The sequence below is a fragment of the Spea bombifrons genome, chromosome 1 (genome assembly GCF_027358695.1).
Source record: "Spea bombifrons isolate aSpeBom1 chromosome 1, aSpeBom1.2.pri, whole genome shotgun sequence".
Taxonomy (NCBI): domain Eukaryota; kingdom Metazoa; phylum Chordata; class Amphibia; order Anura; family Pelobatidae; genus Spea; species Spea bombifrons.
The window spans coordinates 141,416,243-141,704,600 of record NC_071087.1 but is presented as its reverse complement, the minus strand read 5'-3'; the positions used below and the strand labels follow the sequence as shown (position 1 = coordinate 141,704,600).

The 288,358-nt window shown below is 39.0% G+C and overlaps 2 protein-coding genes across 4 annotated transcripts; one reads left to right on the top strand and one right to left on the bottom strand.

The window, feature by feature from the left end:
* Positions 1–125,390: 125,390 nt before the first annotated feature.
* Positions 125,391–147,446, bottom strand: TMEM167A (transmembrane protein 167A). The gene is made up of 4 exons (XM_053475252.1): positions 147,362–147,446; positions 130,421–130,530; positions 128,666–128,700; positions 125,391–125,810 (listed from the first exon to the last, which is right to left on the bottom strand). Exons 1-4 carry the CDS (start codon positions 147,362–147,364, stop codon positions 125,740–125,742), a joined length of 219 nt encoding a protein of 72 aa, XP_053331227.1. The 5' UTR covers positions 147,365–147,446; the 3' UTR covers positions 125,391–125,739.
* Positions 147,447–147,455: 9 nt separating this feature from the next.
* On the top strand, positions 147,456–287,074 carry XRCC4 (X-ray repair cross complementing 4). 3 transcript variants are annotated; one of them, XM_053475200.1, is made up of 8 exons: positions 147,461–147,634; positions 179,285–179,426; positions 180,484–180,674; positions 213,815–213,981; positions 218,116–218,259; positions 220,047–220,147; positions 241,245–241,401; positions 286,638–287,074. In XM_053475200.1, the coding sequence occupies exons 2-8, from the start codon at positions 179,288–179,290 to the stop codon at positions 286,747–286,749; spliced, it is 1,011 nt and encodes a 336-aa protein (XP_053331175.1). In that variant the 5' UTR covers positions 147,461–147,634; positions 179,285–179,287; the 3' UTR covers positions 286,750–287,074. The 3 variants fall into 3 exon arrangements, with proteins under 3 accessions (XP_053331191.1, XP_053331175.1, XP_053331182.1); XM_053475207.1 differs by lacking the exon at positions 147,461–147,634 and adding an exon at positions 177,033–177,110; XM_053475216.1 differs by lacking the exons at positions 241,245–241,401; positions 286,638–287,074 and adding an exon at positions 229,091–229,335 and having other exon boundaries at positions 147,456–147,634.
* Positions 287,075–288,358: the final 1,284 nt, after the last annotated feature.

The window sequence follows — 288,358 nt, the reverse complement described above, 5'->3', positions numbered from 1 at the left end:
TAGTAAACCACTAACAAAACCTTCTAGACCCAGAAATCAGTGGGAGGAAAAGTAACTGTGGTATTGTGTTATTTATTTACTCTGTTTCAATATGCGGATCTTGTCACAAAGGATTAGTCTCAGAAACTTGGATGTTGGTTCTTTAGAGTCTTTTAAACCCAATTCCTAATTTAATTATACACGGGACTATTCTTCTTTGGTTTCACAGTCCTTCCCCGTTAAAGGAGAGCCTTTTATATACGCACAGGCCAAGTGGTATTCAACTTTGCACCACGGCCATATGCAACTGTATGCTTTTTTTTATACCTGGGATGAGGTGTTCATTGGGTGATGTAGTGGTAGGATGGTTGTGTGGTATTAATGACCAAAGTTTTGTCTTGTTTTGTTGCACTGAATAAAATTGAGCTTTTTCATCTAAAAGTTTTTGCAGTAGCACATTTTTTGATTCCATTATGTCTAATTTCTAATTTGGGCCTTTTAACACTTTTGATTTCTGGGATTGTAATAATAATAATGTGATATAAAAAAAGAATGATTTATAGTTATTTGGATGGCAAATAATGTGACACAAGTATCTATAAGGGGTGCATACAAGAGCTCGACCACGCGATGAATTATATGGGGGTGGTGTCCAAATGTTTCCAGGGCTGCTTTTCATTCCCATTTCAGCCCTGATATTGATACAGCTATGAATAATGCAGTTTCAACATACGGTATTTGCTCATTTATAAGATGACCCTGATTATAAGATGATCCCCCAAAATTTGAATATTTAGAAAAGAAAAAGCCTGAATATAAGACTACCATATAGGAATTTTTTTTTGGAGTAAATATTAATTCACATTCAAACTATTTTTTCATATTATATAAAAACTATTATTGAGAAATATGCATTTTTTATTTTTATTTCCATTTATTTGCCAACCGGCCTCCCAATTATGTACATCTGCCACATGGCTTGCTACTCTGCCCCCCCCAGATATGCCTTTTACCCCCTATATATGCTCTATCCCTACCTGTCATAAGAAACACAAAGTATTTATCCAAACTATAGATGGCTCTCCTGTATCATCGGGACCTGTAGAGACGAAGACTATTCCTCTATCTTGCTCGGTGGGGAATAGACATACTGAGACATTATCTTTTGACGTTATCAGCTCCCCACTGTTTCCATTAATCCTGAGATTACCATGGCTGAAGAAACATGACCGTATATTCAATGGACTACAGGATGTATCACATTTTCATCCTAATTTTGTACCCTGCACTGCCTGGGTACAGCACATTCTACTCTCGAGTCTTCTCATTCCACTATGAGCACTATGATTGCCATACTTCAAAAGCTGGGGCAGGGATCTTCTTTGTGGGTAAGACGGATGGAGGCTTACGTCCCTGCATTGACTATATGGAGCGTAACGCTATAACTGTGAATAACAGATACCCTCTCTCACTTATTCCTGACCTGTTTGAACACCTTAAACAGGCCACTGTATTCACAAAATTTGATCTTCGAGGGCCTTCTAATTTAATCCGAGTAAAAGAGGGACACGAATGAAAAAACGCATTTGTTTATAGACATTTCGAATATCTGGTTATGTCATATGGACTTTGTAACGTTCCAACAACCTTCCAGAACTTTATCAATGATATCTTCCGGGATTTATTAGATATGTTCATGGTGGTTTACTTAGACGACATCTTGATCTTCTCATCCACGCATCGCAGTCATGTACGTCAGGTCCTTACTTGTCTTAATTACCTTTCGTAGTAGAGGTAGGCGCCTCTACAGTGGCAGTTTGTGCGATTCTCTCCCAAAGACAAGGGACTAAAGACTTACACCACCTGAAAAGAACTATGACGTGGGAGATCGTAAATTGCTGGCAATAAAATGTGCACTAGAGGAGTGGAGACCACTTGGAAGGAGCACAACAGCCTTTCCTCATCTTCACTGATCACCGCATCCTCGAATATCTGCAAAGAGCCAATAGACTGCGTCCCCGTCAAGCTAGATGGTCCCTCTTCTTTACTCACTTCAACTTCCATATTACTTACAGACCAGGAAGTAAAAATGGTAAGGCTGATGCTCTATCCCGTCAATATTCTAACCTACCCGATGATCCCAACCTGATACAACCAGTAATACCTCACACACACACGTCTTAGTCACTAAAAAGACTTTAGCAGCTCCCTTCGGGACTATCAAGATCGTCTGATAATACCACATCCTTTTGTGCGTGACGCTCTCCAGATCTGCCATGAAACTCCTTTAGCGGGTCACCCTGGAATAGCAGGAACCCCGAGTTTACTTTGTCGCCGGTTTTGGTGACCTAAGATGGTGTCCACTGTGAAAGAGTATGTAAAGACATGTCAACTTTGTGCCCGGAATAACTCCTCACACCATTGTCCTCACGGTTTACTACAACTCATCCCTACCCCTCGGTCCCCATGGTCCTCAGTCCAAATGGATTGCCTTACCATCATCCCTCAAGATCCAGTGTTGCAGAGGAGCTCCCTGCCAGCAACCAATAGAGTCGCTCGTACGGACCCTTAACACCTTATGGCCTTGGGAGGTTCCAGGAGTTAAAGGTCCGCGTTCACCCTTCGTGTTCATTTTCATGTTTCCCCGAATTCGAATGCACAAGTCTAAATAATAATAATAATATTAATATAGTTAATAATAACGTAATTTGGTATGGTATGGTTTAAAAATTGTATGATCTCTGTAAGGAACGTTAGGAAATGTAGTCACACCAGTAGGTGGAGCAAGAGCATTAGGCAAGCAGCATACAGACATGGCAAAAAACACTGGTATCGTGTTGCAATGAAGTGTTTATTGGAAACAACAGGATAAATGTATCAATTACTCTATATATTGGCTCTGTATCACCTAGGTCATCACTGCCCACTATATTAATGCAGACTAAATGCTCTGCCTGCTTCTAGTGAAGCCAGAAACTCTCTAAAAAATGTTAGTTTATGGGATTCAAGCGCTGTGTTTTACAGACTCATGGTTGCTTACATTATGAAGCTGTTTCTATGTTATACATGAACTTTTTTAAAGTTTTATTTGTAATAAGGCATTCTCATATTAAATTTTTTTCTGTGGTACAGGGTTAAAACCATAAACACACACTTTTTTGCTGCGCTTTTTTGCATTTTCATGAGCAATCTGTGAATTAGATTTGATTACTGTTGTATTTTGGTGGAACCAAGACAAAACTGCTTAAAAGTTTGGATCCAATATTTTTGTTGGAATATATGCAGACACTGTTTTGTAATTGCTCTACTGTTTCATAAAAAATAATATTAATATTGTTGTTTTTTGGCAGTCACAATTCCTAATTTTAATCCATTCAAATATTTCTACATTTCATATTTTCAAATGCTGTGATTGAATATCCAATGAAGAGCCACAGAATATATTATGATAATGCAATAAAAGGAAAGCACTATACCTAATTGTGTCTATTCATATAAGTGGTCAGACAAGTAAAGGGTTAACTCCACCGACCAGACTTAACTTTAGTCGCATGCCCTCGTATTCTAACACTTGTAACTCACAGATTCACTAATCTAATCTGGTTTGAAAGGGAACGCAACTTTATATGCTACAAGTTTCAGCAAAGGGCATGCAAGTTCACTTGCATGTCCTCACCTGAAATTATCAACCCCCCCACACATATAATTAAAAATAAATATTTTTTAAATGGGGGTTCCCTCACCCCCTACTAACCAAGAGGCTATGTGAATCCCCCCCTCTTTACATACCTTATGTGTGGTGCTAGGGTAATTAAATAAACATGGGGGATAAAAATCCCAATATACCGCAATCCCCAAGCTGGGTCATCCTGTTCCCACTGGAATGAGGACAGTTTAAATTTAACAAATGTTCCTCCTGCCCACTGGGTTAGGGGGAGTTAAAGTACATCCTTGCCCTGTAGGATTAAAGGAGTTTATAGAAAAATCTACCACACTCACCCTAAAGTCCCCCTTGCATGTGGTAAGGCTCATCCAAGCACCCATCCACGCTAATAAAATGGGTGTGGGCATGTTTGTGTAGTCCTGTGCACCAGCAGCCTCCAGTGTTAGCATGCTTTATTGTTTCTGGTCTTAACTTGATTGTCTAGGAGGCCATTTTGAGTCAGTGGTGCACAGTTTAGTGAATGGACCTGCCTTAGGTTATCTAGCATACAACCTAGAAACATAGAACTTGACAGCAGATGAATACTGTGGCCTATCTTTTATGCCCATTTTTCCTGGTGTAAACTCTTAAACCTTGATTGGTCATTAGTCTTTCTTATATTCACGATAGCCATATGCTTATCCCATGCATACTTACATTTCCTCATTGCGTTAAAATTAACTTCTACCACTTCTGCTGGGAAGCTTTTCAATTTTGCTGCAGCCACCATAAATGGGACACTTACCAGCGACAATATAAGCCTCCTATCAGCTATGTATGATGGAACAACTTACATATTTTGCTTATGTGGCAATAACTTTGGTTAGTTTTGTTTTTACAGTTTAGTGCAAAAATACATAGCTCAAAACAAAGGGGCCAGTTTGAACATTTTATATAAACATTGTATGCATGAAAATAGTATATTGACAGAACATCCACAATCATAGTATTGTTTGCTTTTTTACCATATTGAAGCCAAACCTTGCTAATGAGGTGAGATCAGGAAAGGGAGTGCCTTCATTTTGGAATAATTTATGTTGTATATTAAATTTGTATCCAACAATGTTGTTGGCATTTCAGGAATTAATGCTGTTTAAATGTGATATATTCCCCTAGGGAAGTTTTAGAACGGAGAGCAACATAATTCTTACATTGTGTGTCATCCTCTGAATAATGTTTGTAAAATCCAAAAAGTAAAATTAAAAAAAAAATACGTATATGATTTCTTTGTTTTACTCTTCATGGGGCATGAAGAGTAAAACAAGGAACTATAGCAGAGGAGGCCCCTGCAGGCGACCAATAACTCAACGTCATCGCTGATCTATGAATAAAGAATCATAATTTGAAGTATCAACCACCAATTAAAATATTGAAGGCAATCAAAATCTCGAATACATGACTTTCTTTATAAGGTACATTTAGCACCCCTCCAAAATGATGTTTCTTTATAGTAAACACCAGAGGGGGCCCCTGCAGGCGACCAATACAATTGCTAGTACGGACATGTAAACTCCTGGCGCCAAAGCTGCTTTATAGTCAGTACCGCGTTAACCCCGTATTAACCCCTTCTAAAAAAACGAAGAAAAAAACGAACACGAAGAACGCACACGAACATTCGCCCGAACAGAAGACAGGAACGGGCGAATATTCGCGGAATAAGAAGATTTTCCCCCCTACGAAGACGAACATGAAGACGAACACCAAGAGTTGGCCAAGTCTAATTGTAACCTAAGTAGGATATACGGGAACTTCAAACTGACTTTTCTCTATCTTGCCATATAAGTGATTCTGTCTCAGACGTTGGAGGATGGTACAAACATGTCCCTGATGGGTTTCCAGATCGGGAGAGTGATCTAAATAGATGATCACAAACTGACAGGCAATATCCCTAAATTTATAAATTCTTGGAAGACTGCAGGCATGTTGCACAGTTCAAAGTGCGTCACTGTGTATAATGCCCCATTCACGTATTAAAAGCAGTCTTCCTCTCATCACCTTTATGGATACAAGCGGATCAAACAGTTCTGGTAGTGGGAGTAGATTCTTTCAAACCTTTTGGATGTCTGTCTTTCTCTCATTCTACTGTCGAGCTTGAGATACAAAGTCTTTACATTTTTTTGGGTGGTATCTGGTGGACAGTTCATTTTTGAGATGTCAAGTCAGACCATGTCAATGGTGTAATCTGCCACTGATCTGGAGCCTTGGGAAAAAGTGTAGCAGTGACAAGGAGGCTGTGGGGATTTACCAGGTACAGTACATCAAATGCTTTACGGAAGGTGCAAATGAAGGATACACAATTATTTACCAAGGGAGAATCCTTCTCCCACAGAGGAGATGTCCATACCAAGGCCTTGCCGCCCAAAAGGTGGATGAGGTATCGCACTTTAACCCTTTTGGATGGGAACATTTGAGGAACAAGTTTGAATTGGGTCAAACACTGGTTTAGGAATCCCCTGCACGATTAAGGTTCCCTGCCTTACCAATTAGGCATTTCAAAACAAGATTCCAAACTCAGCAAACAAAGGACCACACTAGGGTATCCGTGCAGAGCAGTTCCAGATTCGTAAATCTGACACCAAGCCTGCCCTGCCTCCTGCTGTGCGTCATGGGCTTGCCTCCTGCTGCACAATCCCGTCGGCAAATAAGGTAAGGGAGTGGCGATCTGGACCCTCGTGCCAGCTGGCAGCAGCTTACCTGCCAGAAACAGGTCCCAGCGATGTGACATTGTATTTCTCCAATAAGAAAACACGTTTATGAGTATGGACACCAGCAATGGTCTTGAAGGATTTTGGCAGCAAGATAACATAAAGGAGGCCTTGGTAGTAAAGTTTAATCCTTAGGAGCAAGAAAAGAAATTCAGGTATCATTGCTTTAAGAGGGAAGTTAAAAAACAGTAATGATTTGAATGTGGCTGTACTCTATGGGTACTGCAAGAAAAACAAGACAGATTCAACTTCACTTGAAATAAATATGCAAATCAAATGAACTTTATGTCTTTAACGAGACTCAAGTGAACATATGAGGAAAGAACGAATACATAGCGTGAACCTGTAAGTCAATTCATCCGCACACCTTATTGTAGCAACTTACAAAGTAGAGCACAAGACCAGCTCAAGTGCTAATCACACTGTATAAAATATAACCCCGGTTTTTAGCTGTGAACCGATAAAGATGTGATTTTCAGTTCTCACACTTTTCGAATCGGGGCAGGAGGCAAGATGGGGCCTAGGAGGTTATGACAGGTCACTAGCCAAGGGGGGTATAGTGCGTGGTCTCATTAATGAGTGAGATGTTTATGGTGGTTTTTGGCACCTCCATCCAAGTAGGATTGCAGCTAGTGGTTTTATCTTACATCGGAATACACCGTTACGCTTACCCCTAAGCCATTTCTCATGGGATCTCATTGAAGTTACCTAATGCTGTTTGGTGGAAAGTTAATTTTAAGTGGTTTGAATATTATTATTTCATTACCGTGGAAAGTTCATTTGAAGTGGTTTGAATATTATCATTTCATTGCGGAATGTCTTTGTTGTTGCAATGTGTTTAGAAATAAACACTGTGGGCTCAAACCTGGTGTCGTGCTATTATTGGGGTTGGGGCCTAGTTATCCTTAGCTCCACCAAGTAGATGTGCCCCTGTCATGTTCACATGAGCTTATCGTTTTCTTGCACAACTAGTTACTCAATTTGATGAAAAAGAAGCCTTGACATGAGGCTAGCAAAGAATTTACCGTATAGACTTAATCTTCAACTGACGTGAATCATAATTTTCTCAACAATGGTTTTGCTTTCTTCTGAAGAATCTTCATACAGGCAAAAGAAATTACACCAGAATTTAAAGATTAACCTATTGCAGAAAGAGCATTAAAATTGTTTACAAAGTTGAAAATGCTTCTTGCCAGACTACGAGCAATCAAGACTGTGGTAGGCAGAACCGTGTATAAAATTCCCTTCTGACTGCTTGCATAGAATCCGTAGACTGTGCTGATTACAAAACGTTTTCGTTTTAATTTGGATTCAATTCGCAATCCTGAATTCTAGTGGTTATATACAGTACATGTGTTGCTTTGTAAATAAGATGCATCACTAACTGTAAACTATAGAACCTTTCATTCCAATTTGGTTAGGGTTGTCTGAGTTTGTTTAAACTTGTTTCACAATACAGAAAACCATTGAGAGAGCTGACAGTCACACATTTCACATAGACTGGCCAGCCACTTTAACACTCAGAATGGTTTTATTGCACATTGACAAAACAAACAGTATTCAAAACAAAGCAAGAATCCAGGGCAAATACCATAAAAAAACATCTATATAAGGCATACATATTGGAAATTCATTCACAATAAAGCCCACCTCTACCTCAGTCTCCCAAGATTGGTGAGTCCTATCTAATATTTCATGACTATATTGCTTACCAAGGAGCTGAGTGGGACTGCATTACATATAGTGTACAGTGTGACAGAAGCCTCAAAAGCTGAACCAAAGATAGATGTTTTTGAATGGTATTCGCTGGGCGTGCGCTGAATTCTTCCTTTGTTTTGTGTAATCATTAATCATTATTATTCTAGGAGCATCACTGTAATCCAAATGTGTATGCCTTTTGTACTTTTTAGGTTGTGAACTTCCCTTTCTGTATATTTTTTGTTAATGTGACTGTATATAATTATAACAGTTATGCTGTACCCCCGTCAATGTCTCCCTCAGTATATAGTGATAGGCGTTATGCTGTACCACCGTCAATGTTTGCCTCAGTATTTAATGATAACAGTTATGCTGCACCACTGTCAATGTTTGCCTCAGTATATAATGATAGGGGTTATGCTGTACCCCCATCAATATCTGCCTCAGTATATAATGTTAGCAGTTATCCTGTACCACCATCAATGTCTGCGCCAGTGTGTGTGGGGGGGTGCCACATACAGGATCCGCCCCAGGTGCCAAATACTCTAGCTACGCCCCTGAGTGCAACCCTAAACATCAAAGGCTGATACGCTTCAGGCTTCTTGCATCCCCAGCCTTAAGGCCAAGTGTTGCATTGAATGAACGATTCTGTCTTCTTATGGTGAGCACAAAAGTGACAAAAGCCCTCAACTACTGTATAGCAAGTAAAAAAAAAATCCACTTTCATATGGACACGCACAGGGACATGATGAGACACAGCTTCAGAACACAGGCTTGGAAATCCATGAGCCTAAGTGTTCCACCTACATACAGGCGGTTCAATGTTTTGGAGCTGATCAGTGTAGGTTAGAAACTGCTCTAGCTCATGCAAGTATTCAGTTTAAACAACGAGAACGCACCATTCATGTTCATTTTCATGTTCTCTCGAATACGAATGCACAAGTCTAGTTCTCATCAACTGTTTCTATGTTTCTATATTTCTATATAAGGTAAACATATTTATGAAACACACACTGGCATGTGTGCCTCAGTCTTAACTGGAACAAAGGAACAAACCTCTCACTGAAACTTTAACAAAACATCTAAACGTTTACTTTATTATTTTTTTAAAAAAAGGTTTAGCAGACATTTGCTTTACTCTACAGAAAACTAAAACAAATCTTGTTTATTACCACTCCGTTTGGCTGGTAGTCTAAAAGCCTATATCACGTACAACAAGAATACATTTTGTCTTCTCAGTTGGCAGTGATTGAAATGATAAAATTATCTATGCAATAAATCTTACATTTTTTGAAGGGAGGCTGTATGCATCAAGTTCATGTCAACAGTCCATTTCACATTCACCCCCCCCAAAAAAAATAATAAAAAGAAAAATAAATACAATGTTCTTAAATTAACCCCTTATTGGATTATAACTTTAAAATTTCAAATAGCTCTAATTCATTGTGCTGTATTGTATTGCAAATTACACCGATCAGCCATAACATTATGACCACCTGCCTAATATTGTGTAGGTCCCACTTCTGACACCAAAACAGCCCTGACCCATCGAGGTATGGACTCCACTGGGCCTCTGAAGGTGTTCTGTGGTATCTGGAACCAAGACGTTAGCAGCAGATCTTTTGAGTTCTGTAAATTACGAGGTGGGGCCTGCATGGATCAGACTTGTTTGTCCAGCATATCCGACAGATACTTGATTGGATTGAGATCTGGGGAATTGGGAGGCCAACAAGTCTTGTTGTGTTCCTCAACACAGGAATGCAGGATGCATTATCGTGCTGAAAGGGGCCAATGCCATCAGGGAATATCATGTCCATGGAAGGGTGTACATGGTCTGCAACAATGGTTAGGTAGATGGAGGTATTCTCCAGGTAAGCAACACACATGCGCCCAGCCATCCACGTGATGTAAAAGAAAACAGGATTCATCAGACCAGTCCGCTTTCTTCCATTGCTCCAGTTCTTATGCTCACGTGCCCATTGTAGGCACTTTCGGCAGTGGACAGGGGTCAGTATGGGCACCCTGACTAGTATGAGGCTACGCAGCGCCATACACAACAAACTGCGATGCACTGTGTATTCTGACACCTTTCTATCAGAAACAGCATTAACTTTTTCATCAGTTTGAGCTACAGTAGCTCGTCTGTTAGATTTGACCACACAGGCCAGCCTTCACCCCCACAGGCATTAATGAGCTTTGGTCACCCATGACACTGTCACCGGTTCACCGATTTACCGATTTTCCTTCCTTGGACCACTTTTGATAGGTACTGATCACTACAGCCCGGAAACACCCCACAAGAGCTGCAGTTTTGCAGTCGTCTAGTCATGACAATTTGGCTCTTGTCAAAGTCGCTGAGATCCTTACGCTTTTTTCCTACATCTAACACATCAACTTTGAGGATGAAATGTTCACTTGCTGCCTAATGTATTCCACACATTGACAGGTGCCATGATAACAAGATTATCTTATCATTCACTTCATCTATCAGTGGTCATAATGTTATGGCTGATCAGTGTTTATAGTTTGTTCTTACTATTTATAGGCTGATTGTATCACATCTGGATGTTGTGAGTTTTCTGATCCATTTATTGACAGCATATTAACCTAACAAACCCAATCCACTAACTAAGCTCTAACTAAATGTAACACCATTGGTTTTTTTTTGGGAAACCCCTGCCTTTGTTGGATGAGTGTGCCCAGTTTCTTTTAACCTCAATTGAGTGCTGGGGACTAAGAGTTCAAGCAACCACAGCAAACAATTAAAATGCAAAATGACCCTTTATACTGCATAGTTGATGTGGTAAAATTAAGTTGTTTATCTGTCTATTGAAGTAATGTGCATGGTTAAAATTTTGCCATTTACTTGCCAAATTGCAAGGAGGAAAACAAAAAGAAACATTCACCAAATTGTTAATTCAGAAAAAAATTATCCCATTTTCCTTGATTGCAACAAAGTTTCTGTTTTTCTTACATAGGAAATTTGTAATTTCCATATACTTAGATAATTACGTTTACATACATTTTCCAGTGTCTTCTTTTGCAAGAAATGACTATTCCTTTGACTTTCCAATTATGTAAAAGAAAAAAAAATCCTTCTGTGTAATTAATGTAGCTTGGGAAAATAGTTTGAAAAGCCTTTGGGATATTTTTATTGTGAAAACTTAAAATCTTATCAATTTCAATGGTGACTTGAGCCACATTTCTTGTACTCTTGTGCAGATGTTTTTCTGATCCGTCTGAACTTCCTATCTGATAGGTATAAAAATAAGGAATTGGAGACCTGCCATTCATTATTGTGCTTCTTTCTCATTTTCATTCACTCATCCTTTCATGCAAATAGAGCCACGCAGGGTGGAACCTTATCTTAACAAATATGCAATATAGATTACATTGCATAACTGGATAAAGCTATTTTAAAGCATGATGAAAAAATATTGACTTTTTTTTTTACCAGTCTCAGAGTTTTTGCCACCTCGTGATTGCCATGGTGCAGAATTTTCTATTATATGAAGTAAAGTCCTGGAATATTAGAACTCTCTGTCAAGTTGCCAAAAAGGGCATTTTCTGTGGGATAAATAAGTAGCTATTTCATTTATTTTTTGTTTATCCTATTAAAGCAAGTGGGTGTTTACAATGCCATAAAGCAAATTAAACATTTGTATTCACATTTAATTGTAATATAGTGAAAAAAACTACATACGGTATATAGATGTTTTCCTATTTAGCCATAGTGGAGCAGTTCATTGGAAAATTGATAAAACTATAGTAATATCAATATAAACCGGTGAAATAGTTGGTTTCCACAGACATACTGCGTTATTTCAGTGCCTTCTCATTTTTTTAATCTAAATTCACATCTGTTCCTATAGATTTTCTCTGTCTTTTGTTATATGATGGTGTTTATCTGTATTGGTCTGTTTTGAATTGTTCACGGTCACTGAAACATTTTTATTTGACTTTTGTTAAGATATAAGTTAGTTTCATGTGGCCCATCTTGAGTTGAATGTGTTCAAAATAATCATCTGTTGTATTCCAAATTCGTAGACTGTGTTGGAACTAAATATGTTTTAGTGTTGTAATCCATAGTACTTAAAATACACATTTGGCATTGCTTTAGATTTTTTACTGTATTTTTGATTTTAGGAGATGAATATATAGTTTTTCACAAATAGTGTTTGTTGAAGATATTGCTTGGAGTTAATAGATACTAAACATATTTCTGTCAATTAGCCAGACCTTCCATTAAAACTGCACACATTGTTCTTGATATGAGGCCTCTAGCATCATTAAAAATTGTTTCATCAAACGTAGTCGGCGTTATGATATCCGTAACAAATCTTCCATGGCACTGTACCTGACCCTGTGTGTCCTATTACGGTGATGTCATATCCAAGCACTCAGCAGTAAGGACAGTGGCCAAGGAGAGAGAGGCTTGGGCAACTTTCCTGCGTCAGACCTAGGCCAAGGCCACAGATAAATACATTACTAGATATTATGCTGTTTCTGTATACCGGGAAGCACTTTCATTCCTATTCCTTGATCTGCTGATCTTCTGTTATTCACCACTTGCCTATTCAGCATTTGGTATACAATTTGTGATCGATTGATACCTTTTTGAATGTACACCAGTTCCGGTTTTGTATTGGGCAAGATTTGAGGTTTTCACACCAGGAAAAAAAAGCAAACAAGATGGGCTGAATGCTACACAAAATCACTCTGTTTATTGAGGCCAAGAGAAAGTCGAATCAAAACAACAAGAGGTAAGGTTAGTCACTGGGAGGCATAACTAATCATCGGAAATGGGCAGGACAGAGCAGATAGACCTTAATGTCAAAACCCCACCCAGCAGACCCAAATAACTTTCCTGGAGGCCTAGCAATCAAGTGCCATACTTTAGATCCTCTAGAACAGGGGCGTCCAACCTGCGGCCCTCCAGCTGCTGCAGGACTACATCTCCCATCCTCCTCAGTAAGCCCCTTAGCTGAAAGAGCATTATGGGAGATGTAGTCCTGCAGCAGCTGGAGGGCCACAGGTTGGATGCCCCTGATCTAGAACAAGTCAAGTTCTCAAGCCATTTTTGGCTTAAACAAAATGTATTGATAACTACCTGATTAACCACTTGTACCCTTCATGATGTACCTTTAGAGATGGCATGGTATGTGATGTAAAACGGATACTGCCTCAAATTCGAGTATGTGGAAACCATTAATCCCCAGCTGGATGCCTTGGGCAATTATGTGTAAATGCCATATATCCGGTGAGTATGAAAGCCTGGAGTTTACACAAAGTGTAGATGCCCCGATTGTGAAGTACAAAATGCTACTATTGGCTCAGGGCATAGACTGGTACGTCGAGCCTGATGTGGCTGCTTGCTTTAAATGGCTTGCCACGCCATAAATAATGAAAAAAGTGTATCTGCATATTGACAGTCGATCTATACTTAGAAATTAAATAACAAAATATCCTGATGTAGTCGTTTAAAAAAAAAAAACTAACCCTTGCAACATTGGTAACTAATAGACTTGTTCATTTGTTTTCATACTAACCATATCATATTGTGCGTTCGTACAAATCAACCAAAACAAGGGTAATCCTGATGAAAATTAATGAAAAAAAATTGCAAAAGTTCCATTTGGCGCTTCTTGGTGAAGTCAAGTGGGAGGGACTGTGCATTGGCGGGTACATCAAAATTACTGATAGGTAAAAGTAGCCAAAAACATAGGGGTGGTCTCATTGATTGTTATGGCTGTGATTGATGGGTCCAACAACCTGTGGTAGTTTTTCCTTATTTTTTTTCACCCTGACCAATCAGCATTTACGGGGAGAAGGAACAGGCGTTAGATATATATCGTATTGGCCCGAATATAGTCTTTAAAGTGGGGGTGCGGCCTATATTCGGGGTCTACCGCCCGACGCCCGGGACATGCAGTTCCGGCCGCCAGGCAGGCAGCAGGGTTAGGATACAGATCCCCCGCAGCGGTGCAGGGGACCTGTATCCTACTCTCTGATACGCTCAGACAGCCTCCCCTGCCAGCACTTTCCACGGGGGGAGTGCCGGCACGAGAGATTGTCTGAGCGTATCGCGCAGACGTTCACCGGCTGCAGCGATGCGCCGTAAACAACCTCCGCTGTCGGCACGTCTGCACGATGTGCTTTAACAATCTCCCTTGCCGGGAATTCCCACGAGGGGAGTCCCGGCAAGGGAGATTGTTAAAGCACATCATACAGACGTGCCGGCAGCGGAGGTTGTTTACGCGCATCGCTGCAGCCGGTGAACGTCCGCACGATGCGTTTTACCTCTGCCCCCAAGACTTGCCAGAGCAGACTCCCGGGTGTCTTGCAGGGCCAGCGGGGGACATCTACGCAATACGCGTATACAACTTCCGGTGCCGGCACTTCCATTGGCCATTTATGCTACAGCCAAACCTGTAATTTGTGGACAAGTAAATTTTTTTTAATTATATAATCTATTATTCTTCATTGAAAAATAAATATTGGGCATTATAATATATAATATTCAGGAAATTTAGTCCTGCTGCCTAGGCTGCATGTGCCTATGATATGCCAGTGTCTGTGCCGTACTACTGGTTGTAATATTAATAATTAGAAATAATAATAATGATAATAACTGATATTTATATTAAATTATATAGACCTGCAGTACTTTCTTTAGTGTTGCATTGTTGGCACCTATTAGTATTAAAGGTTTATATGGTTGGTGCCAAAGTGTGTTTAGATTTCTCTGTATGTGTGGTTTGTTAGTTTTACCATTTAATGGTTTATTAGATTAAGATACTAATCTATTTATTAGATTAAGATACTAATCTACTAATTTCTAGAAAAACCCAGAAAATTTACTTTTTCGATTTTAACATGCATTATTTTTCTGTGGAGGGTGGATTTAAGGGTGTTAAGTGCAGATGTTCCCACAATTGTTAGCAGTTGTTGTCTAGATTCTACTCCTGTGAATTTGATTTTGGACAAGTCCATTCAAACTAACTAAGGGTTAAGTGCCTATATATATATTTTAAAAAAGTTTTTATGTGCTGAATTTATTTTTTTCCCATTAAGCAAGAAGAAAAAAAAATAACACTTGTCCACAAATTGAATTGTATTTCTATATTTTGACTAAGCATGTCACAAAGCACTTCATTTACAGGCATATTATTTTCTACAATGGGCCAGTATAATGTCTGCTGCAGCTCATAAATAGAAAACAATAACCTATTATATTGTAGGAGGTCTATGAGAAGTCCCTAAACATACTGATGATAGTGATATTAAAAAAAAAACATGGTTTTCTCTCTCTATTTCAATCTGCTTCTTAGAGGTTAGCTCATATCCCATTGATCTTAATATGCATTTCTCCATCATGATTGCTATAAACTGAAATCATATACACAGACCCACAATGAACAGCCACACACAACATTTCACTAGTAGAGCATTAAACTTTATTATTGCAAGAAATTTACAGATGTACCATATATGAGTGAGTATCATTTTATGCATGATATAGATCCTGTACATGTTGATCTGTTACAAACAGCCTGAAAAATATAGCCCAACTAAGTACCCTTTTGTATGCTTCCAGTTCTAACAACTATTTGTTGGGGGGTAATTCATAACATTCTGTGACCACAAATGATTGTTCTTAAAATAATCACTTCACTCTGGATTGTCAGATTTGTGCTGTTTTGTTAAGCAAAAAGATGTTTCTTAGTTTTCTGTTGATTTACTAGCAGGGGTTAATACTGGGTTAACACTGTAACAGTTAGCAACAGCTTTAGTGTCGGTATTTAAAGGTCCGTAAGAGTGACTCTATTGGTCGCTGGCAGGGGCCTCCTCTTGCATCAACCAATGAATGTCAGCTACTCTTCATTGGTTGATGCCAGATGAGCCCCTGGTGGCAAACAATTTAGTCACTCTTACGGAGCTTTAAATCCAGGCGCCAAAGCCATTGGTCTCCCTAGGCCAAGTTGCCCCAAAGTGTACCTTGTCCTGCCTGTTGCCAGGGAGACTAAAATCCCCATTCATCCCAGGCCAAGTAGCTCAGAGCGGTTGTCTCAGACTCAAACAAACTGTTACATCTGGTACATGCAGACCCACTGGACTGCATTGAACTGTGCTTGATTCCAGAAAGTCAGTCTAAAGATAGCTGTAGGGTTCAGCTTCTCCGAAAATACTACACTGAGGTAAACTTTTGGAGTCTACTTTGGGAATGAGATCCCTTACGAAAAAATTACTGCAGTTTTTCTGAAGTAATACTGCAGTTTTTTGGACATGAAAAAACTACAATACTGCACTTTTACTGTTTTACAACATTCTTTGCAATTAAAGAATAATGCATTGTGGGTGATTGCAAGGCATTCTGGCAGGAGCCTCCATTTTACAGTCTTCAGTCACCAGGACTCATCATCAGAGCTGTCTCTGTATGTCTCCTCTCAAAACTCCACCATCTGCGTAATAGCATATCTGGTGAGACATTTACTTCTGTTTCAGGGACATTATAATATTCAGAGCTGTTCAGTTATTTGTATTATTACTCAGGAAAGTTAACTGTTAGACTGTTAGCTAGCCATGTCATTCTATGTGTAGGCCGCCATTTTGCCATGTACTTCACTGCCATGTAATGTTATTATACATGCAGTTCATGTGCCTTGTACTTATACATGTTATTTGTATTCTTATAGTTTTACCACATCACATCACATGTACGTGCTCACGCACTACAATCCTGTTTTGCCATGTATACTCATCAACCTGTTCACCAATAAACAAGTTAAACTACAAAGAACAGTCCTCTTATTTGGAAGACAGGAATGGTTTATACTGAATGTCAGACTGCACACTGTGTGAATGTGTAAGAAGACAATATATTAACAGTAAATGACACGAGGGCAAGGCAGAGGTTGCTATGTGTGGCTGCTCATTACATTTTAATGCACTTGCAGCATGTGGCTGTGCATATCCAGCAGGCGGCCGCATACCATAGGAGTTTATCTGCCAGTGGAGCAGCAGCCATATTGGGCACTGGCCCATCGGGCATTTGCAGATGTACCAGATGGCCAGTCGTTGCCTGTGCTACACTATGTTAAATCGTCATAGATAGGACATGCTAAGCCAAATGAAACATATGCATACCGATAGAGTTTACAAGTAGAACATCTAGCACGATTCAGCACAAATCACTGTCAGACTGAAAACATATTTTAATGTTCTCCCATCAGCACTGGATTAAACCGCTAAAATACACAGCTGGGCTCATTTACTTCTATGCATGGGGCTTTTGAGTATGAGAACCAGCTGAATGCTGTGTTGTTCTTACCTTGTGTAACAATGAGTGACATTTCCCATGCATTGAAACTCTTTAGGATGTAGTTCCCATTTATTTTGTAACGGATAACCTACTTATTAACCCATGTATGAAACCAGCAACCAAAGTGGATTAAAGCAGGGGGGTACACACTAAAATACAGGTATGATCATAGTTTGCCATTAATGAGGTAGCAACAGTGTGATTATCTGCCGTCATATGTTGTTAATTGTGTACATTGTTTTTGGCATTTTAAAGAATGCTTTTTGACATTAGAAAAACTAGATTGAGAAACATGAAAAGAGTATGTAAAGGGTTATGTTATTTTAAACTTTCCTTTATGTTGCTTATCTTCATCCTGTCTTTGTGGGAAAAATGGTTGTCTTTGGATCAGAGCCTCTAAACACCATCATTGGGGTAGAAGATACAAATTTCATTCTCATTCGTCTCTACCCTTTGAGCTTTAAACTAAATGCTTGTGTAATATCATTAAAAGAGATCTGCAGAAATAAACATTTTGTGCATGGGAAAGAGAATACAATATAGAAGAGCAAAGAGGGCCTTAGCTCCAGGATGTCAATGTAAAACCTGTATTTTGTCAAGTTCTGCGCTATTTCCTGTATTCCATACTTTCCTGTGAGTAGATATAGGTTATTCAGTTGTTAAGAATGCTATCTGGAATCGTAGCACGCAGACACCATCCTAAGCAGGGCCAGACTGAGGATGATTAAGCCGCCCTGGCACTTTAAGGCACTTGGTATGCTGATCCTCAATGGCCTGGTTACATGGGAGATCTCTGATCCCCCGTCTGGCCCATTTACACTATGGAAGATTGTGTTGAGCCACACAGTACCGCTCCCAAGATGTCCCATGACCCGATACCTGGCACTTGAAAGGTGAGTGTCTCTTCTTTTGCTGGTGGCAAGGTGAACGGCAACTTAAGTGCCTCCTCAGATGCCTTATAAAAAGCTGTAGGATGTGTGTAAATGTTTGTGTCTAAAAAATTATTTGTATAACATAATGTAGTAGTTTTCAAATGGAGATACAAGTGAAAGAGCAAAATTGTGTAGGACATGAAAAGCAAAATCAACTTTTAATTTACCTTCTACTGAATAATGCAAGACTTTTGTTAAAAGAAATAGATGGAATGCAGACAGTTACAAAGCCAATCTCCAAGCATTACTGTTTGAATGGTTAAACTTGGCCATTGATTCAGAACGCTCGTGAGATACAAACACACTCTCATTGCTTTCACACAATCTTAAATCGGAGAAAGTACTCTCTATACTGCACACCAAAAATGGCAACTCAAATATAAACTAATTTGTAGGTACAAACAGAAAAAAATAAAATATTGTAATCCCTCAACCCCCCCTCAAAAAAAAACAACATAAAAAGAATCCATTTTGATAGAGAAATGTAGTATTAACTTGATAGTGGTAAATTGGCCATATAACCATTAAGCACCCATAATATGCCTTCAGCAGCTCAGATAATGAGGGTTATGTATAAACAGTGATTATATTTTGACTTGTTTACACCAATATACCTTTTAAAAAGCCCTATTACTTCACTAGTAATAGGATTTGTAATTTATTACATAATTCTTTGCTCCAGTTAATGTTTTTTAAGAAGCCAAAAAAACAAACAAGATAGTTAAAAGCCAAACACGATCCAAATTTAATTTAATTTAGCACAACATTTTTGATTATACATTCAGTTTAAAACCCATTTGGCTCAAACTATTGCTATCAAAAATAAGCTTAGATGAACAAATTGAAAACCATAAAATGTTTTAGTTTAGTAATATGAATGCAATTCTGTTTACTGGAATTAAACATTGTGTAATGTATATTATCTAAACATAAGGTAATTAGGTGGTACACTCAAGCATGTCTGTTCTATATCCCTCAGCAAATATAGTCTGAATTGTATAAAATAACCAATTTCAGTGACACACCGGTAAAAACACATTACATTGCATGTCTTGTGGCTTAAAGTGTTCACGTGTGCCACGCATTGCATATTGTATCTTCTGTAATTGCCAGGACACAGACTCTACCAGCACATGCAACCCAACAAATAATACATTTTATGTATGTAACCCTCCTTGGAATTAGTCATTTCTGTTGTCACTGATTTACCTGCAGTTCTTATGGTGACCAGCAGATGGAGAGCTGCTAAGCACATGGTTGAAGATATAAAAGGCTGTATTGAGGGGGTAGTTGAGTGTTGGATGTGTTAGATGAAAGACCCCATGCTTAGGAGTAATTTAGGGCTGGGACTGAGGTCCGTTGAGTAAGTGGGCAGAAGAATGCTTGAGCATCTTGGAGGAAGCACCCCGGCACACAGCTGTAACAAGACCCAGATGCAGAACTGTTTTGAGGAAGGTGAGCAGTGAGGAAAACCCACCAGTACCTGAAGGAGCAGGCATCCTCTTCTGGAGGTGATTTAGTTGGAGACCATGGTAAGCCTAAATCCTCTTCCCCTGCCCCACAACATGGCATAGCAAACCCCAAGCGATATGGTAGATCACCATTATTATGGACTCCAACAATATGCACCAACTAACTGTGCCTGATTGCCATTAGGGTGCACACATTCTCTCTCATTCTCCTTGCCCAAATCACAGCAGTCCTTAGGGGATTGAGGGAGAGGATGTCAGTGAAAACAACACAATTTTGCCAGAGGTTAACCTTAGGGCAAAATTGCGGCAATGACGTTCTCTCCCCCCCATTGGAGGATCAGGGGGATGACGCCACTGGAAGCGCTGCCATCATCCTTTATGCTTCAATTCTGGAGATTTATGTGGATGTGACTGGATTCATATCTGTTTTTTATTGTTTGGTGGGAATGTCACTAGAAGAGATTCATCTTGAACGAAAAATCCCAAAAATGATCCACGTCATGGGCCAATATGCATTGCTACCTAGAGCTGGGTGAAATATTTTTAAAAAATACATTTGTGCAATTTATACCAAAAAACCAACCTTATTCGCCTACTTCTGATATATCTCCCCAAAAAATAATTGGCAAGCACATGCAATTCTACCCAATGACATCACGCCACACATGATAAATCCTTAGATTGTGAAGGACCCCCCCCCAAAAAAAAAAATAACCAGAAGGATCTTAGTCAATGTTTTAAATGTAATGTGTATCTAAAGTATTCCAAACATTTTGGGTGCATTGTATTAATTACATTGTGGATCATTTGTTTTATCAAATACAAATTAAGCCTGAATAGTGAATACCCATATTTTTTTCTAGACCATGCCAAATGATCTTCAGTATTTTTTCTCTATTTTCTTAATAATAATACTGCTGAAGTATATGTCTTAAACATGAAAAAGTATTAGGTCTTCCTTGTTTTGTCCATGTTACACACCTTTGCTATGCAGATACTAATTTAATGGCATAAAGCCACAAATTAATCCATAGTGGTTCTTTCCCTGTCCTGTGGTTCTGGTGGGTCTTGAGTTTTGTAACCCATCAAACTGATTCATACCAAATGAAAGCATATCTAAGTAAATAGAAGGGACCAGAGACCAGTTAAAAGCAATAGGGGAAAAGAAAGAACAGTTGTTGTGCCAAGATCCACTTTACAAGATTTTTAAATACACTCCATTTGTTTTCCCATAAAAATCATGGTAAAAGCAAATAATTATTCTAACCCAAAGCAAAATTTGAAAGTTGAAGTTGTTTATGCTAGTATTAAATTGCAGGATTGTGCTCCAATATACAGATTTGGAAGTGGTCTCCCAGCTTACGGCAACAGTCCTATTTTTCTTTTGTTGTTTAATACATGGGCAGAACAGATGTTAACTGTAATTTTCAATTCTGGAACTTGGGTAACCTTTTATTTTCTTTTGGATCATTTTTGCTAGGTCTGCTACTAATGATTACTAGCACGATTGGCTTCAAAACGTGTACCATGTATTTTAGAAGTGAATACATCTGATTGTAACCCACTTGAAGTGTTACGTCTATGGAACTATGAAACACGAAACCAAATTAGATCAATGTCTACAATACAGGTTTCTACCCAGAATTTTGAATAATTCATGCAGCATAATGATCTCAACAATGAATAGCAACATGTTTTACTAAACATTGCGGCTGATTACATGAAATGTGCTTGGTTGTAGTGAAACATTAAGTAGTTTTTTAGTGGAAAAGTAAAACCAAATTGACTGGGCCAAAATACATATTTTCTCACTATACATTATGAAGGCCCAACACCAGTGGGCTTCTGCTGCAGGAACCATGGTTCTTGAGTGCCCAATAATAAAGGCTTTAAAGTGTGTCAACATTGCAAATCTTTTATTATTTCAAAAGAATAGCGCTAATCCCACTAATTATATGCTTCAACAAGTGCAACATGTGTACAACCAACAATGGGACAGTACTTTGGGGTTGGATTGTGCAGGATTGCTAAAACACCATATTTAATATAACAAAGATTTAGAATGTGTGGTGGTGTCATGGAACAGGATCTTCCTATTAGCATTGGTTTAAACAGCTTATTTGTATTAATTAGTATCCTTAACTGTAATAAAATAAGCTATTAAGTTGAAGCTATTAAGTGATAGCCTGGGCGATATCAGCTTTAAAATGTTTACTTACAGATTTAATAATACCAGGACCCTAGTATGAAAAGCTTTACGCCATAAATTGTTTTAGAATAATTACTATATTTTCCCTGTAGTACCACACATACTTGTATTATTAGTACTGTGATTATATGGTTGTATGCATATTTCATTATTTCTATTTGGAAGTAAACGTTGTTCCGATTCATCTAATACCGGATCCCATCATTTGTCAGATCATATAACGTTGCTATCTGCTTTAAATATCATAACTTTGCTTTGAAATGTACCTGGAAATACAGCTTGATAGAAATTAACCAAAGTGTTAATTTGGCTGTCTTTATACCTCTTGGACCCTGAGCAATAAATCATCAATGTCAAACACGGAGTTTGGAAAGACTACAAAAATTGCCCTTGTGGATGACCAGACACTAAAATGTCTTGAAATCCAACTGCCCTAGATATATTAGTTCCAATTACTTTTTGTCACTTTTTCTGTTCGTCTGCTGATCCATTATTGTGAGTCTTTAGGGAGCTTTTTCAATCCATTTCTGGCTAGTTTGGAGGTAATTGAGTTTATAATGAATAACAGCCACATTATTCTAGACAACGATTCTTTTTTATACAATGGAAAATGTCTAATGTTACAGAGGGTAAGTATATCAGTTCTAATACTTGTATTTGGAGACTTAAAGGATTGAGTAGTAAAAAAGTATTAATACTTTTATTGAAGAATAATTTGGAAGTTACACATAAATTAATGCTGCAATGGTTAATAAAGCTTCTAAAGCTTTTTTTCTGCAAGAATTTGCGACGTCTTACAATTTTTGCTAGGTACCAAGGTGTGTTTATTGATTCAAACCATATTACCATATTTGCTCGATTATGAGACAAGGTTTTTTCAGAGCAAATGCTTTGAAAAATACGCCTCGTCTTATAATCAAGGTCGTCTTATAACCAGAACTCAAATAGAGGAATATATGCGTGTACATGTAAGGCAAAGCAGAAGAGGGCTAGCTGCTTTAAGTCCAATGGGCAAGCACAGGCCCAAGTGGTACTTAGTGGAGGGTGGCATTGGCAGAGGAGCACCAAGGCAGGTGTATCCCATGGTAATAGGGCAGCAGAAGCTCTGAGGCTCACACACTGCTGACCAAATGAGAGCCACACGGAAACAGAGGTCAACTGAGTAACACTTGTAAACCTTGCATTATGGGTATAGACCAAATGAGACGACACATTTAGTTTCTTACCCTTTTTGTTTTGGATAAAATTCTGAGGGCTTTTCTCACACAATCTGCTTCACTCTCTCTATGCCTCCTTAACATATCCATGTTTCCACAACTCCTCTTGTTTTCTGCTTCTTATTTCTATTTTATTAGTAAATATTAATTCACATGTAAACTATTTGTTCTTATTTAATAAAAACTATGATTGAGAAAAATGCATTTTTGTGAGTATTCAACAATGTTTATTGTAACAGTTATGCAATTTAATGATACTTGATGAACAAGCAGGTTCAGTAACAGGTAGTGAGCCCAGAGTAAAGTTATAGTACCCGAGGATAATGAGAGGGGGAGTCCTGGTAGCTGTCTCTCAGAAGAGCTGTAGTGCAGAATTGCAAATGGGCTGGAAAGTAGCTAGGAGGCGGAACAAACAGAGCAGTCGGCTGGAGATATAACGGAGCAGGTAAGTAGCAAAAGTTAAACAGTCTCCTTAAGGTGAAGGGGTGAACAGGGTTACACAGGACCAGATCAGCAGGCAATCAGATAAACTTGAGTAGAAGCTAAGCGGTCTGATAAAGTGCGGTGCACAATCAGCAGAACAGGAGAGTAAACAGGGATGAAGTCCAGAGGTCTGTAAACGGGCAATCAGTCAGCGCTGTACAATGAGCTGTAGGCAAAAGGGAAATCCTTACAGCAGTCCAGGTCCAAGTTACAGAGAAGATGATGCAGGGAGCTTTGTTCAGGACAAGGAGATGGTTAAGCAGACAAGTCTTAAGGAAATACAGCTCCGGTCTGAACAGTGGGCCCCTTCCTTGGATCAGCAGCACTTATGTTAAGACAATTGAAGCCCCGGCGGAAGTGTCGGGCAGCAGCGGAGGTTGCCTGCGCGCATCGCGTCGATGTTCACCGGCTGCCAAAGAGGAGGATCCAGGCCCCCTGCAGCGCTGCTGGGGATCCTCCTCTCTGGCAGCCGCTGAACATTGACGTGCTGCGTGTAGACAACATCCGCTGCTGCTGGCCAGTACTTCCGTAGGGGCTTCTATAATGGAGCACCGGAAGGTCATGTCACACCAGCACCCTTCATAGAAGCCCCAGTGGAAGTGCCGGCAGCAGCGGAGGTTGTCTGCATGCATCTCACAGACGTCCACCGTTTGCCAGAGAGGAGGATCCAGGTCCCCTTCAGCGCTGCGGGGGGATCCTCTTCTCTGGCAGCCAGTGAACGTCTGTACAATGCGTGTAGACAACATTTGCTGCTGCTGGCCGGTACTTACGCTGGGGCTTCTATGATGGAGCACCGGAAGGTCATGTCACACCAGCACTCCGTCATAAAAGCCCCAGTGGAAGTGCCGGCAACAGTGGAGGTTGTCTGCGTGCATCACACAGATGTCCACCGGTTGCCAGGGAGGAGGATCCATGTCCCCTGCAGCGCTGAGGGGGATCTGGATCTTATTCTTGTAGTCAGATCTCTATTTTGTTCTCTATGGATATAAGACAAGGGGTATCTTTCAGAGCATTTGCTCTGAGAAAAACCTTGTCTTATAATCGAGCAAATACGGTATATATATATATATATATATATATATATATATATATATACTATTGTTCAATATGTTACAGGACCCTCATTTTCTTTTCAATTTCTTCTGTAGTTTCAGTGCTCCTGTATCCAGCACCCCAGTTCTCCTCACCTCTTTCACTAGGAGCCGATGGAATACCACACCTTATCTCTTTCGCAAGTGGACGAGTAAATTAGCACACCTACTAAGCTCTTTTGGTAGAGGCCAAAGGAATACCACACCTCCTTACCTCTCTTGCAAGGGGCTGAAATATTAGCACACACCCCCTAAACTCTTTCGAAAGGGGATGAAGGATTAGCACACCTATTTACCTCTTCCTGGAGCCCAAAGGCAAAACCACACCTCCTAACCTCTTTTGCGAGGGACCAAAGGGCTCGTTCTCAACCCTCCAGTCATGCCCTGATAGTAATTTTGTTTTCTAATCTTAGGTTACCATACCAGCTCCTCTTCATATTAGTGACCTAATCCTCTCTAAATTCTTAGTAGACTCATTTTGGCTAAAGAGCCATTGAACATTTTCTACCCTCCTCTCTCTTAGCAATTTGGTCAGCCTTTATAAAAGAAATAAATAAAATGTATGTATTTTTCTCCAAAAAACACAAGTTACTTCTACTTACACAATCCTTCTTGTCTGTTTGCGTAAATTGTAACACAAACTGTCAGATACTATGTTATACATTTATACTTTTGTCAATATCATTGTAGTAAGAGAAGAGCAGCAGGACAATTCTACCATAATTATTCTATAACATAATGTTAATATACTGTGCACATATAAAACTGCATACTCAATGGCTCTACGGTAACTAAAAGGGGCATTGATTATTTATTATTGCAATGTCCAAGGTAAAATATTTATGATCTCTTTTCTCACGCTCTATTTTCTTTTTTTTCACTTCTCTATTTGTTTTAATTAAGAGCAGTTTAAAGAATGCCATGGTTTCGCTTAAATAGCTTTATTCATGAGAAAATGCCATTGATACAACAGGAGTTTTTTCAGTCTCCCCGAAAATACTATTTTTAGACTATAGCAAATATATAGATAATATAGTGAGATTTTCTTCTACACTGAATTGTCATCCGGTTTTATCTGGTTTTTCATGTTTTACTGTCTAGCTATTTTTGCGCTCAGACTTTATAAATCTAATCTACATATATAAATGTACCATATCACAGTAATTTTCTTGGTGAGAGAACCCTTTTCAAGCATAATTGAGTATGGTTTTCAAAGTCTGGCCAAGAACAGCATTTCCAATAAAATACAAAATTCATAATGGTGATTAAAGACAGGGTTTGCTCAGCCCACAATTAGAAGCATTTGCTTAGAAAATTCACTGAAGTTGGGCTTCATTGTTCCCCGCAACATCTTATTAGTGACCCATGTCTCAGAAAGGTATACTATACATGGAATACTTTGACCACTAGACTGACATGTAGGCAGGCCGGTCGTTTGCATAGGGCAAACAGGGCTACTCCTACTCCTAGGCATCCCGGCATCTGAGGCACCTAGCAGGACCATGTAGCAAACATGGTACAAGTGCTGCCATTTTGATATGAGGAGAGAAGCCACAAGCACTCAAGTAAGTTGAAAAGCAGCTGGGTAAATGTATATGAGGCTTTGGGACTATCTCTTATAATTTTACTTTTACTATTTTAGCTAATGTAGTTTTTATATGCAGCACATTTTACAGCTATCATAGAGCTAGATTAAAGCCCAAGCAACCCACCTGGTTTTTGCTGCCTATTATCAAATGCTCAGCACCATGCTATAGACTATAGACTATATTGACTAGTCTTTCTACCCCGTAAAGGATTTTCAGTATCCAGAGTTGCAGTTGGATTTAAACCAGGTTTTATTTGTGGATAACGGCAAAAAAAGATGACTGCTGGTTTTTCAACCTTGAAATGTAATCTAACATTTTTACTTAAAAGTAAATGACATCAAGCATAGCCTGTAATCATCATTGTACCAGGAAATGGGCATTAGACTATGAAAATGTAATTGCAAAACCCAACAATAAAGACTATTGTATTTTATGCATCTGTTATGTTGTAACCCTATGCGCTCTTCTGTGTTGTGCTTTTTTGGTATTTATGAAAAGGTCAATAATACAGAACTAAAATGTAATTTTATTTCTAAGAAATCCCACTTATGCCGCTTATTTTTTTTTATTTTTGACAGAATGTGATTTTCATTTCTGTACTTATGTAAACGAAATTCATAATCCGAGTTAGACTCTTTGTACTTGATAGTTTGCGTCTAAATGTGTTTGAGAGATCGTCATCGTGCTTGCTCATTTAAACCTGTTTTTATGAAACAATACGTTTACTAGATTCTGATTCTGATTCAATACATTTACTACATTCTGATTCTGCCTGGGGCATACTTAGACCTTGCTATATATTGGTAATTGCAGGCTGTCAGATCCAACTTGCTGTCTATCAGAACTGTGTTATGAAATAAATTAATGCCATTGGGGTTGATTTGATCTGAATTATTTAAAAAGAATCATAGACTTGTCTGTTGATAAAAGCCTCTTGATCCTTCTACTACTTTTTGTACTTTCTGTAAGACTGCAAATATAGCTAGACCCTTGATATTTTCTTATATTCAATATAGCCTTATGTCTATCCCATGTATACCACCTTTGCTTGAAGGCTATTAAATTATTCATTACTGTCTCTGTAAAAAAATGTTCTCTTACAAGTATATGACCTTCTAATATAGGCTAAAGCATTGTTTTTTTCCTTGGCGTGTGATATATCGCTAGAGCAAAGCCATAATTCAGCTCTGCCTTTGAAAAGCCTACTGAGAAATATCCAACACCTTGACATAGATGGCTGTCTATTGACTAGAGACATGAATAGCCTACTCCATTCTTACTTTATTTATAGTATTACCGTAGTATAGTAATTTTAAGTATAGTATTACTACTACTTCTACTTTCTATGAATTCTATATATACAGTTTCTCCTAAATGAGTCATCATTCCAAAAGTTTAACTTTTTTAAGTATAAAATGTTGAGACATCTAAGTCTCTTTATGGTATAATTGTAATTACCTATGCCCCTAGGTAATGGATATACTAGCATATACTATGTAAATAGTGACTTTTTTAGATAACTTTCTGTTCAAGTAAATTATAATGTTGGGAAAACAATGGGCCAAAGGCTCATTTGTCATCTTTCTTAATTAACATAAAATGCGTATCAATATGAGCTTTTGAAATACATATACCCTGGGAAAATCACTATCAATACTGATTTATTGGGCTGTTGAGCTCTAACCATAGACCATTATATATGGACCAATAAATGCCGAATATATATTGATTGTCAGTTTTTCCAATGCCATTAGTTATAATAAATGAATGTATATATTGATCAAGTGAGACAAGGCCACAAATGTAAAATGTATTGATGTGTGCCCATATATAGTAGACCTTAATTTGCGTTAATAAACAATACGTTATAGTAATAACAAAACTCTGAGATTTTTTTTGTGTGGACAGGCAGGCATTAACAGGTTAAATGATACAGAGATGATACTTTCACTCAATTAAATCATGCATATAGTTTATTAACCAATTCAAAATACTTGTTTAATAACTGTCTATGTGACCAATCTTATTAACTATTGTTTCTCATGTACTCCCTATCTTTCAGTTTGGGCTCTCAAGCTCCCAACATCCCAGGTGCAAGGACATGTTTGCCTGTCTTCATTCTCACTAGAGCATTCTTATTGTGACATCATTTTGTTATAAAGTTCCTCTTGTGTTTTTGTATTCAGAGAACAACTAAAATATAGCATATTAACCCCTTCCTCAACAATTAACCCTTACCCCAAAAGTGCCTTCATCACACTATTCACCCTTTCCCATCAGTAATCATGACGGTAGCGGGAAACACCCCCATTTAAAAGAAAATGGGCAGGGAGTGGGGCGTGTCATGGCCCTGCTCCCGCGACTCAAAGGATTTGGGACCCGGAGAACCGGAGAAGCAGTGCTCACCTGGTAATCTCAGTTCCCAGGTATGCCTATGACTGGTCCAACAGGATTCCTAAAATTCCCATATTGCCCATATATATATTAAGAACTTACACCCCAACTGTTAATGTAAATGGGTATAAAAACTCATGTTTAGAAAGGCAAGGTCTCTTTCTCCTTCATCTTGTCAAGAATATGGAGCCTACCTTACCTATGACCACCATCTGTCTACAATCAGTACTGGATGTATACTACTTTGTTCTACCAAATAAACCTACTTAAGAAGACTTAGAGGCTGTGGTCTTGATTGCTCTTTGGTCCCTGGAAAAGTTTAGATACTTAAAACAAATGAATATGTTCTTAAAACAAATGAATATGTTATGTTTGTCTCCCCATTCCCTCAAGATTGTAAGCTTGCGAGCCGGGTTCTCTCCACCTGATGTATCGGTTTGTCTTCGTCTGTCAATTCTCGTCTTGTCATACCCCTTGAATATATTTATTGTATTAAGCGCTGCGTAAATTGTTGGCGCTATATAAATAAAAGGTAATAATAATAATAATAATGAATATCTAACACCATCACAATTCTCTTATGAGCACTACAGAGCTCTCTATGCATTTCAGTTATAACAAGATTCAAACGCTATGTCGATCTCTACACAATGCTTATTAATATATCATTGATCTTTGGAGAGGCAGTGGATTGTTTTACTCTGATTACACACAATCATTTTAATGTGAAACCAGTTTCTGCTCTGGGAGTTAAATAGCTTACTGGGGAGTATGATTTTAGTGTGCAGTCTACATTTTTATGAAATTCCTAGTTTTTAGATGTCTCAAGAATCTGGAAATGGGAAGGTCTCAAAATCTAGCACATGCACTATTTCTGTATTCCAGCAAGACTATTGGAGTAAATAATGTCATGTATGCTGCTGTCTAGTGCAGCACACATGAGCTCTAAGGGATCAATGTATAAAATTAATTTAGAGGCAAAAAGATGTGTCCTTTGTTAAACTGAGTTCAATATACCTACCTAGAATCCTTTGCGCTATAGGATTCCTGCGGGGAAAAACAAGTCTTTAGGCTTGCCTGGTAGATGTAAGTTAGTGTTTAGAAATGCTCACTTATGTCCGCTGATGACACTTATCCACAATGTAGCTATTAACTAAAAAAAAACCCTTATTTCCTGCCATATTTTGGTATTAGTTCCTTCATCTGTCCTGCGCAGAAAAATGAACTTAGTTCAGACTCTCTGAAAGCTAATCATCATGTGTACTTGAGCACAAATCTAACATGACGACTGATATGGAATTATTGGATACAGAATAATCTAAACAAACTAGTCTTTAATTTTGCTGGAAAACAAAAACAGAAAATATGTTTTAAATGTAACATGCAATTTCGTAAGGAGAGCTACAGTCATCAAGCAATCGTCTTTGGTGGCCAATACTCTGATTAGCTAATCAGACATGGTGCATTGCTTTCTTAGTACATGTGAATTATATCATAACCCTTCTGTAAACAGTACTACAAATATAAATATTTCTCTAGGTGTACATCACATTTTGCACAACAGTTAAAGAGTTTTCTTGCTTGTGAAAGTATACATTTTTTTAAAAGAAATATCAAGATTGAATAACATCATAACATGCAATATGGTGACTAAACATCTAAAGTACATACATTTTTATTTCTTCAGGTAATGCCGATGTTATTTGTCATTTTCTAAACCATTCATATTATTATTCTTGTTACACTATGTAAAATATGTACCATAAGTGAACAAAAACGTAAAAATGTGATCATTGACATAGCAAATGATTATCTCTGTTTTCAAAATTTTGTAATGGCTTTGAGATTGGATAAAAGTGCGCCTTCAAAATTAGATTCATATGCCCGCGGTTTGGCCAAAATAATTTAGCTAAAAAACACTGAATTTCTAAAGTACGCCCCCACTTAGCTATGATCACTTACCTTTTCCATTAAAATCCTTGTGAACTGTCACATCACAAAAGTACAACATGATCATCTATCCGCTGTCTTATATTAAACATAGAATTTGATGGCAGATAAAAACCATTTGGCCCATCTAGCCTTGTCCATTTTTGCTTATGTAAACTACCCAGTAAGAACTTCTTCATTCCAGTGGAAAAAGTTAGACCATTTTTGATTCCTGTTGCAGAATTGTTTTTTTTTAAATGTACAGAACACCTCACTGAACAAATCTAGATATCTGTATCACATACCACAGGTTTGATGTACAATCTATCCTTGCTCTGCTGGATCACTCACCCTGATTCCCTGATTTTCATTCCATCTCACTGATCTATTCCCTTTGATCCTGTATCCACACCTGTTTTGTTCCCTAGCCTAGGGACATGTATGAGGATCACTTGTATATGTGTCTATATGGATGTTTTGTTTCATGCATTCCCCTTTCTTCGCCCAAGGCATGAATACAGATGTACTGTAGAACACAGAACCAGGTGGTCATTAGTTGGAAATTAGACTTTTGACTTTTGTAATGAGTTAATGACAGCTTTCATCAGCTTGCATGCAGATGTGAAAAATAATTACATTTTCCTGCACGTACTGCAACTGTTCATCCAGTTGAAAGGAATGGTCATCCCTTCGCCAGGGAGACATGTACACCTGGATTATGTCCCACATGCATAGTGTTTAGCCATGATAGTGGAATAATTTACAAAATAGTATCTGTTTAATTCATATATTTATTTTTTGCTCAAATAAAAAACATACAGAAAGGATGTATCTAATTATCCAAACAGAAAAAGAACAGTCTTAAACAACATTACACACTCATAATTTGCTTTTGTTCATAGACATGTATAACTGTGAAAATAGCCAGTATAATAAAAGCTTGTATTGTGTTTTCCAAACTAAAAGTGTTTTTGCCCCAAATTCAACTTGATTGTAGTATTTTGACATGACCACCAGGTGATGCTGTCAGAAAATATAACATGCCTTTTCTAGCATATTGTCTCTTTTTTTTCTAAGATAGTGCCTGTGCCTTTGGAAGAAAGAAGTAAAGTTAATGAAACTCTGCAGTAGAATTTCAACTTTTTTGACTTTTGGTGACCAAGACTTGCTAAATACTGCTGTTTTACTCCATTTGAGGTCAGCCGAGTTGTGATGGCAATTCCCATCCTGAAATTACTGATCATTACTGTTACAATTAAACCTGACTAAATGAAAACACTAACTCAGCTGCCAGAGAAACTCACGTGTTAGTGAATAAATCCATCTAACTTTTATTATTATAATTGTAACTGAGCCTATTTATTATAGCCAGCAATCATAAGAACACACACCTCTTTGATAACTGACCTTGGCAGCCCAGTTTCTATGTATTCAATAAAAGTCACTAACACACACACACTGGAGTAGATGTCGGGGTCCAACCATACTTGGCAGCGCATATTGAGGAAAAGAAATTTAGAGCCTCCTTGTCCTAACTGGAAAGCCCACCTTCAGTAGAAATAAATGAATGCTGCTGCTGCAATTCACTCTTCATTTCCATCACTTTATGGCCACCTAATACTTCTGCTTGGAGGTTACGAAACATAGACACCCTATACACATGGTAGACATTAATTGTAAACCTGCTTTCATTTCTCATGTTTTCTTCCATGCTTCTGATTTTCTTAGTACTTCCTCTGATGCACACTCCCCATAATAATATATCCATTTCATGTACTTCTTGTTGTGTTTTAAAGGGATTACTCAACATACATGCTTAATATAGCACAAAATCACATCAGTAAGACAACATTGAACATGAAGTTCAAAATAAGGTTCCAATTTCCAAATAATATTTATTCTACAGTTTAAATCATGTAGGTAGTGACCTGGATTTGATGCTTATTCAGCTGCCTCACTGTCCAGGATGGGAACACCACCACTGAAAGGTGAGCGTTGCCAATGGGATGAGGGTGGCATTTGTCATTTGGACTGCTCTTATCGTATCTTAAGTATTCAATGACACCTACTGACAGTCATAGTAGCCCGTAATTAATGTATACACACAAAAAACTATATGGATTGTATAAGCTTATGAGAATTTGCTACCATTTGACAAACCAAGACATTTTGGACAATGCTAGGCTTCCAACTTTGTGGGAACAGTTTGGGGAAGGACTTTTTTTATTCCAGCGTGATTGTGCCCCAGTGTACAAAGCAAGGTCCATGCAGACATGGTTGGTGTGGAAGAACTTGACTGGCCGCACAGAGCCATGAGCTCAACCACATAGAACACTTTTGGGATGAACTGGAATGGAGATTGCGAGCCTGACCTCACAAACACTGTACTAGATGAATGGGCAAAAATTCCCCAAGAAACACTCTCAGAAGAGTGACCAACTACATATTAATTTTTAATTTACTAAATCTAAAGTGCATTGTTGTACATTTATCAACATTAATCTCCAGCTGCCAAACTCTGGACAATTTGTCTAATTTACTTAAATCACACTCCATTTAACTTTTTCTTACCAGGAATGTGTACCCTATTGCAGATATTCCTATTATCGGCAACAATACATATTTGTTTATGAGTCTGCTATGCGGGGCATTGTTAAAGGCTTTACTGAAATATAGATAGGCTATATCTATTGCTCCTCCCTGGCCTGGTATTTTAATTACCCAGTCAAAAATTAAATTCAGTTAACTTGACAAGATCCCCCTGCAGTAAACCAATGTGGTTTTTCATCTTGCAACGCATTTACATCGGGATATTTAACAATCCTTTACTTTAGCATGGTTTCCAATAAACATAGAATTAGTACGGACCATTCGACCCATCCTGTCTGCCCAATTTGTGAATACTTTTCTTAATCCCTATCCTTATCTTTATGCCTATCCCATGCATGCTTAAACTACTTCACCGTACTAACCTCTATCACCCCTGTTGAAAGGCTATTCTATGGATCCAGTAAACATTTCTTGATATTACTTTTAAACCTCTAATTTAACACTATCTCCTCTTGTTGTGGTAGTTTTTCTGTTTTTAAATGTACTCTCCTCCTTTAATGTGCTGATTCCCTGTATTTAAATGCTACAATCATATCCCCCGGTCACGTCTTTCAAGCCATACATGGGTGCCATGGGCTTGTCTGTTTTGACTTTGGAGAGTTCAAGTAGGACTCTGTAAAAACACATGATTTTCATTTTGCCAGATGTGCAATGCAGAGTTCCTACATAGGGATGAGGAATTATTTTGTAGCGAGGTTCAGTATTGATTGTAAGCAGAAAATATAGTAGCACTACTTATCCCTAATTTTAAATCCCAACCAATGTAGAAGAAGCTGTTATATGGTAATCAATAGGACTGGCATTTGTAGAGTGAAAAATGTTTTTCTTGTCATGTTTGTTGATATGAAAAGTATAACATTCTTTTGTGATCACGTCATCCAGATGTCACGCGCGCCGCTGTACCTACCTCTGACGCCAGGGCTGCCTCGCCTGGTCCCGACTCCTCCGTCGCTGCGGTTCCCGCCGTGCGCACACGGCGGTGTCGCGGTCCCGCATCTTCTACCTCTGCAGGGACCGCGTCTGCTCGCCGTGGGCGCGTCAGTGCGTCTCCCTCGCGTACCGAAGGGGACGCGGGTATGACGCGGCGCAGGTCCGCATCGGGCGTACCGCTGCGTACACTGCGTACGCGGCGTACGCAATCTACGCAGCGTACGCAATCTACGCAGCGTACGCAATCTATGCAGCGTACTCAGCCTGTGCAGCGTACGCGACGTACGCAACGTACGTAGCGTGCGCTACACAGCTGTTTGCAATTACTCTCCTATTTAAACGCCACTTTTCTCCCCTGTCTTCACCCGTTCAAAGTGTAATACTTTTTGGGTGTGCTGATTGCGTTATATTATCTTGAATTCCTTGTGTACCGACCTTTGCCTGTTTTTTGACTACGATTCTCGCTACCTGCCTACGACCTCGGATCTGTTTACCCGTTTTGCTCCTATTCTGCCTGCCTCGACCTCGGAAACGTTTGACCTCGCTGCCTGCCTTTGCCCTTTTGATTACGGACTGTATACTGGACTTCTCTACAGTGCTTATCTGCATAGTAGGATCCTTCCTCTCTCCCTGACCCCGTGACACCAGAATGATGTTTGGGTTTCCCAACAGCGTACTGAGCACCTAGATTCTGAGGTCATTTTCCAAAGTGTAGACAGAGAGACTGTGTTGGCGACATTTCATCATAAATAACTTTACATAAAACACACCATTTTGCACTTATTGAGACAAAGAGCAAAAAACTGTATGTAACTGTTAAGTAACTCCTATAATTTTAGTTTGTTAACATTGATGATGTTCCTTATTCACAGATCTAGGTTGTTTGACTTCATATTCTGTCAACAATAGCCAAACTAAATTTGTGAATGTACATTTGTGGACTTAATTAATAATACCGTTGACTGCACAAATTACTATGTACATATTCTGAATGGTTCTACTAAACACAGTGCTCTTTGCACAATTGATATACTGTATATGTTAACATGGCTTTGCCTTGCTTCCAGTCTACTGATTGTCCTCCCTGATTAGATGATTGTGGTATGATTAGATAAGTTTAAAAAAGAGCTAATTTATTCAATAATTGTGTGTTACAAGTGTCATTCTATCTGCTGAGCAGGATATATATTTTCTGGGCAGACACCATTGGCTCCTTCCAGGATATAAAAATTATTAATGTATAGATGTCAGGAGATGGAATGGGTGTCCCTTTTGGTGAGTACTATACTGAACTTTCCATGTTGGTTCATGAGACAAGTCTGTTTCTGGGCTGCAATATCATGAAGCATTTGCTAGATTCATCTGATCGTGCAGAAGCAGCCCCTGGCTGCAGTTCATGGTTAACTTAACAGTTAGAATGCACACCATATGGACACAAGTATTGGTGTCAGTATGGACACCTGATCATTACACCAACAGGTACTTTTATGACATTGCATACTAAATACATAGACATTAATATGAAGTTGGCCCCCCTTTGCAGCTTTCACTCTTTTGGTAAGGCTTTCCGCAACATTTTGGAGGGTTTCATCACAAATGTGTCCGAAGGGGGTTGAAGTCAGGGTTCTGTGCGGGGTGGTTAAGTTCTTCTTCACCAAACTCATTCAACCATGTCTGCATGGACCTTGCTTTGTGCACTGGGGCATGGGCATGCTGGTGTTACACAAACTTGGTAGGCTGAAGTATTAAGATTCTAGCCCAAAACCCTGATTTCAATATTTAATGTATTCCAATACTTTTGTCTATATAGTGGTGCTATATCAACTGCAGTCTTAAGGAGAATAGTTATTTAGTAGACTTGTGCATTCAGATTTGTACAAACTTATTTTTAATGAATTTAAATCAGCCAATTTTGTTAATTTGTAGGTATGTCTGAAAACTAGGGGACCCACAAGGAAACAAACTATACTGAGGGCTCTGAATTTTTGTTTGCATTTTGTTTTTTTTTTGCTCTCTCATGCTCACTCTCACATGCCTCTCAATGTCTCCCTACATTTCCCCGCCAACCGCTTCCGTGTCCCCATCTCCTGTTCTGCAGTTCTGCTTCTTGTTTTTCCTCTTCTTGCTCTTTCTTCAGTCTTCTTTCATGATCTGCTCCTCCCCACTGCCTTCTCCGTTAACCTGGCCTGTGCACACACATTCTCTCCCCCTATAGGATGTGCCATGGTTCTGACCTTTTGCAAAAGTACCCTTCCTTTGCCAAGGAACCTTGCTGCACACCCTCTCTCCAGTTTGGGAAATGGGTGTGCACGGAGGCTCTGTCGTTTTGTGGAAACACTCCAGGAGGCCTGGATAACACAGCGAGGAGAAACTGACCAACAAAGAACAAAACATATAAGAGACAGAAGAAGGGAAAAACAAGAAGAACCAAGACAGGAAGCAGAGTCGCGGTAAAGGAGACAGGGCACTGAAGCGCTTTGTGGAGAAGGTAGGGAAACACTGATTGAGAGTGTGACAGAGTGAATGAGGGTGACAACGAATTTAGTTTCCGAATGAAAAAAGCCCACACAATTTCATCCAAACTACAAGGGCAGGAAACTACATTTGTTGGTCAAAAAAGTAATGGACTTAAAACGGAGACTACTGTCAACACCATCGTATTTTACCTTTGTAGTTACAGTTTAGGCAGTGAACATTCATTAGAAAGCAAGAAGATCATTATATCTATCACAAATAGTTGACACCACTCAGTGAAAGACATACACGTCAAGTATTTTTATTTATAACCATAGGCTATCTATACTGCTAATTATTGTCCTGCATATTATGTTTGACCTGCAACATTTTATTTAAAATGCTGATCTCTGAGTGCTGATCAGGATTTGCGCCTGTTTCCAAGCAAGCATTTGTTTCTACTAAAAATAAGTTGCCATGTATGTGAAAATAGTTGAATAACTGTGTGGATAATACATTAATGTAATTTTCTTTGTGTGGAAATATCCAAGGTTTTGTAGCCATGTGCTCACAGCATCCATGCCATTGTCTCACACCTGTGTACCGGTGTACCATGCTGAGAAAGATGTGACTTTTCATTATTAAAGACACCGCAAGACAGCAAGTCAAGATGCTTCTCGCATTAATATTATATTTAAAAACACATTTAACAAAATATGTACTATGTAAGTTACAGTATATCACTATTAAGACTTTGGAATCTCCATCACCCAACGTCTCAAAATTACATTTTGTCGTCATTATGGATAATCAAAATTCTTATAAAATTCTACAGTTTTCATGAAGTTTACCTTGTTTATCACTGATAGTTAATCAAGGTTTACCTGTGAATTTCCTCTTTTTAGGACTTTATTTTGCTTTGATTCATTTTTCAGAACCATTGAATCCAAAAAGAGGTTTGGAGATATAAATGTATTGATCTATACAGTACTGGAGTATTCCAATTTACTCGCTTACAAACTGGAACCAAGTAAAAACATAACCACAGAATGTAGAGTCTGTGTCATATCTAACATATTTAAGTGAAAAACTACATGTATGCCATTTGAAAAAAAAACATATTCTTGAGAAATACACTGGATTCAATGTTGGACATAAATCTATTAAAAGAAGTTAAATAACAATCTGCAGTAGGAAAATGAGGTATAATACAGAGCTATATTGACCTAGATTCATGATCTGTAACTTGTATCACTGCTTTTATCTAATTTTCCTGTTGCAGTTTTTGGGATGATTGCTATTGAATTACTTGAGTGAGATTTAATTCTGACAATGAAGCTAGGACCACACTTTAGATGGGGAGAGCAGAAGAGAGGAACAAATTCTTAGATTTCCAGCTGGTGTTGTATAGAATATGTGTCACACGTCTATCTTTCCTTCTCGGTATACATTTTAGGGAGGTCCTTGTGTGCTCCTTAGCATTCATTATAATTAGGCGAACTTTGACAACAGTGATCAGGGAGAGATCCTCAGTGCACTTAATACTAAGTGACTGCCCCAAATGAAACGACCTTGTACCATAACATGTTCAGCAGCTGGTTTACTTTCCACATGCATATGTATGTCACCGAAATTCTTGTAAAACTAAATGATTTTGCCATATAGATACTCTTAAAATGATTACAATAAAGCCTTATAATATGACATTTAAAATTTAAAGTATAATGATGAAGATTCTATTGCTTATTCTACGGAAAAAATAAATAAGAGAGTAACGCCAGCTGCTCAAAAGTTTAAAGATCCTACGGATATGACTTCATTGCTCATCTGTGACTATTTCAACAGGATCACACAGATTTCTAAGATTAAAAACCTTAACAGCTGGATACAGTTGTGGTGCTGCTCTTTACGGTATAATTGTCTTGTTAATACGACTGGTGATTTAAAACTCACTGCTCAACTTTATTTAACTGTTTCAAAACAAGTCCAAGATCACAAAGAATAAAACAAATGGCAAAACAATGTCTGGCAATTAAAGAAATATCTAGCATAGTACAAAAATGACACATCTGCAGAATATTAGGGCCACTTAAGGTGTCTTGTGCTACAGATATATACAGTATCTTACAAAAGAGAGTACACCCTCACATTTTTGTAAATATTTTATTATATCTTTTCATGTGACAACACTGAAGTAATGACACTCTGCTATAATGTAAAGTAGTGAGTGTATAGCCTGTATAACCTTGTAAATTTGCCGTCCCCTCAAAATAACTCAACACATAACTCAAGCCTATAATGTCTAAACTTTGACAACAAAAGTGAGTACACCCCTTATTGGGCCCAAATTGTCAATGTTTTGTGCGGCCACCATTATTTTGCAGCACTGCCTTAACCCTCTTGGGCATGGAGTTCATCAGAGCTTCACAAGTTGCCACTGGAGTCCTCTTCCACTCCTCCATGACGACATCACGCCCCACAGATGCTCAATAGGGTTTAGGTCTGGAGACATGCTTGGCCAGTCCATCGCCTTTACCCTCAGCTTCTTTAGCACGGCAGTGGTCATCTTGGAGGTGTGTTTGGGGTCATTATCATGTTGGAATACTGCCCTGCGTCCCAGTCTCCGAAGGGAGGGGGGATCATGCTCTGCTTCAGTATGTCACAGTACATGTTGGCATTCATGGTTCCCTCAATGAACTGTTGCTCCCCAGTGTCGGCAGCACTCATGCAGGCCCAGACCATGGCACTCCCACCACCATGGTTGACTGTAGACAAGACACACTTGTATATATATGTTAAACTGTACGATATCTCATTTACTAGAGCCCGTAATCATACTATGGGCTCTAGTATATAAAAGAGTTGTAGATCCCAGTCCCAGACGATTGAACATGTAAAACGGTGCTCGTACAAAAATATACCATTTTGTAAGCCATGCCCATTCACACAATTGGGCTTTCCCACTGGAAGTCTGCTGAAGGACAAGAGAGACTCAGCAGGACAGGAAAGACTCTACACAGATCCCCAATTGCTCTTGCTGGCTGATTGCATGTAATGCCGGCCAATGTGATCAGCACAGACACATCAGGGAAGGAGCGGCAGAAACAGAGGTTTCCTCTCTTTCCAAAAATAAAAAATAAATAAATAAACTAATAACTAATAATTATTATGGTTTATGTATTTCTATCATTTTAAAGAAGGCTCTACTTGTCCTTAACAAAGCAATGTTATAAATGCATAATTTGTGTGGGTATATCAAAAGGAATCTTCGTTTAACAAATAAGAAAAACCTCCTGGATTCAGTGCAAATAAAAAAAAACCTTGGTCCTAAATGGTTTAAAAGCCTCCAAGACATTGTGTTGCATTGTGGGTCCGAGGATGAAATGCTGCCCCTCCACTACAACCATATTCATCATGTGGTATCATGATTAATACATTTACTCTTTCACGCTATCACTAACGCTCTCTTGTCTTAGAGCATTGATCTTTAGTTAGCAACAAGGCTTTTTGTACAATCAACAACTAAATCTTAAGAAATAAGAGACAAGAATAAAAGTATGAATAGGACATCCTATAAACAAGCTGAGGGTCAAGACCAGGTCCAAAGGATTTGTAAATCCTGAACTGTAGAAGAAATGAGCAAGATAGATGCAAGACCAAACAGTAGTCTTCCCTGACTAACAAAGAATGGGCCAGCTAAGCTGATTTCCAATATAAAATAAGAGAGAATATATACGTCTCTCCTACCAGCCCTCGTTGTAGCACAGTAGAACTCAGGTACACTTCCTGGTCCTTCCAAGATGTAGACAAATTTGCAGTGGGCTGTTCTCAGTCAGAGAGAGGCTGTTCCCTCCACCCTGCATTTCTCTCACAGTGCAGAGTTAAACCTGGGGCACCTGAGTAAATAGGACCAGCAGTTAACCCATTAGCCACTGGGATAAACTGCTCTTTTCATTGACGCCATCTTTCACCCTGTCACACTATGTATGTGTGCATCTGCACATGTTATTGTGTGTGTGAATATGAGTATACAGGGAAAAGAAAAAATCTCGGTGCGCTAAGCTAGTCACAGGCTCAAATAATACAAATGTATAATACGAGGCCTACCAAACAGGTGTAAGCATGCTGCAAAAACAGTGTATTGGCTGTACAATGTATACAAAAAAACAAAAACTGTCTGCACTTCTTACCCTAATAAAGTTGGCAACAAATATATAAACATAATATAAATGAGAGGTTTTGAATATATGAATTGGCCAAAGCATAATTAAGCTCACCCGCCACGTCAAGGCACACTCTCAATAGGGTGAGAACCTACTCTCACCTCCTACATAGTTCCCACCTCCACACAAAGCAGTTTATACTGCTACCAAAACCTCATTAATGTGTTGGGGGAGGTGCAATTAAACCTCCTCCCTATTAACCCCTGGACAGCAAGCTGCAACCAGACTAATGAGGAGCCAACAACCTCAAATATGGGCAAACAGGGAACCTCTTTATATTATGTTTATAGATTTGTTGCCAACTTTATTAGGGTAAGAAGCGCAGACAGTTTTTGTTTTTTGTATACATTGTACAGGCAATACACTGTTTTTGCAGCATGCTTACACCTGTTTGGTAGGCCTTGTATTATACATTTGTATTATTTGAGCCTGAGACTAGCTTAGCGCACCGACATTTTTTCTTTTCCCTGTTTGCACATATTTGAGGTTGTTGGCTCCTCATTAGTCTGGTTGCAGCTAACACATTAATTAGGTTTTGGTAGCAGTATAAACTGCTTTGTGTGCCCACTATGTAGGAGGTGAGAGTAGGTTCTCACCCTATTGAGAGTGTGCCTTGACGTGGCAGGGGGAGCTTAATTATGATTTGGCCAATTCATATAACCAAAACCTCTCATTTATATTATGTTTATATATTTGTTGCCAACTTTATTAGGGTAAGAAGCGCAGACAGTTTTTATTTTTTGTGAATATGAGTATGTTTATTTTCTTTGAGTATGTTAGTGTAGGTGTAAGTGTATGTTAATCTGAGCGGTTGTGTTTGAGTGCCTGGTTATGTTAATGTTAATGTCAGTGTCTGATCTGGATGCTAACTTTTGTTTTCTGGTTAGTATTGGTTTTGACTTTATAAAGGGGCTCCTAGTAAGGAAGAGAGAGCATGATGCTGGTCTTTTGCTTAGTTACATTATATTTATGTAACACCAGCAGGTTTTGTAGCACTGTTACAATCAGAGGAATTAAAATCACACACAAAACCAAACTGGTACGAAAGGAGAACCGGGCCCTGCTCTTGTGAGCTTACAATCTAGTCGGTAGTTGAGGGGGGAGTGAAACAATAGGAGAGGGCTCCCTGTATAAGGATGAGTTGATAGGGTCCGGATGATCTGTAGAGGTTGTTGGTCGTTCAGATGGCTTGATTAGAATGATGGCTGTTGATTACACAGGGAGATGGTGTAGCATTTCCCTGCATTTAACTCCTGTGTAATTCTTAACTGTCCACTTATGACAAGTCCACTTGAGATGAGGCCACTGCATCTACATTCCATACTTCTTTCCAAGTGAGGCTTAGGAATTTATAGGACTATTAGTTAAATAAGGTAATTGCATGTATATATTTCACATCTTGCCATAACAATTGCAATTAAGCTAGACAAGAGGACACCAAAATTATCAACAGGATATGGAGACAGGTAGGATAGAAACATTCCAGGTGAAAACAAGGGGTTACAGCAGAAGTTGAGGGGTTCAGCAGTGGATCAAATACAATGAGATACCATACCAGGTGAAAATAAGTGGTTACTGCTAGAAAATTGCCCAGGGGCTCCAACTTCACTAAGCAACAAGTCCCACAGTGCCACCGTTTCCTGCAGCACTAATATTTCACTAGCATAAACACAACCCAAGAAACCTAGCAAAACAAATAGTGATTTCCTATATAATTGGTTTACTTAGAAACTGGAATTGATCATGTTATCTAAATAATCAAACAACATTAATATGTGTAAAGACAGAAAAAAGTTAAACTGCTCCTTTTAGAATGTGGCTAACATTTGGATCTGATTTATGTATAAGGAAATAATTCACTAACAACCCTTTCATTAAGTTTAACCAATACTGTACTAAGTTGTTTTAGATCATCAATCAAAAACAATCAAGAAGAAAACAGTCATATGTTGATCATTTTCTACCATTTCCTCTTCCATCTGCTTCCATTCTCACAGCTCATCATGTTCGATGTTCACATGAATCCATTGATATGTGGGACATTTCTATATACCCTTTTTGTACATACCCTGAATATATATTAGCACATAACATGTTTTTGTCTTTCAATCTGTGTTAATTATTTTGTTGAAGCTAAGGGGCTATTAATGTCAGTGAAGCCGAGTTCAGCGGTAAAAGCTGGCAAACATCACATGACTAATTAACACCTTGTTCAGGCATGGAAATACTAAGTTAAAATGGATACTTCTATGATATATATTCTTAAATAATATATTTAAATAAATATAAATAAAGGTATATTGCTTTTTTTTAACATATATACATTATAAAATATACATTTATTATAAAATATAATGTAAATATACATTACATGAATTTATTAAGTTAATTATAAATTCCCTTTTAAATCCAAGCATGTCTAGCAAAATGAGAATGATAAATCTTTACTGTAATCTAGTGTATATCATACGTTTTGGGTTTAAAAATATACAAATATCAGTACAAGAAAACAAAACCTGACCAACATAACCAAACAGTTATTTATTTCTAACATGCTTAATTCCATAGTTTTGTCTGTTATGAAAAATATATGGTAGTTATGAGGGAAGCAGCGTATTATAACTAATTGTATAACAAATGCAGATGTTTAAGTTGAGCATATTGAATCCATAAACGATATTTCCCTAAGGGTTTTTTATATGTGTTTAAATATTGTCATTTTAGTAGCATAAACAGAAATTTTGTTTAGTCTCCATTTTGAGCATACGATCAACTTCTCTTAGAATACTTATGATGGTAACAGGAAATTGATCTATTCTTTGGGGACGTATACACATCTTATCATAGAGGAGACCTGAGAAGTGGAATTTTATATATTCACATATAGCAAAATGTCTTAATGCTACTCTATAAGGAATAGTATTTTTCATGTTGTATTTCATATAATTTAATATATCATATTTATGTATGTATATGCTCACTAGTATACATGCCTCCTACAATCCACTGCTTCTGTCAACATGGAAGTGGCAGGAGAACAGGGTTCCACTCAGTGGTTCATCAGCATGGGGAAAGCTTGTAGCTTTTAGCCAAAGGGAGAAGCCATTGGTCAAGTGATCTGAAAATCTTCAGGTCAAAGCCACGTTTGTCAGATAACGCTTGCAAAGCACAATATTTAGCCGTATTTAACATTAAACAGAACTGCACTGGAAGCCCTTAACAGCAGCAGAGAAAGGATCAAGTCAATGTGTAAATGTTGTCTAGATTAACGCCCTGGTGACTACATTTGAAATTGAAAAAATGTTTCTAGTAATGGCCCAAAAAATGTAAAATAAGGTCAGCCTTCCATAATGCCTCAACTCATTCTCAATCACTCTGACAAGATCTACTTAACATTGTAAGGCTATTCCGTTTTGGGAAAGCTGATGTGATCTCCTTTGGTCCTCACATGTATGTACTGTCTCCAAACCACATGCCCCACCATGTGATATCATTATCCTGGCCTTTTGTTTCTCATTAAGTATTTTTGACTTGCTAGACTTGCTACTCCATGCTTTGCCTAAAATGATCTTTCTTGCAACATTTTGAGCAGATATTTTGTCTTTGTTACAAAAACAAAACCTACTAATTTCTTGACTACATGTTTGCAAACCTGAATTTACTGTGCCTACTTTGTGAACATTGTTATAGCATAACAAAGCATCATATAACCACTACAACGTGTCTTTATTATATATTTGGATCAATCTCATATATAAATTGCTTTAGGGATGAAGCATACATCATTTATATGAAATTGTTTATATTATTAAAATGCATTAAAGTAAGCCATACTTCTTTTTTTATCTTACCTTTCAAATATATTTTATTAAAGTTTGCAATATACAACAATAATAAAATATGGGGATAGACAAGACTAAACAGGGGAGGGGAAGGGAAAGGGTCCTGTAGTCTCCATCCATCAAACATAAGCATTAATACATATTAATGATAATACAATACAATCATTAAATGTAATAACACAATACGCCTTAGGAATATATGCAAACATACGTATTAAAATAAGATGGTTGTATACCATGAGTACAGGAGAACAAAATAAAAAGTATCTATAATTTAGGAAAAGCGTATATTTTCACTGTCTGATAATAATGCAAATGTTTTATTCATGTTTTGTAGGAAATACTGATTACTGTACCACAGTGCACTTGATGTTATGAACCTCAACAGGGGTACTTCTAATATTCTGGCCTAGGTTTACTAGGCCTAGGGCAGCAGCTCCATGGGGTTCTGCTGCAAAATTGAGGCAGATCAGGCTCCCTAAAGTTCCACCACTGAATGGACCTCTGATTTCCCCAACTAGACCATTTACACTATGGAGGTTGTACCTAATTTAAATACTGTAAATTGCTGAATACATAGTACATACACTATATGAAAGGTATTGGATTGGTCACAGCTGTTTCAAAACAGACGTACATTCCTTCACGAAATATTTTCCTGTCACTAAATTACTTGTTTTATTTATGTTCATTACCATTAGGTCTTAAAACATCAGACAGTCATGACGATGTCACATGCAACAACAACATACACAAAATTCTAGATTACTACAATATGAAACAGAACATAAAATACTTGAAATCATGCGGTCTCTGAGAAATTGTTTCCTCTCTTCCAGAATATGGAACTGATTTATCATGTATAGGCTATAACAAATTCTACATACAGACAACCATATTGTATACTTTTCAATAGAAAATCACTTACCGTATTGGCCCGTTGGTGGAATGGAAAAACAGTATTATATTTAATGAACAGGAATACATGCATTTTAACATTTTTGGTATCTATTATACCCGCAGCAGGGCTAAATGAAAAAGAAACACCTGCCCAGAACGAAATGTCCCGAGCGTCGAGCTTCTACTATGGTTGGTATGTTTGTTCTACATGGGAGACTTTTGCACATAATTTGACTGTACATTTTTGCAGATGATACCAGATGATACTTTGTTGGTTAATAAAATGCCATGATAGTAGCAGGTCTTGCGCCTGCTGCATTTGTCACTTGAAATATGGTATGTGGGCCAGTTCCTGGGTGATCAGTAGGTAAAGTCAACACAACTCTCCAGAGATGAAACTCTGACAATATTTGAGAAAAAAAGTAAATATGTCCCACAATATACTTTATTTTAAATCATGAGTATAACATTTCTGAAGATACACTTAAGTTTTTGTTTCTAAATGAATTGTTATAATGTCAAGGTGGTCTCTAAAGGCTGATATCTGAAATGCATGATGCTATCATGCATTATGTATATACTTAATATATATAATAAATGAGACAATGAAATGGTAAAATATAATATTCCATTATGTAGTATTTAAAGGTAGATGAACAGTTAATGCTAGACATAAGGTGGAATAGTACTAAATGATAAAATAAATAATGTAACAGTTATTTCTTTGCTAATGTTAAAAATGTATGGATGGTGTAAAGTGTAAGCAATTACTATACTTATTCAAATATGCATCAATATATCCTTTTGGAACTTGCTAAAGGCGATCGCATTTTTCTCAAACAGACTGCTTATGCATATATTTGCAAAACCAAAATATTTGTATAGATTTAAATTTCTATATAAAAAGTTGCCGATTTTAATTTTAGAAATGTTTTAAATTCCCTGCAGTGCTTTGGGAGATAACAACCATATTTCAAATTACTTAAGGGCCATTGTTATATTAAATCAACTCAGCTATCCAATACATTTATCAACATAACCTAAGGCAAATCATTGTTTGTGACTCAATTAAATCTTTAACTATTTTATACATTCTAACAAGCTCTAAGACAATAATAACGTAAATGAATTGACCATTAGGACACAACATATAGAGTGACAAACCCTGTTAGTCGAGGGTCACAGATTTCACTCTTAGGGATCTTAAGCATGGTGCTGTAAGATAATACAGCTCAGGAACACAGATTCACAGCAAACTGTGTTATTTATTTGCAAGTGCACTAATCAAACACCCCAAAACAAAATCATAAAAGAAAATCCTAGCTTCCAATTGAAGCCCTCTCTGACTATACTTTGCTGGTCCAGACTGACCAGCATAAACCTCCACTAACCATAGCCCCCTGCCAGACCCAGCTAAGCCAGGCTCTGGAAAACCCCAGACTGAGCACACAAGTCCAGACAGGTAATGCCACACTTGGTTAAGGGGTTGTCTTCAGGGTTTCTCCTTGCACTGGGAGCAAGAACATGGGAAGTTCTCAAACTCTCCTCTCCACAGTCGATCTGGTTGTCAGGCACCAGGTGGTTTTAATACCCAGCCCCTGCAGTTGATGTAGGCTTCAAAGTCCTGAATAAAATACCAACCAATAGACGCTGATTCTCTTATGTCTGTTGTGAATATGTAATTGCAAGTTTTTGATGGGGGGTTGCTTTTATGCTTATCTACTCACAATTTTTTGGGGGTGTTTTTCTTCAAAGTCCTGGACTGCATCTTGCAAACTCACCTTAAGTATCCAGCCTGCTAAAATACTGGAACTGGAGTATTGGCCCCACCCTATTTTTAAAATGCTCCACCCCAGGGACTCATGCATATAATTTGCATAAATAATCTTTGCTTAAAAACACAACAAAACACCTCCCTAGGGTTGTGCAGCATCACTATGGAGAAGTACCAGTGCCAGAAGAACTAGAGTAGGTGTGGAGAGTGAAGGCCAGTGGTTGTAGGAGCGTTCAGGGCTGTGACTCCTAAGCTGGGAGAGTGGCTCCAACAGATTCCATGAACAACATCAGAATACTCTGTCCAGAAGAGTGCAGCTCTAGGAACAGCTAAGATACTACGCAGAACCCTCAAACTCCTAAGCTTCTGGTAATGAACCCCAGATTTTAGGAAGTCACATACCACCCATAGGGGTGAGAAGGGAATTTTTATGCTAATTAATTTTAGTCGAGTATAACCAATTTCTAATATAACTATTTTAAATGAAACTGACAGTTTTTCTAATGATCTTCTGCTTCTGAAGAATTGGAAAAAATCTCCTCACCTAGAGGCATTATTTGATCCAACATATATTACCATCATAGCTGAGATCGATAAGCTTCAGTAAGTAATAAGCCTCATCATATTGTGCCTTTCAAATAAATACAGTATATATATTAGCTACTTTTTATGGCTCAATATTTGTAGATCAATTTTCTTCAATTTAATGATCTGTTTGTTACTAATTTTGTAAGTGGGCTCTGGATTTTATTGAACCACAGTTTAAATGGAAAAATTATCTATATATATAAAAATGAGAGAGAGAGAGAAACATTGACAGTAGCAGTGTTAATTTATTGTGTTTCAATATAAAATACATTTAGGAGCCAATTCTTAAAAGTAAACTATTTTCTTTTTGGACTACACAAAACAATAATAATTAATACTGGCAAATTAGGCAGGGCACAGGACCGTGCAAGAATTAATGAATTGAAGGAACTGTTTATCACAGACCTCACAGTATAATGTTACATTCCGAAATAACACCGACATCGTCCAGGATAAAATTAAAACTTTATTCTCCAATTATAAACGGCATGAGGTGAACACACTCTCACGCGTTTCACCCAAACTGGCTTAACTATAGACCGAAGTAAAAAAACATTTTATAATGGATAGTCCCCCTGGAATGAGGGACAAAATACAACCCCCTCCCAGGTGAACTGCTAAAACCCATAAATCCATAATTAAACCTGGAGTCTGAAATACCACCAGCTGCATGCAGCAGCAATACTAGCAAACATCCAGGCTGTAGTAGTGGTAAAATATTCACCCTGCCACCTACCAACATGAGGCACTATTTTAGTCACTACCAAGGACCAAGGAAGGGTCATGTTCTGGTTGCTTCCTTTCTCTGAGGGATTAATTCTTTTAATTTTTTTTAATATCGGAGAATTTCAGTGGTGTACGATATGGCTCTGCCAGTACCTGCCGTGTACCCTGCCCATGCGCCTTGGTCTCCTTTCGTAGTCAGTGTAATCATTTTTTTTTCCAATATCGGGAAAATATTAGTCCTGTACAATCTGGACGTGTGTCTGTCAGGCAGTTCCTGCTCTGTGCCCTGCCTTGGCCGCTGCAGCTCAATGGCCCCCCTTACTCTGGGGGAACAATTTTAAAATATTTTTCTGGTGAAATTTAGTATCCAGTACAGTGGGCCTGGATGTGTCTACTCAGTGCCCAACTACTAATGCTGCTGAGGGATCAATTCATCAAAATGGTCCAACTGTGTTGCCATGCCTCTGCTGCTGTGGCTCAGTCTCCTTCCTTACTCTGGGGAATCAACTTTTCTTTTTTAATATTAGGTGGTTCAGTCATGTAGCTGAATGTGTCTGTCTGCCAGTGCCTGCCCTGTGCCACCTCTGTGTCCTTCCATACTCTGGGGATCAATTATTGTTCTAATATGGTGGAGGGGATTCTAATATTGGAGGAAATTTAACCTTGTACAATCTGGATGTGAGTGTCTGGCAGTGCCTCCCCTGTGCCCAACCTCAGCTGCCGCAGTTCAATGTCCCTCCTTACTCCGGGGGAAACATTTAAAAATACTTTTCTGGCGAAATTTAGTATCCAGTACAGTGGGCCTGGATGTGCGTACCTGACAGTGCCTACCCAGTGCCCTGCTACTAATGCTGCTGAGGGATAAATTCATCAAAATGGTCCAATTGTGGGAGAAATTCAGTCCCATAGCATGCTGCTGGTGCTAGTGTAGTAATGGTGGTGTTGGTCCTGCAATGCAAAATTGAGCCTAGATCTCTTCCAATAAATTATAACAAAAATAATAATTTCCGGGGACAAATCTTGTGGAAATCATTTGTTGCAAAGAACAACTGGGAACAGCCTACCACTGGTCAAGGGAGATCCTCTTATTTCCCCAATAGGCTCATTGATGCCGATGCATGTAAAAGTTGAATAATAGGGCTGCTCGGGGGACAAGAGAACAATGCCTTAAAATAGAGACTGTCCTGTTTAAAACTGAATGGCTGATAGGTGTGGTATTCCAAGATCAACCAGGACTCTTAATAAACACTAAATTAATCTGATATAATTATATATTTTAGCCTGGTAATTTAGCATTTCACTTTACCATAATATAGTTTATTCTGTGTGTTGTAGAGTTCATATTTGCTTCAACAAAAATATTAGCACAAATCAACACAGATATATTATGTGAATATTTTGTCAGAAGTGAAGAAAATAATTTTAAATGCAGAAAATTTGGTCTGTCTGGAATTTGACTTTGTACAATACCTATAGCTTTTGTAACCCAGTATGCAATGTCCTCCACATCCCTCTAGCACCAAAATGGTTAATTATGTTTTTCCTTGAGCACAGATGTTTGTTTATTTTGATTGATTTCCTTGGGTTTCAGCCTTCAGGACATCCATAAAGCTTGGCTTGTTATAGAGACTCAAGGTCAAGAGCTGTCATCCTCCACCACTGAGACACACATGCAGGATTGAAATCCCATGGGCCGTGCACTTTCCAAGAACTCACTTTTTGCATCAGATAACCAATTCCAAACAAAAATTGCTAAAACTTAGTTGTGCTCCAAAATTTCTTTATGAAAAGGTGCATAAAGGACCCCTTCATACATTCAGGTAACAGGACTTTACATCTGCACATGCTGCCATACTATCTTTTGTTTCTGAATGTCTAATTTTAAAACAATCAAATCCAGTTGTTGAAATGTGTATCAGATATAATGAGTTTTAAATTACTTTATCCATGCACCTGTAAAATACAGTCCCACAAAGAGAAGTCCTTGGAGACAAAAGTAATCCAATGCTATTGAGCATACAGTCGGAACTTGTTAAAAAAGATACCTGTAATGCAAAAAACAGCTGGTATTCTAATATTCGGTATATATATATATATATATATATATATATATATATATATATATATAATGTATGAGGTTAATTATACGAAAAGTATAATACCTATAGTGTGCCTATTTTAAAAAAAAAAACAACACAAAAAACAACAGTGCAATCAACAGACCAACGGGGTTTTGGCTTTTTTTCACATTTATTCACCAAAAGTCACATCTGGTTTCATTTAACAAAAGATATCAGAGAACAGCTGAAAGTCCGATCTCTATTAAGAAAACAAATCTCCAAGCTGAATGTATTCAGATGGGTTTAAAATATATTATACTATGAAGGCCATATTCTTCAAATACCTATAGAGCCAACAGCAGCACAGTAGATCAAGGAGGGCTTTTATGTCATGTTACCCAGGGCAGATGAGCCTAGGGGCTGATAAGCTTTCTGGTGTGTCATGTAGTTAGGGCCATGCCTAGGGTCACTGATGCACAGGTGAGTGCTGCTATATTTCTAACTCAACCCTTAACAAGTATAATCCCTCTTACCATCCCCATTTTCTATGGTGACCACTCCCCCTCTTTGGGCCCCCCCGGCTTCACCATGTAACATGTGACTCACTTTCAACAGTACCATATTTGCCCCAAACAGCTTTTCAGTGCCATCTGTGTCCCTAAACAACTTATCAGTGCCATCTTTGCACCAGCAAAGTTACCAGTGCTATATTTGTTCTAAATTACCAGTGCCTTATTTGTCCCAAAACAGCTTTTCAGTGCCATATTTTTGCTCAAACAGGTCATCAGCGCCAACTTTGCCCCCAAACAACTTGTTTTTTCTTCCATTTTTCCAACTATTTCAGATTTCTGACTGTGACCGTCTGCCTGTACCTTTGTTCATGCTGCTGTTCTTGGGGTCCACAATCCCCCCACTTCTATGTGTTCTTGTATCCAGTGGTCAGCTGCTCCTCCAGTGTTCTTCCTTCCAGATGGTAAGGTTCTTGTTGTCATTGGCTCACTAATTCCCGTGGTCAGGAAGTATCTGTCCTCCCCTTGGGTTTTCTGTCTGCTGCTTCCTTTGGCTCCTGAATCTCCCGTGGTTCTGCCAGCATCTATGTACCTCTGTACCAGAATTCCTGTGGTCTGCTCATCATCTGTGGGAATGCTGCATTTCCAGTTTACCCACTCCTTGCTCAGCTCACTACTAGTTGGAAATACCCAAACCTAGCTAGTGGGGAGTGCAAGGTCCGACCTATCCTCTCCCCTTTTTTCCCCCACCTCTCTTCTTTCTCATTATCCCCCTTCTCACTAAATCTCCTCTTTCTTCCCTTTTTTATCAATATCTCACCTTCTCTCAATAGCTTCCCTTTATTCTTCCTCCTCATTATGTCTCCCCTATATGTTACTCTTTATTCTGTGTTGGGAGTGCAAGGGCTCTCTCACTGCTCCGTTGTGGTGTGTGCGGCTTCACCGCTGAGCGAAGGGATATGACGTCATAGATATATATCTAGTAATGCCCTAAGTGTTTAACTCCTGCTATTTTCTCAGCGGCAAAATAATTTTTAAGCTAGGCATTTTGTCCCATAATCTATACACCTTTAAAATATAATTCTCACTGTACTTTGTAGGCATTGTAGGCATCAAGATGTTTCATAATCAACAGCACCTACTTGACATCAAGTTTATTTTACTAGCTTGCTCTCCTCCTTTATAGCATACTCAATAGTATACTAGAACTTGAAATTTTCACTGGAGGCTATTAAGAAACAGATTAATAGCCTCCAATGTTAATATTAATGTCAGCATAAAAGAAATATCAGCTGTCTTGGTTACCATAAGCTATATAAGTAGATTTTACTATGTATTAGATACAGTGAAAGATAAAAATAAAATAGAGAAGAATTTGTGAAATGTTTCGTCTTAATATAAATTACAAATTATGACACAAGAAATATATGGTGTTCCTGCAATGGCATGTTGATAAATGACTAATTAGGGATTTAAGTAGAATGTAAATAGTCCTTAATAACCTTTACCTTAATAGCCTTAAGGCGGTGCACATTTATGTGTTATTTGATGTGGGAAATACTATATTTTACACTTTTTCATTTCCAATTATCCAACATTACGAATAAATGTTTTTAGATCATACATAAGTAAATAGTTCATATATCAATGTACAGACAAAATATAAATACAAATAATTAAACATATTTTTTTATGAATCATCACAATGGCAAAATATTTCCTCAGTGACAAACAAATGATGGCCTGATGATCTGATTTTCAAATGGCCTTAACATTTACCTTAATGATGTTTAATTAGAAATATTATGTCATTAAATATTATTACTGATGTTAGGCATTTCTTAAAAAATATAGACAAAGATACATAGAAGGGTCGACTTCCAACTGCATGTAGGGAGCATATGCCAAATCAAACCTATCCTAGAATATTGTGTACGTCCTTGAGACTCCATCTCCAGAGGGATATTGACATTTTGGAGAGAGTTCAGTGGAGCAAAATTCCATCTCACCAAAACCCATTTGCAAATGTATGAATAAACTTTGAAAATGATTATAATTGGACTACAGCCCAACAGCATGAAGATATGTTAAGTAGCTATGCATATTTTCAGAACATACATTCTACAATTATCACAAATTATTATTGCTTTTATTGAGATACTTCACTAGGTCTTTCAAAGGCTTTGAATTGTGATACTTTGTTTATAATAAGCTGTACATGGAAGAAATTCCCAAGTTGTTACTTGTGTGTTATTATGCTGTGGTTACTATGGAATATAACTGCTAATTCTTCTAATTGGGTCACACAAACTAAACAAAAGATGAGTTCCCATAACAGTTTATAATAACATATAATTTATTAGCATATTTAAAATATTTATCATGATAAAGGTAAACTTTGAGACAACACATACATTTTATAATATATACTTGTAATAGTTTTGTAAGTTTTGTGAAAAGCCTTTGCAAAAATACTGGGAACCAGAGCTAGAGCAACACCTTGTTCACATTGTTTGATGCATGCACATATATTCTTGCATTGTTTTTCTGTTCCACATATTCTGCTAAATTGAATACTTTTGTAACTTGTAAATTGTAAATGCAGCATTAGAAACATCCTTCCTACTACTGTTGAATGTCCAATATATTCCAATATATAATCATATACAATTTTGCCATATTCATATCATATGTGGTTTATAAAGAAGCCTTCTGCCATTTGTAGATGATGGGTGAATGATTTCTTGCTCCTTCTTCTCTACCTGTAAATACTAATCATCCTGATACTCGTGCTCAGACTGGTCATCTGGTAGAGTGGGCAAATCGCTTGTGGATCGATGGCCAACATCGCTACATACGTACTTACCGGGTATATAACTAAAACATAACATGCTGCTTGTGAAATCCAGACGTTGGTCGCGCTTACGCCATTGGGTAGCTGCCGGCCTTAGAGTGCCAGGGCCCTGCCAGTACCTGTGCTTAGACAAAAAACTCAGGACACAAAAAGCAAAGAACCTAAAGCCCCCGCCCAACAAAAAAATCATTCACAATATGAACCATAAGCTGAATTGGGTATTTCAATCACAGCTTACTAATAAAACAATCTCATTGGTGTACTTTTCTAGGTAATCCTTTACATCAAACCTTAACCGTATGGACACTAATTACAATTGTTTACCTTTCACTACCCTGATGAAGACTAAGGTCCTTGACATTGAATTAGGCAAACCAAAAAGCATAGGGAAACAGGTGACGCAGCTTGTTTACATATCTGTTTCTCTGGCTTTGACCCCTGAAGTTGACTTTGATGATGATCATGATTGCCCCTTTGTACTGTGTTGATTCTGCTTACATGGTTATCGACTCTGGATTGCCTTCAGACCAAACCTGCTTCCGCCAGTCCATTGATTTTGGTTTGTTCTTCTGCCTGGTCCACAGACCCTGTTGCCATCTGCCAGTTTCACAGACACCAGTGCTGTCTGCCCGGAACACAGATGCTATTGCCGTCTGCCCAGTCCTTCCTGCTCTACAGACCACTTTGCTGTTCCAAGACTACTTGCTTCTCCCAGTTGCGCCTTCAGACAGCGCCAAAAGGAAAGACCAAGGCCATAACAGACTGCATCTTGTCTGCCTCTAGTCGAGTGCTAAGCCTGATCCTGCCTCTGCACAGGGACTCCAACCTGACCCAGCACCCATGACCCTGATGCCAGTGCTGTCCAAACACACTTAAAGAATAGGCATGTGTAAGAGGTGAATACAAAGAGCCCAGAAAGGATATCATGAGGATGTAAATGCTTTCTTAAGTCTTTGTTACTCTAGACACCTAGCATTTACATTTGCCATTGCAGGTAGAAAACCTTCAGTGACCCAAAATGTTTAAATCAGAGCAGTCCATGGAGTCATTGCACAACGACTTCCCTTGCCAGCCCTCCCCTGGATATATAACTTTCTAAAGGTTACATTTGATTCCATGGTAATATTAACATTGTATATAGTACTATAAACATATTGTGCTTACAAAATTACTTGGATCAAGTATCATGTAGGTTGCATCTGGACCAGATTTCTGTGTTTTTAATAATTCATGCATATACATATGTGATCATGTTGCCTCTTTGTGCATCTATGTTAGGAGATAATTAGTGCCAAACTGAAATAATTATAGATGAACGTAAACCACCAAAGGAAATTAGTAACATGGCATGCTGCCTTTTCTTTTTTTTCCACCTTAAAAAAACCATCTAGACATCCTTCCTTGTGAAAAAGTGCTTGTATTAGAAAGCTGTACATGTTATACAACTCTGTTTTCACTACATCTAATTCCATAAATATATATATATGGGTCTTCATAAATAATGATATTATGATATTAATTTATTGTGGTGTTTCTATGGAGCTGAAATAATCAGCTTCAAAACAAAGTATATTTACTTAGGGAATCTAAAAAGTGGAGCATGATTTCTTCTCTGTGTCTTAGAAGTCATGGCATCTGATATTTATTTGTGACCATTTAAAGAGTGATGATATAAGTGCCCTCTATTAATAATATGCTTATTAGTGGTCATAAAAACACAAATTGCAAGATGAGGTTCATCTGGCATTGTGATACAGAACAGTGTAGTTAATGTTACGCTTATGTATATAATTTATTTTAAAAATTACTAATAACAACAACAAAATCATATTGATTATGGTTTTCAATTTTTTATATTATGAAACATAACTAATTAAACTTTTGTTAAAATCTCCCCTTTTGTTACTGATTAAGAGGTGACTTTTTGTAATTCTTAGTATATATAATTAATACCCATATATTAAGGTAATACCCCCATGTAGACAAAACAGTTGGAATGTTCACATAACAGTTTTGTGTTTTAAATGTATATGTTGTATTTGTCTTGTATTAGTTTCAGTTCATATGAAGGGGTTCATTATTATTATTATTATTATTATTATTATTGCTCAACCTGCTCAAACAAGCTTACAATTTAGAATGAGTTAGGGTGTATTACACGATAGCTAAAAAAAAAAGTAAAAGTGTCACTGGACCAGCCACACTAGTTAGTAGTAAAATTATTTGATCCCCTGCTGATTTTGTACATTTGCCCACTGACAAAGACATGATCCGTCTATAATTTTAATGGTAGGTGTATTTGAACAGTGAGAGACAGAATAACAACAAATAAATCCAGAACAACCCATTTCAAATAAGTTATAAATTGATTTACATTTTACTCACTGAAATAGTGAGAGACAGAATAACAACAAATAAATCCAGAATAACACATTTCAAATAAGTTATTAATTGATTTACATTTTACTCTCTGAAATAAGTATTTGACCCCTATCAAATCAGCAAGATGTCTGTCTCCCAGGTGTCTTGTTACCTGCATAAAAGACACCTGTCCACAGAAACAATCAGATTCCAAACTCTCTACCATGGCCAAGACCAAAGTGCTGTCCAAGGATGTCAGAGACAAGATTGTAGACCTACACAAGTCACCAAGAAAACAATTGGTAATACTATGAGAAGAAGTCAAGCCGGCTGAGGCAGTGTGATGCTTTGGGCAATGTTCTGCTGGGAAACCTTGGGTCCTGCCATTCATGTGGATGTTACTTTGACACGTAACACCTACTTAAACATTGTTGCAGACCATTTACACCCTTTCATGGACATGGTATTTCCTGATGGCATTGGGTTTTTCAACAGGATAATGCGCCCTGCCACAAAGCAAAAATGATTCAGGAATAGTTTGAGGAACACAACAATGAGTTTAAGGTGTTGACGTGGCCTCCAAATTCCCCAGATGTCAATTCAATCGAGCATCTGTGGGATGTGCTGGACAAACAAGTCTTATCCATCGTGGTCTCACCTCGCAACTTAGAGAACATAAAGAACCTGGTGCTAACGTCTTGGTGCCAGGTACCACAGCACACCTTCAAATGTCTAGTGGAGTCCATGCCTCGACAGGTCAGGGCTGTTTTGGTGGCAAAAGGGGGATCTACACAATATTAGGCAGGATCGCACCGGTCCAAGTTGGATGGGCCCCTTTTATTCTATTTTGAACTGGCACGGGGAGACAGGAACGTCTGAGTCACGTTACGTCATGTGACCCCGTGGTGAAACCCGGACAGCAAGGTGCAGGAGTGGTGTGTGGTAAGTGGGGCGGGCGGGGTGTGTGTTTGTTTGTATTTATATGAACATGGATGTGTGTGTATAAATGTGTGTGAGCATGCATATGTAATTGTGTGAGCATGAAAGTGTAATTGTGTGTGTGAGCATGGATGTGTAGGTGTTTGTAAGTGGGGTGAGATGGACTGGCCCCTGCGTATAGACCTATGTTTTGCCGTTTCTTGCAATGCGTGCCGGCTGTTGATGCTGAGTGCCACGATATAATGTCATATCCCTGCTCTTCATCTAAACATCCGTGCTTAAAACATGTTAAATATTTTGGAAGCTTTTCACATCCCCTCCTTATAGTCCTTTGGATTGTAATCTCGTGGAGAAAGTAGAAATGAGGTGGTCATGTTAAAAACAAAGGTACAATTATAATATAAATAATTATAATTATTAATGTATTAGATGTTAGTTGTAATGAATTGTTCATTATGCTAGGCCACAAAGGAAACATTAAAGCCATTGGCAAAACTGTTTTAGAATGGTATTAACCCTCACAATGTTTGTGTGCTTACAAAAAACAGCACTCGGGCTCAGTTTTCTAATCCTTGAACGAGTGAAAATGTAACGTTGCTCCAGTGTCAAGTAGAACAAGTAAATAAATGTAAATTAATTAAGCATAGTGTTAATTTGTTGTTTTTTGTACTACATGTGAAATAATATATGCTTCTTCTCAGAAGTTGATATTCATTTATGAATAATTTTTGCAAATGTAAGTTGCTTATTTTAAGGTGTCAAATATGTGAAACACTCATAGTATTATATACGTATAACTATACTATACCTGAAAGCATTAGTCTTTCATTAGAGTATATGATATACCAAAAAATGTGCAAACGCACTTCTTACTTATCTTGAAAAATAACAAACAATCATATCAAAAAACATTAACTAAGCATTAAAGAATTTTTATGTAGAAAATTTTTGGTTTGTGTGGTCATTTTAAAAAAATGATGTCTTCAAATGTCTGCAGCATTGAAAGAATTTGCTGTAACAAGCATAATTGATTCTAGTGTTAAACCTCAGAAATGTTCTTAATTTTATATAAACGATGGCCATTTGGAAGGAACAGGAACACACTTATATATTTTTTGATATTTATTTGATTTTCTACTTATCTACAAAAGCTAAAAAGCTAAATATACCCAATAGTTGGATGCTTTTGTTGCTTTTTTGGCAAATTATAGTGCAGTTAGTACAAGTAGCAATTTGCTATTTCAAAAACATTTTTTTTGTCAAATCTTGTAATCCTGCCCACATGTTCTAGTTGGAACACTTTTGAAGCCGGTCAATTCAACCCATATTTGAAAACACTCCATATATTTTTGAAAACACTCCAGGGTATTTCAAATGCTGGTATTTTCAATGCACTAATTCTACCACCAGCCTTTGTCAAAGTATGTGGTAATCATTTGTTTTTATTTATTTGTGTGCTCACATTGTACTTCAGGTAGGAATGTACAGTTCCTGGTATGTGTCACTGTGAAGCAACACCCCAATATGTGTTCACCAACATCTCCTGAGTAGAGTGTTACCACCCATGCATAGGTTTGTCATGTTGTTTAGGTTCTAAAAGGCCACATTTGGAAGGTGTGTATTTTTCAACTTGGGATTTTGACATCTGGTCATCCTTTCTCCATTTCCTATTCTCTCTCTCTCTCTCTCTCTCTCTCTTTGAAGTCACCTAATCCTGTTTACCCCAGAAAACCATATATTTTTGGTAAACTAGACATACCAGCGTATCAACTCTTTCCATGCACTCATGGTTTTTTTCACACACATTGTACTTTAAGTATGAATGTACATCTCTTGGCATGTGTCACTGACAAACAAAATCTAAATATGTGTTCAGCAACATCTCCTGAGGATAGTGATACAGAACTAATTTTAAGACTTGCTCATAAAAATATAGCTCTTAAAAAATAACTTTTATTTTTTTAAATATGTTTAGACTTTTATTTTTTACATTTTGTGGTTACAACTGGGTGGTTCCTCTGATCGAGATATCACTGGAGATTTATTTTTACATGTGACCACATTTTTTTCTAACTTATGTTTTGTTCTGTTTTTTTAATATATATTTTACTAATCACCTTGCGAGAGGTAACATGTTTTTCTATGGCGGCTCTGAACACTTTCCAGAGCGGTCACAGTGCATCCTGGGGTAGATTTTTGTTTGAGCTAAGCTCTGTTAAAGCAGGCATGATTAGAGTGATTGTTTATAAAGTCAGGTATGATGGTAGACCAGTTAACTAGTTTATGCATTGCTAATTAATAAATATTGTATGCATTTTACACCTAGCAACTCTAGATACAACTTTTAACAAGCATCAAGTTTATGTCAAATGTTAGCAATTTTGTTCTTGCAAAATACACTTCTGTATGTGGTACTACTATGATGTTAGTTTTGTTTTTTCAGTTTTATGGGGAAATTGTCAGATTTAGGTTTCATAAATGATTATTTAATTTTAAGAGAATTTTTAGTTATTATTGATATGCATATTTTGATGCCTCAGCTTCTTGGATTCTAACCTCTGTCATATGGAAATTATTTTTTCACAAATGCCTTAGCTATTTCTAACCACAATCACCATTTATGCCAAAACAAGAACTGTGACAAGAAAATGTAAAATTCATTCTGCCATTAAAAGAAAATAAATATAGACATTAATGGGAAACATCTCTGCAAAGATGTTTTTTCTTCCTACTGTTTGGTTCTTAATATTAGGCTCACTTATAGGATACAAAATAAAACATTTCTTGTTTGTGGGTAAAGCCCCTACATTCTCAATATGCTGTGAAAACAATATTTAATTTCACTTTAACCCCTTTGAGACAGGGGCTTTTTCATCACCAAAGACCAGAGGGTTTTTTTTTCATTTTTACCATAATTTGTAAACCATAATTCCCCTTTTACATATTTATTTGATAATCCTGCTCAAAGTATACATTGTTTTGTTCAGGAAAAGTAGGGCTTTCTTTTAAAATCATAGAAATACATACAGTTTTGTGAAAAAGAAAGTACACACTCTTTGAATTATATGGTTTTACATAAAAACAATCATCTGTTCCTTAGCAGGTCTAAAAATTAGGTAAATGCAGCCTCAGATGAACAACAATGACATATTACACCATGTCATAATTTATTCAAGAAAAATAAAGCAAAATGGAGAAGCCATGTGTGAAAAACTAAGTACACATATATCAAATATATATGGTATATAATACTGGTGAACACAATCATCCTGGTGTTTGCGCACATAAAGAGGTTATACTGTCCTTAAACAATGTCAGACACTCTGATTCCAGACTCAATATGCTAAGACCTTCACTGTAGTAAACTATTCAAGAGTTTTAAAATAAAATATGTGCTCCTAGGAATGATAACAACAAAAATCCCATTTTGTATACCAATATGTACATAAAATACTATGCATCAATGTATACATGTATTTTATCTAATCAATAAAAAATGAAATAAGGTTACACAGAAACCCCTATTAACCAAGGGAGGCTCAAGATTGCCCGGCCTCTTTCCCAGTCCCAATATGTGGTGGGGGCATAATTAAATGCTATTTTGTTATGGGGACAGGGGGTTAAATCATATAAAAAAGCCCCAACCATCCTGTGCCTCCCCTTCATCAGCCATTTTAAAAGACAGTGGCATCTGCGAAGATGGATTCTTTTTTCAGCTGACTTTTTGATCTTTTCTATGTTGAAGAGCCAGGCTTTATGCATCATTTCTAGCTGGGCCCTTAAAAACATAAGTGATCCGGGATTTCTTTACACATGGCACCTCTTGAATACTACAAAAGGAGTAGGTAGGTCCCACAGTACTCAAATTGCTGATATTCTCTCTGTGTGATATTTACACTTACCAAATGTGTTTATGAATTCAGACCCAGCTTTATATTTTATGTACATATTGGTATACACAATGGGATTTTGGTTGTTGTCATTCCTAGGAGCCCACATTTTATTTTAAAATGCTTGTCATTTTTGTCTGATAGGAAAATCTTTCCAAGTTAATACTGACAATAAATAAGATGCTATTCATCTGTCATTATTAATATGCTGCAATATCACACAATACTGTTATTTCAATCGAAAGAGACCTTAGAGAAATAGGCAGCCTGTATAGTCTTGTCGGCATGTTACATAGTTACATAGTTATATAGGCTGAAAAAAGACATGCGTCCATCAAGTTCAGCCTTTCCTATATCTGTTGTTCCTTATTATCCAGGTTGATTAATGGGCTCACACAAACCATTGCATATTTACTTTTTATTTAAGATCCTAACTGAATATATACCAGCGGGTATTAAAATTATGAAAATATATTTCATGCTATTTAATTATAGACAGTCGTTGCTATATATGTCTCTTATTTCATGAAAGTGTGGCAGATATGGCACAGGGGTCTGAAATCTTTAACCCATTGAGAACCACCAGCCATGTTGCTTTCAAAAGTGCTAGTTTATCCCTTGGGACTCACTGTGTTAAATTGGACACTGGTTACCTTGTGGATAATAGCAATTTAATTCAATGTTTAGCTAGGTTTACCCATTTGATTTTGTGAGTGCCACTCAATCAAACATTAACAATGGTATACCTATGGGGGTTGTCATCACACTAGATATTATGTTTAATGTATTTCCTGGTCTCCCAATAAAATGTGAGATGAAAATAATGCACCAGCTGCCCAAGAAAAACATGACAACTCCATCTGTGCTGCCTATTCTACTCAGGGATTTGGAGTTTCTGTGATGTTTCTTGTAGGATTTGATCAGTAGTGGAGCCTTGGGCAGATCATTATTGCACCCCCTTTAGAAGGGGGCTGCTGGTTCTGACAATTGCTGAGATATTGAGAAAGGAACAGGAGTAGTCCAGTATGTCTGTCGAAGCTCCTTTTCCATAAGAGCTCTAATGTTCCATCTGCAGCATCTGCTTGTTATTCCTTCTCTTGAGGGCTCCTAACATAATGTCCCCTGTGACATAGATCTACATTTTCTTGTTTCATGGACCTTTAGAAAGAAAAAAGGGACACATGAATCTAATTTTCATGCTGACACCAGTCTTGGCTTTGTTCGTAGCAACCTGTGCCATGCCCAAACCATATGGTCCATGTCAGATAGGACTGAATACTTAAATGGATTTAATTAACCAATTGCAGTTAATGATACAAGTTGTTTATCTGAACAGCATTTATCTGTTTTCGGCAGAGAATATATTGCAATGGTCCAAATGGCAGCACCGATATTAAAATACATGTGTATGTTAAACTTTTAGGTTAAGACTGATGATTTTGCTCATGCACACATGAAGTATTAAAGAAGCCTCAATACATTTTTTTGTTTTTAATTATTACTAACATAGCTTTAACCTCTTGAGTGCCGATATTGGTAGTTACCAATACCTACCCATAGTTGCATATAGCTGGAAAAAAAGCCTTAATACAAACAAACTCTACATAATTTCTTTCAGTAAAAGTTAAGCTATTCATAAATGTCTAATAAGTCAAACAGTGCTTGGCATGTTATAATGGCACCATACTACACATTTTCTCCATTATTTCCCCATACATATGCCACAGCAAATAATAAAAGTAATGAAAATTAACGGACCATTCTTACAGAAACATAGATAGAAACATGTTTATAGTTCCTAAAAGCTACCTTCTTCTCTTTCAAAATATTAGCCACATCTAGGGTGAACCACAGCGGTTTCCTTTTTTCCTTTAGTCTTACTAACATGTTTAATGCTCTTTTCTGCTGCCTTCCGCTGGATATCTCTTAAGTAGTTCCATTTCTCATAGACTCCATCTAAAGATGTCCAGGCCATCAAAGACTCACCTTTCCATTTTAGAAAAATTAGCTTTTATAAAATCTAAAATCTTGGTTTTAGTCTAGTGCAATGTAACATCTTCCTTATATTAAAACACACTGATTTAACCAAATTTGCTGATTTCTTCAGTTTGTACGACCCCCCTTCACGAAACAATATTCACATGCTCTTTCACTCCCTCTCTCTGAATGTCACCCTGCTATCTCGACCACTTTTGCTTTTGTGTCTCGCAGCTCAGCTTCTCACATCTTCTTGTTCTTCTCTCACATGTCACTTCTTCTCTTTTCTCACTTGCTTCTTCATCCACATCTCCATTGGCATGACCTTCGGGCGAACTTTTACCAAGATGGCAGAGCTTCTGGGGAGGGGGAGAGGGCGTCACTGGAAGCTCTATCATTTTGCCCTAAGATATCCGCTAATTTGGCTGAGCTTCTGGTGACATCCTCTCTCTTTTCAAGAAAATCACAGAGAGGCTATGTCCACATAAAAGCAGACAAAGAAAGAAGACGAGAGGCCATGTCCACATAAAAGCAGACACAGAAAGAAGAACAAGAGAAGAAGTGAAGCTGAGAAGCAAGGACAGGGACACAGAAAGCACACGGTGAAGAAGGTTGGGAGACATTCACAGAAAGCGTGAGAGGGAGTGTGAGAGAGAGTCTCAGAGAGTGGGTTAGAGAGTGAGAGAGGGTGTGTGTGACTGCTAACACAAAATTCTAATGAAATTCAGAGGTTTTTGGTTCATTTTCACTTATTTAGTAGGGGATTCCTCCCCGTTTTAGGAGATTAGTACAAATTGACGAAATTGGTAAATTTTGTTTGAATTGAAATATGTATGAATCCCAATGCATAAGTCAAGTATTAACTATGTGGTCAGTTGGTGAGAGTTTTAGAAATTGCTGCTTCTGCAAAGTCCATCTCTTCCTTTGCTGTGAAATTATGCAATATACAGGAAAATATAGGAATTGCATTACTATGATCTTTTTTTGAATTTCCTTGATGGCACAAACAGATACAAACATTGATATAGCTCCCAGATACATGACATCATTGTATATAAATGGCAACTAAGCTATACTATCTTTTAGCATCTGTCTATTAGATTTTTACACCAGGCATGGCACTTAAAAAATATATATTAAGCTTAAAAAGGTATAACCCATAAATACATACTTCTCCTGTATTTTATTTTCATTGAGCCTTGTTTAACAAGCCCATTGCTTTCCAGTGTCAAAAAACTAGGTATGGGTCTGAGATCATGGATCCTCCAGCAGGACAATGATCCAAAGCATTTATTGAAAAGCACAAAAGGGGAAAAAGGACAGTTGTGGACTGGCCACCAATGAGTCTTGATCTCAGTCCAATCAAAAACCATTGGAATGAACTGAAATTTGGAATCCTACAAACATTCAAGTGCTTGAACAAATTACAATTAAAGAGTAGGAGACACTGCCAGCAGACAAGTACATGAAGCTTACACACAGCCACAAGAAACATTAGGAGGCTGTCATTGTTGCCAAGGGTTGTATAACAATATATTAGGGAGGAGTGCCGTTATTGTTCTTCACTTGTTTTTATCATATGTTTCATATTTGTTTCTTCTATGAAATCACTGCAGTTAAAAAGGCATCTTTTTGTTGAATACATTTGGACACCCCATTAAAATATCATGATAATACAAAGTAAGTACATTTCTGTATATTCTGAATATTCCAAATATAACTGTAGAAATAAAACCAAACCCTTTGAAATTACCTGGTGTTCATAAAATATGATCTGAGCTAAATCTAAATCATAAGTATGTGCTCAAACTAATAACACACAAACTCTGTAGTAGATTTATTTTTATATTTAACGTAATTACCAAACTTCTACTGAGCTTCAGCTAGAGGACAACCATCCTCACATTATCCTGTATGATACCTTGATATAACAGCTATATAAATTTTAATGCCAGTACTAGTATCATTAATCTTTAATTCCTAGGAACAGTAATGAATAGATTAACATAAAACAGACAAAAATGGAAATTAGTATATTTAGCAATTGCTTAATTTACATTTTTTGTTATTTTGAATATTTTTTATTTATTACATTAATTTCAACATTGTTATTTTTTCTCCCGTAAATGGGCGGGGAGCAGAGTGTGTCAAGACCCAGCTCCCGCAACCCGGAGAATTTGGTTGTTGACCTGGAGAACAGGAGAAGCGGCAATTCTCCTGGAGTTCCCCAGGCAAAACCCGGAGAGTTCCCAGGTATGCTCATCTTCCATACTGCAAGATGTGCAGGGACTGCAGAAGACTTTTTTCATTTTTATGTAATAATTAAGTTATTTATTTGAGGGCTTGTTTTTTTCAATGTAACAATTAATTTAGGCAAACCTCTAGTTTCTGGACAACATAGTACAATAAACAATTACACATATTGGTGACAAAATTAGGCATTAGACTGTGCATGTACGCAAAGAGTTTTATTTCTTAAAATAGAGTTTAAGACAACTGTGCGTTTATGCTTCCAGCAAAACATCTAGTTTGTGGACAACATAAATTAATAAATCATTTATAAATATTGGTGCAGGACCATTCCAAATGTTGCACCAAAATAACTTTTTATACTTAATCTCACATGTCAGTTTTTTAGAAAACCCTATTAAAGAGAAATTAGTGTTAGAATAAAATCTAAACTTTTGAGCAGTTTATATGTTAGAAATAAAATCATAAAGAAAACCTAAAGTAATTTGACAGCAAATCAGAATATGCTTAATACAGATCGAAGAATTGAGATGTATTTTCTGGTATGATCAATATTGTAATATGTGTCACTTTGATAGAGATTGACTTTATATACGTTTCATTGTATTAAATATGCTAATATGTCTTCTAAATAGTATTTTATCTTTAACTTATCTCTAAACTGTTAAAAACTGTCAAAAAAGAAGCAACAGTATATGTTATCCATCTCTGCTTTTGTAATCATAACTAAATTGCAAATTATGCCTATACATCATTAAAATCACAAAATTGTAAAACAAAAATGAACGCAAGCATTTTATTAACGACAATACCAGCAGTGGGCAACCTGATCTTTTTCTGTCTCCAAAATATCATTGTAATGACATAAATATTTCTAGAATAGTATTTTTAGTATGTTTTTTTGCATAAAACCATTTACCATTTCTGTATGGTACTTTAATGAATGAGAGAAAAAAGTTACAAATTAGTTTTGTAATAAGCTGTAAAATACAGTACAGAGGGGTTGTACATTGCTAAAGCACAAGATTGATGTTTAAACACACCATATTGTTTTATATATATATATATATATATATATATATATATATATATATATATAAACAAAATCAGTGCCGCAAAGAAGTTTTATATTAAACTAAATTTTATTTATAGAGCACTAGCAAACTCTGTAGCGCCATTGCAATAGAGAAAGATACAAAATTACTTACAATATGAAACCAGAAACACACACAATTGACAACATCAGAAATTTAAGATGGAGATGGGATGTTGCTCTTGCAAGGTGGTCAACGGGTAAATTACCTATAATTGTACTAATTCTATATTCTAATTCTATATGTTGGTAATTAAAGCCATTAAAGTTCTAAGAAACCTACAAAAACAAATTAACACTGTTTTAACACCTTCTATCCCACTGTCATTCCAGAATATAAATCCCTGAAATGACAGAAAAGGTAACTTTGTTACTCTTCATATAATACAAATGTACAGTATGTTATGAACTGAAAATGTGCACTTTTATGGTTAGACATTGTAGAGAAGTTGATTAAGTTAAACACTTACACTAAAACATACTCTATCATACCTCACTTGGTCAATCACACCTCACATATCGCTACACCTCACACCCTTACCTTGTCTGGTGCCGCTCATCAGGGGGGTGCCACCACTTCAGAGATGGACAGTAATGTTCACCGCTAGAGTAGCAGGCTCGGTTGGGGAGATCAGGGATCGCTAAATACCAGGGAGTCTAGGGGTGCATTGGTAAGTCTGGGGGGCATATCTAGGGAGCAGAGTGGCATATCAGGGGGCAGAGTGGTATTTCTAGGGGGCATAAAGCATATCTGGGGGAGTAAAGTGGCATATCGGGGGGGCAGATTGGCATTTCTGGAGGTGCAGAGTGGCATATCATGCGGTCAGGGGGGCATATCAGCGGGATAGAGTGGCATATCTGGGTGGCAGAGGGGAATATCTATAAGTAAGGTTCATTATGAATTAAGGGGGGACCTTAAAATGGCTATTGGTTTTCCAAATTTCTGATTTTATATAACATATGCTGACTAACCACATGATAGATACCAAAAATGTTAAAATACATGTATTCCTGTGTAATAGGTAAAATAATGTTTTACCATTTCACTAATGTGTATTTTTTCTTTAAAAATAAATTTTTCTTTAAAATAGCACCAACCTTTTATGGTGCGGCCTATAATCGGGTGCAGCCTATATTTGAGCCAATACTCAAATATTAGACTTCGTATATTAGACTTAGTATATTAGACTTCGGATTTGTACGAATTGCAAATGTATACATTTAACAAGATTTGCCGATTTTCCTACAAGTTTCCTACAAAGTTGGACTCTTTCACTCCCACCCTCCTGATACTACAGGACCACCAATTAGAGGGGGGGGGGGTGGCAACAAGGTGGTTGAAAAAAGCAGCAAATAAGGTAAGATAAGGTGCAATTTATACAATTTGAGACCCTAGTGCCATTTTAGACCCCAAACAACTTGCCAGTGACACATTTGTCCACAAACAACTTGTCTGTGCCATCATTGTCCCCAAACAGTTTGTAAGTATCTTCTTTGTCCTCAGAAAGCTTGGCTGTGCCATTTTTGTCCCCAAACAGATTGCCAGTGCCCCAAACAGCTTGTCAGTGCCCCCCAAAAGATTGTCTGTGCCATATTTGTCCCCAAACAGCCTGTCGATGTAATTTTTGTTCCCAAACAGTTGTCTGTTCCATCTTTGTCCCCAGCTTGTTAGTATCCCCAAACAGCCTGCCGATGGCATATTTGTCCCCAAACAGCCTGCCTACGGCATATTTGCCACCAAAAAGAGTAGGAGAGGAAATCCTGGTGGTGAGGGGTCATCTGGGGAGGAGGGTTATCACCCCCAGAAATTCTGATGGCAGCCTTGCTCTCACACTCTATGCTTTCTCCCATTCTCATTCACCCTCTCTCAATGTCTTCCTACCTTCACGATTGGCTGCTTTCGTGTCCCTGTCTTATTTCTGTGAACCTGGCCTCCCGGTGCACCTCTGCAAGAGGGCAGAGCTTCTGGACACACCCTCTCCACCTGATTGGGAAAATAGTGAGAGGCTGTCCTTGTGGCCCCTCTCTTTTGCGGTAGTGCGCTGGCAGGCCAAGTTCACAGAGAAGCAGAGGACAGAAGAAAGAAGACAGAGACAGGAGGCGAGATAGATCTCTCCCAAAGAAACTTGCCCTGCCAAAGTGCTGACTGGGTCCCATGGACCTACCAGGACCCAGGAGTGTGACACTGAAGAAATGACAGTCTGTTATAATGTAAAGTAGTGAGTGTACAGCCTGTATAACAGTGTAAATTTGCTGTCCCCTCAAAATAACTCAACACATAGCCATTAATGTCTAAACCAAGGTCTAATGTCTATACCCCTAAGTGGAAATGTCCAATTAGCCATTTTCCCTCCCCAGTGTCATATTACATGTTAGTGTTACAAGGTCTTAGGTGTGAATAGGGAGCAGGTGTGTTAAATTTGGTGTTATCGCTCTCATACTCTCTCATACTAGTCACTGGAAGTTCAACATGGCATCTCATGGCAAATAACTCTCTGGGGATCTGAAAAAAAGAATTGTTGCTCTACATAAAGATGGCCTAGACTAGGGGTAGGCAATCTTCGGCTCTCTAGATGTTGTGAACTACATTTCCCTTGATGCTTTGCCAGCATTATGACTGTAAGAGCATTATAGGAGATGTAATCCACAACATCAGGAGAGCTGGTTATTGCCTACCCCTGGCCTAGGCTATAAGAAGATTGCCAAGGCTCTGAAACTGAGCTGCAGCACGGTGGGCAAGACCATAGAGTGGTTTCACAGGACAGGTTCCACTCAGAACAGGCCTCGCCATGGTCGACCAAAGAAGTTGAGTGCACGTGCTCCGGGTCATATCCAGAGGTTGTCTTTGGGAAAGACAATAGACGGAAATAGACGTATGCTAGTATTGCTGCAGAAGTTGAAGAGGTGGGGGGGTCAACCTGTCAGTGCTCAGACCATACGCCGCACACTGCATCAAATTGGTCTGCGTGGCAGTCGTCCCATAAGGAAGCCTCTTCTAAAGATGATGCACAAGAAAGCAGTTTGCTGAAGACAAGCAGACTAAGGACATGGATTACTGTGTGTGGCGCCAACCAGTGTGTCTTGGCATCAACCAGGTGAGGAGTGCAAAGACAAGTGTGTCTTGCCTACAGTCAAGCATGGTGGTGGGAGTGTCACGGTCTGTGCCTGCATGAGTGCTGCCGGCACTGGGGAGCTACAGTTCATTGAGGGAACCATGAATGACAACATGTACTGTGACATACTGAAGCAGAGCATGATCCCCTCCCTTCGGAGACTGGGCCGCAGGGCAGTATTCCAACATAACAACCCCAAACACACCTCCAAGACGACCACTGCCTTGCTAAAGAATCTGAGGGTAAAGGTGATGGACTGGCCAAGCATTTTTCCAGGCCTAAACCCTATTGAGCATCTGTGGGGCATCCTCAAACGGAAGGTGGGGGAGCGCAAGGTCTCTAACATCCACCAGCTCCGTGATGTCGTCATGGAGGAGTGGAAGAGGACTCCAGCGGCAACCTGTGAAGCTCTGGTGAAATCCATCCCCAAGAGGGTTAAGGCAGTGCTGGAAAATAATGGTGGCCACACAAAATATTGACACTTTGGGCCCACTTTGGCCATTTCCACTTAGGGGTGTACTCACTTTTGTTGCCAAGGCTTAGACATTAATTGCTGTGTGTTGAGTTATTTTTAAGGGAACAGCAAATTTACACTGTTATACAGGCTGTACACTCACTACTTTACATTGTAGCAGAGTGTCATTTCTCCAGTGTTGTTACATGAAAACATATAATAGGATATTTACAAAAATGTGAGGGGTGAGTACTTTTATGACATACTGTATATATATTGGTATATATGGCTCGTCTGCCATCAAACAATAAAGTGCAGGTGCACCTCATTGGTTGATGGCAGGGGAGGCCCCTTCTGACGACCAATAGAGTTGATCGTACGGATCTTTAAAATCCAGGCGCCAAAGCTGCTGCGTAGTGCGTACCGCGTTAACCCCGTATTAACCCCTTCTACAAAAAACTAAGAAAAAACGGAATAATGTACACGAATATTTTACCAAACCGAACACAGGAACGGCAAATATTCGTGGAATACGATGATTTTTTCCCCACGAAGACAAACACGAAGAGTTGGCCGGTGCCCAAGTCTAATATATATTATATATATTATATATATTACATAAATAAAAAATACTAATAGTAATGTGATAAAGGTTTATAACATGATATCATGCATCATTTGACTCTCCAACGGTAAAGGAAATACAAACCAGGAGAAATGATATGGCCACAGATGTCTTAGTTTATCGAAAACCTGGTATGAAAAAGCTAATAAATAGCATACTCTTGGCCTTAATCCAAAACAGGTTTTGGATCTCTGAGGGCAGGAAGAGTTAATTGTTCAATTTCATTTAATTTACTCACTGGAAAAATATTTAATTCCCCTCAAGCCAAATACACAACTCGGGAACAATTTTGCTTTGAATTATGCTTTCTAGGATCCAAGTTTTACACTGTACCATTTAAATACTAAGTCATAAAGGGAAATTGTACTCCAAACAATTAATGACATTTAATTAGCTTTGGAAAAAATGTTAATTCTTGACAAGTGTTTTGATGTGTAGATGGATGGTGTCTTTTGATTCATACAACCAAACCACCAAAAACAATGTGCAGAGAGTGGCTTCTAAAGTATGAATGGTACAAACCCAGAAAGATCGAAAGCTTACAGACTATTACTTTAGAACTATTTATGGTTGTGTATATTCAATAGCTTATTGTGTATAATGATTATTGATCAAGGCCCCTTACAAGATAGCTTTTGTGTTAATGTAAATAACAGGAAGCTTGTATTCTCAGGTAAGTGTTGAGAAGAACCTTACTGTAGGTCTCTGGAACACTCCACCATATGCGACTACTTCTCGGCCACAATTGGTCACGATACAGTAGGATATTTAAACTAATTTATGGCTCTACGATCAGTGTCAAGCAGATATTCTATATGTTCATACCTAGGACTCAGCAGCATAACATTTCTAAGGAAAGATAACTCTGAACATCTACTTTTCATTTTTATTATATATGCTGTAAACCCACCTGGGTTTATGATCATCAAAAACCAAAATCTGATAGAGGAGTTTTATAGAAGATATGTGATTCTACTGCTATGTGAGAGAATTAAGAATGCTGGACAACCGCTGGAAATAAAAAACACTTGTACTCTCATCGTTCATAGCCCATACCTAATGTAAATCAAATTTCTAATAACTAAAGTTATCAATATATAGTACTGGTTAGTTACCCAGACAAAGAAACGAAATATTTCACTCCTTGTGGTTCCAACTCATTGCTATATTATTACATACACAAAATATTATATAGCTTTTATCTTATGCTCAATGAAAGCCCAATTACACAAAGGTTATAACAATAAAATCTTGAATTCTGGATTATTTTACAAATAAAAAATAAAAATAAAAGCCGCCACTTTGACATTAATCAATTCTTGTTTGGAGTACACATTAGAAATGGAGCATACATTTCACATTGTTAAAAAATACATTACTTAAATAGAATTAAAAAACAAACTACATTTTATTCAACACAATGAAAGGCTTTCTTGTCATGATCTAGAGGGAGCATCGATATATATTTTACCACAGGGATGAAGTGATGGAAATATAAGGGATATTTTAATTGTAGAGAAGAATAGAAAATATGAAAGACCGCATGGGTTTATTCTTAAGAACTGTCTCTGAGGACCTGATTAGGTTCAAAAGCACCATCAGTGTATATGAGACCATGCTATGAGCATTGAGCAAGCCCACAGTTAATATTCCCGGGAAGAATCTGTTCCTCCAGTCTACTTACACACTAGGGAGGGTTTGCCAGCAGGTCGGCACCTGCCTTGCAGCTACTTTCAGTAAGTGCTGAAAGATCCCTTTGGTTTAATTGGATCATTTAAATCCATAATTTAAAAAGAAAATAACATTGGCGCTTTCATGTTGCTGCTGAACATTTGAATTCCTTTAATGGCAACTGAAATTGTAATATCCAACACATAAATGTTAATAGAATTTCAGCCTTGATTTTGGCATTTCATGTTTACTGTCTTCTAGGCAAGTCTCTTCTGCCTGAATCTGTGCACGTTTTTTAAAAAAGAGAGCTCTAGGCAGTTTTCCAGATTTTGGGTCTTGAAGCTGAAGGGCAGTCATGTTTTAAACATAGACACATTTCAGTTTGAAGAATTACTAATCAGGGAGTGTCAGAACAGATGAGGTCTCCCAATGAGCTGGAAGTAGGAAGTAAATTATTATACATTTTTGAAAGCAGTAAGTAAAGAAAGTACGTTTTCCATTGAACGATTCAAATAAAAATTAAAAATGTTACAAGTAGACAAAAGAAAACTATTTTTAAAATGTTACTTGTACTATGGCATCAAAAATAAATTATAAACAATAATGTATATTATTAATATTTTTGCTTAAAGCAATATGGAATATTTTTCGTGAAATTTTGCCATCATCATGGGAGAAAAGTTGTTAGTCTGGAATAAGAGTAGAGGTGAACTGAGATAAAATCAGAACTAGATAAAATTGAGAAATTAAGGAAGGAATAAAAGCTGGGTATGGGGAAAAGCCATTACTATAGTGCTATAGTATTTTACATGAGACTGTGAACAACATGTATTATTATTTTCTGTATATAAAAAAGTTAGCGGTGACATATTATGGCAACTTTTCTGGTCGTTTACATCATCCAATATTAATACATCACAGTATGGGAGTGTTTGGCTGTGGAAGCAAAATGGAAGGAAGGTGTTTAATAGGAACAATAGTTTGCTTGCTGCAGTAGACACTGTGGTCTTATGATGAATAGAGCAGAGTGAAAGTTTTTGTCTGCTCATGTCATAATGCAATGTTTTCTAACTTAAACATCATAACTTGGTGGTGTAAGTAACCAAAGAAACTTAGCTGCTGAAAAACGATTGTTTCTGTGCAAGTTTCTCTTGGGAAGAAAGTGTTACTTTCTGCCAAATTTGGGATGTAGACTTATGTTTTCGCACATCTAGTTTACAACAGAGCCATATATATTTTTTTATAAATGATAACACTGCCTTCATTTCAAAAATTACATTAGAGTTAGCCTCCCTTGGCAGTGTGCAAATCATTATTAGATTGTAAGCTTGCCTCTAGATTGTAAGCTTGCGAGCAGGGCTCTCTCCACCAAATGTATCGGTTTGTCTTAGTCTGTCAATTCTTGTCTTGTCATATCCCTTGAATTTATGTATTGTATTAAGCGCTGCGTAAACTGTTGGCGCTATATAAATAAAAGATAATAATAATAATTATACACACATCTACCTTCAGGATGTGTGAATATTTTTTTATTTTGGAAACATGTGATCAAATAATAATACAATTATGGTAAAGTGTCTGAATATTTCATGGTTTTCTGACATTTAAATAAGGCTACATAATAACTTTCTATTCAACTGTTTCAAGTTAATTGAGGGTGAAAACATCTGTCCTAAGCCTTAGCTTTAAAGGGTTAATCCATAGTAAGCTTTTGTTTTGTCTAGTGACTCTGGTTGTCTGCAAACTAAAATAATCATTGTAAGCCTTTGTAACCTTTTTCTAAAATACAATTTAAACAATGAATACATTAAATATTCTATATTGTTATTGTTTAAATATAATTGTTACATGGAATCAAAACTGGAATACTCTATTACAAAATTGACAACATTAGCTGTCATTATGTTCAGTAATTAGACCCAATAGATACACCTTTGATATCCCATCTATTAATATTAATGTATTACAATGAGACTACTGTTTTTGTTTGTTTTGTCAACTTATACCAAGACTTCTGCTGGGAATGGATTCTGAGTCCTCTGTGTCTAACTTCTGTTCCCCCATTGGGGAAACATTACTGACAGTCCTAACATTACACATAGTGGCTATGATGCCATACTTGGAAACAGTTGTGACTTGTGACATCAAGGAAATTATATATATATATATATATATATATATATATATAATGTATGGACAACTGTTTCTGTGACCATCAGACATCTAAAATTACAATATTATATACAGTATTTTGTATAACAAAACAAAGAATCTGCTTAAATGGATTTTGGAACTACAACCAAGCATTATGATGTTGGCTCATCTTTAAATTTATTTTCATCTTCCATTGTTATGGTTCCACCAAATCAGACGGTATCTTCTGATTATGCTTCACATCTTTCCTAAGTAAATCTCTCCAATAGAACTCTTTAAATTCGGCGGCTCTAAACTTTTAGTCCTTAATGATATCTGGGTGGTCCCATCAAGCTGCAGAAAGACAAAAAACATCCCATTGAAACACAATGTTTTAACATGGTATCACGAAATATAAACAAATCTCAGGAGGTCTCAGTCATGAATACACATGTATTCCCACATGTTTAAATCCATATATGTAAAATTCCTGGAAGAAAGCCATTAACCTTTACTGAAAGGCGGGGCTTGTTTTTTTTCAACCACCTCTTCACATTTGTAAGTACATACCCCTTGAATGTATATAAACATGTGCATATATATATATATATATATATATATATATATATATATATATATATACATTACACATATATACATTACACATATATTATATATACATACTCACAAGCGGCCGTTCACAAGTTTAGGGTCACTTAGCTGTTTTCATGGAATACAAGGGGATTTCTAGCTCTAACATAATTGCAAAAGGGTTTTCTAATGATCAGCAAGTCTTTTAACCTTAAACTTGGATTAAAGAACACAACATGCCATTGGAACAGACGAGTTATGGTTGCTGATAAAGAGCTTCTGTACACCTATTATTATTACTATCTTTTATTTTTATAGAGCCAACAATTTACGCAATGCTTCATACAATATATATATTTAAGGGGTATGATGAGACTAGAATTGACAGACTAAGATAAACCGATTAGGTGGAGAAAGCCCTGCTTGCAAGATTACATATGAAGATATTCCATTAAATGTCATTTAAAACATCTCCTGTATTTCTGAACCATTTATTAATTAATTAACAAGTGTTACAGAGCTGGACAGTCCGACCGGCTACCTTCGCTGACTTGTGCTCCCTTTCCCGGCTTCCCAGTCACTAGCTGAGACTCAGTGTAGGGGGCAACATGGGCAGTAAAGGGATTAACAATACAATGGGGTCCCAACCTCCACTATCTATTACTGACTGAAACTAGTTCCAGGGATGGCCGGGGGAATATGTCTGTAGTGGTGGAATTGGGGGGGGGGGGGCAGAGACTGACTTATACAACACATTAATGCACTATGGGGTGGCCTGATTGGACCTTACACTGGATTAAGAAAAATATGTAATGTATTGACAAATTAAACAAATTAAATATAAGGAGATAATAAAAAACAAATAACATATATGTTAGGTATATTCCAGTAGAAAAACACATAAGTATACATGGCAAAATGTTTTTTAACTTCAGGAAATGTTTCCAGATTTAAAAAAAAAAAATATACTAGTATATAGATTAGAAAAAAATATATACTAATATATAGATTATAAAATAAAAATATATGTACCTTTATACAAATACACTATCTGTATAATAGTGTAAACGGCCGGTAAAACACAAAAGAACTGAGGTACTGCTTATATTACATTTATTTATAAAGTGCCGGCCGATTCCACAGCGCTGTTACATTCATAGAACATTTTATAAACACATAACACATACAATAACAAACTGGTGCAAAGGAGAAGAGGGCCCTGCTCTTGCGAGCTTACAATCTAGTCGGTGGTTGAGGGAAGTGAGACAATAGGAGACGACTGCTTGGTTGAGTTGATCTGCTTCTGATGTGTTGAAGCCGTTTGTTCCGATGGCTGTGATTAGGATGATGGTTGGGAGCACTGGGAAGGAATGTTGTACGCTTCACTGAACAAGTGGGTTTTCAGAGAGGTTTTGAAAGTCGCGTACGAGGCAGAAAGTCTGACTGAACGGGGAAGGGAATTCCACAGGAGGGGAGCGGCATGGGTGAAATCCTGAATACGGGAGTGGAAAGAGGTAACAACAGTAGAAGAAAGCCGCAGGTTGTGAGAGGAGCGGAGAGGGCGGGTACGGATGTATTTGGATAGGAGGGTAGAGATGTAAGGGGGTGCCGAGTTGTTGAGGGCTCTATAGGTCAGGGTTAGAAGTTTACATTTGATTCTGAAGGGTATGGGGAGCCAGTGAAGTGATTGGCATAGTGGAGCAGCGGATGAGGAGAGGCGGCAGAGAAAGATTAATCTAGCTGCAGTGTTGAGGATAGATTGAAGTGGTGAAAGGCGGGAGAGGGGGAGACCGGTTAGTAGGGAGTTGCAATAATCCAGGCGGGATAACACAAGGGAGTGGATTAGTAATTTGGTGGTATCTTGTGTGAGGAAAGGGCGGATCCGGGAGATGTTTTTCAGGTGGAGGCGGCAGGATTTGCCGAGGGACTGGATGTGAGGGATGAAGGAGAGAGCAGAGTCGAGGGTGACACCAAGGCAGCGAACCTGGTCTGTTGGATGGATAGTGGAGTTATCAACAGTAATAGAGATGTCAGGAAAAGTGGACATAGCAGATGGCGGGATTACCATGAGTTCGTCTTAGAGATGCTGAGCTTTAGGTAACGGGATGCTTAAAAAGCAACATGTTTCGGATAGACCTTCTTCAAGCCTCAGAGCTACCTCAGTGTGTCTGAACTTACCATTGGTGGTTTATACATTCTAAAATAATTAATAACATTGTTACTAGAAGCTGTGAAAGTAAAAATGAAAGCTCATAGCTATATGTAAAAAGAAATGGTATTTTTAACAATAAGCATATGTCCTCCAATCATGATTTCCCCCAGTTTGTGTAAAAAAGTCTGAATACATAAATATTTTTTTTTAATCTCAATTTTACAGTTTTTTTGTGTTCAATAGCAGTGGAGCCTTGGATATGGCATCCTGGAATTATCAACAATAAAGAAATAAAAAAAAAATATGAATGCACAGAATAACAGACATTTGTAAAATAATCTGTTTTGGTACTTTTAAATGCCTGTAATCATATTTTAAATATGATGAGAAAGAAATGGGGATTTATACATTTTGTACTAACCTTACAATTCCTTTAAAAGAATGCAAACAGCATGGCAGAACTAGACCAAATAATTGACTGTTTGCATATAGTTATCAAAGTAAATAAAGAAGATATTTTAGAAAGGAGAGTACAGGAGAAACAAGAAGGTCAAGCTTCATTTTTATCAATCACTGGGAATAATGGAGAATTCCCCATAACAAGACCCTTATAATAAGCTAATACATTTTCTGTTCCTGCAATGATTGGGCAACAGTGGTGATCCATAGGTTCCATGTAGAGAAACGTGCCATGACATTCAGTTCTCTGTCACTTTGGAACTGCTTTTAGTTGCTTTCAGGGATCTGAATATATTTCCTTTAATTGGCACCATTAAAAGTCGTATTTGGTTGTGCACTTTGTATGTCTTGCTCAGGAGGTGGTAAGAGGAGGTAAGTGGTGGTGGTTAGACAGGGATAGCAACAAGTGGCAGTGGGTCAAATGTCTTGTTAGTGCCAGTGAGATTGCACGCTTTAGATTCATTATACTATAATTGTGAGGATCCAAGGAGTGAAGTAGATTTCTGTTCTGCAGAACATATGCTTTCTGTCTATAGTCCGTTGGAATTAAGTCTTTGGTTACGTTGAGGAGATAAGTTTTGTGTTATGTAGCTGGGTTCAGAGAGGCATATTGACCATGGTTTACTCAATTCTGCAGATATTTGCATTCAGTACCTTTGAAAAAGTACCAGCTGAGTTCTGACACCTCCAGTAGAGGCAGGGAAAGCCCACAAAAACACAATGTGGGCAATTAGATGTCAGGTACCAACTGACTCTTACTGACAGTCAGTAAGATTTTTATATCATTGCTTTTTTTGCTTTACAAAGGCTTGGGAATTCCATATTGCATTAATAGGATGGCATTTTGTTTTATTTGTTCCTTGTCTGAGTGCATATTTGTTAAAATAATAAGACATCAATTTGGGGTTGCAGGTATATAGTATTTATGACACGTATAGACATGAAAGCAATGCTGTCCTAGAAATAAGATAAAGCAACTGCATAAATAGCCAGGAGACGACACGACAAGCAGTAGTTACACAATTGTTGTGTCACATGAAAATGACGCACATACTTCTGTTGTACCAGCAGTGAGGACATTCACAAAAGAACACTAAGGGGATCTTTATTATGTTTTAGTAAGGAGCACTTGCCCCCAAAAGTGAAATTGTCTATCCTTCCATGGTAGTCCTAATCCTCCCTGTGTTGGGTCAGAAGTGAACATCTCAGTCTGCTCTGAACCTTGTTTAGGCGGTAAAATATCTGTGTGGGGTTATTCATTTCAACTATTGTATGATGTATGATGCCAGTATTAGTCATGTTAATACCTATGTTAATTCTATTCAACTAGGTAAAGTAAGGAATTGACCACCTAGGCATATTAGAAGTTATTTTTATTTTTTTACTTTTTAAAAAAAAAATTTAATATGGCAAGCCAGATCGGCTATTAAATGAAAAAAAAAAGTATTAAAGTAGCTCCGGCCGGCGGCATCAGCACCCAGCGGCCGTTTAGATCAGTTTTCCAGCAATCTGATGGCCGCATAGTAATGGGAGCAGCGTGAGGGGTGAAAGCTCCGCCCCCTCGCACTCAGACTGCTGGAGCACCGGATGTCGTGTCACGGACATCCTGTATACATAGAAAACAGTCTGTTGCTACCAGGGGATGGAGGTCTAGACGAAACCCCCCAAAAGTGGAAGTAGAAGGTTAGTAAACCAATTTATTTTTGTACAAGCTATATAATATTTTTTTTGTATTCGTTAAAAACAAAAAAATATGTGTGTGTGTGTAAGTGTGTCCCCAGTGTCACTTCTGTCCCCAATCAGCCCCCCATGTCATTGCTGTCCCCATTCAGCTCCCCAGTGTCGCCTCTGTCCCCAATCAGCCCCCCCAGTGTCACCTCTGTCCCCTTTCAACCCCCATGTCATTGCTTTCCCCCTTCAGCTCCCCAGTGTCACCTCTGTTCCCAAACAGACCCTCCCAGTGTCACCTCTGTCCCCTTCAGCCCCCGTGTCATTGTTGTCCCCATTCAGATCTACATTGCCACCTCTGTCCCCAATCAGCTTCTCCCAGTGTCACCTCTGTCCCCTTCAGCCCCCGTGTCATTGCTGTCCCCATTCAGCTCTTCAGTGTCAGCTCTGTCCCCAATCAGCCCACTTTAAGGTATGATCCTGGTAGGGTACTCATATTAGCCTTTACAATTTTCCTGCTGCTGTGTACTATACTTCCCATAATCCTCAGCCAGTATCATGGGGGGGGCATTTAACTGGCTGAGCATCAGGGGGACATTAGGTTTTGCTTTTTTTTTACCATCCTTTGTTGCTATTAAATTTACTTATGTTGAGCCACATTTGAATCATATTTGTATTTTTATAATGAATATGCATTCAGGAAAAGATGGGCATGTATGGTGGGCTGATTTGTGGCACAATGGGCCACTTCACTTGACTTGATCCCCAGGCCTTAGGCTGCCAGCCCTCCCCTGTCTGGGGGGCAATTGCCCCCCTGCCCCCCAGCCCAGCCCGCCCCTGCATGCAAACATATATATACACATTTTTCTCATTTATTATTCAGAACCACATACAAAAATATATACAAAAAATAAAGAATGTAACAAAAAATGAGACAGGAACAAGTGGTGGCAGGGCTTGCATTTGCGTAAAGGCCCGTGGCTCTAAGGGGGCGAGGCGACCCCTGCCACCACTTGTTTTATATGTGCAGTGGCCACCAACCCCTGTAGTTATACCACTGCACATACTTACACACACACACAAACCCAATATACTTACATGTACACACACAGCCACTGTAACACCATACACTTACACATGCATACATGTTCACCCCACACTCTAACACCATCATTTGTACTATGAAAGTTATTTCTGTGTAAATAAATTTGTTTTCAGTCATTAATTTACATAAACTTGGAAAATGTTCTTTAACTATACATGAACAGTCCAAGATCTTTCTATGGATACACATAATGAGTTGCATTAGTGATTGGGTACATATAGAATCAGCTTACATACAAGGCATATTATGTGTAAGGAAACAATGAACTTTTCATTATGATCTGAAGACCTAGTGAAAACTTCATTGCTTCTATAGTGTAAAGTGAGTTGTTTCTTTACACAGGGAAAAGAAGATGTGTTTCTTTACACATAATATACACATTGTGCACTAAGCAATTAAGCATGTCGCAATCAATTAAAGAACTGCCCTGGAATTACAAAAGTGATGTAAAGGCTACACAATGTTGCAAAGAATGGCCATTAAATATATCGCCATTTATTAGTTAGTAATTCATTTTATTGTAGAGGACCTTTCAGGATAGCTTGCTTGATAGGCTTTAATAAAAGTCTGGATTAGTGCACAGCAGGAAAGGCAGTGTAGGGAGCACGTTAGGTAGGCAGGTGAGCCTAGAACAGGCCAGTTAGCAACATTCATAGAGGAGCTTAATGAGTATTGTGTTTATCAGCCCAGGAGTTAGCATTAACAAGGCTGCTGGAGTGCATGGGAATTCACTAAGATACAGAGTCATAGGTTCTGGATAGGGGTGTTAATGACTGGGTATGGAATATCAGTGACATGCACAGCACCCAGGGTTCAGGTCAGTGTGGAATAGGCAGAAGAAATTAGATATAGGAAGGGGATGAGCTTTTGAGCAGAAATCGGTCAAGGTTATCGAAGGGTGTGCTTCCTTGGCTTTTCAGACCTCTTTGGCTTAATCTGCCACAAGTATTTGTTTCCTTCACCCTTTTTTTCTTTGAGTTCTGGCATGGGGGTTGCTAAGGGCTGGAATCAGTGCGCACTAGATACTGCACAGGGCCGGCCCTACAATGGAGCGCTTTTTTTTTAAGCGGAGGAGAGAGAGGGGCGCTGAGTGGTTTTCGCTTACCCGCTCGGCGCCCCTCTCTCCTCTGCGGCGAGTCTCCGTGCTCTGCCACGGTGCCGGCTTGTAATGCTGAGCGCCGGAAGTGACGTCAATTTACGGCGCTCAGCATTACAAGCCGGCACCGTGGCAGAGCAGGGAGACTCGCGGCAGGACTGTTTAAAGGTAGGTACCGGGGGGGGGTAGGGTAGATAATGGCGTCGGCGAAGTTTAAAATGTATTAAGTCTTGGGCCGGCCCTGACCACGCAGGAGATGTTACACCAGTGCTACTTCTATGACTGTAGTCTCAGGGACCCCAGCCAGTCATAAAGATCGCATTGGTTAGCAAGTTAAAGCTTCATATACATTATTACACTTTGACTTAAAATAATTTTCACAAAAGCACTTGCCTCTGTGTCTTTATTTTAATATAATTCAGTGACCATGTTGACATTGCAAGTGTTGTCAAATTGTGACTGTTTAACTGTGTCACTTGTTTAAGTTGCATTTGAATCTCTAGTGGACAAACTATGTTTACCAACCTTTTAACTGAATCTACCATTTATTTATTTTTTTAAAAGTCCTACTAAACGGCATCTTTCTAGGATTTCGGATTTCCTAGAAAGTACTAACGTTCAAAGATTACCCCTTTGCCAAAGGCTGCTTATTAGTCATTACAGCCCACATATATCATTAAAATTGGGTTTCACTGCAGTTTATGGAAGCAATATAATACTTCAAAGGCAGGGTCCCCTCCAGTGATAAGAAGGAAGTCGAAAACATAAAAGATGTGGAAGCTGTGGAGGGGCAGAGAAGGAAACGCTGTGAAATGGGTCACAGCAAGATCCAATGTATATCATTTAAAACATTTTCACTATCCTCTGAAACAGCTGTGTGCTGCTTTATATCAGATTCTGTTTAGGTACCTAATCGGCATGTTGGTTTAATTTGATCATGTGGGCCTTGTGAAATGTTAAATAAATGTTACTGTTCACGGAGGTGAAGTGAGTTACAATTAATGCATGTTTTTTTCATTCTTTATTGAAACCAGAAGTACTAGACATTATCTGTGAGTGGGAGCTCTGACAAATGCTATTTCCCCAGTGTACTTCTTAGTACGTTATCTTCGGATCTTTAAGTTTTTGCAGCTGAAAGGGTTTAAGATTCTACAGAGATTGATCTGTTCAGGGGGGAATACAATTGTTCCTGACCACCTTGTTATCTATATATATATCACATACCGCAAAATAATGTGGGACAGACCCCAAATGATCTGTCCATGTACGAAGCAGTTTCCTATTTTATTAATCCTCAAGGTTTTTTCTTTACTAGTATAATGTTTAAGATAATTGAAATGTGTTACTCAGTCTAACACTCAAAATGACCTCATTATACCTTTGGTTTATTCCTATAAGGGGTCTTGTATTAAAATTTCTGGTGTAAATGGTTCTTGTAACAATAGTACAGTGGGTCACACTGAGAACTTGTTTCGTGAATATCCTCCCAAACGGGCCTATGGCAAGTTCCCATCACTCCTGCAAACCCCAATGATTTCAGTTATCTTCAATTTTTGACACATAAACATGACTTTGTGAGAAGAAAAACAATTATCCTTAACATATTATCACACACTACATTGGCTATAATGAACTTCTGCTGTGGCAACTACTCCTACTAAGATCAGTTTGACCTTATTAGACTCATCTTCTGTACATCTCTGTACTAACAACCAACTGAGGGTTCCCATCATAAACTAAGATAATGGCACACTGCCCCTTCTGCCGGATACCACTGTTTGTCTGAACGATCAGGGGTCAGATAGGGCAGCTACACCTTGAGCGTCCCCTTAACTTTACTCAGGGAGGGCATTAACTCTCACCTCTAACCAAACAATTCAACTTGCCACTCCCAGTAGACTTCAAGCTTCTCCAGGGAACTCCTCTGCCATCACCAAAGAAAACACACCCTGCAAAGAAAACAGAAAAAGAAGGAAATGGGAGCCAAGACCAACGTGGAAACACAAAATGAAAAAGGAGGGGGTGGCAGGGAACTCCTCCTGTGGTGTTGAATTAATTGCCCCGTACACACCTGTACGGGGGCTTTATAACCCAACTCCCTTCCACCTTAGTCACGCACGCTCATTCTTTCTTCCTCTGTTGACCTCCTTGTATTAACCCCTTCCTGCACCTTAAGGACAATGTAGTCCAGGCAGTGTGTGTACTGCAGGAAGGGTCATGTTCCCCTTTCACCAAGGACTTCAGGGTTGAACTGTTATGAATTGTTCGTTGTTGACATGTTGAGAATCGAGTATTTCAATATAAATTGTCTTCCTTGACACAACAAGGGTTAAGTAAAAACAGAAAAATGGCATAGATTATAAACGTATGCGTTTTCAAATCATCCTAACTAAAACTTGAACAGCTTCAGCTACACTTTAAAATAAACATTTAGGTGAAGGAGCGCAAAAGAAAAAAGGAGGCTTTTGTAAACAGTTCAATCTACATATATTTATGCCATTAAACTTCATCGGAACATAAGACGCACTTTTCTTTTCTAAAGAACGCAGATGGTTGAAAAGCAAAAGATAAATCATGCTTATTTGCTTACTTAGCGACAGTATATGTTTAAACAATGCAGTTTTGTTTTACTTTTTTGAGATTTATTATGGCAGACATCTGTTACTGACTTAGAGGATTCAGACTGAGAGACAGATTAACACAATCTAACTTTTATGAAACAAAACCTATTGAATCTTAACACTTTGCTTAAGGACCAACCTATAGTTGAGAGTTGTCAGGTATATGAAGTGTTCCATAATGATTATGAAACCAAGTAGGCCAGACAATGGAGTGTGATTCCCACAAAAGTTTTAATTTTAACATAATTTTAATTTAGACAAGAACAGCATGCAGAGGAAGCTAGAGATTGCACGCAATGCTAGCACTGCTGCCAAAAACACTTAAAGGGAATACCTAAATCTCCCATGACCAGACTAAACTGAAAGCGATGATGTATCTTGTCTGACCTACTAACATTTAATAATGTCAGCAGCTGGATAGGAAAAATAATTGGGAGGACCTTGCAAACCAACACCCTTAGATTGGCAAGAAGTCAGACACAACTATTAAATATTGTTCTTTGTACTGCTATATAAATATATTGTGTTTTAGTACGGTATATTCTCTCAAAAACTAATCTTAATTTGCTAAAGTTTGTAAGAAGACCCTTTAAAAATCCTTTAAACATATTACTTTGACCAGCAATGGCTTTACTATAAGGTTTGCATGGGGTTTATCTGCCCTGAGTTAGAAGAGTCTCTGCAGACTTTCTAGAGCCTTGTGACCTAGTGTGGAGTAGGGAGATTTGTGCCTCATTTAATGCGGGGGTTGCCACCTCTTTCCAAGCTGTTTTTGCGGTGCTCTTTGAAAGTTGGAACCTTTGGGATTGGCCATTTGCTTGGTTTTACAGGTAATAGCTTAACATATTTGCTTTAGTAGTTGTTCTGCCTTAAAGGTAGGTGTGGAGTGATGATGCCAATTACTACTTCATTTCAAATAAAATTCAAATTGTAATAAGCACTACAGATACTTGATTTAACTTAAAGCCCCTTCACTAAACAGGACCTGGTCTTAACAGTAACAATAAAAGAGGATATGTTAGAGCTAGACAAATGCAAAATGTCACACTATTTCAAAGAGAGACACTTTTTAGGGGTGTGGTTGGAAGCATGGTCAGGGGTCAGGGATCAATCAGGACTTTTTATGCCCATTAATAGGTCACTATTACATTTGTATTGTGTGCACTGTTAAAATAAGACTATCAATCTGGATAGAAGCATATACAGTATAATATACATAAAGTATATGACCATCTACAAACCAGCGCCGGGATATGACATTATTTCTGTTGCTCAGACTATAGTTTAAGAGTAAGTTTGTTTCTTTTCAGTTTTAAGCATCAATGTATGATATGCACCCCACTTCAATATTTCAGGACTCCTTAAATTGTAAATTGTGCTTATTATACATGAGATTTTATGGTAATCATGGTCTTCTTTAGCTTGTAGAACCACTTTTAGCAGCAATAACTTGAAGTAATTGTTTTCTGCATGACTTTCTCAGTCTCACATCGTTCTGGAGAAATTTTGGCCTGCTCTTCTTTACAATGTTGCTTTGGTTCATTGAGGTTTGCAGGCATTTGTTTATGTGCAGCTCTCTTAAGGTCCCACCATAGCATTTCAATTGAGTTGAGGTCTGAAGTTTTTACTGATCCTTTGCAACACCTTGATTCTTTTCTTTTTCAGCCATTATGTTGTATATTTGCTGGTGTGCTTGGAATCATTGTCCTGTTGCATGATCTAATTTCGTCAAACTTTAGCTTTAGAAAGATGGCCTTACATTTGATGCTAGAATACTTTGGCAAAACAAGCCCAAGTTATCACCCCTCCACCACTGTGCTTGACAGTTGGCATGAGGTGTTTGTGTTTAATTTTCGCCAAATGTGTGCTGTGCATTATGGCTTAACATCTCCACTGTGGTCGTATCTGTCCAAAGGACATTTTTCCAGGCATCTTGTGGTTTATTCAGATGTAACTTTGTAAACCTAAGCCATGCTGCCATGTTCTTTTTAGAGAGAAGAACCTTTCTCCTGGCAACCCTTCAAACAAATACTTCAGTCTTTTTCTAATTGTACTGTCATGAACTTTAACATTTAACATGCTAACTAAGGCCTGTAGAGTCTGTAATGTAACACTTGGGTTTTTTGCAATTTCTCTGAGCATTGCATGGTCTAACCTTGGGGTGAATTTACTGAGATGTGCGCTCCTGGGAAGATTGGCAACTGTTTTGAATGTTTCCCACTTTCTAATAATCTTTCTCATTGTAGAATGATAGACTTTAAATTGTTTGGAAATGGACTTATAACCCTTCCTAGATTGATGGGCAGCAACAATTGCTTGTCTCAGATCATTGCTGATGTTGATGTCTTTCCTCCTTGGCATTGTGCTAACACACACCTGAAAGCTCCAGACCAGCAAACTGCTAAAACTTTGGCTTTTATACAGGTGGTCACACTCGCTGATGATCAATTAATCAAGTGTGTACATATTGATTCCAATGGAAGCAGTAAGTGTTTAGTTACTTTTTCCACACATGGCTTCTCCATTTTGGCTTTATTTTTATTGAATAAATCATGATACGGTGTAATATGTCATATGTTGTTGTTCATTTGAGGTTGTATGTCCCTAATTTTTAGACCTGCTAAGGAACAGATGATTGTTATTATGTCCTGATATGTAAAACTATAGAATTCAAAGATGGTGTACTTTCTTGTTCATACAACTATGTATTTTCGATATACAAAATCTTTTGAATAATCAAGGTATTTTTCATATCTTTCTTCCTCTTACCTTTATTTTTTATCTTTTGTTAAGATAAGTTGACATAATATTGCATTTTCTCTTTATTGTATGGTATACCTACACACAAAATTGGTCATTTTATTATAATCACAAGTTGTAGGCTTAGCCTTTGAGAATTTTGGGGGAAAAAATGTTAGGACAACAATATAACCCCTTTTAGTGGATATATCATATGTAATATACAACATACATTCTTCACATTAGTGTCACACATTGCCTGTGTATTGGAACCCATGTAAAATGTCCATGTTAGCCTCTTCATAAAGAAGGACCACATACCTTATAGTCTTTAACACGAATAGACACATTTTTAACACCTGTACACTACAGTTCTCATAATTCTCATTCAGCCTTTGTTTATGGTGGCTTGAGTGCTTATGATTTTGAAGCAGTGCAAAGGTCTATGACATGTTGAGCATGAAAACAGCCTGTCTTGATTGTTTTAGGGGAGTTTCCCATTTATCACAGTATTTTCATTTTTTAGATAACGTTACACCGACGATCCTTTCCCTCATTCCCACATTTCGCTCATTAAAAATTCCAGTGATTAATAGACAAAATATATTTCTTGGCTGCAGAGCTTCTACTATGCAATTCATAACAAAATATATTAAAACAATATTTATTTTTTGGCAGAGGGGTTTGTAGATTTCTTTGCCCCTGGCACCAAAGGCGGATCAAAGTTATTACAATCAGCAATACAATGAGACATTTATCCCCATGGCACCCGAAGGGTTAAAAACTAAATAATCATGACTGCGATATGCCATTCATTGTCATATGAAAATGTGCAAGGTATCACACCCGTGGTAATTGGGATGGTAGATACTGAATTTGGGTCATTTCAGTTCCAAGATCCATCTTCTTTCCTTTGGTTAATCTGGATCACCCACATGATTGCTTTTTGTAATAATATTTTCACACATCTGTCATGGGTGTTTGAAATCAATAGCAGATAAGGGCCAATATTCATTTATTTTCATTGTTGAAAACTGCTTGCATAGTGGTTTAGTGTTGGGCAAAAAAATCCATCTATTTAAAACAATAATATAAGTGATTTACATAAGAACAAATGTCCATTGCTTAACCCTTTGTGTCAGCTCTCAGGCCTATTGACTGTTTTCAATCTCCATTAATTTACTCCCTTTATGATACAGGGTATTTCACGACCTAAAGCCCAGGTCTTTTTAATCTTAACCATATATTTGTTTAACCATAATTTCCCTTTCTTGTGGTTAGTGTACCCACACAAATCATGTATTCTTTTGTTTAAAGGACATTTGTTTTATAATTTTTGATTAGGATTACTTGCACAGGTTAGGTTTTGTTCTTGAAAAATGCTCAGTTTCTGTTGATTACCTAAGTACAATAACAAACCTCATAAAAAGTTTATTCGTTATTCCAGAAAATAAGTCCAATTTTTAAGATATTAAAATGTATACTTCTTTTCTGGATAGTTTTCAAACTGTCAATAACAAATCTCATACAAAGTTTTTTCGTTATTCCAGAAAATAAGTCCAATTTTTAAGATGTTATAATGTAGACTTCGTTTCGCGACAGTTTTCATCAGCCACAATGGCTACAGATAGTAGCTAAAACTTTGAGAAATGATAATTGCCCATGTCTGTTGATCTTGAGGTAATTAAATAGGCAGACAATTCTTTTTATTTTATTGTTTCACTTAAAGAAATTAAATTTCAAAATAAATAGAAATCCCTGTGCCAGACCAAATGATTGCCCAGAAGTAAAAGCGTTCTTTGGAATAGTGAGAAGTACAGATTTTTGTGGAAAATGGACATTTGTGCTAAATATGGGAAGAATAAGATATATTAAAGTTTAGAAGGTTACCACAAATTGTTGTTATTATTTTAACTGAGTATACACTATAAAATATAGTAATGTTGTCAGCGTATTTTTGAATGTGCCTTTGTCCAGGGTACTTAGTATGCCAAGGACCTTATCCAATTTCATGCACAAACTGTGCCCCTGATCCCATGGCATCTACCCAGCACTGATGGAATCTCAACGGGTGTTTATTACCTTGTGAAATTTTTTTGCTGTTGACTCCTGGCAATTCCTTCTACATCCTTAGTGGAATTGTTTGCTAAATGTGCAGGAGTTACTTTCTGTATATATATAAAAAAGATTTACTTTATTTATTTGCACCGAAAAGAAGAAATCTTTGCATGGACATAAAACTAAATAAAATGAAGCAGGAGATAAGAGGAGAGTTCCACTTTCAACTCTCCCAAGTCATTATTCATTAAGAAGGTCTAACGCCAGTGAGGCCCTGGTGCAGAAAAAGCTTGGCTTGCCTTATATGTATAATTAAATCTGTGAAATTTGTTGAAAGTCCCCTCACTGATTGTATTAATGCATTTTCAGAACAATGTCAACACTTATTGTATAGAAAATTGTCAGGGATAGCCATTCAGAACGCATAATAAACTCAGGGTGTTGAAACCTCAGTTCTCCTGCCAACACCTGCTTTAGTGAATAAATGTGTGTTTTCAATGAATGATGTGCTCTAATGTAGTGGGGAAAAGGAGAAAGAAATTGATTGCGCCCATATAGCAGAATTAGCTGTTTCTTCTTCTTCCCAGTCAAGAAAAGCAGTATATACATTTCTCAAACATTCAGTGACGTTCAGTGAAACTTGTTATTTCTTTTACTACTTCCCAAAGAATAACTAAACTTATCATTTTGTTACTTCCTAAAAGAGAAAAAAGTAATTTTTTAAAAAATTCTATGGATTTTTTGAAATGTGTATAAACTCAAATGCAGTATGCAGTAACATTTATATAACACTGGTACAGAATCTTTTTTTAAGTTTCTTTTTGTATTAGAATACTTCTTGTTTCACTGCACCACAAATAAGAAAGTAGACGATGCCATTCCTTCTACGGCCACAGACATATTTGTGTTTTAGAGTTTGTGGCTGTTGGTATTTTACATTACCAAGTTTTGTTGGGTAACTTTGTTGGGTTACATACTTGTATAAGTATGGATAGTTACATCAACTCATTTATACGTTCATTCAGAGCCTTATGGATCATTTTGTTAAATTCACATTCACTTCTCCTAGGACAAGGGAAATAATATGGACAGTCCTTGGACAAGATGGACTCTGGTGAAAAAATAGACAGTCCTTCTACGAGAGGGACTCTATGACATGTCTCTCACCTCAGTCTGTCCAGTACAAGAAAAAAATGTTGTCCAGTGTCTCAAGGGAGCCCATGGAATAGTGAGTAAGGAGTCAAAAAGTGACATACAGTTCAAGGACTTCTACAACATTTATTGGTAGAGTCTGGAGTCTGTTTTGAGAGGTAAGTTAGGAAAGGCAAACTTTTTCCAGGAGCTGCCCAAGTAATGAGCTTGAAATCATTTATGTTTTTTTTTGGTCAAAGAGCAATCTCAAGAGAAAACAAATAAACATGTTTATACCATTGAAATCATAAACGGCTGGCATACAACAAACAAGGCTAATTATAATGCTTACCGCCTGGATTTGATCACACAGCTAGAAAGGAAAGAATCAGTGCGATAAAGGGTACGTTCTATACCAGTGGTGCAAAACCCAGGCCAGTTTTTTGGTATCCAAAGTATAACTATTCATTAAACTACTTTGTAGGCAGGGCCGGCCCTACAATGGAGCCGAGTGGGGCAATTGCCCCAGGCGGCACTTTTGAAGGGGCAGCACTTTGCCGCCCCAAGCACTTTTTTTTTCGAAGCAGAGGAGAGAGAGGGGCCCCGAGTGGTTTTCGCTTACCCACTCTGCGCCCCCCTCTCTCCTCTGCGAGCCCTCTAGCTCGGTCTCGGTGCCGGCTTGTAATGGTGAGCGCCGGAAGTGACGCCAATTTCCGGTGCTCAGCATTACAAGCCGGCACCGTGGCAGAGCAGGGAGACTTGCCGCAGGACTGTCTAAAGGTAAGTACAAAGGGGGGGATAGGTAATGGCGTCGGCGAAGTTTAAAATGCCGCCCCCCCCCCGGCGTCGGCAGGGGGGGGCAACATTTTAAACTTCGCCCCAGGCAGCATTAAGTCTTGGGCCGGCCCTGTTTGTAGGTAAGGTTAAATAGAATGTCATGCCAAGCCCTTTTTACATTAGGTTATGTAATGCGTATTAAACACCAGCTCCACTACTTACATGCCTGTGCAATGCCCATTCAAAGTGTGTATGTGCAGTTGTGAGATTGAGACACTGGAAATTGACATACTGGTTGTAAATAAAGTCAGGACTGTCCTAATCAGGTATAAGCTTACTACTTATAAGCCGTACAGGAATAGTCTTTTTTGACATAATAGATCTACTTTGCTCCATGCTCCCTTGAAAATTGCAACTGTCTAGTGTATCATATGAGAAATCTAACACATTATGTGATGCGCAAATGATGTTCACACTGCTGACACAATGAAAGAGAAAAAGATGAAGAATGTAACTGCAGATATAAAGAATGGAAACGTAAGCATTGTAACACAGTTTCATTTTGTGAACGTCATTACAAACAATTAAATGTAAGCATGATAGCAGGGTTTGGAATTTGTATGCATATTACACCCTATGTAGACAAACTATTTTTCCCACAACAGAATAGTTAAGGTGTAGTTGAGAGGTAAACTTGTCTATCTAAAGTCTACCATTTCACAAATCCAGAACAGCTTCAGGATTTGTAAGACAAATTGTGTTTGTATGTTCGCTGTTTGAATAGTTTGCACTCTATAACAAAAATAAATGGATTCATGTGAAGTCAAGAGCACATCAACTCATTTCTTTCATATACATTTCATTTCTTTGCTAGGTTCAGCAGAACAAATATTCATATGTTACTAATTTTTATGATCTGAAAAGTAAATTGAATTGATATTGTATAGGAAAAATATAACTTTCACTAGGATGTAAATCAGTACCATATTTGACTGATTCTGATGTTAAGAATAATAATAATAACAAGAGTTGAGAATTGAATGCAATTTCTGCCAACAATTGCAAAATGCTGCATTTAGGAAATACAAATCCAGAAAAAATATAGGATTAACTGTACTATTCTGAAAACTACAGAACATAAAATGGACACAGGAGGTATGATTTCAGAAAAAGCACGCAGATAAATAATTCTAAAACAAAATTCAAAAACACAGGGGACCTTGATTAGAGTACTGTCCCCAGGTTTACATGTATGTATCTCTAAAATGAGCTGCCATGAACTATGATCCCCTTGGCAGAATTAACATCTAGACTAGTGGTTCCCAACCCTCTTTGAGGGACAATAAAAGGGTAGGATTTAGTAATTATCACATTTTATTCTAATAGGACGATAAAAAAAGGACACCTGTATGGGTTAGGGACTGGGTTGGGTACCACTGGCCTAGACACTAGCCCACCCGCAGGACTATGCAGTCGTCAGTAGAAATCAAGTCACTGATTGTTAAGGAAGTCAAGACTGTCCCAACAAAACAAGATTGTTTGGTTCTCTAGTTTTATTTTTTTATCCAACATGTGAAACAAACTTCCCTCCTGTATGCTGAGCCCTTTAAGTATTTATATGTTTCACAAAGAGATTTTTAGTCACATCAAACATTTTGTTCACTCACTTTGAATTTTGGTAAATAATAAAAATTAGCTATTAACATGTCTATTTTTGAAGGCATTCTTACTTTACGGCAATTTTTCATACCTGCCTAAAACCTTTACACAGTACTGTAAGTATATATTAGACTTGTATAAGTGGATCAAAACAATTTGGACTCATTTTTCATTTCATTTTTAGTCCATTTGTCTTCGAACAAATTTAATTTCCTGCACTTTTGGTTTGGGTGAAACTCAGAGGGCTTTTTCCATTCAGAAATGAAATTTGTTGTCACTCACCTCACTAACACTCTCTCACACTCACTCTCTTGTGCTCTCTCAAATTCTCTCATGCTTTCATTCACTCTCTCTGACCCTCTCTCTAAATTTCTCCAGACCTTCTCCACCAACCAGTTCTGTGTCCCTTTTCTGCAGCTATTCTTCTTCACTCGTCTGTTCTTGTTCTTCTTTCATTCTCCGCTTCTCCCCGGTATCAGCTCCATGGCAAGTACCAAGAATCAGAACAGAAGCAGACTAGTTAACACACCATTATTAAAATAAATAAAAGTGGGTGGTGCCTAGCAAGCAGAAAACCGTGAGGAAAACCATGGAGGTAGGCCGAAGCCCTAACACAGGTAAGCAGCTAATAGGAGGTGGAAACCCTGACAGTAAGGGGGTTCCTCCTCATTTTTGGACATTCCTTACAATGTATGAATCCGAATGCACAAAAGGCTGCTGATGCTCTGCATATCCACTTTTTTGAGAAAATGTGTGTTATTCTTTTACTGTTGTTAATATCATTCCTATCATGTCCCAACGTTAGGAAACATGTGTACCTAATTCAACAGGGCCATGGAATATTATAGCACTATAAAAACCATAATCAGTAATAACAAATAATAATAATATGTTCAGTTTGTTATTGCTACTTGTCTGTCAGTTTGTGATATTACATATTATGCAATACCCTGGCATGGTCACTTAGGTCAACAAGTAAGACAGCATCAAAGATAAGAGTATTCTGAAGGGGAGATGTGTGCTTCCATTTCCACCAGACTCCAGCAATAAACGGAAAAGTGGTCCAAGTATAAAAAAAAGAAACACAGTGATATACAGTAAAAGACATGCAAATTAGGCATACAAGCAGTGGGAAGCAGATACCAGAATGCAAATTTCCTTGCACCGGCCATGGCTCCTTGAATCAACTCTTGTGTTTCTAAACATTGTGATATATCACGCTATAAAATTATTGATATGTAGGTTAGTTAGTATTCACTAAGGCGCATCCATAACCTATTCATTACATTTTTTTTTCAAAAATAGTTTTGCTTCCAAGAATGCAATACTCTACATAATGTATTATTTGGAGTAATCGTCTCCAGGAAGCTTGAACTGCTAGATCCATAAAGAAAGTCTCCGGTTTAGGTAATGCATAAGCAGATAATTATTCACAACTATACATATGCAAATGTAAGTATTGTAAATAGTGAAAGTAGCTTCCTGCTAATTAAATCAAAGAATGTAAATTACACATTGCATCAGTTAAAAAAAGATCAGTTTAGATGACGGAGCCCCCGCACTTTAACTTCCTCAAGTCCATGAGCTGGTGAGCTTGGATAATAAAGTAGAGGAGGATAAAAATGAGTATATAGCTAATGATATGTGGGAAATATATTACAAAAATACTGTATATTAAAAAAAAACATACAAATGCTTATATCTATCATGGGACAAAACTTCTGTGATAAATTGCTACTTTCAAAGATGACACTGAAATATAATGCTATTAAAAATATTAAGAATGGAATTTAACATGAAATCATCAACTGAAGCGTAGCTTGAAACCGTATGGAAATCCACCTTTAAGAACAACATTATTTTCTTCTTGTGTGTCCAATACTGCGGTGAGACTAAATCTGTTTCCCATTTTGTTTTGGCTCTGTATGTGCGTAAAATACAATTTCCTATGGGGGTATCGAGTCTGGGATTCTTGTGAGAAAGATCTTCACTTGTTCTAACTTATTTCTCTGATTCTGGATTCTGTTGCTGCCAAGCAGTTTTCATGAAAAAATTTACAGCTCTAGTTAAAGAACTATATCAAGGTCCAATATCATCATACGAAGACGCAGGTAACATTCAACTGCCTCGGCAATTATGATAGAAATAAATGAATGAAATGAATAATTAGAGGTGTTCAGTGGCAGCAACATGGCCACTAAGATTTATAGATTCCCCTCTTTGACAAGTAAAATAGCATTATCAAATAAGTTGCTACTGGAGGAAGTATGTAAGAATTTTGTAAATGACTCACATATCAACCAAAATTAACTTACTTTTTACATTTATATATTTAAGAGCAAATCTGCCACAATTAGTTCTATTCATCTAGAGCTGAATGGGCCACAGAACATCCTTGGAATGAAACTTCTCAACTCATATAAAGGTTGAAGGTCTGACTATTAGTGATCTTCCTTATGAATGCCCATTTATCTTGTTTGAAGTTCTTGGTTGTAGTGTGGTCAATGACATATGTATCTCACCCAACCTATCGCAGCACCCTCAGCCACCCCCAACATGGTTGGCATCCCAAATACATTAAACGGTGCTGCATTCCTATATGAAATTGAGTGCCCGATATGACATCATATACTGGCACATCATACCTTAAAGGCACACAGAGCATGCACAGCCTCCATAGTGTAAATAGGCCGTTTGGGGAGAGCAAAGATCTCAATCCAACCAGCCCATTGTGTAGTGGGACAACAGGGGGGCTTGATGTTTCAAGAGAGTGATCTGCCTCCTAGTTTTGTACTAGGGGACTGCTACCCCTGGAACTTCTGCCCTAGGATAGAATATGTCCCTGAGTACAGTACAGAATTGGCTAGCTTTCTTTCAATAAGAATTGTCATGTTTTTTACGGTCAATCATATTGAACGATCTGTTTAAAAGGCAGACACTAGAGAGAGCTGCTGTGATTTAAACAAGGAGGGCCACCAATTTGCACATTACTGCCCAAAGTGTTATATATCCTAGGCTAAATGTTTCCCCCCTTAGCATCCCCTCCCTTTTTTCCAAATTTAGGTAGTATTATTTTGTTACACAATTAGTGAAAGGAGGATCAACAGTGGAGGAAAGAGGGGCATAGGGGCGTTTTAGTCTCATTTGACTTCAGACTTGTCTCCAGTGGCGGAACTACCGGGGTCGCAGGGGTCGCGACTGCGACCGGGCCCTGGAGTTCTGCCAGTCAGGGAGGCCCAAGGGGTGCCGAGCGGTTGCTGAAAACGACCACTCGGCAACTCTTGGTCCCCCTGACTGACAGAAATCCAGGATGCCTCCGCTCCCCACCGCTGCTGCTGCCGCCGCTGCTGTCGCCAGCGCCGGCGCCGCCGCCTGCCTCAGCGCTGCCCAGAGTGCAGTGTTGGAAGCGTGAGGCGTTTGTCTCGGGTGCCGGCACTTCACGTCATATGCCAGCGCTCAGCAGTGAAGCGCCGGCACCCGAGACAAACGCCTCACGCTCCCAACACAGGAGTTGACGGTAAGTGACCTACAAAGGGGCGGTAGGGAGGGAGTGGGTAGATCGTGAGAAGGGGGGGTTGCTAGGGAGGGAGTGGGTAGATCGTGAGAAGGGGGGTAGGGAGGGAGTGGGTAGATCGTGAGAAGGGGGGTAGGGAGGGAGTGGGTAGATCGTGAGAAGGGGGGGTAGGGAGGGAGTGGGTAGATTGTGAGAAGGGGGAGTAGGGAGGGAGTGGGTAGATCGTGAGAAGGGGGGTAGGGAGGGAGTGGGTAGATCGTGAGAAGGGGGGGTAGGGAGGGAGTGGGTAGATCGTGAGAAGGGGGGGTAGGGAGGGAGTGGGTAGATCGTGAGAAGGGGGTAGGGAGGGAGTGGGTAGATCGTGAGAAGGGGGGTAGGGAGGGAGAGGGTAGATCGTGAGAAGGGGGTAGGGAGGGAGAGGGTAGATCGTGAGAAGGGGGGTAGGGAGGGAGAGGGTAGATCGTGAGAAAGGGATAGATGGGGTGGGAGGCCCTTAACAGATTCTCGCACCGGGGCCCTGAGGTTTCTAGTTACGCCCCTGCTTGTCTCCCTTGGAAGAACAGGCTACTTTCCAGTGCCTTCATAGTACAGACAGCTGGTGCTGGGAGCGGTGTTGCCCTAATATACTCTTGACGCCTTCCTTTACTGAAACTTAACAGCCTATCTCTGTTGGATGTACTTCTTTAACCAGATATCACCTGCATTAAAATCATAATCAGTTAAAAATAAATGCACTAAATCAGTAAAAAATGACTGTTTAAACTTAGAACATACTGCCTGTCTGATTCACACTCATTGAATTCCTTCTTCATTACTGATTTGCCTTTCAGCTTCAGCATTCTGCCCAATGGGTATATACTGTATATATATATATATCACTCTAATATGAAAAAGAAAATTGTTAACCAAATAAAAAACATAAACATGAAATATTCTGATCAAACATAATAGAACAACAAAAAAATGCAAATTAAGTACAATGTTAAACAAGGGCAAAAGAAATAACTCTGCAGAGCATGGATGTGTAATTTAATGTAACGTCTCTTGAATTGAATTGCTTGATGATACCGTCACTAGCACAGTGAATACTTCTCTTTGTGTCAGTTTTAACATCTCATCAACTGTTCATAGAAGAGCTATTGAGTAGAAATATCTGTTGAATGAAGTGATCTGATCTGTTTACACTTTTAATAAAAATCGATACAAAATTGAATTAGAAAAACATTACTTAGTCTCCCTTAAGGCCTTATCTGTTGCTTCGAGTGGAGTCATCAATCAACCACCGGGTCTCACATCACTATAGGCATATGGAACATATTGTGTCTGATACAAGAAGTATGTATATTTCTGTCCTTTTTCTTAAAATGTAAAGCAATAAAAGTAGACACATTGGGTAAAACACTTTTGCATTTATATATATATCTATATATATATCTATATATCTATATATATATATATATATATATACGTCTGTGAATCTCTTGCACACTTTGTCTCCTCCTAATGTCTTTTCTCCTGCACTGGGTGGTAACCCTAGTCCCTGTATATCTGCGTTCGTGTACTGACACCCACTGCAAAGATATTGAACAGATATTAAAAGGAAGACAAACAGAAACTCTCATAAAACAAGTAAAAGTATCAGACTAGGGGGGGGCTTTAGGTTAAGACAGGCCTACAAACATTGAAAATAATTTTACAACTCACAAGTGCAATACTATAAATTAGACTTGGGCACCAGGGGGCTCTTCGTGTTCGTCTTCGTGCTCGTCTTCGGGGAAAAAAAAATCTTCGTATTCCGCGAATATTCGCCCGTTCCTGTCTTCTCTTCGGGCGAATATTCGCGGACATTCTTCGTGCTCGTTTAATCTTCGTTTTCCTCCTGGTTGCCTAGCAGGGGTTAATACGGGGTTAATAACACATCACAGCAGCAGCAGCTGCCGTGAAGGTACGTGTGTGCAGCTCTATTGGTCGTTTCGGCAGGGGGCTGGTCTGGCATCAACGAGTGAATTGCAGAACTGCAGAATGCACTTCATTCGTTGATGGCAGGCGAGCCCCCTGCCGAAACGACCAATAGAGTTGCACACACATACCGAGGTGTACTGTCCATAGATGTTTAATAAAAGAATAGGGAATATTTTACATTTTTAAATTGATTTTGGACCACTTTACATGCCTAACATTTGCTACCTATTTACAATGGCATACTTTGCAACAACCCAACTTACTTATTGGACAGGACTGGAAAATAGCAGGACTGTCCACCAAAATCTTGGGTGTGTTGGCAGGTATGCTGATGGAAAAATGTTGGACAAGAACTAAAAAATAGCTTAGGGTTAATGTACGGTTATGTTTAAGATTAGTAGCAGTGCACTGGTTTGGTTAAAGATGGATTATGTCTAAATAATAATAATTTAATTTTAATGTTTTTTTTTAAAAAAAAATAGGGGTTTATTTAAATGTGTTTTAAAGTTAGATTTATTATTTAGTACTTGATTATATTTATTAAATGTTTATAGTAGCGTTACCTACCGAGCTATACCTACCTATGTGTATTTGCATTTTGCATACCTAGTTTAGCTAAATTAGATGGGACAGGACTGGAAAAAAGCAGGACTGTCCCTGAAAAAGTTGGGTCTGTTGGCAGGTATGTGGATGGAAAAATGTTATAGGGTGAAGTGTGAGTTATAGTGTTAATGTAATGCTATTAGTGAGTGAAGGCCAGGGCAAATAACAAGGAAAAGGTCCTTGTGTTTTGTGCATTGTAAGTGTGTGTGTATGTGTGTTATGTGTGATGTCACTGTGTGTTATATGTGTTATATGTGTTATTGTGTGTGTTATGTTTGGTTGGTTGTGTATCAGAAGGAAAATAATGAAATGGAAAAGGAAATGGGAAAGGCAAATGAGTGGGCAATTGGCGACCCGCTCACCTGTTTCACCCCAGGGCAAAGCACCCAAACACTGTCAGTCTTAGACGTTTGGCAGCAGACTTCCAGAGCTCAGACACAAGGCCCTAGCGTAAGCTGGCCACTCCGGCGGAGGTAGCAGGCGTTGCCACACCGCAAACAGAGGCAGCCAGGGGGGAGAAACTGCCCTTACCATTAGGGACATTTTGGGCATGACTCTAGCCAGGAAGCGAACTGGCAGAGAAGAGATGCTGGCACCACCACCAGCAGCAGCATTGAAAAATGGGAAAGGCGAATGAGTGGGCAATTGGCGACCCACTCACCTGTTTCACCCCAGGGCAAAGCACCCAAACACTGTCAGTCTTAGACGTTTGGCAGCAGACTTCCAGAGCTCAGACACAAGGCCCTAGCGTAAGCTGGCCACTCCGGCGGAGGTAGCAGGCGTTGCCACACCGCAAACAGAGGCAGCCAGGGGGGAGAAACTGCCCTTACCATTAGGGACATTTTGGGCATGACTCTAGCCAGGAAGCGAACTGGCAGAGAAGAGATGCTGGCACCACCACCAGCAGCAGCATTGAAAAATGGGAAAGGCGAATGAGTGGGCAATTGGCGACCCACTCACCTGTTTCACCCCAGGGCAAAGCACCCAAACACTGTCAGTCTTAGACGTTTGGCAGCAGACTTCCAGAGCTCAGACACAAGGCCCTAGCGTAAGCTGGCCACTCCGGCGGAGGTAGCAGGCGTTGCCACACCGCAAACAGAGGCAGCCAGGGGGGAGAAACTGCCCTTACCATTAGGGACATTTTGGGCATGACTCTAGCCAGGAAGCGAACTGGCAGAGAAGAGATGCTGGCACCACCACCAGCAGCAGCATTGAAAAATGGGAAAGGCGAATGAGTGGGCAATTGGCGACCCACTCACCTGTTTCACCCCAGGGCAAAGCACCCAAACACTGTCAGTCTTAGACGTTTGGCAGCAGACTTCCAGAGCTCAGACACAAGGCCCTAGCGTAAGCTGGCCACTCCGGCGGAGGTAGCAGGCGTTGCCACACCGCAAACAGAGGCAGCCAGGGGGGAGAAACTGCCCTTACCATTAGGGACATTTTGGGCATGACTCTAGCCAGGAAGCGAACTGGCAGAGAAGAGATGCTGGCACCACCACCAGCAGCAGCATTGAAAAATGGGAAAGGCGAATGAGTGGGCAATTGGCGACCCACTCACCTGTTTCACCCCAGGGCAAAGCACCCAAACACTGTCAGTCTTAGACGTTTGGCAGCAGACTTCCAGAACTCAGACACAAGGCCCTAGCGTAAGCTGGCCACTCCGGCGGAGGTAGCAGGCGTTGCCACACCGCAGACAGACGCAGCCAGGGGGGAGAAACTGCCCTTACAATTAGGGACATTTTGGGCATGACTCTAGCCAGGAAGCGAACTGGCAGAGAAGAGATGCTGGCACCACCACCAGCAGCAGCATTGAAAAGGCGAATGAGTGGGCAATTGGCGACCCACTCACCTGTTTCACCCCAGGGCAAAGCACCCAAACACTGTCAGTCTTAGACGTTTGGCAGCAGACTTCCAGAGCTCAGACACAAGGCCCTAGCGTAAGCTGGCCACTCCGGCGGAGGTAGCAGGCGTTGCCACACCGCAGACAGAGGCAGCCAGGGGGGAGAAACTGCCCTTACAATTAGGGACATTTTGGGCATGACTCTAGCCAGGAAGCGAACTGGCAGAGAAGAGATGCTGGCACCACCACCAGCAGCAGCATTGAAAAGGCGAATGAGTGGGCAATTGGCGACCCACTCACCTGTTTCACCCCAGGGCAAAGCACCCAAACACTGTCAGTCTTAGACGTTTGGCAGCAGACTTCCAGAGCTCAGACACAAGGCCCTAGCGTAAGCTGGCCACTCCGGCGGAGGTAGCAGGCGTTGCCACACCGCAGACAGAGGCAGCCAGGGGGGAGAAACTGCCCTTACAATTAGGGACATTTTGGGCATGACTCTAGCCAGGAAGCGAACTGGCAGAGAAGAGATGCTGGCACCACCACCAGCAGCAGCATTGAAAAGGCGAATGAGTGGGCAATTGGCGACCCACTCACCTGTTTCACCCCAGGGCAAAGCACCCAAACACTGTCAGTCTTAGACGTTTGGCAGCAGACTTCCAGAACTCAGACACAAGGCCCTAGCGTAAGCTGGCCACTCCGGCGGAGGTAGCAGGCGTTGCCACACCGCAGACAGACGCAGCCAGGGGGGAGAAACTGCCCTTACAATTAGGGACATTTTGGGCATGACTCTAGCCAGGAAGCGAACTGGCAGAGAAGAGATGCTGGCACCACCACCAGCAGCAGCATTGAAAAGGCGAATGAGTGGGCAATTGGCGACCCACTCACCTGTTTCACCCCAGGGCAAAGCACCCAAACACTGTCAGTCTTAGACGTTTGGCAGCAGACTTCCAGAGCTCAGACACAAGGCCCTAGCGTAAGCTGGCCACTCCGGCGGAGGTAGCAGGCGTTGCCACACCGCAGACAGAGGCAGCCAGGGGGGAGAAACTGCCCTTACAATTAGGGACATTTTGGGCATGACTCTAGCCAGGAAGCGAACTGGCAGAGAAGAGATGCTGGCACCACCACCAGCAGCAGCATTGAAAAGGCGAATGAGTGGGCAATTGGCGACCCGCTCACCTGTTTCACCCCAGGGCAAAGCACCCAAACACTGTCAGTCTTAGACGTTTGGCAGCAGACTTCCAGAGCTCAGACACAAGGCCCTAGCGTAAGCTGGCCACTCCGGCGGAGGTAGCAGGCGTTGCCACACCGCAAACAGAGGCAGCCAGGGGGGAGAAACTGCCCTTACCATTAGGGACATTTTGGGCATGACTCTAGCCAGGAAGCGAACTGGCAGAGAAGAGATGCTGGCACCACCACCAGCAGCAGCATTGAAAAATGGGAAAGGCGAATGAGTGGGCAATTGGCGACCCACTCACCTGTTTCACCCCAGGGCAAAGCACCCAAACACTGTCAGTCTTAGACGTTTGGCAGCAGACTTCCAGAGCTCAGACACTAGGCCCTAGCGTAAGCTGGCCACTCCGGCGGAGGTAGCAGGCGTTGCCACACCGCAGACAGAGGCAGCCAGGGGGGAGAAACTGCCCTTACCATTAGGGACATTTGATTCATGACACTAGCCAGGAAGCGAACTGGCATCGAAGAGACACTGGCACCACCAGCAGCAGCAGAATTGGGAAAGGCGAATGAGTGGGCAATTGGCGACCCACTCACCTGTTTCACCCCAGAGCAAAGCATCCAAACACTGTCAGTCCTTGGCGTTTGGGAGCGGACTTCCAGAGCTCAGACACAAGGCCCTAGCGTAAGCTGGCTACATTGGCGGAGGTAGCAGGCGTTGCCACACCGCAGCAAGTGCAACCAGGGGGGAGAAACTGCCCTTACCATAAGGGACAATTAAGGCATGACACTAGCCAGGAAGCGAACTGGCAGAGAAGAGATGCTGGCACCACCAGCAGCAGCAGCAGCAGCATTGGAAAAGGCAAATGAGTGGGCAATTGACGACCCGCTCACCTGTTTCACCCCAGGGCAAAGCATCCAAAGACTGTCAGTCCTTGGCGTTTGGGAGCGGACTTCCAGAACTCAGACACAAGGCCCTAGCGTAAGCTGGCTACATTGGCGGAGGTAGCAGGCATTGCCACACCGCAGCAAGTGCAACCAGGGGGGAGAAACTGCCCTTACCATAAGGGACATTTGAGGCATGACACTAGCCAGGAAGCGAACTGGCAGAGAAGAGACACTGGCACCACCACCAGCAGCAGCAGCAGCAGCATTGGAAAAGGCGAATGAGTGGGCAATTGACGACCCGCTCACCTGTTTCACCCCAGGGCAAAGCATCCAAAGACTGTCAGTCCTTGGCGTTTGGGAGCGGACTTACAGAGCTCAGACACTAGGCCCTAGCGTAAATTGGCTACACCAGCGGAGGTAGCAGGCATTGCCACACCGCAGCAAGTGCAACCAGGGGGGAGAAACTGCCCTTACCATAAGGGACATTTGAGGCATGACACTAGCCAGGAAGCGAACTGGCAGAGAAGAGACACTGGCACCACCACCAGCAGCAGCAGCAGCAGCATTGGAAAAGGCGAATGAGTGGGCAATTGACGACCCGCTCACCTGTTTCACCCCAGGGCAAAGCATCCAAAGACTGTCAGTCCTTGGCGTTTGGGAGCGGACTTCCAGAACTCAGACACAAGGCCCTAGCGTAAGCTGGCTACATTGGCGGAGGTAGCAGGCGTTGCCACACCGCAGCAAGTGCAACCAGGGGGGAGAAACTACCCTCTCCATTAGGGACATTTAAGGCATGACACTAGCCAGGAAGCGAACTGGCAAAGAGAGACACTGGCACCACCACCAGCAGCAGCAGCATTGGGAAAGGCGAATGAGTGGGCAATTGACGACCCGCTCACCTGTTTCACCCCAGGGCAAAGCATCCAAAGACTGTCAGTCCTTGGCGTTTGGGAGCGGACTTCCAGAACTCAGACACAAGGCCCTAGCGTAAGCTGGCTACATTGGCGGAGGTAGCAGGCGTTGCCACACCGCAGCAAGTGCAACCAGGGGGGAGAAACTACCCTCTCCATTAGGGACATTTAAGGCATGACACTAGCCAGGAAGCGAACTGGCAGAGAAGAGAGACACTGGCACCACCACCAGCAGCAGCAGCATTGGGAAAGGCGAATGAGTGGGCAATTGACGACCCGCTCACCTGTTTCACCCCAGGGCAAAGCATCCAAGCACTGTCAGTCCTTGGCGTTTGGGAGCAGACCTACAGAACTCAGACACAAGGCCCTAGCGTAAGCTGGCTACACCGGCGGAGGTAGCAGGCGTTGCCACACCGCAGCAAGTGCAACCAGGGGGGAGAAACTACCCTTACCATCAGGGACATTCGAGGCATGACACTAGCCAGGAAGCGAACTGGCATTGAAGAGAGACACTGGCACCACCACCAGCAGCAGCAGAATTGGGAAAGGCGAATGAGTGGGCAATTGACGACCCGCTCACCTGTTTCACCCCAGGGCAAAGCATCCAAGCACTGTCAGTCCTTGGCGTTTGGGAGCAGACCTACAGAACTCAGACACAAGGCCCTAGCGTAAGCTGGCTACACCGGCGGAGGTAGCAGGCGTTGCCACACCGCAGCAAGTGCAACCAGGGGGGAGAAACTACCCTTACCATCAGGGACATTCGAGGCATGACACTAGCCAGGAAGCGAACTGGCATTGAAGAGAGACACTGGCACCACCACCAGCAGCAGCAGAATTGGGAAAGGCGAATGAGTGGGCAATTGACGACCCGCTCACCTGTTTCACCCCAGGGCAAAGCATCCAAGCACTGTCAGTCCTTGGCGTTTGGGAGCAGACCTACAGAACTCAGACACAAGGCCCTAGCGTAAGCTGGCTACACCGGCGGAGGTAGCAGGCGTTGCCACACCGCAGCAAGTGCAACCAGGGGGGAGAAACTACCCTTTCCATTAGGGACATCTGAGGCATGATTTCAGCCAGGAAGCGAACTGGCAAAAGATACTGGCACCACCACCAGCAGCAGCGTTGGAAACGGAAAAAGGTGAATGAGTGGGCAATTGACGACCCACTCACCTGTTTCACCCCAGGGCAAAGCATCCAAAGACTGTCAGTCCTAGGCGTTTGGGAGCGGACTTACAGAGCTCAGACACTAGGCCCTAGCGTAAATTGGCTACACCAGCGGAGGTAGCAGGCATTGCCACACCGCAGCAAGTGCAACCAGGGGGAGAAACTACCTTAAACATTAGAGAGAAAAAATTTAACTTTCCAAGCTAAGAGCTGGGTAACCCAATTTGGGCAGATTGAATTTAAGAAAGGCAATCTGCTCCATGAGATGAGGTGCCATGCGTGAGCGCTGTGGACTCAGTATGTTTCCAGTCATAGAAAACACGCGCTCACTTTGAACAGTGGTTGGCGGACATGATAGAAGCTGCTGCGCAACCCATGAGAGTGCAGGCCACACACTCTTCTTTTCATCCCAGTAGCTAAGAGGATCAACATTAGGAGCAGAAGGAACTTCACAGAGGTAAAGTTTGACCATTTCAGCAGCACTACTCTCCTTTCTGCTGCTAGCTCTGTCAGATGGTCCAACTATACTGCCAAGTGCCTCTTCCCAAAACGCAGCTGCTCCACTCAGCTGTGTTGTGCTGCTTGTGGCACTGCTGCTGATGCTGCTGCTAGGGGTAGCAGACCACATCATCTCTTCCTCCTCCTGCACCTCACCCTCCTCGGACAGCATTCCCATTTTACGCTGCCAGTCACGCACCTTGTTGACCAATTGCTCCCGGTAGCTACTGAGAACATTGAATTTCAAAGCTAGCTTTCCCTTAATTCTTGGATCACAAAGGCACGCTAGCATCATTTCGGGACTCTCTTCCATTCGCTTGCGAAGGTGTACTTTTAGCAGATCCTTCAGCTTCCTGACTATGGCTGCTACGTCAGGATGTAGAGTGCCACCTTGAACAGCCTCACGGTTTCCAAGGAACACATCCATCTTGCTGCCTAGATGGGAGAACACTGGGATTACCTGGGCCAGACTGGCAGTGTTTGAGCTTAAATTTTCTGTGGCATCCCTGAATGGTTTAAGGACTGCCACTAGCTGGGCGATCACTGTCCAATCCTCCCTATTCAATGGAGAGGTAATCCCAATATTGTGCTCTGAGGCAAGATTATGGATTGCCCTCTGCTGCTCCAAAATCCTCTCTAGCATGTCTAACGTGGAGTTCCACCGTGTACTGACATCCTGACGTAGGCAGTGTACGGGAAGACCTGACCTCTCTTGCTCTTCCCTCAAAAGTTGGCTAGCCTTAACACTATGGTGAAAGTGCCCAGCGATCTTTCTGCAGCGGGACAGAACTACTGCTGCCACATTAGTTCCTTCTGACATTGCTGCCTTCACTACAAGATGGATGATGTGGGCTGCACAGCGCACACCAACAATATGACCATCTCGCAGCGCTTTCACCATATTGGCACCTCCGTCAGTTACCACAAAACCAACTTCAACATTGGTGCCCGCCTCTGCTCCCACCCAAAGGCTAAACATTTTCCTAATCGCATGCAGAATATTTTGGGAAGTGTGCTTTTCATCCATCACTTCTGCATGGAGAAGGAATGATCGGTAGCCTGCTGCAGCAACTTCCTTAGACACACCGGGCTGCCACCAGTGTGCTGTCAAAGAAAGAAAGGCATGCTGGGCGCTAGGTGCACTCCACAAATCTGTAGTGAAATGAACACACTGACCAGCAGCCTTGGAAAGCTCCTCTTTCACTGCTGCAACACAGGACCGATACAGCGAGGGGACAATGTTCCTGCTGAAAGTGGAACGTGACGGAACTGTGTATTGTGGAGCCACAGCCGCCATCAATTGTTTGAAAGGCTCCCCTTCAATCATGGAGAAGGATGCCCCTCCAACAGCAATGAACTGACCAATAAGTCGCGTTACTTTATTGGCCTGCTGTTTGGGCATCGTTCTCTTGGAGTGGAATGCCCCAAATTCTTCCAGGGTGGGCTGGGCATGCAGTGCTCCAACCTGCCTTGGTCTCTGGCTGCCAGCACTAGTTGCTGCTGCTGCTGCTGCTATTGGCTCAGAAGAAGAAGCTGTTGGGGTTTTTCCACGGCCACCAGCTATGCTGCCTGCACTAAGTTTTACCTCTGCATCTTTCCCCAATAGCACAGCGTTGTGTTGAGTGCTGAGGTGATGCTTCATGCTAGCACTGGTAAAATGGCCAGACACTTTCCCTCTGCTTATTAGCTTCCCACAATGTTTGCACTTTCCATAGCGCCCTTCTTCAACATTTTCAAAGTGCTCCCAAATTGGGGCGCGCATAGCCTTGGAGTGTGCCTTGGGTGCTGCTCTTACTGCTCGGGGTGGATGAACAGAGGCAGAACTAGTGGTGGTGGGACTGGTGGTAACAGTACTGGCCATAGTGGGACTGCTAATTGCTTTAGATTTGCTAGGTTTTGCTGCTGCTGCTGGTGGTGGTGATGGTGATGATCGTAGCGGAGAAGGTGGAGGCTCAGGGGAAAATTGTGCACTAGTCATTTGGACACTGCTCCCTGAGGAATCTGATTCCTGACCACTCATCTCCTCTACTTCCTCTGGCTCATAGTCTAGCTCTTCATTAGCCAGATCGAATGGAATTCCTGCTAGGCTGGAGCTAAGACTGATATCGTCGTGAGACTCGTGACTAGTAGTAGTGCGAGCAGGAAGAATAGACTCTGCACTTGGCCTCTCAGTCTCAGGCTCCTCTGCTACCTCGCTAGGTGGAGTTCCACTATGTGTAGCCCTCTCTCTAACTGTCTTTACAAAAATTTTGTAAGGACTTGGTGGCTTGCTAGAGGTACTAGGAGGACATAGCGTGGCGGTACCAGTGGGAACAGTAGGCGCAGCACTAGTGGTGGTAGAGGCGGTAGAGGTGGGGGTGGTGGTGGTGGTGGTTTTCCCTACAAAGGAATGAGATCGCTTTGGTTTGGGACCCCTCTGAGTCTTGCTGCTAATTTGGCTCTGCTTGGTACCTTGCATATTGCTGGTGGATGGGGAAGATGCTGCTTGGGGCAAAAGGCACTTCTTTTTAGTCACTGGGCTGGTACTACTTGTGCTACCCTTTAACTTTGAACGTGCTTCTGGTGCTTTAGGCTTTCCGTAAAAAACCATAGAGCTTGTGGGCCTAGCCGCACTACTACTGCCTGCTTTTGGTGCCTTTCCTTTACTTGATGATCCTTCAAGCAATGCTTCCCCAAATGATAAGCGAGAGCTTGGCCTACTTGGCCGACTAGACTGACGCAAAGGCTGCATCTTAGAACTGGTGGTGGTGCTGGTGGTGGTGCTGGTGGTGGTGGTGGTGGTGGTAGATGGAGCTTGTCCCTCCTTAGTCCCAAAAGGAGGATCCATTTCAAATTTTGTGTTGTGTGTGTAGTGTAGTGTAGTGTAGTGTAGTGTAGTGTAGTGTAGTGTTTAAAAAACTATAAAAAAAAAATAAAAAAATAAAAATAAAAAAAAGGAAAAACGAATTAAAGACAAAAAAATTAGAGGAAGTTCTCTTCAGTGCTACTGCTTAAAAAGTAAAACTATGCACTACTGCACTGTGCTGTGTGCAATCTGCCAAAATCCTAAAGTTATTTAAATTATTAACTCAAGATTAACTATTTAATAACTAGCAGTATTTTATTTTTAATTTGAATTTACACGGGCCTAAGAGCTTAGCCTACTACTATGCTAGCCTAAAGCTATATTTCCTTACTATAAGTCTACCTCTAGGCAGACGCTCTCAAACCCACTAAGCTAAAGTGAGGTTAAATCAGATTCAGTATATGATTTATTAATTAATATTAAGTTATATAATATTAATAGATTAGAACTAATTTACTTATATATTATGTATTATAGATAGAAGAATATAGATTATGAATTAGAATTTAGAATTAGAATTACTTATATTATAGATTATGAATTAGAATATTATTATTTATAATATATTATAGATTAAGATTAAAGAAGATTAGAATTATTTTAGTACTACAGCTAGTAGCTTGAAGCTTTGCTTAGTACAGCTCGTCAGCTCGTCAGCAGTCAATTTTTCTTGAAAAGAATTAGAAATAAAATAAAATGTCACAGCAAAACAGTTATCTTCACTGCTTGCTGCACTCACTAGCCCAACAAGTTCACTTCACTGATGGACTGAGGTGAGCAAAACACTAAGGGTACTTTTAATAAAATTGAAATAAAATGTAAAATAAATGAGAAAATCTTTGCAAAACAGTTAACGTCACTGCTTGCTGATCAAAAAAAAACACAGCACTTATGCGGCTGCACTCACTAGCCCAACAAGTTCACTTCACTGATGGACTGAGGTGAGCAAAACAAATGAAATAAAATGAAAGATTAATTAAGAAAAATTGACTTGGTCTCTTACTGTTGCTAAAACAAAGCACAAACTATAGAGCTGCAGCACCAGTACTAATAAGATTAGCTGAACTATACGCTAGTAGTAATTAATTAATATTATTACTTTTATTTATAGCTAATTTAATTAACTATTAAGATAAGAAAGAATTAGAGAATTATTGATATTACTGATTTTAGATTAGACACTAGTAGATGTTCTGAATGTCTACAGTACACTCTACACTAGTATACTATTACTAACTATAACTGACAAATATATATATTTTATAATGAATTCAATTATTAATTATATTAATTAATATTACTGATTTTAAATTAGACACTAGTAGATGAATGTCTACAGTACACTCTACACTAGTATACTATAGTATATATATATATATGACTGACAAATATATATATATATATAATATTATAATGAACTATTAAATTATAGATTCTATTAAATTGTAATTTATAAATTCTATTTAATTTATTTAAGCAGGACAGGCAATAGGCACTAGTGCCAGCCCAGGGCAAGGGCACCCCAGTGCCACTGAGGCACTGGGTGCACTGTCAACTCAACAGCACTTACACTAAAGTTGATGACAAATTAATTTTAAAAAAATTAAATTAATCAAATTATTATTATTAAATATATTAATTAAGTAGCACTGAAGTGAGGATGAAGTACACTGAGAAATGGCAGGCTAAGGCTTACCAGTCTCACACAGAACAGAACAATCTCTCTGTAACGCTCGGATGCAGCACAGCAGTGTTGCCAAAGCAGTCACAGCGAAAAATGAATGGATCTCTCAGGCAAGCTCTGGTCTTATAAAGGCGCCTTCAGAATTCAAAAAACAGCAGCACAGGCATTGGACGAGACCCTTAGCGTTACGTCACAAGAGTGAGCTGATTGGACAGACGAGGATCAGCTCACTCCTGTTTGAAATTTTGGCGGTTGCGCGGCAAAAACGAAGACGATCACGAAGAATCTTCGATTCTTCGTGATTGTGAGTCTTCGTCTTCGCCTACGGTTTGCCGGCACTGTATTCTGTTCTACGTTCCTTCGGAACGAACAAAAAAACGGCCTCTTCGTGCTCGTTTTCATGTTCGCCCGAAGACGAATGCACAAGTCTACTATAAATCACAAGTTTAGTTTTCAAAAAGTTACATTATGGTGAATTAGGAATTTGCATGTCCCCACCCCACATTCTGAGAGAGCCTTTAGACCATATGGTTTTTTGAGCTTTGCACATGACACACAGACAAAGTATTAATATTATTAATTTTTATTTATTAAGCGCCAACTAATTACGCAGCACTGTACAATTTAATTAGGGCAGTTTAACACATACATAGCAAATATACATTAATACACACTGTACAGACACATCAGGAGTTGAGAACCCTGCCCATGAGCTGCCATCTAGTCTTATAGTACTTAAATTCCTGGCAGGAATGGTGGGTTTAGGAGGGTCTGGCTTGTGAGCTTACAATCACAGTGGTATGGGTGATTAAAACAAAAGGAGGGGTGGAAAGAGGATAGCAGTGTGGGATGCTTTTAGAGAAAAACTACAAGAGAGGAAAGAAAGAGATAAATAAGAAAATATCGTTTTTAGGTTAGACAAAGGGGTGGGGTTATCGCTGTAGGGGGCCAGATGGGGAGGAGATCAAGACAAAGGAATGTACTTTCCCAAGGTAAACATTCGGCCAAACACTATGTGACCAAAGGTAAGTGAAGGCCCGACCATAACACCTATAATCACTTGTACATCTAATTCCAAAACCATGAGCACTAATATGAGTTGGCCCTCCCCCTCGTGGCTCTAACTCCCCTCTTCTGGGAAGGCTTTCCACAAGATTTTGGAGTTTGCGTCCATTCAGCTAAAACAGCCTTTGCTAGCTCAGGCAGCGATGTTGGATGAGAAGGCCTGGCTCACAATTACCATTCCAATTTGTCCCAAATGTGTTCAGTGGAGTAAGGGTCAGGGCTTTGTTCAGACCACTCGAATGCCTCCGTACCAAAATCATCGAACCATGTTCTTGATTTTATACACCTGTTGTTTTAGGATGAATGGGCAGATTTTCAAGGTCCCATTGTCTGCACCTTACTCCTTCATATTCCACACGTATTTAATGATGCATGAGAACCACAGCATAGCGATATAGCCATATTCAAACACACTCATTCTAGCATTATATACTAACACACACTCTTACCACCATACAGTAACAAATGCTACTACTGTACACTAACACGTGCAAAAACACTCACTTACCTTGCACACAGTCTTAATCTTGAAAACATAGGGGTACTATTTAGGAGAGACTAGGTATCTGCTCATGTAGAAATAAGTGTTGTTTTCCAGTATTTCCAGCATAATATGACATTTAATGTACTGCCTGGTTTGCAAGGGTACAACCACAATACCACCTCTGAAATCATAGGATTAGCCATGGATAGAACAAATGTGTGAATTCCCTTAACCATGTAATTTGCAGACAACCCTGACTAAAGAAGGATGTTTCTGGAATGATATGTTAAAAAATATTTTCTTTTTGCAAAAACAGGTTAATTCCACTGGGGCAATTCATACATTTAATCTAAAATTAGGTGCCAAACTCTAATTATATGTACACTCATCAGCCATAACATCATGAACACCTGCCTAATATTATGTAGGTCCCGCTTTTGCTGCCAGAACAGCCCTGACCCGTCGAGGCATGGACTCCACTAGACCTCTGAAGGTGTGCTGTGGGATGCGGCACCAAGACGTTAGCAGCAGGTCCTTTAAATCCTGTAGGGATTGGAGGTTGGGCCTCCATGGATGCATCCTAATGCTGTGTGTTCTCAAAGTAAGCAATGCACATGCACCTGGCCATCCATATAAAAGAAAAAGTGACTTGTCACCTTCATCCATGGGATGAAATGTTCACTTGCTGCCTAATATATACCACCTACTGACAGGTGCCATGATATCAAGATTATCAGTATTATTCACTTCACCTGTTATGGCTGATCATTATATATTTTCTAGTAACATTAAATTACATTGATTGCTAGAGTGCAAGCCGATTTCATAGTGCTGTTACAATCTGGGGCAGTGCAAATTGACAATAACATTAAAACTGTCAATATGCAGTTTTCCAATAAGATTGCTCCACGCTATGACACTGTTAACAAAGAAGAAGACGGTTCTACTTTTGTGAGCTTACAGTCTATAAAGCAGGTTGAGGAGGAACGAGAGAGGTGCAGAGCCACTTATTGGATCATTTAATCGTAGTAAGGGTGATGTGGAGTAGTCAATGACTTGGTGATCACAATGGTTGTGAGGATGGATGGTTTCTTCTGAATGTTAGTTGAGGCTATTGGGAGGGGAGGTTATATGTATATACTTTATACAAACACCTGCATACACACTGACTGCAATAAACAAAGCAAAGGTTGCTTGTAGGCTATTCTAAAGTGAAGCACGGAATAAAACCACTACCAGTACCACCACAACCACCACTCATGCTACCACTACCACAAGTACTGAGAGCACACCTCGGAGCAGAGATGTGTAGACACTCCCAGATGATTACAGCAGATCTATTTTTGGACCAGAGGAAAGTGAAGAAGTGGAAAGGTCTACTCTTGCAGCAAGAGTGGGTCTTACTCTGCCTTGTGGAAAAGGATATGGTGAGTGCTAGAGTGCTAGCCAAAAAAGGCTGATATGTTGCATACAAGCCATTATGGACACCCAGAGCACATGCTGGCCACCTCCTGTAACCCAAGGATTAAGGTGAGTTAGCGGCTAAAAATCATTATAAAACTTGGAGGGACATGCTTCTCAGTAGGGTGTGTGAGATGCAGTACAACATGGGCACACAAGTAGGAGTAGCATCATCCACATATCCAATTCTCAATCCCTTGCACCTATGCACAGCAGCAATACTAGATCAACTGGAGCAGCAGCCATTACAGCAGAGGCCCTTGATCCAAGCTCCCCAAAGTCAGATTAGCTCCTCTATGATGAGCGAAGCCTACATTGAGGAACTGCCACTACCTCCTACTGTTGACCCTCTAAGTTATTGGGACCAGGAAGCTGTTAGCTGGCCATGCCTCTCCTTAGTGACCCAGCAGCGGCTTTCATGCCCACCCACCAGTGTCCAAAATGAGAGGGTTTCAATTTTCCCAAATTAGGTTACCCTACACTCAATAAAGAAAGTGAGGATCTGCTGTTGCTCTGTCTACTTCTTTACTCTGGGGGATCTCTTTTTTTTTTCTTCCTTTTTCAGGTATTATGGAAAGTTAGTCATGCCCCAAGTGGCTGGATGTGTCTGTCTGCCAGGGCCTGCCCAGGTCCAGATGCTGCTGCATCTCAGTCTCCTTTCTTTCTCCGAGGAATCAATTCTTTGAATATTTTTCTAATTTGGGGGGAAATTCAGTGTCTTGCACCTTGGGGCTGGATGTATGTATCTGCCTGTGTCTACCCAATGCCCTATTACTTCTGCCGCTTCCAAGTCACCTTCCTTATTAATTCATCAAAATGGTCTAATTGTTGGAGAAATTCTTATAGCATGCATTCTGGTGTGTGTATCTATTGGTGCGTTTCTGATGGCCATGCAGTGCAAAATTGAGTCTAGATCTCTTTCTAAACTTTAAGATGGTGCTGCTGTAAGTGAAAAGTGAGTCTAGAAGGTGTCAGTGATCAAAAATATCATTGTTGGAAAACATTTGTTGTCTGAAAAGGAACTCGGCAAAAACAGAAATTTCATTTGAATTGTTGTGCACAAGTATACAAAAAAGGAGCATTTAGGATCCTTTTGCTACCAGGGGCCGGAGGCCAATGTCCTATTCGCCCCATTGTTAACTATGACCCTTTCATGAAGGCATTAGTGATTCTGGGTAGTGGCGACAGTTGAATAACTAGAAGCTCACTTTTGGAGATGTTGAGCTTCCAGTAGTGGAAAGCCATCCATGCTGCAATTTCAGAAGGATAGAAGCATGTTAGAAGATTGAGTGAGAGGTCAGCAAAGGAAAGTGTAAATAAGAGTGACAATAGCATAGAGGTAGTACTGGAATTCAGTAGAAGAGATTGGTTGTGCAAGACGAGGTATAGCTAGAGAAGAGTACAGGAACCAGAACTGAGCATGATGGTCGTGGGAAGGTGTCTTTCAACTAGGATGATGGCATGTTTGAAGGAGGAGTTAAACGGGAGTTAAAAGTGGAAAAGGGAAGTAAAACAATAAATAACTAAAATGTTTAGGGTAAGAGATGTGAGAGAACAGGGTCAGGTGGGCAGGTTCCAAAGTGAGGGGACAAGAGGACATTTGCAATAACCACTCAACACCCCTATTTTATATGCAGCTTTAAATGCAATAGTAAAAAAAAACACATAATGACAGTGTGAATTTAATGCAACGGCAAAAATTAGTAGTTAAGAAACCCCCCGTCCCATTCCCAGCCTTTGCACATACTAAAAATAAATGCCATTTCCATCTTTGTGACACTCTTTGTACCTGCAGGCCACAGTTTCGGAATGAAAGGTATAGTGTAATTTCTTCTCACCAGTTTCTGAAAAGGTATGTGTAATTTTAAACATATTCTATCGAAGCTTGTAAACAGTAAAAAGTTTAACACTGTGTGCTGGGGAAAAAACCCCCACATAATTCAAAGCTCTAGTTTTTCTCTAATGGCAAGTATTCAGGTACTTCATATTCCTGTCGACGAAACTGTGTTTTGCTTGTTGTCAGCGATGATGTGGATTCAAGTGCTATGCTGTTGTATTTATTTTGGCTCCTGTCATTACCACAGCTGCGGTGTATGTACTAAGTATGTATGCAGTATGTGTTAAGTCATTTTGTTTCTATTTGTTTTGCATTGGAAGGGTAAGGAGTTGATCCTTGCTTTTGACATTCTGTTCTTGGACAATATCAATACTAAATTTCCATGCTGCTCAGTCTTTGGTGTTAAAATGTTTTGGTTTTTTTTAATTGACACTGTTTGTAGGCACTGTGTGAATGCCTTTCTGGCTGAAGAAATAAAATTCACACTTAACAATCCCAAAGCCAAGCTTTCTATTTATGCATACCTTTCAAAACACTAATTTTGTGCTGACTGTGTTTTTTTCTTACTGTTTAGTTTTTAAATATTTTTTCTGGTGACTAGTAGTACAGACCATATTACAAAAATTAAGATGCGTTGTTGATAGTAAGCAGAACCCCCAACTTCATATGTCTCATGCATTATATACACCAATCAGCCATAACATTATGACCACCTGCCCAATATTGTGTAGGCCCCACTTTTGGATTGAGATCTGGGGTATTTGGAGGCCAAGTCAATACCTTGAACTCATTGTTGTGTTCCTCAAACCATTCCTAAACCATTTTTGCTTTGTGGCAGGACACATTATTTCAGGGGATAGTGTGCCCATAAAACTATATGCATGGTCTGCAACAATGCTTAGGTAGGTGCTATGTGTCAAAGTAACATCCACATGAGTGGCAGGACACAATGTTTTCCAGCAGAACATTGCCCAAAGCATCACACTTCCTCCGCTGGCTTGCCTTCTTTCCATAGTGCATCCTGGTGCCATGTGTTCTCCAGGAAAACTATGCACACGCACCCAGCCATTCATGTGATGTAACAGAAAATGTGATTCATCAGACCAGCCCACCCTCCATTGCTCCGTGGTCCAGTTCTTACGCTCACGTGCCCGTTGTAGGTGCCCATTTTTTCCAACATCTTTTTTGGATGCATCTAAAAATGCATTCTTCCTCCCTAAGCTTAGCTTTATATTTGCTTGCTCATTTTGAGTCTTTTTCTAGGTCCAAAAAAATACCCTCTTTTCCTTCAACACATCTGCAGAATTGAATGTAATGTTCTCCTGAGTCTATCCTTTCTGTATAACATGTATCCTGGTATGGCAACATCCCAATCATTTTGCTTATTGCACCAGGTCTCAGTTACCTCCACTAAATCCACATTATCACATGTTAGCAATGCAGTAAGTGTGGCAATATTATTCCATAAACTGCAGGTTTGTGGTTTAGCCATTTCCATATCTATGCTGATCCCACCATTCCTCTCACAGCTTCACAAAGCTAAGTCTTGAACCTACACTAGCTACAATTTAACTTACCGTATTGGCTCGGATATAGGCCGCCCCCGTATATAGGCCGCACCCTAAAAGTTTGGTGCTTTTTTAAAGAAAAAGTTTTTTTCTTTAAAAAAGCACCAAAAAACATGCTGCCACTCTGTCCTCTCCCCCCTCCGAGATATGCTGCCACTCTGTCCTCCCCCTCCTCAAGATACGCTGCCACTCTGTCCTCCCCCCCCTCGAGATACGCTGCCACTCTGTCCTCCCCGCGATATGCTGCCACTCTGTCCTCTCCCCCCCCCCCGACTTACCAGAGCAGACTCCCGGGTGTCTTACGGGGCCGGAGGGGGACATCTATGCACATCGTGTATACAACTCCCGGTGCCAGCACTCAGCGGAAGTGCCGGCACCGGAAGTTGTATACGCGTATTGCGTAGATGTCTTCCACCAGCCCTGCAAGACACCCGGGAGTCTGCCCTGGTAAGTCGGGGGGGTTAGAATGCATCGTGCGCACGTTCACCGGCAACGGCGCATCGCTGCTGCCGGTGAACGTCCGTGCGATGCGCTTAGACAACCTCCCGTGTCGGTACTCCCCCCCGTGGAAAGTGCCGGCAGGGGAGGCTGTCTGAGCGTATCAGACAGTAGGATGCAGGTCCCCTGCACCGCTGCGGGGGATCTGTATCCTAACCCTGCTGCCTGCCCGGCGCCCGGGACTGCATGTCCCGGGCGTCGGGCGCTAGACCCCGAATATAGGCCGCACCCCCACTTTAAAGACTTAAAGTGGGGGAAAAAAGTGCGGCCTATATTCAGGCCAATACGGTATATATGCATCCCTTATTCTAGCCTAACACCTAAAACCATATTGCAACTCCCCAGTACAGCAGTCCCCTCATTATTAAGGTGCAACCCATACCTGCTATAGAGTCTGTAGCCAACCTCAAAATCAGCCTTTTATAAATTAATCTTTCACCTTTTCTTTGTTTCCTTGAACATTCCCTTTCTTTTGCTCATTGTACAACATGCATGCAACATTTACTTTTCCTTTTAACATATTATGATGAAATCTGAAATGCTGGAGAGCTAACCCTGGACATTTTATGGTACTTCAAAGAATTAATGAAATGAAAATCCAAAGCATTTCAAGTGATTTCAAATTAGAATTGTATTCATGTTATGCTCCTTTACTACAAAATGTCATGTTCTGTTCTTAAATGCCAACCAAAAAAAGCCATTAACCACATTAAAAAGAAAGGTTAGAGAACTAAATATAGGATTTGAGCCAAGTCTTACATCTTTTGTTACTCCTTTGTAAAGCATATTATACCATGATCACAGGAAATGTGTGAACGGCTTCCAAGATTTATTGTTTTTTTTTGTTTTTTTTTTACACTAGTCTCAAATTAGTAAACCACAAATTCTCCAGCTTGAAAACTAACATAGACATTCATGTTAAAAAATGCATACACTAACACACACATTTACATATATGCACTCATGCTAATACACAAACATGTACATACTCAAACAATCATGTTCACGCTCCATCAAACACATACATACATACATACAGAGTCATGCTATGAAATGCATATCCACTCCCTGTCTTTCACTCTCTCCCTGCCTTTCACTCTCTCACCTGACCCTCTTAGCGCACAGTGTGTGCAAGCAGCCACTCTTTCACTGCCGGGTCACTTAACATCACATTTAATGACCCTGTCACATTCCCCATTACTCGAGTGGGCCAGTCCAATTCAGACATCCCTTTTGCAAGAATTTTGGATTGTTCTTGTGGGCAATTGCCACTAGACTTGGGCACCAGGAGGCTCTTCGCGTTAGTCTTCGGCAAAAAAAATCTTCGGATTCCGCAAATATTCACCCGTTCCTGTCTTCTCTTTGGGCGAATATTCGTGGACATTCTTCGTGTTCGTTTTTTCTTAGTTTTTTCCATTTTTTATAAGGGGTTAATACGGGGGTAACACATACCACAGAAGCTCTGGCTCCAGGAGTTTAAATGTCCTTATGGGCAACTCTATTGGTTGCCAGCAGGGGGCTGGCGACCAATAGAGTCGCTCGTACAGACTTTTAAACTCCTGGTGCCACTGGTCTCCCTGCTCTATCAGTTAAATGTCCGCACGAACGACCAATAAAGTCGCTTGTATGGACATTTAACTGATATACCAGTGGTATCTGCCCGACAATCTGCCCGACAAGCTGCTGCATTATGATGATTATGACTTTTAAAATCCTGGTGCCGTAACTTGTTGCACCTTAAGGGGTTAAGGGGCCGTGCGAGTGAGCCTATTGGTCACTTGCACGGCCCTTTAACCTACGGATTTCCGTTCCCGTTATCTAAAGCAACATCGCAGGGGTAAGCGGGAGCGGAAATCCGTAGGTTCGCTGTCAGGGGTTACAAAGGCCGTGCGAGTGAGCCTATTGGTCACCTGCAGGGTCTTCCTCTGGCTTCAACTAATTGGTTGATGCCAGAGGAGGTCCCTGTAGGCGACCAATAGGCTCGCTCGCACTGCCCTGTAACCCCTGACAGCGAACCTACGGATTAAGAGCAGATTGTGACGGAACACCCTTTTACCCCGGCTTGGTTTGTCTGTCAAAACCTTGATTTCTTGATTACCAGCTCTCAAAAGAGCTGAGGAACATAATATACGCCACCACCAGTCACCCAAACCACTAGCTGAAGCTTAATGTAGAGTGAAGAACAGCACGCAGAGTGTTGGCATCAGGCAACACCAATGTAGAGTGAAACAGGAACTCTTATTATTTATGAAATATGGTAAAACCTGTACCAGGGGGAAAATCAATAGAAACTGATCCCCTGTACCTACACACAGAATTCTTTAAAAAGCCAGACCCAGAGTCGGTAGGGAGGGGGCTAGCCATCATCCCCCTCCAGAAGTCCCAGTGACAGAAGGGTCCATCACACAGATAGATTAGCGAAAAGTGGTGCAAAAATGTTCCTCTTTCTCTGTGAATCTGTCTTCATTATTCAGGCCTCTCAGTGAACTTCCACAAAATGGAGAAGCTTCCAGAGTGTGAGCGAACATGAGTGAGAACGAAGACCCAACAAAATTCAAATAAAAATTTGCAGCTTTTTGCTTTGTGTTTGTTTATTTCGTTGAGGATCCCTCTTTGTTTTTGGAGATTCAAACGAATTGATGAAATTGCCAAATACAAATACGAGTGCACAAGTCTACCCTTTAAACATTATTATTTCTTGGTTTATAAAGCACCATCATATGCCACAGCTCTGTAAAATGGCTAAACAGGACATAAAAAAATAGTACATAACAATTTCACCTACAGAAACAAAAGGTAAGGAGGGCTCTGCTTTAACAAGCTTGTAATCTAGAATACATAACCCTGTAGACTTTATTGGTCACTCCAGCAGGAGAAGGAACAACGCTATCTGGAGAACATGTAAAATAATAATGTCAAGTAAAGAGTACAATGCATTGTACAGACCTTGTAGACAGGTAATAAGAAAGTGATGATTTCCAAAATAAAAAGACTTAAGCAATGAGTTTTGATTACACAGGCTTTTTGGGATGGTGCCGGTCTATCCCTGCGGGCATATTTTCTCAGACAAAGAAGCATGTTTTAAAATCCTCCACATTTGAAGCCTTACCAATATCCCTTGCCAAGGTCCCAGGAGACATATGAAGCAAACAAGATAATGTTACAGTTGGATTCAGAGGGAATTTGCCAAGTTACTTTTCCAAAACCTTTTATTTTTAATGGGAGCAAGTTTTACCACAAATCACACCCCCCCCTCTTTTTGTTGAAACTCTTCCCATGTCACCACAAAGCTCACACACAGGCACGCATTTATGCACAGTGATCTAGTTAGCAGTGACCCAGCAGCGTACGATTAGAAATCGCTCATGATTTAATTCAAAACACATTATAGAAGAAGAAATCCAGCAGCCTGGTTGATAGCCAAGCGATGGCCAAAACACTCCAGGGGAACTCAATCACTAAGCAACTGTTGATGTTGAATATCTGTATCTATGCTGGAGGTTTTTTTATGTTTTCTTTTTTAATGAAAGCCTACTTGTTTACTCTGATTTGTTTTAATTAAAGCCATACTCTTTTTTTCTAAATTATACAAGATAATTATTTTCAGCACAAATGCAGAAAGTAAATAAAAATGCGGTGGGGAGAAGGAGTTAAATGACATAACATTTTCTCCTTAAAAGATTGGGTGTGATACCACAATCAGTACGCATTCAGTTTTTCTTATATTAAAGTCTATTGATTTTCCCCTTTTTGGGTTTATTATTATTGATCCCAAATACGTGTGCAAACAGAATATAGCCGGTTCTGTAGGTTTTCAAATCAGGTATTCACAAAATGACTACGCTATGATTCCCGAAACTCTTGATGTATTATACTATTCACATTGCAGGTAAATTAATACAAATAAAAATAACATTTTAAATAGAAGCATTTTTGAAAAAGTAGGGAGAGAAACACATTTTCATGTAATATTTTAGTGCCATGAATTCCAAATTCCCTTCTGCAACCTCCCAGACTACTGAACAGAAGAGTCTGAGTCACAAACTGGGCAGATTAACAATAGGGCAAATTGCCCCAATGGTTAGCAAGGGACCCCCTACTCGCTGTAGTGTAATTTATGTATTTGCCTGCACTACACAACAGAAACGCAGGGCCTGTAGTGCTAAATGTTGTGGGGGGCCCAGTTGATGCAAGTCATCCCATTTCTGCATCAGTGTTATTTGCGCATACCAGGGATGGCAGCAGTAGCGTACCTAGCGTGGGGTGGGGTGGGGGGTGCTACGGGCTAGGGTGACCACATGTCCCTGATTGCCCGGCAGTGTCGTCATTTTTTTTTTTTTTTTTTTTTTTACGTGGAGGACAGCGGTGCCTAGCAACCGCGAGGCTTCTAACTCCGTCGCAGTGCCGGCATCTCATGCCGAGCGCCGAAATATGACGTCATATTTCGGCACTCAGCAGTGAAGCAGCGCAGCAGCACAGCAGGAAGCAGCGGCAGAGCAGGAAGACTGAGGCGTTGTGCTCCCACCGCAGGACTTCTGAATGGTAAGTCCAAAACTTTTAACTACAAAGGGGGAGAGGGTAGATAGTAGGGAGGGAGAGGAGCGTGGATAGTGAGGAGAGGAGGGTAGATAGTGGGGAGAGGAGGGTAGATAGTGGGGAGGGAGGGAGAGGAGGGTAGATAGTGGGGAGGGAGGGAGAGGGGGTAGATAGTGGAGAGGGAGGCAGAGGGGGGTAGATAGTGGGGAGGGAGGGAGAGGAGGGTAGATAGTGGGGAGGGAGGCAGAGGGGGGTAGATAGTGGGGAGGGAGGGGTTAGATAGTGTGAAGGGAAGGGGGGTAGATAGTGAGAAGGGGGTAGAAAAGGGGGAAAGGTAGATAGTGAGAATGAGTGAATGTGTGGATGAATTGTCTGAATGAGGGAGATAATTAATGAGTTTGTGAGAATGCATTAATGTGTAAATTTGTGTGAATGGGTGAGAGAATAAATGATTGTGTGAATTAATTATGCGAATGAAAGTGTGAATTAGTGAGTGACTGTTAAAGTGTTTGTGTATATGATAGATGTATATAGATGCTACCAGCAATCATACTCCTATCATGCCAAGTCAGCTAGTACATGCTGGAATCTGGGTATGCCTGGGCATGATAGGAGTGTGATTGCTGTTAACAATATATATATATATATATATATATATTAATATTGTTAATGAATTTTTTTGTCCTATTTTGCTGTGTTATTTACTTTAAATAAAAGTGTGAGATTTTTTTTTATGGTGGGGGGTCATATTCGGTTTCGGACAGGTAAATGCTGCATTTTCGGTTTCAGTCCAGAAGTTTCGGTGCATCCCTAAGCCAGACAATGAAGTGGTAGGCCTACACCACATCAATGTTTGGCTTAGTATATATCCAAAATAAAGAAGCAGAGGCTCAGCACTCAAATGATAAGGTGAGTTTATTTCATACAGGCAACGTTTCGACGCACAGGTCTTTCTCAAGCCTTAGAAACATTAGTGCACACTTTCAAGTATTTATGCAACAGCAAGTGATTAAGGGGTCGGACACACCCGATCCTACATAACAATTTAAAGTGACAGTGCAAACTGACCAGTCTATATATAAAGTGACAGTGCCAAGATAGCCAGTCAATGTGTATATATAAATAAATAACATTATATAAAAAATATGAATAAATATGAAGGTGAAGAGATAAATATACTACAAATATATATATATATATATATATATATATATATTATATAAAAAAGTGTACATTGCATAAATACTTGAATGTGTGCACTAATGTTTCTAAGGCTTGAGAAAGACCTGTGCGTCGAAACATTGCCTGTGTGAAATAAACTCACCTTATCATTTGAGTGCTGAGCCTCTGCTTCTTTATTTTGGATTTATTGAGGGACTTGGTGGTACCCTGCCTCGTGCACCATTTCACTGCTTAGTGCTGCATTCCAACCTTTTTTTTTGTGTGGCTTAGTATATAGTGATATGAGTTATGCTACACTATTATCAATGTCTGGCTCAATGTATAGTGATAGGGATTACGCTGTACCACCATCAATGTCTGCCTCAGTATATTGTGATAGGTGTAATGCTGTACCAGTGTCAATGTCTGCCTCAGTATATAGTGGTAGGTGTTATGCTGTACCACCGTCAATGTCTGCCTCAATATATAATGATAACAGTAATGCTGTACCACCTTCAATGTCTACGCCAGTATATAACGATAGAAGCTATGCAGTTTTAAAGTGTTTGTGGAGGGAGGGGGGGGCACATACAGGATCCGCCCCAGGTGCCAAATACTCTAGGTACGCCCCTGGATGGCAGAAAGTGCTTCCTACAGGTATTTGCTGGGAATGCACTGAATTCTTGTTTTGTGTTCTTATTGGTCATTATTATAGCATTATTATTCTAGTTGGCGTCCAGAAAAAAAGCTTTAAATTGCTTTAAGAGTCTTATTTGGGTTCAAATGCAGTGTGGTCCCACTGATTAAGCTCCCTGGTAAGCCTTATAGCCATGACAAATTAGATAGGACTCGCCAAACGTGGGGTACTTAAAAGTAGCGACAGGCTATGCAATATACGGCCACATATTGTGACAGAATACCCAATACTTATACCTTACCCATTTATTCAGTACGTGCAGTCATATGGTGCACTCAGTAAGAGCGGAAGGCTCAGAGTCACAGTGCCAGGATCCCCATGCCAGGAAGCTTCAGCTACAGGAAAAGAGATACTCTGCAGCTACTGTAGAAGCTGGAATCTAAGTTTATGGAATGAAGGTGTTAAATTTGTGTGGTGATATCTCTAACTATGTGGTTGTATAACCCATATCTGTGTACACATGTATGTCTATGTATACCTTTTTAGCAATACAATGAAAGAAGTGGGTTTTTAGCCTCTATGACACATGTAAAGATTTATTTTCAATACAGTCATGTCTGATTGATACTTGCTTACATTTTGATATTTGGTTGGCTGTTATAACTTGAATGCAGTCGTATTGAAACAAAAACTTGATCCCCCTATCTATTTATTGTTCACCATCTGTCTTCTTAAAAATGATTTCTGGAGATGCAACGTACTAGGCCTTTCTAATGCTACACTGAATTGTGGTGTGACTGTCTATTGGTGAATCAAAAAATAATAATTTAGAATTGCAAATTATGTAATCATACAGAGCATCCTACTAATTCACTCACATTATTGAGTCAAGGCGTTTAAGCCACACCCATTGCAACAGGTATATAAAATCAATCACATAGGCAGCCATATCCATAGGCAAACAATAGACAGACAAGGCAGTAGAATGGATCACACCAAATGGCTTAGTGAATGGAAACGTGGCACTGTCATAGGCTGCAGCCCTTCCTACAAGTCAGTTTGTGAAATGTCTGCCCTGTTTTATTTGCCCCATCTGCTGTAAGTGCTATTATTGTGAAGTAAAAGCATTTAGGAGTTACAACTACTCAACCTTGAATCAGTAGACCAAGCACACTCACAGAGAGTGGCTACAGAGTGCTGAAGAGAGTAGCACATAAAATTACACTTAGCATAATTTGCTACAGAGTTCCAAATTGCCTCTGATAATAACATTAGCCCAAGCACTGTGCATCAGGAGCCCCAGCAAATAGATTTCCATAGCCAAGCAGCTTTACACAAAACAAAGTTCACCATTGGTAATGCCAAGCATAGGCTGGAGTTGTCTGCTGCAGACCACCAGACTCTGCAGCAGAGGAAACATAATTATTATGAAACAAAATAGACACATCATTATAAATCACGAAATGTGATCACGGTAGTTTTGATTCTGTGATCTGATTCTGAGATTATTAACAGAGTTGGGTTAAGACAACCCTCTACATATCATCTACACCCAGTTTTTCATTTCTCTTTCTTAAAGCCTTGGGTTGCGAATCCTTTTTCCAATTGGATTCCTCCTCCACCTGCCCCAGTTGTTATAGACGAGGTAGAAGAATATGTGGTACAGAAGATCATGGATTTCAGAATTTGTCTGAGTGGTCTGAAATATCCATTGGAAGGATTACAGCCCAATGGGAATCTGCTATGGGTACATACATGCTTTTCACTCATGCTCAAAAATGGGTCACACTCTTTTGCCCGCAGTATACGGTGAAGCAAGGTATGCTCCCTGTAATGCGAGGCTGCTACATGCTAGCCTCAAATATTTATCAGGCGGCCCTCGACTCATGGCAACAAAGGACCCGGCCGCACCATTGACATTCCAGGACCGACCCTCCTGGCTATTTAAAGCCAGAATACCCTTATGCTGGTACTCGTACTGTGGCTCCCTAATCGGGAAACGTGAGTAGACTCTTACATCTTTCCTGTTTAATACAGAAGCCATGTGCAAACATGGGTAAGGAATGAAAGTGACATATGTTGTCGTTGTGTGCATGTCTTAGTCTTAGATGTGTCCATATTGGCATGTATTTTCTCTTGTTTAAGAACACAGGCAAGAATTGGAATACATGCAGTAAGATATACACGGAATGTGGCCAGCAGAGGGCAATAAATAAATCAAACCCATTTATTACCTCATGTGGGGCCTGTAATTGGGATAAGAAACATTTTAAAACCATGCTTTGCATATTTAAACAGCAAGTACACAAAACTGTATGAAAAAGGCTCATTTTTATTTAGCAAACTGAAGTACTGTTCAAAAGGAAAGTAGATTTGGTCATCAAAGGATAAATTAAGATAATTTACTACTTTTCTTGATGACAATACCAGGTGAAGATTTTGACTACAAGAATATTTAGTACTCTCACACATGGTTATAAATTTTTGTATTGGGAAAACCATCTACATATTTTGCTTCATGAGACTCATGCCCTTCTCCTAGGACACTGACTCTGTGGTACCCACTGTATATCAGGCAAGAAAGTATTTTCTGAATATTCATGAGTTAACATTAAATCCAAAATCTAGACAATATAGCAGAAGGTTGATTTAATCCTGGAACTACTGGATGAAGAGGATACTGAAGGCCATCACCACACAACACACCGCGACATACGGACTTTTTCGTTCACCTAGGGAAAGAAAAAAAATTGTGGTGAATGTGGCGCCAAATAATTAAAATATTAATAAAATGTTTACTTTTAGATAGCAAAATGTAGCCAACAAGAAAACGGGAACCAATCCAAGGAGAAAAATGCTTTTGGTAACTGGAAAGCAATTCCGGACATGCATTACATACATACATGTAATAATGTTTATAACACTGACTGACATGCTTCCTAGAATATAAGACCACAGTATCAAAAGGTAAACAATTCCTTGTAAGCAGTACTGTGGTAGGCAGATACAATTTTGACCATATAGTTAGAGGGTACAGTTACACATTGTTAGTATGCATGTACAGATTAAAAGATTCGATTTTACTTCCCCCACATCATCTATTTTTCCAGTCCTAAAGTCAGTATTGTGTCAAGGACTGGAAGAATGTGAAGTGATCTGCTGCGGTGACCCATGCTATCCATGTGCTTTGTTCTTTAAAAGACAATCCAACATATAAATCAACAATACAAGCTATTCAACCCAAAAAGCACAGAACATTTTAATACACAGAGAAAGTACTAGTTTAAATTATTTTATCTGATAGAGTAATAGTTTCATTTAAACCAAAGTTTTGATTAGAGAATTTTAGTGTATATGGCACTTTCATGTTGCAGTGCTAATGAAAAGGATTGACGTGCATTAGATCCATCCTCTGCTTCAATTAAGTTTGGGAAAAATGCAAAGCTATAGATTAGACCTGAAACAACGAATCGATAAAATCGATAATAATCGATAACGGGAATCGTTGTCGACGATTTCCGTTATTGATTAATCGAGTGATGGATTCGTCGTTGGAGCGCTCGGCTCCTTTCACTTACCTCCGCCAGCGTTCCCCCGTTTCTGCTGCAGAGCTCTGTAGTGTCAGTCTGCTTGAAGTTACGTAATGACGGATGTGACGCGCGTGAACGATGAAGATTTGAATAAAGTTTTGCGGTTGAACGTTGTAAGTGGAACGATTCGGTAGCGGAGGTACGTATGGAGAGAGAGAGAGAGGGGGAGAGAGAGAGAGAGAGGGGGAGAGAGAGAGAGAGAGGGGGAGAGAGAGAGAGAGAGGGAGAGAGAGAGAGAGAGAGAGGGGGAGAGAGAGAGAGAGAGAGAGGGGGAGAGAGAGAGAGAGAGAGAGAGAGAGAGAGAGAGAGAGAGAGAGAGAGGGGGAGAGAGAGAGAGAGAGAGAGAGAGAGGGGGAGAGAGAGAGAGAGAGAGAGAGAGAGAGAGAGAGAGAGAGAGAGAGAGAGAGAAAGAAAATATATATGATTGCCGGGTGGGAAACTGATGGGGCAGAGTGTGGGTGGGTGCAGGGCATTTCATTAAATTATTAAATATTTTTTTTTTTATCCGATTAATCGAAAAAATAATCGGCCAACTAATCGATTATTAAAATAATCGTTAGTTGCAGCCCTACTATAGATATTATAAGACAAATTTTTTTCTGAGCAAAGCCTCCGCTGAAGTGCCGGCAGCAACGGATGTTCTCTGCAACCACTGAGTAGATGTTCAAAGGGGACAAAGGGGACCTGTATCCTCCTCCCTGGCAGGTGAACATCTACGTGATGCGTGCAGACCTCTGCTGCTGCCGGCACGTTCACCGGGGCTTCTACGACAGAGCACTGGCGTGACATGACCTTCCAGTGCTCGGTATAGAAGCCCCAAAACTAACAGGCAGCAGAGGTTGTCTACGCGCATCGTGCAGACGTCCACTAGACACCAGGAAGTCTGAAGCATGGGGGACAAGTCTAGGAATGCAAGTCGGGGAGGGGGGGCAGAGTGGCATATTAGGGACGCAGAGCAGCGCATAGGGGGGTATAAGGCATTTCTGGGGGCTGATTGGCAAATAAAAGGAAATCATTTTTTCTCATTCGTAGTTTTTATTAAACATGTAAGAATAGCTTACACTAATAAATATTTACTAGTAAAACTTTTTTCCTATAGGGTAGTCTTATATTGAGGCTTTTTCTTTTTTCCGTAAATTAATATTCACATTTTGGGGGGTTGTCTTACAATCAGGGTCTTCTTATAATCGAGCAAATACGGTAGATAAAAGGTTTGACTTACAGTCTACAATCTAAAGAGAAAAATGTAAATAGTGGTACAGGAGAATAATATATTGTAGAAACTCATATTTAAGAGTCAAAGAGGTAAAGGCAATAAAAGCAGTCACACTCTTATTTCATTGGTACAAATGCATTAAGTTTAAGGATCAAAGATAAGCTAAGCTAGAAATGAAAGAAAAAATATGTATAAGAACAGGGGACGAGAACTGAAGAATTAGGAGTTACTAACGAATGAGATGGAGTGGTAATTATGAACAGAAAATATGCCATTTCGAATTACTGATGTGAATCCTGTGTAACAGTAAGTTACTGATGCAAATAATGTGCCAATTATGATAATACCCCAAATATTTTTTGTATCATTTAATTTTCTACTTGTCTGCTTACTAATTGTTACGATCTGTGTCTATCTCTGCCAACTACAAGAGAACTCATGGATTTCTTATACCAGAGAAAAGTGCAAGATCTAAAAATAAAGAATGTATAGGTCTTTATATGTTTACAATTCTATCAAAACTGAAATATACAGGGATGTATTTTGATTTTTTTTACTATCATTTAAGCAGTAGTAGAAATAAATAGTATCAGATTAAAAAGCAGAAAATCTGCACTTGGGCAATATGTACTAAAACCCCTCATCACAAAAATAAGGTAGACAAAAAGGAAATAGTAGTAGCAAATATTTTTTTATACATTAGATTCTGCAAACTCAAATGAACTTGAAACGCAAAAGGAATAACTTATTTTGCATCGATGAATGTCCAAGTGACACCTACCTATTCTTGCACATTTCCAAAAAATGCCGAGTAGTCTGCAATAAATTAAAAAGGTTTTATGTTGAACTTGTCAGATTAAATATGGAAACACTGAAAAGTCACTTGAAATATAATACTCTAGGTTTCATTATTTATTTAAAAAACCTAAGTAAGTTGCATACCAAGCAAAATAGGCTGGATTCAATGACATTTAAATGCAAGGTCAAAATGGACATTTTATCCAATGAAAAAATATTCTATAGATACAGCAGTCTTGATTTTATTGATACAAAGATGTAAGAATTTAAGGTTTCCCTTGTGATTCCTCGCAAAACTCATCTGCCAAACATAGATGTCTAAAGAACGCAGTGTAATTTCTTTTCTACTTTTGGGTGCTGGACAGAAGGTTGGTAACACAATGTTCTGAGTAGGGTGGAAAACAAATACTGTTGGGGACCAATTCTGGAGGTAAGTGCGGTACTACTCTGTCATCCAAAATGACAAGAATGGAGGGCTTGTAGTTCACAACATCATACGGCAGAACTATTGATCGCCACATTCAACACGAAGAGATGAAGCGAAGAACCTCCGAGTAGCTCGAATGGAGGCAAAGTAAGACGTCTCAAAATCATAGTTAAATCCCAAGGAGGTACAGGGTTCTGAACTTGAGGCCTATATCTGGCCAATGCAGACATGAAATGCCAGACCAGAGAGTGAGAGGTCAAATTGACGTCCAGAAAGCTTCTTGTTACCACTTGACGGTTCATATACGCTACAACAGTCCTGTTGGATCAATATTTCTTTGTAGATTATCAGTCTCTACCAAGCTAGAAAGGTCGTCCAGACTGCCAGGAGCTCTAGATAATTGATATGCATGCGAGATTCCTGAGACGGCCATGTGCCTTGAATGCAGGGATTTCCCATACATGCTGATTTATGATGAAGATTAAGCCACTACAGAAGAGAAGATCTTACATGTGCAGGAAATAAAACTTCGGGATAGAGGAGCCGCAAAGCCCTTCCATCCTACGAGAAGAAATGTTTGCAGCCATAGCATCTTCTATGGAATAATGGATCTCCTTGAGTTCACCCTGCTCATCTGACAAGAAGACTACATAAGATGGACCTTCATGCTCTGAGGCGAGACCCCAGCCTATGGACAAAATAGCTTGAAGCAGATGCTATGGTCATGGCTGGATAAGCAGGAATCTGATTCCTAAATTACTGAAAATTATTCTGAAGCATTAAAAAAAATCCCTGCCAGTATTCTCTTGGACCTGGCATGTTCCTTGTGCAAGAATCTTTTTATTCCAAGTACTTTGAGGAAGCTTTCCTAGAAAGACCCTGAAGAATCTAGAACTTGGCGTATGAGAAAACAAGCCGTTTAACCCCTTAACGACAAAGCCTGTACATGAACGGGCTAGAAATGCATTGTTTTCAATGGGTTTAGGGACCGCCCATTGTCCTTAAGGGGTTAAATGGTGCGCATGAAGTCACAATCCCGAGAAATGAAGCTCCTATCTGCACTAGGGCAGCAAAACACTGAAGGGGCAGTTGGGAGGTGATGGTTTTACCGATTTCCTACACTACCTGGAGGAGGAGGAACTACATCATACTTATTAGTGCTGTTGAGGATCACAAGGGAAAACTAGAATTGATAACTAAAAAAACCAAAACATTTTTCAATCTTATTCTATCAATACAAAAAAAAAGTAAAATAATTTGCTATAAATTATACTGAACATGTGAAAATCAAATACATATCTCTTGACTTACCCAGTTTTATTTTTGTCAAGTAGCTGTGGAAATATAGATCGGATGTATGCACAGGTACATATTAGCAGAAGAATGACTGTCAACAGACTCTGGAAGTTAAAAATGGCAGACTGAAAAGAGAAATAGAGGTGAAATGAATAGCAAGAATTGGATGTAACGTAGTGCAAGACATGTACTGGAAGACATTACCTTATTTAACATACCATTGGTCAAGAGGACACAAAAACATCAAACAGATCAATAAACACACAAAATGTATTCCATGTAGATAAAACATTCACTGCACTCTCTCTGATAGGTTTACCAAACATTTGTATATTCTGTCATTTTAGTTCTGACATTTAACATTTCTTGTAACGATGCATCTTATGCTGCATTTAGTATTAAATGTGCAACAACATATGCTGGTAACACCAACACTGTAAAGGACACACAAAGAGACAGGATGAGGCATTTATTTGTAAAAAAAAACCCAAAAAACAACAAAGGTTCTATCATATTCTGCTTTTCAATACAGCATCATTTAGGGTGAGCAATACCAGAAAGTGAAGCCCTGCTTATCATCCACCATGTCAATTTGGTTACTAAGATTACGTGATGCACATAATATGTTGGAACGTGGTACTGACAGTATATATACTTTGCAAAAACAGTCACTGGCAATCAAACTTTACTGAGATTGAAAATCATTGGTTTTCTTTTCTTTTTACAGTCAAAAGGAATCCTATAATTACAAGATACCACTTAGGATAACTCAGACCATATAGATAAAAATATTCAAACAAACTCACAGACACACAGAGAGCTAATACAACTGCTTGAAAATATATTCAACCCAGAAAAATGTTACAATTTCTCTAACCTCGTTTCCGAGAGAAAGAAGCAGAGCTTACTGCCAATTATCAATTTATAAAATTATTTTGTGGAATATAAAGAAACGACAGCAAGCAAAAACATCAGACTCTCTTATTCAAGAACACCAAAGTCTTTGCTACAGCAATCATTGGCGGCCATTAGATCAGAAGCTCAATGTTAACCACTATAAGTGGAAGAACATGCATGGTTTGCTTATGACTTGGATGGCAAGACCTTCCTTCACCTAAATGACCTACTAGTCTGAAAAACAGATACATCCATCCCATTTATATCATTTCAACTCGTATCATATTTTTTCTGTAATGCAACCCTTTTGCACGCGAGGACTGCCAACATGAATGTTTTGTGGTGTGGTGGTGGTGAGAGAGTAATAAGCAAAAGGGTAGATAAAAACTATTGTTACCTTCAAAAGAATACTGACATTCTAGACTATGTTGGATCATTTCTAGTAGGATTTTGCATCACTCTTGCATTGTAGAACGAGCTACTTCTGCATGTTAACATAATCAGCTAATCCCCTGTTTCACAACGGAGGTGGATATTCAGTACCATACCGACATGAGATTTAAGGGTTAACATGAGACAATTTAGAAAGCATGTAGGAGTCTAATCATGTTAATTTTGTCGTAATAAATAAAACAGGCACTTCAGCCATCATATGCACATAAACACGTTCTGCAGAATCAATAGCCCCCCCATGCATTTGTCCCTTTCCCCATCCTTCAGCACTGGCCCTGGTGAATGCCGCGTGCAGGGGTCCTGAGTGAGCATGTGCGGAAAGTCATCCCATTGATTTCAAAAGGTGTACTTTCATGCCAATGATTGAGAAGCTGCCAATCAGTAGCAAAAAGTATCAGAGAAAGAGGGCAGCCTTTGCGGCAGGAAAGTGCTTTATTTTGGCAGAATACATATTAAAGTACTCGGTCAATTAATATGCATTCTTTTATAGCAGAGGTGTCTAATATGTGGAACTAGTTAAAATGCCTGTTCAGAATTAGCTTTCTGTGAGGAAACAGCTAACGGTCTCAAATTAAATACATTCTGTAACCGTCCTGTGATTCACAGGCAGACTGTGCCATTAGAACACCTTTTTTTATCTGAATGGATTGGGGGAGGGGTGGTGGTGGATCACTTTCATTTTGACTTTGTTTGACCTCTTCAATGCTGCATGGGCAACTTAAAATTGAACTTAACCATTTGATATGCTCTGAAGACAAAACATCAGGTTTCCCTCAGGCACTGGTTGGAAGGACGTCAAAGCAACCGATACCACCGCGCTGCTGCCACAAGCATCCTTGCAGGTCATAACCTTGTGTCTTATCTGATTAAAATGAAATAAATATTTGGCTTGGATCTTTATGCCTGACCAGGATTGGCAGATGTACCTATCAACACCAAGTTAGACAAATTGCAAAGGAATGTATATACGTTGCTTAACAAAAGGGCTTTTCAGAATTTCTTTTTTTATTAAAGCATAACACAAAGCGTTACACGGCAAAGGGTTCATTGAGGCTGCTCAATTTGACAGATTACTATTCCAGGGGATTAAAGAGAAGAATTATACCTCCATTGCCATAGTACAGGGGCGTCCAACATGCGGCCTGCGAGACCTCGAGGTGCGGCCCGCGTAAGATCGGCAGCCAGGGCAACCGATCTTACGCGGGCCGCACCTCGAGCCCTGCTACTTACCTGTGGGTCTTTTGTACTGAACAGAGGAAGCGGAACCCAGCAGAGTTCACGTGACATCACATGACTCTGCTCCAGTCCTGCTTCCTCTGTTCAGTACCAGAGAACGCAGAGGGAGGCCGCGCCCCCTGCTGAAGTCTGTGAGCGGCATCGAGGAGCTGCAGTGCAGGTAAGGGGGTGGGGCGGGTGTTTGAATGAGTATATGAATGAATGAGTGTGTGTGTGATAGCATGGATGTGTAAGTGCTGGAACCTAGGCATGATGGGACTGTGATTGCTGTTAGCAATCACACTCCTATCATGCCAAGTCAGCCAGTACATGCTGAAACCGAGCTAGCTGCCCCCTTGTGTATTGATGCTGCCAGCAGTATGGGGTCTGCACATCACTTACAGCCACCCTGTACCAGCATGTACTGACTGACTTGGCATGATAGGAGTGTGATTGCTCACAGCAAGCACAGTCCCATCATCCCTAGGTACCAGCATTTACTGGTTGCCTGGGTATGATAGGAGTGTGATTGCTGTTAGCAATCACACTCCTATCATGTCAAGTCATATTGCTATTTTTTTTTGTCCAATTGTGGTGTGTTACCTACTTTTATTAAAAATGTGAGTTTTTATTATTATTTTTAAAGGTGGGGGGTCATTTTCGGTTTTGGCTAAGTGAACCGTGAATGTTTTGGTCCAGAATTTTCATTTTGGTGCATCCCTAGAATAAATAGAACTATTTCATTTTTAATTATCCTGAATTTGTAGTCACAACACTTTCTAGGCCCAGAAATCAGTAAAAAGTAAAGGTTTTGTGTCATTTACTTTATTTTAATCTGGATATTTTATTAAAGGCCATATTTTCTCACAGTGAAAAATAAGTGCGGCCCGCGCACATATACAATTCTGATGAAGTGGGCCACTGCAGAAAAAACTTGGACACCCCTGCCATAGTACAAGGGTGTTCAGGTTTTTTTTCTGCAGCGGGCCACTTCATCTGAAATGTACCGCATTGGCTCGGATATAGGCCGCACCCGCATATAGGCCGCACCCTAAAAGTTAGGTGCTTTTTTAATGAAAAAAGTTTCTGCCCCCCCGAGATATGCTGCCACTCTATCCCCCCCCGAGATATGCTGCCACTCTACCCCCCCCCCCCCCGAAATATGCTGCCACTCTGTCCCCCCCCACCAGACTTACCGGTGCAGACTCCACGGGGTCTTGCGGGGCCGGCGGGGGAAATCTACATATAACACGTATTCAACTTCCGGTGCTGGCACTTCCGCCGTGGGAAGTACTGGCAAGGAAGATTGTTAACGCAGACGTTCACCAGCAGCGGCGATGCGAGCAGAAACAACCTCCGCTGCCGGCACGTCTGCAAGATGTGCTTTAAAAATCTCCAGCAAGGGAGACTGTTAAAGCACATCGTGCTGCCGCTGAACGTCTGCGCTTGGACAATCTCCCGTGCCGGCACTCCCCCCCCCGTGGGAAGTGCTGGCAGGGGAGGCTGTCTGAGCACACCCGAGAGTAGGATACAGATCTGTATCCTAACCCTACTGTCTGCCCGGGCGTCGGGCGCTAGACCCCGAATATAGGCCGCACCCCCACTTTAAAGACTTAAAGTGGGGGGAAAAAAGTGAGGCCTATATTCGACCCAATACGGTATATGATGAGGGTGAGCAATACCAGAAAGTGAAGCCCTGCTTATCATCCACCATCCCAACAGGATATGACAGTGTTCTGTCTCCTAATTTCCACTATGTAGGGGGGGGATATGGGTTCTCCAAGTGCCCCTAATATTTAAGATATCTCATACTTTCTTCCCCCTTCGTCCCTCGCAACACCTTCCACTAGCACCAGCTAAATAAGAAGTACTAGATGTCTAAAAGGCCAACTTCCATCTTAGGGAGAGATACCGAGTTAATACAATATACGTTTCCCTGGCTAACAAGCTAATCTTCCGAAGCTGCTCACTTCCTGAGGCTTCAAATATTTTCTAGCATAACATATGTTATCTCTCATTTTTCCTATCACTCTTCTTCTAGCTTCTTTGCTCAACTCAGTCCACTTGAGATTGTAATGTTTGTGTTCAGGAAGTACCTACATTCTTATCATGAGAAAAGTCAGTGCAAAGCAACAGTCCAAGGTGTCAGTAGACGCAGTGTCTTCTGCCATAAAACCGTAACACGAAAACATTCCGATAATCTTTTCCCGTAGGATCCCACAATCTCAGCATCATTACATTGTTGGGTATAGCACAAAACCAATAACTACGTACCAACTTTTATATATAAAGTACACCTGCCAGTAATATAAGACAATAGTCAACCCCCCTCAAAAATTTTTTTTTTTACAAGCAGCTGAGATTAACCTGTAGGTCATTTTCTGACAACAAGAGATTCTTAAGGCAATACATGTACTTCCATTACTTCTGGGCACAGTTATATAACAAGACCAGTGTATCTGCTGACAATGAAATAGTTAATGTTTACTATATGTCCATGTTGCACAAGAATAAAGGAAGCTCAATGGAACCAGGATAGAATTTATTTGCCAGACAGGTAGTTCTGAAAGATTTTCACTGCTTGCAATCAAGCAGGAATTCAGTGTCTATACATATAGGCTCTGGCGATGAGGGCAGCGTAGTGACTTTTTATAGACATTCAATATACCGATCAAGAAGACAGCATGAAACGCCTGCTTAACACATCTAATAACTAAAAGTTACGTACAGCTGTAAGATTAGATTTCCTTTAATAAAGCCTATCAGGACAAAAGAGATATCTGCTGTATGTCAGTTCTACAGATCTGATATCAGCAGTTGACAAACTTGCGGATAAGACCCGCACAAACAGGTCTGTAAGCCTGCTTGATGTTTATTAGGAACAAGAAATATACACCCATAGCGGGAAATACAAAATAGCACAATATGTTAGGAGCCCACCAAGATTGTTGTATGACTGTGTATATGTAGAATGAATTCCGCCCTTTAGAACGATATGCAAAATAGACTCCACCGTGGATTAAAAACTGGACACACTAGCAAAAATTATTATTTTTTTAATTTTCAGACCTCATGCTGGAGCGGGAAAGGAAAGAAGATATTCTGTTGTTTTACATTCCCTGAATGGGTCAACAACAGATGTACAAGCTAGCATTGTGCATCTTGTCATCACGACCAATTAAACAACTGAAAGATGACATGGACCAAGTATTTATGGTACCTCTGGGCAACAACTTCCACGGTGAACAGAAAAAGAAAAAAAATGAAAAGGAGTGCCAAGGGAAACCTGACCATGTTAATGGATTTAGAGGTCTTCAGGTTAGAGAGTATGCATTTTCCAACAACAATATTTTGCCTACAAAGAGTAATTGGAAAAGTCACTGGTGGTAGAATACATTCCAAAGTCTGTGACTTACACTGAACGGGATTTAAATTGAGTCCTAAAATAAAAGTCAAACAAATAACAGAAGGTTTTGATCAGAAAATAGATATGGGAGGAAACGTGTCAGTTCAGGTACATAAAACTATTTGTATTAACGTATTTACCATATAGATTGTATCAGAATAACAACACATTAATTCAAGCTATTATAGAGTTAAAGAATTAACCAAAACGCATTCTTCTTTTCCATCGGAAAAAGGACGCAATTAGTGCCCAGTGAACTGAACGTTACTCTTCTGCGGAATTACTTTCACCAATATCCAGCTACAACACAAATATATAGTCCATGTTATAATTGGAAAGAGAGAATTCTTACCTGGGAATTCCTTTTCCTTGTCCATTTCCAGGTGGCACATGAGAAGTAGGCTCCGCCTACCAGGTAGGGCAGGAAACACTATAAAAAAAGGACACCTCCCCCTTCCTCCCCAGTGTGGTTAAAAAGAAAGACTCAGACAAATAATAGCAAAAACCAATAGATTTTAATGGGCGGGGAAAAAGTGTGCCACCTGGAAATGGACAAGGAAAAGGAATTCCCAGGTAAGAATTCTCTCTTTCCCTTGCCATTCCAGGTGGCACATGAGAAGAATTAGCAAGATAGGGAGGGAAGGATTCCAGTCTGAAGGACACGACGACCAAATTGAGACTCGTCTGAGAGATGAAGGTTCAGCCTGTAGTGCCTTACGAACGTATGAATCGACCTCCAGGTCGCTGCCTTGCAAATGAGAGACGGAGACACCCCGGAGAGTTCGGCCCAGGAAGTTGAGACGGATCTGGTCGAGTGAGCCTTCAGGCCGGAGGGAGGTACTCTTTCCGCGGAGACGTAACATAAAGCGATAGCGTCCTTAAGCCAGCGGCTCACGGAAGCCCTGGATACTGACCTGCCCTTGCGGGGCCCCGCAAAGGACAGAAAGAGAGAATCGGATTTCTTCCAGGCCGACGTACGTGAGAGATATGACAGGATACATCTCCGCAGGTCTAGCGAATGGAGTTCCAGTTCTTTGGGATTCTTGGGATCCGGACAGAGTGTAGGTAGGACGATCTCCTGATCCGCATGGAAAGGGGAGACCACTTTAGGGAGAAACTCTGGAGGCAAACGAAGGATAATGCAGTCCGGCAGAATCCTGAGAAAAGGTTCAACTCTGGAGAGAGCCTGGATTTCGCTCACCCTCCTAGCGGAAGTGAGGGCTACGAGGAGGACAACCTTGTAGGTGAGCAGCTTAAGAGAGGTATCTACTAGAGGCTCAAATGGAGACAAGGTGAGTTGATGCAATACGAGATTAAGGTCCCAAGGAGGGACCGACGGCCGGATCCTAGGGCGAAGTCTACACATTCCCTTAGAAAATCTGGAGATCCACGGATGAGAAGCCAGATTGAAATCCAAGAAGTTACTCAGTGCTGAGATCTGGACCTTGATAGTAGCAGGTTGAAATCCTTTATCAAAGCCATCTTGAAAAAAGTGCAGCACCTCGCGGATAGATGGAGTGGATACTTCATGCACATTGCACCAGGCGATGAATGTCTCCCAAACCTTTTGGTACTTGGTGGCCGTAGAAATTTTGCGGCTGGAGAGAATGGTGTTCACCACAGATGCAGCTAATCCTTTGGAGGACAAGATCTCCCTTTCAGAAGCCATGCAGAGAGGTTGAATCGGAATGGATCTGGGTGGAGAACAGGACCTTGAATGAGAAGATCCTTCACCTGAGGAAGAAGCAAAGGTTCGTCTATGGACAAGGTGGTAAGGTCCGAGAACCAGATCCTGCGAGGCCAGAAAGGAACAACCAGGATGACTTTTTGAGGGTTTCCCCGAATTTTCCGGAGTACTCTGGAGATAAGGGGAAGCGGAGGAAAAACGTATGCGAGGTCGAAATCCCAGGTCTGCGAGAGTGCTTCCAGTGCTCGGGGATGACCGACTGGTGAAAGGGAAAAAAACTCCTTTACCTGAGCGTTCAGGTGCGTGGCCATCAGGTCTATCTGAGGAGTGCCCCATTTCCTTGTTATGAGGGCGAAGACTTTTTTGTTTAAGGACCATTCTCCTGGAGGTACTGATTTCCTGCTGAGGTAATCCGCCTCCTGATTCAGAGACCCCTTGATATGAACCGCAGAGAGTGTGCAGAGATTGAACTCCGCCCATCTGCAGATCTGAGCAGTCAGGGTCTGCAGGCGTCTGCTTCTGGTGCCACCTTGTTTGGAAAGGTAGGCCACCACGGTGATGTTGTCTGAAAGGATCCTGATGGACTTGTGCCGCAGGATTGAAGACCAGAACCTGAGAGCCCTCCAGACCGCCAGTAGTTCTAGAAAATTGATGTGTAGGCTTGATTCTTGGGGAGACCAGGATCCCTGGGCAAAATGGCTTCCCATGACGGCACCCCAGCCTGTCAAACTGGCGTCGGTGGAGATTACCACCCAATCTCTCGTCTGCCAAGGGAGACCCTGCGAAAGATTCTTGGTTGACAGCCACCAACGGAGTGACTCCCGAACGAGGGGAGAAAGCCGGACCTTCTTGTGTAGGGATGTCTGGGAGCGATCCCAGTGATCCAGTAAAAATTGTTGAAGGGGTCTTGCGTGAGCCAGTGCCCAGGGAACCGCCGGGATGGAGGAAGTCATGAGACCGAGCAAGGACATGACGGATCTGAGGGACACTGACTTGTACTGCAGGACTATATGTGAGAATTCCCGTAACCTTAGGATCTTGTCCTGCGGGAGAAACGTCTTCTGTACTTCTGAATCGAGGATCATTCCCAGAAAAGACCGACGTCTGTTTGGCAGAAACTTTGACTTTAGGGGGTTCACTAACCATCCCAGTTTGTGGAGCGTCCTGAGGGAAAATTCTAGATGAGATTGGAGCATTGATGCCGAAGCTGCTATCAGGAGCCAATCGTCCAGGTATGGGACCACCTTTATGCCTCTTTGCCTCAGGAAGGCCACGACGACTGACATGAGTTTTGTGAAGATTCGTGGTGCTGAAGCAATCCCAAAGGGAAGCGCCCGAAACTGAAGATGCCGAATCCCTTGAGGTAGTGGAACGGCCAGACGGAGGAATCTTTGGTGGTCTTCTCTGATGAGGACATGTAGATAGGCGTCTCGCAGGTCTATAGTGACCATGAAGTCCCCCGATGAAACAACCTCCGTGGCGGACTTCAGGGATTCCATCCGGAACCTGTTGTATCTGATGCAGGCATATACCAACTGTAGATTGATTATTAGTCTGAATTTCCCGGATGGTTTTGGTACGACAAAGACGTGGGAATAAGTTCCCTCTCCTATTTCTTGAAGAGGCACCGGGACCAGAGCCCTTTCGTGAATAAGGTTGTTGAGTGTGGAGAAGAATCCCGCTCTTTTCCAAGGATCTGTGGGAGGCATGGACAGCAGGAATCGCTGGGCAGGTAGGTGAGTAAACTCCGGAGCATAGCCTTGATTGATGATGCGAAGAACCCAGGGGTCTGAGGTGATCTCTTCCCAGGCATGCAGGAAACCGGATAGCCTGCCCCCTACCTGAAACCTGCTGGCGTCAAAACTTCCCTGATTTGCCGTCCCTGCCTCTGCCTCTTCCTCTCTGGAATCTGCCTCTCGCGTAGGGTTTACCCCGAAAGGACTGGTACTCTTGATAGGATGTTGAGGGCCTGTAGGACTCCCTGTCTCTTGGAGCTCTGAAATAATTGGACCTGAAACGCGGTGGTCCCTTCCTCTGAGGTAACCAGTGCTTATCACCCGTGGTGGATTCTAGAATCGTGTCAAGGTCGCTGCCGAAGAGGTGGTTCCCCTGGAACGGAATGCTGCACAGCTTGTGTTTGGAGGCGTTATCTGCAGACCACGACTTGAGCCAGAGCGCTCGTCTAGAAACCGCAGAAAGTGCCGTAGCTTTAGCAGATGTACGGACAGATTCAATGGAAGCATCGGAGATGAAGTCAATAGCTAGGCAGGTGTCGGACAAGTTTCTTGCGACCTGCTCAGACCCTGGGATAGCTGCAAGATCTTCTACCGCTTGTTGGAGCCAGATCTTAATGGCTCTAGAAGTTGACGCTATTGCAATGGCTGGACGAAAGTTCGCCGCTGCTGCCTCAAAAGCCCTCTTGGCGGCATTCTCAGCCCGCCGGTCCATGGGGTCTTTGAAGTGGGACGCGTCCTCCATCGGAATGGCTGTTTTCTTCGTAGCCTTGGCTACTGCGGTGTCTACTTTCGGGACTTCCCAGGCCTCAGAATTCTTGCCATCAAAGGGAAACAGCTTTTTGGTTCTGGAAGACGTGAAGAATCTCCGGTCCGGATATTTCCACTGCTCCGTGATTATGGCCGAAAGCGAGTCGTGAACTGGAAAGGTCTGCGGCTTCCTAGAGTGACCCTGAAAAGGATCCGGTTTTGAAACTGGTATATCATCCTGTAGATTTAGAGTAGATCTGACTGCAGAGATTAGCTTCCCTGTTTCTTCGACTGGGAAGAAAAAGGTTTCTTCTTTAACTTCCCCCTCCTCATCCGAAGACTGGGGGTCATTAGACTTGTAGTCGTATTCAGAAAAGGGTGCCGAATAATCTTCCAGGGTATCTGGTAGAACATTTGGAGGACCCTGCTGGAAAAGATGATGCTGAGACACCGGCCCCTGAGCGGAGCTTGCCATGGCACGAAAACAGTCAAAGGTGGACTGCAGCTCCCCCTTCAACCAGGAGGTAAATTCTGAATTGGAAACATCTTTAGGCCGAGAGCAGGAGCTGCACATTTTGGCCGTAGGATCGTGTAGGGTCTTTTTACAGGATGAGCAGGCTTTATGTTTCGTCTTCCCCACAGACTTCCTATGTGGGGAGGCCTCAGAAGGAATGTCTGGATTTTTGTCTGACATAACTGAGGAGAAAACACAAAATTTATAACATCAGAAAGCAATGGAATAGGCCATAGAAATCTCTCTCTAAACTAGGAGAGAAAACACCTACTTGAAAAGGCAATATACAGTCCTCAGGCACAGGCAGGCAAAAAAAAAAAAAAAAAGAGGAGTAAAAAATCCAATAATACAGTACAGGTCGAAGAGCATGGAAAGATCTTACCCATTCTGGCGTTTTTATAGAGGCATTTAGGCGCCAAGGTCCGGAAACCGTCACATCCGGAAATTCCTCGTCAATTGACCTCTCGTGACCCCGGACGGAAGCCGGAGTAATTGCAGAGAGGAGATAATAAAACCGGGTGCCGAGAGATCGGCACTGCCGGCTTAAAGAAAACTGCTCGCGCCGGAGCGCTCTCCTGCCGCCGCACGCTGAGGATTCCCCCTCCCCGGGACGGAGAGAACCGGAGCCCGGGGATGTACGTCCCAGTGAGCCCCCTGGGCTGTGGGCAGCGTATAACGAGGACTGAGCCTCGTGTTACCGCGATTACCGCGGAGTTTACAGCCTCCGAGGCTGCCGCATCACCCTGGATCCACCGGGACCACTACCGGGTGTCGGGAGAGAGGACGCCCCCCCGGGGCTCCAAGAAAACAAAAAAAGAGGTAAGCTTCAGCCTAACCGCTACCTGAGTAGGGCAGGAAACAACACTGGGGAGGAAGGGGGAGGTGTCCTTTTTTTATAGTGTTTCCTGCCCTACCTGGTAGGCGGAGCCTACTTCTCATGTGCCACCTGGAATGGCAAGGGAAAACAAAATATAGTAAATAAGTCATTTACAGGATGCTATGTGTGTAACAGCAAGGCCAACTACATCCAGGCCCTGGCTGGGAGAGTCATTTGCTGTAAGCATGTAATTTTGTGACAAGTTTAATGGGCTCAATAAATCCCAGGGGCCAGGTCTCCTAGAAACCACTCCCTGGCACCCAAGGTTTTGCAGCAAAAGGGGGTAAAAACTGGCTAGGGCTGCCATTGTGAATCCAGCACCCTATGCTTTCCTGCACAGATAGGCAGCGGCGGGGCAGGTCTCTATGAGGTGTGTGTGGGGGAGAGTAGTGTATGCTTGTGTATATTTATAGTGCTGGAGTCAGTGTGTGCGCATGTGTGTGTATACAATATGTATAGTACCAGAGTCAGTGGATAGTGTTAGTATGTCTACTGTATTGCAGTGCCAGATTGAGTGTGCGCATGTGCATAACATTAGCGTGTATGGTGTTGTGTATGTGACAGTATGAGATTAACATGTCAGCAAACAGTGTGTGTATTAGTGTTAACATGTGTACATGAGCATAGAATGTTGTTAGTGTGTGTGTGTGTTAATGTACAGTGTTAGTGTTTGTGAGCATAAGATGTTAGCATGTGTGTGTTACTGTATGGTGTTAGTGTAAGAATAATGGTTAAACTTGAGTTTTGTTATGAAGGCGTTAACTGTACCTTACAAAGCGCTGCAGCACCGAAGAAAGGTGTGATGTTGTATTGATCAATAGACATCCTTTTACTGCCTATCATGGTTAATATATGAAAATAAGAACATGACTGAGGAAGAAAAAACTTGGCTCCAAAATTTTTTGGCTCCTAGATCCAAAACAAATTTGTCGATCCCTGCTTTAATCTGCGTTCTTTGTCGGCGAGGCTGCATAGGATACTAGAGTATCCCTTCCATGCTTTCAATTTGTACTCATACAGACTGGGGAAATATGTAAAAGAGTATAACCACATATAAACATTGCCATATTTAATCTTAAACAGATATGCTCAAATACATGTATACATCTACTGAAATGAATAAAAGCATACATTATAGCTCAATTCAACAATCCCAGCACACATTATACGATAGGTAACCATATACAGATGTCAGGTTGCACAACGCAGACACTGTTTTAATTAAAAACATCCCCGATATATTAAGAATTGCATAAACTTCTGTTAAATGACGCAATATTGTTTGTTTGTTTTTTTTTAAGTTTCGTTTAGTCACCGCTTTCCCATCCTAGAACGCAAGCCGACAGTGCTGTGCAGAATATTTATTAATCATCAGAATGGTTGGAAATGTATGAACATATTCCGACGCTCCAGGTTTACACAAAGCTGCTTACTATACCTCACGTTACCCCCATGCTACCCTTATTATCCAATCGATTAGAAGTCTGTTCTCCATTTTTTTTTTTTTTCTGATGAACCTTTAACCTCCTGTTCTGTTCTCAATTCATGCCATGGCATATATAATGTTCCGGTTTCTGTGCTAAATTAACCCTTTGTCCCTTGGTATCCAGTATGGGAATTTCTGAGCTATTTGGCATCATCCCACCCGCCATGTTCAACTGAACTAGTCCAAATCTTTCCATTCTGTCTTTTCACCACCCGTTTCTTTTAATTCTAGGGAGATTTCTCTTGGTCCCCAAAATCCATGTACAGCACTCCCTCTACCTTTCTCCATACCGAATTGCCTCTAGATTCGAAGCTTGTTAGGAGGGCCCTCTTTACCTATAGTTTGTCTAATTTCATCAATTCTAATTTTGGCATAAAAAGCACCGTGTAACTTGTTGGCTTTATATAAATAAAATATAATCATTTTGCTTTTCAGTCAGTATAATTGTTTTGGGGACATTTAGCTGAGGGCTCGAAGAAGCCTAGGCTCCAGGTCACTGTGGCAACTTTCTGGGGGTTAGGGTGTCACCTGCTGTTCATGTGTACAACAGACTACTCTATACAGAGAGAGCGTTATCAGCAGGGTCGTGTAGCATCACACGATGCACAGAGGTAGTGCAGCAGCTTCTGGCTCCCAAATATGCAGGTAACACGACTAGCCTTGATTTAGTTTCAGTTCAAAAAAAGGTCAAAAATGCGGCAGAAGGCGACAAAACTTATTTATTATGAATTAAAGATGAATTAAAGATGGCTGGTCTCCTGGCATATACATATGCTTCTAATATATACAGTAAATTTGTATACCCGCCATTTACTAAAGCAGGGGTTGGCGGTAGTAGCTATTTCTCCATGAACTCGCAGTATTAAGGGAAATCCTTTGTAAAAGTTATTTGAATACTTTAATGCCATCTGCTTCAGATAAATGTAAGTGCATAACAAGAATCAGCAAACTACCATGGTCAGGGGAAAAAGAGCCAACACAATGGAAGGCACGGGGTTAGCTTGCAGATCTTAGGACATCTGGCAGATATTTCACTTTTTTGCAGTTTTTACCACCACATCCTCCCCATGCTTCCTGCTTTCATGGGACTTCAAATAGCAATAAAAAAGGTAAACACATTTGAAATTGCAGAAGGGGGCTATTTACACACACTGTAAGATTACTGCTCCTTGCTGTAAGTGGCATGCAATGCCTTGTTCAAAATAAATGGGATAACAGGCCCCCAGGCAAGTGCTTTGATGATAATAACTTCATTTTACATGATCTAATACAGCACCAGATGCTAGCATTACCAAATGGTAGCTCTCCAGCTGTTGGGTGAACTACAACTCCCACAATCCTCTATTTGCTTTGGAATAACCAAAGCCAAACTCTAGTGGTTTAAAGGGGCACTTGCGTGCATAGGACTGCTTTATGTGGTACATTTTGCACAATCCTATGTGCATTTGCCCCTTTCCAGGAGATGAGTTCACCCCTCAACATGATATACTTGCAGGAGTGTGTTCAGGCTCCAGGGCACGTGTGTAGAAAGTGCTGCCACTAACCTCAAAGTGAGCACTTTCCCACCACGAACAAGCAACCAATCAGTGGCAAGCAACCAATCAGTGGCAAGCAACCAATCAGTGGCAAGCAACCAATCAGTGGCAAGCAACCAATCAGTGGCAAGCAACTAATCAGTGGGATAATGAACAAAGAGGGCAGCTGATGTTGAAGGACTGCAACTTGTGTGCCAGGTGAATGACTTTTTTATGTTCCTTTTAGAAAAATGGATATTAAAGTGCTGAGGGAGTACTTTAATAATGTGCCTTTAACAATAACTGAATAGTGGCTACGAATGATATAGAAGAGAGCATAAGATGCAAATGCCAATATAAGACACCACAAGTCACCAGAGAAGATGTATATCCACTGTCTGAGTAAGATATGGCAAATATAAATGATATATTAGGAGCTATACACAGACAGATGTATAAACTTCCAAGATGTGTGCAGGTCCAGTATATTGAGCCATGTCATAGCTGAAGGATAAAATATACATGCAAATCGTGTATACTCATTTGGGATTTTACTATTTTAGCAGCAGGGTACTATAAAGCTTTTAAATCCAATGGGAGGGCAACAGGGAGATCACCTGCCATGATGCTCAGTCAGCATCATAAAAAATGAAATAAACCATTAACAGGATATAAATATTTCCTTCTTTTTTTTAATGCAGCCAGCAGTTTTCAGTTCCACTGTCCAGGATTCCCATCTGTGCAGATTTTCAGGATATCCTCAATAAAGACACAATCAACACTAATCAATGAGTATTTCTGTATTTTGATGGATTCACCTGTACATAATTCAGGATATCCTGAAAACATGCTCCGTTGTGTGTCTATGTGGAACTTCAGCATACATTTAGTTGTTCACGCCAAGCAAAACCTTGGTGCAAGACTCTATTCGGCGATGCTTTATCATTATTAGCTGTACAAGGACAAAATGAGAACATTCCTTTTATATTTGAATGTTTACTTTCAACATATAAGTATCACACATTCAGCCTGCGTTCTATACACAGTACCTTCATTGCACGAAAGCTCTTTTCCACAACTAGTTTCTTAATAGATAGATAATCATTAAATAAACAGCAAAAAAACCAATACCACATAATATAAAAGAAAAACTACTTGAGGCCAATAAACATGAATACATTAACAGGACACCCCAGCCATCATATGCACTTTAATGCACGATAGCCGAGCAATCTCTTTAATTTCTCGTGGCTCTTGGTGAAGAGACCGCTGGGGCCCCCAAAACTTTTTTTCACATTACATCTTTTTCAGTGGTGGCTCTTCATAATCTAAAGTGAAGTCAGTGAAATAAAACTGCAACTTTAATTAAAACTACCAACCCTTTGGGGCCTATTAACCTTATGTCACTATACATCATGAAGGGTCAACCCCAGCTGTAGGTGGAGCTTGACTGACCCTATATAAAGTATTGTTAAATCAGTGAGACTTCTTCAAAGTCCACTCTCCCAGTGAATTATACATTATGCAGGACCAACACAGCTCTTCTTGCTTGAGAAACCTGTCAACGAGGGAGATGAAACCACATCTCTCCATTTAGTAAACACCTCATTTGTAACTACACCCCAGACTGAGTACATGAGGCATGTAGCAAACAGACCTAACACTTAATCCATAAGTGATCTGTTTTACAGTTGGAATGCTAGCTTGCTTGGCATGTAAACAAGATTGATCATAGGCAGTGGGGAGGGAATACAATGACATGCAAGTCAATTCACGTACACTACAGTTCAAAAGTTTGGGATCACTAAGAGATGTTTTTATTTTATTTTTTTTTTTAAAGAAAGTGACCCCAAACTTTTGAAACAACTGCATAGACTGGGCCCAATTCTTTATAAATTAATGATTACGTTAACAACAAGAAGGCTTAATTATTTGCTGTTTTGGATCATAACACTCGTAACTACCTAAATGTCAGCGAGGGCTTTCCTGGCACTTATTGGCTACTGCAAGCAGCCAATCAATGGCACAAATCATCTAGCAGAGCAGCTGCAGAGCTGCAATTTTTACCTCATACTTCAGGTTTTTTCACGTTGATAGAAACTAATCAGAGTATGTTAACATGTACTCTTCTTTAAGTATCGGTTGTAGACCGCCTGACAGTAATAAGATCACAAGCTGGCATTGCCATGTATATCGTAATCATGACACGTATACACGATTTACAAACCGCACGAGGAAAATAAACGTGACTCTCTGCTGTTATAAACATAATCCCATATGAACTTTCTTCCAATACCGAAAACTTTAACAGCTATGCACTCGTATTACGCATCATCAACCAAGGCAACGAACCCACCGAATACCCAACCCGATTTTAAACACAGCACTCTGCAGGTTTCTTCCCACATAATACAATCAACTCACCATAGTGCTCTCCTCTCAGCCACATCACACTTCCCGGGACGTCGCTGCCAAAAACGTCACATCCGCCACGTCTGATTGGTAGATTAGCTGCTCTTGGGAGACTGGGAGACCGAGTCCAGTCCTGAACCTGCCGCCAGTTGCTAGGTGGTGTGATGTCACGCAGCCAGTTAGGATTTCTGATTGGCTGCACGGGATAGCCCCCGCTGCAGCTTGGCCGTGCTGGGGGTGCCGGGAACAAGGAACAAGTTGCAACAAGTTACGTTTTCCAGTGAGGTAAGCAGAGCGACGGTCAGTGTATCCCACATGTAAAGGCGCACGAATTAACCAATAAAACACGCATTAATCACCGATTAAGGGTTACCAAAATAACAGCCAGGCGGGGCAGCACGCTTGTTACTGGGAACAACCACGACCAGTCAGTATGAATAACATGACGTTTTTATAGCGCCAGCTTATTCCGTAGCGTTGTTATAATAGAGGAGAGTAAAAATATTTAACAAATTGATACATAAAGAGAAGTGGGCCGTTTGAGCTTACAATCTATTGAATAAAGCTGAGGATGGTATAAAGGGAGCTGCCACCTGCCTGACTTCTGGTGTAATAAAAATAATATCACTGCCTGCAGCTTGTGTTTTACAGTCAGATCAGTAAATGTATGAATGATTTCTGTAATGAAAACCTTGCTTTACTTTGCGTATGTCCCTGATGTTCCCGCAGCTTTCCTCTAAGATACATCATTTGGTTACCAGGCAGCAGGGCCAAGCGAAGTGATTAAACAACTGTAAATAAATGGCCTGTAGAGAGTAAACCCAAAGGGAAACACGCGCAAGGGGGAAGCCGCCGAGTGCTCATCAAGTATCTGTGTTCAGGGAGATTCCAGTCGCATAGCTGCCAACACCTCCAAATATCTGGGACAGTCCTAACAAAACGGGTTTATATCCCGCCTATTAGCTGTACCTGCAAATTCCCCATTTATTGGGGCGTGTGGCAGCTTAACATGCACAGGCCTGTAACTGGGTGCTGTGTGTGCTGGAAAAGCAAAGGAGGAGAGGCATTCATTGGGCAATATGCATTGTGGGCACCGGTGTGTCTGTGTGGCACATGGCAACGTCAATCATTTTTTCCCGTATGCTCTATGTGTTTTGGGGTGAAGACATAGGTCATTTTTTCCATATAATTTTGCATGTTGATGACAGGTGCTGCCCTGCAGTATACAGAAGCATGTGCCGCATGATCTCCTTCTGTTTATACATCCCACATTCTGCAGGGCTACACTTTACGTATGCCTGTTAGCAACATGTGAAATTGTGTGTCTGGGAATAAAAGCCTGAAACTCATGCTGTTAAAGGGACACTCCAGCCACCAAATGATAACCGAGAGGTCTCCATTGTGTCCGTTCTGCATGATCTCCCCAGGGGCATTTGCCTTTGCCTCTCTAGCTATTTTCCGTGAAGGAGATGTGTTTTCCAGCGATGCGTCACAACATGGCGCTTGATATACTGTACTTATTGCCTGTGAGCTTATATGTATTTGTTTAATCACTTGACATAACTACATATATAATTTGTTCATTGTTTTAGCTGATCTTTTGAATGTTCTAATTAAAGGGACAGTGTGACATCCGGTAAGCACCGGGACTGGCTCATTGGAAGCTGCAGGCAGGGGTCTGTTCAGACTCCCATGCGCATGCTGCCAAAGCGCTTCCATTTATTTAAATGGGAGAACTTTCCTGCCCCTGAAAAGCTGCTTCAAGCAGCCAATCAGTGGCTAGAATCGTTGGACCTCAGAGGAGGAGAGGAGCTGCAGAGCAGGTAAATGTAGCAGCACAGACCTCAAATGCATCTTGCACAAAACCTCCTTGCGAAGCTAGCATCGCAAGGTGGCCATTTAGAACAAGGCGGACAGGTGGCCACATCTCCTGTTCACCTCTTGGTGGCCGTGCTCACTTCCTGGGCTGACCATGCCCTCCCTGACTCACACCATGATTTGGACATCTGAAATGTTGGAGGATATGATGTCTACCTACTCCCTGCTACTTCACTTTTAATCAATCATAGTGTATGTATGACTACCACACATGTGATGCAGATAAGAATATATACACACACATACATTACATCAATGGATTTTTCTTCAAGTGAGAGATCTGCAGTTACGGTAATACACAGCAAATAGAGGACACATTATGCCTTTAAAGCGCTTTTTGGTTATCTGGATTCTTGTTTTTGAGGGTACAGGTATAACAAACGCGATCCAAATCTGTCATATTTCCTGCTAGAATCCAGTTCCAGCACAGAACATGTAGATTCATTTTCACTACTGATGACATGAGGGAAATGAGTCAGTAGTATACTATGGGGAAAATCTGACGGTTTACATGTCTGCTGATAGTGGGGTCAGGTATAGTTTACTTTGATGATTCATAAGCATTAGAAGATGGCTGGATTTCTAAAAACGGCTGATCAGAATGTGAACAATCTATGACTTTTTAAGTCTTGTTTTTGACGCACTAGTTCTAGAGCAGAGTTTGTCCGTTGCCTGATCCTTTGTATATTTTCTGATGTTTCCAAAGGAATTACTAGTAGTTGGAAAATGAAAGTTTGTTAAATGATTGAATCAATAAAAGTTACTGCTTATCTTTCACTTTGTGGTTTATCACATCAATGATGAATCTACATCTTTCTTCAGTCGTCTTTTAGGCCACTAAGTTTCCTTATTAGAGGAACAGCGGCGTTTTGTGAAACCTAGAACAAAGTTATTTACAGTGAGGGCCATAAAGCTCCGGAATGCATTGCCTGGGGGTGACTGAAGCAGACACTGTGCATGCTATTATCCAAAGGATCATCCAGGGATTCATCTTCGTGCCCTTGGAGTCATGAGAGAGGATTTTGTGACTCTCTTGAGCTGCTTTGCGATAGTCTAACAGAGCCTTTTGTTTTCCTCTATTTGAACCGACAGAAGGCTGGACTTTATGGACATTTATGGCAATTTATAAGCACTTTAAAACTGGGGAAAAGTATAGCGCAAATGGAAATACTGTCCTTAAAACACAGTCGTGTTTCAAATAACTGCCATTTATTTATTGTTCACTGGCCAGCAATGGTTTTGTCTGGTTGTATTCACATTGACATTATTACTTATCTTCTTACCTTTCAGAATTACATTGCATACCACATATATGAGATCTTTTTTAATATCCACGATAACCGCTTCCTTCCCAGTTAATTACAATACCAGAGTTTTTGCTTTAGAATGTAAAGCATTCACTGATTGCTAAATCATATCTTCCTCTATTGGTATTAAGAGTTTGCTGTCAACACAACTGTAAAAGTCACAATAATGTGTATATAAACAGAAAATATGCTTATTTAAATATTGTAAATCTATTCAAAACTACTTACTCAAGTTAATAGCTCTGTCACGTAAAAAGTTTCATAAATCCCCTTGTCTCAATGACCCCAATAAACAAAAGTAGCCTTCCGTTATATCTGATAAAACTAGACAGGGAATTAAGAAGAAAAAAACGCTTTCACTTAACTTAAGATGCTAGTTTGGGGCTATTTCTTGACTTCCACATAATATACTGTAATTAACCTCATTGCCAGTGTACTTCAGTTGTGCAAAGGGCCTGTTTAAGAAATAATAGACTAGGCAAAGCTCCAATGGGTAATTACAATAATGAAAGTTGTGCGTGCCGTGACTGCGGCTGTAAAATATCTGCCTGTTGTAAGGATGGGGAAGAGTGGTTTTAAAGATGTTTAGCATGCCCTCGAGAACACTACTGTGAGGTTGTCTTAAAATACTCCTACACAAACTATTATATTTGCAGGTTTGCAATATCTTGGAAATTGGCTGTTGCTGCTATTAAAGAGGATGTACCATGGAAAATGTTCCTCCTGTGAAAAACCTGGTTTTATATAATTTTGTCTGAAATGAACTTCCTTTAGCCAAGGAGTCATCAAATTTGGGTTAGATCTAGGAGCCAGCCAAAAAATTTGGGAGCCAACTATTTTTTCTCTTCCCCAGTAATGTTTTTCTTTTCATTTATTACTCCCTGGTCTGCAGTTAAAGAGTGTTTATTGGAACAATACAACATAAAACACACCTTTTTTCAGTGCTGCACTACTCTGTACAGTACTACAGTTAATCCCTTCATGACAAGGGGTATTTTACACCATAAAGGTATCCGTTATTCTTACACACTACACACCCATACAGTAACACACACACTAACATTCTACACTTGCGTACATACATGCTAACACCACACACTAATATACACACTGTGCTGACATATACACTCATGCTAATGCCATACTGTAACCTACACCACACTCTTATACACATGCGCACACAATCCAACAACATACACACTATGCACACATGCGCACTGAATCTGGTAATACGATACAGTAGACATACCGAGTCTGGCACTATACATTCACACACACAGACTCTAACACTATACATGTAAACACATACACACTGACTGACACTACAGTGTACACACACTCACAGACTGACTCCAGCACTATACACAGTATACAAAAGGATTAGGTAGAGGCATCATAAATGAAGTACTAGGTGTCAGGAAGTGGTTTCTAGTTGCCATGACAACCTACCCCCCCCCCCCAGGTTTATTAAGCCTTGTTTAGCCTCCTTCCTGGAGGCTGCCATTGTTGTCAGTCTTGTGATATAAATTATTTTCCCTGCTCAAACACCACACAAATGATTATTTATGGCAATGCTAATGAAGTTTGTTCCTCCATAGTCTTTAATTAGTCCAGGTGGGTGATTAAGACATGTTATTGTTTAACACAGGTAGTAAGATAGGGTGTTTGTCTAGTAGGTGGTAGTACAGGTTACTAAGTTGAGGAACTATGTAGCAAGCAATCTATTAGCTTGCCAATGATTTTAAACAAAACTTATTAACTGCAATTCACGGTAAGCTGTTTTATATGGTCCCTTATCCCCTGAACATTAATTCACTTAAGCTGTGCCCTGAAAGTATTTGGCCCCTTCCCGATTTAGTCTATTTGATGCATAATGGTCACACTTATATTTCAGCTCATCAAACTAATTTAATATTAGACAAAGATAACCCAAAAACACACAAAATCCAGTTTTTAAATAACTTCATGTATAAAAGTAAAAAACCCTACCTGGCCACATGTGAAAAAGTTATTGCCCCTTATATTTACTAAATAAATAACCAAATTTAATTGATAATTTCACAAGACACACCCAGGCCTGATCATTGCCAGCCCCACTGGCATCAATTAAATAGAACATGTTTTGCAAATTGAAGATGGCTAAGAGGTCTCAAAAAGCAGGACAAGAAATGTAAAAACAAGTGAGAAACAGAGTCATTGACATCTGTCTGGAAAAGTTTACAAAGCCCTTTCTACGGCTCTTGGATTTTGGTGAGCCACGGAGAGAGACATTATCTACAAATAGAGACAGTATGGAACAGTGGTGAACCTTCCAAGGAGTAGCCAGCCTACCAAAATTCCTCTAAGAGTGCATCGATGACTCAGTCTTTGGTATTTTGTGTCCTCCTGGATATATATATATATATATATATATATATATATATATATAACTTCAGACTTCAATCACCTCGGCTAAGCTCATATCCCCGATAAGAGACTGCAAAAATGGCATCCATGAAAGCATCCCCTTGAGAATGCTACTGTGTTGTTGTCTTCGTATACTCTCACACAAACCATTAAACTATTTATGACAAATATGCAAAAGATAGAAGAAACTGGAAAGGGGCAAACACCTTTTTTTCACGGCACTGTATCATCGGAATTTAAAATCTGTCATTACAGGGTGGATCGCCATACTATAATTCAATAAGTGACCTTAAGTAAAACTTTTATGCTTTTACTTTTTACCGTATCTAGTTCTTTAACAAAGTATTGGTTTAAGTAAAAAAAAATATGTCCAAAACATTAAAGCAGATCTTTCTGTCCAGGACACTAAATAAACATGTGGAAATGTTCTTGTAGGTTACAATTATCAATATATGTATTAGCAACCCCTCTCTCGTGTATACCATGAAATAGCCTGCTATATGAATCATTATCCCGCCCATTAAGTTTTGTCACCTAGTTTTAATTTGTTGGGACAATGTGTACTCATAACCACTGCTTGTAACCAAATGAAGGGAGAATGTGTTTGCTATGGAAATACAAGAAACAAATAGAGCCATGGTGGTACCTTTTATTAGCTCGTCAGTTGGCTGAAATCACTTTTACTCTCCCTGTTTCTCATAACTAACTTAAAAAAAAAAAACCAAAACTGATTCAATCAGTTTCAAGGCCTTGTTTTTCGGTTCACAAAAATAATTGTTTCTATGTACCTTCTTGTCACCTTCTTGTGGGTAAGGCGGCTGTCTTTGTGCAGGGGCAATTCCTTAATCAGGTCCCTGTATAGGGAAGGCAAATTCAAGAGTCTCTGATGAAGGCAGCTGTCTGTTGTAGCCTTTACCCTCTTGAGGGCCAGCTACAGATACAGACACAAGAGTCAGGAGCTGGCAGAGGGCAGGCGACTGAGCCACACATTAGAGGTCTGTGTCAGACAAATCGGGGTCAGGATCGTCAACCTAATACATAATCGGTCACACAGTACTCAAGGATTAGGCAGAGGCATAAAGAAAATACTATCCAGGGTCAATGGCCACAGCAGATCCAAAGGAGGTACTGAAGGAGTAGGAAGAAATGAAAGACAGGAGTCCAAAATACAATAACAGAATGTACAAACACCAGGAACAACTGAGACAGAAGCCAGTAAAATAATGCGTCAGCAAGGGTTGTTGGGAACAGCCTGGGTATATAAAGACCCCTGATTACAGGATGAGCCAAAGGTGTCTCAAAAACATGAATAAGGATGACGGGACATGAGGAGACTGGAATCCCAGCGGCCACAAAACCTCTGTGTGGCAACATAGGCAGAAGAAAGATCTCCCATGCTCAGGGTTCCTGGTTTTAATCACACTTCTCTTACAATTATGTATTTTGAAGCATTGAACGAAATGAAATGTATTCTAGTGTTTAGAAATAGTATATGACACGAAAAATATCCTATACTGAAATCTGGGATTCTACTTTTTAATGGTCATGAAAAACAGGAGTTCAAAAACAGGTCTACTGGTAAACTGCACCAGTACCAGTAAGAAGCTCAGTATAACCGTATAACCCGGCTATAAAAATATCATCTGCACAGAAGAGAATGCAATTTGTACGTGAATACAATCCTCTGGATGCACGACAAAACGCAGAGCCTTGTCATTGTTGTGGCAATGAAATGCAAGAAAGCGAGACGGTGGAGAAAACAGACATGTACTTCGATGTGGCCGTAAAGGGTCTTTTTTGTGATGGAAATACCCATGAACGCAACAGTGACTGTTACAGGAAAGTCTAGTAGTACTATAACTGACAAGTTCAGGTAAACCGGACGTTAAAGTAGGAAAGTTTAGGAAGATTGTACGCTAAAGTAGCACCGATAATGTTTACTCGTCGGGACTGTATATTTTGCACAGTATTTACTAAAACATTAAGAATGGATGGAGCCATGTTCCACAAAGGCCACTTGGTCATTTTTATAGAAATGAAATAATACCTTCCAGATTTGTGCTCTCTGGGCACATGTGGCAATTTTAAAGGCAAAGTCTGTAATCAATGAACATGCATGTGGCATGACAAATGCAGGTCTCAGGGGAATTAATGAATAGGGCCGGGTACAATCAAGAGCAGATGACTATTCACAAGCAGGAGCCTTAAGGAGAGCAAAGCAGATAAACGTTCCCTGTTTTGCAATAGTTGTGATATTAACAGCTGGGGATACTCGTCCTTCCATTCTATTTGATGATTTAAGGATTACTGCGGTGAGGACCTTTAATGCCTGCTTTTGTGTCACATGACAAGTGTTCCTGACAAGAATATGAATGAGACGACATTTTACTTGATTAAAGAATTATTTTCAGGATGGTTTTGGCCATTGAACAGTAATAGGCATGATTTTCCTAACGTTACAGTTACATTCAGCAGAGTAGATGGAACAATTGCCTAAAACAACCAGTATGCATTTATTAAAATTGTAACTCATGTGGATTATTAATAATTTGACCAAATGTTCGATTCAACTAAAATTGAATGTGTTTTACAATTCCTGAATTTGCAGGACGTGTATCACATAGGTTACATCTGATGGGTTCAGGGGCTGCTTCAGAGCATTGAAATGTCCGTTCTGTTTGGGGTATAATATTAGAGTAGCAAAATCTGATTTTATTTGTCCTCAGTTGGAAAAAGTCTGTGCCAACTTGTATGATATATGTTTTAGATGTTAAATATCTACAGTAGCTGACACAATAGTAATTCAGTAATAATGGTTTTTTTTCGAGATTGTGTAAAACGCATAACGTTTGATTGGGTCTGAATATTTACCAAAAATCTGTAAAATCCATTGACTTTACAGAGGTCCCTCAGCAAGTATCTGATTACAAAAAAACGTATCATGAAGATTTGCAGGGGTAATACAATTCCCAAAACAGAGGCGATGACCCACATCACTTCTGCTCTGCCAGACCTGATAACTACTTCCCTTTAACTTCACAGGTCTCCTGTTGCTTCTGTGTGGCCGAAAGAAATATAACACCGTTCTGTCATCAAATGTCCTGCCAGACTTGCTGTCTATTGAATACCGTGCTCACTTTTCTTTACCCCGGGGATCACTATTGTATTGTTACTTCTAAGTTGGTATAATAAACCACCGTATTACATCTGCTTGTGTTTTGGCCATAATGATAGTGATATATTATCAGGCTTCCCTTCAGTCCCTATTAACTCTAAATATGTCATAGTTGCAAAAAGAAGAATCATGCATTATCCTGTGATTTTTATAGTTATCATAAAAGCATTTTCTAGATAATAATGACTTTAATGTCACTGATGCAAGACATTTAATGTGTCTTTCAATGCCATCTTTCCATTTCAACCACCTAACTAGAATAATATATACAAAATGCAAATATACATATATCTTATAAGCTCACGAAATTCTGAGAATAGAAAGACTGTCTCTCAATATCACAATACAATAAGCACACAATGCTATATATCTGTACTGTAGGTTGTCTCTTATTTGGTCCCTCTCTTTGAAGACATGGGGGTCTTGGAATTAATCAGCGTGTATTGAGAAAAGCTCTAATCTACATTAAATGGAATGAGAAAAAATGTTTCAAGTTTAGCGTCTATTGACTTTAAGAAGGTATTGAAGAATCAAGTTTGTTAGAAGTAATCTGGTTGATATGCGAAACGGGGCATGATCAGATTCTAGCCTTTTCGTTTGAGCATCTAATACCAATAATACCATTAGCATGAGGGAAGTACTGAAATTATTTTAACCTAATCAAAATCATTTATTCTCTATGTACACGGATTGACAATCTCTCTTTGGACCTTGGAGTCTAATATATCCTTACATAAATTTAGGGTTTTTTTTAGTTTTTTTTAATTACTTTGCGTATCATAAAGGTGCGAACCAAGTTGTTCTTTGGGTCCAGAAAATGGCCATGAGTACATAATTGTTCTTTGCTCTAAGGTGCTTTTAGTTTTTTTCTTTTTGCTTCCTAAACATGTAGATCTTGTAAACTTACTTAAAATCTCATACAGTGCGTTGTGTAATGTCATGTGTACTTGCATGTCATGTCGCGTGACTGAGCACCTTTACTTAGCCATATAGCATTAAACCTTTTCAGAATGTACTTTTGAGATGTGTTTTTGATGTGTAAAATACTTATGGGGGAAAAAAAGTTTGCTGCTGTGGTCTTCCAACAAAATATTTGTAAAAGACGTGAATAAACCTAAAATCACGTGTGGTGTATATAATAAACGAGTGATATGATACTTCCCTGATAAGACTGCAGCAACCCAAAAAACGAACACTCCTCCTCAGGGTGTGAAAATTCCAATAGACCAAACAATAATGGGGTGCTGATTCATATAAGGAAGAAAGAAACAAATAAAACCAATAGTGTAGAGTGTAAAACTAATGGTATGTGTAAATTAAATGTTGCACTCACAAAAGAAATGGATGATTCAGACCCATCTATGTTGAACGCAAAGTGTCTTTAATATTCTTGTAGATTCTAAAAAATAAACTTAAAATAGTGTAGTATCCGAGAGGATATTGAAATAGCCAGCAGAAAATGCACTCACATTTAGTTCGTGCACATAAAGTGCTTGAAGAGTGTCAGTAAAAAGTCCACCGGTTTATGGATGTAGAGTAGTCCAAGAAATGTACTTCTATACGTGTTTCGCCGACTTGGCTTCTTCAGTAGAAGTATAATCCATGAACATTTTTTGTTAAAGATGTTTACTACATGAAAGTTAGAGCATGTATTGTTTAGTTTTATTGACGTTTGAACTTCATTGTCCCTTAAAATTTTTGTATACAGTAAAATCTCACAGTTTACCACTTTTTCAAGAGTCCTGAAATGAAGGGTGTGTATTATGCCAAAGTGCAAATTTTGCTTATGTTGCATAATGGCTCCATGAGAGCAAGTGTGCAGCGTTCACCCCTGTGACACATTGAAAGGGTTAACGCTTGTGTCTACCAAGTGTCAATCAATGTTGTGCGCCTTTAGAACACCAACATTGAAATAGTTAAAATATTAATAATAAAGAAAAAAATCTTTAACAGCACTGACCTGGAAGTCAAAAGTGCTTCCGGGTCAGCTGCTGTGTGTTACACTCTGTAGCAGATTACCCATCTCGCTCCCATAGGTGAGAGTCAGAGATGGGTCATCTAGACCATATGGTAAAAAAAAAAAAAAAAAAAAAAAAGAAAACACACGTTATTAATTGTATTTATATATATATATATATATATATATATATATATATATATATATATATATATATATATATATATATATATATATATATATATATATATATATATATATAATATAGGGTAGTAGAAGTATTATTAAACACTCATCCACAGACACCAGACAAGCCAGAAGGCTTGTTTTTCCCTCAGAAATCTCATGGTGCTGCCACAACCACAAGGGATTCTGGGTAGGCGCATGCAGATAAGGTTAACAATTATCACCTTTGCCTCTATATCCACTTTATACATGGATTCCTTGAAAGTACCGTATTGGCTCGAATATAGGCCGCACTTTTTTCCCCCACTTTAAGTTTTTAAAGTGGGGGTGCGGCCTTTATTCGGGCTCTAGCGCCCGACGCCCGGGACATGCAGTCCCGGGCGCCGGGCAGGCAGCGGGGTTAAGATACAGATCCCCCGCAGCGGTGCAGGGGACCTGCATCCTTCTCCCCGATACGCTCAGACAGCCTCCCCTGCCAGCACTTCCCACGGGGGGGGTGGGGTGCCGGCACGGGAGGTTATCTAAGCGTTTTACCTCTGCCCACCCCCGACTTACCGGAGCAGACTCCCGGGTGTCTTGCGGGGCCGGCGGGAGACATTTACGCAATACGCGCATGCAACTTCCGGTACCGGTACCGGAAGTTGCATACGCGTATTGCGTAGATGTCCCTCGCCGGCCCCGCAAGACACCCGGGAGTCTGCTCCGGTAAGTCGAGGAGGGGGGGGCAGAGGAGGACAGCGGCAGCGGATCTCGGGGAGGGAGGACAGCGGCAGCGGATCTCGGGGAGGGAGGACAGCGGCAGCGGATCTCGGGGAGGGAGGACAGCGGCAGCGTATCGCGGGGAGGGAGGACAGCGGCAGCGTATCGCGGGGAGGGAGGACAGCGGCAGCGTATCTCGGGGAGGGAGGACAGTGGCAGCATATCTCGGGGAGGGAGGACAGTGGCAGCGTATCTCGGGGGGGGGCAGAGTGGCAGCATGTTTTTTTTGGTGCTTTTTTTAAAGAAAAAAAACTTTTTCTTTAAAAAAGCACCAAACTTTTAGGGTGCGGCCTATATACGGGGGCGGCCTATATCCGAGCCAATACGGTAATTGCCCGCTGTACAAGACAGCCTTTAGACAAAACTCGGGAAGAGGCACAATAGCCAGATCACCACTCATGGACAGCTGTTATATATATATATATATATATATATATATATATTTTATTAATCATTTTACATTTTTATTACATACCCGGTTGCTGTCTGATCACTGATTAATGACATTTTAGACATTTTAAATGTCACTGGCTTTAACTTGTCATTATTATTATCTTTTATTTATATAGCGCCAACAATTTACGCACTTCTTACAATAAATATATTCAAGGGGTATGACAAGACTAGGATTGACAGACTAAGACAAACTGATACATTATGTGGAGAGACCCCTGCTCACACTCGTAAAAAGCTTGAGATTTACAAGTTACAGATTTTTTTTATTGTACAGAAGTCATTTTATGTTTGACAGCTTTTCACCTAGTAAAGTTATCTGATCAGTGATTAATGACTCTTTAGGTCACTGCTCATTGATCAGTGTCGCCTATCATCAGCCAGTGGATTAATCTGGTCGGTATGTATTATACTTCAGGTTACTCCATTTTTTACTATAAAATTTGGTGTACAAGTATACCTGCTTGTTATCCACGAGTGTGTATTATACCTGAGAGTATTTGCAGTTGCATAGGGGTATTCTGCAGAATCCCCCCCATATGCATTTCCCCCTCCCTCTATCCCTCGTCTAAATGCCGCTCGGGAGATGCACTTGGCCTAAGGCATCTCCATGCATGTGTTATACTCATCTCTAGTCCGCTCCATTGCTGGCTCGGGGGAACGCTGTGACCAGTGGTTTCTTCAGACACATGTGCGTATGTATGAAAAGTGCTGACGTTGATTTCAGTGACAGCACTTTCCTGCCACTGATTGACTCATCGAGGCAGCCAATCAGTGGCAAGAACAGTCAGGCCATGAAGGAGGAGGGCAGCCTCTTCTGGGACAAGTAAACACTTTATTTTTTGGAAGAATGCATATTAAAGTACTCGCAGAATACTTCAATGTGTACTCTCAAATTGTGAGTATGTAGGGGACATCATACTGTTCCTTTTAAGCTTTATGTTTGTATACAATTAGAACTAGTTCTGGTTTCATATGATTGACATGATTTTTAATATTTACGGTAAGTAATAAAATATATACATATGTATTTCACACATTAAAAAGCAGATTCCTTCATCCTCTTGTTAATGGTTTTGCAGATCATTTGTGTAAATAGTAAAATATGTTACTAGCGCACAGTAATAATCTAACCATATGGCAAGGCAGTAGTGCTCCACTTTTTATTGTTTGAACCCTTGATTGTAAACATAGTTGTGATGGGTACCTAAAACCCACAAACCCCAAAGGTCTTCCAAACATTGAGCTTCAAATGTTGGGCAGCTGGGAGTTATCAGAAATGCCTCACCAATGTTTCCAATAATTGTTTACTGCTTGGATTTTTTTTTTTCTTGTGGTGTTTTGTGAATACTGGGTTTTTCATGCTTCCAGGAACAAATCCATGACCATCCCACCATTAGACTACTGATCAATAGCGCTGTTGTAACACAACTAAGTTATACAGTGTCTGTATATGTACAAACTTACCCTCTGAGCTTGAAGAAAAAATAAAAGTAAAATTTAAATATGTATTTCTAGTGCTAGAATCGTAATACCAAAGGGTCTCTGTATTAACTGTTCTTTCAAAACGGTCACAACCTAAGGATTTTAATGTTTTGGTAAAATTTCTTATCTACATCATTTTTGTTTGCATATGACCTAAGAGACTTTATTCTAGTGTGATGTCTGCTAGTTTGTAGATTGTGTGCATGCATATTGGATTCACTTTCACATAGGTCTTTGTACTTAAATTAGAGGAGGATTCTACTACCAAAGTAATAAGGTCAGTTACTTAAGGCATTTTGGAAAAGAGTGTGCTCCTTGACCTCTTGAAATGCCATGTCAAGTTAACCCTGAAGCTTATTTTTGAGCTTTGAAGACAGTTCTAAATGTACTACGTGACCTTTTCCGCCTTATAACGTGGCTGGGACACTTCTGCTCTCTAGTAAAATGCTAATCACGTCACCTTTTTATAGACGTGCATTCATTTGGAATGGATTTGGATACATTGGAATCACAGTTCTCTACCGTTCCAGATTTTATGACACCTACTAGAGGTTTGTACAAAATAATTCACAAAATCAATTATGGACGATGGAGATCTATGTAACTTAATGATTATGAGTTTGACTATATTTAAAGATCTGTCATGAAAATTTTATGTGACGAGTCAAAAAGTAATGTAGAGCATAACTACTCCTAATAGGAAGGAATTGGAGCAACCATGGTTTGATTAATTTTAAGAGTCCGCTTAGATAACGGCATTGAAACAAATTGCTTCGGTCTTCAGCAGGATTTTATCTTCTTGTACGCAGCAGGGGGTTCAGCATAACGTGATAAAAACCTTATTGGAAATAATGTCTTGTTAATTATGTTACATTTCGTGGTGTTGCTGTATTTTCTTTCATTTTTTATAACATTACACATGCTATACAACTTGAGTACAATAATCTGTGCCATTATTAAATGGAAAGTATATGAAACATATGCTTATTTGTTTTTAATGCAACATGGGGGTCACATTTGAACAAGAAAAGCATTAAAAGCTCTGTAACCCCCACAGGGATGATGCTTTTCCAGATTTGAGAAACCAGACACTGAAGGTACAATCCAGCTGTCATTTGCTTTTTAATGTATGATAGCTGCGCTCCTCAAAATTAACTTTTTACGTCTTGGAAAGGTATGGAGGGATTCGGCAGAATTTGGAATTGCCCCTTTCCCCATTGATTTCAAATCAACCTTCGTGCTGTGTGGAAGTATTAATGGGCATATGAAAACACTACAAGTGTTTATGCTGTTTTGCTTGTTTTGTATTAAAAATGAAATTAGGTTAATAGGAATAATTAAGGGTAGGAGAACTAGCGCTTTTTAACTTCTGGAGTTTAGGCTAACCATCAAACAAACAGAAAAAAAGCTTACCCATGCAATTTGTAGTTACTCCAAGGAATACTCAAGTGTCCCAAGCAGCTTCTTGGACTGTGGATTAGAGTTCTTTGTAAGTATGTTAATATGTTTTATTTAAATTTGCCAAAAGAAAACTTTGGGAGAAGCTGCAGTTTGGTAGTCTGGGTGCTTGATTTAAGATATTAGACCGCCCCGAACCCTTGCTGAGCCAGTGCTGGAGCTGGAGGTAAGAATATCACATCTCCTGCACAGCAAACAGCCGGGGGTGCTGCAGAATCCCCCATGCATTTCCGAGGGGGAGCACTACAAAACGTTTTGATTTGATGGCTGCATTAAAGTGAATATGATGGCTGTATTGTCCTTTTAAAGACAATGCTGGGTAGCAGGACAGCAAAAACGGGCGCCCCTAATTTACTGTTCTACGAAGACGGGGCCCTTAGCTTCCATGTACCTCAAACAGGAAAGCAATTTTACCAGAGACTAATTTAAAAAAGCGCAGCTTCAAAAGATATTTCCTGAAACCATAAAACCAGAAGATTCACGTAAATTATTAAAGCCAACGCCAGTAAAATATTTTACATTTACACAGTGTCCTATTATAATGTACCAGATGTTCCTCTATCCTGTCACCACAAGTCAAACACTTTGTTTCTGTTAATGTTAGTTTGTGAAAACGGTCATATACCTTTATAACGCTTGTGCCTGCATTTCACAATATTTGTAATCCTGGATCTAAAGAAACATACGTGTGATTTACGGGCCTTGAACTCGCAGCATGTAATGCATTGCAGATATCTGACAGCATGCTCCCCAGGAATGTTTAAACGGCAACGTTATTGGTCACGCTTATAGATGTTATAGATGACCACTTGTTTCATAAGTGAGAATGTGACTTTGGATCAATAGAAACAGTCTATTGACTGACTTTGCTGTCTACTCACTGCAGCCTAGTAATTCTTTATGATTAGGTGTTAGAGAGACAACCCACTTGTGTGTCTTTAATGTTCCATAAGGCAGACCTTGTACCTTATTTGTCTATTCACCAAGTTACATGATCGTCTCTCAAAAAGGATTAAAGGGGAGGTTTTTGTTTAATAATTATGTTTACATTTTATGCTTCTAAAATGCAGCAAATAAATCTAATTTTATTATGTATGCCCTTTTTGTGTTAGCCTTAAGATTTTAATAGTAGAGAGGAACAAAGAACACTTTGATTTTCTCTACTGAATTTTGTAGAAGTAGTTTTGAATGGACCAAACATATGCATTCAAGTTAATACAATTAAATTTATGTTATGCATATATGATGGAAGGCAGAATATGATACCATGGCAGCATGACTACTGGTGGATGTGTTATTACAGGGCTTCTCATGATGTAGCACTGGTCAAACAGAAACACAAGGGCTTACAAGGTGTTAATGCGCACCTTCTTCTAGAGTTCAGGCTTTAGACAAGCAAAATGATCTCTATGTTAAATGGTAGATGTTGTGATTTACATTATATATTATTATTATTATCTTTATCTAGCACCAGCAATTAACGCAGTGCTTTTTACAATGCATACATTCAAAGCATATGACAAAACTAGAATTAAGACAAACTGATACTTTAGGTAAAGTGAGCACTGCTCATATGTCTACAATCCATAGACAAAGGCAAATTGAAAGTAAAATTGATATGATGGAATTGTGTTCCAACGCCTCTAAAATGGTTCAGAGAAAATACCAGGGGGATAATTGAACTCTGAGATTTGTTTTAGGTATGATCGAGACTATACCAATATGTGTTCTGTTGCTGGCTGTACATAGTATTGTGTTAGTAAAGTGAGAACTGGAGTAGAATTGTGTTCTGGTCTGTTAGGTATGAGTGTTCATAGATTGGCTAAAGAGGAATGTTTATTTGGTGATATGATATGGAAACCATCTATGGCTGTACCTAGAATGAACCTTTTTGATATTGTAAAAACCAATTATGGGCACTGAGCTGTAAATAGAAAAATGTCTTAAATCATGAAGTTCATGCATTACTGATGCAATAAAATACTAGGGGTTCGGTATAAATGGTGATTCTGGTGCGAAATATGAAAAGTGGTCAAGTCACCGGAAAGCCACTTAACGTGTCCAATCAGCAAATGCATTTACAATAGTTGTAGTGATAAAATATATTTTTCAAGCTTTGTGCCCTGATCACTTTCCTTTTATGCGTAACCCTTATTGTGTCCTGGCTCTATAAGTTCAAAAAACTATTGTTGTTCGAAATCAGCCTAAGTAGATGATGCCTCAATATGAAACTCACGTGATATGATTTATACACCTTTTTTTTTTAAAGAGCATAAAGTAGCTTTTTCCAGGCCTACTTAGCATTTGTCTTTCAATTTCCTGCAGTTTTTATCAAGTCACTTAACACACGCTGGTAAGTGCGCTTAGCGTTGTCTTATCACTGGCCTCCCTGCCTGCAAAGGATTCATCAGCTGTCTCGGACACAGCTCTGTCTATGGAGTACGACGTGTGAGGACAATGGTGTTAATTGAGTTTGGCAAGTTGATCCATTCTTTTAGTGGGCTTCTTCATATTTTCATTGGTTGTGGGGATATACTTTTTACTTTACTTTTTCCTAAAGAATTAACAGTCTATAGCTGGCATATTTACGACAAACAATAAAAGCTTCTTCTAAAAAATTGAATACCTGCACTTAAAGAAAAAAAAATATATATATAATATATACTTGTAGTGCATAGACATTGCTAGGTATAGAGCTATGCAGACTAACACATCTTACAAATACTAATGTGTGCATAACTTGTTTATCTATGTGTTTAGTCCGAGATTGTATTGGTATCACAATAGAAGTTGAGTTACTTGCCAGACCACTAACCTGCCATGATACTGAAAGCTGCATGCTGTACATGTTCATCACCAACGACCATTTGTGTGAAAACTTGTAATTTGTCATCCATTTGTGTAACCCAATTAAAGCTACCCACCTTAAATTAGAAAAATACGTAGCTGTTCCTATAGATTTGGATGTGGAAAGTGCCGCCAAGCTGTTGCCATCACTCACAGTAGACCTCATCCACAGAGACCAAGTATGGTGTGGAAAGTGAAATGCTTTGTAGATTGTGTAGTTGAACTGTGAGTAGTATAGTTGAATTGGGAATGGTAAACAAGAACCCTGTTTACATTTTAACAGTTTAAGTAAGTCCATCTCAAGAAAAACATGATTAAGAGAGATCTGCTCAATCATAGTTCATTCCAGTGGCGTCGCTACAGGGGGGCAAGGGGGGGCAATTGCCCCCCTAGGTTATTCCTTGCCCCCCCGCCGAATTTGTAACCACCCAGGACAGTCCTTGACTGCTAACGATGGCATGGTGCCGTCACTAGCACTATCTTACCTTGATGTTCTGTGGACCTCCATCACCACCTACCCCGGCGATCTGACCCTCACACTGAAGGGCATCACCGGGGCCACCCGATCTGCCCGGTGACGTCTCGCGCGATGACGTCACCGCGCAACTTTATTAACAACTGACAATTGTCAGTTAAAGAGGTATGGGGGCATGCTGCTTAGATGCCTGTATCTCAGGCATCTAAGCAGCTACATACCCCCAACATATACCATTGGAAAGGTAATCGCCTCACCTTTCCAACGGTATATAGATTGTAAACATAAAGTCGTTTAACTTTAAAAAAATTAAAAAAAAAGTTTAAGTATTCTAGCTAAATGATCACTGTGGTAGCCAATGTTACCACAGCGATCATATAGCTATAAAAAGTCACATTCCCTTTTTAAAAATCGCCGATACTAATTCTTAATCCTATGATCCCTTTGATCATGGGGTTAAATTTAGCCAACGGTAGAGGGAGGCAATTTTTGAAATCCTGATGAACTGCAAATATTATTAAAATCAGCCATTTAGCCTGTGCGGTACGTGAGTAACCATCTCATCGCTGGAGCGCCTTGCATTTTTACTGCAAAACCTATTTTTGCTGTAAAAGTGATTTTTATTTTCTCCCTTTACCATCATTTCTTTGGGATTGTAAGGGGAAAGAATGGTGTGTGCTACTGTGAGTAAATGTATGGAAAGAATGGCGTGTGCTTCTGTGAGTGAATGGAGATATGAAAGGCGTGTGAATGATCAGTAATCAGGGTTGAAGCCTTGACGTGGCATTACTGCTCATGTAGGAAGTTAAATTATGGCACAAAAAGTACACATTTGCAAAAACGACATCCCTTGGCGCATCAAATGAGGGGCTGCATGTGTTTCTAGTACAAACCTGGAGTGCGCAAGACACAAATGAACATGTTGTTATGGTTAGAAAAAACATATTTTCAAGCCAAAGCGACATATTCCATCATTATTTGTGCACTCAACTTTTGTCCTAGAAATACATGTAGCCCCTCATTTGAAGCTCCAAGGGGTGTAGTTTCTTAAAATGGATGAATTGTCTGAATGAGGGAGAGCATTAGTTAATGTGTGGATGAATTGTCTGAATGAGGGAGAACATGCGTTAATGTGATTGTGTGTATCATAGATGTATAATTGTGGAAGGGCAAAGATGGCACTAGCAGGATGTTTGAGCCTTGGGGAACAAGATGGCACAGGCAGGGTGTATATGGGACAAAGATGGCAAATCTTATGTGTGTTATCTGGGTGCTGGCCAGGTTCTATGTGAGCAGTGTGGTTGGGGTGTGCAACCTGTGAGCTATCCCTGTAATTTAGGGGGTTTTAAATATACCTTTAATGCCGTGTTTTTATGTGAATTCCAATTGATCTGTACCTGCAAAGCTTGGTTTGTGTGTTCTTCTGTAGATCCATATCTGCTATGCTATGTTTCCATACATTATTTATGTATACCTGCAAATACAGGGTTTGTATGTCTTGTTCAGTTGATTAATACCTGCAATGCTGTTTCCATGTATTGATTTGATCTATACCTGCAATGCTACATTTCATATCTTATTATTGTATACCTGCAAATACAGGATTTGTATGTCTGATTCTGTTTATTTGATATATACCTTCAGTGCTGAGATCACAAGTGAATTTCAATTGATCTATACATGCAAAGCTGGGTTTGTGTGTTAATGTGTTGATCTATACCTGTCTAATATTTATATATATATATATATACATTTATATATCGGCAGCAGAGACTAATATTAGGCCCTGAAATCATTTAGTGGAAAAGTTAAGGTATTGTGTTGTTTAAAGGATTTCAAGGATTAGTCGTACTAAATTGTGGCTTCAGGCTTCCCATGTTGAATGATCAAGTATTGTATTGTCCAATAACAAAAGTATCATTCCATAGCACATTACTTTTGGCTATATATATATATATATATATATATATATATATATATATATATATATATATATATATATATATATATATATATATATATATATATATATTAGGGCTGAAACAACTAATCGATAAAATCGATAATAATCGATTATGAAAATCGTTGTCAACGAATTTCATCATCGATTAATCGGATCGATTTTTATCGATTATAAAAAGAGGTTTTTTTCAGAGCAAATGCTCTGAAAAACCCCTCTCCTTATATAATCCGACCTCAAACAGAGATCGGATTATAACACCGGAATCCAGATCCCCCGCAACGCTGCAGGGGACCTGGATTCCCCTCACTGTCGGCCGGTCTCTCACTTCCGTCTCTCTCCCCCCTCCCATAGACCCCTCTGACTCCTCCCCCCTCCCATACGTCACTCTGCCTCTCTACCCGGCACCGTTACTGAAGGCACTTTCCCTGCAGCTTCATAGAAGCCTCAGTGTAAGTGAAGGTGAGTGACGGAGTCTGTCTGTGCGATGCAGACCCCCACCGGCTAACAGAGAATCATCCTCTCTGATGGCCGGTGAGGGTCTGCATCGCACAGACAGACTCCGTTACTGCCCTTCACTTACACTGAGGCTTCTATGAAGCTGCAATGAAAGTGCCTTCAGTAACGGAGCCGGGTAGAGAGGCAGAGCGGTGTATGGGAGGGGGGAGGAGTCAGAGGGGTGTATGGGAGCCACCCTCCAATACACCACTCTGGCTCCTCCCCCTCTCATACGCCACTCTGCCTCTCTACCCGGCACCCTTACTGACAAGCACTTTCCCTGCAGCTTCATAGAAGCCTCAGTGTAAGTGAAGGTGAGTAACGGAGTCTGTCTGTGCGATGCAGACCCCCACCGGCTGACAGAGAATCATCCTCTCTGATGGCCGGTGAGGGTCTGCATCGCACAGACAGACTCCGTTACTGCCCTTCACTTACACTGAGGCTTCTATGAAGCTGCAATGAAAGTGCCTTCAGTAACGGAGCCGGGTAGAGAGGCAGAGCGGTGTATGGGAGGGGGGAGGAGTCAGAGGGGTGTATGGGAGCCACCCTCCAATACACCACTCTGGCTCCTCCCCCTCTCATACGCCACTCTGCCTCTCTACCCGGCTCCCTGGTGTCTTGTCAGAAACGGAGGTTCACAGGAGGCAGAGTGGAGTATGGGAGGGGGGAGGAGGCAAAGTGATGTATGGGAGGGGGAGGAGCCAACGTGATGTATGGGAGGAGGCAGAGTGGAGTATGGGAGGAGCCAGAGTGATGTATGGGGGGAGCCAGAGTGATGTATGGGGGGGAGGAGGCAGAGTGGTATATGGGAGGGGGAGGAGGCAAAGTGATGTATGGGAGGGGAGGAGCCAGAGTGGTGTATGGGCGGGGGAGGAGCCAGAGTGGCGTATGGGAGGGGGAGGAGCCAGAGTGGTGTATGGGAGGGGAGGAGTCAGAGTGGTGTATGGGAGGGGGAGGAGCCAGAGTGGTGTATGGGTGAGTTATAGTGGTGTATGGGGGGTATTATGAATTTTTAGGGCATATAGGGGGTATAAGGCATATGGATATTAGGCATATCAGGGGGCATAAACATATCTGGGGGTAAAAGGTATATCAGGGGGCTCAGTGGCATATAGGGGGTATAAGACATCGATATTAGGCATATCAGGGGGGCATAAAACAAATCTGGGGGTAAAAGGTATATCAGGGGGCTCAGTTGCATATCACTGGCATATAAGGAGTATAAGGCATATCAGGGGCACAGTGGCATATCAGGGGGCACAGTGGAATCTGGCATATAAGAGGTATAAGGCATATATGGGGGCAGAGTGGCAAGCTGGGGGTCAGATGTGCATAACTGGGGGCAGTTTGGTAAATAAAAAAATTTAAACAAGGCTTTTTTCTCAGTTTTTATTAAATATGAAAAATAGTTAACATATGAATTAATATTTACTAATAACTTTGTATTAAAACCTAGTTTGAGAAGCACTGTGTTTGGGTTCTTGTAGCTTTTATTATTATGTCAGTAAAATAAGAAGGTGAATAGAGAGAGAGAGGCCATTGCAATAAAGAGATGAAAGTGTAAATTGTACGTTTTTTATTGCAATTTTTCTTCAATTTAAAATAATGTATTTTTTTATCCGATTAATCGATTAATCGAAAAAATAATCGGCCAACTAATCGATTATTAAAATAATCGTTAGTTGCAGCCCTAATATATATATATATATAATATATATGTGTGTGTATGTGTGTTTTTTCAGTGGTATGATTTAATGGTGGAAATTATTAATGCCCCCCCAGTTTGACTGTGGCATCTTGTGTGCCCCCCCCTATATATTGTTTCTAGAGTCGCCACTGGTTCATTCATACAAAAAAAGTTCATGCAACAACAAAAAAATAATTGGTCATAATCCCATTTTCAGATCCTTTAATATAAAATATATATATACACACTAGTTTGTAGCAATTATTGAGCAGGACATCCCTTCACACTTTGATCTTTGTTCCGCTTACTGCATATTTTGTTGTCCTTGTTGAGTTTTTGTAACCAACTTGCAGAATCGTTACTTTTAGATGTGTTGTTGGTAGCAGCTGTCTTCCTGCTTTCTTTTACAGATACCTTTAGCACTTGCAAGCATTTTAGGGCAGGTTGCATATTCTTCTCAACGTTAAATGTCGAGGAACGATTCCCATTTAATAAATGAGGAGCCTGGTTCATACATTGTATGTCTTTTTTTGGTGAGCCCTGGATAAGTTAGAGGTTTTATAGATGAGATGGAGAGCTTGTAAATTGCTCCATTGTTATTTTGCAATATTATTTTAATTGAGTTAAATTATTTAAACTATTTCAAGGCGTGCATTAAATTAAATGAGAATGAATACATTTTAAAGATAAGGCTTTATCCATTAAATTATTCCTCTGCCGCGTGCTGCTTTAGACTTTTCAGATTAGGTGCAGCAGAAAGTAACTGCATTGTTTAAGAGGGCACCAAAGGTCACCCATCACATCAGCACTTCACCATGTAAGAAGAAGAGATTTCAAAGTAGGCTGCAGGTGGGAGTATGTAAATCCCACCTATGATGTGTAAATCACCGGCTTATTCAATCCTTAACAGCTGAAGACTGAGTTTATCAGCAGCATTTCGTATCTTTTTCCTCTTTTTGGTTTAGCTAATCTAAATTAAGTAATGTTAAGGAAAAAAAAAATATCAGCTGTTGGCTGATTCGCTTTTGAGGGAGCCTTGGGCTCCGAACAATTGCCTTATACAGTGTCTTCTGAATAAACAAGTCATGTTTTAAATGAACTTACAAAGAATTTATTATCTTCCATTCAGTGGCTGAAGGGTGAAGTGCGGAAGCCGGTTCAGTTAGGTCTACTGCTGCCACACATAACAAAGTGTCATTGATCGCAAAAATGAGTTCTCTCTATGTCATATACGGTTTTCCTTTCCAAACTGCTTGCAATGCAGGTGCCTACATCTTCTATAGTAGAGTTCAACTGTCTGCGGTTTATAAAGAGCCGTGTTTTTCTAATGCAGCAATGCGCTTCGAGATTTCATTATAAATACCGTAGCAAAAATGTTATTTATTTTATATATCAACAATGTGCACATTCAGACTAAACACAAACAAATGTGGTTTAACAAACCAACTTACACAAGTGAAAATGTCATGCTGGTCGCTGGTTTCACTATTGCATGTTCAAATTATATTTTTACTTACTGTAGAACTGTAAAATGTAGTGTATTAAGTCACATTGTAACTTTTCGTAAGCAAAATTACCTAAAAGCTAACCAAAATATTCATGTTGTCTGAGATTAAACGGCAAACTTCACTACATTCTACTTTGCATATAAGTAACACACCTCTTCATTATATACTGTGTATATGTGTGTGTGTGTGTGTATGTAAATATATATATATATATATATATATATATATATATATATATATAATAAATATGTGTATGGATGTATGTATACATGATTAAAGTTGCATATATGGTTTAGCCTATATAGGAAAATATTGGGGAAATTATTACTTTTTTTTCCTGTATATCACATTATCCAAAAACCATGGCTTGCTTTAAGTGGGTATCTATGACTAATCTAATCTTACTTTTAATATGTTTCCAAGTAAAGTATAAACTGCTTCCATGGTATAAATCTAACTATGGCAAAACTATGAAAATTGTCCTGCCTCTCACAGGGGAAAGTGTATCCCGACCCTGGCACTCACAAGGTTAATGAAGCGTTGGTTTAAAGCAAAGCAAAATGCTTAAACGCTGCAGTTTGAGGAGAGAATGAGGTGGTGCAGGAGGATTTTCAGGTGCTGGAAAAGTCAGTGGCAATGAACCAAGTGATTGCCGCTTCTCTAAAACAGAACACATAAAAGCAGAGGTCCTTTGTGTGTTGCTTGGATTTGGCAATGCGGAGAGGTTACACTTCAGAATGGGTGATGACAGACCAGGAAATTCTTTGTAGTTTTATAAGGCATCATGAATCTGTCTCTTTGCAGACAGTGGTTGAAGTACAGACGCCTCACACAAGAGGCCGTAATATCGGTGCCAATCTCATCTCAAACTCATGCAAAAAGCAGATTGATTGAATGCTTCCAAGTTAAAAGGCCTATAGGGTTTAGTAAAATGTACTACTGTTAAGATGTACACTCCAGCCAACAGATAAACTGTAATTCATATGATGGCTGTGTGTCACCTTACATCCTACCTTTTTATTACATCCAAATGTATAGAGGGGTTCAGCAGAATCCTCTTTATGTATGTAGAACTCGACCCTTAGCTCCTTGGCTTGCAGGACGTCCAATTGGCCCAACTTGCTCTAGGGCTGCTGCCTCAGGAGCTTCTGGGGGTCTGTGCGTGTGCACAGAGAGCGTTCATATTTTCTTACAATACATATATTAAAGGGCTATGACAAGACTAGAATTGACAGACTAAGACAAACCGATACACTTGGTGGAGAGAGCCCTGCTCACAAGCTTACAATCGTAAGGGTTTGGTGGGGCTGTATTGGAGAGGAGGTGGCAGCATCAAATTGGCTCTTTAAATTCGGCACCCGGACACATTTTCCTTTGTGGGAGGCCAGGCAGGCCTTCTAAACAGATTACGCTTTTGACTAAGGGAAACGTCTATATTTTTTCAGAGCAAATATTAAAGGTATTAAGCTAGTTTAGGCCTAATTGTTTTCTGACCTAATGATATAATGGTAAAAATTCAAAACGAAAAAAGCTATTTTCTTAAACAGTTGGTTTTGGTTGGATTGCAATTTATTAGGTTAAAAATAAATTAAATATTGTAAAATAAAAGGGATTATTGGTGCACAATCGCTCTTATGGAAACTTTATAACAAAATCACTTTTCATAAGTGACCCACACTGATTTCTTTTCTCTGTCATAGCTTGACAAAAATAATACTGTGGGAAACCAAGCTGAGTAGATGATGCCTAAAATGATGCTGTCGTGACAGTGTTCGTTTATAGTTTTTGTACAGCTCTCATCTTGTTTCCTAAGAAGTTTTAAGGAAGCTCTGTGCAGCTGCTTTTGACACGCAGCTGTACGTTCACTGTGGTCTCTTTATTAGCCAATGTTTAGGGAAGCGACATGTAAGGTGGAAAAGTTCTAGTCGCTGCAGAGTCCTCAGCAAATTGAACATTCTCTGAATTCCCTCTAATTGTCTGTAGTCGAGTACCCATTAGTTTGAATGAATAATGGGAAAAAAAACACTAAAATGTAGCTGAATTCAATTTAAGATAACTGCATTGCCCAGCTTGCTCCTAAGATGGATAACTGTTGGAAGCTTAATGTGTAGCTTAATGTCAATGAAGGTGACTCAAGTTGACCTGTTAAATGTGGTTAAAAAAGATCCCAACTGTATATATATTTTAATAAGGTTGGATGGGCTGCTTCTGACCTCTTGTCACATTCTCCAAGAAATCTAGATGACCAAAATACACCAAAATATATGACCAAAATGATGTGGACTAACAGTTATATACAATCATGCACATAGGCAGTCATCCAAAGAGTTTGTGTAACTTTAAACCTTACCCTGTCATTGGATACCACCTTTGCCACAAGTCAGTAATTGAAATTTATTTCCTGCTAGATTTTTAAGTGCTATTATTCTGACCAGAAGTAAGAACAGCTCAGCCAAGGGCGGTTTCCATTGTTGGGCAGCTGTACACAAGATCACTATGTGCAATGCCAAGCATCAACTGGAGTGGTGTAAAGCACGCCACCACTGTACTCTGGAGCAGTGGGAATGTGTTCTCTGGAGTCATGAATCACACTTCACTATCTGGACGTTGGATGGACGAACTTGGATTCGGTGCATGCAAAGAGATGAAATGCAGAGTCCCTACTTTAATGTTTGGTGTAGATTGGATAATGATTTGGGGTGGGGCGTTCAGGGATTGAGTTTATGCCTTAGTTTCAGGCAATTTTATTCTCCACCTTTGTGGCACCAGTTTTATGGAAGGCCTTTTTCTATTCCAGCATGACTGTGCCTCTGTTCACAGAGCAAGGTCCATAAAGACATGGTTGGATGAGTTTGGTGTGGAGGAACTTGAGTGGCCCGCACAGAGCCCTGACCTTAACTTTATTGAACACCTTTGGGATAAATTGGAACGCGGATTCCAGGCCAGGCCTTTTTGTCCTGGCTTCACAAATACTCTTTTGGCTGAATGTGCGCAAATTCTCACAGAAACACTCTAAAATCTTGTGGAAAGCCACAAAGGGGGGAGGGCAGATCCATGTTAATGCCCAAATATTGTGTGTTTTACTTACTGTTAAATAGGAACATTTACAAGAATTATGCGTGCAAAAATATAGGAGATATATTCTGGGTAACTGATGAGGGAAATTGCTAACATCATCAATTACTTCAGCTTCAACAAACGGTCAGTGAATTGCTATCAATAGATGGTAGCACAGGCTACCACTAGGACTACTCTATCCTCCTAATGAAGAGGAACCCTGGGGCATGAATACAGTTTAAGTCTTGCTTAATCCATGGATAAGAAAAGCTTAATTTCCTCAGGAATAGGAAACTTTGAAAAAGTACTTTGTTTTAACAGTTAACTGGACACTTTGAGATACTTAGTTTAATGAAGCAATAATTCAACCTGTCCAACTGGGTAGATGTACTGAGCTCTGAGATTTTGTGGAAAGTCTATTCATTTGCTTGCAGATTAGTCACCATAAAAAAATATATGTAGATTTGACTTTGTATTGAATGATTGTTAAACCAAAAGGCTTCTTGGTTTTATCTATTTTAGCATTCTATATATATATATAACAGCCATTTTTATATATCCACTTTTAAGTGTTGTTACTTTTCAATACTATACATTAATTCACCTGGGAAATTATTTGCTTTTATTGTAATTTTTTCTTTTTCTTTATCAGGTCATTTTTTTGTGTATTTCATCTGGAACTGAAGGAGGATGTATACATTTTAAACACTAAATCAAATAAATACAAGACTTTTGTAATTAGCGTCTGCCTCTTAATCTGAAGTGTTCAAAGTAATGGAACATATTTAAACTGTTGACCTAAAATCAAAGGAAATGTTCTTCCAGATTTACAGGGTACTTTGTGAGAGGATGCATTGTGCTATGCTACACAAGAATGCTTTTCCCGTTTTGAGAACTAAAATGGATTTCGCTCTATGTTCCATTATTTGCAAATTATTTTTATTATGACACAAACAATACTACTTTACCCTTCATTTATAGTTTTATAATAACCAAGACAGCAATAATAATATATTGACCAAGTTTTTTTTCATAATAATTATTTGCCTGGCAAGGCATAAGTAGGTCATCCCATAATGCTACACTAAACAATTCAATGTAATGGTATTTAAACATTGAAATATGTAATACATATGTTTATACCATGGGAGCAACCATCATAACTTACTCTTCTTATAGTTTGTCCTGTTTTTCCATTATTGTTGTTAGATAAGTCGAGTTTTGGCACCTTAATGTAGACCTAAATATCTTCAAAGCACACTGAGAGACAAAAAGCATTAATTATAACCATTTTTTATTTGGTTGCTAAAAGCTGGTATAGCAGATGTTCCCTCTTTAAGTGAATGATTTGAGCTTTTAAGGTAATTTTAAAATTCATCCAAGTTTGATTTACTATAAATTATCGAGCCTATTGAGTTCTGTGTAAAGCTTCATGGGCAGAAATCTTTACATATAGGTTGTGTCATTTTGTATTTGTATTTATTTTAGACATACTCTTGAGGTTTCCTTAAGAAGAGGGTGATATATAAGTGGAACACCCTCCAAACAGAATTAGCACAGTGAGGGAATGTAATCATTCATATGACTTCTAAGCTATCAGGAAAAATAGGCAGACAAGATGGACTGAATGGTCCTTATCTGCTGTCAAATAACGTTATAAAAAGGAAGTTGTACTAAATATGATATTTTAAAGTGAAAGATTCTGTGCGGATTGAAAGTCTGATTATCTGTGTATTTTTTGACAATTAAATCTAGATCAAACAATAGGGGTGTTTTGCTTCAAACACCTGGCAAGACCTGCAGCAGGAATAACTAAATAACTTCAAGCTTCAGCTAGGCAGCTGTGTATTACCAGTTGTATTTTATGTTTATATCACCTTTTAAATACCAAAGTTTTCTATTTAAGCAATAACAGTTGATAAAATCACAGTTTTCATCATTCTTTGTAATGTGACTTTGATGTGATCCCACAAGATTATTTTTTTATGTCATAATTCATCCCACTTTTCCCATCTTTAAACTTGGACGGAGATGAATGTAACCGCCAGAGCAAATATGTTTGCATGTTAGGTCCTGATTATGTTGAGCACCACTGAAAGTATAATATAAACAGTTACAATTGTAAAACATATTTCGATATATATTAAGTTCGAGCAGGAAATGTTTCCTGCGTCTCATGACCTCTTTACGATCGTCTCAGACGAGTAAAGTTGTAATGGGTCACCCATTTGGGGTCAAGAACGTCCCATATTCCAAAAAGACGTTATTTTGTTCATGCAATTGAGTTGGCTCTTTCATTTCACTTTTATGTAATAAACTGCTTATAAAACTTGCTCTATTGACCTCTGTTTTGCACAATACTGTAAGTGATTTATATATCTCCCCATCCAGTGACATTTCTTTTATTTTTAAAACCCTGTAATCTGCATACTTACAAGTAATTTTCTCCAGACAGATCCTTTTTTTTTTCACAAAGGCTTGAGTATTTGAAGTCATGAAGGGCTGTGACGTTTAAGGTTATCACAATGGTCTGATCCCTAATTTACAATGGATTCTTGTGTGGTTGGAGAAATTCCACATACCATTTTTTTAAAATTGGTTACTCTGTAGAATTGAACCCAGAAAGGCGCACTATAGTTGAGGAGAAAAGAAATTCCAACTTTGGGTATCTATACACAAGAAGCTATAATTATGTAAAAAAAATCAACACAGATAATCATGAATGCCCATAAAGCCCAAATATCTTAAGATTTCATTTCATATATCATTTACTTGTATGTTTGCTAGTTGGCTTCTAATGAAGCATTGGCATACCTCTAATTCTTACTTTTGTGAATACAAACCTCTCTGTGATTCATCTCCCCATTCACTTTTTCCTAGTTTACGCTTCCAACACTTGACTAAGCCCTATCTTCACAGCCGGATTTCTTCTTTAGAATAAATTAGTCCAAAAAAGAGTGGAGTCTCTAGTTGAAGTTGGGCTACCGTAGGAAAAGAAATATTAAAGTTACGTAAGGTTTCGAGATCCTTAGAGAAGTTTTCTACAGATGTCTGAAAGAGAAGACCCCTGAGGTCCCAGAGGGTTTTGTAACTTTTACATATATTCCTATGTTGGCTAGTGAAAGCTTAGCTTTTGCCTAAAGACCTCTTTAGAAATCGTATTTACCGTATTTCATACGTTATCAATGAAGGCGGATGCATTGCAAGCCCATGCCTATACCCTAACTCACGTCTTCTTTGGTTTGGAAGCCAGTTAAAGACATTATGGAGCATAATAATAAAATTCTTCCTAGAATGGGTACGGACCTGCACGGTGTGTGAAAATTCTCACATCTGTAATAATGAGGCTCTGCTAGTGGTAGTGTAGGGGTTAATTCCCTGTAACAATGAAACCCACATAACAGTGGAATGGGTTTTAGATGGATGTAAAACCTCTATTGGCATGTTGGGGGTTAATTTGCTGTAACAAGATGGCCTTGCAAGCAGTATTCTCAATGCCATGTGTTAATATGGGTCAGCTAGAGCAGTGGAAGGGTTAATGTTGAGCAGCTAGTGGGTTATTCTTAAATGATTTAATCACATAACCTTACTTTTGTAAGGAACTCGGCTCTACTCCTTCTCCACTCATAGTGCGGGGTCACATGACTTCGCCAAGCAATTTTTACATTTAAAACTTTATTTTTAATATTAAAGGAATGAGCTCATAATTATGAGAAGTATGACCCGTTGGCTTATAGTAGTGTGTGCGGACGATGATGTGTTCACCTCTGCTCCATATACTGTGGATGCAGGGACCTGGGTAGCTGTTTGAGCACTTATTGTTATTTTTAAGCCTGTAAATGTGTAAAAGTTAACGGATGTCCACATGTTCTATTCTGTATCGGATACTTGTTCCGTCTGTTAGCACAAACGAGAAACGTGACTTTAATAAAGCAAATCCAGCCTGTTCTCTGCCGTGTTTATAAACTGTTCATTTAGAACTTCTCCATTCTCTTTCACAATGAACTGGGAACCCTGTCAGACCCACAGTGCCCTTCTGTGGTAAGCAATCCATTCAAAAAAAATATATATCTATATTTTTGGGTTTGAGAAGATTTTAACACAATCCGTTCAGCTGCGATCTCTCTGAAAAATGTGGGCGATACTCACAAGACGTTAATAAATAGTTTAAGGATGTAGGCCTAGGGGTTAACTCCTTTAAGTTGTCTTGGGTGATGAAGTACTTGTGAATTTAAAATAAACATATGAAAAGAAAGTTAAATCTGTTCGCCAGAAGCCCAGGAGTCTTGTTGGCTGCGCGTTGTTTACCTGCCCGACATTCAATACCCTGCGGAAGCTGTTTGCAAAGTTATTATGGGACCTTTGGGGAATCAAGTGACCAACCACAAACACACCTTATTTGTTTTACTGTTTTCTTCTTTCGTGCCCCTTAAAATTGTTATCTGTTAACAGTAATTTAGATTGAAAATTAATTTCCACTCAAGTTCTATTAATTTGTATGTATTTTAGAAAACATATCAGAATTTTGAAAAACAAGGCTGGAATCGTTTTGCTTTTGTAACAAAACCTTTAAGGCTGGAAACATATATATAAAAAAAATAGAAACCATTGGAGATTTTGTTAAAGTGTATAATTTTTACATAACATTGAGGCAGGGTATTCCAAAAAAAAATTGGCTTAAAGTATACACATATTTTACAATAACTAAGTCTATTTAATATGTTTTGGCTTTATGGGACGTATACAAATGTTAAATTGTAAATGTCTATTAAAATTTTTTATTACGTTTGTTTGATTTATTAAATTTTTTTTTTGTTCTTTTTTCCATGAACCAAAAAGAAGATGGAGAAAAAAGTCCAAAAAATAAGCCTGACATCAGACCCAGAAGCAGTTTATTTTATTCAGATTGCCTGGAAGAAAGACTTAGGGAACGGGTTCAACGTAACCGTCTGTAATGGTCATTCCGCATGGATTGGTGAAGGTGAGCATCAAAGAAAATGATTGTTGATGACATTGAAAATAATCGGAAACTGTAGAAAGAAGTAGTTAAAGGGCTCTTCATTCCGCAAAGTGCCACACACATCTTCAGAAAGGTGGACGCCATGTTGGTCAAGTACTTTGCAGCCCATTTAGCCTTCAAAATACAGATTGTTTAATGGTTTTATGTTTGGAAAGTGACATGTATCTGTATCTTCAGTGAGCTGCCATGGTGAAGAGGTCACTCGGCATCAGAATTCCTTCTCATATGTAATCCCCAATCCATGCATTGATATGTGTTAGAACATGTTTGCACACGCTGAGGTACTCAAAGCTTAATTTGTTAAAATCATTAGGCCGAGTGGTAATAGGAAAGTCTAATTACACTGATTTCAGGTAAATGATTTTTCAGAGGGTGTATTATTATTTTCATACTGCAAACCTGAACTAATGCAAGTCAAAGATGTTTTCTATTCCAAGAAACCTGCGAAAATCTCCCTTTCGGTTCTTACATCACGTCCCCGAACATGTTTATGCAGTTCAGCTGACGCACAGTCTCCCATTCACCATGCCCTACTGCAACAATACAATAGCCCCTCGTGGTGGGTTTCAGGATCTGCTGCTAATTGCACTCTCTTTGTGATGTTTTCCTGTAGACTGAGTGATGAGAGCTGATTATATGCAATAATGACAGGACACGGGAGAATACCATAAAAAGTGTCAATTTCACAATGCTGTTTTCTATTATTTATATTCTAGAGGTACATAACCCCGAGTTAGCAATCTTTGACGTTGGTTTCAGAGTAGGGCTTTGGGATCCTCGTATAAAACCAGCCGAATCACTTCTTTTGTGTTTTACTTTTTTTATACTAAACTTGATTATAGTAATTAAGGTAAAATATTTCCAGGCAGCCTAAGAAAACCAATGCTTCTGTATTTAAGAATAATAACTAAATTTGTTGGGTACAATCAATCAAAACAAAGAAGAGTCTAGTTTTTAACGTTTTAATAATTTAACGGTTGGGTTAATTTGCTCTTTTTTCATATTCACATAAAAACAGTGTCTAAAGAAGACATTACCAAGGAAGCAAATGACATGGAAATGGACAGGAGAAAATATGTTGACGAATTAAAGAAAGCTCTTATTTTGACCATTCCCCCCAGCGCCAAGTACAGTTTTGATCTTATGAAAGATGGAGACAGCTCAGAAACGTTTAGTTTTACATACGAGAAAAAATTAAAGGACCTTTCCGTAAGTAACATGTTCCGTTTTCTTATAATATCCTGTAATCAGTGGCTGTCACTCAAGTGTCATCTCTACCGTGTCAACGCTAGTGCCTATCTCTCATTTCTTACTGCCTACTATCAGCTGCCTCCTCCGCCACTTCCTCAATGGCTTCATGTCCATTAGAGACCAACAGATCCAAACCAAAAACCCTTGTGACCTCTCTCAACTAACAAAACTTCTGCTATCTATAATGTGCTTACCTCCATCCTTTCAAACTTTCCCATTCAGATAATGGTAACACTTACTGAAAATGGTTTTAGAGTTTAGCCGACTTCAAAACGGCTAAATTAATGATATTAAGGACTAGCGTGCCAGGCTATTTATAAAATATAACTATGTTGCAGCAGAAGATGACTACTTAGGATTAAAAACCACCAAAGTAAAATCTTTGATTCCAAGTTCCCAAACTGAATATTTTTTTAAAAAATTGGATTTAAATCTTCTTTTAAAATGGATTTGACTTCTGTATCTTCATTGACATTGGCTGGTTTTGTTTGCAAAAGAAAAAAAAACAATGTTTTAAGTGAAAATGTATTGGGCTTTTTTTCCTCCTATAAAATCAAAATTTCCTCTAAATTAATAGACCCCAGGTATCTGATATAAACCATTAATGCCACTGATGCCCCCTCTAAAGAAGGATGTATATTAAAGTACAGTATGAGTAGTTTAAAATGCATTCTTCCAAAGTGGAAAAAACCCACCAACCAGATTTAGAAACTGCAGCCCTGCTGCTGCAGATTCTGTTCTTCTCTGTTCTCTTAAGGAGGATTCTTGCTACTGATTGGCTCAAGCTTACTGGAGGTGATGTATGTTACACAGAGATGTGTTCGGGACACACAAAAATACAAAGGGCCCACACAGCTATGATATGCATGAAAAATGTATATGGTGGCTAGGGTGTCCCTTTAAATACTCAACCCGTTACTCTGTTTAATTCTATTGAAGTGTGTGATCAGAATCTTGCAAAATCAAAGAACTCAATAATAACTACAAAACAGCCATCACATTCATTGATACATACTAGAAAAATAAATCTAAACTAAATGAAGAAATCTCTGAACTCCTCTGGTTATTTTCCCAAGAACAGCTCTTTGTTCAGATGAATTGCAATATAAATAACCAGCAGGAAATGAATGCACTGTATTTTTCTTATTGTTTAGATTTGTTTATTTCCTGAATCAGAAAACAAAGAAATGCAGCAGGAGTGTCTGCTTACAGTTTAACATATGTTTTTCATGGAGATGTGCTTACTTAAACTCCAGCACTTCACATCCATTGAGATATATAATATATTTTTTTTATACTTCAGTAACGTAGATCATCTGTGGTTTTCAAAGTAAAATCTGTGTGCAAAATCATAGAAACAATGCTTTTGTTTGTACCTTTTAACCACTTCAGTGACAACCGTGTATGGGATACGTGGAGCGGAGGATTCTGTGATTTTATTTTTACTCAAATAAATGGTTGACAATGAAACCAGATAGTACGTCCTCTGCATGTGGTCTGGCTGGAAACTCACGACAAAATGTAAGCTTTTGGGATAAGTTTGTAGAATAACAATGCATTAAAACTCTTCTCGTTCTGATGGATATAAAGAGAAACAGAGTGACAGATACACTGGTAACTCTCCTGTAAACTGTTTTACTGTGTTGTTTAATACTTTTTTAGTATTTTGTTCAATAATATGTAAATATTGGAGTTGATGTTATTTATCGCATTCTATTGCGATACAGTATAGCATTGCTTGGCCATAAAACAGTAGCCGCCAGCTGTTCATTAAAAAGTTTGATAACAAGCCTTCCTTTCTCCCCCAACCTGTTTCTATGCAATAACTTCAGCAAGTATTCAATTTACATATTTGAGGGTGGCTGCTCAGCCTGTGAGTTGAACTCCTGTTGTTTTCAGTAGGAGTCTACCTTGTGTGTATGTGAATTGAGCTGGCACAAGCTGAAACACATGTGTGGGCAGCATACTTAAGTATGCTTCTTGCTTTCAGTCAGTAACATACCTGGCGGGGGGAGCGGTCCGCCCCTGGTGCCGCTCATCAGGGGGGTGCCACCACGGCGGCACTCCTCCAGAGATGGACAGTAATGTCCGCCACAAGAGGGTCAGGCTTGGTTGGGAGATCAAGGATCTCCCTCTAACCGGCTTAAAGTCAATCGAGGGAGCGGGAGGTCTTGCGATGTGCGCGGCAACTGATGCTGTGCGACGGGATTTGGTGTCCTATACCGGTGCACAACACTGAAGCCACGCCCACCGCCTTCCGTGCTCACTGCCCCAGGTACCAAATACTCTAGATTCGCCCCTGCCTTCAGTAGATGCATACGGAGGAGAGACAGAAGATTATCTAATTCCAATAAAAAAACCAATGATTTGCATGTGATAATATGTAGTTTGTATAGCTTGGAGGAAAGAAGGGAGAAGGGGAGAGAGTGTGAGAGGTTTAAATGTAATATGAGGACGTTTAATATTACGGAGATGGTGGTGGATAAGTAAAACAGGCTCCCCTCAGTGATAGAGGCCAATACAGTTAGGGAATTTAAACATGCATGGTGAGCGCATAAAGCTTAACACAATATAAGACCAAAGTGATTAAGGTCTGAGTCTTTACGTAAGGGAAAATGGGCGGATTAGATGGACTGTCATTTTCTATTTTTCTATGTGTGCTATTAAATTGGGACCTGGCGTTAAGAACTTAAGACCGCAGAAAATGTCTTCTAGAAGATTTACATCTCCCACTTCTCTGAAGCTGTATTGAAGCAATAATTTCAATCTCTATAACTAGTTTTGAAACTGGAGAAGGAATTAAGAAACAGGAGAAGTTGTATAAGTGCCCAAAATGTGAAGAGCAGAAACTGAATACTAAACGGAAAAGGTTTTGACCGATGAGGAGGGGGTCACTTTTCTATAATTTCTATGCCAAATACATTTAAATGTTTATTGTGATGCCAGGTCCACTTTAGCAAAACTATATTTCAGTGGCTAAAAGCATCTGAATTAAAAGGCACACTTTTACATTGTACATGCACATTGACCTTTGGGTTTGGGAGAGTTTTTGCATAAATCTGGCCCCTCTGGTCATGCATTAAATGTATGCTTTTATTACCTGGCAAAACATAAGGTAGGTCATGCCATTTTGTTCCTTTCTGGAATAGATATTTGTGGTAGTCATATTATAGCTATATATATCTATGCTTCCAGGGCCGGCCGAAGACTTAACGCCGCCTGGGGCGAAGTTTAAAATGCCGCAACCCCCCCCCGGCCAAGCGAGGGGGGGGTGGCGGCATTTTAAACTTCGACGACGACATTATTTACACCCCCCCGGTACTTACCTTTAAAGAGTCCTGCGGCGAATCTCCCTGCTCTGCCACGGTGCCGGCTTGTAATGCTGAGCGCCGGAAATTGACGCCACTTCCGGCGCCCAGCATTACAAGCCGGCACCGAGACCGAACAGGGAGACTCGCCGCAGAGGAGAGAGAGAGGGGCGTCGAGCGGGTAAGCAAAAACCACTCGGCGCCCCTCTCTCTCTCTCCTCCGCTTCAAAACGAACAACAAAAAAAAAACGCTTGGGGCGTCAAAGTGCCGCCCCTTCTAAAGTGCCGCCTGGGGCAATTGCCCCAGTCGGCTCCATTGTAGGGCCGGCCCTGTATGCTTCATATAGGAAATGGCTAACAAGATTTTACTGCACATGTAATATGTAGAATACATTTGGAAATAAATGCAAAGCGTAAAAATCATACGTAAATATCATGGCTGGGGTGACATGCTGCTTTCAGCTAACTCATTTATACACGCTTTTCTCTGCTCCAACAGATTTCACTAAGGATCTACAGGCAATGACATATTAAAACAAATCTATGTATGTGTACGCACGTGTTTTTGTGTGTGATTGTGTATTTATGCATTTGAAGCATGAAGACAACGTAATGTCTACTTACAGAAGAGATGTACAGGCAGTCATTATAGCCTCATGACGCCCTGAACTGACCATGTTACACGGTCCTTTCACATTTGTTACATATAATAAGTCAATGCAGCAAAATAACAAATTGTCTTCAGTTTATATTTTATAGCTCGTTGACAGCCAGATCACACAAAACCACTATAACAATGTGTGTGTGTGTATGTATATCTTCGCACACATTATCTTTTTAATAGTGTAAGTGTTCAAAGACGAGGACTATATGCAAAGCAACAAGTGGGACTTAGAGCTTGTTTGCCCTGTGGGAGAACTTTGTGACCAAAGATGTGAAGATATAAATTCCTTTACTACCAGATGTGAGGATGCTTGTTGTTTTGTAGTTTGCCCCGCATTGTGTAAATATCTGTTTAAGACATGAAAAGCTACACACTGTGCAGTGTTTTACAAAGTGTATTCATTACATTCTTTCATGAAAAGGAAACTTTATTACCAGTGGTAACTTCTGCAGCTGCCACGGAACAATGCTAAAACATTAACGCTTTCTAATAAATCCCACCAAATGTGATACACCAGCTATGTGTGTGCTAGTACATACTGAAATAAAAAAATGGCAATATTTGGTATGCCGACCAGCCGTCATAATGACTGCTTTAACTATGTCTGGCATTGGGTCTACAAATTTAGCAGAATTATTATAATATTATTCCAGCACTATTTTTGACATCTTTAGGCACTCTCGGATGCTCTAAGTGTGTTTCTTCTTTTCCAATGTTCCCAAAGATGTTCAACAGGGTTGAGGTCCAGTGATTGCCGGGGAAAGCCATGAACTCCTTGCTCTTCATTGGACTTCAGATACACCTCTTCCTCACAGCTTTAAAGCCAGAAGGGATGGCATGCCTCTGCAGAACACTGGTATTCTCTTTCATCACAATGTAGTTGATCTTGTGCAAGTCACCATCTCTCTCCTCTCTCTCTCTCATCTGTCTCCTCTCTCTCTCATGAATTTACTTAACTGGGTCTTTGCATTTTATCTCAAAGACTTTACTAGGGATTATAAAAGGGAAGCCTTAGTGAGCTGTTACAAGGGCTGAGATGACCTTCCTTAGGAATCTGAAGATATCCCACCACATTAATTGTGCCTAATCCAAGGCTAGCTCAGTCGTTCCCATAGTAGATGCCCACTGAACCCATACCAAGTTTTCAGCTCTTCTGGCAAATAGTTTACCGAATAACAGGTGAACATAGAGTATCATTGCTAGCTCTGAAGTGAGCTGCGATGTTTTTAGATACTATTATTAACACTGAATTATATTCAATCTAGAAGTGATTGGCTACAGTACGAAAACCTTTCAACAAAAAAGGTGATGTCTGTAACGCATTCTTTGTTCGGCTTTTATCTTTATCGCACGTTTTTCCCTGTGCAGAAAAATGAAGAAAGGACATCACCGTAAATAAGAGAACAAAGCTTTGTTGACAGATGCCAATTTACCTAATGAACTTGTGTGAAAGCCATATAGTTTACAGCTTTGATTACTGCCTCCCCAGGTAATCTGCCAAACCTCCTGCATTATTATGGATCTATGAATGTATTATTTGTCTTTCCTTGTCCATTGGCAGTCACTTCAAATTATCTGGGAAACAAGTCGAACTTTAAATGAACTCCACTGTCCGTAAACCATCAGTGAGTAAGTCCTCTTTAATACTATCAGCTTAAATGGCAAGTAAACCACTTATTTCACAAGTAAGTGAAACCGACCTGATTCACTATACTTACTAGTATTTCTAAGTTCTATGAGACTTTCCAATAGGAAATATTCTGTGGCTTACTTCATGCATTCTGCTGTTAGACTTAACATTCTTATCTAACTAGTTTGATTAATAAGTTTTAGACCCCAAAAGCATATGCTAATACAAAATATCACATAAAGACTCTTCCAAAAAATCGTAAGCAGCCACAGCTACTTGATTCCTGAGATCCACCCAGTTGGTATTTATGATTTCAGTTGCAATTGTTGATTGAATTGTTTTGCATTCAAAGGGACACTCCAGTGCCACATGCAGCCTCACCAACTAATAATGTATAAAAAAAAATAAAGCCACTAACATTTAGGTGAAGCCGCAGCATACTGCACCTCCTCTTGCCTGATTTCCACACCAGCTTGTAGCAGCAGATCACTGGAAAAGTTTTCTATACATGTTTCTTGCAAAGCAATACTGGAGCTGGCTGGCTATGGGTATAATCCATGTATGCAGTTGCAAGCAGGGGATATGTTCCAGCTGATTTATTCTCCTGCAAATCAAGGAGCTGGGATCTGCAGAAAGAGGCAAATAAATGCATGGTGAATTACTGATGAATCGCACCAAACGTTTGCATGGATGGAAAAAGTTCCTTCACAGGGACCATGCAGCTCTCATTTGCATGAAATGGAATATGGTGGCTGCAGTGTCCCTTTATTTTGTATCTATAATCACAGAAAGAACGAATACTTTATAGAGCAAATTCACAAAACCCCACAATCACAAGCTTTACAAAGGATGATCTTTTCTTTTTCATTATTGGTGTAAACTCAGTTGTTGGAAGAATATCCTGCACCGTGGAAGGGATCACATATTTGTAAATAATTTGCCTGTGTAGTTGCATACTTAGAAATATACTAATGCCCCTAAGACATTGTTTGCATAGGTGGGAGTAGTTTAGTTGGCAAGGACTCGGTGACCCCTTACAGAGTTCTGTGTGTGGCCAAATCTGCAGCTGGCTTGATACACACTAGTCCTTCTGTGTACCCAAGGTACCAAAAGCATTGTTATTTCACTACTTGTGTTCCCTAAATTGCCCTAATAACGGTAACTTCTTGCCTACAGCAGAACAATCTATAGTAAAGAAAATAGTTTATCAGAAATACAACACTCTAAAGGAACAACGCTTCTGTGGTTCATGGCAAATAAATATTTGTGTTACATTTTGACCTTCATGTTAATTGAACCAATTTGTGTGACTGAATAATTAGCTTCATCCTGCCTCCTGTAGTATATATATCGAAACAAAAAATCCAAATGAGCCTTAAGAGTTCCCATACTGCAGTATTCCCCACATAAGCCAGTTGGGGATTTCGAGTAAATTCTAGTAAATTCTCATATATCCACAAGATGCCTTTGATGCTCTGCAGGAACACTGATTGAACGTGTGCCTCATTTGTAATACTATAAACCGTTAGTGGAACAGATTAGCAAAGATGGAAGACCCTGGTAAGAATTCTGATGTTGTTCAGCTACCCAAGTGCACATGTGTGTAATCTATTGCCACACGCAGTCAACAAATTATACAAAAATATAACAAATCCTGTGAATTAAGATGCAACAGAGTGGAATGGCCGCCTATCATTCTGGGGAAAACATATTTTCTACATTGCATCTTGGAGAGCTGGAGGACCCTGTAGGTCTTGCTTTCCTTCCTATAATTTATGAAAAATATATCCACATTGTATGTTTATCTTTGTGTTAAAGATGTTGTGGAGGTCCCTTTCTTCATATTTGATGGAGTTGGTTTGGTAGATTTAGATCTGTTGTAGGTCATATTAAGCTGAATAGAAGTCCAGAAGTGGCTTAAATCCATTCACATTGGCGTCAAATGTTGGGTAAATACTTATATTTAATTATTCATTGTATGACTACCACAAAATGTATTATTGCAATGAACTGGAAATTATCCCTTTTACAAAAACACAACTGAAAATCAGTTGCTGTTCCAACTAAGTATGGAGAAGGGAATATTTTGGGACATTTCCAACTTGATCTTTAAAAATCTCATGCTCTCCCTGGGAAAAAAAAGTATAACAATGATTTAAAAAAAAAAAAATACAAAAAGGATAACTCTATAGTAGCAAAAATGGTGTTAATGCTAACTGTTAAGTATCTGCTAAAAAGGACTTTTTTTGTTCTTTCTCAACAACACAAACTATTCTGATATATCAATTGAGTCTGGTCGTTTCTTTTTGGTTTTATGTCTGTATTTATTAATTTTATTTTATTTTTTTCATTAATTCATTTCATCTCCAGCTCTCCAAAATATAAAAAAGGGGTTTTTCCAATACCAGAAAAAAATAGCATGGCTAATTATTTAAAAGTAAGGAAAACATTACTCCCTCTTAGAGTTGCAGAATATTTGATCTCTCATTGCAATAGCTTGCCTTCATAGTACAGTAAAGGTATTTTTTCACTGGTCCACTGTTTATCAAATAGTTGTGCCCGGTGTCGGTGTGATGGACCTGCCACCTTTCCATTAAGATCATGCTCTTTAAAATTTCTCTTTAGAAGTTTTACTGTTGTAGAATCTCTTCTTCTATTAAACAAAATTTGGCTTCTGAACTCTGTTGAAATATCTAACAGATATAACTGTTATGACTGTCATGTTTCTTCAATTTAATTTCTCACCGTAAGCTTTATTATTAATGGTCAGGAAATGTTTTTTTAAAAAGCCCTTATTCACGCGTGAGCGTATTTATACAAACATCATCATTCTTCATCCACATAAATTTGCTTTAGGGATGCTGTAATATTACCCTTCCAGTTTTGAGTTTTCTAGTTGTTCTCTAGCAGTGTTGTTTTTGGAAGTCCTATCTCAACTAATACAATTTATGTTCACTATTACTCAGTGGCTTCTTACTTTGGAAACTGTCGGCATTATTTGATACCTCCAACTCCAACGAGGCATCATTTCTACTTCGGTTTTACAATTTTAGATGATTAGTTTTTCCAAATGCTGTTAAACCCAATTTATTGTAAAATGTCAATGCTGTCTATTTTTTCTTCCTAGCATTTTTGTGTTATATGCCATCTGATACACCAATGTACACTCTTGTATTGCTTCTGTATGGTTGATTTGCCTGTCCAAAGATACCGATCATATAAATTGGTTTTTGCTCTATTTATTTTTGGCTACATACTAGACCAAACCTATCCAAATCACTTCTTTTAAAAAAAAAAATTCCTAGTGGTGGTTGCTCTATAGATCCTGTTGTTGAGATTCACAACTTATGTCACATTGTGCCCACACTCAAATGTGTGTTTTAATGCAATTGCATGCACAGTGTGCACAAAGCAACATGATTGTGTTATAAAACGCCAGGACATCTCTCATTTGGTACTCATTTGTTCGGTGTCTTACATGAGTCCCTCAAACGTGAGAGAAAAAAGTATTGGGCTCCATCCTATAATTCTTGATGACATGTCTTATTCTTTCATAAAATGTGATTTATGCAGACTAATGCAGTGGGGGAATTTAAACATACATGAGATAGACATAAAGCAATCCTGAATCCAGAACAAGACTAATACTTTAGGAGAAATGGTTAGACTAGATAGGCCATGTTTTGATAAAATTGCATTCCATGCTAAACTAGAATCACTAAGATGTGTTCTCCTCATACGGTGTTTCCTGTTGTGGCAATTTATTATGTTTCTATAGTTCAGAGACCGTATTCTATATTTGTGTTAACGACCCTGCTCATGAGACCGTACATTTGAAAACTGAACCTCAATACAGTTCTAGTTTAACATTTGGTGGATGGTAGTTGTTGCCCAGCCTATGTTTGAGTCCATCAATGAAACTAAAGGTAACTAGCATTGTCATATCATGGAAACTACCTGTGGGGTTGTAGGTTTCAGAGGAATAATACTCTCAAGTCTGACATCTTTTAAATCATGGTAGAACTGGAGAAGTACGAATGTTGATTGCTGGGAACTCGAGTGAACAAGCATCCAGGAGAGGAACTAATACTAGATAAGTAAAATGGACAACAATACTTATATTGATAGTATTTGATTGTTCTTATTTATGACTTGAATTACCAAGATTCTATTTTTCTGTGTAGTGCAAGTTTTAAAATGTAATTGTGTTGGAAGAATAGCTTCTGCATTCAGCAGTTATGTCAGACCTTAGGTTTATATAAAGGCTGTTCATTATTCCCATGGCACTTCTCAACAGGAAGCTTCCTGATAGGGGAGACGGCTGCAGATTGAGCATCTGGAAAACAGCTTTACATTTGGAAAGTTTAGTAAGCCAGCTAACAGCAAATATCGATTGAGAATTTATTTTTTCATTCCTAAAATGATTTTTTTTAAAGGAGATTTTCTGAAAAAACAAAAGCAGGGTGCCTCCGTTGAACAATGCAACTAATCAAAAATGGGATCATTCTGAATACATATTGCTGCTCAACTGTCACGCACAGCGTAAGGTAGAACCTGTAATCAGGTATAACAGCGTGTGCAAGTCCAAGACAGAACACCAGAGTCCAGTATAGAATAGCCAATGAGCAAGCCAGGGTCAGGAAGCCAGAAGTCAGGATCGTTGCAGGGTAAGCCGAGGTCAGGAAGCCAGAAGTCAGGATCGTTGCAGGGTAAGCCGAGGTCAGGAAGCCAGAAGTCAGAATAGTCGTAATGTAAGCCAGAGTCAGATGCCAGGAATCGATAACAGGAACGCGTACTGAGATGACACTATACAAGATAGGTACAACCATCAGAAGGCAAGGCTGGGATGTTCTGAGACTCTTTAAATAGGCAGAGGAAGTCCAGGCATCAATTACCGAATTCCCGCCAAATTTTCAAAGTGCCGATACGTCACTTCCGGTTCGCGGCCATCTTGGGATTGGCAGAACGTAAAATTCTAAAAGAAGTTGTAGTACCGGCTGGCGCCACTAGATGGCGTGCAGAGGACCGTGTGCACGCAGCAGGACCAGACCTGGCTCCTGCAGAAGACGGCCGACGCGTGGAACCACGAGGTCTTCCCCTTCCTCGTGGTAACGGAGGCTGTCTCGGAGAGGCGGGAGGTCTGCCTCTTCTCCGCGGCGGTTGCGGCTCCCGCGGCAAGGCGGGAGGTCTCCCCCTCTTCCGCGGCGGCTGAGGCTGCTGCGGCAAGGTGGGGGGTCTCCCCCTCTTCCGTGGCGGCTGATGCCGCTGTGAAGAAGCCGGCGGTCTCCCTCTTCTCCGCGGCGGCTGAAGATCCGCGGACCCGGAGGAACCGGCAGCCAGGTATGTCACATCAACCTGATTCTTCAAGCTGTCTAGATAGTCACCTTTAAATATACACTATATGGACAAAAGTATTGGGACACAAGGCCATTACACCAACAGGGCCTTTTTTGTCATTGCATTCTAAATACAAAGACATTAATATGTAGTGGGTCCTCCCTTTGCAGCTATAACAGCCTTCTGGGAAGCAGTCTTTTAGGAAGGCTTTCCACAGCAGTTTGGAGTGTTTTTGTGGACATTTTTGGCTATTCATCCAGTAGAGCATCTGTAAGGTCAGGCACTGATGTTGGACTAGAAGGCCTGGCTCACAATCTCTGTTCCAGTTCATCACAAAGATGTTCAATGGGGTTGAGGTCAGAGCTCAGTGCGGGCCAGTCAAGTCCTTCCGCACCAAACTCATCCAACCATGTCTTTATGGACCTTGCTTTGTGCACTGGAGCGCAGTCATGCTGGAATAGAAAAGGGCCTCCCCAAACTGTTCCTACAAACTTGTCCAAAATGTCTTGGTATGTCCGCTTCAGCATAACTGAATATGGAGTTTACAGTGGAAGGTGACACTTTGTATTTGGCCAACATAGTAGTAAATGACTAAGAAGAAATGTTCCATCTCATTTTGATCATTTTGATTTACTATTTTCTTTTCATATTTTTTGTGCTATGGATTAATCTTTCTCACAATATACAAGGTTTACCACCTAATCATTCTGGATTTACTTACAATAAGTGCTTGAATATTTTCATAATATAATGTTCTAGGTCCTTTTTCAGTTAGTCTTTTATCAGTAATCCTGAGGTTATACCCAGGGGGGCTAAGTATGTCATGAACATTTTGGGTCCTTTTTGTTTTAAAGTGAATTGACTCCTTAAAGCATCACAAGTCAATTACCAGCATCCTTGTTATCCCTGCCATGTCTTTTCAATGAAGTGTTTGGTAGAACAGTCACATTATCTTCAAGTACATTAAATATTTGAGTAATAGTTAAGTAACTATTACTCCAACAACAGCCCCATAAATATAGCACCAAATGTGTATTTTTTAGACAAGGAGTTTGAATGGGGAATTTAAAATGAATGGAGCCAGACACACACTTTGGATTCAGTAAATGAATCAATCCATCAAAATATCTGGCGACCAACGCAAAAAAGGCAAAACAGAACATTTACATGAACATGATTGTGGAAGTCCCAATATACACAATGTCCCAGCTGCCTCCCTGTTGGTAATCCAGTCTGTGTTTAGAATAGCTGCAGTATTTCTGTCTTACAAGATAGGGCAAACATGACTTAGTCATTATGGGAAGGAACAAAGATCTTACAAAAGTAAACATTTGAGATAACAGGGGACAGCGTTGTTTAACTCTCTCTGACAAACGCAAAGACAGGGTTCCTTGCTATGTATTTATGTATGGGAGTAAGTGCAGTACATTTAAAACACTTAAGATATTTGAAGGTGAGCTGACTGCTTCTCAGAATGTGGCATTGATAAGGTGTAGAAATGCCTCATCATCTAGAAAGACATGGCAGCGTTAAGAGGGAGGCAGATATGTGTTGTGTGAATCTTTGAGGAGGCTCTAGGTTATCAATAGACGCTGGTCGGAATAACCAGGAGACATTCGTTTTACTCTTTCTGTTTACCATATATCCAGCCGAATGCGTGTCTTCCATTCAACAAAAACATGATATAAAACCTGTATAAAAATAACAAAGTATAAAAGATAAAGCAGTAGAAACTAATTTGTAGGTTGCTATCCAAGACAGGGTCTCCATCCTTTCATTTAATTAAGGCTACTCATAATTGAGGGATTTATCTTAAACAATGGATGAGTTGTGTTGTAAGTTAATATTTTTTTATGTTTGATTACTTTCTGAGGGTTAGTTGTAGTAGAATTGATAGATACTACTCTCTCAGCCCCAAAGTATGGAGGTCTCAAGAGCACCCATCGGCAGGCCCTGTTTCACTGTCTAAGCGCATTTGTACAACTAATACAAGCCCCATATTGGCAATACGTCTCTTTGTTAATCTCAACAGGCAGAAATATGAAATGTAATTTATGAATCACCACATACTGCTATTCTAAAAGTTTACACATTTTGCATTTTTATGGAATTTGTCAGGAGACCTATCCCTGCAATATGTCAAGTTACAAATGAAACAGGCATTTTATAAATAACAAAAAAATGTGAATCAGATGATAACTTTAAAAAAGTCATGTACTGTTATGTATTTACGTCATATATTCTTATATTTTCATTATTCTTGTGAGTACAGGAGAGGTGGACAAATGACATGCAGATTGCTGGAAACAGAATAAAAAATATATATATATGTAAAAGTGAAAACGAACAGCAATATTAAAATTGACAATATACAATTTCGCATTAATATTACTACATGTTAAACTTGTACAGACGGAGAAAACAGCTTTGTCTGTAAACTTACAATCAATTAAGACTGGGCTGTCCAACTGGTGGTCTATGGGCCACATCCGGCTCACTGCAACCAGTGGAATAAGCAACAAGGGTGTGCTAGCAGTCAGTCCAAGGTTCCTCACATAGGGCAAGTCAAGTTTGGACTGGCCCTCTTACGGAGATGTGAGCACAATAGGGTCACATAACACAATGCTAAGTAACTTTGTGGTAATATAGCAGCTACTCGCACAGTGATTAGCCGTAAAGAAAGCCTCTGGAAGGTAAACTGTGGTGTTTAAAGGATGTTATTATGTTAGTGTGTATAAGTGTGAGTTAGTGTGTAGTCATAGGTGCGGTCCTCGGGTTGTAAATTTGTGTAGGTTCCAAATTACATGAAAGTTCAATAAATGCAGAACGCATCCTGTTAGGATTAAAGTGGCCAAAAAGGTATTCTATGTTAATGAAAGGGTAAAATAATTTTTTCAGCTCCCGCTTTTCCTGTGTGTATACATATTTGTGATGTATAATTCAATGTGTGAGCAGACTTGTACGCAATCTCACTGATTTACAGTGGGGCAAAAAAGTATTTAGTAAGCCACCAATTGTGCAAGTTCTCCCACTAACAAAAATGCGAGAGGCCTGTCATTTTCACACTTCAACTATGAGAGACAGAATGGGGGGAAAGCATACAGTAAATCACGTTGTAGGATTTCTAATGAATTAATTGGTAAATTCCTCGGTAAAATAAGTATTTGGTCACCTACAAACAAGCAAGATATCTGGCTCTCACAGACCTGTAACATCTTCTTTAAGAGTCTCCTCTGTCCTCCACTCATTACCTGTATTAATGGCACCTGTTTGAACTTGTTATCAGTATAAAAGACACCTGTCCACAACCTCAAACAGTCACACTCCAAACCCCACTATGGCCAAGACCAAAGAGCTGTCGAAGGACACCAGAAACAAAATTGTAGACCTGCACCAGGCTGGGAAGATTGAATCTGCAATAGGCAAGCAGCTTGGTGTGAAGAAATCAACTGTGGGAGCAATTATTCAAAAATGGAAGACATACAGGACCACTTATAATATCCCTCCATCTGGGGCTCCACGCAAGATCTCACCCCGTGGTGTCAAAATGATCACAAGAACGGTGAGCAAAATTCCCAGAACCACACGGGGGGACCTAGTGAATGGCCTGCAGAGAGCTGGGACCAAAGTAACAAAGGCTACCATCAGTAACACACTACACTGCCAGGGACTCAAATCATGCAGTGCCAGACGTGTCACCCTGCTTAAGCCAGTACATGTCCGGGCCCGTCTGAAGTTTGCTAGAGAGCATTTGAATGATCCAGAAGAGGATTGGGTGAATGTCATATAGTCAGATGAAACCAAGGTAGAACTTTTTGGTAGAAACTCAACTCGTCGTGTTTGGAGGAGAAAGAATGCTGAGTTGCATCCAAAGAACACCATACCTATATTGAAGCATGGGGGTGGAAACATCATGCTTTGGGGCTGTTTTTCTGCAAAGGGACAAGGACGACTGATCCGTGTAAAGGAAAGAATGAATGGGGCCATGTATCGTGTGAAAACCTCCTTCCATCAACAAGGGCATTGAAGATGAAACATGGCTGGGTCTTTCAGCATGACAATGATCCCAAACACACCGCCCGGGCAACGAAAGAGTGGCTTCGTAAGAAGCATTTCAAGGTCCTGGAGTGGCCTAGCCAGTCTCCAGATCTCAACCCCATAGAAAACCTTTGGAGGGAGTTGAAAGTCCGTGTTGCCCAGCGACAGCCCCAAAACATCACTGCTCTAGAGGAGATCTGCATGGAGGAATGGTCCAAAATAGCAGCAACAGTGTGTGAAAACCTTGTGAAGACTTACAGAAAACGTTTGACCTCTGTCATTGCCAACAAAGGGTATATAACAAAGTATTGATATGAACTTTTGTTATTGACCAAATACTTATTTTCCACCATAATTTGCAAATAAATTCTTTAAAAATCAGACAATGTGATTTATGGACTTCGTAGTCTCATTCTGTCTCTCATAGTTGAAGTGTACCTATGGTGAAAATTACAGGCCTCTCTCATCTTTGTGGGAGAACTTCCACAATTGGTGGCTGACTAAATACTTTCTTGCCCCACTGTAACTGTATATTATACAGACCTAGCCAAACTCGTTCGGCAGTGAAAGCTTACCGGGCTTGGGAATAAACTCCATTAAGTTATCCATGCCTCCTAGAGTTTTATCATCCAGACGTTCTCTTGTACCGCTACAGTTTATTTCTTTAACATAATATTCTCATCGTACGGTTTATCTTCAATATCTATCTAGAGCAGCGCTGTACAGGATCTCATAGGCAAGTGTTATACTTTAAGATTCCGATTCTCTAGGGCTTCCCTCAACTAGTAACATAACATACAAAGCATACAGACAGTTCTTCTCTAGAGTTGCTAAGTACATGCAGCCCTTCTACTCTGGAGACCTGCAACTTTCCCTTCCCGTGATAAAAGGGTTGATCCAGAGAAACTTTTTTACATACTTACAGTAAGAAGAAAAAAAAAGTCTTAATATTCTTAAAGCTTGAAACTATAGCTGGCACTTAAGGTTCTATTGCAGCTGGTCCAGGAAAAGCTGTCAAAGTAAGTGTTACAGTTGCCATGGAAATAATGTTTGTTGTGTGCTTTTGACGTATGAAAGTTGCTGTGCTGCAGACGGACATCCCGGCATCAGCATTTATAACAAAACTCTCTTGTTTGCTGAATGGGATTCTTAGACACAATTTTAGCTTGATAATAACAAAAATGGCATTATTTTAAATCTAACCAGTGCTATCCAAAACTGCTGGAAGTTTTAAAAAAAATGATCCATCTTAATTTAAATGGAAACACAGAACTATTCAATAAATATGTTACCTGTTCCTTTTCTAATGTTTACTTATCCCAGTGATCCTTCTAGTGTAATTGGGAAACATGAGAAAACTCAGTCCTAGATATATATTTTTTTAATTTCTTTTAAATAACGCATCATTTGGGAATCCTATCACCCGACAGGCTGTCTAAACAAACACCCACTAGTGCTTTAAATTAGTAGTTTTCAGTAGTTTAATCAGTGCACTATAATCACAGTGCACTCCTATCAGATATCCAGATACAGTTATGGGTCTTTTATCTTTAATCCAGGGATCAAATACATAAATTAGTTGTGTGAAACCAGAAGGACCTCAAAACAACATTTAAAACCCAAGACTCAAGGACAGTTCCCAAGAGCTTTGCCAGTATAATATAACTCCATCCACCATCCATATATGCACAAAAATACAAGCATAGAAGTGCTTCCAAAAGAGATTTTTAGATGCTGAAAAATAAAAATGAAGTTTCCGAAGAGTGCTGGTTTGATTCCTTAAATTATTAGCTTTGAAGCAGACCTGCTTACCCAATACCCATACCTCTATGCAGATTCAGAATTGCCAAATATCATATAGCAGCAAATATTGCTAGGTCACATTCTCTAACCATAGTCACGTATATGGTGTAGTTGAATGTTCTCTCTCTATGTAAAAGGCTTGTGGCCATAGGAACTCTTGGTCATCAGGGGCTAGCATTAGGGTTTGCGGGCCCTTTAGTTCCCTTTCTAAGGATTCTGCTGCCCCTTGTCCATGTGGTCTCTGCATCTCTGAAAAAGCTGAGCATGTAAATATGCTGCTTCGCTCAGCGATGTAGACACCATGAATATGAGAGAGAGTTATTGAGAGCAGCGGCATCTAAAGCCTTTTTAAGTGAGAGGCCCTGGGATTTGTTCCTTGCTAAAGACAAATTTGTTGGTCATGCTAGGCAAAGCTTAAATCCAGTCTTTATTCATTATGCGCTTACTGAGTTTTGGTTGGACTCTGTCCCACTCAGCTTTCAGGTTTCCATCTTGGTGTAGGAGATATTTTTGTGTGTATGTTGCCTTAATATATGCTGGATGACATTAAGTGTGGCTGCTATAAGGTCCAGGGTTGTACCTCAGCCCAATATGTTGGTAGCACCAGAGGCAAGAAAGAAAGGAAAGATAATAAAAATACATATATACGCTTAAACTAAGTTAAAATGGGATGTCACTTTAATGAAGGACCAATATGCAAGTCTGATAAAATCTTTTTTTATTCATAGCAATTATGTCAAGGTTTTGTCATTTTGGGGCACACACACACACACACTGTTTAGTATTAATATTTAATGTGCCACAGGCAGTCATTGAAGTCGTAGTTTGTATCGTGCAATTCAAAAGGTGTAGTGGAAACTCGGGTCAAAAAGTGCAAAGGTCAATTATTAAAAGAAAAAAATGAACTCCCAAAGTATATTACTAAACTTAAATTAAAGTAGTCCTCTACTTGCCTTCTCATTTGTTGCAGATGGGCTCCTTTAAATATATCCAGACCACCCACTGTTAAAGGTCATCTAGCAAAGAATGAACTGCAGTGGTCATCTGGATTTGAAGGGGAACATGGAATAATTCCAAGGCTGTAAATAAATAGTGCTTATTGAACAAGTGGCAGTTTGTTTTGAGTGCTGAAAGAAGTACAGGACATACTGAATAGATCTAGGTAAGGAGATCTAGGTAATTGTAGTTAGGTGACCAAGCAACGGCAAGAGTTGGCAAAATGGAACTAATATCGATGTGAATGTAATAAAATATATATATATATATATATATATATATATACACCGTATTTATCGGCGTATAACACGCACTTTTTTAACTAAAATATGAAGCTGAAACCCTACCTGCGTGTAATACGCCGATAAATCGGTTAGGGAATGAGAGAGGAGATCCTGAGAAGGGGGGTTAGGGAGGAAGAGGGGAGATCCTGAGAAGGGGGGTTAGGGAGGGAGAGGGGAGATCCTGAGAAGGGGGTTAGGGAGTGTGTGTCTGAGTGTGTGTGTCTGAGTGTGTTTGTGTGTGTCTCTGAGTCTGTGTGTGTGTGTCTTAGTGTGTGTGTGTGTCTTTCTGTGTATGTCTGAGTGTGTATGTCTTAGTGTGTGTCTTACTGTGTGTGTGTCTGAGTTTGTGTGTGTCTGAGTGTGTGTGTCTTACTGTGTGTGTCTTACTGTGTGTGTGTGGTTTCCCAGATAGCAGTGATTCTGATGAAGTTTTTTTTGTTCTGTTTTTTTTGTTCAAAGAGGTGCTTTTTCTTTCATATTTGCCTTATAAGTGGTATAAATGTTATAATAAATGTTATAATGTAATAAATATTATTCCAACATTAAGTTCATAGCTTCCAAGTTAAAATTTTTTCTTACTCAAATTTCCTTGTTAAAATGGGGGTGCGTGTTATACACCAGTGCGTGTTATACGCCGATAAATACGGTATATATATATATATGTATATATATATATATATGTATATATATATATATATGTATATATATGTATATATATATATATATATATATATATATATATATATATATATATATATATATATATATATATATATATATATATATATATATATATATATATATATGTGCTTAGTATTTTGGGAAGCCCCTTTTGTGTGTTTTAAAGAAACGGTAACACCGATATGGGCCAGTTGGGGAGATCCTGTGATCTCCCTTGACTGAGCCAATAAGGTAACAAGTCAATGGATGTCTGTGCTACTATATTGCATTGCAGCTGTGACCTTGCCCCCAAAAATGTTTGGATGAGGTAGGAAGGTGACATGTTCCCCCTACCCCATACCCACTTTTAGTTTTGCACTCAGTGGAGGCTCCTCCATAGGAGCACATGTACACGTGAACCCCCTAGCGCAAAAGGAAAAAAAAAAACAAAAATCATTTTTTTTTTTTTTTTTTCCATTTGCGCTTTGGGGTTCATGTGTGCATGAAGCCTCCTGTCCCCTGATGTAACCTGCCTGTCTGCCTATGCCAAAAAAGAGCTATGAACAGGCAGCCTGTTCATAGCTCTTTCTTCTGTCGCACTGCTGCAGCGCACGTGTGATAGAAGAAAGACCCTATTTGCTCAATTGTTGCCGCGCTTGCTAAAGTGACCCATTTCATCCCAGCCGTCAGCCAAAACACTCACCGCCCAGCCCAGAGTCTCCCCAGTGACTGACGCGAGCTGGGAAGCGGGGCAAACAATCCAAGGGGCAAAGTTTGTGTTTGTGGAGAGGGAACAGCAACATGTGAGCCCCCATTGGAATTACCCACCAGCCACCACTGTTGGCACTACCCAGTACCAGGGACTCTGCCCCTTGCCACACTCCCCAACACAGATGGTGAGTATGGCGTGCATCTGTACTGAAGCCAGTGGGTACCTTCTTTGCTATAATCAGGTTACTACCCCATTTCTGTCATATGCTGGGGAGACACTGCTGGCTGAGAAGAGGCCTTTTGTAAAGGCTTCATGAAACTGTTAAATGCCTATCCTCATAATAATGTTTGCTTTAGTTCAGGAAAAAGGATTTCCAAGTCAAAATATAAACACAATAATACAGAGATCTGGATTAATTTCTCAGGATTTCTTTCTGTTGACTTATCTTGTCTATAACTATAATTCTCAAAACTGTTTTCAGGGTGAATGTAATATAAACTAATTATAATAGTGTAAGTAATCAAGTATACGTTGGAAATTTAGTGAAAATGTGTGGAGCAAAACATTTTAAACTTACTGGATGGGTCCCACCAGTGTTTTACTCTAAATAAGACCATGCAGAATAATGAGTGTGTGTGAACTACATATATGTACTGTTTTTTGTTGACTTGTTAAATCTGTATATTTGCAGCATAATTTGCAGCATAATGGAAAGGCCAGGTTTTGGTGTTCTTTCTTCATATTTAAAACCCTCATCCTAACACATTACATAAATATGTACTGTTTTAAACACACAATTTTCTATGTATCTCTGTGTCTAATTATCCAAAAATCACCAAAAATGATTTTACCCTGTTGCCCCATCTCTCATAAATGAGTAAGAGCGAGATTATTGTCTATATGCCCAAAACGTTAGTATACCAGCAATGTCACAACCTCTTAGTTCATGCCTTGCTATCACGCCGTACTATAGGAACTCTTCCTTTGGCTTAACCTCGAAATATAAACATATGGCAAAATACTAAAAAAATTCACAAGTCATCCCACCTAACAGATGTTGCTGTTAAATAAATACTAACATTCAGAAGCAGACATTTCCACAGCTTTATTAGTTTATGAAAGAAAAAAAAAACTGTTGCCATAATAACAATTGCTCATGTATCGCAGTTTTTAGTAGGAGGGGACACAGCTGTCATTCTGCTCGCGTGAGTCAGCTGGTGCGTCAGAATGAAAGGGCTTCGGTTTTCTACTTAACTATACAACCTGTGTGAATGAGCTTATTTTGTTATGTGGTCTGAATGAAGCGGTTATATAGCTTTCCTTTTTGAGCAAATACATATCAGTTTAGGACAATTCATTTTTGGGGTGGTATTATTCTGTTTTGTTTTTGTTGTTAGATATTCTTCTAATTAGTTGATGGACTGCAGCTCACATCATTCTCCGAGGGCTACATGTCTGTTGAGAAAAGGTTATTAGGCTATATAGGAAAATCTGCTTAAATATTTTATATATATTTCTTAAGCAGAACAGTTTTTTCTGCTTGATATCAAGTCAAGTTATTGCCTCTACAAGGTGGTAGATGAATAGTAGACGGTAATACAGTGAAGGGATTTAAACATTCATGGTATGTGCATATGACTATCCCGAATACAAGTCAAAACCAAGAACCATTAAAAAGTTTGGGTCTTCACAGAAGAAATAATGGGCAGGCCAGATGGGCCGAATGTTTATCTGCCATCAAATGCTAGGTTGGTATGTTACTGGTTGCTTTAACAAGGCAAAACCCCTTGCTTTTAGGACGTACTCTTTGTTCACCAGAAGTGTGAATAATACCATGTATGGGATTACATTTATTATTTTCCAGACGCTTTTATACTCAAAGGTTATCCAACGGCACAAGGAACCCCATTGATCCATTTTAATGTCATATAGGTTTAGTATCATACTTTTTTTATTAACAACACCCAGAAGAAGCTGTTAAATCTAAAACACCTTAACCCACGGTTTTCCAAAATACTGGGGAAAGTAATACATAAAATATATGTTCTTACGAGAACATTTATGACTGGGTGCACTTGGTATACATATAACCTTCAAAAAAGTGTTTAATGGAATATGCATACGCTTTATTAATATTATTATTGCGTAACCTTGTAATAATTAGCTTTCTGCCCTCGGTTTAAATTGCAGATATTATGGAAGCACTTTTTGATTTTACCCGGATATGATAATCAGAAACAAATGCATTATTAAAAGAGAAAACATGAACATGCATTAAAAATGTAATTTACCGCTAGTCACGTTTGGCATTATTTCAGTATCAACACTTCTTAAGCTAAGGCTTTTATTGATTTAATTTTCCTTTTTTAGGAAGACTAAAGGCAAGCCTCTCTTGCATTAATCTGAATAAAACATCAGTCCTTGGCTAGAATGTTATCGTCTTTTTTTCATTTCTAGAGGTAAATTCATTTGATCTGTCAGGTCATTGCGTATTTGTTGCCAGAATACAATTAGTTACATAAAACCACAACATTTGCAAGGGTTAACAGGCTAGAATCTATATGGGCTAGTTTTTGTGTAATGAATTAAAGCTCTTGTGATCTTCAGCCTACTAGCGATAAGCTTTGGTAACTCTAAGCCAACTATCCAATGGCCCAGGTACACACCAAGAATTATTTGAGATATAGGGTGATCAGAACTGGGACCACTGAGAGCTTAAGTTAAAAAACCATTAGCTTTCCAAGTAGCCCATTTCTGGGGAAAGTGACATCTAGCAAAAAGAGGGGGTGAATAAATCCGATTGTGAATTAGATAACAAAGTACGCTTAAGAAGATCATAGCAACCTCCACCTCACATAAACCCATGTTCTAGGTCCCTAAAACACATTTTGCAGGCCATGTTTGCTGGTCTTTATGAGTGTGTAGCAAGTTGGTAACTTCACCTTTTCTCCAGTACCACCATTGATTTGTCAACCAAAGCATCAATGGCACACAAAGCCACCATCATATATTTCACTGTACCGCTTAACACTAGGTTTGGATTTTGTATAAGTCAGTTTGAAGTGTACACTTAGGGAAAAGGTATTTTCAATGCTCCTTAAATGGATATTATGTACAGGACAAGACTCTAGAAGGCTTCCATATGTAAGGAACAGTTCTTATATGATTGGCATCTGTTAAACAAATCTGTTTTAACCCCTTAAAGACAAAGCCTGTACATATACGGGCTCAAAATGCATTGTTTTCAATGGGTTTAGGGGCCGCCTGTTGTCCTTAAGGGGTTAAATAGAGTTGGGTAGTCATTTGTTTGTGCAATACAACTGTTGTCAGTACATTTCTTGTCAGTATCTCCCTCGTTAACTTAAATACACAAAATATGTATTATGGTAGGCACTCATTCAATTTACCAGGCAGGCTTAGGGTTGTATTCACTAAATCTGGAGTTTGCAGATTTGGAGTCATCTGTTTGTTACGAAGGGCCAGTCCTGAAGGACTTTATACAGGACCTGAACTTGCAGGTGAAGCTCTCTGGGGTTGGCCTTTCAAACTTCAACTCTTCTGCAAACTCCTGCTTTGCTGAATAAACCCTCTAAAGCTGCTCTCCCGACAGAATAGGTCCGAAATCCAGAAGATTTTTTTTCTAAAGATTTTACCGTTGTTACCAATGTAGAGGTCCTTTTTACAACTCGTTCAAGTGGCGCTATCATTCTAACAGGACCTAAGGCATTTACTGATAATGATCTATTCTGTTTCTCCGGTTCGAGATTTGTGGCTTAAAGAAGTTAATTTAGAAATGTATACCTATGATTTTGATTTCCCCTGTCAAAACATGTTCGGTGAATTGTTTTACAAGTGTAATAAAAGCTAATAGGATATGAGGAGAGGGTGATATTTGTGTTTTCATTATAAGATTTTTGTGTAATGAGCGGCGAGGTGGAGTCCCTCAGCAGTTTTGAGTCAATACAAGCAAACAGTCAATGGTTTGTTCACATTAAATCCGCGGCATTACTCATTCTGGAAAATTGTTTGTAGTGCACACTATGGTAAAACTTTTATTTTTCCTCAGTCTAGGCATTATCTCATGCTTATTCACATGGGTATAGAGCTTAGTTTCCAAGCAAAAAGAAAAAAAAATCAACAGTTAACAATTCAAATTAACCCCGTGTCTCCTTGAGCTAGCGTTTATTACCTTTTATTTATTAAGCGCCAGCAAATTACGCAGTGCTGTACAATTTAATTAGGGCAGTTTAACACATACATAACAATTATATATTAACACATACAGACACGTCAAACGCTGAGAACCCTGCCTGTGAGCTTGCCATCTAGCCTTATGGTACTTTATATAAACTTCCTGTCAGGACTGGTGGGCTTAGGGGGGCCCTGCTCGTGAGTTTACAATCTAAGGGAGTAGTGTGGGTAACGAAAGTAGGGGTGAAAAAAGGGAATAGTAGCTCTTGTCCATCCAGTAGAGCATTTGTAATGCACTGGTGTTGGATGAGAAGGCTTGGCTCGCAATCTCTGTTCCAGTTCATCCCAAAGGTATTTGATGGAGTTGAGGTCAGGTCCCTGGGCAGGCCAGTCAAGTTCTTCCTCACCAAACTCATCCAACCATGGCTGCATGGACCTTCCACACAAAACAAAACAACGCTTGATGTTATGCTAGAGGAGGAGCAGCGTGGAAAAGGACTGGAGAATGGTAATCCTGCAATTTGCCTAAATGCTTTTAAAAAAATTTGCTCTCAAAGGTTAAATGGTTACAGGCTGAAACCTTAGATGTTTTCTAAGCAGGACTTCCCAGATATCTCCCTAGGTGTGAAGATAATTTTCTATAAGGGTTATCTATATGTCCTGCATCACCCCCTGCATATCTTTTTTTGATCCACACAGTGAATGCTATGGATGACAGAGGCAACTTCTGATTAATAATAATAATATTGTACTAGCTCTTGAAACCCAATGATAATAACTAGACCACTTTTCATTTTGTCATAGCCTTAACATGAATTTTGATGCTGGTCATTTAATTTTATTCATGTACACTTTAGGGCTGCAACAACTAATTGATAATGATCGATAATGAAAATCGCTGCCAACAAATGTAATTATCGGTTAGTTTAATCGATTTTATCAAATTTAAGATGAGGGTTTTTTCCAGAGCAAATGCTGTGAAAAATATCCTTCGTTTTGTAATCTGACCTCAAACAAAGCAGGGGACCTGGATCCTCCTCTGACGTCCTTCGCTGCTGTCCTCCACTTCCGCTGGGGCTTCTATGATGGCGCACCAGCGTGACATGACCTTCTGATGCGCCACCATAGAAGCCCCGGCAGGAGTTGTCTGAGCGCATTGCACAATGTTTGCCAGCTGCCAGAGAGGTGGATCTTCCTCTGTGGCAGCCAATAGGCGTCTCTGCAATGTGCGCAGACATCCTCCGCTGCTGCCGGCACATCTATGATGGAGCCCTGGTGTCACATGACCTTCCGGTGTTCATTCATAGAAACTCCAGCCAGCAGCAGATGTTTATCTACGCGCATCACGCAGGTGTTCACCTGCTGCCCCTACTAGACACCAAGGAGTATGGAGCATGGAGGGGTAAGTCTGGGGTGGGGGATATAAGGCATATTTGGGGGGCAGCGTGGCATATAGGGGGTATAAGGCATATCAGGGGGCACAGTGGTATATCTAGGGCATAAGGCATATCAGGGGGCACAGTGGCATATAGAGGGTATACGGCATATCTGGGAGGGCAGAGGGGGTATATCTGGGCGTATAAGGCATTTCTAGGAGGGCAGAAGGGCATATCTGGGGGTATAAGGCATATTGGGTAGTATAAGGCACATCAGAGGGTACAGTGGCATATCGGGGGTATAAAGCATATCTGGGGGCAGAGTGGCATATCAGGGGGATATAAGGCATATCAGAGGGCACTATGGCATATAGGGGGTACAAGGCATATCTGGCGAGGGTGGAGTGGCATATATGGGGTATAAGGCATATCAGAGAGCACAGTGGCATATCAGGGGGGTAAAAGGCATATAGGGGATATAAGGCATATCTGGGGGTATAAGGAATACAGGGGCTATAAGGCATATCTGGAGGCAGTGCGGCAAGCCTGGGCTCAGATGTGCATAACGGGGGGGGGGGTTGGCAAATTAAAACAAGAAATGCATTTTTCTCTGTTTATTTAAAACAAACAGCAGAATAAAAAAAACTGTTATTTTAAATAAACCAAAAAAATTACATTTAGTTTTTTATCCAATTAATTGAAAAAATTATCGGCCAACTAATCTATTATGAAAATAATCCATTAGTTGCAGCCCTAGTACACTTGTTAATTTTAACTGCACTACTTTTGTTACAGTAACATTTTTATACATCTTTCACTTTCCATGTAGTAGAGTCTTTAGTTGAGATTCATACCATATTGGGCTAGCAGGGAAAAAAGGAAGGGACTGCAATAAAGTTGTGATTTCTACAGCTTTACCTCACAATGGATTTGCATGTGTTTCCAGCATGAAAGTCCTAACTGGCCCAATATAAGGCATAGTTCAGCGGGTGAGGAGACTCTTAAAAATCGCAATGATTTAAGTATACGGGGCCAGCCAATAACTTCCAAACAGCTCGCTCTGTGTGGTTGGCTTTTTATAAAGTGTAGTGATGGAAGTGAAACTACACAACTCTCCCGCTGACTCTCCTGTCAATGCTCATAGGGAATAAACTCCAAAAATCTAAAATTATATAAGCTTTCTGGACTTCAGAGGTGACTTCTTCCAATGGAATGCTTCAGTGAACTTACATCTTCTTCTATGTTGACCTATTAAACAATATCAACCGTAACAAAAAACTTCATCATGTCTTGGAGCAATATGGCCATATCCATTTAGTATATAGTCTCTTATATAATATTTTATTGTATTTCTCACACGTGCAGAATTCTCAGAGTCTGGCAGCAGTAACTGGACAGCTTTCTAAGTTTTGCCAGTAAACAGCAAGAGCTGCAAGTCCTTCTGCAAAGCCACAACAATATAACACTTAGCTTTTGCCTTTGCCACACCTACAGACGTCATGGTTTCTTTTGCAATTTCCCCTTGAGATAATGGTGGCTCGGCATAAAAAAAAAATCATGACCACTTGCTGACTGATTAAGGAAGAAAGAACTCTTAATGCTTTCCAGACCAGAATCTCTTAGAATAATGGTTTCACTGTGTGACGAACAGACTGTCAGCAGAAGACAGACTTCTTGTTTGTTTGTTTAGCCTACAAGTAGTTTGTGATCAGTGTTGGCTTGGTGTTGTATATTTTTTATTTATAATAATGATGTTCCTTTGTTATACATATAAAGCTTCTACTCAGCCCTGATATATATATATATATATATATATATATATATATATATATATATATATAGCTAAATGGGACAAAGAACATGTATACCGCATAAAATAATCACTATAATAATCATACAAACCGTATGCAATCAATGTTTAGAGGGACATTCTGGACATCATATGTATTTTAATTCATAGGTTATGCAATTTTCACGTAGTTCCCATTGCAAATGCAGAATCCTACATATGCATTTGCCCCTTTCTCCACCCCGAGCTCTTCGGCATGCAGGAAATACAGTATCTCACAAAAATGACTAAACCCCTCACATGTTTGTTAATATCTTATAATATCTTTTCATGTGACAACACTGAAGAAATGACACTCGGCTACAATGTAAAGTAGTGAGTGTACAGCCTGTATAACCGTGTAAATTTGGTTTCCCCATCAAAATAACTCAACACGCAGCCATTAATGTCTAAACCTTGGCAACAAAAGTGAGTACACCCTTAAGTGGAAATGTCCAAATTGGGCCCAATTAACCTGGGACACTCGAATGTCCCTTTAAACAAATTATCATATAACCAATTAGAGCTTCTGTCTCTTTAAGCTATAATTTATGTATAATTGTGCTGTAAAGTCTTGCAGAATCTTCAGAATAGAAAGATGCTTTGGTTTATTTTATTCTTCTTTTAAAGAGCATTTAAAAAAATACACCTATCCTGATTTATAAGGATATAGTGTCAGACTGATAACTTGGGATAAAATAAATACAAATGTTACAATACTGTAATACTTAGTGACAGATGTAGTGCAGTAAATGTGATGCACAGCCATGACCATAATGCATTATGCAGCATGTCATATGCATGAGCCAAAGGGTGGACTCCCAGGATTATGCCAATAGGTGGATTATATTTTACCATTTCTAGTAAAGCGACATGGAAAATGGATTTGGCCTCTGCCAAGAAAGGAAACTCTGTACATCAACTATGTAGATTTGCCTGGGGAAGTTAAAGAGGAAAAATGTTTAAGAAATGGTATCAGTATTCTCCTGAGAGTCATATTACACAAAGTTAGCTGCTGTTTCTTGGCTGTATGGAGAGCAGCAGAACAGAACAATTTTAAAGCAACATAGACTTCTTCTCTTCTTTTCTCTCTCTCACTCTTGCTTTCTCTCTGTCTCTCTCGCTCTCATTCTATTCTTATAAAAGTTTGTGTTTTAAACAAAATGAGCAATAGGAAAAAAAAATTATGGTGAAAAGTTTATATCACCTACTTTTCTATACAATCCTCAATGTTTAGGAACCTTAAGGGCACGATTTAGCATCCCATAAAGCTTTTCCAATAAATAATGCGTATAAAAATGTTTTAAAAGTACATTAAAATGCATTTTTCAAACCAAAAATGAATTACTGAGTTCTACAAGAAGCTGTAGCTTCAGAGATGCAGTGCACCACCTATAATCAGAACTCAAATAGGTCTGACTATGAGACTAAGCTCCAGATCCCCCGCAGTGCTGTAGGGGACCTGGATCCTCCTATCTGGTAACCCCCCCCAAACTTACCGGTGCTTCTGACTCCCTGGTGTGTAGTCGGGGCAACGAGTAGACCTTTACGCGATGCGCGTAGGCAACTTCCACAGCAGCCGGAAGGAGGTGCCGTTAGCAGCGGCGGGGTTGTCTGCGTCCATCGCGCATACACCCTTCGGCTGTCAGAGAGAATTCCCCGCAGCGGTGCGGGGAACTCTCCTCTCTGACAGCCGGTGAAGGTCTGCGAGATGGACGCAGACAACCCCCGCTGCTAATGGCACCTCTTTCCGACTCTAGCGGAAGTTGCCTACACGAATCATGTAGACATCTACCCGCTGCCCCGACTACACACCAGGGAGTGGGAAGAACCGGTAAATTTGGGGGGGGGGTTAAATGGGGAGCATAAGGAATTTCTGTAGGCAGAGTGCTCTATGATATGCCTTTTAACCCCCTTAATGCCACTCTGCCTCCAGACATGCGTTTTAACCCCCTTTATGCCACTCTGCCTCCAGAAATGCCTTTTAACCCTCTACACGCCACTGTGCCTCCTAAAATGCCTTATACCTCCCTATATGCGACTCTGCCCCATGATATCCCTTTTAACCCCCTAAATGCAAGAGTGACATATAGGGGTATAAGGCATTTCTGAAGGCACAGTGGCATATAGGGGGTATAAGGCATTTCTGGGGCAGAGTGGCAAGCCTGGGGCCAGATGTGCATAACTGGGGGGCAGGTTGGAAAATAAAAGGAAATAAAAACAAAAAAATATATTTTTCTCAATCATAGCTTTTATTAAAAAAAAATAATTTACATAGTTTACATGAATTAATATTTACTAGTAAAACTTTTTCCTATAGGGTCGTCTTATATTCAGGCTTTTTCTTTTTTTCCCCCTAAATTAATATTCAGATTTTGGGGGGTTGTCTTATAATCGAGCAAATACGGTACATATTTTATTTTTTGGCAGGATTTGTCTCATCAGCATGCAAATCGAAGATGAGTAAAATAACATATTGGTCTAAATGTGTCGATGATATGGTTTGCCTAGTAGCAGTTACATATTAGCCGGTACTGGGATTGTATTCCACATATTTTGCTGTCATGTTGCAGCCCACAGCTTCCTATTTCTGCAACTCGATTAGTGAACAACTCTATTGCAAGCGTTTTCAAAATATCCACATTGTATTATATTTAGTTTTATACGTGGCTATAGCTATATTAGCCCAAGAGGAAATCAGTTGAAGTTGATTCCTTACTTGATTCACATTCCATATGATGAAGAAGAGACCTCTGAGGTCATGTTGGCCCAATAAAATTATCAGTACTATCTGAAGACTATATTTGTTTTAAAACTTTGTAGGTACTCAAGAAAGACATAAATGTGAATGCATTACAAAGTCAGAATGGAGAAAATGCCCTAATAAGAATGCAGTCCATTTAATAGTAATTTCCTTTTCCAAGAAAACCTCATGATTTTTCTTGGAAAACTTTTATTGTTGTCGTCCCAAAGGGTTTATGGTTGTTGTGCTTTTTTAATGCTCCGTGAAGCGTCTCTGTAATATTTGAAACAGAACCCTCTGACCCTTAAACCCCTATGTTGTTTGGTGTTGTACGTATACTGTATACACTATGTGGACAAAAGTATTGGGACAGAATTAAGGTTTCTTAGTCAGACTCATTGCCAGAGGTGTATAAAATCCAGCACCTAGCCATGCAGTCTGCATTTACAAACATTTGTGAAAAAAATGGGTCGTTCTGAAGACCTCAGTGCATTCATGCATGGTACTGTGATAGGATGCCACCTTTGCAATAAGTAATTCCGTGAAATTTAATTCCTGCTAGATATTCCACGGTCAACTGTAAGTGGTCTTATTGGAAAGCAGAAGCATTTAGGAACAGCAGCAAGTCAGCCACGGACCGGAAAGCCACGGTTACAGAGCTGGGTCATCGAGTGCTGAGGCGCATGATGCATAAATGTCACCAACGATTCTGATTCCATAGCTGAAGAGCTCCAAACTTCCACGGGTATTAATATCAGCAGAAAATCTGTGCGGCAGGAGCTTAATGGAATGGGTTTCCATGGCCGAGCAGCTGCATGGAAGCCTCACATCACCAAGTACAATGCCACGTGTTGCATCAAGTGGTATAAATCACGCTGCCACTGGACTCTGGAGCAGTGGAAACGTGTTCTGTTCAGTGATGGATCACAATTCTCTGTTTGGTAGTCTGATGGTGAGTTGGGGTTTGGCAGATGCCAGGAGAACGTTACCTGCCTGACTACATTGTGCCAACTCTGAAGTTTGGTCCATTTCTTTCAGTTAAGTAAAATCTTAATGCTTCATTTTGGACAATACTATGCGTTCAACTTTGTGGTAACAGTTTGAGGAAGGTCATTTTATATTACAGCATGACTGTGCCCCAGTGCACAAAGCAAAGTCCATAAAGACATCGTGTGGAAGAACTCAACCCAATCGAACACCTTTGGGGTGAACTGGAACAGAGACTGTGAGCCATGACTTCCCACCCAACATCAGTGCTTGACTTCACAAATGCTCTACTGGATGAATGGGCAAAAATTCCCACAGAAACACTCTGTTATAGCTGCAGAGGGGGGCCCACTACATATTAATGTCTATGGATTTAGAATGCAATGTCATAAAAGTCCTTGTTGGTTGTCCCATTACGTTTGTCTATATAGTGTGTGTATATACAATATATACAAATATGTTTGTGTTTTTGTATGCTAATACAATATGTTTGTACCATATTCTTAAAGAGCTGATTGCGTTGAGTATAGTATTGGTTATGTATATGAGGTTCAATGTGTTTTAACCTGAAATTGATATTTCAGCACAAAAAGATATGAAGGGGATATGAAAAGTAAAACGGAGTTCTTTATCGTGCTGATAAGCCTCTACCCAATGGCTCTTCCTGGCACCCCAGCCTAGCAGGATGGTATGCGATCATACAACAAGGAGTCACTGGATTCAAAATTGAACCCGGCAATTAGGGAGAAAAGTGTCGGGAGAGAGACCCTGCAGGGCTGACTAACATGAAACAGCTGCCAATTGATAGAGCTTAGTTTCCATACATTAGTATTGTTTTTTTCCAACCTTTAAAAATCAGAGGATTTTGGAAGTGATCAACTTTAATCTGCAGACAAAATATTATCTCTATAAATACAGGGACTGCTTTATACACAATAGTAAAAAAAAATAGAACACAATGAAAACTATTTCCCATGGCTTTCCTTTCTTAAACATTCCAGTGGAGACATTTATTCGGTACATGTTCACTTTACAGAAAACAATTTGTTCTCAAATGAGACAATGTCTTTAATATTTCAATATAATTCACAACACAGGTTTTAGCAGAACTCACAAGCACAAGTGTGTGATGATGCTCGACGCCATGTGTTTCCTACGTTTCTTATAGAGAGAGAATGTTTTCTAAAAGCTCACATGCATATAATTGAAATCGCCATGTCTTCCTCTATAGACAATAATAGAGCACAATATCTATATATATATACAAATTACTATCAATACATCTAATATGCTGTTGGTACATTATTTTGACAAGCCGATTTTAAGTCTTATAGGCTTTTTTCTTTTCAAGTGACACTGTTTCTACATTTTGCCAGTTTGTCAGCTCATACCCAAAACAAGTCTAAAACTATTAGCCATTTAATCCCGCACGTAATTCCAGAGATTACAAACAGACGCTTATCAATGGCCCTGCATTCACACAGTCGGTGTATCTTAGATCAGCGTGTGGCATGGATTTTTTTATCCATCTTGAGTGAAATGTGCCACACAGGTGTTGAAAAACAGCTTCCTCCTAACAAATGGTCATCTTTGTTAAAGCTGTTGTATTAATGATAAAACTGTATAATGTCACTCATTCGTATTTTAACTTTTCGGTGACAAGACTGTTTAGCACTAAAAATAAAACCAGATTGCCAGATTACTGCGTCCATTTATAGAAGACTTTTTATTTTTCAGGAATAGAATCTAAAGTCAATTCACAGACTATCAAGTAGAAAGTTTAAATGATCTATATATGAATAATAAACAAAAGCAACAACTTTAATCGCAGTAAATAAAACAAACTGTAAAGATACATTATAAAATGTATAGCTTTTTTTTCACACCCATTGTGCAATCACAAGTATCTTGGGAAATTCAACATGATGTTACCACCACATTAACTATGGAACCATAGTTGAACTACTACCGATTAACAAAAGGTCCTCACTTATAAAATGTGGTTGGGTGGGACTTCTGTGTTACATCCCACTTATTACATTAAAAGATGTTAGGAGTCTGCTGTTTGAGAAGAATTTTGTTGTCAATGAAATTCATTTCTGCACATTTAGCACAGAAATCATGAGAAACTCTTCCTGCAAGATCATAGACGGAGGGCTGGCATACATGATATTGTGTAACACTACAGCCGTCAAATTTTGTTTTATGATACATTTTAATTTGCGCTTAACTTTTCTAATCGTTTCTGCTGCTATGGTTTAGTAGATTCGATGTCTTCTATAATTCCCCCAGAGCGGTTCCTGAGGGAGACCGAGAAGCTACGCACTGCAGGCTGTAACTCTATGATTTGTATGGTGGTTTCAGCCAGCTAGCAAGACTTCCAGCTCTTTATTAGACCTGTACATATGTTCATTTATTAAATAATGAGAAATATATTTTAAAAAAACACCCTTTACTATCCTCACGTTGTCATTTGTTTTTGGCTAATGTTGTAGATTAATATGTTGAATTGTAGTCTTCATCTTTTTATTCTTCTTTTAGTATAAACTTGGATCACTTAAACTTGCCAAATCCCAGAACCCTGCCGACATCATCAGAGACTTGATCGACTATTGTCTAAATCGTACAATGGAGTTATACAACCAAAATGATCACCTGCAGAAGGAAAATGAAAGACTTCAGAGTGATTGGAAAGATATGCACGAACAGTAAGAATCTTGTAGATATACTGTATATGGTCAATAGAGCAATACTAATTTAATGTGATTTGTTTTAAGCATCATTATAAATTCAGTGCTTACAAATAACAAAAATAGATTCTACGGCAATAAAAAGGATTTTAAAAAAATCTTACCATGCTTTCTTTTAGAAAGAACACACAACTGTGCTTATCTTGTGCATCCTTGTCTCTTTTTTACTTAACGAACAGTTTCTGTGTCTTTTAAAAGGACACCACATTTATTAAGTAATTATTCCCTTACCCAGTGCATCATCAGTAACATTTCTTAAAGCAGAGTTGCTCAAATTTGGTGTCATTGGACCCAAGTGTATAAGTTCACACAGGGCCGGCCTTTGGGGTGTGCGACCTGTGCGACCGCACAGGGCGCCACACTCCAGGGGGCGCCGCCGCGGGGTCCGCCGCCGCCGCAGCGCGGTCCGACGCCACTGCCGCCGCGGGGTCCGCTGCCGCCAGTATGGGGGCACCCGGCACCCCTCCAGAGACGGACAGTAATGTCCGCCGCTGGAGGAGCAGGCTCGCAAGGGAGCAGTATCGGAGGTCTTTAACAGACCTCCGATACCGCTCCCTTGTGATCCCCGCGGGAACAGCTGCTGTGCGCCGGGGTTTGCTGTCAGATCCCGGCGCACAGCACTGAAGCCGCGCCCACCGGTCTCCGTGCCCTCTGACCCGGAAGAAGAGAAGACAGAAGAACTAAGAAGAAGAGCGAAGAGGAGGCAAAGAAACTGAAAGAGGAAAGGTAGGAAAGCATAGAGTGACAGTGAGAGTGGTTTGGTATATATGTGTGGTTTGGTATATATGTGTGGTTTGGTATATGTGTGGATTAGTATATATGTGTGGTTTGGTATATATGTGTGGATTGGTATATATGTGTGGATTGGTATATATGTGTGGATTAGTATATATGTGTGGTTTGGTGTATATGTGTGGATTGGTGTATATGTGTGGATTGGTGTATATGTGTGGATTGGTGTATATGTGTGGATTGGTGTATATGTGTGGATTGGTGTATATATGTGTGGATTGGTGTATATGTGTGGATTGGTATGCGTGTGGATTGGTATATATGTGTGGATTGGTATATATGTGTGGATTGGTGTATATGTGTGGATTGGTGTATACGTGTGTGGATTGGTGTATATGTGTGGATTGGTATATATGTGTGGATTGGTGTATATGTGTGGATTGGTATATGTGTGGATTGGTGTATATGTGTGGATTGGTATGTGTGTGTGGATTGGTGTATATATGTGGATTGGTGTATATGTGTGGAGTGGATTGGTGTATGTGTGTGGATTGGTGTATGTGTGTGGATTGGTGTATGTGTGTGGATTGGTGTATATGTGTGGAGTGGATTGGTGTATATGTGTGGATTGGTGTATGTGTGGATTGGTGTATATGTGTGGATTGGTGTATATGTGTGGATTGGTGTATGTGTGTGGATTGGTATATGTGTGTGGATTGGTATATGTGTGCATTGGTATATATGTGTGGATTGGTATGTGTGTGGATTGGTATATGTGTGGATTGGTATATATGTGTGGATTGGTATATATGTGTGGATTAGTATATATGTGTGGTTTGGTGTATATGTGTGGATTGGTATATATGTGTGGATTGGTGTATATGTGTGGATTGGTGTATATGTGTGGATTGGTGTATATGTGTGGATTGGTGTATATGTGTGGATTGGTGTATATATGTGTGGATTGGTATGCGTGTGGATTGGTATATATGTGTGGATTGGTATATATGTGTGGATTGGTGTATATGTGTGGATTGGTATGCGTGTGGATTGGTATATATGTGTGGATTGGTATATATGTGTGGATTGGTGTATATGTGTGGATTGGTGTATACGTGTGTGGATTGGTATGCGTGTGGATTGGTGTATATGTGTGGATTGGTATATATGTGTGGATTGGTGTATATGTGTGGATTGGTATATGTGTGGATTGGTGTATATGTGTGGATTGGTATGTGTGTGTGGATTGGTGTATATATGTGGATTGGTGTATATGTGTGGAGTGGATTCGTGTATGTGTGTGGATTGGTGTATGTGTGTGGATTGGTGTATGTGTGTGGATTGGTGTATGTGTGTGGATTGGTGTATATGTGTGGAGTGGATTGGTGTATATGTGTGGATTGGTGTATATGTGTGGATTGGTGTATATGTGTGGATTGGTGTATGTGTGTGGATTGGTATATGTGTGTGGATTGGTATATGTGTGCATTGGTATATATGTGTGGATTGGTATATGTGTGGATTGGTATGTGTGTGGATTGGTATATGTGTGGATTGGTATATATGTGTGGATTGGTATATGTGTGTGGATTGGTATATGTGTGGATTGGTATATGTGTGGATTGGTAAGGGTGTGAGAGTGATGGGTGTTATGCTGTACCATTTCCAATGTATTTTTCATTATATAATTATGCTCTAAAGTACATCATAACTCCCATCACTCTATACTGTTCCATACAGTGGCAGAGCTGGGAGGCAGAGGCCTTGCACCCTCACCGCAGGACTTCTGAAAGGTAAGTGAACTTCAAAGAGGGAGAGGGTAGATAGTTAGGAGGGGGTAGATAGGGAGAAGGAAGTGAGACGGGGTACATAGGGCAATCATACTCCTATCATGCCAAGTAGTCTACGAGTACATCCTGGAATCTTGCGGGCATGATAAGAATGTGATTGCTGTTAATCATATATATATATATATATATATATAAATATTGTTATTTAATTGTTTTGTTATGTGTTATGGTGTGTGTGGGGGGTCATATTCGGTTTCGGCCAGGTAAATGCTGCACTTTTGGTTTCAGTCCAGAATTCGTTTCGGTGCATCCCTACTACTAAGCCAGACAATGAAGTGGTAGGCCTACACAACATCAATGTTTGGCGTAGTATATAGTGATTGGGGTTTTGTTACAAGTTTTGATTCCTTTCTTTTTTTGGGATGGGGGGGCGCCAGACGAGTAGTCCGCACAGGGCGCCAGAACACCTAAGGCCGGCTCTGAGTTCACAAATATTCATCAGTTAGACATTATTCCACTTTCTTTGACCACCCCATTAGTTACCTTAATTAGCCATGCAAATAATATTCCCAGGGGCCGTTCCTTTTTTCAGCCATAGACTCACGTAGAATCCAGATGTGGCCTTTGACCTTGGACTTTGAGCGCGTCAAGACATGAGTAGCCCCAAGAAAGCCCTCAGCATAGTATTCACAAAGAGATTACTGTATAATTTGTTATATTTGTATAGAAACAATGGAATGTTGCGAGCAGAGGTTAAAATTGTTATGGTATCCCTTTAAGGACATGTCACAAATATGTGCTGATTTTTTTTGTTTGGGGGCGGTAATTTTTTAGTATTCCTGAACAGAACTTTAGTTAAGCCGCACGTCATGTACTTCACTTCTACAGTATCTTCTAAGTATTATATGCACAAACATTACTCCTAGTAGAAGGGTATCTAGGAAGTTCTTTGGAGTTCTACTACTACTTTTACTTAGACACAAACAAAACACCTGCTGGTTATTTAAGAAAATATTGAAAAGTCACAAAAATTCCAATTTTTCCAGATGAAAAGTCAAAATGTAACACTGGATTTGAAGTTGAGGGTAACCACAGCACTAAACAATATATTTGTTGTGTACGTGGATATGGCCAGAGCCAATAACTATCAACAGCTTTAACACAGGAAGTGATTTAGATTTTCTTTTAATGGTTTCCCTCATGGAAACATTCACCATTTGCAAAATTAGAAAGCAAACCTATTGTACTAAATAGTTCTCAGCGCTTGCTACAAATTACATACTTCACATAATACGGCTTGCCTGTCCTTCAAATCTATTAAATAATATGTTGCTTGTTACACAGCATTTTGTGATTTCAATAAGTTATATATTGTGTTTTCTGGAATATAAGATTAGAATTTTTAGGGAAAGTGTGTGAAAATTGCACGTGTCTTGTATTTGAAAATCAAATGTATACATATTTTTCCCTTTTTTTTATTTTTTAATATCGTTGGGTTTTGTCATCAGATTCAAAAGGATGGTATATAGTAACCCCTAAACACAAGTTTTTCTTTTTTTTTTTCTTTAAGACTCCAAAAATGTGTGAGTTCCAAAGAAGAACTAGAACAAGACCTTTATACGAAATTTACCTATGTGCTTAATGAGAAAAAGGGAAAGATAAGGAGCCTAAAGGAAAAGCTAGATCTGGCACAACAAAGAGTACAACAAACATGGTATGTGCCGACTATAAATATGCTTGGTTTATGTGATGTTTTGTATTGTCCTCCTGCTGTTGGGCTCTAACTCAGATGTACGCCTGAAACGAAAGCTGCTGGCTGACTCTACATGTTGGCCACTGCTGCGCAGACAAAGTTTCTGGGTCCCTTTGGGGTAAAACGTGAAGAAGTGAAACCCAGTGTCAAAAAAGAGAAAAAATAAAGAAAGAAACCAAAATACTTTCCTTTCTGGCGGTCGGGTCTATAGCTGCAACCCTACAAAACACTCTCCACTCAGCTTGATATTCCTCTACTAAATGTGAGTGCATTACTACATAGCACACATATTGATGGTAAAGGTATCACCCTATAAGATTTTCTTTTCTTGCATATATGTGGAGCCAAGGGAATAACACACATACCGAGGAGTGGTTGTGATATACGCGCCAAAAGCTTATCCACATTGTGAGTGCATTCATTGAAGCTTTGTGCCGGAGTTATATTGTTTTTACTTTACTACACTATATATTTTTTCTTTTTCCTTTTTTCTTTCTTTTTATATCGGTATATGAGCTATTCGTGATCGTGGTTTTAAGCGCCCCTAGACAGAAGTCAATTTTGTATCCCTTTGGGGTAACAAAGTGTTTTGTGTACTGTATGTCTCATCTTATGGTTTGAGCAGAGTTGAAGTATGAGGGTCCTGGGAAGGTAGAGGAGAGAGATTTACGATTATCAGGATTATTGTCTTGTTTTGTCTCACTTTTTAATTTCATTATAACATGTCCACATTTTTATTTATTATTTGTACCACTCTTGTTGTTGCCCTCTACACTAGTATATTTTTGTCCCTTTATTTCTCTCGCTGCTATCTCTCAGACTAACTTTCTGTCTTGTACTTCACCACCACCACCACCAAATTATCTGCTCATTTGTCAGTAGCAGTCCATTTCTCTTTGTTTCTATCTATTACTTTCATTGAGTAATTCAGCACTTTCTACTTCAGCAACGAATGACCCCCATGGTGTTGGCTCACCAGAATTTTAGATGAGTTTCAGGTGAAGCAGCACCTTCAACCCAGCTAAATCAGCTCAATGTTTGCACAGCTGAAAGAACCCAGCATTCACTGTTATACCTTGGGCAGAGATCTTGAGTGATGGTATTAAGGGTGTAAAAGAAAACATAAAGAAGATATAAGCTTGCTTAAACAGAACACATTTCACTTTTATTTGTTTTTGCGGGTCTAAATTGATATGTAATGCACTACTTGCCATTGTACAGCGCCGCTGAGTATGATGCCACGATATAAATCAATGAATAATCATCAGTCATGATCAATGAGCAACACCTAATGTGAAGTGCCCTTGAAATCTCATGCCAGTCAAGCAGCAGTATTAAATATGCTCAAAACACAGGTACGCCCAAAACAGGCCAGGATTTCTGGATGTCCCTATTTCAGCACAGGTTGACAGGTCTGTCAAACTTAATGAAACTGGTTGGGTTACTTATATTCAAGGAGGGACATTCAGAACTCTTTTTTTAGATCACAATTTTAGATCAAGTTGTTTACTGAAGTGCGTTCATATAAGATCAAAGTTTAGCAAGGCAAAAAAAAAATGCAATGTGAAAATGTTTTCAATACACTTGTTATTTTTTAAATGTTTACATTTATCTGAAAATTGTTCTAAAATTCTTTAGGCTTTGATAAAAGCTAAATGAAACAATAAAATATAGGCCGCTTTACGTTTTGATAGAATCTTAATGCCTTTGTCCTGTGTGATGTATCTCATTAATTCTCTCCAACTTAGTGACAATTCTGCTTTCGATACGGTTCCTGTTAGTCAAATAAAGGATGATGACTATGGAGGGACAACAGAGGAAGAAACTGAAAGTCAGGAAGCCACTACTGGTAAGAAAACTGTGCTTTGGGAAAGGTAATGAAATATGGCCAGATCAGATTATGTTCCATAACATATAAAAACCCTGTAATATTTAATTTCGGGCTACAGTAACCCCTTTGTTCTTTTGTATTTGTGAAAAGTCAGCAGCTGTGTTTTTTTCTGAGCTCCAGTATGCAGTCCATTAATCGAAATTGTGCAAAATGTTACCATTGTCTTATGTGCTGTGCCTCAAAGGAATAGTAGGACGCATTCTCATATATTTACCACTCTGACTAGTTTCTATTCCTTTGATTTCAATGTATTATGTAAAGAGGGTTAAAATCACACAAGGCTTAGATGGCAGTGGTACATAGCCACTTCTCTGCTTGGATAAACACTCCAGCCATATTTTCATGTTAAATACATATTAAAGTCCACTTTGCAAACACTACACTGCATTTTACATATATATGTGTATGCATGTGTGTGTATGTATGTATATATCTTATGTAATGGTATTTCTTGGTTGCCTCAAGTATTAAGCCAGTATCACAACCTCATGCTGCCGAGTCCCATGAAAGACGAAACAGCTGTCCATGAGTGGTGATCTGGCTACTGCACCTCTTCTTGTCTAAAGCCTGTCCTGTACAGCGGGCAATTACTTTCAAGGGATCCATGTATAAAATGGATATAGAGGCAAAGGTGATTTTTGTTGACCTTATTTGCATGGGCCTACCCAGAATCCCTTGTGGTTGTGGCAGCACCATGAGATTTCTGAGGGAACAACAAGCCTTCTGGCTTGTCTGGTGTCTGTAGATGAGTGTTCAATAATGCTTATATAGTAGAAATAGGTGCCCAAACACCTCATGCCCTAATCCAAAATTCAAGATTAAAAAAAATGTAGTATTGCATGTGGGGGATTATTCTACAAAAGGTATGCTAAAATGGCATAAAGCTCTGGTCACAGGGGAGTGGGGTTAATATGCAAAATATAGCTTTGTTTTGACTAGGCTTACTTTAAAACCTCAGATGCTGAGCTTTTAGGAACAGCGCAACCTCTTTTCATCGGTTTTCATACATGTTATAGGAAGGCTGGTAATTTATATGTTGTATGTTTAACTATTTTGGGCTTTCTCAAATATTTATCAGATGTTTCATATTGATGATGTCGAATTACTGGAATCATATCCAGCTCTTCTCCTCTCAGCTTTGAGAAATAATTTAAAAAAAGCAGAAGTTGGCAGGTAGATTTGTAGGAGAGTTGTTCAAATCATAATTTACCAAACAGTTTTTTATTTTTTTTTTATTTTTATTGAAATATTTTCCATGCTAGTAACCTCCACTGGCATCTGCTAGTATCTTCTAAAAGTAACCAAAAATAAAAGAGGAAAACCAATATGAACAATGACAATCTTTATAACCAGGTAAAGGTCTCGTATTACATTTCTCAGTCCAATAAAGTAACAAAATATTTAATATATTACTCAGAAGAAATGCATCCTCCCCGTCCTATACTCTGATATACTTTATTACCCCAAGCATTTTGAAGAGCCAAATCCAAAGGTCTCCTCCTGCAAGAAGACCATGGTTGTATTTGTATAATGCATATTGGTCATATAATTGATTGAACAATGCATTTCGCAAGTTAAGCAGGGGTCGTCGTTTGAAAAGTCTGTGAGTTACTGCCTGATAATTATGTAATAGTGAGGACCTGACAGCGCAATATGGACATATCTGCTTCCGGTACTGTTGGAGAACGAACAGCAGGCAGAATGTGTGCAGGAAGAATGAGCATCAGCAGAAAAGTAAGGGGATGAGGGTTATCATAACCTATTGATGCAAACTTTACTTGTAATAAAAGGTTTCCTTAATAATTTTCTTATTAGAAAAAAAAAAAATATTTCAAATTACTAACATACAACTAAACAATGATAGGAAAAACCAGCAAAGATCACTGTAGAAACTGTGATCAGAACATACGTTATCATGTCAGGAAAAATATATATAATCTTGTAGCCTTAAAATAACCCACTCTACTCCCTCCCCAATAAAAAAAAAATAGCGTATCACAATGACCACAGTGATTAAGTGGCATGGAACATCACTGTTGGATATCTCGAAGCCTCAAAATTAAAGACACAACGTTCCATGCAGTCATCATAGAGTTAGCGTCATCAAAAATCTTGAACACATGAAACATCGCTGTTGATTTGAAGCACTCTGTTTACTCGTTCCAAATTGTGCTTATGTAGAAGAAACTAAAGCAAGATAACTATCGGCATAAGCTCACGTGGGAATATGATCATGAATGCCATACAAATATTTTTGATGACCTTTATTGCAAATGGTAGTAACATGAAAGGATATGAGGTCATCACTGTGCAATGTCAGGACCATCACTTAGCAGGAAAAGCAGAGCGATAAGTCATCTTATAACTATGATTTCTGGAAAGCAATACAAAAATAACTTTACACCTGTTTCCTTTCAAGTAGATAATTACTGTAATAAATCCACATTGAATGAATTTTTAACATGCCTTAAAAATAGGTTTTAACTCTTAGGACTCTAGTCACCAACTCCAGAAAGTGGCAGCAAATGTTCTATAGAAGCGGAATGCCGTGAAGTTATATTGGGTTACGGAGTAAAATAGCTGCTGATTCTGCTTTAAAGAAGAACATTGCTATTTAAGAGATATATAACCATGTGTTAAGTTAGTTTGCCGACTTCCTTCTTTGTCTCTGAGTCATGGATAGCCTGGGCATCCATGGCCCTTGGGCATCCATGGCCCTTGGGCATCCATGCTTTCATTGTGTTACCAGTTATGGAAGCAGACTTGGCTTACTGCCTGTACATGGAGTATACTATATAAACAGTCAATTTCCTCATTGGGTGGTCCTCCTTTCCCGACCATCTGATATAATTACTAAATGTGAATTTGTAATATAATGTAAAGAAGATTGGTCCTCTCAAATAAATATATAATATAAAATAATGTTATATACATGACCCCTTGTCAGAACAATTCCTCCAGCGCTGTATCCTAGGTCACCATTTTTCAGAGCTGCTTTAAGGCGCTGGTGGTGCTAGGCACTGATTTAAGTTGGCTAAAGGTTATCATCAAGGCTTTGGGTTTGACCCCACTGCCATAGGTCCTTCCACATCTTCCCAAGCTGCTTGGGTGGCAAACCAACATGCTTATTTAAAATTCCGCTATAAAGTAACAACTTTTTCGATGTGTTATTGGGAATCGGGGAGATCGGGGAGAATGTCCTTTTCTTTTTGGCAGTCCACTGTACAACGTTAGCACAATATCCTCTGCTCCATCACTTTGGTAAACAATGTTTGGCAGTTGTGGCATTCATTTGGACATATCTCCAGCCTATCTGTGAAAGAAGCAGACTGGTTGTTTTTCATCATGCTCTGCCAGACAGTTTGTTTAAAACAAAACTTTTGGTCCAAATTACTATTGAAACACTCCATTCATTCTTTTTTTTCTCTTTGGCCATAAAGTGAACCTCACACAGATTGCATTAACTATAATAAGATTGATTGTAAGCTGTCTGCAGCATTTATTTGCCTAATTTCATCATTTTATAAGAGCAGAAATGAGTCAGTGTTCCCATTTCTGACAAGTTTTACAATGTGCAGTAAGGTGGGTTCTGGGAACCTCCCTAGAAATCATACTGTAATGTGTGAACTATTTATTTGAGAAGAAGCTGTTTTCACTGCAGATATGCACTCTTAAATAGAGTACCCCTCATTATTATCATCATCTTTTATGTATATAGCATCAACAGACTGACAGACAAACCAATATATTAGGTAAAGAGGGCTCGCCTTCTACCAAATGTAACTTGTATTATTTACTTGAGATAACTAATGTTGTAGAATTGAACTATGTTTGCCGTGGAAACATGAGCAAATAACTTGAGGTAATATATTTATAAAAAAAAGCAACAAGAAGGGAACAAAACCGCAAAGTCCGAAAGTCTTAATCCAATGATCGTACGTGTTTTAATTTACATCCACATGGCGCAAAACATACAACAGCAGTACAAGAACAATCGCTTGACGCGTTTCGCACTTGCATGCTTAGTCAAAAGTTTGTTGGGAAACTAGAAAGAGGTAGAGTAAAGCTTTCAAAAATACTTAAGTCTCTCATAAAAAACGAGAAATATTGTTTGCATTCCACATGTATCTTTGTGTAAGCGGTGTGTATAAGTAAAGCACTGTACAATTCAATGGGTATTGTGTATAAAAAGGGATTGTACAGCATAGTTTGAGATGTGGTCTTAACCTGATAGCAACTATTGGAATGGTCTTCGTGACGGGGCAATTCCGCAGGTGGCTGTTGTAATAAGACTACTTTTCAAACGTGGCACCAAAATCATGTTTTATGTATAACCTCTTCCGCGAGGTCACTTAATGAACAGTAAATCATTACGTGAAATAGAACGTATTGATGGAAGTTTCATGAGAACTTACATTTTAAATACAATTGAGAGGAATTAAAGGAATTATTGCTCCTCAACAATTCAAAACCATTACTCGCAAGTGATTCATAGCCTTTTTTAAACAGGAGAGTTTCCAAGGAACATTGGAAAGAGAAACAGGGAAGCAGGGAGTTCCACAGACCAGACGACATGGGAAGGAGGAGACATGATTTAAAGTAGGGAGGGGGAAGAAGAAATATGAAGAGATATTGTGGTCACAGAGATAGTAGATTAAAAAAATGGAAAAACATTTGGGGAAAAACTTTTAAAGCGCAAAAGTGCATGTGAACATAACTGTTTCATATCTCTAGGTCGTACAGCCATTCATTTTTTGGTTGTGTTCTAGGATTCCTAATAACCATTTAGCTTTATGGGCTTTTCTGCGCATAAACATATGGGAAGGTACAGCAAAATCACTTCTTCCTTTTCTAGATTTCTTATGTTCTCTAAAGTTATCATTACCTGTATTTATATGTTTATGAATAAGATTAGTTTTTCCCCATTAGAGAATTTGGCATTTAAAATGATTTTCCTTAGATTAATAGCTGCTTTTATTGCGCCCATTTGGAGATAACGTGATCAAACAGACAGTAAATGTGCCATAGAGCACACCTAAAAGAATTAAAGCACTGAAGAAAGCCCTAGCACATAATTAATTGTGAATACGCTTATCAACAGCTGTGATCAGTTACGCGGTCACATAATTGTGCAGCCGCGTCCAAGAGAAATGCATGCTGATATCTTAATTGATTTTTGAAAAATGCTTTTTTGATGTGATTGTGTGAAGTGATTTATGGTAATGAAGTAACTTCTTAACTTTTCTTCACCACAGGAAGGGAACCCGAGCTTCACTAATCTATCACAATGAAATGCAAATACAATATTAGTACTAATGCAGAAGAAAAAATAAAGACTTTTAGTGTTTTTCTAGCGTCGCTCGGTTTGGGGTTTTATGGGGTTTTAAGCGTAAGAGTGCTGTGTTCACTTTTAAAGTCACAAGGCTTGAAGGTATCTAAAGATATCGTGATAATATGTATGTGCACAAAAACACAGAAGGACGTAATGGAGCTTCCTGGTGGATGTAAGGAAGTAGTCACAGGGAACGTAGACATTCTGTATGCGAGAACTAAGAGTTATGTTTTCATTTTTCTATTTTGTTTCACCACTGCTTTGATTTAAGAGATTTTTTTTTCCAATTAGGTGTGTTTGTGGCCAAATTGACAGCACCGACCCTATAAATTCAAGTTACCTACTGTAGGTTTTCAGTGAGGCCTTGCTCTTGACTTCAGAGGTGCATTCATAGCACTTTCTAAACATGAAATATTCTTCTTTGAACTTTGACCATAGTATGGTGATAGGACTGAATAAAGGTATGTTTTGTTTCTTGTTGTAAACCTTACATATCTACTGATGTGGAGGTAACCATCCAAGTCTTACCTGGGTGGCGCTTCATGACTGGTAAGAGCTTTCTCCGTAGACCTCTGATGTGCCACTAGGGCATTTAGATTGAGGACTTCATTTGTATGTGACAGAAGTGAATTAATGTGGTAGATTATTCAGTAGATTTTGCTAATTAAACATAACATACACACATACCTTTCAACATTTCAAATAAAAAATAATGTCTTTTACTTGCACAATTTAATATATGAACACATTTTATAATGTTATAAGCTCCTAGAAGAAAGAAACATCAGAGGAGAAAAGGGGCACAATGATATTACGGTCCAAAATGTGCATATATAAATCAGCTATACAGAAGGCAAAATGAACCTTAGCAGTGCTTTTGCAGGGTTTTTCTCAAAGTGGTACTTATAATAAACAAAAATTATAATGTGAGTTCTTTTTCTAGTATCTGTGTAACATTATGTCATAATCAGTATACTTGAATCTACACGGGGCATTAGGTGTGCATTTCCCTTTGCTATGTTGTTTCTATACAATACTTCTTTCCACAGCTGGACAGTACATATTTTCCATGCAACCTTTTGGAATTAATGCCTGTGGCTGGGAAAAAATGAAATTTCAATCTGCACATATGATGTCAAATATTATTTATATGGTAAGGATGGGAAATACTTACCACCCGCTAGCTCCAGTGCTGGCTCAGCAAATAGTCTGAACATTCAGACAGACATGCGCATGCATGGCAAGCACTCAAATTGATTATAACAGGGGTGCTTTTCATGTCACTGATTGGCAACTTCAAGCAACCAATCAAGGGCAAGAAATGTCAGACCGTGGCTGAGAAGGACAACTGCTGCTGCAGCGCTGTAACTTTTTTTTGGTTGGGTAAGTGTTTTTCCTTATTGTTTTCCTTCCTTAATATTTAGTAAAATAATAAGAAGCTATAAATATGTTACAAAATCATATAACAACATAAAAAATGAAGTCTTGGTTATGCCAGGCCTCTTAGCCATGCCCTGAACCACATCTCAAAACAGAGGCGGTATGATACAGGGCACATACAGACTCAATTCCCTGTGCTACAGTTTCTTAAATGAACAAGAAACAAAAACATTTTAAATAAAGGTGTTAAAAAAGTGCATAAAAAAACAGATGTGGATGGCATAAAAAGCAAATAGACCTTTCTAGCTGCTTATATAGACATTAAACACCTGAATAGTAGATATCTTAAAATAAAGGACTGCATTTTAGAAAATAAAATACCCTATTTAATCACTGGATTGAATTTTAGAATTATTTGGAAAAAAATATATATTCATGTGGTTATATTCTTTTGGCTAAACAACCAACGTCGAGGGGCGTACTTTCTGCATTAAAATAGGAACTGCCTCACTGTTCTTGTAACTTTACCAACTTAGTACTTACATCATTTACGAACTTGGCTGCACAATGAAAACAAACAACTTACACACTGTTCCCCAACAGCGTTCAAAAGATTAATTAAAACAGAGCACAGACATTTTCAAGAATATTTTAAATGTTCTTCTTCACAAAGGTAGACGTAATGTGCGTTTAACACAGTGCGTGCCTAATGTGTTTTCTGTTTACAAATAGTGTTGGAACGTGCAGTGTTAATATGGCAGGACAATTGAGGGTTACATTTGTCCATATTTATATGTGGAAATTTGTTAGGCTTGAAATAAGAGAACATTCATTAAGATTCATCTGTCTGGAGTTTTGGGGTGTTCCATTCAATCCTCCAATATACACTGATTACATACTCCCCGATTAAAGAGTTAAACCGTACTGATCCACTTGATTTTGTGATTTACTGCAATATCATTTTTGCCATTTCTGGGTGCTGATCTATTGTTTTGTTTTTTTGCTACAGAATAATTGAGTGATTTTGACAACGTTGTGACGCAAAACAATGATTTAACCCCTTCATGACAAAGCCTGTAACGAATATTATGCTATAACTTCTTTTACTACTCCCAATAACAGCGAAGAAAAAAAAACTATACAGCAACTGAATAGTTAAAATATTTTGACAGTTGAATCGTAGAATATGAAGATTTTTTTCCACCCTAAAGACGAACATGAAGAGTTTGCTGGAACCCTAATCTAGTTCTGAAGCAACTCTGAGAGTCATGGAGAATGGCGGGAATGCATAGTTTATTCCTTGAGACCAATCTTGGCAAAAAATTGCTAGAGCTTCTGGATCTGGCCTCCAGCTGAAGAACCTTGGTAACTGGGAATTTAGAGCTGTCCACCTGGAGCGGGTATTTGAGAGGCCTGGTATCCATCCTTTCCTGGGGCTTTTCAGAACCTTTTAGAAGAAAAACAAAACCGCTTTATTAAAAGAAGTGAGTGTATTCACATATTTCCCTAACTTTTTTACAAAAGAATCTCCAATGTTACCCTGATTACCCTGGGCAGATGGACCGGGTTCTTTATTAGCTTACTCCACCAACTGAGGGTCAAGTTAGCATTTCCCAGCAGGCAAATGGACCTTTGTATCCAGCCTCTTACTATATCCACATCAACAGCAGATTTATTTGTTCTGCTAAATCTAATATTTTGGCTAGTGGCCCCAAAATATCCAGGAATTTATCCTGGCATGTTTAAGTGAAACATCAATGACTTTCCTGGGATATTTTCCTGTATTTGACAAATATTGAAGGATTATTTTATAGGGGTCTCATCCACTTTTATTTACGGATGGTCTTGGGCATTCAGCCCACAACTTCTAGCCCCTCTTTCCATTGGCTTACAAATCCAACCTTCGGTATATTTAGACACGTGGGGTTCTGATTTCCATTCCAAATCAAACAGGGGTGTTCCCAGTTCATCCTGGACGGTATCATCCTCTGCTCTGGGATAGAACAAACAAAGGAATCCCACTTTGTTGTAGGTTTTTTTTGGCCTTAATCAAATCTTCCTCTCATGAGGGTCCTGTGTTGTGATTTTGAAACATACTTGTCAATACAGCTCAATGGTATGGAGCGAGCCTGAATTTCCCTGGTCCTGTAAGGCTTTAAATAATTTCAACCTTTCATTTTATTTGATAGGGCCTGCAGGACCATCGCAATACCAGCAAACAAAGAAAATTGACAACATTGAAAAGCAAGGCCGCAACAGACCCATCACTCGCTGCGAGAAACCAGCACTCCGATATAACTATCTGATGGATTTATGGATGTTTGGGGGGCATTATATATATAGGCTCTGTTGTAATATTATTGGTGCATTGAAGATTCTTCGACTATCAAAATATTTTAACTGTTCAGTTGCTGTATAGTTTTTTCTTTGCTGCTATTGGAAGTAGTAAAGCAGTAACTTTATTGCATAATATGAAGTCTTCTGATAGGATTCATGTTCCTGATACTGAGAAAATACAGCGGGGAAGAGCTATGGGAAATGGATTACTAAGATGTATGCAACTTGCTCTGTTGATTATCTGTTGAGTTTCTGCAACGTAACCTTTTATGTGCCCTCACTGATCGAGTGGTGATACCGATAAGAAGCTCAATTCAAAGGAGAGTTTCTAATATATCCTGCCGCAGGGAAGCTCCAGATTGGAGTTTCGGTAGAAATTGGCAGGTCCGATTTGGTGAGTGAGGCAGGTTAGGCTGGCATTGTGATTTTAGTAAATATCTGGGGATCAACATGATCGATCATGACTTTTTTTGTCGTCTTATGACCAACATGTCCTGTGAACAGATCCTTATGGATATTAAGTTCTGCCATGCAGAACTGCAATGATACCAACCCTATCAGCTCTGAAAAGAAATTGTTTTAAATAATAAGATGGGAAGTTGTTGATGTAGATTGATGAACACATGCATATTAATTCCTGCGCACATACACATGCTGCCTTTTTACATGGGGGGGGGAGTATAGTAATTGATCTAGGAACTTTTTTTTTTTTGCTCATATGTCATCTTGGTCATATGTTTCCCTTTTTACATCTCCTGTGACTTTTGGCCTTATTACTTAAACAGTAAAGCGTTTCCTTTGCCTTTTAGAGCTAAAATATTAATATCGGAGTTGAGTTAAGCTATTTAACAAGGGATCATGTAATTAGATAAAGCTACTTCAAACAAGGCTAATCAGTTCTGTATGTCTGTGCCTTGTAAACGTGTGGTTTATATTATCCAGGAATTGGGTCGTGCTGTCCTCTGCAATAAACACGCTTTATTGCTTAAATGTACTGTGTCGTTTTCAGTGTGAATTGTATAATAAATCCCAAGTTAACAAACACCAGCTACAAATGGTGATTTCCTCACTCGTTCTTAGCAAAACTTGAAACATTATTACATTTGATCACAGAGTGCGACGTGCTGTATATATGGTCATGGCTTGTAAATATTTAGGCACCATTAAAACCATATGAGGAGGATTATGTAATCGGATTAACCATGTGAGTATCTTTCTCACCTCCACTGGTTGTGAAACCATGTGGAATCTACAAGACAGAGATAGCTCTGTATATGTTTTTTTATCATAGCCTTACAAAAGATTTCTTATTCGTTTTTTTTATAGAGTAGTCCTCAATATTCAACTTATTACCCCCCTGGTTGTATCTACCCACTCCCTACCACTACCATTTTGACTTAAGCTTTGAAGGTAATGGACCATCTTTTCTAATGGTGCAATGAAAGTATATTCGTTAGATCTAAATAAACATGTGCGCATCCATGTATACATACATATGCTATTTAACACCCCGTGTGCTGCATTTCATGTTTGTTTATTTATAAAGTGTTTTACCAGGAAGAATACATTGAGATTTCTCAAGTATGTCCTGGGGAGCCAAGTCCAGAAATGGTGTTACATACAGAATACAGAAATCAACCTAAACAATAGAAGAAGAAAAAAAACGATAATAGACGTGAACAGAACGAATAGGAATTAGTAATCTAATAACAGGTACGTTTTGTTTTTAGATGTTGGGAGACATTTATTTGTAGGCTTTTTGAGGATTTGATGGCATCTGTGCGGCTATTCCACATATGTGTAGTTCTGAAGTAGAACGTGGCTCAAACCCATTCCTTTTTGAAGTGAGGGACATCTATTAAGGGCTTGTGCTGGATATGAGATTGTAGGACTTGCACGGAGTGAGGGTGCTGCTCAGGTAGCAGGGGAGCCTTTCAGCAAAGTGGTTATACACTAAGCAAGCTAGGTGGAGAGTGCCCCTGAGCCAAGCATCTGGTATAGAAATCCAATCCTAGGATAAAGCTTTCAGGATGTCTTTTCAATATGAAGACCAAAAGACAAGCTGGGATCTAGCCACATGCCGAGATACTTGTAGGAATTGACCAGGGTCAGGTTATAACTTGATTTGGTTTTGACGTATATTTGAGGATTGTTTAATTTTTACAATATAACTAGAACAGCAGGGGCCTGCGAATGGATCGGCAAATGAAGGGAAGAACAGACACGTATTGAGTACTGGCCAATAGGAAGGAGCAAAACCAGAAAGATTGAAGACCGGTTAGAAAGTTGGACAGTTGGTAATACTCGCACAGTTGCTTATGGGCACATTTCTCCAAGGCTTTAGACAGGATAGGCATCAATGAAATAGGCCTGTTTGACACTCTAACTATGTTGTGTTGTACTTTATTATTGTTATATTGCCCTCCGTTATAATGACTTATGTGGTTGCTTATTTAAAATTAGAGAGGTTTACATTTTAATTGCAAAACCAACCATATATAAGCTGTTTTCCGTTTTTTAAACTTGTATGCTTACAAAAAGGTGTCTGTCCGGTAGCAATGATAGCAATGGTTTCAGTAATTCCTTAGAGTGCTATAGATTACCTTTTAACACTCCCAGTAAAAGATGATATTTGGTTCATTCTAACATTCAGTCATTAAGACCAACCCCGATGAGGAGACAGACGGATAACACGCTCTGGTATATGTTCTGTCTTCCGAACGTATTTAGACAGGTTTTAGAAATATAGTAATTGTTAAAGGAATAAGGATGACTATATTAAAGTTATGTCTTGAGGCTTTTCAGATGTGTTGCACTTAATCACAGCAGCACTCTTCGGCTTTATCTTATTCCCACTTAAAATTGCAAACTTTTTGGCAGAATTAATGTATTGTTCCTTCCTACCTCCCCATATGTCATGGGTGCTGTCTGCTATCGTGAACGGAGGATGTCTGTGTCTTGAATGAATTTTTAGGTTGGAGAAAATCTACCAGCTCTTTTAAAACTTCAGAATTTGAACTCAGACTTGTCATTCAGTAATAATCAACAGCAGCTGAAGGTTCCTTAGAGTGCAATATTAAAATGTGGTGTGAGATATGAAATAAATATATATCTAAATATATATAAATAGTTTTCTTTATTGCTTTTTCTTTGGAGGATAGAAGGTTGAATAGTGCTTGGTAACAGCTGAGACTACCTGGAACTCCTTTCTTGAATATGTGATAGATGTCATGGTCCCTTTATGTCAAATATCTGCTGTACTAGATGACCTTTAAAAAAAAAAAAGCCCTGGAAAGAGGTGCAATTGCCAGATCACACTGAGTTAAGGTTTATACCTTAAGATACCTGCAATTGTCTTCCAACAGAAATGGTATGGTGTTTAGAGATATGAATTATGGAATAAACTGTTGAAAAAGGTGCAAGGCAGATTTCCTAGAGTAATCCTGGTACCATAATCATGAGAGAGAGATGCGGTTTCATTCACTGACTTAATTCTGCAATGTAAACCGCAAACCATGGGAAATTTCTTCTGCAAAGAAAGGCTTCAAAAAATGTGTAGTTTGAATAGTAAGGTGGTGATCGATAATGTTTCCCATTGAACTCTAGGTTAGGCCTTCACAATGGGAGTCTGATTACTAAAGGGAAAGTTTGCAGGAGTCGTGGAGTAGTGGGTTCCTTCACAATACAAGTACGTTTCTCCACTGTGAAGGCTGAGCTGGCCCCATAATTCAGTGTGTTAGAAGACTTTAAAGAAATGTTGGTAATTTAACTATACATTATGCATCAATACAAGCGTGAGATAGGTAATTTAAGACAAGACCAAGGACTGATTAAAGTCTGGGTCTTTATATTATTAAAAAGGGACAGACCTGATGGGCCAAATGTTGTTTTTTTCCACCATCAAATTCTGTGTGTTTCCATATTTTTTATATTTGGTATTCGTATATTTCTACCTTTGCTTTAATGGATGAATCAGAATGCAACTGCTCATTGGATAATGGTATGTTTATGTAACAGAAATCAAACTGGACACTTTAATACCTTTGTAATGAATCCTATTAACCCCTTTTGTACCATATGGACATACCGATATGCCTATAAAATGCTTTGCAAGATTCCCATATGGAAGTACTGGTACATCCAATAAAAAACAGCACCGCACTCCAATCCACACCTCATCTGGATGGTTCTCGGAATTGCTTCGGTTATGAGAACTACTTTAGTTTGATGAGTGGTTAGAGAAGATTGGGTATAGTGTAAAGGGTTGTAGGGAGGGAAAAATATATATTTTAGTATAAGGGTAGTTTGATGGTTGGGTAGAGGTAATTAGGTAGGCAACGTAGGTTAGGAAGGAGGAATTTGTTAAATTTAAATACCCCCCCCCCACACACACACATATTGCGACTTCTGGCATCACATGTGCTAAATATTTTTTCAAATTTGTATTTTTCAAATGCTTTTTTGAGCTGTTACTAGCTTAAACATCTATGGTGCCCAGTGTCTGGCAGCTGACCAAGGGAGTAGATGTCAAACTTGGCACCCCAATGACCCCCATGTAATTAGGAAATATTGAGTCTAATGATGGAGTGTTATAGAAAAGGGCCAGGACCAGAGCCAAATATTTTAATCTTCGTTTTAGTATTAATACCCAATGCCCCCTAGGGGTCACCCACGTTTTCAGAAATGTATACCCCCAAGGAGGACATCTCAATTGACGAGTCCCTTGCTTGATAGATTATTACATTATTTTGTATATCATATCATTTTCTTCTCTTACGTTCAGTTAGGGTGAGCCACAAGAGGAAAAGGGGGATATTTTTTTGCCCTGCAAATTATTTTTTAAAAAAACATAAAAAAAGTAATACATCTGGATATTTCCGTAATCTGAAGATGCAGCTGAACAAATTTTGTTAGATTTCACATAACCTGAAAAAATCCTAAACAACACAGAAGTGTTGGTGAAATAAGTGCAGCAAGTTATTTCTAAGGCTATCTCTTGTATTGATTGGTGGCCAAACATATCTTGGGTTGTCTGCTTTACAGAAATTTATATTTTTTGGGGTATTATAAATTAGAGTTGAAAACCCATCTTACCAAATGTAAAATTTCAACAGTTTTGATAACATAATGTACACTTAATAATATGTGCCCTATAACTGCTGACAAAGTATGGAAATTCTGTATAACTGGGGTATTTCTATAATCAAGACACATAGTGTTACATTTTGAGGATACATTTTGTTAATTTAATTAACCTTGTGAGGATTATGAGAAGAAAATATATGAAAGCGAAATATGATTGGCTAGTCTCTTCTCCCCGAAATCCAGGAATAAATCAGATTTCAATGTTATATCTTTGGTAAATCCCATTCCTTCATAATTGCTTTTAAAATATGGCTTCTATTTACCCTTACTTAATAGACTCAAATGCCTAATTAATTTAGGCATTGGAAACTGCAACTTTCCTGCAAACTCTAGTGAATACACCTTAAGCGCTTAAATAAATGTGCACTACTTATCGCAAAAAATTAGTGAAAGTGCTAAGGTTTTATTACAAAATATATTTAAATATCACTACCTTCTTTTTTCTTTGCTGAATATGTTAAATTTGGATCCACTATACATATATTTATGTTTTTAGGATTTTTCTTCTGAAAGCAAAATTATTCCTTACACTATACCCTCCATGTATTGAAAAACTGTAAGGAGTATATTTTAAAAATCTAGATTCGCAGAAAAAACGAATTTCGTATTTCAAAAGTATTACTTTCAAACTCACACAGTGTATACGCTGCACTTAAATATTCCATGGCTTTTTCATTATCTGAAATATTGTGATACTGTGTACAGGAATTTCTTCTGGCCTATGGAAGGCATTACCTGACTTACAATGCAACAATGAATGCATTATATAGTGTTAAAGTACTTTCTGACATGGGTCAGAGATAGAGGCCCCAATTATAAAGTCGGTGAAAGCTTAGAAGTTGTATTTTAGTTATCTGAAACCGATTATCCCCTAAAGTGGCTTTCCATAGTTTATTATTTATAGTATCTTGACAGATTGAATGGTAATGTTGGCATCTCGATTTTATTTCTTCTTGCCGGCCGCCTTGCCAAAGACTGACCCCTGTTGCTTTATTTCATGCCTCAAATTTTCTGCATTTCTTTCCCATGTCTAATTGTAAAATATCTATAACAAGTTTGAGAGACTACGGAGCTGGATCACATTTTTGTCGTACTGACAAGGATTTGCTTACATACTGTACATATACGTTTTTCCAAAACGTATATGTACAGTATGTAAGCAAATCCCTCATATAATATAACAATGCTGTAAATGGGTTTCAAAACTAACTTTGTAAATAAATAAAGCTTCGTTTTCCTCTTTCTGCAGTTATACAACACCCTTGAATCTAGTTCTACAAAAACACTATATAATAATCACACACACTATTTACATAGTATATACATTGTGTTTGTATATATATATATATATATATATATATATATATATATATATATATATATATATATATATATATATATATATATATATATATATATATATAATATGGCTTATGTTTACTACATAGAGGCTTGTGGTTATCTCCAAGAATATCAATATTATTTTACACAATTCTTTGATTATTTAGTCTTTTTCTGATTGGAACTAGAGACATTCTATTATCTTGTGGTCTTCTAGAACAGGATAGTGCAAATTTAATGTATGATCGATACTCCACAGGCCCTGTACTCACGCTTGTTGTTTTTCCCATAAAAAAAAAACAAAAAAAAACTTTAAAAGCTGCATAAGTTTGGAAAGGCGTAGAACTTTGCTTGTTGCCAGCTAAGAGTTAAATAGGTTTTTCCTTATTCCATGGTCTGAGGATTGAGCACTGTTAACATACAAAAATGTAAAAGAACACACTGTGTAGATAGCCTATGTAACCATAGGACAGGGCGCTGCAGGATGGGCAGGAGATAAGGTCAAAGGATAAATGTGTCAGCAAAAAGCAAGATATACTGTGGTTTAAACATAAAAGAAAGTCCTTGCTCTGTTTCCCTTTTGACAGTCTTAGTTTATTATGACACTTTTATAGCTTGACCCATAAGATGGAAAGTGTTGCATTTCTCAAGATATCTCAGGTTGCGCCAGCCATCAGAAACTCGACCTTATTAAAAGTGATCCCCAGCTGTGATGAGTGAAATTCAACTTGTTACAGCGCTTTGAGAATAGTAACTGCATACATAATTTACAGTGACTAGTAACGATACCGAAGAATTGCAAAAGCATATATTTTCATATAAAGAAATGAAAATTGGGGAATACAGAGTCGTCGACCATTTTGCTTTTACTGCTACTGTTTGAAACTTCTGTTTGACTACCCAACGTTCGGTGTGTGATGAGTAATGAAGTAAATCCTCCGGACTTCTAGTTCATGCAAATACAATTTCAACAGCTTAGACCCGTTAGATCACCGTAATCAATATTGCTCAATGTACAGTACAATCTATACCTGCATGTCAATTGAAGTTGGGAAACCAAGGCAGAATTCCTGTGGCACTATTATCAAAGGCAATCTTGACATTAATTTAAACAACATACCATATTGCAGTTTTTAGATAGTTGCAACACAATATTTCCGAAGCTTTGGATACTGATCTGAATGTACTCAACTTTACTGCATGTATGTGTGTGTATACATGTATGTATATATATATAAATTGTGTAAACCCAAATTGCCTCACACAGCTGTAGTCTCATAGATGTAAAGCCTGATAGATAGATAAAATGCATGTTAAGAATACATAATTTTCTGAGCAAAAGAGACATTGAATGTCTTATTATATTGTTGTGCTAAAAATGTTCATGTTATCAGGCACTTTTTAATGACAAGTTTGCTTTCGGTAACCTTGTTGTTAAATGACGTTTCTGGTTTTAAAAAGAAAAAAAATATTGAGACTGTCTGATCTGTGTGTATGTTTGTGTATATCGATCTGTCCTGTATATACATACACATACACACACACACACTTCCTTGCTACGTGTTAAACCACCAAGGACACCCTACCTATTAATTCCCCAACATTGACCAACAGATAACTGTGTTGGCGCTTACAAGCATTGCCATGTCCCAACACCCCCATCTTTGCCTTTCTCTGATACAAAACACATTTTTCTGTGATGTATAATCTTAATTGTTTATTTCATAATTACATCATTATTAACAGGATTATGGGCTATGTTTGTTAAGGGCTGCTTTAAGAAATGGAAGATTTGAGGGGAGGTACGGAGAGACTAATGTCCTTGTCTCTCTAAATCAATACTTGGAAGAGAATGGCAGGATACGTTGTTCTAAAACATAGTGGGTTTTTAACATGTGCTTTTATTTAAGTGCATGTTGTAAAAAATGTTTCCTTTTAAAATTGAAAAGATCCCAAGAAAGTCAAATTCAATAAATTAATCATTCCGAAATATGAATATGTACGAATACTGTCCCCATGACACATACAAAGCAGGTCCATTGTTATGAATGAACATACATATTCAAAATAACGAAATATATAGCTTTTCCTGTGGATTTTGCGGTTGCTTGCAAAACGCCCTGTGTTAATTTTTGACTTTTAGCTATGCAGATACTCGGCTATACTTATTCATAAGGCATTTGTCGTTGGGTTGATGTGTTTCATTTTACAAAAGTAGGTGTTGGTTATGAAGAGTTGTGTCGGATCTGAATAATGAAGAATGAAATCAATGAAATGATTTCCCAGAATCCCGCATCGGTAACTAAGCATTATACAGGATGCGCTCGGCCCTTGTTGCAGGAGAAACTTGCTGTGCCTTGCCCGTATAAAATGGACAATCGAAAGTGAAATCAAATCTTTTGACTCCTCTCCAAACTCATAGTTTAGAGCAAAGAACCCCAGTAACAAACCAGAATAGCATTTTCTGACTTTTGTAGAGATTTCTGGGAATTATCAAAAGGATGTCTTTACTCATTCAATACTCCCAATAGGTCAAAAACGCAAAGACCTGAAACGCTAGGGTTACTTGAAGACAGCTTTTAGAAAATCCTAAATTACTCATGGAAGGTTTGCAACTGCATGTCATTCATTCAAATCCTGAAGCAGAAATACTGATACAAGTAATCATGCTGTAGATCTAAATCTCCTTTTATGCCACTGTAAATTATGTATGGCTTACTGCCATTTCTATAATCACCTAAAGATAGGCGTTTTGACTGCATTGTGTTCAACGTTTCTACTATAACTGTAGACGTTGCTTCTATTTTAATACAAACCATCTGTGCGTTTCATTTGGTTTCCGTGTAAATCCTTAGAAGTGTTCTAACTGTTTATCAGCCATGTGTTACACATTTGAAGTGATAAATATTAAAAAATACAACATTTTCTTTGTAACAAGTATTCCCTTTACAATGCTATTAAGTAGACATTTTATTGGATACCCTGAGGAACGCTAACAGACATCGCAGTCAGTACTACTAACTTTGTATCAGAAGACTAAAGACAATGTTCTTTTGTCAGCATCACATGAACGCTACTATAATTTAATTTATTGATGCCCACGTATAACGTGTATCCGTGATCTCTCCATCATGGAAATGACAACGATTAATTCTTACCACTTATCACCGCCCAAGAGATCAATGCATTTGTTTCAAGAATGCTGTTATCATTAAGGGGGAAAGATTAAACACAGCACAATGACAGTTTAGACAGTTAATGTGTGGGAGAGTGGTATGCTGGAAGGTTTCCTTTGATATGGAATTTCCCCCCCTTTAACTGTTGCAGTACAACATTAAAGAAGAATGGTCACCTAAACCACTTGTCACATCATTGAATTAATGCACCCAATCTAACTATAGCTTGATTTTTTTTTTTTCAACTAGTGTTGTTTCAGGTATGTTTGTTTTAAAAGTAAGATATATTTTGTAATGAACACAGGGGAGAGGAAACACAATGGGGAGAGAGACAAATTACATTTATTGAACAGTAAAAAGTATGATTTGTTTGAGCATGAATTCAAGAACATTATATTTTCTATTCAGGTAATATATAAAAAAGAAGGTACAAAAAGTTTCTGTATGTATGTGTATATAATATATAAAATTAGTGCCCTCATATTCTGCAGAGCTCTACAATAGGATACTATATGATCAAAAGTACATAGATACTTGACCTATATGAGCTTGTTGGACATCTCATTCCATGGGGATCCATTTTGGGATGGCCCACCCTTTTGCGGCAATAACAGCCTACACTCTAGGAAGGCTTTTCAAAAGAATTTTGGCGTGCGTCAGTCGAAAACTGTGCCAATTCAGCCAAATTTGGGAGATCAGTTACTGATGTTGAATGAGAATGCCTGCTTTGTGCACTGGGACACAGTCATGCCGGTCCTGCTGGAGACTGAACAAAATGCTGGTTGTGCTCATACATAGTGGCTGCTAGAGGACCTGCTGACCAAGTGAGGGGCTGATAGTCACTTTAACTGATTATATGGTTTACCTAATGACTAATCCAACACAATGTTTGATGTACAGTTGTGTGAAAAAGAAAGTACACCCTCTTTGAGTTATACGGTTTTACATATACTAATTAACTGTTCCTTAGCAGGTCTAAAAATTAGTTGAATTAAACCTCAGCTGAACAACACATGACATATTACACTGTGTCATAATTTATTCAATAAAAATAAAGCCAAAATGGAGAAGTCATGTATGAAAAACTAATAGCTTGTAGAACCACCTTTAGCAGCAATAACTTGAAGTAATCATTTTCTGTATGACTTTATCAGTCTCTAACATCGTTGTTTACAACATTTCTTCAGTTCATTAAAGTTTGCGGACATTTGTTTATGCACAGCTCTATTAAGGTCCCGCCACAGCATTTGAATTGGTGATCTGGACTTTGATTACAACAACTTGATTCTTTATCTTTTCAGCTGTTCTGTTGTAGATTTGCTGGTGTGCTTTGGATCATTGTCCTGTTGCATGACCCAATTCCAGCCAAGATTTAGCTGTTGGACAGATGGCCTCACTTTTGAGTCTAGAATACTTTGGTATACAGAGGAGTTCATGGTCGACTCAATGACTGCAAGCTTCCCAGATCCCGTGACTGCAAAACAAGCCCAAATCATCATCCCTCCACCACTGTGCTTGACAGTTGGTTTGAGGTGTTTGTGCTGATATGCTGTGTTTGTTTTTCACGAAACATGGCACTGTGCATTATGGCCAAATATCTCCAGTTTGGTCTCATCTGTCCAAAAGAACATCGTTCCATTGTTAAGATGCACCTTTGCAAACCTAAGCTCGGCTGCCATTGTTCTTTATAGAGGGAAGAGGTTTTCTCCTGACAGCCCTTCCAAACAAATTACACTTGTTCTGTCTTTTTCTAATGCTACTGCCATGAACTTTAACATTTAATATGCTAACCAAGGCCTTTAGAGTCTGAGATGAAACTCTTGGGTTATTTGCAATTTCTCTGAGCATTGCACAGTCTGACCTTGGGGGGGAATTTGCTGGGACATCCACTCTTGAATGTTTTCCACTTTTGAATAATCTTTCTCGCTGTAGAATGATGGACTTTAAATTGTTTGGAAATGGCCTTATAACCCTTCCTAGATTGATCGACAGCAGCAATTGCTTCTCTAAGATCATTGCTTATGTCTTCAGCTTTTATAGAGGTAGTCACAGTTGCTGATGATCGGTTAATCAAGGGCATTTGATTAGCAGCACTTGGCTTCTCCACTTTGACTTTCTTTTGCTTGAAGAACTCATGACACAGTGTAATATGTAATGTGTTGTTCATCTGAGGGTGCAGTTACCTCATTTTTAGACCTGCTAAGGAACAGATGATTGTTATTATGTCCTGATATGTAAAACCATAGACTTCAAAGAGGGTGTACCTCCTTTTTCACACAACTGTGTTGGTGGTGTTTTGGCCCTTGCCTTTTTAACTACATTTTTTTTCTTCTTTGTTTTGTAGCTCCAGCTACATCATCCAAGCGTCGCTCCCTTATCAGCAGTCCAGATGATTCTCCAGACATTGCACCAAGCAGAAAGCGGAGGCAACGGGGACAAAAAAGTTATTATACAGAAGTGAAAGCTAAAAACCCAAGGCCAGAAATAAAAGAGAAGCAGAGGTAATGAAATTATGCTTCAAAAATAAATACAATTGCTCATTTCTCTCCACTCTGGTTAATGTTGTTTTGTCAGTGTCTATATAATCAGATATGTAAAGTGATATGTCCATTACTTACACTCCACAAAAGGCAAAGCAAAGTAGTCTAAAAGAATTTAGAAGTCTCTTTCTCACATGACCAAAATGATACCATTACAAGTAAAATGTGTATAACTCACCTTGAAATATACACTGGCAAAGCTGAAGCCTTTGGTTCGCAAATCACAATCAAAACTCTTATCATAAAATAAGACAAAATGTTTCCTGTCACCAGTTGTGTGTGCACATTTGTTTCTGCAATGAATAATCAAAATTCAGATTCTGTTTCTACTGAAAATGATCTGGACAAACATGTATATTACTGGTAAATGAAAATGAGCAGTAACATACTTTTTTAAGAAATGTGCTAACAATCCATCTTTTCCTAGAATAAATATTACTCACAGAAGTAGTTATAAAATGACTTCTGCTAGGCGTTTTATATGGAATAGATCAGCCAGTGATTCCAAAATGATCTATGCTTTATACTAAAAGCAGAACTTTCCATAAAGGATATGGAGAATTTGATCAAAATAACCTGTTTAAACCCAGTTTTTAATCATACCCTCGCCACTAATGGGCATGCTTTGGATAATTTTGTCAAAAAAATAAATCCATAAATCATTTGTTAAGGATATGCACACCTATGGGTAAGTGCTGTGTAATTCCCATCTTAATTACATTTTGATAACTATGTTATTTTCAAGATGTCTTGAATATATTCTTTTGTTCTTTATGCTGCTTCTGCTAGAATATTTAGTCTGTAGACATCATTTCAAATCCAAACAATTGTCAATGAGCCGTTCCACTGTTTGCTTTGGATGGGAGGGTTAAAGGAAATTTACTTAGTTCGGATATATAGATTTAGGATAAGAACATAAAAGTCAAAGTTAAAGAACATAAAGTTTGTTTTTTCTTGTTAAATGTGGATGTGCAGGAACCAATGTTAGGCCAGCTACGTCCAAAAAACATGACATAACATGGAACATGATGTGATTCCAAAACAAATACAAACAGAACAAATACCTAAATATATTTATATTTTCTTACTTAATTATGGTTTATTTAAATAAGTATGTTTTTTTTTTTTAAAAAAAGCCCCAAAAAAGAGAGGAAATTATCTTTGAAAACAATATAGCAAAAGTGCTAAAAAAGCGCAAAAAAAATGGTCTTCGTCCTTAAGGGGCTAATATATACTGTATTTGCCCGATTATATTCAAGGCTGTCTTATAATCAGACCTCAAAGAGAGGTCTGAGTACAAGACTAAGATCCAGATCCCCCGCAGCGCTGCAGGAGACCCGGATCCTCCTCTCTGGCAGCGGGTGGACGTTTGCACAATGCGCGCAGACAACCTCCTTCTATGACGGAGCACCGTGTGACATCACCTTCCGGTGCTCCACTATAGAAGCCCCGGTGGAAGTACCGGCCAGCAGCAGAGGGTGTCCGTGCGCATCTTGCAGACATTTACCAGCTGCCCTCACTTGACACCAGGGAGTCTGGAGCACAAGGGACAAGTCTAGGGATGCATTGTTAAGTCGGGGGGGGGCATATAGGGAGAATAAGGCATATCTTGGGGGGGCAGAGTGGTAAATAGGGGGTATAAGGCATATCAGGGGGCAGAGTGTCATATAGGGGGGTATAAGGCACATCTAGGGGGCAGAGTGGCATATAGGGGGTTATAAGGCATATCTGGGGGGCAGAATAGCAAGCTGTGGGGCAGGTTGGCAAATAAAAGGAAATAAAAACAAAAAATGCATTTTTTGTAAATCATAGTTTTTATTAAATATGAAAAAATAGTTTACATGTAAATGAATATTTATCAGTAAAACGTTTTCCTATAGGGTCGTCTTATATTCAGGCTTTTTCTTTTTTTCAAAATTTATATTCAAATGTTGGGGGGGTCGTCTTATAATCAGGGTCATCCTCTAATTGAGCCAATACGGTACTTTAAAATGTGTCTAAGAAGCTGACAGATCCGTGATCCATGCCTCTTATCACTTGTATTCCCGCACGTGTGTTGCGTGCTCTATTATAGCTATCATTCATGTTAGAACCTCAAACTTGTGTTTGTGTTTTTATTATTTGTGTTTGGGAAACTATCTTAGAGATCATATCTAAATGGTCTCCATTTGCTACTGTTAAATCTCAGGCTTTACAAAGTCACATTGTACAAAGACAATTTTCCTCTCTCTTTAATCAATGTTCTTACTTAACATTTTTTATAGCTGCTATACTGTCTAACTATTTAGTAAAGTGAAGCGAGCAATCTGTTCCTGTATTAAAAGGCCATCTGAGGTAACGAGCAAAAATTGTTTAACTGTCAATCATTTGGCCTGTCCACGCCCCAATATTAATTCCTGCTGTCATCTATATGTTTTACTAAGGTCAACCAGATGTTCTAGTACAATTCTAGACATTTACATAATCATAAAGAGTGTAGACGAATTAAGTTGTTAAGGTTGCAATTTTGGGCAGAGGGTACATGAGAAGATGGAAGATTAAAGTAGACAGCGTTTGATGGTTTAGCTTACTATTAGCCTATTATAAAACCGCATAGCCCTTATGGAAATTATTCACAGTCAGTTTATTTGGTTTTATAAGACTGTGTCCTATTATTCCCCTCTGGCGAACCTTGTCCAAATCTGATTTTACTTTTTTGGTTGCTTTCACATTTATCAATCCATAGGGCTTACATAGATACATAAATAGTGATGGCAGAAAAGAACCGATCGCCCCATCTAGTCTGTCGTTTTGGAATCGCTTTATACTTATTTATTTGTTAGGATAGCTTCACGCGCATCTCAAGCTTCTTTAATTTCTTGAATACTACCTGTAAAGTAGAATTGTCTTTTTTTTCCCCATCGCCTTCTACCCTTTTGAGTCATAACCTCTACTTCTGGCTCACCTCCTTTTATTCAAATGCTTCCCTCTCTGGACTTGTTTTGGAATTTTTAATAATAGTCACAGAATGTATTAATAATACATAAAATAAGAGGACCTTTTCACCACTCACACCATGCCCTCACATCAACCAGTGAGCATGATGACTGCCTCTACGCGGGTCCTAACCATAACCCTAAACTTGGGCTGTCACAACTGCTATAAGCCCAGCTGTTCATCCTGGCAGTGCTGCGTCATGATGAGAGGGGAATATATGCCGTGATCGAGCACTGGGCTGTGATAAACAATACAGTGACCTAATATCCCAATGCCCTAGTACTACATGTAAAAATTATACCCCCCCCATTCACTACCCCCAAACCAGAAATAGATAGTACCCTATAAGGAAGTACTTTTACTAAGGGATGGATGTGGCCCTCTAGAACATAAAAAAATATGTGGGGTATGTCTGTAATCAGGGGATGTTGGAGAACATTAATGGGGTCATTGTTATCAGTGGCACTCGCAATTACCGGCTTTATTTGTTGCATCTTTGTATGGTTTCAAATGAAAGCCCTAGAGTCCTACAAAGAATGTATAATTTGTGTGGGTACAGCAAACATGTAAAAGGGGAATCTTAATTACACTTGCACATGTTAAAAATTGCAAAAAAATGTACGGTACGTAGGATACTTTTATTTATTAATGAGAAAGGTTCTAGCCGCTTAAAAAACTGTAACAATTCTCTTTAAAAAAAATTAAGAGAAATATCTACCCTGAGTTGTGTAATGAGACTGCCGTATTAAACCTATATACATACATCATATAAGTTTATATGAATCTGACATTGAAATCAAAATATGTCTATTGTTTATGTTAACTTAACTTTAATATGCAACTTGAAACCCAATTTTTCAGGGCATGTATATTTTTTGCGTTCATTCAATGCCCAGTGATTTTATGCTGGTAGGAGTTGAATATGTGTTTTCTACTGCTGCACATCATCAGTGATAACCTCTGAAGAGTTTCCTTTGTATTTACCATTGTTGTACTGGTGCAGACCTTCAGAGGTCCCAAGGCATGCTAGTGGTAGGTCATTTTCGGGTAATTTGCCCGCTCAAATAATCTTTACACGCATGGCGGTGTATACATGATGCTAGTGGTATGCCAACCATACCATACTGTCATTTGGAACGCACTTTTCTGATTTTCCAGCACAATTGCTCGATGGGTTAAAAAAAAATGTGTGTTTGAATTATGCGAAATGTAAATAATTTTTTTTTTTTTTTTTGGAAATTTCATCTTTTGATTTTTCACATAAACTACTTCCTGGAATAATTGAGTAAGATGACTGTCATCATTAACTCCCTTCAGCTACACCTGTGTGTAAACTGACTCACAATCAGACATCTTATGAAGTATCTTCTTCATATACAAAGGGTCTCCGCATTTTTTCTAGACAAAGTCATCATTGTGTGTGTGTGTTTTTTTTATGCAACATCAATGTACAAAACACAGCGAGCAGGTATGTCACGTATATTACTCTGAGATTTTTTTTTTATTATTTTTTTTACATATGTTAAACTCTTACATGATAGATGTAGATTTCCTTTCTTGATCATCTTTGTTTTTTAATCTAATTTAATTTAAAAAACATGTCCAATGTTTTTTGGTTTTTTTTATCATCATCAACAAGTATTTCATTGTTATTTTTACATTTTCTTAGCTGGCACATTTTAAGATTACTACAATATTACTACAGATATCATTGATGCCATTATGTGACTGGAATTAGAATAATTTCACAAAAATTGGAAGACTATGAAGGCATCTGGACAGCAAGATCTCAATATTGATTAAGGAATTGTCTCAACTGTAATGGTACTTATTCTTAGTTTTAGATGTAACGGCAATGCCTCACAAGATTTGAAATTTCCAAAGGAACACTGTTGTTTTAGGGCATTTAGTTAGATGTGTGGTCTTTACAACAACTTTTTATGTGATGTTGTGATCATATTTATGTAACTGGGTAAGGAGTTTAGAAGATGGATACTGTGTTTTTAGACATCTACAAAACTGAATGTACCTGATGTTTCAATATATATTATTATGATTACAAATAAAAAAACAAAAGGGCGGGAAAACAGGACAGAGGGATGTGGGTACCTAAAAGGGACTGTCTCTCCTGATAAGGAACACTTGGAAAGTTTGAGAAGCCATCTGACTTCCATACATTCTCTATTAATTTCTCTGTTTATTAACGCACGGGTGATCTGTTTACACAATATACATAATGTACCAGCAATATACAAAGATTACTTTTTAAAGAAAAAGAATGAGTGCTAACAAGCCAGCGCCTATACCACACACCAGCCACTGAGTTCCCTCACCCACACAAAAATATTGTAATGAATAAAAAGGAATTTGTAATGATAGCGTGCGCTTGGTGTTATATCTGATATGAAAAGTTTTTTCTTCAAAACCTCATGTAGTTGTAATCCTGTGAATCTCTTCCGCTTTCTCCCTTCCCTCTGGAGAACGTGGCGTCACTCGATACTTCAGCGGTGCTCAATGTATCCATTTCTCTCAGAGGTACTGTTTTACAATTAAGCTTCCTCTTATACAGATGTCTCGGCCGCATGTGCTTTGAAATACAAAAAAGGAAGGAAGACATCTTATAATACATCCTTAGATTTATGAAAATTATACATAAGTGCATGTCATATATTATGAATATATTAAAAATATTTGGAAAAAATGGTATAATACAACTTATATATAATCTTATACATTTATGTCAGAAATATAAAAATTGGAAAAATAGTAAACCTTCAATATTTATTAAATAAGAAATGTATCAATTTGCGTAGTCAAACATATACACTACCATTTAAAAGAGGGTTTATGTAGTACAATTTTATATACAAACGTGTATGGTATATTGACTGAATGAAAATGCACACAGTTTAAATCAATCATTAGGTGATGTCTATATGATTACTTTAAGACCTGTGCAAAAAAGGATGAATATATTGGAGGGGGAATAGAGTGCAAACTTTATAAGAAATTTTTAAGCATTTAAAAAGATTAACTTCCCAGTGGTTTAAAGGAATCTAAATTGAAAAACCATTCCATTTCCCATATTTTTTTTATGTTTCCACCTCTCCAATATTTTTTAACTTTATCTACCGCATAGAAAGTAATTCCTTCTGGATTTTTATTATGACACTCTAGAAAGTGTTTGGCCAATGAATGTTATGTTATCTGTTTTTCTATGTTTCTCACATGCGCCTCCTTTTTTTCTCTCCAATTTTTAGGTACTGCACCCCCAGTTGTGCAAACCTTTTTATGCCAAATGGGAGAACAAATATATTTGGGGATAAAGTTTAAAAATATTAGAGAGGAGAAAACAAAAAATGTGAAATGGAATGAGTATTTAGTTTAGATACCCTTAAACCACAGAGATTAAATGTAGAATTCAACCTTTTACATTTTTTTATAAAGGTTTTAACGTTTAATAAATTTATTATATAGCATTGGGCGATTTCAAAGCATACTCGACCGAGAGGTTTGTAAAGGAGGATGCTACATTGTAACTTGCAGCTCTGTAAGAAATTGATACATTGAGCGCTGCTGAATTATCGCGTGACTTCATGTTTTCGTGAGGGAAGGGAGAATGCAGAAGAGATTTACAGGATAACCCGAACACTTACGCTTGGTAGAAGCCCTTGCAAGGGTGAAATGAATAACGTGTCGTGGCTGCAATACAGTTATGAGCCTTTTATTGTTTTATGGGTTATTTCAGTGCATTTTACTATTTCCATTCCATCTACTTTTCGCTGATGGAAATGTCTTTTTATTTCAGCTTGCTGGCCATCATATATATTTGGAACAAAGATCTTCAATGTTGAGTTGAAGTGTCAAGTGTCACTTCTATAGTGTGTGAGTGCAATACCAAAGGAATAAAGGAGCACTGTCGAATAAAAACAGTATTACACCATATATGATTTTTTCTGTAGATATATATTAATGCTATACAACTACACTTCAAAAAACTTCTCATGTTGTAAAAAAACTTTTCATATCAGCTATATGTGCACACTAGCATTACATTTTTTATTTAATACAGAGATTTCCTATAGCCTACTAAAATTGAAAGAATATCTATTTTTTGCATGTTTTTTGCCTAGAGCAACATACGAAGATTGTGTTATGTGTGCCACATTGTCATGTTTGCATTTTAAGTTTCATAAAGCTGACCTTACTTAATAACGTAACTAAATTATATTATTTTTGGAGAAATACATGTAAATAGAAGGCATACTTTTAAAAGCGATTATTATGAAATACGATTTACCAAAGACATAACATTGAAATCTGATTTATTCCTGGATATCAGGATGAAGAGACTAGCCAATCAGATTTCAGTTTTTGCAAATACTGATTCATCACTTCAAAAGACTGGCTTTTAATAGGATTCATTAAAAAGGTATTAAAGTGTTAACTATTTTTTTTGTTTGTTTTTGTTTAACGTTTTCTTACATAAACATAAAATTATCCAATCAGCAGTTGCATTCCAATGCATCCTTTAAAGCAATGGCAGAAATAGTCTGCTCATTTTTCCTGATGTAAAGAATGAGACCTTAATCATTCCTCATTCTTGTATTTGATTCAGGATAGCTTTTTGTTTATCCCATGCCTATTTCAATTCCCTCACTCCATGAGCCTCTACTACTTCTGATGGGAGGCTGTTATCCATCACCCTCTCTTTTAAGTGAAACTTCCTTGCATTACATCTGATCCTCTGATCCTCTAGTTTTAGATCATCGCATCTTTCTCTTCCTTTAAAATAAACGTCCGTCCTGTACATCATTAAATCTCTAAGTATTTAAGTGTTTCTCTCACATATCCTCTCTCTCTTCTTTCTTCTAAGCTATACATACTGAGCTCCTTTAGTCTTTCCTGATATTTTTTATCTTCCGGACCAGAAAGATAGAATAGAATTTTTACTATACTTATATTGTGTATCCCAAATCTGCACCCACCTCCTACACATAAAATTCTCACATGTCAAAGTAGTCAATATACCATAACATTTAAAAATTGCCAGCTAGCTAGGATATGACAGGTTGATAAAATTACACGTGAGGTTTATGCATCCTATAACATACGTAAGCACTGCTATTGATTATGTTTCATAGTAACACATATTCACACATTTACTAGTATTTCTGCAACATAAGTGTTACTAGTGCAGATTGATAATATGATAATCACCATATCAGCCAACGGAAAGCTTCTGTTTGCTCTACCTCATCATTTTACGTTGGAATGCATAATCTTTTGAAAGTATGGAATGAGAGGCTGTACCATTAGAGATGTAAATATATCTACTCATCCATTGAGGTATTATGGAGGGAGCAGAGGTGCCTGTTTTCAGGAGCCTATCCAGATACAAGTTTGAGGATAGACAGGTAAAGATTTCTTCATTCCAATAACTCAATCTAGAGACGTCATACTCTTAACATCTTATTAAATAGCCACCAACACTTGAATCGCTCTAAACATTCTCTCACTTTTTTTTTTTTTTTTTTTACAGTCTATTAACTTTGCCGTGATCATCACATGTCTAACTTGGCATTCATTAGGTGCTAGCTCTTAAAATGAAAGTGTAAACGTGAAATCTATTACAAAGACACATTAATTAAGCATATGAAGAAAACGATTCCTAGAGCTCTCATTTTTGAATGTATGATCCCCTTTGTGTCCCACTTCCTCTCCGGGCCCTCATTACGTTCTGTGTGAACTACAAAATAGCTGTGTCACTTGAGGGATCCTGCATTGAAATTACCCTTATTATACCCCTTGTCCACGCAGCTGCTTGTCTTTTACCTCATTTACTTGTAATTTCTGTTCACATCTGAAACGTATTTTGTTGCTTGCACCTCTTGAACCTTTTCCTGTAAATTTCTATAAAGCCCACTCTCTTCTCAGGAAGAAGCTATCTCTTTGATTCATGATTGTTAAACCCTGCAGACGGAATATACTGTATTTAAACATTCTGCTACTTACCAATGCCGCTGCTTTGTACACACCAATTCTTGGTAAACGTTTAAAGTAATCTGTTTGGAATCTTGCACAAGAGGAATTGTAAAAGTTAGATTTTTTTTTAGTGTTCCATGCAGTATTTTGTACTTCACCCCCTTCAAGTTTTTTTTTAACCCTTCAAATGTTGGATGACCTATTTCCAAGCCTTTTCGGGTTACTCACATAGGTTAAGGCAGATTGTAAACTCTAGGGAGCAAAGTCCTGTCCTTTTATGTATAGCATGGTGTACCAGATCACATTTATAGTCCCTTTCATAGAGTAGGGTTCTTATGCAAAAAATCCAAAGAGGTGGGAAATATAACTTTGGAGATAACGTAACAGACAGTGGAGCCATACACAGTAATACCACCAACGGTGACTATTCCGCAATACTGCACCAACAAACCTGATGACCTGATTTGCACATTAAATCCATTACAATGGGGTAATCTTTCCTAGAGCAATGCCACTCACATTTATAAACTCATCTGTGTGCAAAGAACTCACATAATAGTCAATAGTCCACAGGAAACATCACTCGTTTTCAAGTACTTTCTTCTGAGATCCCAATACTTGACACAAGGATATAATTATGCATTTTTTTGAACACATAACTATATTGATACACATTATTTTACTATTAAAGCCAAAAACCATGCATCTAACAGAAGTAAACAGACATCAAACCAAATATCAACATACAAGGACCCACATTAGTGCAAAATTATTAGCTGATACACTAGAAATTAATTTTTGGAGCGCTATTACGTTAAACTTAACAATAACATTAACATATGTTAAGACAGAAGAAGAAGAGGGCACTGGTCTTGTGAGCTTACAATCTATTGGAATGTAATGTAGTTTTAATTATTTAATTATTCGCGAGAACACTGTAATGAGCTTCTGCATTGAAAGTTTTCCTTTGATTTTATTATACTTGGGTTCAAGGCAAGCAGTGCTGAGATTATAAGAATCTTGAAGTTCTACCCTTTTAGCGTGGAATCTTTTTTTCAGCAACAGTCCCGATAGTAGGTGGATAAAACCCAAGCATAAAATATAAATCTGCAACAGTACAGAGGTTGTCCATTCAGGACAGTTATATTTCCGCCATAGTTGGTTGTATGGGTATTAAAGGTCCAGAAAGCCAAGCTTTGGATATGGACTGGGCATAACGGGGTATAGAGAGAGGTTTCAGGTATTTGCATGAGAATTAGGGGAATTTGAATAAAAACAAGTGTTGTGATGTCACTATGATTATAAGAGGTCAACCCCACCAAGTGTCAATTTGAAGCAGAAAGTATATATGTTACTCCTGGATATTATACATTCACCCCCCCCCCCAGATGAAATAATTAGTGTAAAAAAAAAAAAAAGTCGAAACAAGATTCCTGTCAGAATTCAAAGTATTACATAGTTTGTAGAGAGGACAGAGAGGGCAGTTTCTTCCTATAATAAAGGAGTAATAGGTATAGGTTGCACTTTATACAAGTGCTTAGTGGCTAGTTAACCTACAGCTTTTCCCTTCAGTCTGTTATATGGCTAGTGCTAAGCATTTTTGTTATTCCAGCATCAATGTAACACATGTTAAAACGACCCTGTGTTTATTTTACCCTTGCAGCACAGTGGCAACACTTCCTGACTGTTTTCTAAAGGCTAGTGGGAGTGCTACACGCTTGTGGGATGATGTATACGTGAATTAATGAGTTGTGTGTAAGCGTTTAACCCCTTCAGGACCAGGATTTTGATACTAACGTGTCGCTTAAGGACCAGAGCCGTTTTTGTGTTTTTGCCATGTCTTTCTTCAACTGTAATTTCTCTCTTATCAATTGGTGCACCCACACAAATCATATATTGTTTTTTTCAGCACAAGTAGGGCTTTCATTTGAAACCATATTAAGCTGGGTAGTACATTGTTTTGTTTGAAATAAACTGGAAAAAGTGGGGGGAAAATGAAAAAAAAGCATTTTTTTTACAGTTTTGTATACATACAAATTGTACACACATTGAACCAATGGGAAAAAATTATCCCAAATATATTCATTAAGTTGTCCTGATTTGGAAACCACCCAACACGGCCAGGATTTTTATCTATTTTGACCAGTATAGGGCAAATATTGCAAGGCATGCATTACGTTTTTGAAATGTAATTTTTTTCAAATTTGGCATGGTAGTCTAATAACTGCAATAGTTGTCACAGATACTGATTATCCCCCCAAAATTATATGTTTATGAACAGTAGATAAGTCAAGGTGTACAACTAGGGTCATTTTGACACTTTTCAAACAGGGATTTTTTCGCCAATTGCTGCCAAATTTTGAGGTATTTTTATATTTTTTTGTTTTTTTTGCATATGTTGCAATGTTGCTTTAGATTTTATATTATATTTTGTATAGAATATGTGCAACTGCAGAACAAAACACCAAATTGTGTTTACCAACATCCCCCGGTTCCAACAAGGCCTCACATGCATGGTTCATGCATTTTTTGAGGAAGCTATGAGGGCAAAACTGGAACATGCGCATTTTAGTTTTCAAATTTGGAATTTTCAGAAATTGGTTTCCTGGGCCCATATCCCATTTGGGACATTTTGGAAGCCCCCCACTGTAAATTACCCCATAAAAGTATATATTTATGAACAGTAGACAAGTCAAGGTGTTCAACCAGGGTAGTTTTGACAGTTTTCAGCCAGCCATTTCTTCACTGATGTCTGCCAAACTTCACAGGGAAATTATTTTATTGCATTTTTAACGCATACATTTCAATGTTGCACTGAATTTCTTGCACAGCATAAGTGCAACAGTGGAAGAAAACACCACATTTTGTTCACCAACATCCCATGATTCCAACAAGGCCTCACATGCATGGTTCATGCATTTTTTGAGGAAGCTATGAGGGCAAAACTGGAACATGCGCATTTACATTTTTTAAAATATTTTTTTTTATCAGATTACTTTTAAGTGACAGGTTTAGGCCGCTGACATCAATCAGGGAGACTGATAAATAATCAGCGACTTAAAATGTCACCGACAAGTGATCAGGTAATAATTATGATTTTTTTATTTATTAATAATTTGTGTTTTTTCATAATTAACCTAGATGACCCCTCTCTCTTTGTAGAGCAGGGTCATCCATGGGCTGCCATAATGATCCGATCACTCCTATTGGCCAGGAGCGATCTGATCAGCCCAGCCCAGCATTTGACCTGGAAGCACCCTGGACTTTCAGGTCAGTGCTCTTATTTTTTTTTAATTATTATTTTATTAATTTATTTATTTTTCAATTTTTTTTATTTTTCTTTATTATTATTATTTTTTAATTTTTTTTTTAACTCTTTCAATGCTGATGCTCCATTGAAGCACAGCATTGACTGATATTTAGTCCCCACAAGCTTGTGGGGACTAATATTAACCCCTGCAATGCTGCGATGGGGGGTCAGACACAATCGCAGCATTGAAGGGGTTAATTGAGGAAGAGGGGGGGTAGGGGTTAACTGAGCAAGGGAGGGGGTGGGGGGGCTGGTCTCCACACTCATGTGGAGACCAAAGAACCCTGTCTCCCTGTCCCTGAAGCTGCCTCTGGCAGCTGGGACACAATCTCCAATAGACTGGAGATTGTAGGGGAGGAATCTCTCTGATCAGTCCTACAGGACTGATCAGAGGACTTCTGGGGGCTCGTTTTTGCTGTTGCTGGTCTGCCTGGGCTTCCAGGCAGACCACCAGCAGCAGAGCCCCCTACAAAACGGCAATTAACCCCTTCAATGCCGCGATCGCGGCATTGAATGCCGCGATCGCGGCATTGAAGGGGTTAACGCTGCACTGACGCTCTCATGGAGCGATCAGGCAGCAGGGGGGTGTTGGATCAGGTCCCCACACTTGTGTGGGGACCCATTCAACACCCCCCCCCCCATTCCCTGAAGCTGCCTGTGGCAGCTGAAACCGCGATTGCAGATTTTTCTGCAATCGCTGTTTCTGCCTACAAAATCACTCCGTGGGAGTGATCGTAGGCTTGGGGGCGGGTTTAGACAGGCTCTGCTGTCTGCCCAGGAGTCCTGGGCAGACAGCAGCAGCAGCGCCCCCACGATCACCGCGATTGTGGTGATGTGGGGGCGTTTTTTGGAGGAGACGTACCTGGTACGTCCCGGTCTACCGGTGACTGTTAACCAGGAAGTACCAGGTACGTCCCGGTACGGAAGGGGTTAAGGCACGCAGAGCACCACATCTGTTTCCTATTGAGTCTAATATGTTTTATTATTCGCTTGAATTAAATTTTGTGCAAATTTGACAGAAGCCATTTCTTTATGAACAATAATGGTTATATGTGATATGTGGTGAAGTAATACTGTCTGCTTTTATGCCATTACCCTGGATATATATAGACGCAAAATAACAGTGGATGGAAAGAAGGACATTTCTAAGTTACCTCCAACAATTGAACTGTAATGTATGTGTGTGTGTGTGTATATATATATATATATATATATATATATATATATATATATATATAATGTGTGTGTGTGTGTGTTAGCATGTGTATGTTAATGTATGTTGTTGGATAGTGTGTGCATTAGCATGAGTGTGTATGTCCACATATAGTGTTAGAGTGTCTGTGCATTAGTGTATGGTGTTAGCATACATTTGCTCAGGGACATAACTAGAAACCTCAACTTGTCTGTGCCTTATTTGCCTCATGCCTCCCCTTCCAGCACGCAAGCACACATATGTAAGCACACTTACTCATACTTACTAACACACACATAAACATTCATACTAACACACACTACATTTCATTCACTTACACATACACACACACCTACATATCCATGCTCTCACACACACAGAATTACACATCCATGCTCACATAAATACATATATACACACATACAGTATTGGAGAGTTAGAGTTGAGTCTAGGGTTAGTGGTACCTTGGAGAGCAGGAGCAGAAGTAATAATGTGTTTATATGTGTATGGAAGTATAAAATCTTAGAGTCAGTGTTTTCATGTTAGTGTGTGTGTGTGTGTAAGTTGTGTTGGGGGCCAAGGAAATACTGCACTCAGGCACCATTAATGCTAGATTATATCTTGCTTTCACAAGTTGTGCTTATGGGTGAATTGTAAGGCAGGGGTATGGGTGTGACATGGGCGGAGCAATGGGTTGGGATATTTTGGATGAACATGGGGCTGGCTGGCATGGGGCATGGGATCCAGACTTTAAGCCTGGTCGTGGCCCTGGTCATTTTATTATTATTATACATCTACATTTGACCAATACTAAGTCTGCAATTAAGTACATAACAGATTGGATATGCTTAAAGTGAACTCTCTAGACCCCAAATGCAGTGATCTCCACCATCAAAAACTTGCCAGGTGCTCCCAATCACATTTCTAGTCTGATATTACTTTCTCTAGGTCTACGAAGGTAACATGAACTTAAGTGCATAGCATGGCTCAAAATTTGCTAGACTGAATGAGTTAACAGATGAATCTTGTTAAATTGAAATTTAGCTTATGTTTCTTCAAAGCATCTGAATTGCTGAAATTGTATACCTTAATATTGTTTTACAAAGAAATGTTTTTTAGAGACCCCACTAAGTTGGAAATATGTTTTTTTTGTTTCCATCAAAGGTAATGCTGCTATTTAATCTATGAGGACTTTCCATAATTCAGATTTCTTTACATTTTACAAATCATATGCATCTGCGGCCATCATTATTACGGATAACAATAATCTTAATTTAAACATGAATCTCACAGCAATAATATTGTTAGATATTTTAAACACTGGTATGCCAGTTTTACAACATTTGCCCTACATTGAGTAACAATTAGCATATAAGCTTTGATTGCTATTTTTCTATACAAGATATGCTTCCTAATATACACAAGTCTCTTATTTCTATTGAGGTTCAGCAGCAGGTCTGATTTGTACAAATAGTAGCAAATGATGTGGATAATACCAAATACCAAATAACTAATATTTGTGTTATTGTAGAGAACATACATATACATACTTAAATACTAGCTCTACTAAAGACATTTTCCACATACGGTTATGTACCCCTCCCATGATGTCATGAGCCTACAATTGATTTTTTCTTTGTCCCTGCCCTAGTGATGTCACCATACTTAGCTTGAGCTTCCTGTTTATGACTATGGAAAGAGTTACAGTGCTTCATAGCAATGTGTCAAAAAATATACCGTACTTTTATAACATGTGGCTACCCCTAAGATGTTTTTGGGACTCCATCATGCCCAATATCTAGTGGCACATTTAACTTTCTACAATGCACTGCCATGTGTTATGAATGTAATACTTTGTTAGTAATGTTTTCTGTAATGCATTGTTAAACCTGGGTTCAGCCTGAAAACATAAGCTTTTGGTGAGAGGAAGGACCCTGGATTCATGACTTTCCCCTCTCTCTAGGTGACATACACTAGTTCCACTGTTATATTGTGGTTTTCTATTTTATATGTCCTAGGCTCTTGAAAATTGAATTTAGTGAGAAAATACTCATGATGCACAACTTACAAATGGCATCAGAATGTTGCACATACTTCTTTTTATAACGGTGGGTTATCTACTCTGTTTACAGTTGAGTCCGAAAGTTTGCGTACACCTAGGCTAAAGACATTGAAATTCAAGTTTTCACAACTCCAAAAATTTCATGTTACCATCCATTTCTTTTGAGTAGTAATTAATGCATCTACTCTGTTGTTATCAGAGGTCATTTTAAAACATCAATTATAGCCAGAAGTTTCCAGAAATTGATGTAATGACTTTTTTAGAATCTTCTGAAAAGCATAGGACCACACAGACGGGGTTGGTGAAATGTTTGCAGGCATCAGGTAACAAAGTATCTACATTCATCGTTAGGATAGTCCTACATAGCCATGGCCTAGAAAGGCTGTCACACCAGGAAGAAGCCCCTACTTCAAGGCCAGCATAAAACAGCCAGATTGAAATTTGCATGTGATCACAAGACAAAAAGCTAGCTTCCTGTTCTCTGGTCAGATAAAACAAAAATTGCATGGAGAAAAAGGGATGAGGCTTTAAATCTTAAGCCTTGACCTGAATCCCACAGAAAATGTGTGGACTGAACTGAAAAAGCTTGTTTGAGCAAGGAGGCCCACAAACCTGATTGACGAGAAGCTTGTGGAAGGCTATTCCAAGCATTTTAATCAAGTTAAGCAATTAAAAGGCAATTCCACCAAATATTAACAAAGTATATGTGAACTGTTGACCCACTGGAATTCTGATATAGTGAATTCAAGCTGAAAGAATTCTGTCTGTAATCAATTGTTTTAAAATGTTCCTCTGATATGAGGTAGAAGTCTTAATTGACTTGCCAAAAGAAATGTATGGCAACATAAAAAATGTATGGAGTTGTGGAAAAAAAATCATTTTTCTACATATAACTCATTAGTATATATTTTCGAAAGGTCGTTATTTGGTGGGTTTCAGTTGGGTTGCTTATTTGTGGCTTTAATTTGCTGTATAACAATATAGTGAAATACATTTTTGTACTGGAGAGATATTGTTGGATTCACCAGCCATGCATGTCTTGTTTGATGGATTCACCAGCCATGATTTCCCACACACATCCCCTTGCCGCTTCCCTTCTAGTGCATACATTTGTGAAGAAATGTGTATAAAATCATGCAGGATACCATTTTCTCAGCTGCAATAAATACTTAAAAATACATTTTAGCTATAATATGATAAAGAGCCTAGCAGTTACATGCAAAAACCAGAAAATATCGTCACTAATTATTTCTAATATATCTAGTTACAGATGGCAAAAAAAAAAACATTTTAAACTTTTATTCACATAAGGTGATGGAAGTAAGGACATTTAATATCATATACATGTAGTCGAAGCATTTTGATTTAGCCCTTAATGTTTAATAGCCAATATATCCCATATCCATACTACAACAGTAGAGTTTCATTTCTTTGGAGCACAGTCTTCACATATTTGCAGACACTGGACATTGTCACATCCCCCAAGTCTCCTTATTATCCATGAGGATATTTGGCAGATTTTCTGGCAGTGTCCCACGTAGCTGCATGGGCTGGTTTCTAACATTCTCGATCTCCTCTGACTGACCAGGGAAATGTAAAGATCCACAGAAGGCCCATGCTGTTGCAGTACAGACCTCCGCTAGAGCTTCCATGTGGCCACCTTCCGACACTGCGGCTGAGCGCCATGAGGTGGCACTCCTGTTGCTACCCACTCCTCCAACACTGATATCCACAGAACATAAAGTATCCCACGTTGGCATTTGATATTTTGGGAGTTAATGGAAGAGGATATTAATAATAGAATAGGATTGATGCTAAATACTAGATTTTATTGTAATTATATAATACAGATAAGACTCTAGCTGCAAAATCTAGAGAAAAATAGTGTGTTTTGAGAAGATACTAATCACTGACATGTTTACCCTCCATGGTTCATGGGCATCCTTTAAGGAGGTAGTGATCAAATGCATCATCTGTAATCATAACGGTATTGTGTGTACTTTTCTCTGTCCCAGTGATTTACATGATGGCACTTGCAAATTAACCCCTTAATGACAAAGCCCATACAAAATGCATTTTTTTCAATGGGTTCATGGACCGCCCATTGTCCTTAAGGGGTTAAATACACAAATCTAGTTTTTCAGGCTATAACCTGCTTTGCTGTCCTGAATTTTGGTAAAATGACAGCCAACACTCTGTTCCTTACAAATATGAAACAATATTGTTGAATAGCTGAAGTGGATTAAAAGAAAACATTAATGCATTATTTGTCTTTGCTTAAGAGCCATTGAAGACTCTTAGACAAAAGGCAATTTCCTCTTGGCTTCTGGCATTCACGTAGTGTTTTACCACCCAAGCAAATGAACAAAAGAACAGTTAATTATTAGAAAATCCATTCATTTTTTGAGTCACTGGAGTTGTTGGCCTGGTGGGATTGCCTTTGAAAAAGATTTATATTTATTTACAGTTAATTAAGATTGAGTGGGTGTTGTAAAATGTTTTGCTTTTATATTGCTGTTGGGGAGGTTTACTATATGCATTCCTCCCACCCACCTCAAATCCTCACTATATTGATGCTCTTTGCTGTGAAGACCTACCAAAGGGCCACCTGGTTCCTACTGATGATGATGGTGGCACTTCTAATGACTTTTTATTACCAGGCATGCGCTCATCAACATATCCTGTACACCTTGCAATTATCTGGTACATAATATAACTCCCATGACCAAGAAACACATTGACATACCTACAATAAAATGTTCTGCATGATACACAAAAGGAGAGTAGTCTTTCGTTGAGTAGTCTTATACTGAGTGAAAACCATGAGAGAGTTAATTTCTGTAAGCAAGGATTCAGGTGCTTAAGGACCCCTTGGGAAGATAGCCATCTAATATATTGTTAGTTTTTATTAATTTATCCTGTGCCACCATAGTATAATCTTAAATTAATCTAAATCCCGCCAAAACAATTGCTATGAGAAAAACGTACCTTAGGAAGAAGCTGCAGCACCTCAGCTGTAACATTACCCAATGTTTTGTGCCACTGATTGCTCATATGATGGCTTGAGTGTCCCTTTAATTATATTGTATGCTATTTGCCTATTGGTGCAAATAAATGGATTGTAATCATATGAAAAATATTCTCCAAACCGTATGTTTTGGAAATATATAAAAATTATTCAGAAAATGTGTTTTTAGCAAACATTGTAAAAACATATTTACTTTCATGTATTAACTCAACCTGCAAATGTGCATCTGTGCAATGTGATGGCTTCTTACTAAGCTAACATATTATCTGTACACAATTTTACTAAAACCTTTTAATGTAAAATGTAAAATTTATTGGCCATTTTTTTACTGGATTATTCCTACTATTATTGCAGATGTCACATTGTTATTATTTAATTTATTAACTGCCAACAAATTACACAGAGCTGTCACTATACATGATCAAAAAGGATTTTAGAACTGTAGTTAATCTTATTCTACTACTTAATTTAATAATCAAGTTATTGTTTGTAACTAATACATTGAATAGTGTATTATTTCATGGAAAGCTCACTTAAAATTTTTTTGACATATCCACAATTTCTGAATACCAGTGGCAATGCATTTAAAGGTTTAAGTGTTTATTAGTTTTGTCCTGTGACCTGGCCAGTGAATGTCTTGAAATATTTTCCCATGGACTAGGCTAGTGATGAGTATCATTCACAGAAAATTAACTTAATGACATGTTTTCATTTCTAATATACACCAGATGAAAGTTGTGTTTTTTGGCCCATTTTAATTGTATCTTTTTTTGACATGTTGAAACACACGTTTAATTATTGGTTCAATCTTCCCTTCGAAGAGCGAATGACACAGAAGGTACAAAGTAATTATGATGTTCACAGACATTCTTCCTCCCTAAAAAGATGCTGTATTTTAGGTGTCAACCCATGGAATGATAATAACAAGGCAAGCATGCAGTTTCATAGAAAGTGGCATCAGAGCCACCATGTTCTTACTAATTTGAAAATAAGTATTCACATCGAATTTTGTTTCTAAAGTAAAACAATTTAATTTGTTTATAGGTCACATTTTCTTTAACTTACTGAAAATGCTGATTAATAATGATATTTTGATGCTAATGAATGATCTTTTTCGATGCCCAGCATACATTTTTGCATAACTCTTTAATTGACACTTAAAAAATAATGCAGGCTAAATTTCATACAGTCTGTAGAACATTGTCACTGAGTGGAGGCATGATAGGGGAGGCGTGAATGAAGTGGGAGCTCTGGTGCCCAGCATGAGAAGAGTTGTCCCGCCATCAGCATCGAGTGGCCCCATACAATAACAGTTCTCTGGCCTGTGCCGATCCCCTTTGTATAACACGGAGGAGGCATGCACTTCTTCGATTGGTCACCCATAGAGTGACCTGCAGAAGGTAGGCTCTTCTCCAATTTGTCACCCTACCCTAGAAGAGGGGAGGCAATCTTCACATGAGCCACCTTATTCCTGCCCTAAGGGTATACAATAATCCCCCCTCTCCTGACTGGTTGCTTTGTGATAGTTCCTCTGTTCATTGGTTTATATATTCTGATGCCTGATTTAAATTATGATTGATTGCATTGAAAAGTAGGATACAGGTGGGAGTGCTATGTAAAAACTAAAATAGATATCTATCTACATATATATGAACATAAAATCTCAAATTATATACATGTGTGGTGAATATATAATGTTAAAATTCACCACACATGTATGTAATTTGAGATTTTATGTTCAATGTGTTCTGGAGTCATTTGACCATATTAAAACATTTTATATATAGTCCTTGCCAGTTGCATACATATATATATAGATATATATTTTAGCTCTTACACGTAGCGCTCCCACCCGTATCCTATTTGATCTGTATTTCTATGGTGTTTTTTTCTTATCCTTTTTTTACCTTGAGAGTCTTTTCATCTGTTATTTTGCATTGAAAAGTAGACCTGTTTTTTTTCCTTAGACGCAAGTACTTGTTTAGCTGTACTCAATACACATAGTTGTCTGTTTTATTGGGTGGGAAAAGCTGCCATGAAGTCCCTGCAAAAGAAGCTTCATTAACTTTCCAGAATGTTTCTACTCCGGACAATTTAGTATTTCTGCCTTAGTGCTTTGCACAATCATTCACCTGAGAAGGACAACAGCTAGGGACCCCTGTTTGAGATTCTTGGTTCCAGTATTTAAGTACACTGCTCAAAATAATAAAGGGAACACTAAGATTACACATCCTAGATCTGAATGAATGAACTAATTGTATGACATTCTTGCGTCTTTACATAGTTGAATGTGCTGACAACAAAATCACACAAAAATCCTCCATGGAAATCAAATTTATCAACCCATGGAGGTCTGGATATGGAGTCACACTCAAAATCAAAATGAAAAACCACACTACAGGCTGATCCAACTTTGATGTAATGTCCTTAAAACAAGTCACAATGAGGCTCAGTAGTGTGTGTGGCCTCCACGTGCCCGTATGACCTCCCTACAACGCCTGGGCATGCTCCTGATGAGGTTGCGGATGGTCTCCTGAGGAATGTCCTCCCAGACCTGGACTAAAGCATCCGCCAACTCCTGGACAGTCTGTGGTGCAACGTGATGTTGGTGGATGGAGCGAAATATGATGTCCCAGATGTGCTCAATCAGATTCAGGTCTGGGGAACGGGTGGGCCAGTCCATAGCATCAATGCCTTCCTCTTGCAGGAACTGCTGACACACTCCAGCCACATGAGGTCTAGCATTATCTTGCATTAGGAGGAACCCAGGGCCAACCGCACCAGCATATGGTCTCACAAGGGGTCTGAGGATCTCATATCGGTACCTTATGGCAGTCAGGCTACCTCTGGCAAGCACATGGAGGGCTGTGCCGCCCCCCAAAGAAATGCCACCCCACACCATTACTGACCCACTGCCAAACCGGTCATGCTGGAGGATGTTGCAGGCAGCAGAACGTTCTCCACGGCGTCTCCAGACTCTGTCACGTCTGTCACATGTGCTCAGTGTGAACCTGCCTTCATCTGTGAAGAGCACAGGGCGCCAGTGGCGAATATGTCAATCCTGGTGTTCTCTGGCAAATGCCAAACGTCCTGCACGGTGTTGGGCTGTAAGCACAACCCCCACCTGTGGACGTCGGGCCCTCATACCACCCTCATGGAGTCTGTTTCTGACCGTTTGAGTGGACACATGCACATTTGTGGCCTGCTGGAGGTCATTTTGCAGGGCTCTGGCAGTGCTCCTCCTTGCACAAAGGTGGAGGTAGCGGTCCTGCTGCTGGGTTGTTGCCCTCCTACGGCCTCCTCCACGTCTCCTGATGTACTGGCCTGTCTCCTGGTAGCCCCTCCATGCTCTGGACACTACGCTCACAGACACAGCAAACCTTCTTGCCACAGCTCGCATTGATGTGCCATCCTGGATGAGCTGCACTACCTGAGCCACTTGTGTGGGTTGTAGACTCCGTCTCATGCTACCACTAGAGTAAAAGCACCACCAGCTTTCAAAAGTGACCAAAACATCAGCCAGGAAGCATAGGAACTGAGAAGTGGTCTGTGGTCACCACCTGCAGAACCACTCCTTTATTGGGGGTGTCTTGCCAAATGCCTATAATTTCCACCTGTTGTCTGTTCCATTTGCACAACAGCATGTGAAATTGATTGTCCATCAGTGTTGTTTCCTGACTGGACAGTGTGATTTCACTGGAAGTGTGATTGACTTCGAGTTACATTGTGTTCTTTAAGTGTTCTCTTTATTATTTTGAGCAGTGTATATTATGTGTTACTAGTGATATGCTGTGATTTAATGCCCCTATTTGATTTCTAGGTAATTATTTATTCAACATGGAGATGAAATTGCAACTCTCCAGTACAATCTTCAGGTTTACAGAATAAAACCATTCATCAGTAGAGCATTTGTGACGTTGTTGGACAAAATGGCCTGTCTAGCAATCTCCATTCCAGTTCTTCCCGGAGGTATTTGATGGGGTTGAGGTCAGGGCGCTGACCGAGTTCTTCCTCACCATACTCATCCAACCATGTCTTCATGGACCTTGCTTTGTGCACCACTATATGGACAAAAGTATTGGGACACGCCTCTTAAATATTGAAATCAAGGTTTGGGTTAGGCCCAGTGAATGAAAATCTTAATGTTTCAGCACACCAAGACATTTTGGGCAATGCTTCCAGCTTTGTGGGAACAGTTTGGGGAAGGCCCTTTTCTATTCCAGAATGACTATGCCCCAAAGCACAAAGCAAGGTCCATAAAGACATGGTCGGATGAGTTTGGTGTGGAAGAACTTGACTGGCTGCGCAGAGCCCTAACCTCGACCCCATCAAATTAATTTGAGATGAACTGGAACAAAGATTTTGAGTCAGGCCGCCTCATCCAACATCAGTGCCTGACCTCACAAGTGCTCTACTGGATGAATTGGCTAAAAAATTCCCCCTGATAACACTTCAATATCTTGTGGAAAGCCTTCCCAGAAGATCGGAAGCTGTTATAGCTGCAAAAAGGAGACTGACTAACATATTAATGTATATGTATTTAAAATGCAATGTTGTAAAAGTCCCTGTTGATGTAATGGTCAGGTGTCCCAATACTTAAGTCCATATAGTGTATATATATATTGTAGCATCTATCTAGACTATCTTAAACTGAATGAGTATAACCATAAACACATTGCCTTTATTTCAAAAACATCTACATGACTGAATTGAAAAAAATCAGAGGGAATTACTGGAGCTGGAAAAGGTTCTCGAAAAAAGAGGTCAAACTTAGAAACAAAATATCAAAGTCTCAGATCAAATAAGCCTCTTTTTAAAAAGCCAGATCACAGTCTCTAGCTATTGGAAGGTATGGGATCAATCATCCAAGAGTCAGTCTGTTTTAAATTGTCCCTGGATAGATGAAAATGATCTGGGACATGTTAAGTTGCATGAATAGTAGGTTTAACCTGAATAACTTTCTCTTTTATATTAGTTACAGCATTTAATACAAAGTAAACATAACAAAAGATGATGAATTATGAGTAATACAATCTGTAGTGTGTTACTGCCTGTGGGTGGTAAACTTGATTGGCCGTGTGTTCATTGAGATATATATATATATATATATATATATATAATGGATCGATACACTAGTTTCTAACACATATTGATATGTCAAATCAAATGTTTGCTATTATGTGCAGTACTATAACCCTAATCGATATTTATTTTTGACTGATATATTCCAATAGTTGGGAGCTCTCAATACTGGTACTGGGATATACCTTTTTCCTTACTTTTAGGGACTAAAACTCACTTTAAGTTTGCTGAGGGGATCGGCTATGCTAGTGAAGCAGCTGCATTCACTCCATCTAAGAAATTAGTTCTGGATTATTCATTGAAGGCAAATATGTCTTGTTATACTCATTGCTGCCAATAGAAATGGTTGGTGTGTGTGTGTGTGTGTGTATATATATATATATATATATATATATATATATATATATATATATATATATATATATACACATAAGTGAGATACATGGGGAGCAAGAATGAATATAAAAATAGAGATAAGATATTTGAAATATCTTAACCTTGCTTTACTTTAATTTTGTTCAGTTTGGGCTTTCACTTGGATCGGAATAAGGATATTTCATTTCATTTTCTAATACAAGAAAGAAAAGTAGCTGAGCCTAATACAACCTACATCCATCAAATGGCAGTAAATATAAATAGTGAATGGCTTTGCCAAATTTTATTAGGATATAAAGACAAACACATTTTCTGGATTATGTTGTTTGTAGCATCTACAAGAAACCATAAACAGATGGGCAAAGACTATAGGAGATTAATATGTATTAAATTTTTATATATATATATATATATATATATATATATATATATAATGTATGCACAGGGTAAGGACAATCTCAAAGCAGGTAGAATTCTAGAGAACTGTAATTCTAGAAAGTAACTTGGAAGATGAATAAATCCAACAAATAAAAAGAAAAACCCTGTAAACATCAATTTTAATAAAGGTTGAAATGTCAGCTCCTTATAAAAAAAAATAGTAATCGTATAATTTAATGCACAGCGCAGATACTTAAAATAATACCAATAATAAATTCCTTTATACTTGTAAAAACATGTTCTCTTACTATAAACTGCTATGCTGCTCTTCAGCTATCATTTGAAGTATTTAACATTTGAACTGCTTTAAAACCAAGGGAATGCTTTACCATGACCCATCTGACATATTTACTAACGCTTCCCTTTCCCTAGTCATTTTGTTCATATGGATGCCATAAATGAGTGTTTAAAGGAGAACAAATAACATTATAGTTGACATGAATTTTGACCTCAAGGATGTCTTAAAATCAGAAGGAACAGTGGCAAGTCCCAATAGGCCTAATTTTCACAACGGGTATTGAACAGTACCAGATGGCATTTTTTTACCAGCTGTATACTTGCACGTAGAGCTTATGTTTTGGTATTTTGTTTTGCTACTGAATGCCTTTTTTGAATTTATTTTTTAGTATACAAGTTGCAAAGCCCTTTGCCTTCTGCAAAATCCACATATATTTAGTTACCTTGTTATTTTAAGTAATGTTTAATCTATTGGTGAATATTAGTTTGCATAGGTTTTTATGAGAGTTATTAAAAATCATGGACATTTTTTTCCCCTTTTTGTCTCCTTTCCTTTATCCTCCTTTTCTCTGTGTTACTACTTGATGCTATTTACCATGATTTATTTTTATTATTATGATTAATATTATGTGCCAGAAAAGTCAATAGAGTTGTTACAATGAGTGTACAACATAAGAAGAGTAGAAGGCCCCGCTGTGGTAAGCACACAACCAGGCGTACAAGGCTAAAGGTAATATAGATAAAAAGAGGACTTCTTGGGTGGAAGTTGAATGTAATTTTGTAGTTAAATTCAAATGGAGGAGTAGGTGGCCTGGAAAATCAGAAATGGGGGGGGGACATTACTTGGAAGAGATAAACCTAGAAACTTTAATGCAGGGTTGTAGTGGCCAGTTTACATATTATGTGTGTATAGCATATTGGATGATACCTGATATGTGTATAAAGAACATTGGATGGAAGTATGACTGCATGGCTGCAAGGTATGGGAGTTTAGTGAGTCCAGTATAACTTAATGTAACTGCTTCTAAAGAGCGAATACATGCTACGGACCTCTACTAAGCTAGAGACAAGAAGATGACAAGCCTTCTTTTAGCCAGAAACTGTTATCCTTCATGTTAGATTTACAGAGGTGGTGACCAAATGTCATTCAGCTCTCCCCACTGCATTATACGATATACTGACCTTGATATACAGTGTCACGTCCCAAATGAAAGGAGTACACAGAAGCAGCATCCCCAGCTGGATCCCATGGCTGTGCCATATCGCACTTTTGGGAATCCATATTATGTTAAGGTTTTGAACTCTTGTTCCCTGTTCCTAAACTACTTTTAAATGAGATTTATTAACATTAGTGAGCAGGGCTCTGCACACCTCTTGGCTCTGTTTAAATGTCGTATTATTACGTTACATAAATTGCAATGTGTTGTGGAATCTGGTGCTGTATAAAAAAAGTCATAAGGAAAAATGATTTAAAATTACTTTCAGACCACTGAATTGACTTAAATACTACTGTTTGCGGTAAAAAAGGTTGAGGATGCACATAAAGGATTTCTACAGAATTCTATTATAAACCATAAGACAGATCTCTTGTTTCCTTGCAGCGTAAATAATAAGCCTAGATTGCGGAGACATCTTTTCCGGGAAGAGTCATTTTAAGCTTTGCGTTTTACAATGTAAATACTATTTGTATAGATGATGATAAGGATATTATTTTATACTTTTCATATACATGAGACTTGTTTAATTTTTGTTGTTTTTGTTTGGGATAATAAGCAAGAAACCCTGGCTGGCATTATGTTACCGCTCATTTCAGATCGTAGAGTTAAATCTAATTCCATTATTAAGTGGGAGACAGATTTAGGTACAATTTATCCTTCCAAAGACTGGTTTAGGGCCTGGGCTCTGGCAAGAACATGTGTCCATTGTATAACCGCTGAATCTGTGGCAATGTCCAATCCTTACCAGCCAGCAGATACTATTAACATTTCATGTTTTGTTTTTGTTGCAAAATGTAAAAGACGTCAGATTTTCTAAATAGCATTGAAAATATACATACACTGATATGTTTCAAATGACTGTTAACGAGAGAGGACCCCTAGGAATATTACGCTTATCTGTCACATAAACTACTAACATTGAGGTATTGTGATAACGCACTAGACTTCTTCATATGTAAAATTGGACTGTGTTTGTTTAAAGCAATTTATAACCTCGCAGGCTGCATGACACTTTGTTGCAGAGAATAACACTTATGAACTCCTGAATCATTTGCTATTTGAAGAAAGGAAGCATCACAGGAAAGTGACTAAATAATGATGATGTTAGGTGGGGTCCGTTCATAGGTTGGACATTGATGATAAACTAACTTTCACTAAACAGGTTTTTCAGTTGTTAGTCACTACAGTAATTCTATGCACACTGCCAAGTGGAACAATTTGTCAAAACTTGGGGAATTTTGCTTCTCTTCTAGCTAATTTTTTTTTTTTTAGCAACAACATGTTTTTTTAGGGTATTATTTAAGGCTTGGTTTTACCATAAAATCCCATTGCATTGCTTTAGAAATGACATATCATCCTGCTTTCGGAAAGGAATTAATTCCTGTAAACACCGCTATTTTTTAAAAAAATAATATTGTTCTACTATTATACTATTAGAATATTTTTCACACCTGGTTATAAGCAGAAGTGCAATTACAGATATTTATTTGTAACAGAACAATGTACATTCATGAATATATTCCAAGAGCAAAGGATGTCTGTAAATCCTTCTCAGAATTTCTGTAAATAGAAAAAAAAAAAAAAAAAAAGAGTTTTTTTGTATTTTGGAAATAATTTTATCTAATCACCTTTATATCTGGGTCAACTGATGTCTGCTTAAGTCAGGCTGATGCCATTGTTTGGCTTGGCCAGTCTTATCTAGAATGGAGTAGTATTGGCCACCATGTTTAGTATTTAGGACCATGCTAGTCCGGCACATTGATGAGCCAAGCTCAAGGTCGGGCTTATCTTGAACTGTGCCCCAGAATTTCCCAGATTTTGTAAATATACTCAACTTATTTGGAAGGTCAACTTCCTGCTTAAGTTATTAGTTAGCACTGTGGTGCAAGGATATTTGGAACATACATAAGTTTTTTTTTTTTTACATTTAAGCCTATAATATATAGTGTGAAACAGGCTTTCTAAAACACTAATAAAAACGGTGCAATAATAATAAAAAATAATGCTTATTTTATGTAGTGCTGTCATATTCCCTAGCGCTATACAATGGGTAGACAGGAAGTATACGACATAACTATTTTACTTACAGAATTATACCATGATATGTAACAGAATTGAGCTTTACTAGTTCTATCCTCCCCTTCCTGTATAAAAAATACCCTTAATTATTTAGAGAATTCTTTCCAAGTCATAGGACGTGACCTTTGCAGGAGCCGGAGCTAATGGTCAGCAGTGGACCCTCCTGTGTTCTAAAGGACCACTGTCATGTTTGTTTACTCTTTGTATAAACAATCATTTGACCTTTGCCCTATACTGATAACGGGAATAGGCTTGGGAACCAAACCAGTTATTTTGACAAATCTGTTTATTGATATATATGTCTTACTGAGGTTCAAAATTAATATTTTTATTTCTAGTGAACCACACCATTATTTATTTGTCTATTATTGCCATTGGAAAACTTTGTTTACATTATATTTTTTTTTTTCCTTCCCCGATTATATCTATATGTCCACCCACTGTAAGCTCCGCAGGGCAAGGACCTCCTTTCCTAATATATTCACACCTATTGTACCTCAATCAAACTGTCTATTGCATTTTTTGACTCTCTTTTCTGTACTGCTAAATACATCTGTTAGGGCTTAATAAATAATACATGAATACAAAAATGTGTACAGTGCTATTTCTGCTTTTTTTTTTAAAAAAAATATATATATTATTGTCAAAGCTTAAAAACTCACAAAGTATAAGAAACTGTCTTTTAAAGTTTTAAAGATTGAGCATTTCAGAAACGGTAGAGAAGGTTTAGTTATGCTTCCCACTGTTGATCTCCAAGAAGGTAGTGCCCGTTTCCCCTACACAGCAGCTTGTAATTTATTAAATACAAGCAGCTTTCTCAAAATGTTTAGGCCACAGTGATTTCTTTAGTGTCTCTTCTGGCTGGACATTATAAAGCGTCTTTGGAGAGCGATGTCTGTTCACATTTTTGTATCTTTTTCTTATTATGTTATTTTGTACACTTGCGATGGGGACCGTGTATATAAATGGATATCTGATGGTTGGAACAGTCCATTTGTTGTCCTTAAGATCAATTTTGCAGAAGCTATCTTTTATCCTGCAGAAAGCATCGGTGTCCAACCCGACAAGCAAACAGTTTGGAGCTAAACTAAAGAAACCCAATTATTCTCCTAAACTCTTTGAATTTCAAAAGCTTACAGGGAATCATGGATATCAGACCTTTTGACTTCTCTGTGGCTTTAGCATGTTAAAGATATTATGTTTTGCTGTCCCGCAGAAATCATTCAGGGTCCTCGATCTTTGCAGCTGCTACATGCAATGTCATCTTATTTGCATGAGCAAAGCAGCCATGGGTACATTGGACTTTATCAATATTTATGACTGGCAAATGTTGCCAGTGTCCATGCTGATTCATTAATGTCTTTTTATGTTTATTTTATAAATCATTTTAGGTAATATTTTAAAATTTCTTTAGATAATACAAAATTGTAGCTTTCCGCTCACACAAATGCATTGCAGCGTCTTTGCAGATCCAGAAACACATCCTTTGGGACATAATTACTGAAAAGCTTTGATTAGGAGCATTATCCTTGATTTATATCAGGCATTGTCCAGATGCGTCCACAAATATTAACAAATGTGTTATAAATGGCTAATTTCTAAAACAAGGTCATAAACAGCATAGTGTATACAAAGACCTGGGGAAAACAGTGGTGGATCATAACAGTGTTAGGCCCGGTAATCCCCAGGAATCCATATTGAAAGAGAATGTAAGGGAACTACAGAAAAGGATGGGGGGCCCATTATGCTAAGGAAGTTTTTGTTCCCACAAACCGAATGAACATTATAATGGCTAATGAAATGTCCAGATGCAAACAAGACAGTAGAAAGTCAAATCTTTACATATGTCATGAAAGCTGAGATACCCATTTATTTTGTCGTCTTGTTACAAAGATATATTTGTATATACACAAAGGCATAATGTGCATGCATACACACACAGAAAGATACCGTAAATCGACACAATCACATTCATAGAGAGGTATACATGGTGCCAACATGACAGATCCGAACTCTGCACAGGATCTCTTTTCCTGTAGCTGAAGCTTCCTGACTGGGATATCCTGACACAGCAACTCTGAGCCCCTTACTTACTGACTGCAACATGTGTCTACAAAAAGAGCTTCCTACTGGCAGATCCTATCACTTGACATAAAGTAGGAAACTCACTGATTATACGTCAAAGCTTGTGTGTGAATACCCCTGCAGCAAAAGGACTCCATGCATTAAGCACCCCCCCCCCGACTAATACTGAAATGACACCGCAGCAAGTGGGGGGCCCTGGCCACTCTGGGCCCTGAGACAATTGCCTCTTTTACCCTTTTGTTAATCCACCCCTGATTTAAAGCATATCTATAGTTCATGATCTGTTACAATTTCCTGTCTAACATTAGGATTGCAGTACAATCCTGACAGAGTGATCATAATGAATGAAGGTAAATGTGCATGAATTATCCTGTCTTTGTCCGTGATGGGTGCCAGGGCTAAAAAAAATGGAACAAATTATATATTCAAAAAAATAGTTATAGATGGGTTTTAGTATGATTTTATCTATGATGTGCATGCATATAACATATATAGAGATTATATGATTGATTTATTTTTAATTACGCCAATGGTCTTTTTCACCCAGGATCTACCCAGAGCAACTACTTGTATTGCATTTTGGGAGAAAGCACAAATGTCTGCTGCAGATCCCAGAACAACACTAGATGGGTATAAATAGTACAGTGATTTTTTATGGCAGTCACTGATTATTGTATTTGGCACATGATATCTGCCAAGAACTTCATCACATTTGTAGTTATGACCAGGCAGGCTCTGGTAACAGTCTTGTGAATCCCTATGTAAAAAAAAAACAAAACATATTTGCTGTTTCTTTACATATTATTACATATTATTATGACTTCAAGTACTTAAGAACACTGCGGTACATTCATACCTAGAAAACAGTCCTGTTTTAAAAGAACTGTAAAACTAGTCTATAATGTTCTTCTTTGAAAAGCTGGACATAAAACATGGTTTTACAGATAAAGAAGTCGTTCTAGTTTATTTGATGATGCTGATGCCATTAAGCAGACTCATCTGTTCTTTTCTCGAGATTAGTCATAATGTTTATTGCCAAAGATACAGATGTTGTACACACAAAGCTTGTAGAGTTCATTTCTGTGTCATTTTCTAATCAATTTGTTTTGTGTTCGGTTTGATTCAGATGGATCCAATCATGTTCTAGCTAGTGTCTTTCCAGGCTCTCATATGTAGCACTTTCAACATTGTCTGTGTTTAATATCTATTACTTCCATTTATTTTAACTTTTTGTTTTACATGTGTTATTATTTTGTTACTCACTTTGAAATTCTTTTTTTTGTATTATATTTTTATTGAAGGTACAGGTGGACAAAGAGTAAATGGTAGTGCAGCGTAGTTACAATAAAGACCACGAGTATATTATCAGAGACTGAGAATGAGAAAAAGAATTTCAAAGGGAGTGAGATAAACCAGAGTAGGAGAACCGGTGAGAGTGAAGGTGACTGGGCGGGGGTGTTGAGGGGGTTTGCAGCCCTTAAACAGGATAATGTTAAGTAGTGTAAATGGAATGTATCTGGAAGGGCTGTGGAAAGGTTACAGATTAGATATTAAAGGTTATTTCTTAAAAGGATGAAGTTTCCGCAAATTATAACCAGCGTGACCAGGTAGCAATGTATACGTCATGAAAGTGTCTTGCCTTGAGGAGTAGTTCCTCCATTCAGCATGTATCTATTAAATGATTCAGCCAGACTTGGATTTTTGGCCAGATATGTAAGATGTCTGCTCTAGGGGCCTGACATCACCGGCAGGAATCTTGTATAGACAGATTGATTTGATGGAGTTCATATGGTGTTCTGTACTGGTTAGTTAGAAGTGTGTAGTTCATATCTTGGGTTTTTGAAGCTATAGTTGTAGATGTTTAGCCATTGGCTGTCTGAGATGCCCAGTATCTGGTAAAGCAGGGAACAGAAGGATATCGTATAAGTAGGAAAATCAATGTCGTGGTGGTGGGGTTCTAGTAGGCAGTTCTGTTCAAAGTCAGGAAGAAGAGTGGAGATGTAGTGTTTAAGCTGAGTTGTAAGTACCTACGTTGGTCCATGTGTGATGAGGTAACTGTGGCTGAGAGCATAGTTGTCTGTCTTGTTGGATATGGATGAGTCTAGGAACTTTGAACGATGAGAGAGTAGGGGTGCCATTTAGTGGGGTTTGTTGAGCCTGTGCCAGATCTGAACAGTGGAGGTAATGGTTGTGTGATGAGGATGTGATTGGGGACCAGAGATGGGTGGTCTATTTTATAATGGAATCATGCTTATGGATAGCTTTCTACAAGTTGCTACTTGTTTTATTAAAAGGGTTAGCCCCATTGCCAACTATTATGATCTAATGATATATAGTGATTTTGCCTTTTTTATTCGATTATGAGTAGAATTTTAGTGTCTTGGCATCTATATTAAAACAATACTATTGTGATGAATACACACCAAGCCTTGTACACTTAGAAGTATGGGATACAGAGCACTGGAGACAGTAAATCAGGTTAAAAGCCAAAATTCCTTTTAGGGAAAACCCAGAATGGGGTTGCATGTGTACTTCGCAGCATGCATTAGACATGCATGTGAATTCAATCAGCAGTTCCGAAGCCTGTGCCTTCATAACCCTGAATGACATACCAAAATCATAGAATTCAGGTAGATTTCAAGCCCCGAGTCCAATCTCTTGGTGATGCTAATGTCTGTATGGTGACACAGGTTATATAATGTGCCACAGACAACAACTTCTTTTGTTTGCCTTTCTAAAAACAAGTGCATGTAATCTAATAATGCTAACAATAAGGTAAATTCATTAGGGTCTTAGTTTGTAGAGTGTGCATCAGCTATTGCGGTCGTTAAATTAGTAAAACATATTGAGTCTGTAACATTCTAGTTATTCAGTTTGCCTTGATTGCAAGATCTTAACACCATTCAGTAAGTTCATAGCAAGATAGCGATCTTTTTTATATAGCACCAACAATTTACGCAGGGCTTAATACAATAAATATATTTAAGGGGTATGACAAGACGAGAACTGACAGACTAAGACAAACCGATACAGTAGGTGGAGAGAGCCCTGCTCGCAAGCTTACAATCTTTTGCTAAATCTGAAAAATAAAGCACTCTGTTTCTATGGCAATCATAAACTGGCAAATGTATGAAGCAGTAACATGCCCTCCTTACTAATTTCACTGAAATGACAGAATTGTATTTCTTTCTTTTGTGCTAAATCTTCCCCTCCTGTCTGAGGTTTCACAGGACTGTGACTGTGAATCAAAGCTCTAGAACAGATAAATGTGAAATTTATTTTATTTATTGCTGTGAAAAGCTAGTCTCTTCCTCAAGGACCAAAACCCAGAATGTCAGTATATAATCTACACAACGGTAATTGCATGAACACATTCTTATTAGAGAAATCCCGATGCTCTGAAGTAATGAAAACCCTTAAAGAGATACTCCAGCCATCTTATGCTCTCTAATGTTCCTTTAAATTAAATTATGTACCCCCCCAATTGTATTTGGCCACGCCCGGCTATTTTATGTGCAGGAGATGTGTTTGGCCAAACTCCTCTTTATACATGATATAGCCAGCTCCAGTCCTGAGATTTCAATGGAAGCAATCTTCCTGACACTGATTGGCTGCTCCAAGCAACTAATCAGTAGCACGGATTGTCAGACCACGGAGGAGACTGGTACAAGCTGCAGCTCTTGAGCTACCCAAGTTAAGTCCTTCATTTTTTCCCCATGTTTTTTAAAGTATACATATTAAAGTATTCACAACGTACTTGAATATGCATTCTTCTTTAGTGGGGTTGTCAGTAAGAGTAAACAGTCCCTTTAAGGAACACCGTTTTGTAGAAGTACACTGATCCTAACAGTCTTTGAAACTCTATATATTTTCTCCTGCCTTCCCTTTTATATGATAAAATGCACAATTCTTACAGGGCAGGTAAGGAGAAGAAACATATATATCGACATAAACCCCAATTCCCTTTTGAACGTCATACTGAAACCGTTGTTACACATAATTTTACAGATAGAATAATATTGGCTTGATACAGCTTTTTAATTGTGACAAGATAAAAGCATTAGAACTCGAGGCCTCTCTATACCACACCTGCTATCTCACAGCGTACTTTGTCAGTTTTACAGTTAGTACATAAGAGAGTCGCGTGTCCTTACAACTCAAACCAGTATGTGAAATAAACATGTATCTGTGCCAACAAGGTTTAAAAAAACCAACATTTTCGCCTTGTGTTGGAGTTATCGCTCTACAGAAAGTGCTTGATATGCATTGGGCAATGTATATTTATGGAGTGTTCTAATAAAATCTCGGCACATCTGTGAGTTACAAAGATCGATAATGTGGGAGCATCTCCATGGAAGGAATCTGATTATATTAACACGGTTTTATTCTAGTTCACACAGCTCACTCTGCATACTAAGGACTCAATTACTGAATCAATTGGGTGTCAAACTTCCTCATCCTTGAAACAAAACAGAGCACTTCACAGTCTGTGATCTCAGAATACATTTAGATTAGCAGTGGTAGTTAAGGGAGATCAGAGCTGAAGGACATATGATCCATACTCGTACCATTTTACCAATATGATATAAATATTTGTGGCAATGGTAGTTAAACCAGACCTGGAGGGTTACCTTTTGGCTACCCTTATCTAATTCAGGTTTTCCATCAGTATAAGTACAGTCAGGGAGAGTGTGCACACTACTAATAAATATGTTCATCGTTGGCTATCAGATTTTTGCCTGTGGGGCTGGTTAGGAGGGCTTATGTTAAAACTTAAAACCCCACTTTTATTTAAATACTTTAAATGGCAGGTCTGGTGCAATCTCTATAGTAATTAAGGGGTGTTTGTGCTCATTTGATCCCCTTTCAGCAGACTTGCGCTATTAAAATAACCTGAAATATGTCTGATTTGTTTGTATTAGTACTAGAGGATAATTTATTTCAGAGAGGGCATCAAACAAAAACTCTCAGCATTACAAATTCTGCATAGTTACATATAGTTCCATAGTTATATAGGCTGAAAAAAGACATGCGTCCATCAAGTTCAGCCCTTCCTATATCTGTTAATGTGTTGCTGTTGATCCAAAAGAAGGCAAAACCCCCCAGGTTTTAACCTCTACATTTTAACCTTTTAACCTTAGGGTGCCTTATTATATCCTAAAAGCAGTGACCCAGATGGCTTTTTTTATTCAGCTGTGGTAAATCTCTGCCAATGGACAAGAGATCCCTCTAGTGACAGCACTGAGTCTCCCCAACCTCTCCAGGTGTTTGGAGTTTATTGTATAGAACCTAATCTGGAAGTGGCTGAACAGGCGGTAAATAATGTTTATTCACTAAACAATTCTTCACGTGCTAGTACATCACCTCTGATGTGCCTTGGCTTTGCTACAGGTAATTTCACATTTCACATGTGATAGGTGATGTACTACCATGGGAAGAGTTGGTAATTTCACACACAAGTTATGTCAAAGCTACGTTTCACTGCATATATGTATAGGTAAGATGAATTGCTAACCGTTGTCTTTGGAAGAGCCACTTGCACAGCCTTTTAAAACTACAAATCCCATTGCTCATGGCGGGCAATAAAACTATTTGAGTATCTTGAGAGTCGCTGTTGAGTTGGTGGGTTTGGGAGTGCCAGAGGATACTCATCTCTCTCAATTGATAGGCCCATCAACCACTGACATATTTTATATAAGATTTATTTTTTTTCAAAATATATGGAGGAAGCAAAATAAAAACCTTTGTAAAATCGAAACATTAATATTCTTGTCACATTCTCCAAACCAGATGGATTTTAAAAAGGGGGCCCTATTTCTTTAACAGCAAGTGTAATTATGTTTTTGGTGATTCATCAGTATAACACCCAGGGTTATTTTGCATAAGTGGCATCTGGTTTAAATATGTACAGTGGTTACCATATTGTGATTGACATCTGCATATACCTAATAAAACCCCCAAGTACGGATGAGGCATTGCATCCTGTTCATACATATTTTCTTTTGAACCATATGTTAAAACATATACTGCATGAAATCAATGCTTTCTATTAAATGAATATAATACTCCTGCCCTGCCAGAATAAAAATGTTTTTTTACATTTTAAATAAAAAGTACACATGATTATTAGTTCTTTACAACCAAGAATGTAATATGAATCATTTTCTTAAAGAGCATTCCATATATTAGATGAAGACTGCTTATAGAATGTCCAAAATCCCTTGGTCCAACCAGAAGTATCCCTGGAGTGCACTTACTATATACCCTTTTCTAGTAAACCAGATCTCCAGAGGAATGCTTGTTCTGCTGTTGGAAACCTTGTTTTTAATTGTTTGACTTAGGTGCCTAAAATCTGAGAGAAGTACATCCTGTACATGGAAGTGAGTGGAAAATGATGTCACTTACACTTTCACTACATGCTGGCAGATTTCCATTAGGCTGTTCCATTATTTTATTTTTTTAACCAAGGAAATTTTCCTGAGACTAAACATTACATGCTTCCAGATTAATTTGTCAAATTTGCACATGCCATTTAGTGCACAGACATGTACCCGTAACCCCATGCCAGCTTTATTTGTACTGCTAATATGAAGAAACTAGTTTTTTTAATTGGGAATTAAACCCAGTGTTAGTGTTTGAAATCTTAGGTAGAAGATATAAACCAAAAGTATTTGTTCAAACTACCTAAACACAGTGGGGCCTAAGTTAAAAGAGACAAAATAGTGACAAAGAGAATCCACCATTGATGCCACTCTTTCCTTGGGGTACTATTTTCTATATTAGTCATTTGATAGCATACAGTACAAAAGTAAAGGGTTTAGCGTTAGGACCCACCGAATATTGGAGTACTTTGGCGTAGTGGTGGGCTAAGCATACTATGGCCATAAGATGTGACTAAATCTCCAATTGTTATCTTGTAGTCGTAGGTTAGTCCTGTATTTATGTGTGTGTCAGTCTTTTCTGTACCTTTGCCCTCTTTTCCCTGAATCATCTGAGGATCTTGGTTCCTCTCTCCTCTCCCCATGCCCAAATTAAGATTTCCTATCCTTGCTTAAAGGAGAAGCGTCTGAGGATCTCGGCTCCTCACTCCATCCCTTGTGTTTCCCAAATTGCTGATGCTGCATATACTCTGTAAAATATAGCTACAGCAACATGTGTGGAAAACGCTCATTTTTATTACAGATTTTCTGTGATTGGTCGGAAAAGCCAGATTAAGAAGCTTGGGGTCCTGAATCACTCATACAAAGAGGAGCCCTCTTTTCTTTCATCCTATTTTTACACATCAACACAAATAAAACATAATAAATGTAAAAGAAAACAAAACAAAAAAAACAGTTTAATGCCAATTCCTCTACATTCCTTCATGATGTCACCCTGTTCACTTTATGTCCCACCTAATCTAGGGCCCGGCCACTACACATGTGTAAACCATGTTTCACTGTATAATAGACGCTGCACATGTGCAGGCAATAAAGAGCCTATCTGTTGTGACTTTGGACAGGACTGCTGGCAAATGGCACAGAACTCCTGGTCAAGACAATTGGTAAAAGATATGTTTTGTGGCCCGACATAATATTTAATATACCACACAACACAGGGGTTAAGAAAGTAGGCTTTCCTTAATATGAAAATACAAGAGACATACGTAAAGATACAATACATATACATATTTATATGTTAATAAGTAATACATTTAAAATGTGCATATCATAAGGTGCAAAGACACTGAAGCCTTCAGAAAATTTACAACTAAGAATTTGGTTACTATTAGATGTGTTCAGTATTTAGATCTCTTTGTCCCATGGATTATGTTATGCTTTTTTTCTTTCTAAGTATCCCAATTCCCATCTTACATTGGCGTAAAAGGTTGTTTTGCCAAGCCTTAATAGCTGGGAAAGCTGGTCTATGTTCTAACTTTCTAATAAATTGTGAAGAATTGACAAGGGAATGTCCAGCTCTTTAAAGGTCAAATAGTAAGGAGGTGCTCTGAAATTTGTTTATTTGGTTAGGATACAGATACTTATTTTAAAAAGTTTTTCACCCTTAAATAATTATAGGTTTCAATAGTAGTTAAGGGAAATCATTCTTGACGCTGGTGGAATGAACCAACTTTTTTTTATTGCATGTTATGTCTGCTATAGACACAATACCGTGGTTACTCCATAGTCTGAGATTTTAATTGTTGATGTTTGTTAATATATATTTAACAATTAATATAATGTTACAACATCAAATGCGTGATTCATTTTAATGGATTTAGAGGTCTAATACTTCTTTTGTCTAGAATCCACCAGCCATAACAATCAGGCCAGCTCCTAAATACCTATTATTGTTGCCTCAATCTGGTACAAGCCTCCAAGCTTGCTTCCTTTTTACAAGTATTAAGCGTGTGTTATTGCAAACATGCATCATGGTATTCCCTGTTATTTGGAACCCCTAGACCTCCACTTTTAAGCTTTAGTGACAGCAACTTCCTCCTAAGCCTGGATCTTTGCCCTTGCCAGATATATCTAGCGAATGCCGTTTGTATTAATGTCAGCCGGCTAATCTATCAAAGGAGGGGGTGGAGGCCCAACCAATATATCCATGACTTGAACCTACCGATAAAATATTTTCTCCAGTCATCAAATAGCTGAGCTAATACGAAATTCTATGTGATATACCTTTTATATACAAAACAATGCAGTGAATAAGGGTCGAATCGATACAGCTCATTGTATATATAGATAGTACATCAATTATATAATAATGAATATATGAAAAAGTGAAAATTTGTGTTCCATATGAATATGTATTGAATATTGATGCTGATAGGAACAAAAGAAAAAGAAAAAACACCAGGGCATAATAGGTTTATATGATCCTTAGCTCTAGTTCACCATACTTATAACTTATAAGTGTTGGTCTGAGAAGTATCCAACATGTCTAGGTTTCCAATTTTCTCTTCATTTGTTGTGACCCTGTTACATTGGACCAGAAGGTCTTTTTTATTTCATGTGCATATAATTGGATTTCAGATTTTATTTGTCTGGGGTTACAAACTGATGTTCACTATGCCATGAATTTTCCATGTTCTTTGCAGTGCCCTCTGCAGTAGGAGAATCTGAGTCTTGTAAGTTGGCACTTTGGGCGACTGTAATGTTATAAAGTTAGAGGCGTCTTTTTTTCAGGCCTACCTTCGTTTTTTTTTCTTTGATGTTTGTTTTTGTTCTTGTGATCTTTTGCCATTTCTCCATTCTTTTTTTTTAAGAAACAAAGACCTCCCTGTTTTTTTCTCCAGAGGAGAAAAGTAGTCCTGTGGATGTGGAAATGTGTATAAATGTGTACATTTCTAATCAATTCAAGAAATAGCTCTTGAAGCTGTTCCAAGCATTCTAAAATATTATCCAAAGTTTACTTCTTTATGTGCATTGATTAATACCCCGGTAGGTAATGCAGTATTATATGTTCACAGTTTACACCAAATATCTTCTGAAAAATATGTAGACTTCAGTCAAAACGTAATATGTAGTATAGCCATCTGAGACTTCTACTTGTGTGCCAAAAAAAAGTATTTGAGATAATACATAAGAGTCATTGCCATTAAATGACACAGGATCAAGACAGTTGCAGTAAGGATCAGACTTGAAATTAAAATCGGGCTAGCACTTTAAGGCCAGCAGCTGCTAAAATAATGTTGGGTACATATGGCCGCACACGACATGCTCTTTTACAGCATGTTACTGAATGTATCCAGCCAGTGACCACAAACTAAAGGATGTGTTTTGCCACACAAGCAGCAATAAAGGTACATGGGAGGCAACAGACGCTGACCCACCGAGTATTTGCCCAGTTTGCTTGATGGCTCTTACTGTTGACTACCATTTAACTGGGTCAATAAGTTTTTAACTAAGCCCAGTAAGAGTGTCGGGGTTCTCACCCTTCCCCCGCTCCTACTTACTTTCACCCTGGTAAACAGGCACACACCTCTACCTGATCACTTGTTGATTAGCCAGCTCCTTTTTGCTGTGTTCCGGCTATTTAAGCTGCTGCTGTGGCTTGCTGATTCTCCTGGTTCCTGACCTTGGCTTCTGTTCCTGACTCCCCTGCCTTCTGTGTTCCTGACCCAGCTTGTCTGACTACCTGTTTTGGCTTTGACCCCTGCCTTGTATTTTTGACTATGATTCTGGATTGTGCTTACATTTTTTTGCTATTTTTCTATTATTTAATAAAAGGTGTTTTCTATCAGCATCTCCTGTTTTTCTTGGTTCCCTGAAAAAGAGTGGGCCGGTTGGAAAAACAGGGAGGGTAATCAGTTGAACTCAGATATTCAGTCTTATGTCTGAAACAAAGAAGTTTTTTGCTCAATAATTATTCCTCTTTTAATAATATGCTGCAAAATGTATCAGTCTAACGTCTCCCTTGTGCCTCTTATTTTTAAGCAGTCTCACAAATCTAATTATAATGGCAGAAATTCATATTACGCATATCAAAAATATAATTGGAAAGGAGGATGTAAAATGACAGGGGGTTCAGAGTCCTTTGGTACATGATCCAAACTCCACATGATTTGACAAGTTCACCCAGCGCATGTTGCTTTTAATAATATTTAGAAGGAAGCAGCTTGAGTGTGCTTAATGATACTAAGATAACTGCAACACAATAGGCTGTATGGTAACATAAGCCATTCTGGTCACCAAATAGTGAATTGTTTATATAGTATTAGGATTTTATTGTTCATAAAATCACAACTTTAACCTAACATAACTTGACCTTCATTATTCTCTTTGCTACCGTACACATACCTGCGAACTTTCTTAATGAGCTGACCCTACAAACATGTACTCTTTAATATCACTTCCTAAAATGTAATAATTTAGGGTAGCAACTAAACAATTCTACAATCAGTCCCTATTAAGATAGTAACATGTCTAAATCACACTTTAGTTCCCCGTGGGATCACATGACGTAAAGTGACCCTGATACGCTCCTGTCTCCCTGTGCTGGTTCAAAATAGTTTAGAAAGGGCCCTTCTGACCTGGACCGCACCGAACCAGGTCGGAAGGGCCCTTTCTAAACAATTTTGATTCGGTATGAGGAGACAGAACAAGTACCCCTCTACCCCTTTACTTATGACAGTGTCACACTTATGTTGCTCTGGCTGTGTGATCCCTGCAGAATATAATCTGAGATTATCTATAAATGCCTGTCCTTATTACCATTACCCTGTCCTACCTCAGACAGGAGCAGGACTGTCACAGAGGTAATAGCCCATCCCTAACCTCTGGCCTAGCGCCACAAATCTAGACTGCAAATAATAATAACTGAAGCTGCATAGGTTTCATGCCTATTGAAGTTAGTTAATTAAAGATGCCCTGCGACGAGTTTCTTTGAAAGGCTGTTTCTCAAACATTGGCCTTGATGTGAGCAAGATGGAGGTTACCTTTCTTGTACGATCTCTGGCGTACCATGCACGCCGTGCATATAAATGCTTCTTTGATGTGGTTAATGAATCCAGGCCAGCTATGCCTGTTTACAAAACACAAATGTATGCTGTAAATGATCATAACATTAAACCTCATACAAAAAAGATTATGAAGCATCTAGCAGACTCATAGCTGATGATGTGATAGATGCACAGCGTGGGAAAATACTACATATTAGCAGTTCTGTACATTTTATAAATAAATCTCTTTGTAACCATCAAATCCAAATTAACTGTGTCATGTTATAATACATCTGGAAACGGTCGCAAAACTGACCTGATGCATATTCTATACCACAGCATATTATGACACCACCTTAAAGCATTTTTGGGACCATGGACCTCACTTATGCCGATATGTGAAATAACTAGATCTTGCATCTAATATTTAACATGACTGCTAAAATTCTAGTTAAATATTGTGCACTCACACACAATTTTCTTTTTCTCAAACTCTGTCACACTCAACGGGAGTTATATAGAAAGAGCAATTCTGTGGTGTCATGGCGCATATATACTCTCGTCACACATAGTCCTCACTGGCGCCGAGGACCACTGTTCTTTGGATCAAAACAAAATGCTGTCAATGTTTATTGTTGTAATCATCCACCGTAATAATTTACTATGTACTCTGTAATCCTCTAGCAAAGAGAAGTTTACCTCTTTTTAACACACTATGGTTTGTATTTATTCTTGGGACAATACTTATGTAAATGTAATTTTGCAATTGTGCTCTTCTTTCAAGACTGTCCCAACCAAATCTTAATAGTTGTCTATCGTGGTGTCAGAGTTCTTCTTTTATTTAATTGGTAGTTCAGTAAAATTGAACCTGGTGGGAAAATCTTTTAGAGAGACATGTCTAAACATATAGTTTCAGCAGCCAGTATTACTGCTTGCTTTTGGTAAGCTGCTCGTCTCCAAGTGAAACATTTCAGCCCCGTTCCAGAAGTGAGTTCCAAATTGGCCTAAAAGCAGATTAAAAGCAGATTAGAAGTATACTACTGCCAAAACCTATTTGAGCTTTTTTGGTACTCTGTTATATATCATTTTTATGTTATCTCTCCATCGGTGCACAGCACCACAAGCATTTGCCTTTTCTCATAGCTCTGGGATTTTATTATTTAACGCACACTAACTTTTTATATTTTCAAATTTACTGTTTTTAGAGATTTTCCCACAGGTTTGGTGTATGAGGAAATGTATATGTTTTGTGTACTTATCTGACATGAAATAAGCTAGGGTATAACAGCAACCATTTTACTTCTTTGCAACAATCATAAATTATTATGTTTGTGTTCACCTTTGTAAGAAAAATGCCATTCTTATTTAATGCATGAACAATTCTCATGTGTTGTTTGTACACATGGATCAGCGTGGGAGAGATTCTTCAAGATCGTTGGGGTGGGAGAGTTTTTGCTTCTACCAACATTAAGTGAAAGTCGATTCTTAGGACAGTGATATGTAGAAGGCACTCTGATAATGGTACCAGATACTACTCTACTATCATTAAAACTCACTTAAAGCAATGACGATTCCATTATTATCTAGCTCTAAGTTCTATAGTCTGTTCCTTATACTCCGGATGAGGAGCGCTTTCTAATTGGTATGATTATTCAGCAATACCGGTGAAAAGCCGTAAGCTTTTATAGAACATAGATTTTTGTCCTAAAAGGTGCCTCATTGTAGATAATGGGATAAAGGTATTGTGCTATTTTCTTTCTTTCATTTTTTCATTCTCGTTTTCTATAGTATAATGTTCTAATATAGCTGTATGTTAATCATTTGTACGTTTTTATAAATTGTGCACACAAAGCAAAAATGATTCCGGCGTAACTTGAATTTCGCTTTTGGTTCGTTTTGCTTTCGTATAACATTTAATTTCTTGCCCTTTCAGTTCCTGAGGGCATTTTTGGTTCAGAAACGCAATTAGTTTCTCTCAGTCACAGCTTTGGGAAAACAAAGAGATAAAGTCATTCATCAATTTCATACCTACCTTCCCTGATAACCACTCTCTCTGCTTCACTACTTCACATCCACAGTTATTCTTCTTCCCTTTGCAGTACTCACTCCCTACCATCTCCACTCATGCACCAGACACAGACACAAACTTCTACAACTTCTGCATCTACCTCCCACAGCCACTTCTTCCCTTCCTCTTCACCTCTCGCCTCATCTCTCCTCCGCAGACATTCTTCTAGGAACCCCCCCCAATGAGCCAGCCACGCACAATACTTCAACAATAGTTGACTAAAAAAAATCCAACATAGGGGGCACTGGGAAGGCTGGAGATTGGAGCAATAGTGTAAGGCAAACTTTGGACCAAAATGGGATGTAGGAGAGAGGGTACCTCCCTTATTGGTCCAACCACTCTCTCTTACACTATTGCTCCAATCCCCTCCCTTCTCAGTGTCTCCCACTCTGCAGCTTTTTTTTTTTTTTTTAAAGAACACATACTCTATCCCTTCCTGACTGAGGCCCTACTGTGGGAAATTTGAGGTCATCTTTTCCTTTGTTTTCATTTGTTTCATTGGGATCCCTTCTTGTTTCCAAATCCGAATGCACACGTCAATTTTTATTTATTTATATTATCAAATCTGTTGACTTCTTATCGAAATGCTTTTTGGTAAACAAAAGAGAGCCTTAGTCTAAGTCACATAGCCTGCCCTGATTAATTAAAAGCTATGGAGAAATGGACTTCATTAGAGGTGACATAAAGAATCGGCTCAGTGTAGTGTTTGAGCAGGGAAAGTCACGCCAACAATAGCAGCCTCCAGGTCTGCAGATAAAGGATGTTTATTAGATCAAAGTGAAAGAGAATAATATTTTTCTTTGGGACTTCCTCTTTTTAAGCTTGATATAAGCAACCTTTCTGCATTTGAAATAATTTAAATACGCTAAAACCTGGGATGGTGACAATTTTCTTATAAAGAGCAATCTGGATTTGGTCTTGGGTACCTTTTGCTCTCTATGCCCTTTCCATACTCTAAGAGCCACATGTTTATTTTACTCTTTCTTTCAAATGTGTCATTTCACCTGGATGCCATCTGTAGATCAAAATAGTAGGCAAGAGGAAATGTATGTAAAACATAATGACACTAAGTATAACTGGATTAAATGGATGGTTTGATGTAGTCGGGGGGGGGGGTAATAGGTTAAAGGGCAAAGGTTTTCAGAGGAGAAAGTGAAGAAAAATAAATGCTAATGATCTGAGGCGGGTAACAGAGTGTGGATAAAATATGAGATGGTTTTTGCTGCTCTTATTCTGAGTGGCTTTTGCTTTTTGTTTTTTTACTATACTAAATCAAAGTATACTACGTATGGCTATTTATACAATGCACTTGCTAATAGTACCTGAAATTAATTATTCGATATTTCATAAAACCAATGCATCAATAAATATCCCTTTAAAAAAATACCATATGCAAAAAATTAGGAATTTTCAAAATGTTGTTAATAAATTAACATAAAAATGAGATGTGGGCAAAAGACATAGAAAATCACTTTCAGATTTCATATAAGAAATGTCAAATGATGCTGTATCAGCTAATTAATCCATACTTATGAGTATGTCTGGGTACATATTTTTAAATTTTATATGTGATCACTTAATGGTAAAAAAAAGTATAAAAAAGCAAATAACCAGCTTTCTTGTCTATTGTTCTTTTAGATGTAATACAGCCCTTTCCAAAGTGACTTCCAAGAATTCCTCATCAGAAAGAGCGTCTTCACAAACATCAAAAAGCACTCCAGATCCAGATGACCTCTTCAGTGACATTTAGCTGATCCCCTAATCCAGCTTTACTTAAAACAAACAGATTTAAACCAATTATGATGTGATAAATGTATAATGTTTCTACAAATGGATCGCTTGTTTCATAGACATGCTAAATGCTTGTCTTCAAAGGCTTAGCGTTTTACTAATAGATTTGAAATTTTGACATGTTTACAAATATTTTTTACACTCCTGAGATGTATGTTTTTCAGAATGAAATGGGATTAAAGAAATTGTTATATTTTGCTAATTAATTTTACATCCTGCAAACTAATTTAGTTTACTATTTTACACAATGAAATGACATAACAATAAACAATATAATAAGGCATGGTGTACATTTTTCTTTTGACACAAATGGTAAAGTTTTTAAAAACATTTACGTTCAAAATAATAGTGGTGCATTGCTTAAACGTACAAACAATATTTAAAAAAAACAATTTTCAATATTTTTTAAAATAAAAAAAATGAATTTTTAAGATTTAGGTTGGTCACATAGATTATGATGGCAGAATAGAACCAATTGGACTGTCCGGTCTGTCCTTTGAATCACTTTTTACTTATCAATTCATTAGGATAGGTTTCTATTTCATACCTTGACACATTTCATCTATAAGTAAGAACCATTCTTTTCAGAATCAGATGAAATGTGTCAAGATAGTTTGTATCACACTCACTTATGGGACACCTGAGAAGCTGAGCTAATCGATTGTAAGATCACATGAACAGAGCCCTCTTCCCATTCTGTTCCAGTATGTCGTAATGTGTGATCGATGTATTGTCCAATTGTATATTGTCAGTTTTATTTTTATTCATTTTCACTGTCCCTTTATTGTAATAGTGCTATGGAGTCTGCTGGGGCTATAAAGTGTATTGGAGGGTAACGCTGTAGAGCAGTGACAGCGAGTATTGTTATGTGCAGTGACATGTTTTAATAAACGTCTTTTCATTTTTAATCAAGTAAGTCAAATGGTATGAGGGGAATAAAGTTAGTTTTTTTTTTAAAAAGAAGCTACACAGTTATTTCTTCAATATCTTCTCTAAATGGTTTTAACTAATATTATTCGTTTCTGACCAAAACACTGCGCAGTGTAAGAGTATGGTGCAGTGCTGTCGATAATATATTGATGATCTTTAATTTGGGGTCATATATATGTGTTGACCATATGTAAAGCCATTGCCATAGTGCCTATATATCAAGGTCTGTTGGTTCCTTTAGCTTGTAGGAGCACCATGGATTTTATTTATAGATTATTTACCAGCTTGTAACATGGAAAGGTTAATTGTGGAGCTTCATTCTTTAGACCTGTGATTTGTGGTTCATATCACATTATGACGTTTATTACACCGCTTTGAAATACATTTTTCAGTTCTCATTCTTTGTATGTTACATGACGCACACACACACACACACACACACACACACACACACACACACACACACACACACGAGGACCAGACTGCTATCTGACACAAGTATATATAAATCATTTGGAATTTCAACACAAGATGACCAATGTATAAGTCTTTATTATGAATTTGTGGCCTGTTATCGTCTAACATTTCAAGATGTCTTGGCAAATTATGTAGATGATCCTCCCACATAATCACCTAGC

Excerpts from the sequence above, each read along its gene's own strand:
- TMEM167A (XM_053475252.1), bottom strand. Across the intron at positions 128,701-130,420 it reads CTTGACAAAAATAAAACTGG|ACTACTCGGCATTTTTTGGA; the intron begins GTAAGTCAAGAG and ends AATTTATTGCAG. Across the intron at positions 125,811-128,665 it reads TTGGAAATGTGCAAGAATAG|GTGAACGAAAAAGTCCGTAT; the intron begins GTAGGTGTCACT and ends TTCTTTCCCTAG.
- XRCC4 (XM_053475200.1), top strand. The coding sequence starts at position 179,288 with ATGGAGAAAAAAGTCCAAAAAATAAGCCTGACATCAGACCCAGAAGCA. Across the intron at positions 180,675-213,814 it reads AAAAATTAAAGGACCTTTCC|TATAAACTTGGATCACTTAA; the intron begins GTAAGTAACATG and ends TTCTTCTTTTAG. Across the intron at positions 218,260-220,046 it reads CAAAGAGTACAACAAACATG|TGACAATTCTGCTTTCGATA; the intron begins GTATGTGCCGAC and ends TCTCCAACTTAG.